General features: G+C 42.8%; 12 protein-coding genes across 21 annotated transcripts in view; 4 read left to right on the top strand and 8 right to left on the bottom strand.

Moving 5' to 3' along the window:
- Positions 1-3586: 3586 nt before the first annotated feature.
- On the bottom strand, positions 3587-8881 carry LOC110538673 (dnaJ homolog subfamily B member 1). The gene is made up of 3 exons (XM_021625636.2): positions 7984-8881; positions 6803-7410; positions 3587-4412 (listed from the first exon to the last, which is right to left on the bottom strand). The coding sequence occupies exons 1-3, from the start codon at positions 8192-8194 to the stop codon at positions 4182-4184; spliced, it is 1050 nt and encodes a 349-aa protein (XP_021481311.2). The 5' UTR covers positions 8195-8881; the 3' UTR covers positions 3587-4181.
- Positions 8882-10588: 1707 nt separating this feature from the next.
- Positions 10589-17113, top strand: LOC110538672 (very-long-chain enoyl-CoA reductase). The gene is made up of 11 exons (XM_021625635.2): positions 10589-11319; positions 12115-12166; positions 12990-13034; positions 13196-13299; positions 14200-14315; positions 14591-14696; positions 14923-14995; positions 15325-15368; positions 15761-15818; positions 16138-16226; positions 16649-17113. The coding sequence occupies exons 1-11, from the start codon at positions 11158-11160 to the stop codon at positions 16820-16822; spliced, it is 1023 nt and encodes a 340-aa protein (XP_021481310.2). The 5' UTR covers positions 10589-11157; the 3' UTR covers positions 16823-17113.
- A 125-nt stretch (positions 17114-17238) lies between these two features.
- LOC110538671 (atherin) lies at positions 17239-25789 on the bottom strand. 2 transcript variants are annotated; one of them, XR_005035158.1, is made up of 7 exons: positions 25285-25789; positions 22746-23097; positions 22072-22191; positions 21860-21944; positions 21247-21361; positions 18542-19007; positions 17239-18495 (listed from the first exon to the last, which is right to left on the bottom strand). XR_005035158.1 is itself a non-coding variant. In XM_021625634.2 (6 exons), exons 1-6 carry the CDS (start codon positions 25636-25638, stop codon positions 18858-18860), a joined length of 1176 nt encoding a protein of 391 aa, XP_021481309.2. In that variant the 5' UTR covers positions 25639-25789; the 3' UTR covers positions 17239-18857. The 2 variants fall into 2 exon arrangements, 1 of the variants encoding a protein (XP_021481309.2); XM_021625634.2 differs by having other exon boundaries at positions 17239-19007.
- Positions 25790-26437: 648 nt separating this feature from the next.
- On the bottom strand, positions 26438-49460 carry LOC110538670 (cAMP-dependent protein kinase catalytic subunit alpha). 2 transcript variants are annotated; one of them, XM_036938828.1, is made up of 10 exons: positions 48786-49460; positions 37900-37961; positions 37223-37351; positions 36839-36937; positions 34386-34468; positions 34096-34222; positions 33006-33101; positions 32617-32739; positions 30039-30203; positions 26438-29695 (listed from the first exon to the last, which is right to left on the bottom strand). In XM_036938828.1, the coding sequence occupies exons 1-10, from the start codon at positions 48829-48831 to the stop codon at positions 29570-29572; spliced, it is 1056 nt and encodes a 351-aa protein (XP_036794723.1). In that variant the 5' UTR covers positions 48832-49460; the 3' UTR covers positions 26438-29569. The 2 variants fall into 2 exon arrangements, with proteins under 2 accessions (XP_036794723.1, XP_036794722.1); XM_036938827.1 differs by lacking the exon at positions 48786-49460 and adding an exon at positions 43179-43731.
- Positions 49461-50837: 1377 nt separating this feature from the next.
- Positions 50838-55537, bottom strand: LOC110538669 (histone chaperone asf1b-B). Its single transcript, XM_021625631.2, has 4 exons — positions 54989-55537; positions 54148-54263; positions 53541-53717; positions 50838-51446 (listed from the first exon to the last, which is right to left on the bottom strand). Exons 1-4 carry the CDS (start codon positions 55095-55097, stop codon positions 51255-51257), a joined length of 594 nt encoding a protein of 197 aa, XP_021481306.1. The 5' UTR covers positions 55098-55537; the 3' UTR covers positions 50838-51254.
- A 350-nt stretch (positions 55538-55887) lies between these two features.
- On the top strand, positions 55888-61566 carry LOC110538668 (protein crumbs homolog 3). The gene is made up of 4 exons (XM_021625629.2): positions 55888-57211; positions 58066-58291; positions 60016-60059; positions 60174-61566. Exons 2-4 carry the CDS (start codon positions 58192-58194, stop codon positions 60381-60383), a joined length of 354 nt encoding a protein of 117 aa, XP_021481304.1. The 5' UTR covers positions 55888-57211; positions 58066-58191; the 3' UTR covers positions 60384-61566.
- A 747-nt stretch (positions 61567-62313) lies between these two features.
- LOC110538667 (tubulin beta-4B chain) lies at positions 62314-65075 on the bottom strand. Its single transcript, XM_021625628.2, has 4 exons — positions 64918-65075; positions 64105-64213; positions 63778-63888; positions 62314-63671 (listed from the first exon to the last, which is right to left on the bottom strand). Exons 1-4 carry the CDS (start codon positions 64972-64974, stop codon positions 62614-62616), a joined length of 1335 nt encoding a protein of 444 aa, XP_021481303.1. The 5' UTR covers positions 64975-65075; the 3' UTR covers positions 62314-62613.
- Positions 65076-67537: 2462 nt separating this feature from the next.
- LOC110538666 (tubulin beta-4B chain) lies at positions 67538-70497 on the bottom strand. The gene is made up of 4 exons (XM_021625627.2): positions 70291-70497; positions 69496-69604; positions 69000-69110; positions 67538-68896 (listed from the first exon to the last, which is right to left on the bottom strand). The coding sequence occupies exons 1-4, from the start codon at positions 70345-70347 to the stop codon at positions 67839-67841; spliced, it is 1335 nt and encodes a 444-aa protein (XP_021481302.1). The 5' UTR covers positions 70348-70497; the 3' UTR covers positions 67538-67838.
- A 4084-nt stretch (positions 70498-74581) lies between these two features.
- LOC110539001 (zinc-binding protein A33) lies at positions 74582-77240 on the top strand. Its single transcript, XM_036938826.1, is given in 7 exon segments — positions 74582-75212; positions 75215-75273; positions 75738-75833; positions 75921-76127; positions 76252-76272; positions 76376-76487; positions 76642-77240. Coding segments are annotated over 7 exon segments (1413 nt in total). The 5' UTR covers positions 74582-74866; the 3' UTR covers positions 77214-77240.
- LOC110538665 (RNA polymerase I-specific transcription initiation factor RRN3) lies at positions 77235-83231 on the bottom strand. 5 transcript variants are annotated; one of them, XM_021625625.2, is made up of 18 exons: positions 83094-83231; positions 82179-82290; positions 81997-82053; positions 81810-81899; positions 81582-81711; positions 81439-81498; positions 80841-80904; positions 80643-80712; positions 80460-80558; positions 80253-80348; positions 80013-80142; positions 79759-79889; positions 79518-79648; positions 79197-79381; positions 78566-78674; positions 78273-78425; positions 78055-78145; positions 77235-77944 (listed from the first exon to the last, which is right to left on the bottom strand). In XM_021625625.2, the coding sequence occupies exons 2-18, from the start codon at positions 82272-82274 to the stop codon at positions 77786-77788; spliced, it is 1851 nt and encodes a 616-aa protein (XP_021481300.1). In that variant the 5' UTR covers positions 82275-82290; positions 83094-83231; the 3' UTR covers positions 77235-77785. The 5 variants fall into 5 exon arrangements, with proteins under 5 accessions (XP_021481300.1, XP_036794718.1, XP_036794719.1 ...); XM_036938823.1 differs by lacking the exon at positions 83094-83231 and adding an exon at positions 82695-82794; XM_036938824.1 differs by lacking the exon at positions 83094-83231 and adding an exon at positions 82625-82642.
- Positions 83232-89918: 6687 nt separating this feature from the next.
- LOC110538664 (transient receptor potential cation channel subfamily M member 4) lies at positions 89919-148098 on the top strand. 3 transcript variants are annotated; one of them, XM_036938820.1, is made up of 27 exons: positions 89920-90386; positions 108774-108835; positions 108985-109162; positions 109918-110098; positions 114416-114585; positions 115179-115356; positions 117439-117503; positions 117625-117864; positions 118334-118436; positions 118528-118646; positions 119023-119322; positions 119481-119582; positions 122022-122150; positions 123126-123255; positions 123687-123832; positions 124039-124151; positions 128557-128658; positions 128738-129017; positions 134916-135031; positions 136753-136885; positions 143971-144145; positions 145346-145514; positions 146423-146604; positions 146775-146907; positions 147169-147241; positions 147494-147587; positions 147782-148098. In XM_036938820.1, the coding sequence occupies exons 1-27, from the start codon at positions 90279-90281 to the stop codon at positions 147832-147834; spliced, it is 3834 nt and encodes a 1277-aa protein (XP_036794715.1). In that variant the 5' UTR covers positions 89920-90278; the 3' UTR covers positions 147835-148098. The 3 variants fall into 3 exon arrangements, 2 of the variants coding, with proteins under 2 accessions (XP_036794716.1, XP_036794715.1); XR_005035156.1 differs by lacking the exons at positions 146423-146604; positions 147782-148098 and having other exon boundaries at positions 89919-90386; positions 147494-147562; XM_036938821.1 differs by lacking the exons at positions 146423-146604; positions 146775-146907; positions 147169-147241; positions 147494-147587; positions 147782-148098 and adding an exon at positions 146079-146382 and having other exon boundaries at positions 89919-90386.
- Positions 148099-159622: 11524 nt separating this feature from the next.
- Positions 159623-243793, bottom strand: part of LOC110538663 (acid-sensing ion channel 2) — a 448422-nt gene continuing 364251 nt past the window's right edge. For both annotated transcript variants that reach the window (XM_021625621.2, XM_036938819.1), the window contains 9 exons: positions 198967-199117; positions 184757-184884; positions 176335-176485; positions 175045-175101; positions 166113-166266; positions 165398-165489; positions 164267-164346; positions 163263-163331; positions 159623-162562 (listed from right to left, as the gene is read on the bottom strand). In XM_021625621.2, coding sequence (XP_021481296.2) covers positions 162461-162562; positions 163263-163331; positions 164267-164346; positions 165398-165489; positions 166113-166266; positions 175045-175101; positions 176335-176485; positions 184757-184884; positions 198967-199117 — 984 coding nt within the window. In that variant the 3' untranslated portion in view covers positions 159623-162460. The remainder of the gene's footprint in view (positions 162563-163262; positions 163332-164266; positions 164347-165397; positions 165490-166112; positions 166267-175044; positions 175102-176334; positions 176486-184756; positions 184885-198966; positions 199118-243793) is intronic.

The following is a 243793-nucleotide window of genomic DNA, read 5'->3' as shown; positions in this document are numbered from 1 at the left end:
CACTAATTTGGTGTTTTGACCAATCACATCCGATCTTTTCGCAGCAGATCTTTTTCAGAGCTGATCTGATTGGTCAAAATACAATTTAGTGGGAAAAAAATCTCTGAATTGGGGCCCGACTAAACGCAGCCATATTAGACAAGTCATTGTTTGCTCTGCAGTGTGTAAGAAGTACAGGATATGACAAAATAAAAAGAATGAAGATTATCCTAACAGGAATGGTTTGCATAGAGGTTCCGAAGTAGCAGTAGATATTAGTTTCACAGCTTTAACAGAGTTAAAGAGAGAATTTAAACAGCTAAAATGCACTGCTGTTTTGAATAGCTTCTAGAGTGTCACTGCAGAGTAAACACACCTACAAGTTTCACTGGAGAATGGGCATACAAGTCCATTATACTTACAACAATAGTGATCCTCAAGCTAAATGTAAGGGGTCCTACAGAGGTCAAAACACATCACACCATCTTCTTATAGTATTTCACAATAAGATGGTGCATGTTTGTCTATATACACACACACACACACACAAGGTCAATATCGCATGCGTGACGTAACATTTTGCACAAAATAGATAACGCGCCCTTGAATAACTAAAATCTATTCAACTGGAGAAGCTACACTGTATGGCCAAAAGTATATGGACACCTGCTTGATAAACATCTTATTCCAAAATCATGGGCATTAATATAGACTTGGTCCCTCCCTTTGCTGCTATAACAGCCTCCACTCTTCTGGGAAGGCTTTCCACCAGATGTTGGAACATTGGAAGCAAGTTCCCGCAGCATTCACAAGAGCATTAGTGAGGTCGGCCACCGGTGTTGGGCGATTAGACCTGGGTCGGCGTGCCAATTCATACCAAAGGTGTTCAATAGAGTTGAGGACAGGGCTCTATGCAGGCCAGTCAAGTTCTTCCACACTGATCTCAACAAACCATTTCTGTATGGACCTTGATTTGTGCACAGGGGCATTGTCATGCTGGAACAGGAAAGGGCCTTCCCCAAACTGTTGCCACAGAATTGGAAGCACAGAATCGCCTAGAATGTCATTGTCTGCTGTAGCGTCAAGATTTCCCTTCAATGTAACTAAGGGGCCTAGCCCGAACCATGAAAAACAGCCCTAGACCATTATTCCTCCTCCACCAAAGTTTACAGTTGGCGTTCTCTTGGCATTCGCCAAACCCAGATTGTCCATTGGACTGCCAGATGGTGAAGCATGTTTCCACTGCTCCAGAGTCCAATGGCGGTGAGCTTTACACCACTCCAGCTGATGCTTGGCATTGCGCATGGTGATCTTGTGTGCGGCTGCTCAGCCATGGAAACCCATTTCATGAAGCTCTCGATGAACAGTTATTGGACTGACTTTGCTTCCAGAGGCCGTTTGAAACTCAGTAGTGAGTGTTGCAACCTGCTTCAGTGGCCCTGTTGTGAGCTTGTGTGGCCTACCACTTCGGGGTTGAGCGGTTGTTGCTCCTAGATGTTTCCACTTTACAATAAAAGCACTTACAGTTGACTGGGGCAGCTCTAGCAGGGCAGAAATTTGACGAACTGACTTGTTGGAAAGTTGGCATTCTATGACGATGCCACATTGAATGTCACTGAGCTCTTCAGTATGGGCCATTCTACTGCCAATATTTGTCTATTGAGACTGCATAGCTGTGTGCTTGAGTTTATACACCTGTCAGCAATAAGTGTGCCTGAAATAGCCAAATCCACTAATTTGAAGGGTTGTCCACTCACTTTTGGCCATGTAGTGTATCAAGTATGTGGAATCTGTAGGGAGTTGCCTGGAGTTAATTCCTAAAAACATTTATTCATACCTCATTCTCTGGGTTAGTTTGAACATGATTTGCAAGTTGTGCTCAAGAATCCCCAGTTTTGCCCCTCCCCTTTAAGCTGAAATAATTTTCTGAATTCTATTTGTTCTAGTTCCCCAACATAACTCAGTTTCAGAATCTCTCGCATACCTCACTGCAAAATAATAGCAGTAACACCAAAGATATATTCAGGCCCCTGGACATTTTCCAAATGTTGTCATGTTGGTCTTATTCTAAAATGGATTAAATAAAAAATCCTCAGCAATTTACACACAATACCCCATAATGACAATGCAAAATCAGTTTTTATTTTTTAATGGTACCAAATGTAATACCTAGAAAACAGAAATACCTTATTTACATAATTATTCAGACCCTTTTATGAGACTCGAAATTGAGCTCAGGTGCATCTTGTTTCCATTTATCATCCTTGAGATGTGTCTACAACTTGTAGTCCACCTGTGGTAAATTAAATTGATTAGATTTGGAAAGGCACATAACTGTCTATAAAAAGTATACACAGTTGGCAGTGCATGTCACAGCAAAAACCAAGCCATGAGGTTGAAGAAATTGTCCATAGAGCTCAGAGACAGGATTGCGTCAATTCCCCAGATCTGTGGAAGGGTACCAAAAAGGGTCCCCAAGAACACAGTGCCCTCCATCATTCTTAAATGAAAAGTGTGGAACCACCGAGACTGTTCCAAGAGCTGGCCGCCCAGCCAAACTGAGCAATCGGAGGAAAAGGGCCTTGGTCAGGGAGGTGACCAAGAACCCGATGGTCACCCTGACAGAGCTCTAGAGTTACTAAGTGGAGATGGGAGAACCTTCCAGAAAGACAACCATCCCTGCAGCACTCCACCAAATCAGGCCTTTATGGTAGAGTGGCCAGACGGAAGCCACTCCTCAATAAAAGGCACATGACAGCCCACTTGGAGTTTGCCAAAAGGCACCTAAAGAAAGACTCTGACCATGAAAAACAAGATTCTCTGGTTTGATGAAACCAAAATTGAACTCTTTGGCCTGAATGCCAAGCGTCACATCTGGAGGAAACCTAACACCATCCCTAAGGTGAAGCATGGTGGTGACAGCATCATCATGCTGTGGGGATGTTTTTGATCGGCAGGGACTGGGAGACTAGTCAGGATCGAGGCACAGATGAACAGAGCAAAGTACAGAGATCCTTGATGAAAACCTCCTCCAGAGCGCTCAGGACCTCAGACTGGGGCGAAGGGGTTGTCCTTCTTACAACAGGACAACGACCCTAAGCACAAAGCCAAGACAACGTAGGAGTGGCTTCGGAACAAGTCTCTGAATGTCCTTGAGTGGCCCAGCCAGAGCCCAGATTTGAACCCGATCAAACATCTCGAGAGACCTGAAAAATAGCTGTGCAACAACGCTCCCCATCCAACCTGATAGACCCAGAGAGGATCTGCAGAGAAGAAATGGGAGAAACTGCCCAAATACAGGTGTGCAAAGCTTGTAGCATCATACCCAACACTCAAGGCTGTAGTTGCTGCCAAATGTGCTTCAACAAAGTACTGAGTAAAGGGTCACAACACTTATGTAAATGTGATGTTTTTAAAAATTCTAAAACATGTCTAAAAACCTGCTTTTGCTTTGTCATTATGGTGTATTGTGTGTAGATTGAGACGAAAAAGAAAAAACAACTTTAATCAATTTTAGAATTAGGCTGTAACGTAACAAAATGTGGAAAAAGTTGAGGGGTCTGAATATTTTCAGATGGCACTGTATGCATTGTATTTATAAGTATATCTACATTCAGGTGTGTGTCACTGCTCCTGAGATATATAGTTGATAAGTTGCCTGCAACAAATATTCTGGAAGCACTATCAAAACAACTGGATACCACACAAATTCCACGTCAGTGCTCTGTTTGCCACAGACATCTTCAACTCTACCTATCCCTCAGACCTTATAACAACCAGCACCAGTCATCTCTACAGGGCCAGACCAACCCCTGCCCTATGCTCAATCATTATTATCCAATGTCTACCACTGGGTCCCCCCAGAAATGTCTTTATTTTCCCTTCCAATGGGAAATGGAATACTGTCAATAGGACATGTAGGTAATAAAATCTAAATGTTTTAATAATAAACAGGAAAAAATTATGAACCAAACAGAACAGCTAACATCAGAACAGAGACCAACATGTTACTCTGTCAATATCTCATGGTGGTTAAATATATAACTGAATTATAATTTGGATCAAAGGTTGGATCAAAATAAACAAGTATAATTCCCAAACAACTATTATGTTCTTTGGACTAGGGTAAGGACAACTGTAATGGAGAAAGACGACTGTCTGTCTTCGTGTTTGTTAGGTGTCTTCAAAAGCCACTTAGTTATTCAAGGAGGAAGAATCTGAGTCAGTGCATCGCGGGCACTCTGCCCCAAATTCTCAGGGAATTTCACTACAAACTCAAGCACCATGTCCCCCCTCTTCTCTGGGTACTTGGACAGGGGTAGTCCCTCTCCCACGATACGCTTCTTCATCCCAGGTTTGACCACGTCTCTGGAGGTCACAGTCACAGTCCTGCCATCCAGAGTGGGAGCGCTGACCGTGCATCCACACAGTGCCTGATGGGAGAGAGAAATACAGATTGTCACAATTAGGTATGATATATTTTTTGTTAAAGAGTACAAGGCCTGGGAGTTGGGCTGGGTGATATATCGAATTAATTTGACATTATGTTTTAGCGCGATGTTCCAAATGCCTGTATCGTAATATTTTTGTTTTTATGAGCGTTTATGTCCGCTTGTTCTCATGACTTTGTTTTTTCGGTCTCGTCTCCTTCGTGCATGCATCTCTCTCTCTCTCAAAACAACAAAGACGAAAGATCACTTCTTCCTCTGACAACAAACAGTTTCAACTCGATATTTGAGGTTTGGTCCAACAGAATGGATGAGATGGACCCTGAAACACATTGGGACATTTTATTGTAAGAGAACTTAACCTTTCTAACGATACCCTTTTTTTTTTGTCTCAACTTCCAAAATTTAGCACAGAGCAGACCCTTCTAAAACCGTTCAAAAGTTTGGGATACTTAGAAATGTCAATTTTTAAAGAAAACAATATTTTTTTAGCCATTAAAATAACATCAAATTGATCAGAAATACAGTGTAGACATTGTTTATGTTGTAAATGACTATTGTAGCTGGAAACGGCTGATTTTTTAAATGGAATATCCACATAGGCGCACAGAGGCCCATTATCAGCCACCATCACTCCTGTGTTCCAATGGCACATTATGTTAGCTAATCCAAGTTCATCATTTTAAAAGGCTAATTTATCATTAGAAAACCCTTTTGCTGTGTGTAAGCCTCACAACTGGCAGCTTCATTAAATAGTACCCACAAAACACCAGTCTCAACGTCAACAGTGAAGAGGCGACACAGGGATAATGGCCTTCTAAGGCAGAGTTTCTCTGTCCAGTGTGTGTTCTTTTGCATCTTAATTTTTATTGGCCAGTCTGAAAATGGCCTTTTCTTTGCAACTCTGCCTAGAAGGCCAGCATCCCAGAGTCGCCTCTTCACTGATAATGGGCCTCTGTACACCTATGTAGATATTCATTTTTTAATTTTAATCAGCCGTTTCCAACTACAATAGTCATTTACAACATTAACAATGTTTACACTATATTTCTCATCAATTTGTTGTTATTTTAATGCACCAAACTGTTTGCTTTTCTTTCAAAAACAAATAAATTTCTAAGTGACCCCAAACTTTTGAACGGTAGTGTATATTGTAAAAACAACTAGCTGGAGCCGTCGGCTATGAACGCCCTTACCCGCTAGTACATAATGCTGATAATTGGTTCTGACTCGCTACAGGCTGTTCTGCAAGAACAGTACGAATGCTTCTTAGTCTAGGACTTTTATCTTCACCACCACACAGTATAGTATTCACACACAGAAATCTTCAGTTTACAGAGGATGGACTTGTGGTTTTCTTGGATGCATTGTACCCACAATTTTACTCAAATAAACACACAACTTGGTCGGCAGCCAAACTTGCGTCTTCATCTGCCGACAACGATAGCCACTCTGACCTGGAGTGGGTTGGGTCAGAGTCCAAATGTGCACTCTAATTGGTGTAAACCAAGAGGCTGTGAGACAGCTGAGAAGGGGAGAAATCACCCTAATAGGACTGTGGAGAGTCAGACATGGCCTGTTTTCTTTCACACACACCTTGTTTTCATAAATGTGATTATATAAGCTTGAAGCCCATTCAAAAACACAGTACGGGACTTGCAACAGGAGGTAGTAAATACTAGTACTTCCATACCGTATTGGCAACTTGTTCTCATTCTGAGAAATAAGCATCTTCTTATCCATGTAGGTAGGCCACAAAGTGGACATGCTAGCATTTTGTTCAAACAGTAGGGGACTGACAGGAGGGTGTGTTCATAACAGTTAAACTGTTTCGAACTTGTTAGCAAGTAAATAGATCCAAGATGGCTAGGCTTTAAATATAAAGATTAGCTAACTACTCATTATTAGTGGATGTGCAATATGTATGGTTCTGGTAAAAAAAAAAAATTAACAAAAATGGCATTTTCACACAGACAGACTTAAAAGCCAGATCAGTGATTATTGCAAAAAAGCAAGTTAAACTGCTATAATATAATTATTAGTGAGTTGTGGAAGGCTTACATTTAGCCTAGGTATAATTTTACAAGCCATGACTTCATTAGATTATTCCTGACTGTTTAAAATGTTTGAAATGCAGTGTACTGACATTTAAATGGTGCAACAAAGCTTATTTAGAGAAAAAAAAATGTAAATATACATTGTGAATAAGTTACAAAACAAATTGACATGAATTTTAGGTCATTTCGCCCAACCCTGCCTGAGAGCAGCAGAGAAATATCATTACCATGATTACAGAGAATACAAGTGAAATAGTTTAGTGGGTTACGTCTATGACTGACACAATGTTTAAGAAATCACAAAGACCAAGCACTCACATCTCTGAGGGACACTCTAGCAGGGTAGATGATATCGGAGCCATCCCGGCGGAACACAGGATGGGGTTTGTCTTTGACCACAAACACCACGTCAGCAGGAATGTTAGTGGGAGTCTCATCTCCCTCCCTGGGGAAGGTGATCTTGGTCCCTTCCTTCCAACCTCGCTTGATGTCCACTGTCAGGATCTTGTCCTCGTTGCGCATGCTGCAGCCGTCCGGGTTCAGCCGCTTCCTGGAGATCTTCATCTTCTTGGTGCAGCCGGAGAACACCTCCTCGAGGCTCACCTTCAGCTCGTGTACCACCGGAGAATCTTTCTTCTTCTCACGGCCCCCATGGGGACCCCCTGGTCGGGATTTGAAGGACCTCTGGTGTTGGTGGAACCCTCCCATTCCACCCGGCATACCCCCCATCCCTCCCATACCAAATGCAGCAAAGGGGTCATCAGTGTCCATGTCATCGTCCCCGTTGCGTGCGAAGAACTGGTCGAATGGGCTGCGGCCACCAAAAAACTCTGTAAACATGGCGTGAGGATCTCCATGGAAGGTGTAGTTGTAGTTGTTGGGACCATTGGGACCACCACCGCCGCCGGCTGTGTGCCCCTTCAGGCCTGTAAGAGTGAACACAACATCAAAATTGCTATTTTAGAACACAAGAACAAACATCAAAATGTTTATTTTAAATCCCTTTGAATCACTTATTCATAACCCACTTTCAACACTTCCAGACATACCATCTCTCTAAATAAATAATGCTAAAGCATGTTACATTTCCACCTGTGTCTTCAGGGGTCACTGTGACAGAGCAGTGTTTCTGAAAAGGTGTTCTGCAATGTGTCACAAACCATGAGCGGACGTGACAGAATGAAGGAATTAACGTTGTGATGTGAACAAACTAGCCCCACCGACAGTTTGAACTCAGAATAAGCAGGACAGTTCCAGCAAGTTCTCCGGCGCTCAGTTGCTTTCAATATAATAACTACAATAGTTTCTAGGGCTACACACAAAGAAAAACAAACAGTAACATTTAAATAATAAGGTTAGCTAGAAGTTGTCAAAAACGGCCACGGCTGATACAGCTACCAACGTTACATAGTTGGCAAACCTGACAACGTCGATTGCGCAAGACAGTTTAGATTACAATAGTGCACCACACTGTGTGGAACCAAAAGTTGATGCGTTACCTTCTTCTCCATATCGGTCATATATATCCTTTTTCTTTGTGTCGCTGAGGACATCATAGGCCTCGGCGATCTCTTTGAATTTATCCTCAGCTCCAGTGGACTTGTTTTTATCAGGGTGATATCGCAGGGCCTGCTTTCGATACGCCTTCTTTATCTCGTCCTCAGAGGCGCCTTTCTGTATACCCAACACTTTATAATAGTCTTTACCCATTACGAGTGTCTGCCAAGTAACGCTTGATATTCAAAAAAACATCGTAAATTCACCAGTTAATCTTATATCAAAGGCCGTCAACCAAGCACACTGAAATGTAGTGTTTGAAGCTGGCTAGCCAGTTGACAGCTGCAAGCTAGCTACAAATCCGACCCTCCACGATTTTTTTGACCTATTAAACTATGGAGTTACATAAATATATCCCACTCACTGCTGAATAAATCAATTTATGAGCCGAGATATCGTGGCTACTCAAAATACGCTTTTCACCATGTCGCTAGCTAGCCACCATGTAAGAAACTTCCAGAAGTACTGGTGCTGATACTGCTGTGACTATCGCATTTTCACATTGACTGACATCTCCGCCCCTTTCCACGTCATGCTTTCAAAATGGTCTGTGCTTTCAAGATCTCTGGGACGTCCCTACCCCATTGAAGTTGAACTGTATGAATGGTTAAAGTTCGGGTTAGGGTAGCCTCGTCGAGAACCAGGCGTGACAACGGGTTATGCTTGGCGTTAGGGTTTAGGGTAAGGACGTCCCAAGGAATCCGAATATCACTAACCTTGTCAAAATCAAGAACTACGATTTTCGCCCCACCACTCTCTGGCAGCAGTTGCTTCACATATAAGAAGGGATAAACTGCATGTTCAGGGTGGACAACTAGCGGCCCAACCAAATTGTGCTTAGTGCTCCCAAAAGGGTCACCCCATACAGAACCAATCAGTCGATATAATCGAGAACAATCATCAGAAATCACGCGATATGAATCGAACAGTTAGGGCGCCGCCTGACCCACTGATTGCAATTGTGGAAGGGTAGGGCCGACTCTGACTGCACCCTACGATGTAGGTACACAGACCCGCGAGCCACTGCAGACCCTCATGATGAGTTAATATTTTTTTGTGGCCCCCACGCCAATTAAAGTTGCCCATCACTGATGTAGATAATAATTTCATCACATTGTGGGTATCTGTGGCAAAGCTTTATAAATTATTTCATTAGCTAAAATAATATGAATGCATATTGTGACAAGACTATTGATATGTTTCATATCAAATGGCAACACGGTAGAATAATATAATAGTGTTCCTCTTGCAATGCCTAATTACATATCTTACATATCCTACATATCTTTCATGATATGGAAAGATATTGGCTTTAAAATGACTCCATGTCAGTGCTTCTGGAAAATAAAGAAGAGCTAACTTGCAAAGTGAAGTGATAATAACGCTGACTACCACAGAGGGGCAGCATTGCAGCTTCTTAAATCACGGAAACTGTAACATTATTCTCACGCTTCACTGGAGAGCCCCATAGCATGATAACCTGATATGCTCCAGTATCCGTTTGGATTCCAGGCTAATAATACGAGCTCACCGTACCATAACATCTGTTGCATATCACAAAAAACAAACTTGAACATGATGTTAAATTGAGATTATGAGAGAGCCATTTGTTTAAATCAATTTAATTTTCTGGCTGCAACATGATAGGACAGCTTTTCCAACTCCTGTCCAGGGTTTCTAACTTCTGTCCAGGTTTTCCAACTCCTGTCCACTATAACACAGATACTGATTTTCTGCACATGATCAACAAATCCTTGTTAACATTACAGCATATTTTTTTTAATGTTTTTATTTAACCTTTATTTAACTAAGCAAGTCAGTTAAGAACAAATTGTTATTTACAATGACAGCCTACCCTGGGCAAACCCTAACTCGGACGACGCTGGGCCAATTGTGCGCAACCCTATGGGACTCCCAATCACGGCCGGTTGTGATACAGCCTGGAATCGAACCAGGGTCTGTATTGATGCCTCTAGCACTGAGATGCAGTGCCTTAGACCGCTGAGCTACTCAGCTAATATGTCACAACATGTTAATCCATGCAGATCAGAAAAGCTTACTGTGTTCTTGTACCACTTTGTGCTCCTGTCTGATGTATGTTGCTCGGTGGCCTAACCTGATTGTAAATATAGAATACAGATCTGCTGCCTGTGTGTGTTGAGATGCTCCTTTTAGTCAAATCTGAAAGACATGATCCCTGTCTGAAGGATATCTTGGGCAACATCTCCAAGCCCCCCAACTGACAGCCAGCACCTCACAGCTCTGAGAGCACTACAGCTGACAGCTCTCACTCCATTGGAAAATGATAGGACAGTGTTAGGCCTTAATGTTTGTTCATGGTATTGGGAGAATACACACTCTAAAATAAACATGTGTTTGTTTTGGTTTTTGTTCGTTCTCGAGGTCAGAGTGGTAGAAAAAAATGGCACAGGTGGCCTGGGGGAGGGGTAAGCGTCGGAATGCAGAGGCCTGGCTGTCCACATGGATAAGGCCTATAGGAGGGTCAGTGTGAGACAGTGTGACTGAGTGAGGAGCAGAGCTCAGCAGAGATGTGTCTAGGCTCTTCTGAGAGCAGAGAGGGATCTGTTTCTGAGTGGGGTTGTGTGTGGCTGACCAAGGTTACTGAGCTACTGCAGAACAGAGCAGAGCAAATCGGGCTTCTTATATTTAGCCTTGCGACGTGCGTGCTACGGATTATGTCTTGGGCGTCTCGGGTTTCGCCTTCAGTACGTTTGTGGGTGTGGACGGGGTCCGGTAACTAGTGGGAGGCCTCTCTTCAGGTGAGGAGGTGGTAGGTTACTGACGTTTAACCCCCTCTCATTCTATGAACATCTCACAGGCAACCTCTCTCTCTCTCTTTCTCACTTTCTCTCCCACCCTCTTGCTTTCTTTACCTCTTTCTCACACCCTCACACAGGAAAAGGCTGTTTACGGTGACATAGTCATTTCCCATTCTGGAAGGCTATTTGGAGGGTACAGATAGTAAGAAAATAGCCGTGTTAGACTACAGCTTCTAATCTGATACAAGTAGAGAACACTAACTAGGTTTTTGCAAGCCATTGGAGGGACCTCATTTTAGTGTGGAGGCACATTGAGGTCGTAGTTCAAAAGGGGTCATGGATACACTGGCTTTAGAGGCGAAGGCAACTGGACAAGAAAAGAAAAGTTCAGCCCCAAGACCAAGACCTAAACCACCCAAAAAGGCCAAAAGGATTGTTTACTTTGAGGTAGAAATCGTGGATGCAAAGACAAAGGAGAAGCTACTACTCTTGGACAAAGTGAGTGTGTGTGTGTGTGTGTGTGTGTGTGTGTGTGTGTGTGTGTGTGTGTGTGTGTGTGTGTGGCTGGCTGTGTGACTGTGTCTCATCAGTCACTGTGCATGTTCAATATTGTATTTGAATCTGTACACTGAAAAAATTACATTTACAAGTTTGAAATCATCAGTTAAGGTCTAATTACAGTCCTAGTAAAAGCCATAATACTGTCTGAAGTCAGAAGACACTTGTTTGCTTTAGCTCAAGAAGTTACAGAGTCATCCCTTTGACCGTACAGCCGGCTAATTTACAGTTCACAGACGCTATGGCTGATTCTACAGAGGTTGTGTTGCAGTTAGGAGGTGAAAATTCCCCCTGATCTTATAGGAATCTTCTGGGCGAGTTATGAGTTATGTGTCAGCTCAGTGTCCTGAAGCCAGTGGGTGTCTTGAAGCCAACAGCAAGCACCATGTGTTGAGTGGCTTTTATGAATGTGAACATTTGTGTTGCAATGATAATTAATAATAGTTGAAATGCTGCATCATAGTCTCACAATTTCTTCAAGATATCTATTATGAAAACAGATAGAGTTTCCTGTAACTGTAGGCTTCTTTAATTTGCCTTGACTGTCTTTGCAGTGGGAATAAATATGTTTGTGTTTTAACATATGTACAGTATGTGGTATGGTACTAATTTCACAACTTGAAAACAAATATCAAGCTTTAGTCAATAAATCTATCTTGGATACGTGTATTAGACCCATGGCAGTAACACTAGCAGTATGTTTGCCTATGGATGATTGATTGTCTTTCTGAACAGGTTGAGCCAACTTCTACTATTTTGGATATTAAGGCTTTGTTCCACAAATCAAGTGAGTATGTGACAAAGTCCAGTTAAAATATAGTCATTTAGCGGACGCTCTTATCCAGATCAACTTTCAGTCAGTGATGTAACAACATGAAATGTAAAACACTTTTGTAACGTGATCTACACTCTACACCAGGGATGGGAAACTTTGATGGGGGTGGGGGCCCCAAAACATCTGAACTCATCAAGAGGGGCCGCAGTTGCTCTTGACAGCGGAGAGAAATTATTTAAGTTTTAGAGTTCCTTTTTGCACATTTTGCCATGGGGCGTAACAGAAATGTTGCAGTTTTAAAGCAAGTTTGCTGAAATTATACACATTTTGCCATGTGGCGGAGAGAAGATTTTGAAATTGTATAATTCATTTCATGCTCATTTTGTCGTGGGGCGGAGAGGAAAATTGTTCCGAGGGCATTCAAATGGCCAGTGGAAAAAAGGTGCTTTCTGGAACCTAAAAGGGTTCTTCGGCCGTACCCATAGGAGAAGCCTTTGAAGAACCCTGGTTAGTTCCAGGTAGAACACTTTTGGTTACAAGTAGAACCGTTTCGGTTCCATGTAGAACCCTTTCCACAGAGGGTTCTACGTGGATGAAACCCAAAAGGTTTCTCCTATGGGGACAGCCGAAGAACCCTTCTGGAATGCTTTTTTCTAAGAGTGTAGATATGTATGATCCATATACAATATTTTTTCATGATAATTATGAGGTTAGTCTCGCAATGCCATTTTTCCAAGTCTAGTTAATATTTCGGTTACTGGAAGGAAGCCTTGAAATGGAGGTTATTATAATATAATACTATTATAAGCTGAATTAACTTCTGTCTTCTTGTCAGATCCCCAGTGGTACCCAGCCAGACAGTCCTTACGCCTGGATCCTAGTAAGCCCCACACCTCCCATGCATGATGCCTCAACTACTTACACAGACTCAAATGAGTGCTAGAAATTGCTATACCAAAACCGTATAAAGGTCTTATCTTCTGTGAAATGGTCCACAATGTCATGGCTGACTATAGCATTGTGCTCTGTCTTGCTCCACAGAGGGTAAGGGTCTGAAGGATGAGGACGTCTTGCAGACACTTCCTGTTGGAACCACAGCCAGCTTCTACTTCTTTGACCTGGGGGCCCAGATCGCCTGGGGCACTGTAAGCACATGCAAACACACACACACACATGTGTTAATGCATGCACGCACATATGCCCACCCACACTCAATCACCCACAAGTGCACACACACACCAATGCACTCATGTGCACAATCACACACAAATGCGCGCACACACACACATTATACAGCATATCTTGACATGTCTATACTGCATTTAAATATACACAGCCACACTCCCTCAATTAATCAACTATAGCCTTGCATATAAATATACACCCACACTGACAGATAGATTCACTGTCCTCTGGTTTGGTTTTCTATCACCTCCTAGCTCCTGTATCCTCTGTCCTAGGACACATAATCTCATGGGCCTATTTCCCCCACAGGTGTTTATCCCCCTGACCTCCTTTTCACCCTCCATTGCCACAGCCTCCTCAACCATTCTCCACAACCAACCACATGCTGTAACCATGCTCCATATCCTCAATCCTCTCACCCCTCATCCACCTGTGTCTGAACCCCCAGTGGAATAGGGTGATGCCAGTGTTGGGGGGTAGCGGGGTCCAATGTACTCCTTGCAGCCTGGCACCATAGCTGAGATCAACAGTAGCGATGAGTCACCCGTGCTGGGCCTGGACCCATGCCAGAGGTGTTGGTTCAGAGATCTGTTTCATCACAAACTGACTGTCAGCTAAGCTGCCACATCTCTAGGGGAATGCTTGTGTTACATGCTCACTTGTTTTCTCTAATGCTCAAAAACAAATCATCTACTTGCCCTCCTCCCTTGGCACTCCTGTAGATCTGAAATGATCGGATAGGTAAAAGCAATATAATAAAACTTCCATCCAGCCTATCAGAACGCAATATGAAGCTAGTACCACCTGCCGATCCAATCAGCACCTACTTGTCTCACCTTTATGTCTTCCCCCCGTCTCAGGTCTTCCTATCAGAGTGTTACGGACCACTGCTCATCTACTTGATGTTCTACTTCCGCCTGCCTTTCATCTATGCCCCAAAATATGACTTTAGCAGCAGCAAGCACTGGGTTGTACAGTGAGTGTCAAATTACTGAATTTTCAAGGGTCTATTCTATCTCTGTCACTGTACCTCACACTCTCCAAGTGATGATTACAGTGGCATAATTAGGTCTGGTTGACCGGTGATGGTGTTGACAGTGAAGATAATGTGTGTGCTGCATCAGAGAAGCATGACAGCCCTCTCGGACTGTCATAGAGACCAGTGAGTGAATGATGTAGTAATCAAAGCTAAATATGTGATGATAATAAGACGTAATCTATACTATGATCACTTTTCCACTCCCGCTGCAGTTTGGCCTGCATGTGTCACTCCTTCCACTATGTGAAGAGAATCCTTGAGACGCTGTTCATCCACCGTATCTCCCATGGTACCATGCCACTGAGAAACATCTTCAAGGTGAGAAGATTGAATAAGGGAATCTCCAATCTGATTCTAAAGAGGATTTGTGATCCCGTTTGATCCAGTGATATCTGATAATAGCAGTATTGTTTTTCCATTTATTTAATGGTTTACTTTCATGTGACATAGTTTCTAAACTTATTCTCAGGGGTAAACAGATTGTCTAATTAATGTATTATTATTCTGATGACTTGTACAAAAACTGGTCCTGCTTCTTTTCCAGAACTGCAGTTATTACTGGTGTTTTGCAGCATGGATGGCCTACTACATCAACCATCCCCTCTATACACCACCCTGTAAGTCCTGTCTACCCTGAGGTGATGTCACTCACATCTAACCCATCTAATGCACACTCATCTCTACTCTGTCTGCTGATTGCCAGGATGTTACAGAATACAGATGGTCATTTCTACTCTGTCTGCTGGTTGCCAGGATGTTACAGAATACAGATGGTCATCTCTACTCGGTCTGGTGGTTACCAGAATGTTACAGAATACAGATGGTCATCTCTACTCTGTCTTCTGGTTGCCAGAATGTTACAGAATACAGATGGATATTTCCATAATCCCTAATGACTTTCAATGTCCTTTCCCATGATACATCACACCTGCTTGTGTGTTTACAGACTATGGGCAACAGCAAGTGAAGACAGCAGTCATTATATTCTTAGTAAGTATGCTTTAGTTAGTGTAATGAAGAATATATTTATTTTAATACCTAATGTTGTAATATATTAATTTAGTTGTTTCTTTGTAGTGGAGTTGAGGCTACACAGTAGGCCCATTAGGCACAGATAAAAGTCTCACCACCTGACACGTTCAGTCTGGGGACGAGGTTACACAATAATAACATCATTAACATCAGTGCAATTTAGATCATAATTCCCAGCAGAGGAACAGTAATATCTTAATGGCGTTACTAAAGTTATCACATTGTTATTAGGAGAGCAACTTAATGTAAAGTTTCACCAGTAAATGTCACCAGGTTTTCTTTTGTTTTTGGTTAGAGTTGTGGCTGATTGAGCCCTTTGTCATGGGTTTATGTTTTCCTCATCCTCACAGTTCTGTCAGGTCGGCAACTTCTCCATCAACATCACTCTACGCAACCTCAAATGTCCAGGTGAGCTCCCATAGGCTCTTGCTTATCATATTCATGCAGTGCAGTCCATTAGATATGTACTTTGAAAGTTAGCACACAAGGTTCCTAGGTTCCTTCCTTTCTAGGGAGTTTTTCCTAGCCACTGTGCTTCTGCATTGCTTGCTCTTTGGGGTTTTAGGCTAGGTATTTGTATTCTTTGTGACAACTAATGATGTGAAAAAGGGCTTTAATAAATACATTTGATTGACTGATTAATTGACGAGCACTGCTTTACAGGAGCCCCCATGTTACCCTTTCCATGTTACCCTCTTTTTCTCCATTCTTTCTCATATTATCCCAGGTTCGAAGGTCAAGAAGATCCCACACCCAACTAAGAATCCATTCACCTGGATCTTCGCGTTGGTGTCTTGTCCCAACTATACATACGAGGTGAGGCTTGCTGGTAAAGAATGGTGAGATGATTGATATATTTGTATTTGCACGTTTTAGACTGGAAACACTTTGAAATCCCGTGTTTCACTTCCCCTCCTGGGGTTTGGAGATATAGTGATGCTGCCACCTTCTGGCCAATAGGTATCAAGAGATGTAACAGTACTACAGTGATGAGTTGGTGAGTACTGCACACAGGTGGCTGGTGCCACCTTAATTGGGGAGGACCTGCTCATAGTAATGGCTGGAACGGAATAAATGGATCGTATCAAACACATCAACACGTGGTTTCCTTGTGTTTGATACCATTCCATTTAGTCCATTCCAGACATTATTGCAATCCGTCCTCCTCTCACCAGCCTCCTGTGGTCCTACATGTATAATATATAGGAGTGTGTAACAGTGTATCTGGTCCTCTGCAGCTGGGGTCGTGGATGGGCTTCACAGTGATGACCCAGTGCTTGCCGGTGGCTTTCTTCACCATCGTGGGCTTTGTCCTGATGACGGTGTGGGCCAGGGGAAAGCACCGAAACTACCGCAAGGAGTTCCGTGACTACCCCACCCTGCGCTCCCCTATACTGCCCTTCATCCTTTAGTCAGAGAGGGGCTGGTCCCACACATAACTTCACCCCTTTCAGCCCCACTGCAGTATACAGCTGGTGCTTCTAACTGGGTAGGTTGGAAGGAGTCGTTGGAATAGTTTAACTACACTGTGACTGGTTTTGGGGAGTTGAAACCCCCCTTCTGATGACTTAAATGCAGATGAGTCTTAATCTGATGTAATGTGTACAACCGGTATCTACTGTACATGTCAATGTGTGGAGGCACAAATGAATGGAAAGAAATGCACTTGTTTTACTAAAGTGGTGACTTAACTGTCGACTAAACTGTTCCGTTTGGTTTTGTATTATTTGTTGCATGTTATAGCTTGTCGTTTGAGGCCAGATTGAACGTGTCATTGTTTCAAGTAAGTTTAATCTAGCAGACGTACCGCTTATTATATACAAAGAGATAATACATATCACACTACAAGAGTGGAAAAGACAATAACTTCATTTCCCCCCCTGGAAACAGGGCCAACATTGCAATTAACAGTGTGACATCAAACACGTAACAGATGGAAATATGGAATGTGACGTTGTTTCAAAAGCAGAAGCCACAAGGCAAAATTAAGAGACCTCATTGTAATCCTCTCAGATAACAACAATGTTGAATTTGATCAAGATGTCTACCATGTGGTGGGGAATTGTGTTGCTGTGTTGAGGTTGTAAACAAAAAAAACGTATTAGTGCTACAATGACACTTCCTAAAGTTATGAAGTACATTTTTTGGTTGGTTAATTTTCCCTCAAAAAAAAAAAAAAGAAAGAACAGAATTCAGTTGTTTCTCTCTCCTCAAGCTGAAGCAGGCAGAAACATTGGGGCCTTGAGCTACGTTGGTTCTGGTCTGCCAGCCCATTTCAACTAGAATTCTGCTTCAAACTGTTTTAATTTTGTAGATGAAATCTAGGTTCATCCACAGTAGATTAAATTAGATTCATCTAAAATGTTTAGAAATTACGTGAACATAAATTAAGGGAAGAGGAATGCAGAAGGCAACCATACAAAGAACCTATTATGTTGCCTTAGTTTAGCAGGTACGACATATTGCTATTTCTAAATGTTAGTGAAACAGATAACAGTAATAAAACCTAGGTCAGTACTGGTGCAGCCATGAGAACATCTGGAGACTAAGCTCCATTTCCTTTGCTGGTATAATGAGAGATTGACAACATCACTGACCTTTGATGAATCAACAAATTCATACCGTACATTCTCAAATGATATCAGTTCACATTGTCATCATAAAAGAAAAACAACGTTGAGTTTCTAGATAAATGGAGGGTACCATATGACATGTCTTTAAAAAAATACTGTCTGAGTAAACATTGAAGAAATGTTAGAACCATATTTGCTGGAACAGATATTCCAAGTATACATGTTATTATTTTCTTGTGGAACTGACTCAGGGAGCACAGAAACCAGTCTTTTAAAGGAGGCTCCAGTGGTAGCCAAGTGTAGAGTCTGAGGAATCCAGAGAAAGTCTCTCACTGGCTGCACTCACTGACCCGCCCCTTACAGAGCAGGCAGCCCTCCCCTTACAGAGCAGGCAGCCCTCCCCTTACAGAGCAGGCAGCCCTCCCCTTACAGAGCAGGCAGCCCTCCCCTTACAGAGCAGGCAGCCCTCCCCTTACAGAACAGGCAGCCCTCCCCTTACAGAACAGGCAGCCCTCCCCTTACAGAACAGGCAGCCCTCCCCTTACAGAACAGGCAGACCTCCATTTGACTTCTATAGCGTCATTAGGCAGGATCCTAACATTCCTATATGAGTTTAGAGAGGGGTCCTATAAAAGCAATACCACCAGAATGGGTCAGGTGACATCAGTACCACAGAGAGGTGGAATGGAAGCCCACGTACACATGTTGATAATCACTGTCAAGGCCCAAGTCATGACCACGGTGTCCTTTTCCCCACACCTCCTTGAATGGTTACAGAAGGTTCTAGAGATCCAGTGAACACAGTATGGTTGTATACTGTATGAATACATCTGCTCCTTAGAGGAGTGTGTTGTTCTGTTCCCCCCAACCGTGGTCAGAGATCATCCTCCTCATCCAGAAAGTGGGTCCTCTGCAGCATCTTCACGTGGCGCTCGTAGATCTTTAGGGCGGGCCCAAGTCTGATGGACAGGCCAGTTAACACGTCACTGCGCTGCATCAGGAGCAAGGACTTTCCATCAATTTCCTGTTGCGGGCGGAGAACAGATGGAGTGATTGAACTAACATCTACAGTGGGGCAAAAAAAGTATTTCGTCAGCCACCAATTGTGCAAGTTCTCCCACTTAAAAAGATGAGAGGCCTGTAATTTTCATCATAGGTACACTTCAACTATGACAGACAAACTGAGAAAAAGAAATTCCAGAAAATCACATTGTTGGATTTTTAATTAATTTATTTGCAAAACATGGTGGAAAATAAGTATTTGGTCACCTACAAACAAGCAAGATTTCTGGCTCTCACAGACCTGTAACTTCTTCAAGAGGCTCCTCTGTCCTCCACTCGTTACCTGTATTAATGGCACCGGTTTGAACTTGTTATCAGTATAAAAGACACCTGTCCACAACCTCAAACAGTCTCACTCCAAACTCCACTATGGCCAAGACCAAAGAGCTGTCAAAGGACACCAGAAACAAAATTGTAGACCAGCACCAGGCTGGGAAGACTGAATCTGCAATAGGTAAGCAGCTTGGTTTGAAGAAATCAACTGTGGGAGCAATTATTAGGAAATGGAAGACATACAAGACCACTGATAATCTCCCTCGATCTGGGGCTCCACGCAAGATCTCACCCCGTGGGGTCAAAATGATCACAAGAACGGTGAGCAAAAATCCCAGAACCACACGGGGGGACCTAGTGAATGACCTGCAGAGAGCTGGGACCAAAGTATCAAAGCCTACCATCAGTAACACACTACGCCGTCAGGGACTCAAATCCTGCAGTGCCAGACGTGTCCCCCTGCTTAAGCCAGTACATGTCCAGGCCCGTCTGAAGTTTGCTAGAGAGCATTTGGATGATCCAGAAGAAGATTGGGAGAATGTCATATGGTCAGATGAAACCAAAATATAACTTTTTGGTAAAAACTCAACTCGTCGTGTTTGGAGGACAAAGAATGCTGAGTTGCATCCAAAGAACACCATACCTACTGTGAAGCATGGGGGTGGAAACATCATGCTTTGGGGCTGTTTTTCTGCAAAGGGACCAGAACGACTGATCCGTGTAAAGGAAAGAATGAATGGGGCCATGTATCGTGAGATTTTGAGTGAAAACCTCCTTCCATCAGCAAGTGCATTGAAGATGAAACATGGCTGAGTCTTTCAGCATGACAATGATTCCAAACACACCGCCCGGGCAACGAAGGAGTGGCTTCGTAAGAAGCATTTCAAGGTCCTGGAGTGGCCTAGCCAGTCTCCAGATCTCAACCCCATAGAAAATCTTTGGAGGGAGTTGAAAGTCCGTGTTGCCCAGCAACAGCCCCAAAACATCACTGCTCTAGAGGAGATCTGCATGGAGGAATGGGCCAAAATACCAGCAACAGTGTGTGAAAACCCTGTGAAGACTTACAGAAAACGTTTGACCTCTGTCATTGCCAACAAAGGGTATTTAACAAACTATTGAGATAAGTATTTGGTCAATAACAAAAGTTTAATTTCCAGCATAATTTGCAAATAAATTCATTAAAAATCCTACAATGTGATTTTCTGGATTTTTTTTCTCATTTTGTCTGTCATAGTTGAAGTATACCTATGATGAAAATTACAGGCCTCATCTTTTTAAGTGGGAGAACTTGCACAATTGGTGGCTGACTAAATACTTTTTTGCCCCACTGTAAATGTGGATTGGGGTGTGAACTAGTTACATCAAAGCAAATGCCTCCTAGTCTAGGGGGTACAGGATCTGTTGCTTTGGTTTATGGATGAGCACTTTCATATATTTTAATGAAAGCAATGCACATGTCATGTATATATTTCATGTATGCTTTCATATCATTTAACTTATTATTTGCACAAGCCATTTATCCAGGTCAAGAAACAACCACCAGCCCAGGGATACTCAAATACATTTTACAAGATGGACACTTTTAGAAATCAACAGGAGGTCGGGGGCCACGAGTCTGTGTGGAATCCCGCAGGCTGCCATTAAAGTGTCACTGCACTAGCCCATAGGAACGTCACTTCAAACAGATCACAAAGAATTGGATAGGTGGTACTGTAATGCAATAAGGTCAAATCTTCACCTTGCCTACTGATAGGCTATGTGGACTGTTCACCATATTATTATAATATACCCAACACTTTCACATCTCCAGGAGTGCCTGGGGGCTGTCTCTGGCTAGGTAGAGGCTGTCTCTGGACGGGGACTGTCTGAGCGGTTTTCTGAGTGTACAGATACCACCCCCATGTGGCAGTTTGAGGGACTGCACTGACCTGTGTTCTGAAAGCTACTGCCTGCTCTGGAAAGCCTGCAGCAGAGATGTAGGTGGCCACGTCCGCCACGCTCCACAGCAATAGGTTCTGCCTCAGCGTCTCCTTCTTCACAGAGCTATGGGGTAGAGGATGGGGGAGATAGCGTGAGACACTGCAGACAAAATACAATAAATGTGTCCTTTGGTTGACGCTGTTTCGTTTGAAGGTGCTATTTGAGGCTGATTGTGTCCCTTGGAGATATGGATGCACATTGGTTATGTCTGTATGATGTCTACATTGAAGTGAGTTGACAGCGGAGGAGGGGAGGAAAATGTTGACTTAAGGGGTGGTGGTTGAGGGATAAGGGATAGGTATACGGGGCGGCAGGTAGCCTAGTGGTTAAGAGCATTGGGCCAGTAACCGAAAGGTTGCTAGATCGAATCCCCGAGCTGACAAGGTAAAAATCTGTCCTTCTGTCCCTGAACAAGGCATTTAACCCATTGTTCCTAGGCCATCATTGTAAATAAGAATTTGTTCTTAACTGACTTGCCTAGTTAAACAAAGGTTAAATTGAAAAAAATGAATGTAGGTGGGAGGGTTAACAACAGCGAGACCAACATGTAATAAGGCTCACATTTCTCTGTTTTTCACATCGTTCTTGACATCGTCTTGAGCCATCACGTAAGAGGCAACGTCCATCCCCTTCTTGTATTTAGCACCTGTAATAGATACAGTGGCCGGTAAACACAATATAATATCCTAACCATCCTCACTGGGAACACGATGAAAATAGAAATATGAGAAACTAATACGAGAGACGGACATAGAATAGAGGAGAAAACCCACAGTCGTCAGAGGGAAAAGACGTCTTGGGCTGTCTGTCAGAACCCTTCATGGTCTCATCCACACAGTCAGGAACCAGTTGGTCAGAAGTGAGGCCACTCTCCTCCATCCTCACCCCATCCTCTGAAGGAGAGAAAGAGAGAGGGGGAGGGGAGAGAAAGAGGGGGAGAGAGAAAGAGGAGAGAAAGAGAAAGGGGGGAGAGAGAAAGAAAGAGGCGGGTGGAGGAGCGAGAGATGCCCAGTCATACATGGGCATAAACACACATCAGCTTGAAACTGTCTCCTGGCATTGGACTCACTCACTATACTGTAACTCATTGCTAGTCAATACAACGCAAATCTACTCCTAAAACACGGTCTCTACCCAACATTAAGATCCTACGGCAAGCACAATTACAGTATATGTTAGGGTTTTCTCCGAAACATGTGTTACATGATAGTCTGTCCCTCACTGGGCTTGAACCAGCAATCTTCTGTTCCCAACACCACACACTCACAAAGCTGTTACCCATTGCTCCACAGACACCATGGCCAGTGCAGAGCAAGGGAAACAACTAGGCTACTTCTAGGTCTCAGAGCGGGTGATGTCACCACTGGGCTGTACAGCTAACTAGCTAGCCATTCCACATCGGCTACACTTATACACATAGTATGATCTGTTAACACAGCATACTAACCAGTTCCTGTGTTTCTCTGCATCCCTGGGGGTCCATGATCAGCAGGGCAGAAGGCAGAGTCACACACACAGTCATTCTGCCTGAGGGCCAGGGGACTAGAGGGTGACAGAGGGCTGGACCTCTTACTGGTCTTGCAGGTAGAGGGGCGGTCAGATACAGGGCTGTGGCCAGGGCGAGAGCTGCTGGGGGAGCAGGGGGCAGAGTAGGGGGGGGAAGCACCAGACCCCCCCTGCACAGCATCCTCACCCCCAGGAGAGGGAGAGGAGCCCTCATGGCCATCTTCATCAGGCCCCTCCTGTTCTTCCTCCTCTTCCATGGTGCTGTCTGTCTCCATTGACACTGGCAGCTCATTCTGGAACACAACCATTGCAACATAACAATTTGAAAATCCGTTGAGGTTTTTTTTTGTGTGTGAAAACATTCTTATCATACTCCCCCAAAATGATCCACCCCACTTTATAGTGTGAAAAAGAAAGATCAGTTGGTTCCTACATCAGTGACATTAATCAGGTGCCTCATGTACTAATAACATGCTTGAGAGTAACAGAAGGACAATTGATATTCTCAATAAACCACAGAGAATATTAATTCAGATCATTTTTCATAAATTAACAATACAGTGGGAGTGTGAATCTGATTGGCAGCACAATGGCTATAGGCTAGTCTACATCCTTAAGTATTGACCCGTTTAGATCAACTAGGACAACAGCTCTGCTGGTAGTGATAAGTACAGCAGGAGAAGCAACATAGCCTACTCAGGCAAGGGAGGGGGAAGGGACAGCAGGCTACTAGAGGGGGAGGGAACTATTGGGGAGAGAGTGGCTCCCCTTTGTAGTGTAAGTTAATGATTGGATAGAAGTGTATAATGGCATTTTTTACATAACTTAAATAAACATTCAAATTATTTCATTTAAACTGAGTATCAGGTAAAATGAGCCATCATACCGACACATTTTCTTCTGACCTTTCGCTAAAGCAGCAATCAGACAAACAGTCATTCATTGGCCGATTTTTACACCTGAAAGGAGAAACTCGCGAGCGTGCCATAAACTGTAATCAGCGGGTTGAAAATGTGTTAGAGCGCACATAGTGTGCATTAGCGCGAGTCGACTCTTGATTATAGGAGACATGACATAAAGCCACGCTCATACAGATGTCGCATTAACCAGTCTTCATATGACCGCTGTCGACAATAATTGCCATTGGAGGCCTTGTCCCCGTAGAGCACACAGGATGTTCACTCTGTTCGGAACTACAGCTGCGCTATTCGCCCACATTGTGTTCGGTATTCCAACCACAATTATTCATTCCAATATAGCTTAATATGGGCCACATGTAAGTTTATAAGTGTTATTCACATATGCACACGGTTTATTGCACTCGCTTTGCCGTCGATGACTGTATATAAACGCAGAAATGAGCTTCTTCAGCCTGTGTGCGTGTCCAAAGCTACAACTAGCGGAGGCGCGAGTACGAGCGCTCAACTCAGCAGAGCCCGCCCCGCACCTCAGAGGCGCTTGAGTCAGACATTAAAGTTATTTTATTGAAGAATAGGCCTAACTACCATACAAATATTTTGACAGTTAATCATGAGATCCATTATTGGGATATGCAGAATATGCTATTTGTATCTGTCAATAATAGTTTTAATTAGATATATTGACACAAAGGATAATACTTGACTCAATCTGCTACTTTTTCTTGTGGATATATAATACGCTACAAGAACAGAGCGTGGACAACGTCACCATTTTCTCCCATTTTAATACAAAAGTGCGCAATGGAGGAGTCGCACGAAAGACTTCCCACTTCAGTCAGATAGAGCGCTCCTGAATCTAGTCGGATGTGATCAATTCTAACAACGAAGCTCTCTCTATAGCAGCAATACCTTCAGTGGGGCTACTTTGACTTTGGGTCATTTTTTCCTGCGACAGACGCTCGTGAAACCCGTTAAATAACGTGGCTTCATATCTAGCGGCGTGTTACTTATGAATACATCGACCGTCACCCCCTTAGTGAAATAACCCGAGCACACTGTTCCCCCCCATTCGGTCACGCACATCCGAGGTATGACTTTCGCTTTGCCCCCCTCCCCTTCACTGAAAAGCTGAGTTTGGGCTTGAAAAGAGCCTTCGGCTTTAGGCTGTGGTTGTTGCCAATTCTGGCAATCGTGCAAGTTTTTTGTCGATTAAAGCTGTAGAGCAAACAGCGCCCGGACAAACTCACTTCTACACACAACCTATTTTTCGTATTATTGCAAGCGCAGCTTCCATTGTTATTGGTAAGCTATTTTTTCACCTCGGTCGCGCGAGGTAGCTACAGCCGCTCCCCGTCTGCGGCAGTTTGTTTCGGTGCACTTGCATTCATCACGCCACCGCTCCCTGAATAGAGAATCCCGCTCTACACCACCATTTCCCCTGCTACACCATATGCCTGCCTTCTCATTATAATAGTGAGGACGTGGGTCTGTTATCTTCTACGGGGAAGATGGACGGTGTGTCACGGCACGGGGTCACTGAAACAGGCTGCCTTGCGTTACCTCCAAATGCTCCGTCTCATCCTGGTCAATGGGACCTAGCGCGCTGTCCCCGTTGCTCAAATCAGAGTGGTTAGCTTCTTCCACGGTAGTTCTTATGGCCGTGTGGTCATCCTTTTTCCTGCTTCTTCTGACTACTTTGGCTGCATTTCGATAGGAAATCGAGCCCTTGTAGTTAACTTTCAAGACTGTTTGCTCTTGGATCAGTTTCTCGAGTTCCTCGCTGGTTTGTTCTGGCGCTGATCCATGTCGTCTCCGGACCATTCGACAAATTCTTTCAAGGTCTGGTCTGGCTTTTCGCGACCGCAGTGAGTCAATAGTGTCCAAAATCCAATCGCGGTACATGGGTTCAGACATTCTCCTGGTTGGGGTCGTTCGTTCGTTTTTGCCTCAGTGCGTCAACCTTGTTGCGATCCGCGGCCCGAGTCCGGCTTTAGAGAAAAAAATTGAAACCTCGCTGTACGCTTGCGTTGTTGTGCGCTTTTAAGGTGACCCACTGGAGATGGAATCAAGCTCTACAGGAGATATTTAAGGTGGTATTTCGAAGTTAGTCCTAACGAGGCGCCCAAGTGTTAATTTATAATCACTTTAAAAACGAAACATTTAATACTTAGAATAAATTGGGCAAAAATATATATATATATATATATATACACGTTTCATATACTATACAATGGGTGAGTCTGTAAGGATAAACCCACTTTTTCCCCAGGGTGTGATATTGTATGTGATAGCACTGTAGGCCTACACGATGCAGATGGATATGGGGGGCCGGCTGTTATTACCATGGCGGTAGCTGGCTCCAGTCCAGACACACAGCCAGGAGCCATCTTATCAGTGAAGCTATTCTCCTTCATCTCATCTGATATTTTCTGGATAGATGGCCAGAGGCTGAACACTCATCTGGAAGGCCCCTGAGGAATAGACAGATTGACATACATATTTGTATAGGAGGTGTAGGCCCACACACACAGGTTGAAATCAGCTCCTTGCATTATTTGTTCATCATGGCATCCTCTCCACCAAGATGTTCCTACAAACAACCAAATGTACTGTACAAACAGCAATACATTTTCTGCCAACATACACACACATTCTGTTAGCAAAACAGTCTGTATAATCTACAAAATGTACTCAAACAATTTTAATTTTAACAAGTAAAACTTTATTGGAATGATACATTTTGCAAAATATGACTTTATTTTTTTTAACATACTCGTTGTGTCCTAAGGGTATCCGTCAAGTTCTCCAGAAGGTAAGATAATTAAGACTGTCAAAGGCAGATAGATATACAGTATTGTTTCCCGGGGGGTACAATAGACTACACCATCACCGTACCCAAATTGGGAAGGAAAAGGATTCAAATGTTTGTTGAAAATACACTTAGAAAATTAAAGCAACGTTTACTCCATGATGTAAAAAAAATGGAGACGTTCAATATGAAGAATATGTAAAACTAGAACGCTAACAAAGGCAATCAAACAGAGTGAAAAGATGAACACAGAAAAGCTGATGATAGGGTTATAATGATGCCAGGGGGAGTGGGAGGCGGTCTGTAGAAACAGGAACAAACATTTCATAGACATGAGGTCATGGGTCAGGAAAGCCAAATAAAAAATTTAAAAGCTGTCACATTAGTGGTTCATGAGCTTATTCCGCCTCTAATCACCGAGTGACTTTTCCAGCACAAAACCTTAAATGTTTGCAGGACCAAATGGTAAAAATTGTTTTCTGAACACCAATTGACCAACTTTCTAGTCACAACTTAGGCTTACAGTATCACATTTCTTTAAAAAAACAAACATTTTAAATAGAGACATGATTGGAGAAGTGAGGTGTGCTTCAAAGGGTCCTAGCAAGGCCGTGGAGGTGACTGGATACCTGTAGCTGGTACTGACCCTCCCTTACTAGTAACGATGCTTAGAAAGACCAGAGGGATGCAAAACAATGAAACAAGCAAAATATCAGTTGGTTGTGGTATATGAATGGTTGCCAATCTGAAAGTCATTAAAACATGTCATGGGTCTTGGACATCTTGCATTTGGTTGTTTTGTGTCACATGCAAGAACTGTGATTTTTATAATACATACGTAACATTTCTTCTTCAAAGAGCATACGTTTGGAAGTCTGTATCTCCACTCGATACGTTCATTTTCTTCTGTAAAGTAGCCTTCTTACCACACCGCTCCAGACATTCAGATGCAACCTCTAGGACTGCCAAAGAATCATTTTCAAAAATTTGAATGTGAACATTCGGTAGAAATAAGCCATACTACAATAGACTTAATGACAAAACTGATTGAAGGATAAATACTGTATATTATTAAACACAAGAAATGCATTTGAGAGGTGCACAAGGTGTGGTGCCTAATGAAGGCTGGTGGGGGTCCAAATCACTCAACATTTAGTGTCTACATAAGAAATGAATATAACCTTATTACCCCAAAATAAAAGCTTGTGGGAAAACAAAGCCTTGTTGACAATCAACTAAACCATGTCAATGTGTTGCGTCATCACACCTCTGTCTACAAACCAGCCATTGGTGAGATTTGGGCTGCGATTGTCTTGCATCCAAAAATATGACATTGCAAATAAAATAATCACAGGATAGCTTTTCAAAATCCATAAATCAGATTGTTATACATTTTATCTCATGAGGAAAAGGAAAATAATTGGACAAATTTACATCCTGACTTCCAACAGTCATACATTGTGAAAGGGTCCATTTGAAGATGATGAATTCAGGGGATGTAGGAGTAAACAGGCCAGCAGCAGGTTGAACAGAGCTGGTGAATTAACATGATTAAATCAGCATTAACCGTTCACATCTAACTGAACACTGAATGAAATGACATGATTTCTGCCAGATAAAAAGCGGGCCTCGATCCATCATACAAAAGGGGCAGGTGAGAGTCAGTTTGAACATTTCAGATACCTCACCACGACCAGAGCTGTACTCCTTTCACATCTTTTCTTTTAAAAGTGATATTGTACAAAAATAACATGCATCATTTTGCTACTTTTTCCTGCGCATTAAAAACCACCACCTTTATAGTTAACTGACAGACATGTCTGCGTAAGCAATGTCATTACTTTTGCGAATTTGGCAGAATTCATACTTGTTTGTTTATTTCTGAAATCTTCATTTCGGTTTCACATCTAAGAGACAACTTTGGGGAAAAAAGATGGATATTCACGTTTTTCTATAATACATCAACATACATGTATAAATGTGCTATGAATTAAATAAACACTAGTCAGAGAAGTGTGTGTAATCATTATGTTAGTCACTGCTTTTTAACCCACCCTTCAACACTAACACACAAGCACAGATTGACTTGAGGACACAATGACCCTCAAAGGGTTTTAAAATGCTCTAATAAATTCAGTTGAAGAGGAAAAGACAGACTTAATTAACATTAGAAATGCTCATGTACACAATTTCACAGGTCCCGAAAAAAGAAGGTAGTGAGACCTAAATGAAAAGAGAGAAATCATTGTTTCTCTGATCAAAAAGTGGTCAGCACTGCTTGAATTGCAAGCGATGAGAGAATCCTCTGAAACCAATAATCATGCCACAACGAGCGGACAGAAGGCGTGTGCAGAGAGTGTCAAGCTTTCAACTAGAAAGGGCACAAGGGCTGATGCCACCAATAGCCAAAGCTCTGCACCAATGCTTTCGACACGGTTTTGCAACCAGTTGGCATTATGATAGGCACGTCTGTTGGACTTGGTATTGCTTGGACAGAGTCAGGATGGAGAGACAGAGAGAGGGGGGGGGGGGGGGGGGGGGGGATTGGGGTAACAAGATAGGAGTGGGTGGACAATTACAAAACAAGAATGAGATGCCCTCATTCATTGAGAAGCTTGTAGAGAGGACCCACTCAGGAGGAGCCTCGATTCAGTACCAGAACATCAATGCCTCAACCTGCCTGCAATGACTCAAAATGTGTCGCTACACCTCTGCCAAGATACAAACCAACTGAAGAGAGAGGTGGTTAGCCCCTACCCCTTCTACCCTCGCCACAAACACAAGAGGGAAAACAGAACATGGATAAGTAACAAGGTGAGAAACAATCAGAAAAGGCAACACTGCTGGCTCTTTCAGGTCTTTTCTCTCGTTCTTTTTCCACTCGCTCTTCATTTGGGGGGTGGGGTTGTTACATTGTTGATGTCGTAATTACAAAATGCAAGTTAGCAGTCCAGCTTATCACCTCTCCTCCCATTTCCTTCTGTTCCCGCCTTTTCTCTCTACATCCCTGGCTCTTTCCGCTACTCCTGGTTGGGCCTAGAACTCGGCAAACTCCTTGCCACATTTCTCTGTGAAGGAGACTCGGATTTCCTCTTCCTCATAGTCGTCAAAGTTGCTGGTGTCACCGGGGCCTTTGCACTTGGGAATAAACGGTGCCTCCACCTGAAACACAGAGAATGCTCAGATACTTGCTACTGTAGCTTTCACAGTATCATTCCTCCTTAGTTTCTGACATATGCGGTTTGACAGTCACTGGTCATTCACTGGTTACGGACAAGATGTTATTAGTCAAGTGGACCCCATTCCAACTATGTAAGACTATGTGAGTAATGCATGTGTAACATGTCTCCAAACAAGACCAAGCCAAATGGCATTAGCTCTGAATCATACCTGTTAAATCAGCTCTCCCTTTCCCCAACCCAATCTCTGTCCCAACCAAACCTGCCTCTCTCTCCAGTGGCTATACAGTGAACAATAGAGGAGCCATGGAAGCAGGCCTTCTCACCTTCCTCTGGTAAATGGCAATCCAGTCAGTGGTGGCGAACCACTTGTGTCCCTTGATGTCGTTGACTCCGTTGCGCAGGTTGCCGAAGCGCTTGGTCAGGTCCACCTGGAGCAGGTTCCTCAGCAGGTCCTTCAGGTCCGAGCTGAAGTGGGAGGGAAAGCGCACCTGGGGACAGAGACACGTCAAGGTTGTGTTCAGTAGAAAACTTTCCAAAACAGAAAAAAAGGAGGGAGGAACTATCTAGTCATCCGTTACAGAAATTTTAATTTTCCCTAACAAATATGACTCAGTTACAGAAGACCAGAGATTGCCCATAGACTCTGACAGGGTCTGTTTAGTCTTTCTCCCCTAATGACTAAGGTTAAGATTGGGGTTAGATAGGCTCAGATCTAGGAACAGCTCACAAGAAACTTCTTTAACAGGTATGTGGCTCACTGCTGAGAGAGGTCAGTGGGTCATGTTGACACCACAATACATTTACAGTGGGGCTGTGGAGTCATGAACTATGTAGAGGGGATTGGAAAACAGGTCAGGAGAAGTGAGCTAGAATTCAGCCTAACAAAGTGCTGTGTATGTATGAAGACACCAAGGTCAAAGGTCAGAAGAGAGTAATGCTAATGTGAATATAGCAACAAAAGCAGGAAAGGCACAGTAGGACAATAACAAGGTTTCCATCCAACCATTTAATGCAGATGAATTACCTGACATGAAAAAAAGTCACAACCGGATGATGGAAACAGGATATGCCAGTACAATTTTATAAATGCAAACAGACAATTTGTTCATTGGACATGGTGGGATCTTTTTGGGTCTCTAAAATGAATGTGATAAATGGCAGTGGAAACACCTTTATGTGTAAATATTGATATAATGACCATCATACCGAAGTAAACTTGGAGTCACGCAGTGTTGTGTGTGTGATCCTCTCACTTCGACTCGGAAAAGCATGCAGTTTATTAGGCTACAGATGAAATAAGTTCTGAACTTCACAGGGTGGTGAAGTAGAAGTGATGAGCTTGATGCTCCTTTCCTATAAATATTGAGGGTCTTATTCTGGTGACATGATGATCGATGCTTGGCTGCCGTTTGACCCCCAAATAATATTGCTCTAATCCATAATAATCTCATAATGTAGGTAGCCTACCTGCACTGTATCTGCGAGATGTTGGCTAGAGCACACATGCCCAGACCAGAATGAACACATTCGCTATATAAACCATCAGTAGAGTTGATCATTTAGATGGAAACCCATTTAACATGGATCTTTCCATTTCAGGACATGGGAATTGACCTCAAAAGTTACTATGTGCAATACGTCATCACGCACAGCCTTTTATTCACCACAAGTCTATTTGATAGCAACATCACTGGTGGGAAAATGTGCATATTGTTTTATGCATATTTTAGAATACTCACATGAAAATCTGTTTCAAATTGGATGGAAACCTAGCTACAGACAGCTAATTAGTTTGGAGGTAAACTGCCTTATCTGACTGGTACTGAAAGCAGGTCTTAACTTCTTGGATATAGGGGGGAGCTATTTTAATTTTTGGATGAAAAACGTTCCCGATTTAAACAAGATATTTTGTCACGAAAAGATGCTCGACTATGCATATAATTGACAGCTTTGGAAAGAAAACACTGACGTTTCCAAAACTGCAAAGATATTGTCTGTGAGTGCCACAGAACTGATGTTACAGAAAAAACCCAGATAAAAATCCAATCAGGAAGTGCCGCATTTTTTAAACCGCCTCATGGCAATGACTCCTTATATGGCTGTGAAGGAGCTAGGAGTCAGCTTACCTTTTCCACGTTTTCCCCAAGGTGTCTGCAGCATTGTGATGTATTTGTAGGCATATCATTGGAAGATTGACCATAAGAGACTACATCTACCAGGTGGTCGCTTGGTGTCCTCCGTCGCAATTATTGCGTAATCTCCAGCTGCAAGTACTTTTCCGTTTTCTTCTGATGAGAAGGCAACTGCCACCACTGATAGATTATCGAATAGATATGTGAAAAACACCTTGAGGATTGATTCTAAACAACGTTTGCCATGTTTCTGTCGATATTATGGAGCTAATTTGGAAAAAAGTTTGGCGTTGTATGTGACTGCATTTTCCGGTGTTTTTCTTAGCCAAACATGATGAACAAAACGGAGCTATTTCGTCTACACAAATAATCATTTTGGAAAAAATGAACATTTGCTATCTAACTAAGAGTCTCGTCATTGAAAACATCCGAAGTTCTTCAAAGGTAAATTATTTTATTTGAATGCTTTTCTTGTTTTTGTGAAAATGTTGCCTGCTGAATGCTAGGCTATCAATACTCTTACACAAATGCTTGTGTAGCTTTGGTTGAAAAGCATATTTTGAAAATCTGAGATGACAGTGTTGTTAACAAAAGGCTAAGCTTGTGTTTGAATATATTTATTTCATTTGTGATTTTCATGAATAGGAAACGTTGCGTTATGGTAATGCGCTTGAGGCTATGATTACGCTCCCGGATACGGGATTGCTCGACGCTAGAGGTTAAAGGAAGAGTGTAATCTGGGTTTCTGTCTGATGTACTCTGTACTCACCTTCCCTGATACAATCTTCTCATAGATCTGAATGGGCTGGTCAGCAAAGAAGGGAGGATAGCCAGCAGCCATCTCATAAATCAGCACGCCCAGAGCCCACCAGTCCACCGCCTTATTATAACCCTGGGGGGGAGGGGGTAGAGAGAAAGAGGAGTGTTAGATTCCCAGGGAAAGAGGCAGAACTAAGCACAAAAAGAATGGAACGTGTCATACATAAGCTCTTCTCTAGTCAGCGGTTGTAATCATGGTCAGAGCTGTTTGTGAGTGGCTGTAGTGACATGATCTTTGCTGTGTCATGGTAATGACCCCTATGTTATGGTAAAAACCCCAGTGTTGTTATGGATACGAGGTGTGACGGCAGGCCGGGGGGTTTGGTGGTGACCACTCACTTTGCTAAGGATGATTTCAGGGGCCAGGTACTCCGGAGTGCCACACAGCGTCCAGGTCCGGCCCTTCACGCGCTTTGCAAAACCAAAATCTGTTACCTGGGAGGAACACAGATGTCTCAGCAATGACAGTTCTGACATTCGCTTAAAGTTATACTTCCAGGATTTTGGCAATGATGCCCTTTATCTACTTCCCCAGAGTCAGATGAACTTGTGGATACCATTTTTATGTTTCTGTGTCCAGTATGAAGGAAGTTAGAGGTAGTTTTGCGAGCCAATGTTAACTAGCATTAGCATAATCACTAGAAGTCTATGGTATCAGCTAACATGTGATCCCTTTAACACTTGAACCGCCTGGCCTTTCAGCCTACCAGCAGCCGCTAGAGACCGTTGCCGTGCGTTCCCTTCAGCATATGTATCAGACGCAGATCAACCCCCAAGGTGTAGCAAACATAAGCACAAAGTAAAACGTAAGAGAATTGTAGCAATCTGCAAGGCACTGTCAAATTATTAACATGGGCGTCGATGCTGATATATAAGCATAACAAACTCATTACACCATTGTTGTTCTAGATTAAATTAACTTCTTCACCCTTATCATTCAGTTAGGCCTAATTTCAATTAGATTGTGAAGTAACTTGCACAATTCTCACCCATTTGTCATTCATTCAGTGGGTTGGCATCATTTGCTTCCTTGGATAGAGTCAAGGATATGTTTGGCATTTTTCTAAAGGCCTACTGCAACACATAGCATATTTTTCTTTCCCTTACAATACACTAGTAATAGTTATAGTAAATAAATCAGTTCCATAACGGCATCTTTTACAAAGTAAAAGGTAAAAGAGAATGGTAGTTAAATGATTTGCTTCTGATAGACAAACTCATCATTACACTATTGTCTTTTTAAATTAAATCAACATCGTCACCCTCCTTATCATTAAGTTTGGCCAAATTTAAATTACATTGTTTATTTAAGAGCATTTACAAAATCAGGGCATGTATAATGGATAGTATGTACAGCACACCCATGCTTGTTCTCCATTAGTCCTACCTGTATAGCTAGCTAGCCATTTGACTATGTGTGTGTTCTCACCTGTATGTATCCCTGGTTATCAATGAGCAGGTTCTCTGGTTTCAGATCTCGGTAGATGAGGTCCAGTGAGTGAAGGTATTCAAAGGTCAGAACAATTTGGGCGGCGTAGAAGCGGGCGTGGGGCTCACTGCAGTCAGAGAGAGCGAGAGAGGTCAGAGGGCAACGTGGACACCACAATATATTTACTAGGAGGCTGTTGTGGAGTCATGGTCTATGGAAAATGGGGAGGGTTAACTACTGTAGCTATTTGGTTATATTTCCAACAGTGGGAGACCAGTAAACAGACTCACCTGAACCTGCCAATTCTCCTTAAATGTGAGAACATCTCACCACCAGGGACATACTCCATCACCATATACAGGTTAGTGTTGTCCTACAGAGAGAAATATTTCACACAGTTGAGTTGTGAACCTCACCTTCACACACAAACGTGGAAGTATGTTCCGTCAGGAAAATGTGGCGCCGGACATTTGACCGCATTTAAAATCGACCAGACACATTTGCATTGGGAGCGTAACCTGATTAGGGGGTCCACCCACGGTGCTCAGAACGGCAGGAATCACATTTAGATTATGGTAATTAATCATAACAGAACATGCAAGCCCAGGATGCAATGACATGTCCCCTTACTGCACACTTTGAAGATGCTAGAATAACTGTCCACATGTACTTTTCCTCAGCCAACAAGACCAGTAACAAATAGTAAAACCATTAGCCTATGCACTTTGGGGAAGCAGTCACCATAACAAATTGCACCTTTATAATAAAACATTCCATGCATCATCCCGTTTGCAGACTTATGTAAGATAGTAGGCTATTTGTAATGTGATGAGCATATTGGATAGTCATAATTTAGGCTAAAAATACAACTCAATCAAATGTTTGTATAAAGAGTTGAATGACTGGCTGTGTGCATATAGCGTAGATGCCTGGGCTACAGCAGACACCCTTCTTTCTTCGCATGGGAAAAACATCTCATTCAATTCTACTACACCTTGTGTGACTGGAGACATCAGCAGAATCTTTAACACCACAAATGACAGGGTAGCCTACTCTGCTGCCATTGACAAACAGATCAATAAAAACAACGTTGTCCATAGAATAGGCCGGACAGAAGGGGAGACAAATAGGAGGGCAAGCTAAACTGGAGGAGGAAATGATTGCCCCCCCCCAAACAAAAAAAAACCTTAAGTGGCACTGACCCAACAATGATAGAGTGAATATGAGCAGTGCACAGTCACCGGTGATATGGCCGATGCTCTCCGCTGTTGCCAATAAGATAAACAGTAAACCTAAGTTGAATTTTGATAACTAAAAGACAGTTGAGTCTTTTCATTGTATTCTCTTTACAGAAATAGCCATGTGGTTTTCAAACCGTCTTCCCACAATTGAGTTTGGAAATATTGCAATATGCCTAGATGGGCCTCTACTTTTCAATGACAGTGGCAACCCAAATTGCGCACGCTGCCTTTCCTTCCGACTGTAGGCAATGCAATTTAAAACAATCCAACCTTTAAAAAATAATAATAATAATAATGTAAGGCTAGGGGAAGCTAATGTTCCTGTGGCCAATTCATGCTTTAGTAGCCTCATTTGAATGATTGTATTTATTTATTTCTGTGTAGACAGAAGTAGGCCAATTAGGCTATAATCATTTTGGCAATTTAACTCAATTTACTTTGGGAAAGCTTAGCTTCCCCTAGCCTTTTGGACACACCCCCTATGAGCCCATGTCCATCTACTATCCCCCATTGTAGAAATGTTGGCCTACTCTATTGGTCAGCTTGTCGAGAAAGAAAAAGCCCAAATAGACTCTGCGACAGTTGTGGGACGATAGAGCCCAAATTCATATAACCAGTAGGCCTGTCTACATAAAAACAGAAATTAATGTGATGCAACAGATCAGAACATTCAGCTTAAAATGTTGATCAACTATTAACATTATTAGCGCAGCAATGCACCAAGGCAACATGAGAATGTGCATTTGGCTACCGGACAATAAAAAACTAGTTGAAAACCAATAGATCATGAGAGAAATAGTATACTGGTTTCAATGCTATATGGAAGTCTTTATTAAATAACTGCCTCCACGGATATGGTGGGATTTTGCCTAGGCTACTTTGAAGCAAGGTAAAACATGCCTCATATGTACTAAAACATTTCAAATAATCAAGTAGCTATAGGTTCTCAAAATGCAAACTACAATTTAAACGCGCTGCTGAAGCCTGCCTTCCGTTGCCTATGTTTTTGAATGGTGAACAGGAAGCACACTTCCAATTACCAGTTGAGAAACAGAAATATTAGCTATTTTTAATCATGGCCCATTAACTATTTTTAACACACAATTTAGAATTATTGCGCAATGATTGGGCTTATAAAAGCTGTATGACAGATTTTCCTCTCAAAGGTTCTGTATCGGTATGCTGTGCACATGTGATAAGAGACATAATGAATATACACACACAATTTAATTCCACAAAACGATGCAAAAGAACACATACCAATAATCAACGGTCAAACGTATTTACATCAACTGGTACGTTCATCATTGAATAGGCAAAAAAATAAAAATAATTGCAAAGGGTATTTTTCCCTTCTCCCGGACCATTGTCCAGTGCCAATTTTACTTCGCACCTTAAAACATAAACAATAAAAATACAGCCGAAAGTTGGCTATTACCGGCTAATGGAAACACTGACGCACACACACGAACGCATGCACCCACACGCGCGTCCAGCAGTACCTTGAAAGAGTGCTCCAACCGCACCAGGAAGGGGAAGCTGACGGCCTGCAGGATGCGTTTCTCATTCAGCGTGTGTTCTATCTGCTTCAGCTTCACCACCTGAGGGGAACAAACCAGGACACCATGTTAAGCAAGGAGAGCCCCCTACATCTCTGACTAATGGGCTAAGAGACAGTAACAGCACCAGGGTTGAGGGGGTCAGATCCATTTCACATAAATAAACTCATGAGATTAATATACATTTGTATTCATTAATATAAAAATATCTACATGTACTGTAAAAGAGGACTTGGAGTCAATTCACTAACTGAATTTGAATTAAATCAAACCCAGCTCTGAAAACCATACAACGCACAACTGACTCCCTAGGCCACATTACCATACCTTCTGTTTGTCAAGTATCTTCATGGCAAAATGCTGGCCCGACTCTTTGTGCTTGACCAGCATGACTCGACCAAACGAGCCCGTGCCCAGGGTCTTCAGACGGTCAAAGCCATCCAAGGCTGCGGTGTTCTGGAGAGGAGAGCATGTCAGTTAGAACAGGGAAACAAGCCCAACACCGGCCAGAATGCCTATCAGGGTGCCAGAGTCAGGTTGAGTAGCAACACTGGACTCAAACTACCCATCAAACTTCACCCTGTCCTGTCAAAAAAGCAGGATGTGATACGGATTGAGACATTCAGAAAGTGCAATGCGTCAGGCAACTGTTAGTCCTGCCAGTGCACACATATTGTAGCAAAGGTATGAGTCATTCTTACATTACTACAATAGCAAATTAAACTTGTGTTAAGCTAAAAGAAAAAGGAGGGAAAGTGTTATGCCAAATGCTGCACATAATCAGTAAAGATATCATTCTATGTAGACCAGGCTCATTTATTGTGTATGCCCCAAAGCATAAAAATATGAAGTTCCAACAAATGTGATTGTAGTTAGATCCAGCAGAGGGCACACTTCCCTTCTCACCCAGGCGTGACTGACACTGGGCTGGGCTGGTATGCTGGGGTCTTTGAGCGTGTGCAGGCCTGTCATTCATTCCCACACTTCCCTCTTTCCTAACTCACCTGTGCTGGATTCTCCCATTTCTTGAGGAAATCCTCTTTGGCTTTGGCAAGAAACTCCTTCACTGTAACAGAGCAAACAGATGGTTTAGCACCTACCCTACTTCACGACACACTGATTCCATCAGACACATTTAGATGAGAACGAGGATGTTGTGATACAGTTCAGCAGAGGTTCACGTCTATAACCACTGACCAGAGCTATAATATAAAGACTTCTCTGTAAGGCTAAATAGTGATATTTTGGAGATGAACTTGAGCGTGTGTTAGAATGAGTCTTGTGTACCTTACCGGTGGCACAAGTATATCCCATGTATAGCCTAGCCCAAGGCTGCCCATCTCCCTCACTCTGGCCACACAGACAGGGCTCATTTCCACTGATGTTGAAGCCAAATCAACTGAGCTCATGTTATCTAATACTTACTCCTCCAGCCATGTCAGAACGAGAGCAGAGAGCCAATCGATACAGGCAGTCTATGTGAATGTATTGTGTGTGAACGCATTACGGTCTCTGTGCCAGTGAATGTGTGAGAGATTTTATCCACTCCAAAGTGACTTATCATAACCTTTATACAGTCACACACTCTAGCTCTAATGCACACATGCACACAGACACGGCATCACATGCAGAAGTGCAGCACATCTCTTCCTGTTATCTTTATTGGGCTGATCATTGTGCTTTGTGGGAACATGTAGATACCAGCCCTTCCTCATTAATCCCTGCTCATATCTATCTATGCCTCAACACTGAGGACAGTGGCTGGCTGCTACTTGTATGAGAGTACCAGTACCACTCAACACTGGCTGGCTGCTACTACTAGTAAATTAGCATCACTACCACTCAGCACTGGGGACACTTGCTTGCAGGCTGCTACTAGTAAGCAGTACTATTAATACTACTATAGGAGACAGAGGGCTGAGGGAAGGGGAGGGGGGGGTATGTACACTACAGTAAATCGATGGGTTTGTCAGAGGAAAGCTGAACATTTAAATGTTACCCTCTTAAACCAGTATGCAATTCTCTTTAAATTAAGAGATTAAACAGATCTCGAAAATCTTGTGTCAATTTATGGCTCACACATGGATAGCCTAATACACCATCTGTAATCTGGAGAACGCCACGCAATCCTTACATTCCATAAACATTTTTGTTCTGGCGAGCTGCGAGCTTGTCCCTTTCATAGTAAAAATTGGAATTCGTAACATATCATACAAAATGGATGACGTTGTACACAATTGTTGGGGAACCATTTTGGCTCGTGACAACAACTTTCAAAACTAGTGGATGAAATGATACAAAACCTCTGGAGCATCACTAACAGTCAAAACCTCAAAGCCATACAGACCCTTGTGATCAGCACTAATCTCCTCAGTGGTTCTGCTTTTCTCCATTCACAAAGGGGCTATAAACACACACATACCCACCCCTCTAGCAGCTCTCTCTGGAGAACTCCAACAGAAGAGGAAGACCAGAGAGCAGCACTGACCAAAGTTCATATAAACATGACTACAACCATGTTGCTCCCATGCCAGAGCCATTGAGAAGAAAAGCAGACTAGTCTCCTGGGAGAGTACATTTCCCAGTCAGTTTGTTCCTTTAGGTAAACCACAAGTCTCCCATAGAAGACACCACTTCCATACTGTAGGCCTACAGCCACAACTAAGGAGGAAAGTTATGTCTAGCTATCAAACAGCTCAACAGTTAAACCAACAATGGTCCAAGTGGAATTGACTTGATCTAGTGCAGACTTTGTTAGATTTGCAAGGCTTGGCTGCCACGAATACCATCTGATGGGTGGAAGATGATTCCTAGCCTTCCTCTCCACTGCCACCCTCCCTTACCGTCAGGGATCACTATGGGCATCTCTGGTGCTGCAACCGCAGCCTCTGCAGCCCCGGAGCCAGAGGTGGACCCAGACTCCCTCTTCCTGCTACCATGCCTCCTGGAGCTCTTCCTGTGGCTGTCTGAGCCTGACATCAGCCCTGTCACTTCTACGTCGCGACCTGCCTCTTCTTCCTCGTTCCTCCTCACAGTGGTTGGCTCATCGCCCCTTCTCCCATTACGTCCAGAAACCCAGACAACCTTCAACCTCCTTGGTTTCTTCTCTCACCTTCTACATTCACTTTTGTCTGTCTGTCTTGTGTCCTGGCAAAGAGCAGAGCTCATTCAGCAGCCAGAGCCCCTGGTAGTCCAGAGCCAAATAAAGCCCACAGTGCTGTGCTCTCGTTACAACAACTCACAGATCAATTGGACCTGTGCTCCGTTTGTGTCTATTTATTCTGCACACATTTCTACCTCCTGCTCCCTATCCTGTAAACACACATCAACAGCAGGGGCCTGGTCACCAGGGGGAGGGGCATCACCACAACCAGGGGTTATATTTATGAAGCCCAGAGAGGAACTCTCCTATGGAAAAAAAGTCATGACAGTCCTCTGCTCTGTCAAACCAGGAGATCAACCTGAATTCCTGGCACCATCAATATTACTCTCAACACAACCCATCAGTAGACCAAGGTTTTTTTCTGCTCAGATCATGTGATCAGGAAAACCTCCTGGGTCTATGTTGAGGTCGACAGATTAAATCGGAATGGCCGAAATCAATCATTTTTTTACACCTTTATTTAACTAGGCAAGTCAGTTAAGAACACATTCTTATTTTCAATGACGGCCTAGGAACGGTGGGTTAACTGCCTTGTTCAGGGGCAGAACGACAGATTTTTACCTTGTCAGCTCGGGGGATTCAATCTTGCAACCTTACAGTTAACTAGTCCAACGCTCTAACCACCTGCTTCTCATTGCACTCTACGAGGAGACTGCCTGTTACGTGAATGCAGTAAGCCAAGGTAAGTTGCTAGCTAGCACTAAACTTATCTTATAAAAAACAATCATAATCACTAGTTAACTACACATGGTTGATGATATTACTAGTTTATCTAGCGTGTCCTGCGTTGCATATAATCGATGCAGTGCGTATTGTTGCTCCAATGTGTACCTAACCATAAACATCAATGCCTTTCTTAAAATCAATACACAGAAGTATATATTTTTAAACCTGCATATTTAGCTAAAATAAATCCAGGTTAGCAGGCAATATTAACCAGGTGAAATTGTGTCACTATACAAATGGTATAGAGAGAAATAGTCCTATAATAACTACAACCTAAAACTTCTTACCTGGGAATATTGAAGACTCATGTTATAAGGAACCACCAGCTTTCATATGTTCCGAGCAAGGAACTAAAATGTTAGCTTTCTTACATGGCACATATTGCACTTTTACTTTCTTCTCCAACACTTTGTTTTTGTATTATTTAACCAAATTGAACATGTTTCATTATTTATTTGAGGCTACATTGATTTTGATGTATTATATTAAGTTCAAATCAGTGTTCATTATTGAACAGTATTGTTGTAATTATTACAAATAAATAAAAATAAATGTAAATAAAAAATATATATTTATAAATAAATAAATAATAGGCAGATTCATCTGTATCTGCTTTTTTTGGACCTCCATTAAAATCGGTATCAGTACGACGTCGACCTCTAGTCTATGTAAGTACCCATGTGAGATGCCACAGCAGGACGGTGTGAAACCATTTCAGATGTTTTCTAAAAAGCTTTTCTAAAGAAAAACCACAGCAGTCACAAACCAACCACAGCAGTCACAAACCAACCACAGCAGTCACAAACCAACCACAGCAGTCACAAACCAACCACAGCAAAAACACATCCCTTCTAGTGCCCAATGCAACACACACCACTGTGCCCAGGATCGATGTCCCGATCAATCCCATCTCTCCCCTGGGCTTGGCTGGGACCTTGTGACGCAGGCACAGGGGGTTAGATTGGGGCACGCTGACCGAGATTTCACTCTGTAGCCCGCCAAACCACATCAGACCTCATTTATAGAGCACACATCCCGCAGGCAACGCATTAGAGGCAGTGGACAAGTGGAGCTGGACATAGAGACGTGGGGGGGGGGGGGGGGGGGTGGGATTATTTATATATATTTATTAGTGAGAGAGGGAGATATAGTGAGAGAGGAAGCGAAAGAGAGAGGCTGCAGAGAGACATCCGTTGGGTGTGTGAGAGAGTCCAGAGGAAATGAGTGATAAATCCACAACCCAGCCACTTCACAGACCTCAGTCTTTACAGTCCTTGTGGTTTGCTTCTGGCCACTGTACTGTCAGGTACTTAGGTTCAGTCAGCACTTGGAGTTAGTTACAAGAGGTGAGTGACTGGGCATTCTTACAAGAGTATCTGAGCATGCCCAGAAGAACAAAGTGCCTTTAAAAAGAGTCAAGAAGTGCTGTGCTATACAAATACCAGCCTGGCCCTGTTATGCAAGCCAGCGTAAACCACCCCGCCAGCGTAAACCACCCCGCCAGCGTAAACCACCCCGCCAGCCACACACATATTTATAGCCACAGTGAAAGCTCCACCTTTACAGTGTAGCATCACAGGGCCAAATGCATGTCATTTCATATGGAGGGACTGACTACTGAGCAGTACCCACACAGAGGGACTGTAGACAACACTGGAATGACATGTTCAGATATGCAAACAAAGATTGAAGGAAGCTAGGGTGAGTCAGACATCTTGTCCCCGAGACAGACACATGTGGCCCGGAGCACATAGAGGGAACCCCGCTGGACAGACACACCGGCAGGTTTCCCGGGAGACAGACAAACGGCTTCCCTGGAACTTTGTGACTCAGCCGACACCAGGCAACAGAACAAACACGAGGTGCTGAATCAAAAAGAGCTTTGTGTGTGTTGGCCACACAACATCAGTACAAAAACAACTAACCTAGCCAAAAACCAAAGCTAATCAAATTGAGTCTACTTCCGTAAAACCCGGACCAAAACAAAGTCATCCTGTCCAACACACACAGCTATATCTTACTATACGTGACGACTTCCTGGGGACAAAAAAAAAAAAAAAAAAATCCCATTTAAAATCCTATTTTCCCTACACCTAATTCTAACCCTAAAATTGCATTTTTACAAGTGAGAATCAGCAAAATGTCCACACTTGAATTTGAGTTGGTTTAGCATTTTTATGAGAACTTTTGGTACTCACAAATATAGTAAAATGCACACAGAGAGCACCGATTCCACAAGAGAACTGGAAAACAGTGTGATTGTGTACAGACACACCCAGTCACATCCCCCTGCCCCCCTCAAGCCACTCCAACCAATCACTCCCCTCCCTCCCTCGTGAGTGTCGTGGAAAAGGCTCCGCCCCCTTGCTCCAGTCAAGTCAGTCAGTCACTCACTCCAGCAGTGGGCCGCTGGCTCCTCCTGTGGCTGGCAGTGTCTGCCCTCCCCACCGCTAGTGTTTCCCAGACAGGGCCCAGCGTGCTGGAACAGCCTCCCCGCCAGCCTGTGCAGCATCGACATGACACCAGCCTAGGACCTGTAGCAACTAGCAAGGAAAAAAGTGTCCTTCAGAGAGGAGCCCTGAACTTCGAGACAAGTGGAGCACCACCGACCCTTGGAGGATTCTGTATAGGAGGTTGGATATCTGACTAGACTTGAAGCTGTCCTGCCATGTTATGTAGGTAGAGACAAAGCCTGACACTCTGCAGCAATGAATCCAGAGGCTTCTCCACTTCCTGCCTGAGCTCATACACAGTCCACCCTGCTCCTTCCTGTGGGCCCTGGCTCAGCTCTCCACAGCAACGCCTCCCCCTATGTCCGTCTGTATCAGGGAAGAGAGGGCAGGCCGGGCTGAGAGAAAGGGTCCACCTGAACCGGACCTTAAGCCTCACCGTACTCTATAGTCTCGTCTCTCAGAGCGGGCTGCATGTTGTCCTTTTCCTCTGGTTGTCCAGTTGAAAATAGCTTCCCTGCCGTGGTGGGCGTAAGTGTCTGAACCCCCGGTCAGCACCTGTCTCTGGGGATCAGGGCGGGCCCATAGCGAGGCCATCCAGGCCGATAAGGATGTCAAGCATGGCATGTGGAAAAACCTCTGACGGCCCTGGGACCTCCTCTGCCCCCGCCCAGGGGTCGGATCTTAGCAGTGTGCAGCTCTCCGCTAATCCCTCCATTAATACGACATTAATACCATTTAAAAACAAAGCTGTGTGCTTAGACAACTGAGAGGCGGTGGAGCAGTGATCTCTGGGCGGCCTCGTTTCAGTGGGACACAGACCCAAAGACAAGGGTTAATGCTACGAGGCTGGTCCGCTCTTCACATGTATGCTCCACAAGCAGCCGAGGCTCATTTCAGACACCCGTTCCAACCAAGCGCACGCCAATGTAACAGCTAGTGTTATGGATGCATAGCCTACACTGTTTTTCCAAACCTGCTCCGGGACTGCCACTCCTCTACTTGTAAACAGAAAAAGCATTTAATGGAGTTTGGATGGGATGCTGCATTGCATTCACCCTCCATGGAAAGCTCTATTAGAGAAGGTGGTTCATTTCCATAGCGATACTGAACATTTCAGTTACAGAGGGTTAAAAGACCAGGATATCAATGAGGGAGAGACAGTCACCACTTATAGGGAAGCAGAGAGACAGTGGAGGAAAAGGGAAGCAGCGGGGAAACAAATGGATGGCACCGGCTAAAAGCTGTGCAGAGCAGCTTGAGAGGGAGCCGCGACCCAGAGATGGGCAGGAGGGCACACAGAGTGTTCTTGTTCTAAATGCTGTTCATCACATGATGTTCAAGAGACTCCTCAGCATCACGGTTTAGCCTGGAGAGGATCACACCACCCGCATCATATGACCCCGCCCCTGTGCCTTCAGTGTCCCACCACACCCTCTCTCTCCTTCAGTCAAGTACAGTGTGGGATTCAAGGCTGATGACCACTAGTGTGTTTACATTGGGGTTCCCCCGAGTAACATCCATTATATAAACAAAGTCAGACATCTGGCAAAGTTTGGCTTCTTAAAGTTGTATAGGCTGGGGCAGGGATAAACACTGAAGTCCCAAAAAAGAGGAACATAACAAGGACCATTCTATCCTCTATTCCAAACTAGGCTGACTATTTCTCCAGAAAAGCTGCATCCAGAAAGGACATCTGCAGTGTGTTTAAGTCCTATACATAGCGATTTACACTGAAAGTAGAGGATCTTCCCCCTGCGACCTGACAGGTGTGCCTCTGTAGTGGCACCGATTGGCCTAGACCAGGGAAGGGCAACTGGCAGTCTATGGCCACCCCTTGGATCATTTTCCACCAAACCATTTTTTTAATAATATATAATATTTGGGGGAGGGGGACTCACAGGGTCTGAACTTATTTTTGAGCGTTAGAATCAAATGTTATTTGTCACATGCTTCGTAAACAAACGATGTAGACTAAAGGTGTCTGCATGCTTCCCAGCCGAAACAGTTTGGAAGAGTATGTGCATATATTATAACGTTGTCTTTGGACTTCGGAGAAGGTTTTTCCACAGCTGTTCAGAGCCCCATCGGTGATTGGTCAACAGTAGGGACTCTTCAATAAAGTATTTTTCATTCAACGAAAAACTCATTTTCATGCACATTTTTTCATTACAAAACACTGCACCAAACATCTTAGATGTAAAATTGCATGACTAAGATCTTTGCAAAAATGTCAACATTTGACAGAATTCTTGAGTTACCTTAGATTAATTATAATTGAGGAAATGTATACTGGCTACGGCGTCTCAAAAGGGACAAATAGTACTATTGCCACATTTCTCATTTTTCAAGCAAAGGTCTTAAGGGAATATGCAAGCATCCTAGTTCGGCTAGGCGCCAGCCGAACAGAAGCATGCTGGCGCCTTAACAGTGAAACGCTTACTTACAGGCCCTTCCCAACAATGCAGTGAAAAATAGACAAATATAGACAAAAATAACAACAAGGAATAAATACACAATGAGTAAGGATAACTTGGCTATATACACGGGGTACCAATACCAAGACAATGTGCTGGGGCACAAGCTAATTGAGATAGATATATACATATAGGTAGGGGTAAAGTAGCCAGGTAGCCTAGTGGTTAGAGTGCTGGGCCAGTAACTGAAAGGTTGCTAGATCGAATCCCCGAGCTGACAAGGTCAAATCTGTCGCTCTGCCCCTGAACAAGGCATTTAACCCACTGTTCCTAGGCAGTCAGAGTAAATATTTTTTTTCTTAACTGACTTGCCTAGGTAAAGGTAAAATAAAAAGTTACTAGGCAACAGGATATATAATAAACAGTAGCAGCATGTGAGATGAGTCAAAAGAGTTAGTGCAAAGAGGGTCAATGCAGATAAGCAAATAGCTACTTGGACTAACTATTTAGTAGTGTTATGGCTTGGGGGGGGGGGGGGGGGGGGGGTAGAAGCTGTTCAGGGTCCGGTTTGTTCCAGACTTTGTGCATCGGTACCGCTTGCTGTGCAGTAGCAGAGAGAACAGTTTGACTTGGGTGGCTGGAGTCTGACCATTTACGGCCTTCCTGTGACACCAACTGGTATAGCGGTCCTTGATGTCAGAGAGCTCGGCCCCAGTGATGTACTGGGCGATACGCACTACCCTCTGTAGCGCCTTGCGGTTGGATGCCAAGGGGTTAACATACTAAGCAGTGATGCAGCCAGTCAAGATCCTCTCAATGGTGCAGCTGTAGAACTTTTTTAGGATCAGAGGGCGCGTGCCAAACCTTTTCTGCCTCCTGTAGGGAGAAGAGGCTTTGTTGTGCGTTCTTAACAACATGTTGGTGTGTGTGGACCATGTTAATTCCTTAGTGATGTGGACACCAGGAACTTGAAGTGCTTGACCTGCTCCACTACAGCCCCGTCGATGTGGATGGGGGAGTGTTCGGCCCTTCGTTTCCTGTGGTCCACAATCAGCTCCTTTGTCTTTCTGGCGCGAAGGGAGAGGCTGTTGTCCTGGAACCACACTGCCAGGCCACTGACCTCTCTAAAGGCGGTCTCATCGTTGACTGCGATCAGGCCTCCCACCATTGTCTCATCAGAAAATGTAATGAAGATGTTGGGAGTCATGCACGGCCACGCAGTCATGGGTGAACAGGGAGTACGGGATGGGAGTAAGCACACACACCACTGAGGGACCCCCATGTAGAGGGTTTGTGTGTTGTTGCCTAACCTCACCATCTGGGGGCAGTCTATCAGGAAGTCCAGGATCCAGTTGACGATGGAGTTGTTCAGTCCCAGGTTCCAGTGCTTAGTGATGAGCTTGGAGGGCACTATGATGTTCAACAATGAGCTGTAGTCAATGAAAAGCATTCTCACATTAGGTGTTCCTCTTGTCCAGGCGGGAAAGGGCAGTGTGAAGTGCAATAGAGATTGCGTTATCTGTGGATCTGTTGGGGAAGTATGCGAACTGGAGTGGGTCCAGGGTGTCTGGGATGATGGTGTTGCTGTGCGCCAAGCCATTCAAAGAATGTGAGATGCGAGTGCTACGGGGCGTTTAGATAGATTACCTTGGTGTTCTCGGGTACAGAGACTATGGTGGTCTGTTTGAAACGTCGGTATTACAGACAGTATTACAGAGAGTGAGATCACACAGTCATCCAGAACTGCTGGTGCTCTCATGCATGTTTCAATGGTGTTTGCCTCAAAGCAAGCATAGAATTAATTTAGCTGGTCTGGTAGGCTCGTGTCACTGGGCAACTTGTGGTTGAGTTACCCTTTGTAATCTGTGATAGTTTGCAAGCCCTGGCACATCCGACGAGCATCAGAGCCGGCGTAGTATGATTTGATCTTAGTCCTGTATTGACGCTTTGCCTGTTTGATGCCTCGTCAGAGGTCATAGCGGGATATCGCATAAGCGTCCGGATTAGTGTCCCACTCCTTGAAAGCCACAACTCTAGCCTTTAGCACAATAGTAGAATACACACAGTGCAATTGCAAAATGTGGTTGTTCATCAGCAGTTTCTCTTGTTATGTCAGCTAACATTTTTTAGGTTGGAAAGTTAGCGGTAAACTAGCTAAACTGGTTGTAATCATGGTTGAATTACCGACCGGGGTGGCCCCATCGAATTTGTTAGTCACTGTCAGTCATATATTAAAAACATTTCTCTCGACCTTATGGCAAAATGTGTTGAACTGCTGGAAATTAGCTGTAAACCTGCAACAGTTTCTCTACGTCCCATGACAAAATGTGTAGAACTCCAGGAAATTAACTCATAACATACATTTAGCTTATGGCCCCCAAAAGGCTTTAGCTTAGGGCCCCAAAATACTTTCTTTGGAGCCTAGGCCTCTGACTGCAAGTGTGGGTATCGATGTGGTTACAGACCCTGGAGCCACTGCAGCCCCAAATGAGGAGTTCAGATTTGTGGTTCCCACCCCCATCAACGTTGCCCAACCCTGGCCTAGATAAAGATGCAGTACTACCAAACATACAGGTGAAAGAGCAGTGTAGTAGTCAATTCAGTTGGAGTTTCACATCAAACTCAGTATTGACAGTCCTGCAGAGAACTATCAACTGTTGTACATGACCCCCAGGCATGACAGGTGGAAGCCTAGGCCGAGCATTTGTTGTGAAAATAGGATGCAGTAGGTAGATATGTGTAGTTGTAATTGGCTGACATGGGCGTGTGTCAAGTTACCCGTCTGGTTTGGGGGGGTTTCCTGGCTACAACCAGACTAATCTTTTGGAAATTCAAGATAAAAGGGTTTACCTTTGTCAATACTCAATAGCTATATAATCATATATAAGCGCACAATCTGATCAACAAGAGGCCAAAGTGAAGAGGGGGGGTCTGGGGCGCGTACAATTTACCATACAAGCTTACAAGGCTGGAGATTCTAAAGAATACATACATGTAATGACTAGGCCACAAGATGATCTTGAATGCATATTACTTTCATCCCTCCCGTGTAGCAATGCAGACATGTAACAAACCTTAGTTACTGTTAGTTGTCAAGCAGCTAGTACTACTAGTAGGAAGCAAGGTAAACTCACCACTTTCCATCTCGTTGCCCTTCTTGGCGGTGGGCGCGTTGCCCATGATTGCAGGCCGATAGGGATCCCTTGGATCTGGGATACTTTTGAGTTTTCACGAGCCCTTTTAGTTCTGTATTTGAGGAAGCTGGCTACTAGCTGGCTGTTATCATGGCTAACTAGCCAACAGTGAGGTGTCAATTGTACTCCGCTACTACTTTTCCTGGTTGGGGGGGGTAAACTAGCTAGCTGCACAGGCTAGCTAGCTGGCCAGCCAACGGCTAGCCAACGACCTAGCTAGCTAGCCGGTTTTCCCTCTATTTCGGTAGCGAATGTTGCTTTTCTCTACCTGGTACAATCAAGAACGTCGAACCGGTTCGGCGCGCCTGGCTAGCTCGCTAGCTATCGTCGCCTTCCTAGCTAGCTATCTATCAGTCAGTCAGTCACTTGCAGACCCCACTAAAGGCCCTTTACTTTCCAATGTATTCCAACACAAAAACCTTATATATCCACTTTTCCAAGTAATTATTATTGCAAATCGATAGCAGCCCCTTCCTTTCCTTGAGCTAAGGTCCGATGATTTCTCAGGTTTCAGATCCGATCAGCTGTGGCTTACTTGCCAAAATCAACAGCCGTCCATTAATCCTCAGACTACAGAGAGACGAACTCTTGCTTCAGAGATCCACCCCCTGAATATACCTCATTGGCCAATACTTATGTGACAGACAGTACGAGACAACTGTTGATTGGATATGCATCAGTAAATCCAATCGTTGTGATGTTGTGATTTGTCTATTGGTATCTGTCAAATTGTATTTTTAGCCCGCCTTCTCAGACCAGCTAATAACGTCATCTATTATTTTCCTCTAGTTTGCCAAATGGTTGGGTTTTCCTTGCTGATTTTGGTTAACTCAATGGTCGAGTAATTCAGGTATGATTCACCGCTTCCAAATGTTCGTCTTATTCGTGCATAATAAAGTATTATCGAAATGCAAGGCCTGTAGCAAACTGGCCCTATACCGACCCCTCCCGCCCGACTAATCCGTGATTGGCTGTGTGACGTCAAGACGGGCTATTTTTAGAAAGTTGGTTAGAATGTAACGCACGCGGAGACTAGATTTTCAGAATATCAAAAATAAATGAACTCGGAGTAAACCACTTGATACATTCCAAGTTATATCGGCAAATGTACATTTAGATTGAGTAATTTAGCAGATCGACGCTTTTATCCAGAGCGAATTGCATGCATCTTAAAACAGCTAAATTGGACAAAAATGTAAATGTTGTTAGTATGACTGGTAAAGAAACCAGTGTCATTTAGTTATAATATTTTATATTGCACGAATCGTCCTAGATATCAGATTCTACCACCAGACAGCCCACATTCACATACTGCTTTTACCATTATCTCCTATGCAGAAAATGACAGCCATACATTTCATAGCTGTCCATAATTGCAAGCGTCCATACATGCATGTTTTTTCAGCAAACCGTTCACTAAAGGATTACAATTACATTCAGTGAACTCTGAAGTCAATGACAAGAGAACATGATTCAGTGAAAAAGGGAGATTTGCATGTTAACATTTGTCTTGAACACAACTGTAATTCAAATTGCATGGCAACAAGTAAGCCAGGCTACCAATTTCAAAATGTGCACTACAGGTGAGCATACTTCACGAGAGATATTTATGAATGCAACAAAAAGTAGAGGAAGCCCCACCCATTATTTTCAATGCAAAACCCTTCAAAGTTGAAAAAAGGTGATTCTCCTAGAGTTCAACATCTGCCATTGTTATCATGTCTCAAAGCTTGACAGGGACAATCACACATCACATAACAAAAAGATTTTTATTTCAAAAACAAAATGGCACACAGGAAAATAAACATATGTACATACCATTATTAGCACCCCCCCCCCCATCCAAAAGTCTCCCAAAACACCAACAGGGAAAAGTGTAACTCAAATGCTATAAGGACCATAACCACTGAAACACAATGGCTCAGAAAGTACAAAACAAATACCACCATTATTTTCCTTCCTGCAACTTGAGTCATTTCTTCCTCCATTTTGCTTCACTAGTGTCATAATCCTCTGTTGGTATTTACATCACATAATTAACAGCTGACTAGTTGGTGTGAATCAGTATTTCTGCCAATTAGCTGCTAACCATCTATGGAAACTTGGATACTTCAGCTGTTGCCCAGTTGATAGTATTAAAAATGAAGGGATGAATTAGTTTTACAACTTTTTTTCACCATGTTATAGACATGAAAGTGAAACATTTCCAATAGATAATAAAGATTACTCCAGAAAGATTGTCTTGGTTGCAAGACACTGTAGTCCAAGGTGGGAGTGTGTTGTTGACAGTTTCTGGGAAATAAGGGCAGCTGTAAGGCAAAGCTGGCTGTACATCCAAGTCAGAATGTCCATTCTTCTGCTTATAGTGCTTGGGTTGATCAAAGATTATGTGTATATGTATGTTTCCCTCTACAAGCAGTCCATAGAGTTGTCAGGTAGCAACCCTATGGGTGGGGCCTTGCCCGGGAGGCAAGATGGGGGCAGCATAGAGTTGGGGGCAGGATCCACATTCTCTGAGTCTTCCATCCTTTCTGCACACCCTTCCCAGTTGATATGGAATCTTGTTACACGTGGGTTTGAAGCCAAAATATTTCTCTGGAGCTGGAAGACAAACAGCATTAAAGAGGGAAATTATTCAGTAGATGTACTTACAGTGCCTTGCGAAAGTATTCGGCCCCCTTGAACTTTGCGACCTTTTGCCACTTTTCAGGCTTTTCAAACATAAAGATATAAAACTATTTTTTTGTGAAGAATCAACAACAAGTGGGACACGATCATGAAGTGGAACGACATTTATTGGATATTTCAAACTTTTCTAACAAATCAAAAACTGAAAAATTGGGCGTGCAAAATTATTCAGCCCCCTTAAGTTAATACTTTGTAGCGCCACCTTTTGCTGCGATTACAGCTGTAAGTCGCTTGGGGTATGTCTCTATCAGTTTTGCACATCGAGAGACTGAAATTTTTTCCCATTCCTCCTTGCAAAACAGCTCGAGCACAGTGAGGTTGGATGGAGAGCATTTGTGAACAGCAGTTTTCAGTTCTTTCCACAGATTCTCGATTGGATTCAGGTCTGGACTTTGACTTGGCCATTCTAACACCTGGATATGTTTATTTTTGAACCATTCCATTGTAGATTTTGCTTTATGTTTTGGATCTCCGTCCCAGTCTCAGGTCTTTTGCAGACTCCATCAGGTTTTCTTCCAGAATGGTCCTGTATTTGGCTCCATCCATCTTCCCATCAATTTTAACCATCTTCCCTGTCCCTGCTGAAGAAAAGCAGGCCCAAACCATGATGCTGCCACCACCATGTTTGACAGTGGGGATGGTGTGTTCAGCTGTGTTGCTTTTACGCCAAACATAACGTTTTACATTGTTGCCAAAAAGTTCCATTTTGGTTTCATCTGACCAGAGCACCTTCTTCCACATGTTTGGTGTGTCTCCCAGGTGGCTTGTGGCAAACTTTAAACAACACTTTTTATGGATATCTTTAAGAAATGGCTTTCTTCTTGCCACTCTTCCATAAAGGCCAGATTTGTGCAATATACGACTGATTGTTGTCCTATGGACAGAGTCTCCCACCTCAGCTGTAGATCTCTGCAGTTCATCCAGAGTGATCATGGGCCTCTTGGCTGCATCTCTGATCAGTCTTCTCCTTGTATGAGCTGAAAGTTTAGAGGGACGGCCAGGTCTTGGTAGATTTGCAGTGGTCTGATACTCCTTCCATTTCAATATTATCGCTTGCACAGTGCTCCTTGGGATGTTTAAAGCTTGGGAAATCTTTTTGTATCCAAATCCGACTTTAAACTTCTTCACAACAGTATCTCGGACCTGCCTGGTGTGTTCCTTGTTCTTCATGATGCTCTCTGCGCTTTTGACGGACCTCTGAGACTATCACAGTGCAGGTGCATTTATACGGAGACTTGATTACACACAGGTGGATTGTATTTATCATCATTAGTCATTTAGGTCAACATTGGATCATTCAGAGATCCTCACTGAACTTCTGGAGAGAGTTTGCTGCACTGAAAGTAAAGGGGCTGAATAATTTTACACGCCCAATTTTTCAGTTTTTGATTTGTTAAAAAAGTTTGAAATATCCAATAAATGTCGTTCCACTTCATGATTGTGTCCCACTTGTTGTTGATTCTTCACAAAAAAATACAGTTTTATATCTTTATGTATGAAGCCTGAAATGTGGCAAAAGGTCACAAAGTTCAAGGGGGGCGAATACTTTCGCAAGGCACTGTATATTTGCCAGAAGACATGTTCCATTTTTACATTATACTAAAGCCTGAGCAGTACTGTGGCACACGTGCCCCTGATGAGTGAGCGGAGTTTGCACTTTAAGACCAATGTATTAATGGATATTTCGCACTTCCACAACGCAAAGGTTTAATTTAATTCCAAAAAGTTGTCCCCTCTCCTCTGCCATCATTCATTCCCCTTCATAGATCTGATAAAAATTGGTAGGTGTAAGCAATAGCTCCACCTAGTTTACACAATATTAATGTAACAGTCCTGTCAGATATGTGAATGGGAACAAGGGCAGATGGGAGAGAACAAGTAAAGTGCAAGTAAGCATTTCGTTGGACAGTGTATACCTTATGTATCCTATACATACAACTAATAAAACTTGAACATCTTCCTGGAAGGAAACACAGTCAAGCACACCCATTGAGTTTCCTCCTTTACCTGTCCATAGTCAGGTTTTATGGGTGGGTTTTCCCGCAGCTCTGGGTCGGTGTACTCGTTGTTGACGTAGTACCCGATACGAATGAACTCCTGTCCGCGGTATGTACAGGTGATTAGCGCCACAGTTACGCCAACAGCATCACTTTCTGGAATCAGACCCGTGTTTGGGGCATCCGCCTGTTGAAGGATAACATACAGTAGATGAGGTGCAAGGAGGAAGGCAGGAGAAGAGCGGGGTAAGAGGGAGGGTGTAGTTTCTATATCTGATTTATCCAATACAGCACCAGTGTTGCTAGTGATTATGTTATAAGCTCAGTGTTATTGTTTGGGAAAGGTTTCCATCGCTAGGGCTGTCACTAAGGTCAGAATCAATCTCTGCATCATCAAATCAGTTGCTTTGTGAAGGTGTTAACAAATGTTCACAGTTGGCCATTGTTATGTAAATTATATCTTAAAAGTACCAGTGGCCTGGCCTTGGCCCCAAGTCAGAGCAGGCCCACTGGGAGAGAGAAAAATGAAGAGGGGCAAGGAAAGCTGCAGCCAGACTACTGCTGAAATAACATTGTTAGTTACTGCCATCTATAAAAAAAATTTTAAAAAAACTCACCTGGAACACAAACATGTGCCTCCCGGCTGGTACTGGGCCAACCAGAACAGAGTCAAGGGTCTGGTCATACTCTTCACTCTCTGCTGAACCCACATAAATGATCTTCCACTCAAGATCTGCAACACAAAAAAGTATCAAATCAAATCACTGTCTTCCGGACCCACAAACTCAGTTCGAAATGTTGGAGAAAGCAAGGAAATTGCTGGACTGTGAAGACTGCTCTGGTCAGAATGCTGTTATCAATGACACCTGTGAAATGATTTGATTGTTTGGGTAGATAACGCGAAAGGCAAGTGGACATGTCAATGCGTGTTCTAGAAGTTAACGTTAGTTACCTCCGTCGGAATTCCCCGCCGCAGCCAACAAAATACAAACAAAAGTTGGACACCATTCTGGCTAAGCTAGCCAGCTATAGGCAAAGTAGCCAACTAACTAGCAATATCAACTAACGCCATCGTGTAGCTAAGCAATATCACAAAGTACAATGTGTTTTATTTATTTATATGTTTAAAAAAATACAAATAAACGAGCCACCTCTTTGTTCAGTAGACATAAGGGATCAATTAACCATTGTTTGCCACCGGTCGAATAATTACTTCAATTCTCATCTGACGATTTATGGTAAGTTTGCTAACGTTAGTTCGCTAGCTAAATTGCCAGTTTGAACATGAAGTAGCTAGCCTAGTTGAGAATCTCAGTTAGCTAACTAGCGAGGTAACCTTAGCAAACTAGCCATAAATCGTCTGAGATTTAGCTAGCGAGCTAACGTTAGCAAGCTAGCCATAAATCGTTAGATGAGAATAAACAAAGTAATTATTCGACAGATGAGCACAACACTTACCTTCTGGTAGGTCTTCCATGCACTCAAATGTTATTTCGAATTGAAATGGGTTTCCGAATCGACTCGGGTTATCGAGGACAGCGACATTTAGTACTTGAACCTTCGCCATTATTGCGGCTCCTGCTGCGAGTGACAGACACGCTGGCTGAGTGGCTAGCAAATTTTCCCGGGGAAGGTTTCAGGCCTCAACAATGTAGCAACTAGCAAGCAATGTTTTCACGCAGTGTACACAAAGATAAATTATATCACTGAAGAAATTCGGTTGTTGCATTTAAAAATGCATCTGATTTCGCAGGTTGACAGCTACGCTTTAGTGTAATTTTGAAATTACTAGGTAGATATATCTTATTGTTATGATAGCCTGCTATATGAGACAATCATTTCAACAGAAATTGTATTTTTTTTTAAAGAAAGTACCATTAATGTTTTAAGTATTTACTGTTATCTGGATTATTCCCCTGACTAGTTTTGTTCAAAACAACTATTTCAAAAACCACCCGCCAGTAAATTTCACAAAGCCACCAAAATGTCGAAGGAAATGGGGCGGGTGGTTTTTCTGTTCTAAACGATGATTCGCTGGATAGAACAACAGTAAAGCTATGATTGGCAAGCAACAAGCATGTAGTGCTCGAACAACGCCACAAACCGCGTGCAATTACAAAACGTTTCAGGTAGGAATTCAATTGACACGACCCGACTCCCGCATGTACCCATTGCTTTGGCCAAAGCAAACAAACACAACCACTGTACCAAATTCAGCCACTCTTTTTTTAACTAGGCAAGTCAGTTAAGAACAAATTCTTATTTTCAATGACGGCCTAGGAACAGTGGGTGCCTGTTCAGGGGCAGAATGACAGATTTGTACCTTGTCAGCTCAGGGATTTGAACTTGCAATCTTTCAGTTACTAGGCCAACACTCTAACCACTAGGCTACGCTTAGATGGAAACATGTCTACATTCCAATCTGGAATGAAGAGGAAAGTCTAAAGACTATTTCATTTTTGGTCCCATAATGTCTTCACCACATTTGTGTGTTTCAGTGGATTTGTGTATATGTGTAGGGCTCTAGCAATTGATGATGCATACTTCAAGTTTATGTTGTGTGTGTCGATACATGGGAGACCATTAACCGAAGGACCTATGTGGCAGGGATACTTTCTGCACACATAATGATGTGACTAATCAGTGCTTTTTGCAGACTGCAGAATGTAGGCCTACATAACAGACAATATTGGGGTGGTTATGGGTTGACAATCAACCACACCAAATACAAGCATGGAAATAGAATCATACATGGATCAGATTGTGTTTTCTATGCCAGTCTTCAGTCACATTCTGGCATAGGCCTAGATGAAACTGAGATTAGGCAAGGATTAAGGGACCATGATTAGCTGTGCTTATGGTATTTCAGGATTCTTTTTATCTTGCTTTGAGGATAGGGCCAGCTAGAAAAATATAATTTCTCTCCACTAGAGGTCCTAAAACTGCAAACAAATTCTCACCATGCACTCACATGAAACATGTGTCCCTTAAAATACAGGATTTAAAAAATGCAGCCCAAATTTTCTCAAAATGCTCAGTGTTTCAATTGGGCCTGAACATATTCCACAGCCTTTTATCTTTCTTTTGCAGATGGAAAAGAAAGGTAGATGAACACTTTCAAGGCTTCAGACATACATCAATAGAACAGTGTAGAACTTGAGAAAGGGTCCCATAGAACTCTAATAGTAAAGGATCCATAATGAGTGAGAGAGCATGAGCAATGGGAGGAAGTAGGCTCCATTGAGCAGGTGGATTTCTGTCCACTAGTCTGGTGCCTCATCATACAAAGGGTATCTGTCTCCTGTGCCACAGGTTGATACTAGGCTCAGGTACTGTAACATGAGACTGAAGTGAACCATGTGACCATAGGGGCGACGTGAAGAGGGAATTAAAAAAAACTGTTTTACATAGTTAAACCTATACAGGTAGTCTAATATGAGATATATCAAAATAAACCCATTCAGCCAGTAAAACGGCTTTGCGATCGGATTTAGTTTGCAGATTATTTTTCAGACATTGTTGGGAGAGGTTTATTCATAAACACGTCCTGACATATGATCCAGTTTCGGTTCACCCACTCACTCGTTTAGGTGAGGCGGCGGAAGCGAGACGGTGTTTTTTTCGCAAGGAGTTGGATTGATACCCGTTGCCTAACGGATATCAACATTATTCGGTGAAAAGGTGTGTATAATGACCTGTACAGGTCTATCTATAATGCAATTCTATACTTCTTGTATTATTAGATCGACTAATTTGTTGTGGAGCAGGAGTGCAGTTTCTCTTTACATAAAATGGCTTGGAAGTATTGGAAATTAATTATGGGGCACTATAAATCCTATACTTTACAATACTTTTATTTCGATAGGATGCTACTTTCACAACATTTACTAAGACTATGATTTATGAATTGTCATTTGTTATCTCAATGCCCTCCCTCCCCACCTCCCTGAACAGGTGCAATTGTTCACATACACCACTAGTTTTACTAAATCAGCCAACCTTAAACGGGGGTGGTCATTTTTCGACACGGTGCTGAATTAATCACAATTGTAATTTTGCCTCTATAGTCAAATGTACATTATAGACATTTAGCAGATGCTCTTATCCAGAGCGACTTCCAGGAGCCATTAGGGTTAAGTGCCCTGCTTAAGGGGACATCGTCAGATTTTTTAAATCTAGTCGGCTCAGAGATTCTAACCAGCGACCTTTCAGTTACTGGCACAACGCTCTTATCCGCTAGGCTACCTGCAGCCCTATCAATTTCCGGTTGGACAGTTTCTGTCAGTCTGAAATGTTTATAATAACTTGATTCATTGTATTGTCATGGTATGGGATAATTGTGTCTCCTGGGACTTACAATGATTCTATGCAGAATGAAGTATAGAAAGCTGTTATGATTTCATCTTCTCTTACATTTTATGTCACATTATGAACCAGACTCAATAACATTGGGGTTTCAATAGAGACTCGGGCTCAGTGTGGCTCCTTATGAACAGTTCTTTTTTTCTTTAACACCATCACCTTCATCTCTCTAGAGCGGCCCTGGAGACTGACACCGGTGTGCTTGTCTGCTGAGCACTACTCCTGATGATATGGCCCCGACCTGATGTCCAGGCGTCCCCTTGCTGATGGTCTACCCTCTTTAGAACCCATTGGTTTGAATGGAGATGGCACTGCTCCCAGACATCGCAGCCTGGCCTGGTCTCCTGACTGGGAGTGTCCTACTCCTGGTCTTGGGGAGTAATCCTTCCTGGGTTGTGGGTGAGTCATGCCACCGCCTCTACAACCCCCCCCCATCCTTCTTGTGAAATAACCCCATCACCACCACACTAGATTGTCTCTGTACTTGGAACAATATGTACTGTACTTGGAACCATATGTACTGTACTTGGAACAATATGCACAAAAACACAAAAGCAGGGTGCACACAATTCTAGGCATTACTCAAGAAAAAACGAAAGCATGCAGTAACTTGCCACTGGGTTGTACAAATATTTCGTAATGCGTGAGAGCTTTGGGTAGGAACCATTGGTATGAAAAGCTCTGGTACACCCACTTTTCCTATTGCGGACATGTGATTTCTCTGATAGACGTATGGTAATAAATAATGCTTGTATCTGTAATGCTTTATTACTGGTTATAAAGTACGTATGAGCCCTTATATGTTGTATTTTACACTGCTATTTGTCAGTGCACTGAACTGTTAGTCAGGATCATTATCAGATGATAGTAAGACGTTATAAGGGGGTTGTATGTGCTTATAGAACGTTTTCACAATGCATTATAGCTGTATATTACCCAGCAAGAAACAATAGATAAAGCAGCCCTTAGTGGTCGTTCTGAGTGCTCTTCTGATTTTCTGATCATGGGACAACACTGAACAATGGCTGCACTCCAATGCAGACACCTCCAAGCTGTAATGTCAACTGTAGTTAGTTTGCTACAATAAACATATCAGGCTGTCACTGCTCTAATTTTGAGCAAAAGTTGTGCCTCTCCCCCAAACAACCTACCCTTGTTTTTTGTTATCAAGGTGTACTGTTGCCCCTGGGAGAGTTTACTATTTCACTATTTGCATTAGCCAATCATTAACTGAGTTTGACATCCCTAAATGGGCGTTGAAGTTTTCTAAGCAAGACATCTACTGTGAATTAATAGTCAATAATCACTTTGACACCGCACTGACATGGTAACCAAAATATAATAGTGCTTTTCCAGATACTTCAACTAGTAAAACTGTTCAGGGGCTGAGCTTCACTGACCACGGGCAAAGGCCGCATTCCAAGTCCTCTCCTCCCCCTCTCCTACATTCAAGTAGTTACTGTGCGGGATGTCACAGAGTAATCACATGGCTTGTCATGGAGAAAGTGCCTGAAAAAAAGCAATGGACTTGAGGAACTCAGTGATCCCATCGCATTGCAATAGGCTATTATGTTGTCAATCTATCAATCTAAAAATGACATCAACTTCCACCTTTCTGTTTTGTTTCCCTCTCCCCCTAGGCTGTAATTAAATTACTCTTAATTGTATTTAAGTAACTTGATGTGTTAAAACGTTTGCTCATGTGTTTATTATGATCCCCATTAGCTTTTGCAGAAGCTGCAGCTACTCTTCCTGGGGTCCACAAAAAACACAAAACATGAAAAGTAACAAAACACAGAAACAGTCACAAATTTAAAATACAACGATATACAAACAATACAACTAAAAAATAATACAAACAATACTCATATACATGCTTTTACATTTCCATGCTGTTCTGGTATGTGGTCATGTGTTGACATTAGGTTGTTGCCTCAGAGCACCACATGTGTCATTTCTATCACCTGCACTTGGTATACAGTGTGGAATTTTAAAATGACCTGTTTTTCCACATTGTTCAATCCTATTGTGTTATGCTACATTGATCAAAGAGAGGGTCTATTTGAATTGTTGTAGCAAACTATTACAATGACCTGAGTGGTAATCTTTAATGTTTTCTACAGGGGACAACACAACTAATAGTCTACCCTCTAACACAACTGCCCCAGTGAGTAAACTGCTGCTATCTTTATCTCTGTTTTTGTTAGAGGAACTTAAACCAGAAGTATCCAGAGCTTTATTTCTGAGAATGACTACTACCCCTGTGTTGTTCTGCATCTAGGGACCCAACATTGCAGCTATTGTGGCCCCGACTGTTATACTGGGGCTGCTGGCCATAGCATCTGCTGTGCTAGTGTGGCTTTTCTGCGTGGTGAGGAAGAAGAGGCAGACGGAGGGGACATACCGGCCCAGTGCTGAGGAGCAGACGGGGGCCAGCAGTGTTGAGACACCAGACGCACTCAAACTGCCCAAGGAGGAGAGACTCATCTGAGCCTATTCTCTCAGAAGTCTCTCAACACCTGTCCTGTACATCCAAGCAACAGCTAAATCCTGATGACTGTAGAAGCTCCACCTAAAGAGCTGATGATTACCTAGATATTAGAGGGTCATGACACAACGTTGACAGATACAGGATGGGACAAGAGGTACACAGCACCTAGCCCTGGAAGAGGAGGGCCCAGGCACTGTGTACTGTACGTACTGCAAGCACATGGACTAGTGCTAGTACAGGACCTGGACACAGACGTTGGGATAGCTCCTGCAAATACCACAGTTTGTAACTAGAACAACTAGAACTAAGGTTCATGAGGCTCTGACTGCTTTCTCTATGGTGTGTTATTTAATAGCACTGGAATATTTGAATGGGATAGACATGTACACAATCATTCAAATGGTCATACTGGAAACAAACCATCACCTGCACTAGATGGAAGAGGACCAGTATTCAGTCCCTGCTCATACTCGTCTTTGGTAAATACATTTCAGTCTGAGTATTTCAGTCATCTGTCTAGGCAATTTGTCTCTCTCAACAGCTACAAAAAGACTGGATACAGTCTTAACTGCTGTAATCGTAAGCAGACTGCTGTTACCTGTGCTACCTTGATACATGTAAAAAATTATATTGGAATGTAATGTATATGTTCGTATAAATGCCTTATAGATTACTTAAATGTATAGCGTGCAATAATATTTGTTTAACCACTATTGATTGTCAGAAAAGCATTTAATTGTCTAGATTTTTACACTGATTACTTACCTCAATATATATGTCTCACTACTGAATCAGTCCTGTATACAGCTTTACAGATAATGACACGGTAAGCTAATATTATCTGGAAAACATTTCTCCCAGTGGGATATTCTGTTTGCGGATACTGTGTGCAGAACAAATAATCATGTCATTATTAATAATATTTAAGCACAAAATGAATGATTGTTTACATTTGAATAATTGTATTGTAGTATTTCAGAATTTAACATTCATTTCAACATTGGCTGAAATGTGATACTACATTAGATCATATCTTCTATGTGTGTTCTTACCAGTACGCTGTTTGTATTTTGAAAAGCCTATGATGGGATTAAATTCTCATCATGTAGAGTTGTTATACAATGTCATGACATATTTATCTTTTGTTGCCTACATTTTAAATAAATACCAATAGTTATTTTTAGAATTGGCCACCTCAGTAGATTTTATTTGCATAATCAGTGCTGGACTTTGATCAGATGATGTCAAGACTTGCTTCTCTCTCTCTCTCTCTTGTGAAAACACAACCAGACTTCTATGAGGAATTAACGAGAGGGCAAAAGTTTAAGACAGAGCATCGTATAAGCTGACATCATGTATCAGACATCCCTAAAATGGTGAGTGTGAAGTGTATGAGAAATAACACACTTGCTCAGCATGCAGACCTTACTAGTCAGCTTTCGGTGAAGCTGTGATTGACAAAATAGCTTCAGTCAGAATTATTAGCCAGTGGCAACTGACTGCAGGAGCTGGGAAGTGATGACTGCTGAAAACAATGAATCCAAATCTTTCTGTCTTTAACGGTCACTATACGTCAGTCTCATTTCTCCTGTTGTTACATTCTAGGAATGCATTCCAATGCAGTTTATTGCTACTAACTCATTGGCATGAACCCATAGTGGGCAGTGCAGTTTGTCTTCAGCCTATAGTTAATGCTCCCTCACAAACCCAGTTTCCAACTGTGGTTGGCCTTTTCTGGTTTGTAAATCTGCTTTTACCTTTGACATTTTGGGCTCATGGCTTCAAATTCATATAACTTACAGTATGTGAACATACTGTAATTGTACATGCTAACTTTGACCTAGTGTGTCAATTTCATGTTGTACAGTAATCAAGACCATATTAATTATTAATTATTTATAACACTCATCAAATAAAAACAATAAAAACATAGAGTAAGTACCAATTTAATTTGAACTTTAAAATCACTTGCTTTTAATTCTGCAAAGCAATGATGAGATGAATGTAGGAAGATGGAAACAATTCAGTGGATTTCCAACATACAACAACAACATAATGTCAACAGTTTACTACTATCTGGTAAGATCACTGTCTAATGTGGAAAAACATTCAATTCATTTAGGAACATCTGCCTTCTTGAGAGAAAGCAGATGGTAAGGATGAAGGGATGGAGTTGGGGACAGGACGGAGGGGAGTGATAGACTGTTTGGCAGTTGAGTGACGGGATGGTTTAGGCGGCTTCCTCTTCTCCCTCCTCTTCAAACTCGCCCTCCTCAGCGGTGGCATCTTGGTACTGCTGGTACTCAGACACCAGGTCATTCATGTTGCTCTCAGCCTCAGTGAACTCCATCTCATCCATACCCTCTCCAGTGTACCAGTGAAGGAAGGCCTTACGACGGAACATGGCAGTGAACTGCTCAGAGATACGCTTGAACAGCTCCTGGATGGCTGTGCTGTTGCCAATGAAGGTGGCAGCCATCTTGAGGCCGCGGGGTGGGATGTCGCAGACAGCGGTCTTCACGTTGTTGGGGATCCATTCCACAAAGTAGCTGCTGTTCTTGTTCTGGACGTTGAGCATCTGCTCGTCCACCTCCTTCATAGACATGCGGCCACGGAAGATGGCGGCCACGGTGAGGTAACGGCCGTGACGGGGGTCGCAGGCTGCCATCATGTTCTTGGAGTCGAACATCTGCTGGGTGAGCTCAGGCACGGACAGGGCGCGGTACTGCTGACTCCCCCTGCTGGTGAGGGGGGCGAAGCCGGGCATGAAGAAGTGCAGGCGGGGGAAGGGCACCATGTTGACAGCCAGTTTGCGGAGGTCGGCGTTGAGCTGGCCAGGGAAACGAAGGCAGGTGGTCACTCCACTCATGGTGGCTGACACCAGGTGGTTGAGGTCTCCATAGGTGGGTGTGGTGAGCTTGAGAGTGCGGAAGCAGATGTCGTAGAGGGCTTCGTTGTCAATGCAGAAGGTCTCATCTGTGTTCTCCACCAGCTGATGCACAGAGAGGGTGGCGTTGTAGGGCTCCACCACTGTGTCGGACACTTTGGGAGAGGGCACCACGCTGAAGGTGTTCATGATGCGGTCAGGGTACTCCTCGCGGATCTTGCTGATGAGCAGGGTGCCCATGCCAGAGCCAGTACCCCCACCCAGGGAGTGGGTGAGCTGGAAACCCTGGAGGCAGTCACAGCTCTCTGCCTCCTTCCTCACTACATCCATGACAGAGTCTACCAGCTCTGCTCCCTCTGTGTAGTGGCCCTTGGCCCAGTTGTTTCCTGCTCCGCTCTGGCCTGCAGACAAGTGTCATAAACCATAACTTCACTGACGGGACAAGATTACATTAGTAGTCTACCACCAAATCTCATATTTCCACTGACTACCAAACCAATCACTCACCGAAGACAAAGTTGTCTGGCCTGAAGATCTGTCCGAAGGGGCCAGACCTGACAGAGTCCATGGTGCCCGGCTCCAGATCCACCAGGATGGCACGGGGGACATACTTCCCACCTGAAAAAGAAAATAAATATTGGGCGTACTGAACCAATTATTACTGTGCATATTTGCACTGTATTTGTGATAATAGGGTACCTCTGAATGCCAGTATTTTTTTTCATTGTTGATATAAGAGTCTATTTAATCAATTGTGCATTTTTCTGTTTGTTTCAATAATTGGTGACATTATGTGGTTTATGTATGCAATGCTATATAATGTGCATACTGTACCTGAGGCCTCATTGTAGTACACATTGATCCTGTCTAGCTGCAGGTCGCTGTCTCCATGGTAGGTTCCAGTCGGGTCGATGCCATGCTCATCACTGATCACCTCCCAGAACTGAGACAGTGAGAGAGAGAGGAGTTGAGATGCACGTCAATAGTAATACACAGAAGCATCCATTTAAAATGCAAGTTAGAATATAAAGTATAAATAAATAGATATAATGCGATGTCTTTTCTGTTACATGGACATTTACCTTTTTGTGAGAAACACAAATAGCATGACTTGCATTAAATATTCCCTTTACATCATTATGTAAGCCTCTAAATGATTTAAATTATGTATTAAAATTCAATTTAGATCTAAATATTTATCAGGTTAAATATGTTGTGTCATAAAAGAGAGGAGAGGATGGTATTCTAGTACCGTTATCTCTCCCTTCCACCGCACGTCCATTTAGGGACCCAAATAACTATTGGGAATGAGTCGGCAGCAACAATAACAAATCTGCCCATTTCATGTGCAACAGTGATTCAAACTGATAGTAATCGGATATAGCTATTGTTTAGCCTATTTCTCTTATACACATATTTATTTTGTGCATGGAATGACCATGCATTTTTCATGCATGTTATGTTATAGCCAATCGATAACGCACACAGTTCTGCACCAGCTTCCTCTACAAGTCTTATGGGTGGATTACCAGCAGTCTTTCTACGCAGAGGTAAAAAAAAAAAAAGAGGCTTATCTAGCTCGCCTGCAATAATTCACATGAAGCAATCTATTTTCTTGGTAAAATACAAATGAGTCAACAATGATACCTTGGCTCCGATCTGGTTACCGCACTGGCCGGCTTGCAGATGCACTATTTCTCGCATTATGGATGGACGGGCGTTGGCAGTGAGTGGACAGCAGTCGAGATTTGGCCCGGAGGAAGCGTTTTCTCTTCTTCCCCAGCTGACTGTCTGATGGGCCCGCCTCTCCTTCAACTACTGGGCCGAATCCGTGGGTGTCATCCCCATGGTAACCAAAGACCAGAGGAGAGGAGGGATCCTAAGCTCGTGGAGAGAGCGGATAGGATGCTGTTATTTGTCTTCATCAATGAGTGTTCCAGAGATACGCAGTCACCCGACCCTACTGACTGAGTGGTGTAGTGATGCGCAGTCTCCCGACCCTACTGACTGTAGTGATGCGCAGTCACCCGACCCTACTGACTGTAGTGATACGCAGTCACCCGACCCTACTGACTGAGTGGTGTAGTGATGCGCAGTCTCCCGACCCTACTGACTGAGTGGTGTAGTGATGCGCAGTCACCCGACCCTACTGACTGAGTGGTGTAGTGATGCGCAGTCTCCCGACCCTACTGACTGTAGTGATGCGCAGTCACCCGACCCTACTGACTGTAGTGATACGCAGTCACCCGACCCTACTGACTGAGTGGTGTAGTGATGCGCAGTCTCCCGACCCTACTGACTGAGTGGTGTAGTGATGCCCAGTCACCCGACCCTACTGACTGAATGGTGTAGTGATGCCCAGTCACCCGACCCTACTGACTGAGTGGTGTAGTGATGCGCAGTCATCCGACCCTACTGACTGAATGGTGTAGTGATGCCCAGTCACCCGACCCTACTGACTGAGTGGTGTAGTGATGCGCAGTCACCCGACCCTACTGACTGAATGGTGTAGTGATGCCCAGTCACCCGACCCTACTGACTGAATGGTGTAGTGATGCGCAGTCACCCGACCCTACTGACTGAATGGTGTAGTGATGCCCAGTCACCCGAACCTACTGACTGAATGGTGTAGTGATGCCCAGTCACCCGACCCTACTGACTGAATGGTGTAGTGATAGCTGCATGCATCCTACAGTAAAATAGACTATCGTAAGTGAGCTGAAGGTATCATTGTCATCAACCCACTAATGATGTTCATGAGAGATTTTCCCCAGTAACAGAAAGTAGTCACAATCACGAGTGGTGAAGCACAAGATACAAACAACACACTGTGGACTGATGATATATTGGCACCAAACAAAAAAATATATATTTAAAATACCATACTGTAGATTGAGGCGGATGGTAGTAGGCTATTATTAAATCAATATTCTGAAACCGACTGTGGTCAAGAGAAACACCCTGCAAGTGTGATCAAACAGGTAGTCCCTCCTGTGAAGCCCCCTCCCATTAAGTAAATCCAACAATTTACACAGGCTTCACAGGAAGAAACTTGGTTTGGCATTGATGTTGTGTACACTGTAAAGGTGTTGCTGTAACATTAACAGTAATTTACAGGGAGCTAGGGGTAAGTCAGTTAATGTATTTCATATTGCAGTAGAACTACTGCAATTTAAATAGTGTCAAAATAAGTACTGTGTAATGACGCATGGTACAATAACAAAGAATTTAGGTATATTTCACTGGTCACCCCCACACATATCTCCCTCGCCAACTTTAAGCATCAGCTGTCAGAGCAGCTTACAGATCATTGCACCTGTGCATAGCCCATCCGTAAATAGCCCATCAAACTACCTCATCCTCATATATATATATTTTTTTTTTATTCTTCTTTGCACCCCAGTATTTCTACTTGCACATTCATCTTCTGCACATCTATCACTCGTGTTTATTTGCTAAATTGTCATTATTTCGCCACTACGGCCTATTTATTGCCTTATCGCCCTAATATTACCTCATTTGCACACACTGTATATAGACTTTTTTCTATTGTATTATTGACTGTACATTTGTTTATTCCGTGTGTAACTGTGTTGTTTATTATCGCACTGCTTTGCTTTATCTTGGCCAGGTCGCAGTTGTAAATGAGAACTTGTTCTCAACTGGCCTACCTGGTTAAATAAATGTGAAATAAAAAAAATAAATGACAGCATATCAATGAATATTTGGTGTTTTGTAGCACAGGCTTCCAAACCGGCAGCGACTACAGGGCAAAACAGGCCAAAGGGACATGGCAAAATGCTCAAACATTAAAGGTTAAAGACTTGCTACCACTCTTATCCATCCCCTGTATATTTAAATTGATGGGGCACTGTAACCACATTGGAGTTAGACTGGTACAGCATTCTTACTAACAGGTGAAAAAAATAGTCTCTTACAAGGTACGCCTCAAAATATATTAATGAGACATAAAAAAAAAAGGTTTTGGCGCTCCAATAATACAGTACGGTACTGTATTCTGTGGAAAGGAATTACAGCACCATTCGAAATACAGCAGTTCTTTGCCCGCACACAACAGTTTCCCAATGCACCATAATTTACCTACCATGGTCCAAAGTGTGTCAAGTATTCTGTCAGTGCCACTTACTGACGTACAACCAGCAGGTCAAATGATGGACTGATGTTTTTACAGGAAGAAAAAAAACATTTGTAAACAGAAAATTAGCTCAGTTATTGAAAGGTTATTTAAGTAAAGCAACACACCTAGCATTGGAACACATTGTTAATTTATTCACATAATTCAATTTAGACATCGAGTTACAGCTTGCTGCTTTCATAAGAAACCTCATGTTAGAATACCCTCTGACTTCTAGGATGAGACCTGAAAACCATACAGGATACTAATTAGACTGAAGGGAACCACTGAAGAGATGCTTGAGCACATTCATTTAATTATCACAAATCGGAGTTTCCTTTTCTTTAACATTAATTTAAATCAATCAAGTTGTGCTTTGGGGACAGGACGGAGGGGAGTGATAGACTGTTTGGCAGTTGAGTGACGGGATGGTTTAGGCGGCTTCCTCTTCTCCCTCCTCTTCAAACTCGCCCTCCTCAGCGGTGGCATCTTGGTACTGCTGGTACTCAGACACCAGGTCATTCATGTTGCTCTCAGCCTCAGTGAACTCCATCTCATCCATACCCTCTCCGGTGTACCAGTGAAGGAAGGCCTTACGACGGAACATGGCAGTGAACTGCTCAGAGATACGCTTGAACAGCTCCTGGATGGCTGTGCTGTTGCCGATGAAGGTGGCAGACATCTTGAGGCCGCGGGGTGGGATGTCGCAGACAGCGGTCTTCACGTTGTTGGGGATCCATTCCACAAAGTAGCTGCTGTTCTTGTTCTGGACGTTGAGCATCTGCTCGTCCACCTCCTTCATGGACATGCGGCCACGGAAGATGGCGGCCACGGTGAGGTAACGGCCGTGACGGGGGTCGCAGGCCGCCATCATGTTCTTGGAGTCGAACATCTGCTGGGTGAGCTCAGGCACGGACAGGGCGCGGTACTGCTGACTCCCCCTGCTGGTGAGGGGGGCGAAGCCGGGCATGAAGAAGTGCAGGCGGGGGAAGGGCACCATGTTGACAGCCAGTTTGCGGAGGTCGGCGTTGAGCTGGCCAGGGAAACGAAGGCAGGTGGTCACTCCACTCATGGTGGCTGACACCAGGTGGTTGAGGTCTCCATAGGTGGGTGTGGTGAGCTTGAGAGTGCGGAAGCAGATGTCGTAGAGGGCTTCGTTGTCAATGCAGAAGGTCTCATCTGTGTTCTCCACCAGCTGATGCACAGAGAGGGTGGCGTTGTAGGGCTCCACCACTGTGTCGGACACTTTGGGAGAGGGCACCACGCTGAAGGTGTTCATGATGCGGTCAGGGTACTCCTCGCGGATCTTGCTGATGAGCAGGGTGCCCATGCCAGAGCCAGTACCCCCACCCAGGGAGTGGGTGAGCTGGAAACCCTGGAGGCAGTCACAGCTCTCTGCCTCCTTCCTCACTACATCCATGACAGAGTCTACCAGCTCTGCTCCCTCTGTGTAGTGGCCCTTGGCCCAGTTGTTTCCAGCTCCACTCTGGCCTGCAGACAGAAGTGTCATAACCCATTATTTCCTGGACAAGATTACATTAGTAGTCTGCCACCAAATCTCATATTTCCACTGACTACCAAACCAACCACTCACCGAAGACAAAGTTGTCTGGCCTGAAGATCTGTCCGAAGGGGCCAGACCTGACAGAGTCCATGGTGCCCGGCTCCAGATCCACCAGGATGGCACGGGGGACATACTTCCCACCTGAAAAATTAAATCAAAATCAAATAAACTTTTATTTGTCACATACACAGCAGATGTTAATGTGAGTGTAGTAAAATGCTTGTGCTTCTAGTTCCGACCATGCAGCAATATCTAACAAGTAATCTAACAATTTCACAACAACTACCTTATGCACACAAGTGTAAAGGAATGAAAAATAATATGTACATAAAATAAGAAGAGGGAAATGTTGGGCATACTGAAACTATTGTTGCTGTACATGTTTTATATATGTATTATTTGTTTGTATAAGTGTAATCGGTTAATTTTTCCTAATTAAAACAGACGTTTAATTAATTGCGCATGTTTCAATAATTGGAGACATTGTGGTTTATGTATGAAATGCTATATAATGTGCATACTGTACCTGAGGCCTCATTGTAGTACACATTGATCCTGTCTAGCTGCAGGTCGCTGTCTCCATGGTAGGTTCCAGTCGGGTCGATGCCATGCTCATCACTGATCACCTCCCAGAACTGAGACGAGAGAGAATGAGAGAGAGTGAGCGAGGGGGGGTACAGGCGGAGGAGATGCAAGTCAATAGCAATACACAGAAGCATCCATTTAAAACGCAAGTTAGAATATAAATAAATAGATATAATGCAATGTGTATTTTCTGTTACATGGACATTTACCTTTTCAAGAGCAACACAAACAGCATGACTTGCATTAAATAATCCCTTTACATAATTCTGGAATCGTCTAAATGCTTCAAATTAAGCATTAAAATGCCACTTAGACCGAAATATTGAATCAGGTTGAATATGTAATGTCATAAGAGGGAGAACGGAGGTATTCTAGTGGGCTACCATATCTTTACCTTCAACGCCCATATTACAAGGACCCCAAATAACCATTGAGAATGAATCAGCGGAAAAAATAAAATAAAAAAATAATTAAATCAGGATATGGCATATCGTATGCAACATCGATTAAAATGTAGTTTATCTTGTTCACGGAATGACCATGCATTTTTCGCCCATGGTAGCCTATAGGCCTATTATAGCCCATCGAGGATGCAGTCTTATGGGTGGATTACAAGCGGCCATTCTTAATTTAGCTACGCACTACGCAGAGAGAACGAGAGGTTTATCTAGGTCGCATGCAATCCCCAAATTAAGCAATCTATTTTATTGATATACAAACAAGAGAAGAGTAATACCTTGGCTCCAATCTGGTTTCCGCACTGTCCGGCTTGCAGATGCACTATTTCGCGCATTTTGGATGGAAGGAAGGGCGTTAGCTGTGAAGATTCGACGGTGGAACGAGAAGGTACTGGGCTTGGAGGACTCTCTTTGTCTTCTTACCCAGCTGACTGTCTGATGGACCCGCCTCTCCTGCTACTACTGGGCCGAATCGGTGGTGCAACCTGACGTCATCCCCATGGTAACGAAAGACTGGAGGAAAAAGGGGGATACATCGTCCTTGGCTCGTGGAGAGAGCGGATAGGATGCTGTGATTTGGATCTCGACATTTTATTTATTTTATTTTATTTAACCTTTATTTAACTAGGCAAGTCAGTTAAGAACCAATTCTTATTTACAATGACGGTCTAACAAAAGGCAAAAGGCCTCCTGCGAGAACGGGGCCTGGGATTATTTTTAATTTTTTAAATAATAGTAATAATAATAAATAATAATAATAAATACAATATAAATACAGGGCAAAAAACACATCGCAACAAGAGAGTCAACACAACACTACATTAAGTGAGACCTAAGACAACAACATAGCAAGGCAAAACTCATGACAAAATAGCATGGTAGCAACACAACATAATAACAACATGGTACAAACATTATTGAGGGCACGAAAAAACCGTTTCCCCCTCAGGAGACTGAAAAGATTTGGCATGTGTCCCCATATCCTCAAAAGGTTCTACGGCTGCACCATCAAGAGCATCCTGACCGGTTGCATCACCGCCTAGTATGTCAACTGCTCGGCATCTGACCGACCGTAAGGCGCTACAGAGGGTAGTGCGAATGACCCAGTACATCAATGGGGCCAAACTTCCTGCCATCCAGGACCTATATAATAGGCAGTGTCAGAGGAAAGCCCATAAAATTGTCAGAGACTCCAGTCACCCAAGTTATAGACTTTTTTCTCTGATACCGCACAGCAAATGGTCCCGGAGTGCCAAGTCTAGGACCAAAAGGCTCCGCAACAGCTTCTACCCCCAAGCCATAAGACTGCTGAACAATTAATAAAATTGCCACCGGACAATTTACATTGACCCCCTCCCTTTTTTACACTGCTGCTACTCGCTGTTTATTATCAAATCAAATCAAATCAAATCACATTTTATTTGTCACATACACATGGTTAGCAGATGTTAATGCGAGTGTAGCGAAATGCTTGTGCTTCTAGTTCCGACAATGCAGTAATAACCAACAAGTAATCTAGCTAACAATTCCAAAACTACTACCTTATAGACACAAGTGTAAGGGGATAAAGAATATGTACATAAAGATATATGAATGAGTGATGGTACAGAGCGGCATAGGCAAGATACAGTAGATGGTATTGAGTGCAGTATATACATATGAGATGAGTATGTAAACAAAGTGGCATAGTTAAAGTGGCTAGTGATACATGTATTACATAAAGATGCAGTAGATGATATAGAGTACAGTATATACATATACATATGAGATTAATAATGTAGGGTATGTAAACATTATATTAGGTAGCATTGTTTAAAGTGGCTAGTGATATATTTTACATCATTTCCCATCAATTCCCATTATTAAAGTGGCTGGAGTTGAGTCAGTGTGTTGGCAGCAGCCACTCAATGTTAGTGGTGGCTGTTTAACAGTCTGATGGCCTTGAGCTAGAAGCTGCTTTTCAGTCTCTCGGTCCCAGCTTTGATGCACCTGTACTGACCTCATCTTCTGGATGATAGCGGGGTGAACAGGCAGTGGCTCGGGTGGTTGTTGTCCTTGATGATCTTTATGGCCTTCCTGTGACATCGGGTAGTGTAGGTGTCCTGGAGGGCAGGTAGTTTGCCCCCGGTGATGCGTTGTGCAGACCTCACTACCCTCTGGAGAGCCTTACGGTTATGGGCGGAGCAGTTGCCGTACCAGGCGGTGATACAGCCCGACAGGATGCTCTCGATTGTGCATCTGTAGAAGTTTGTGAGTGCTTTTGGTGACAAGACGAATTTCTTCAGCCTCCTGAGGTTGAAGAGGCGCTGCTGCGCCTTCTTCACGATGCTGTCTGTGTGGGTGGACCAATTCAGTTTGTCTGTGATGTGTACGCCGAGGAACTTAAAACTTACTACCCTCTCCACTACTGTTCCATCGATGTGGATAGGGGGGTGTTCCCTCTGCTGTTTCCTGAAGTCCACAACCATCTCCTTAGTTTTGTTGACGTTGAGTGTGAGGTTATTTTCCTGACACCACACTCCGAGGGCCCTCACCTCCTCCCTGTAGGCCGTCTCGTCGTTGTTGGTAATCAAGCCTACCACTGTTGTGTCGTCCGCAAACTTGATGATTGAGTTGGAGGCGTGTGTGGCCACGCAGTCGTGGGTGAACAGGGAGTACAGGAGAGGGCTCAGAACGCACCCTTGTGGGGCCCCAGTGTTGAGAATCAGCGGGGTGGAAATGTTGTTGCCTACCCTCACCACCTGCTGGCGGCCCCTCAGGAAGTCCAGTACCCAGTTGCACAGGGCGGGGTCGAGACCCAGGGTCTCGAGCTTGATGACGAGCTTGGAGGGCACTATGGTGTTAAATTCCGAGCTGTAGTCGATGAACAGCATTCTCACATAGGTATTCCTCTTGTCCAGATGGGTTAGGGCAGTGTGCAGTGTGGTTGAGATTGCATCATCTGTGGACCTATTTGGGTGGTAAGCAAATTGGAGTGGGTCTAGGGTGTCAGGTAGGGTGGAGGTGATATGGTCCTTGACTAGTCTCTCAAAGCACTTCATGATGACGGAAGTGAGTGCTACGGGGCGGTAGTCATTTAGCTCAGTTACCTTAGCTTTCTTGGGAACAGGAACAATGGTGGCCTCCTTGAAGCATGTGGGAACAACAGACTGGGATAGGGATTGATTGAATATGTCCGTAAACACACCAGCCAGCTGGTCTGCGCATGCTCTGAGGGCGCGGCTGGGGATGGCGTCTGGGCCTGCAGCCTTGCGAGGGTTAACACGTTTAAATGTTTTCCTCACGTCGGCTGCAGTGAAAGAGAGTCCGCATGTTTTAGTTGCGGGCCGTGTCAGTGGCACTGTATTGTCCTCAAAGCGGGCAAAAAAGTTATTTAGTCTGCCTGGGAGCAAGACATCCTGGTCCGTGAGGGGGCTGGTTTTCTTTTTGTAATCCGTGATTGACTGTAGACCCTGCCACATACCTCTTGTGTCTGAGCCGTTGAATTGAGATTCTACTTGGTCTCTATACTGACGCTTAGCTTGTTTGATTGCCTTGCGGAGGGAATAGTTACACTGTTTGTATTTGGTCATGTTTCCGGTCACCTTGCCCTGGTTAAAAGCAGTGGTTCGGGCTTTTAGTTTCACCCGCATGCTGCCATCAATCCACGGTCTCTGGTTTGGGAATGTTGTAATCGTTGCTATGGGAACGACACCTTCAACGCACGTTCTAATGAACTCGCTCACCGAATCAGCGTATTCGTCAATGTTGTTGTCTGACGCAGTACGTATTCGGTGCATCTGACAAATCAAGTTTGATTTGATCTGATATTGACACCAAGGAACAATAACAAATATTTAAAATACCACACTGGAGGCGGAGGCAGATGGTTGATTTGTTTTTAACCAATATCCTGAAACCTTGAGTTTTCAAGGGAAACACAGGCTAGCCCCTCCAAACCCCTTTCTCCCCCTGTGAACCCCTCTTCATCCCCTTTCCTAATGTAAATGCAATGAAACTGCACTGGCTTTTGGGGAAGAAGCTTGGTTTGCCATTGAGGTTGTGTAAGGGGAAGATTAGGCCTACAGAATACCCTTTGAAGCTTTGCTCTATATGAGCATTCATTAGTGTCAAAAGCACTGGCATATAATTATTGCTTTAGATTACACAGTTATCCCCATTGTACGTTTTATTTGCAAATAATTAATGTAGTGCAATGTACAAACAGGTATAGCAGTTGTATACAATAGGTAATGATGTGTATGGTATTTACGTATTTACGTTAGGCCTACATTGTACCTGCCTTTGTTATAAACATATGTTTTAGGAACACAATGTAATGTGAGGCCAATTTTATTTATGATGATTTTACCAATAATTTTGGTTGATCATATTTTCGTCCTGCTTCATGAGATATATCTTGACAGTCGTCTTTCACTTTTCAGTCTTTTAAAGGCTTTTAAAGTTATTGATTGTGTATCTCTATCCACAACCTTTAACAATGTTGCCATTCAAAACATGTAACAGGTTCTAGGCTAAACCAGTTTGCAGCTATTCCACATGTGACCAATAGGGCTCGACTTCCTGTGTCACGTTGCTGTCTGTCACGCAGTACTGTGTGTCTCTGGAGTCACACACAAACACAACTCAAAAGACAGGAAAACAGCCTGCACTTTTAAGGTCTGGCATTACAACAAGAACAATGGAAGAATAGGCACTTTGAGTATCTGTTTTGAAAATCAAAAGGGAGGTGATTTCTGAAAGACAAAGTAAATAATCTTCACGTTTATATGCTTGACATGGGAATGTAGTATTATTTAAGCCAGCGGATATCTTCTTCACAGACTCCCGGTACCTGATCAGGTGAAGACATACATGTCATCCAGTGTGTGTCTCCCAGAGGAGGATCTCTCCTGTCCTGTGTGCTGTGACATCTTCAGGGACCCTGTCCTCCTACCATGCAGCCACAGCTTTTGTAAGACCTGCCTACAATGCTACTGGAACACCTCAGCCCTCAGACAGTGCCCTGTCTGCAGGAGAAGAGCTTCCAAGCGCACCCCTCCCTCCAACCTGGCTCTGAAGAACCTCTGTGAAGCTTTGCAACAGGGCAGGATTCAGAGCTCAGTCGAGGGGAACCATGTACTTTGTTGTCTACATGGAGAGAGAGACTCAGATTCTTCTGTCTGGTGGACAAGCAGCCTGTCTGTGTAGTGTGCCAAGCCTCGAAAATACACAAGAACCATGACTGCGTACCCACAGAGAAGGCAGCACAGGATTGCAAGGTGAGAGACTGAATAATAATTGAAATGACTCTAGTATGTATATGCATGAAATCACTTGGCAACGTCTGTTTTCATAGTTAACGTTGCCATTTTCTCATGTAAGGAGCCTGTGGCCCCTGGCAGTAGAATGCTGTTAATCAGGTCTATCCTGACAGTATATGTGAGTGTACAGTATTAGCAGAGAAATATAGCAGAGAAATTCCAAAGTGTGTAAAGTATTATATCTGATCTGCTGGTTGTACGTCAGTGAGTGGTGTTGATGGACATACAGTGTATGCAGAGTAAAACATCTTTAAACATAGTCAATTATCTCAGGTATTGAAAGGGTTATTTTAGTCAACCGACACACCTGGCATTGACCCTATTGTTAATTTATTTCACATAATTAAATCTAGACGTTTAATCGAGTTACAGCTTGCTGCTTTCATAAGAAGCCTCATGTTAGAATACCCTCTGACTTCTAGGATGAGCTCAACGTAACACTGAAAACCTTACAGCATACTCTGGACTCCCTCATTAGACTGAAGGGAACCTCTGAAGAGATGACCAAGTCCATTAAGGTAATCTCCACAGATGTCATCTCAGTTTCCTTTTCATTAAAATGAACTCAAATCCATCAAGTTGTGCTCTAACTGCCCCTCAGACAGATAAAGGATCTGTTTGTGGAACTCCACCAGTTCCTGCATGAGGAAGAGGCAGCGAGGCTAGCTGCTCTGAAGGAGGAGGAAGAGGAGAAGATAGGGCTGATGAAGAGTATGGTGACAAAGGCTGCAGCAGGGATGTTATACCTCAAAGAGACTATAACAGTCATAACACAGGAGATGACTGATGCTGAAGACATGACATTGCTCCAGGTTTGTACTGGCACAATTTACACATTACACACAAATTTGAAAAAGCCAGAATAATTGTTTTTGAGGAGAGGATGGGATTTATTTTTTTATTCAGCCACAATATTACACTTTCTTTGCTTTTCAGAATTGTAACGCCACTATAGAGGTATGTTGAAATCCCCCACCTCTCTGTCGATCATTCTATTTTTTCCTCCCTCTCTCTGCTTTGGAATATTGAACAGGACAATTGTATTATTTTGTAATTTCAGAGCCCAGGGCAGGGCCCAGACAGGATTTCAGGGGCGCTGATTGATGTGGCCAAGCACCTCTGTAACCTCAAGATCAGAGTCTGGAAGAAAGTGCTTCTGCATGTTGAATACAGTAAGTCAAATTCAATGGTTAACAGAGATGAGGAGATAAGGAGGTTAACTCCCACAGCATTTTAACCTGGCGGAGAGAAGCTAAAACAGTGGTGAGTGACCCAAACCCTTTTCCTGTCTCTAACCCAGTCTCTGGCCCATTTCCTCCTCTTCAGCTCCTGTGACCTTGGACCTAAACACAGCCCACCCCTGCCTCTTCCTGTCACATGACCCCACGTCCCTTCAGTACACCAGCCAACCCCACCGTCTCCCTGACAACCCTGAGCGCTTCCACATGAGTGCAGAGGTCCTGGGCATGACCGGGCTTAGCTCAGGAAGCCACTGCTGGGTAGTGGATACAGGATGTAACCATGACTGGATTCTGGGCGTGGCCTGTACGTCTGTCACCAGGAATGCGGAGGTCCAGGCCCAGCCCGAGAACGGGTTTTGGACCATGTGTCTGCGAGACAGGGAGTACAGAGCGATGACCTCACCCCCAACAGCCATGACAGTCACAGAGAAACTCAAGAGGGTCAGAGTGCAGCTGGACTGGGACAAGGGTCAAGTGTCTTTCTTTGACCCTGCTGATGACGATACACCCCTTGACTCTTTCTCACACACATTCACAGAGAAAGTGTTTCTGTATTTCTATACGCAAAGCAAACACCCCCTGAGAATCCTACCTGAGAGGATGTGTGTTACAGTGCAACAGAGTGGGACAGGACATCCCTGTACAGTTCCCGACTGATCATTTTTTACAATATATTCATTTCTGTCAACCCACAAATAGTGTGACTTTTATTTACAGGGTTGTGTATGTCAACTATATATTTGATACTCCATACATACAAGCACAAGTTTACAGATATGTTTCCCCTTTCTTCTTACAAGTATCGGTTCTGGTTAAGAAGGATTTCAATAAGGGAACATGTTTACAATCTGTAAAATTATATAAATCATTATTAAAATGTGTTGTTCAGAACTTGACACAAATTGTAGATCAGAGACAACCAAAATCAATGAACCATTGAAAGTGTCAGATTTTGTTTTTGTAAATACAGTTACCTTCGCTGAGAACACAAAATCTTTCGAGTTTCCCATCCTAGATAAAACAAATACATTTTATTTCCATAATGGAGTGAAATGAACTTATTCACTATTAACCAGTTATAACATGTTAACTGCTTTAACATAGAACCATTATTATAAAATTAATAGCTCTAGCCACGCATTGTACACTTTGTGTTCATAATCTTTTGCGTCCTGGAGTAGGTTCTTGAGGGGGTGGTGATTGTAGATGGTTCCGACTGATACTTCTCTTCAGTGATGATAGGGTCTCTGTAGGAAGGAGATGGGCGGCGAGCCCACACTGCTGGGGCTGTGGAGGTGTGACTCATACGAGCCAGGGGTCATACCCATCACTCCCTTTGTCTCCGGCGTCTCCCCTCGCAGGAAGTCATCCTCATCTGCATCCGAGCACTGAGACAGAGAGAAAACAGCCAATCAAACCACAAAAACAACCAATAGGGAGACACACAGCATCCAATCATGTGTGTGCCTGAGAGAATACAAGACTGTCTGTGTTTTACCGGTCTGACTCTCTTGGTGGTGACGGTGTCCACCCCAGTGTCTGCTGGCTCCTCCCACACCTGGTAGAGGGGCTCGATGAGTTTACTTGACCTGGAGAGGAGAGAAGAAAAACATGATCAGAAATGCAAAATTAACTCTCTTCTTAGAGTTCAGGTTGTACTACTGCCATTTCCAATTTCTCCTGTTTTGTGCCTACTGATAAGTGGTCATGGGTTACCTCTTGAGCACGTAGGGGTCGAAGGGGAAGAAACTGTCCAGGGGGTTGGTGTTGGTGGACACACAGTCGCCCCCCACGGAGCTGCGGACCACTGGGAGAACATGACGGTTGTTCCTCTCGATGATGGTGTAGCAGAACACCAACTGGTACTTTCTGTGGATGGATGGATACACGTCTGGGTCAAACAACCACTTCACATTTTTAGAAGCAGACAGAAACTAACACAGTGCTGTAGCAGAGTGTAATTGATGTGCGACTGGCTTAAAGGGTGGTTGGTCGGTGTACCACTGTACCTGGTGATGGCAGCAAACATGTTAGTGACGGCAGGCAGGCAGACCTTCAGAGGGTTGAGCTGACACATCACTATCCTCTCTAGGTTCAGACTCTGCAGGTACGCCAGCCCTGGGAGGGAAACAGACACACAGTTATATAATACTGGAAACTGGTAGAGACAGACACACAGTTATATAATACTGGAAACTGGTAGAGACAGACACACAGTTATATAATACTGGAAACTGGTAGAGAGCCCCCCCCTTACAGACACACAGTTATATAATACTGGAAACTGGTAGAGAGCCCCCCTTACAGACACAGTTATATAATACTGGAAACTGGTAGAGAGCCCCCCCCCCTTACAGACACACAGTTATATAATACTGGAAACTGGTAGAGAGCCCCCCTTACAGACACAGTTATATAATACTGGAAACTGGTAGAGAGCCCCCCTTACAGACACACAGTTATATAATACTGGAAACTGGTAGAGAGCCCCCCTTACAGACACACAGTTATATAATACTGGAAACTGGTAGAGAGCCCCCCCACAGAGATTGCCAGGCCAGTGAGATATCAACTGATACAATAAAAAACAAAATTGTAAGTATCTGTGTATGTGTTTTACACGCATGTGTAATCCCCTACCTTTCTTCATGTTGCCCTCCAGGATGCTCCTGTGTCTGAAGATGAGTGTGTAGAAGACAGCCTGGCAGGCGTTGTAGAAGGGCCCGTGTAGCGTGATGTCACAGTAGGCCCGGGAGCCGGAGTCCTGGCTGTCTATGTATAGGTGGAGCCAGGGGACCAGCAGGTCCAGACACGCACGTACCGTACTGCAGGACGAAGAACAGTCAGAGAATCTTAGTTAGGGAGTTAGGAGGGACCAGAGAGTATGCTGCGTAGAACCAACCACACCCCAACATGCTCTAAGGAGCCCTTGATGATCAGCAAAAGTAGGGTGTGACTCACACGACGGGCAGGAAGTTGGCACGGGCCAGGAAGCTACCCATGTAGCCAGCGGCAGATTGGCGCAGTACTGCCGGGTGAGACGGGCTCTGCAGTAACCTCCACAGGTGTTCCAGAAACGCCTCCGCCAGAGCCTGAGAGAGGGGTCAAACACACAGCCAATCAATCGAGTTACCCACTCAACCGTTCTATAAAATGCCACTACTATAAAGCCGCACGGATGCACACTGTTGCGAGTACTGACCAGTCTGAAGCTGCAGAGGTAGAAGAGGGCGTATTGGACGTGACAGGAGGCGTGTGTAGGTAGGATAAGTTTATCAAACACACACACCAGGTCCTTGTACAGATCCTTAGTCCGCTCCACATCCAGACAACCTGCCAGAGAGAGAGAGTAGAGGGGGAGAGAGATTGAGGGGTGGAAGGGGAGAGAGAAAGGAAGCAGAGTAAGCACTGTCTTGTCATATGTCTAGTGAGTGTGTGTGAAGACCCTGTGCTCACCGTTGACGTGGCACATGTCCTTGATGAAGGCCAGCAGCACAACCATGAGAGTGTCCAGTCTCTCAGCGACAGGGTGGACCATCACATTGGTCCCTGCTGGACTGGAATTCACTGAACACACATCCTCATCCTGTGTGAGAGAGAGAGATGAGCGAAACGTCACACCACATCAGTCGCAAAATGGAGAACTATCACACCAGTGACTGTTGTATGTAAAACATAGCAGATCTAGTCAGTCACCATGTCAAAGAGGCCCTCCTCCTCCTGCTCTCCTTTCAACTCCTGCTGCACAGCGTTCTCCTCCACATCCTCTATCTCTCCCCGGGGAGCACTCACCTGGAACACAACACACCGTGTTATAGCACACAAATGACACCTATTTCTCAGTGAAGAACTGGAAAGCCAAAACACACACACGCAACTGTGGCTTAACTAACACACACTTACATCCAGTTTGAGCATCCTACTGATGATGAGTTCCAGGACGTCTCGTCGTAGAGAGGGGATGTACACCGCCACCCGCAGAAGGTTATGGACATAACACTCCTGGGGAGAGCGAAAGACAACCATACTGTACAACAATCTGACAATAAAATTTAAAAAAACATGAGGCTACCTACCGCAGCTTACCAGGGTTCTGGAAGATTTCTGCACAAAAGGAAAGTTTTCAATCAGAATGGGCATCAGGAAACAGCTGGTGCTGAAATGAGAAGGACGAAAAAATATGTTTGTTACCAGTTTGCATTGGGGGTCAACAATTCCCAAGGTCAGACTTGGGTCTGAAAATTATCCAGCAACATGTTGTAGGATTGTCTTATGGCTACTTACGATGGGACATATCTGCCAATCAGCTGCAAGGCCTGGTGACACTGGTCAAAACTTCTTGGAAGGTCTTCAAATCAAGAAAGAAGAGAAAGGGTTAAAACTGTGCAGAAATGAAAAGAGTACTTGACGTTTTGAACTAACATCCAACGTTGAACAAGTTGGATCTGTGAACTGGGTGTCATTATACCCTTTATATTGGAATGGAACCTTTATACTGCAATGGAACGTTGATTCTGTAACATTTGAAGTAAAAACAAAATTGTAACATTGAAGTAAAACGAAGATTTATGAGGAGGTCTGTCAGCCGGACAAATCAGTAACCATAAGGGGTGGGACTCCTGCAGTGAAAGTCCCCAGTGCTAGAGTCTCTGTGCATTATCTTATCTACACCTCACCTCCCCTCTTATCATCCTCACTCTTCAAGGACTTTAGAAGTGAGCCTAGTTTCCCTAAAAGGACGAGTGGAGCAGCCTTTTACCAAATGCAGTCTCAGGTCACTATGAATTTACTGCAGTGTGTATTTCAATGAAACGTTTCAGGGACTGTCCGTTGAACAACCTTGGTTTTCCATCGCAAACAGTAATGAAACAGTAACACCTACTTTCATCGTCATCATCCGAGTCAGAGATGTCCACTCCTCCCTCACAGATCTTCACTCTCTCTGGAAAGGAAGGAAAAACAATACGTCTTCAAAGTAGCCATATTGAGTTATCAGAATGTCCACGCAGACAGGCAGGAACTCACTGGGTTTGAAGTTGGAGACCACCATCTTGAGGCAGGCCCGGAGGTAGACCGTCTGGGCAGATACCAGGTTACTGAGGAAGGACAGATACTCCTCCACTACGGCAGGGCTTCGGCCCAGCCACGGCAGCCTCTGGTTCACAGAGACACAAGGGGTAGATACAGCATTAGAAAACTGTTCCTGGACTGGGCAGTACTGTCCATCTCTTGATTCAAGTGTTCCATCCTCACCAGAGCCACATAGATCAGCTGCTCATGGTCTTTGCTGAGTTGTGTCACACAATTCCGGAACTCCTGCAGCCAGTTGATGATTTGGGCATCCTGTCAAAAAAGGAAGACATTCTATTATCATTAAGACCTCTGGAAACGTCCTTGTTACACTGTACATGTAGCAGAACTGCTAGTCGTGCTCATTTACCTTGATATCTGGATCTGCCAGCTGATGTTTCAACAACTCATAGTCACTGGTGTCTCCCTTGAAAAACAACCAACCAGCAGCAAATACTGTCATATGTATACCAGGTTATAACTACATTCCAGAGTGAATCACATAAGTGTCTACGGCATCCAAGTTTGGTGTCACTGGATTGGAAATCTCACCTGTTTGAATTTCGCTAACGTGGCAACAACATTTCCCCCAAACCGCACCGTCTTCAAGGGGGGAGTGTTCATGAAATCTCTCCCTTCAATCTCCATGCTTTACACACACGCGCTGGGGAGGGAATGATGGCAACAATAGCGCGCGAGTAAATTGACTGAGCTACAGAGTGGTAAGCAAGTATTGTGAACCATAAAGCATGACAACACACAATACAGTTAGCACATCTTGCTATAAATGTGCTAGCTACTATTAGTTTGATGGTAATGCGCTTACAGAAACGTATTTGAAAGGCTTCAGTTTTACCAATCAAATTAAATCGTGTTCAGATAGCTACAATTCTATTAGCTACGCAAAATGCTGTTTCGATCCTGATACAATTAAACGTGCCTTCTCCATGCCGCTAACTTCACAACAGGAAGAGAGAATGGTGAACGATTTTATTTACGGAAATGAATGGTAGATTCTTCTTTCTGTACTAGCGCCGCGGTCTTCTATGGTGCATTACTGCTACCTACCGTGGCGGAGCAATAGGCATATTTGATTGAACAGTTCCGTCAGAAAATGTCACCTTTGCCATCGCTGCCTATCTGGATTGAGCGTTATTAATCCGACTCTAATATTGCACTCTAAATTTATGGGGAGGGATTAGAACATTGGACACGGCATTTGGGCTCCCGAGTGGCGCAGCTGTCTAAGGCGTCACTACAGTCCCTGGTTCGAATCCAGGCTGAATCACATCCGGTCGTGATTGGGAGTCCCATAGGGCGACGCACAATTGGCCCAGCATAGTCTGGGGTAGGCCGTTATTGTAAATAAGAATTTGTTCTTAACTGACTTGCCTAGTTAAATAAATGTTACATAAAATTGTAGGGAATGTTTTTTCAAGCAGTAGTGAATAAATTGACAGCGTTTACCTCAATTCAAGACGTGGTGAAATCATGAACATTCATGATGTACTTGTCCTGCTCTGAGTGTGTGTCTCTTCCAGCAGTTCATCCAGCAGGCTCCCCACATGGCGCATGGGTTCAACCCGGGCATGTAGCCTGGTCTCATAGACCAGACATAACATAGTAAACGTACATTAGGAACGATCAAAGTATAGTTATATGTTTTATTTAGTATGGTTACATAAGACAGATGGTTATTATTATGGTTATGAAATGAGGGTGTTGGTTGGGGTGGATGGGTAGGCATATAAACGCAAACGTCTACCAACCCAAAGGTTGTGAGTTCAAATCTCATCAGGGATAACTTGAGCATTTTAGCTAATTAGCAAATGTTCAACTACTTACTACTTTTTAGCTATGCAATTGCTTAGCATGTTAGCTAACCCTTCCCCTAACCCTAACCTTAACTCTTTTAGCGAACCCTTCCCTAACCATAAGGTTAGCCACCTAGCTAGAATTTGTAACATATACTGCGTTTTGCAAATTCGTAACATATAGTGTGATTTGAAAATTCATAACAAATAAACATATAACATAACATGGACATCCACAAATGAATACATACCATATTAAACATATCATACTAAATGGAGTGTGGATTTACATACAGAATATTACGAAATGCACTGAGACCAAGTTGGGGCATTAGACCAAACCAGATGCTGGCTGAGCAGAAGCAGCAGTAACAATGATTGGTGCACAATTGGCCCAGCGTCGTCCAGGTTTGGCCGGTGTAGGTCATCATTGTAAATAAGAATTTGTTCTTAACTGACTTGCCTAGTTAAATTAAAAAAATAGATCTACAATTCAACGCATTGGCTTTAGGCACATTTATTCCCACTGATTTACCAGATATCTACTCGATACTCTCAGTCGCTATATCTCAACACTACTCATCCACTCAAAGCCCAACACATCCACTCAGACATACCTGTACACAGAGTATTACATTTCGGTCATTGAAAATGTTGTGCCCATTAGGCACAAACTGGTTGAATAATTTCAACAACAAAAAATGAAATGTGATGACTTTGAATCAACAGTGTTCAACCAGTTTGTGTCCAGTGCAGTGAAATTTGAGATTTTCCAGTTCCATGTTTCCAGTTGTTTTGAGCGCAGCAGAAGTCATGCTGGATTGACAGCATGCCCAATGTTGAGTGTTTGTCCTTTTAAGCTGGGAAAACTTGGACCACACAGCCACTCCACTGAATTGCAGGCTAGTGATTTATTTGCAATGCTTGCAGTTCGCCACTGATTCCTTCCAAACCACTCATTGTTGAATTTGTGATTTCCAATTTTTGGTGTAATGTTCATGTCCAATGGCCAATGAGCACAGATACGGTTTATCTACAATTTCATATGATAAGGATTGAAAAGGATTTGCCAGTAGATTGTCGACTTGATTCATGATGATGACTCCCAGCTTGCTAGCTAAGATTTTAATAGTCTGATGTTGACAATATCAGTCCAATAAAAGATACAGTAGATATGTGATTTGATATCATTTTATCTGTGGCCAATGACCTTGAGCCTTCTTGGATGGGCACTTCGAATGTAACTCTATGGCAGCACCCAAGGGGCTTGAATTTTCTATCTCTACCCGTAGATTTGGCGGTGACGTAGTGTCCCCATGAGTGACAAAACACTGAGCCAATCACAGAGCAACTAACCACCACCACAGAAAGCAAGGATGAAACACCTGCATTTTGGAGCTGTTTTACTCAAGAAAGCAAAAAAAGAGACCAAGTTTGTATGCGGCTTTATTAACTCAATGATTTAAATTTTTTATATTGTTTGCAAACTGATATGTGACACGTATTAATGCCAGAATAACATTCAAAACAGGCATACAAATCTAAAGTACCATCAATTGCAATTCTAGCAACGTGATTTACGTGATTCGCTGCCTGTGCGGCTTATTTTTTGTAGGAGAACCTCAAGGGAGTTACGCACTAGAACAGGGTTTCCCAACTGATTTTTGCCCACAGGTGGTTTTATTTGCCCCCCCCCCCCCCCCCCCAATCTTTCTGAGAGACATTTTTAATTTTGTATTATTTTGGGGGGCATGAAAGACTGTAAAAACACCAGGAAATCAGCTCCAAGTGATTTTAATGTGAGAAATCTGTTCCCAATTATTCTCAAATGTTAACAAGGTTTAAAATTAATATGTTTCAGTCAAACATTATATCTGTTTGGGCTTCTTGCAGCCACTTTGCAATCCACAAAATATTTGTAATTTTGTTTCCGGCCCACCGACCTTCCGCTCAAGAAAAAAAATTGTCAAGGGGCTGAATCTAGTTGATGATCCCTGCACTAGAATGTATGAGCACTGAAGTGCCTTTTGACGTGCTGACCCCAACAGCCACCCCAGTGGCCCTCCATTTCATAGAGTGAGGACACTTAGTGAGTTATTTTACTTTGGAATTGAATAAGTCAGCAAAAACAAAGACCAAAGTTCCAGAGAGATGTTCTGGATCCATTCCTTAGATACTTTAGTCCCCAGAGGTCTTAACCTAGAGAAGGACCATAGTATTATTTTGTGAAGCCCCCCCCCCCCCCCCCCACCTACTGCAGTTGAAAAAAAGCTTTCCCAATTTTTTACTGGTTCCACTTCTGTAGTTCATCACTAGGTGGCGACATTGACCACAGTACCCCACACCCTGAGTATCAACCTGTATGGTCTACCACAACATCTCTCATTAGAGCCACCAGTTTAAGAGTTTTCTCCCTAATTGTCTGCCCCATGCCCCATATGAACTTGTCTATTCCCTTTGTGATTATTCTGAAAAATGCCATTGAAGGCCGAAAGCGTAAATCTTTTAAACTTGCTTAATAAAAGTAGGATTTTTTAATGGTGAACGAGCCTTGCGCCTTTTCCTTTCCAATGATGTTTACACATTTTTAGGTTGCACCTCAACTCACATTGGTTGAGCACCCTCTACTTCTTTCCAAATGGGTCCAGAGGCTGTCATAACCTGCTTGGGTAATGAGGGGGTTGATTTTTTTCTCAAAGATTTTACCACTTTCCAGAATTGACCTGGATTTCCAACACACTCAGATACATAATTCAAAAAGTATATTGACTTTGCTTATCTAACCAGAGTAAGACATCTATTTCTCAAATGTCTGAAGGACTGCCAGTCACAGGAAGAATTAGTCAATCCAGCCTTTCATAAAATATTTGTGACAATTCATGCGTGAACTATGGGTCCTTTACCCTTCATCTCCTATGTGGGGGATTCTTATCTACAACAGAGTTAAACAGAGAGGTAAAACGTTTAAGGGCCTGATCCGAGTCAGACATCAATCATGCAACCCCAAGTCATACAGGAAATGTTGTTCATTGAAAGTTCTAAAATGTCTCTTTGTAATAATGCGTATACATGATTTAGGTAGCTTAGTATCACTAATGCAGGCAATGGGACAATGGTCACTGAGCTTGTTAGCAAAGATTCCATTAGCTCTGTACTTTCAGAATGATATCCAAAATAGTAGATTTCTCAGGGTGTTTTAAGTTGGGGCAAGCTGATTTAGTTACCAGTTGAGTTACATGTAGCTCAGTACAAATATATGTCAGTCTATCTGATACTGGCATCAACCAATCCAGGTTAAGATCACCCAAAATTCAGAATGAGTATAGTTAGCAAGTCAGATAATTTGCTAAGAGCAATTGGGAGGGCCAAGGGAGGGCAATAAACTCCCAATAACGTTAGTTGGGCATTATTACAAAGGCTCACATTTAGGACAATCCATTCAAATTGCTTAGGGACAGAGGTGGTAATACACACAGTAACATTCAAGTTGTTCTTTGTGAATTTGAGACACCTCCACTTCTGCCAGCACTGTCAGATCTTTAAACATTATATCCATTTAGAGACATATCAGAGTCTGGCACATACTTTTTTAACCAAGTCTCAGTAATTAACAAAATGTCAGAGTTAGTTTGAGAAGACAGACTTTCAATAAGATCCATTTTCGAAATGAAATTTCTAACATTTACATGAATCAGTCCAAGACCACAGCTGTGGGATTTCAGATAGCCTCTAACACAAACATGCTATGGTAACCCGCTATATGAAATGGCCATGGGGTTGGCTTGAAATTGTATAGATACAATATTGCTTAGAACTGTGCAATTTGGTCTATGCCTTGAGCAAGGACGTGGAATAATACAAGACTCGATTAGGGTTACCTGTTTTAGGTTACCTGCAATTGCATTATCGTTTTCAAGCGAGTACAAAATTCTACTCTAGGCTGCAGTGAAAATGTCATTTGAATAACGGTGACAAAGGCCTGTGATTTGAATGTTTCATTCCATTTGGATCTCGAAAGGCGCGGTAGCAGGCCAGTCTGGATGTATTTTTATATTTGATACTGAGACGTGCTGTCTGTTGTAGATCATCATTCTTCCTGTTAGGTCTAGTTATTCAGGAACGCTAAATGCGCGCTCTGCCTCCTCTCCAATCCAAGGGTCTATTCCTCGCGCACATAGAACCTAACACTTACATGTAGACTAAATATTTATCATTTAACTTTTAAAATGTATTACCTGTTGTGGTATGTGGCATAAAAACAACGAGTCACAATGTTTTAATCCGATTAGATACTTCAAGCGCATGCGCACATTGTCCAAAATATAATTCCAGCCTCCTCAAAATGGTTTAACATTAACCAGGTTTCCATCCAATTTTTTTACGCGAGTAAAGTACATGTTGGATAAATAAGTCACGACATCATGGGAAAGCATGCAGTTTATTAGGCAACAGATTAAATCATTTATGATGACCTTCACAGGGTTGTGGTGAAAGTGAATACTGATGAGTTTAATGCTCCTTTCAATAAATATCGAGGGTCTATTCTGGTGACATGATGATCGAAGTTTGGTGCCGTTTGATAAATAAAAATAATCTTGCACTTTTGTCCATAATAATCTCATCATGTAGGCTATACCCACTCTGTATGTGAGCTGTTGGCTAGAGCACATGTGCCAATACGAGAGTGGCCACATTCGCTATACCTTTGCAAAAAAATGTGTGTGGCAAAATCATCAGTAGGCCTAGAGATAAAAATGCGATGGAAACCCATTTAACTTGTTGTTTTTTATTCGGTGCACGGGAATTTAACCGCAGAAATGTACTTTATGTGCACTACGTATTTCCACACATACCTTTCTTTCATACATTTTTATTCAAGAGCATATAAAGAACATGTACTAAACATACACAATATATATTTGCTGTCTTTACAAAGGCCGTAATTACATTCACATGTTAAGGATACATTTAGGTTGTATAGAGCAAATATTTCAAGAGTCTGAATAAGAATACAATTTGGATAATGCCACAGGAAAAATACAAGAAAAAAAGGAAAAAATGACAGAAATGACAGAGTAAGACCAGTACGATATGTCAGGAACTCTGACCAGTACGATATGTCAGGAACTCTGACCAGTACGATATGTCAGGAACTCTGACCAGTACGATATGTCAGGAACTCTCATCAGACACCTTCGTACCTATTAAAGACTGGCTAATGTGTTGGTCCAGTGTCACTTAGATTATGCCTGAAGATCATGGTTCACCAGCAGCCCCAAATATGTAAAGAATAAGCTACAGGCCAGACAAAGCAAGCTTGTTCTTAAACTCCCCCCTCATAGTCAACTTGAGGTCAAACATTTTTTTTGTCTGTACTGCTGTAATTTGTCTGTATCTATGTAATTATATATGTATTTATGTACAAAAAAAAGCAGGGACCACAATGGAAATAAGTTCCCGACTTTATTGTGCAATCCCCGTCACAACAATATGTGTACTTTGTGTATACTGTATACATTTTTTTTTTACCTGACACAATTATCAATCAATCCAGACTGTGCAACAGCCATTTGATGAATGGAAAGTGACATCTGTTACAACAAAACAAAAAGTTTAATAACACTCAAAGATTGTCAAGGCAAGGATTCGATACTGCATAGGCCTACAAGGTAGGGAGGAAGTACTTTCTGTTTGTCGAAATTGACATAGTCTATTTATTGTGGTGTTGAAAAAGCAAACCATGATACTGAAGTGGCCGAAGTCGGTATGCTTTGTTTATTGGTTGTGTGGTGCATTGGCACAGAAAGTTGTTGGGGGAAAATGTGTTGCATATATTTTATATCATTAGAAATAGGCCGTCATTGCAAATAAGAATGTGTGCTTAACTGACTTGCCTAGTTAAAATAAAGGTTAAATAAAATAATATGGCATCAAAATGTTGAAAATCTGAATTCCCCCTAGCTGATCATTGTCTGCAGCCGTAGTGGCGTAGTGTAATATACATCGTAGTGTAATGAAACAGGCAGCGAGAGTGAGCACGCCCATGGAGGTCGGCGAAACCTCCACCTTCTGGCCCGTAGCCCTGCGTGACATTGACTGTGCCACAAAAGCATGCTGAAGTGGCAAAGTCGATATGCACGTTTATAAGCAGGGTCGCTAGTTATTGTTATTTGTGGTTATGTGGGGGGGGGGGGGGCTGTTTCACAGGAGGCTGTTGGCACTGGCTCGTGTTAATGATGGAGCAGTAATAGTGAATAGCTATCAAATACATCAAACGCATGATTTCCAGGTGTATGATGCCATTCCATTTGCTCCATTCTGGTAAATATTATGAGCCGTTCTCCCCTCTGCAGCCTCCTGTGGTTTGTTTGTAGAGTGATTCAGTTGGTTTTAGAATGGTGGCCTTCCTAAATATAAATTTACCATTTGGTCTCCTCCCACTCCCCTGCTCTATATCATCCCATCTCTACAGCGTGTCTGCAACATACCTGTCGTGGGCTTGGCTATATAGGCCTACACACAGCTACATCGAGCTCTGTAAACTTATTTCGGAAGCGCCGTGGTTGTGGGGGAGCGCAGCTCTAGCTCTATATGCGGTCCAATTCCAGCAGTCAATTTCAAATTTAAAAATTAGATTTGAACTGTTATTGTCCTGGCGTCGGACCTATTCGAGATTTATTTTAGCCCCTTGCCGGAGAAGAGGGTTTTTGTCTAGGAGGGATACGGCTTTTGTAAAAGCTGACTTTTCATAGCATTTAGGAGAAGGGTTAGGTTTAGCTAAAATGCACAAAAAACTACTTTTGACGTCAATTTGACAAAAGCTGTAATCCATCTAGACATGACCGGAGAAGAGACGGGAGGGAGGGGGCAAGAGTGCGTAATGACGGATAAAGAGCATGAAGGAGGCGAAGGAAGAACGGGAAGAAGAAAATCCGACAAAGATCAGGTTTGATTTTACTATTCTAAACACGTGTCACGTAATTTCATTAAATAGCCCGTGTCTTTTTAGCATTATTTGATCCCCAATTAGCTGCTTTTGAGGCAGCGGTACTCTACCTGGGGTCCAAAAAGTGAACAAAACAACATATCAAATACAAAATATACACTATATATACACAACAGTATGTGGACACCTCTTCAAATGAGTGGATTCGGCTATTTCAGCCAGGTGTCTAAAATCGAGCACACAGCCATGCAATCTCCCTAGAGACATTGGAAGTAGAATGGCTTTACTGAAGAGCCCAGTGACTTTCAATGCTGCACCTTTCCAAGTCAGTTTGTAAGAATTCTGCCCTGCCAGAGCTGCCCAGCTTAAATGTAATTGCTTTTATTGTGAAGTGGACATGTCTAGGGGTAACAACTGCTCAGCTACGAAGTGGTAGGCCACACAAGCCCAATAATGTTTGTACCATGTTGTGTTGTCATCTGTTGCTGCCTTGCTATGTTGTCTGATGTTTCTCTTTACTTAGTGTTGTGTTGTCTCTCTTGTTGTGATGTGTGTTTTGTCCTATATTTATATTGCACTTATTTTAATTTTATTTTTATCCCAGGCCCCGTCCCCTCAGGAGGCCTTTTGGTAGGCCATCATTGTACATTAGAATTTGTACTTAACTGACTTGCCTAGTTAAATGTAAGTAAAAAAATAAATTAAAAAGCTCACAGAATGGGATCGCAGAGTGCTGAAGAGCATAAAAATAGTCTGTTCTTGGCTGCAACACTCACTACCGAGTTCCAAACGGCCTCTGGAAGACAAGTCAGCACAATAACTGTTTTGTGGGCAGCTTCATGAAATTGCTTTCCATGGCCTAGCAGCCACACACAAGTCTAACTATACGCCATGCGCAATGTAAAGCTCGCCACCATTGGACTCTGGAAACACGTTTTGGCGGATGCCAAGAGAACGCTACCTGCCCGACTGCATACTGCCAACTGTAAACTTTGGTGGAGGAGGAATAATGATCTGGGGCTGTTTTCATGGTTCTTGCGAGGCCCCTTAGTTCCAGTGAAGGGAAATCTTACAGCATACATTGATATTCTATAGTACAGTTTGGGGAAAGCCCTTTCCTGTTTCAGCATGCCAATGCCCTGTGCACAAAGCAAGTTCCATACAGAAATGGTTTGTTGATATTGGTGTGAAAAAACTTGTATTTATTTATTTCTCCCCCAATTTTGTGGTATCCAATTGGTAGTTAGGCTTGTCTCATTGCTGCAACTCCCGTACAGAGGTCGAGAGCCGTGCGTCCTCCGAAACCCAACCAAGCCGCACTGCTTCTTGACACAATGCCTGCTTAACAAAGAAGCCAGCCACACCAATGTGTCAGAGGAAACACGTACACTTGGCGACCGTGTCAACGTGCAAGCACCCAGCCCGCCACAGGAGTCTCTAGAGCGTGATGGGACAAGGACATCCCTGCAGGCCAAACCCTCCCCTTATGGACAACGCTGGGCCAAATGTGCACCACCCCATGGGTCTCCCGGTCGCGGCCTGCTGCGGCAGAGCCTGGACTCGAACCAGGATGTCTAGTGGCACAGCCTTGGACGACTGCGCCACTCGGGAGGCTGTGGAAGAACTTGACTGGCCTGCACAGAGCCCTGATCTCAATCCCATTGAACACCATTGGGATGAATTGGAACGCCGACTGCGAGCCAGGCCGAATCGCCCAACATCAGAGCCCGACCTGGGTCTTGTGGCTGAATGAAATTAAGTCCCCGCAGCAATGTTCCAGCATCTAGTGGAAAGCCTTCCTAGAAGAGTGGAGGATGTTATAGCAGCAAAGGGGGGGCCAACTCCATATTGATGCACATGACTTTGGAATGAGACGTTTGAGGAGCAGGTGTCCACATACTTTTGGTCACATGTGGTGTACATTTATAATTTAGTCATTCAGCAGACGCTCCCATCCAGAGCGACCAACAGCTAGTGCATTCTTCTTAAGATAGCTAGGCGAGACAACCACATATCACAGTTGTATCCCAACCACATATCACACAGGCTATTTAATATAAATGCGAAATATAATGCAAAATGCATAAAAATGTCTCCAGTCCCCGTTGTGCCATAAGGTGTTCTTTTTTTTCTTTGGGAATTGGCAAACCAAAATCGGGTGTGAATGGTAGCCTACTGTTTTCTGTTTCTGTGTAAAATATTTCACTGAATGCAGAAAGTATAGTATTAACTGACTTTTATTATAGAATAAATAACATTTATCGCAAAAGAAAAATCAATTTAGATGTAAAATTGCAGTAGCCTGTCATTCCTCTCCATTTCGTGGTATTTCTTTATTTAACCAATTGCTCTCTTTTCTGTTGCTGAAATTCAGTAGGCTAAAGTGCTTACAGAACCGGTAAACTTGTAACTTAATCTTGGTCTTACAGTTCCACCTAACCTGTTGTACCCTAATCTTGATATAGCCTACATTCATCAATACCAGTAGCTTTACATTCATCAATACCAGTAGCTTTACATTCATCAATACCAGTAGCTTTACATTCATCAATACCAGTAGCTTTACATTCATCAATACCAGTAGCTTTACATTCATCAATACCAGTAGCTTTACATTCATCAATACCAGTAGCTTTACATTCATCAATACCAGTAGCTTTACATTCATCAATACCAGTAGCTTTACATTCATCAATACCAGTAGCTTTACATTCATCAATACCAGTAGCTTTACATTCATCAATGCCAGTAGCTTTACATTCATTGGCAAAAATCTACCACCTCAAGGCTCTATAGTATAAAGCTATTGTGTTTGGCAAATATGTTTTAAATAAATCAGCACAACTGCAAATTGATCGTAAATGGCACATTATTCCTGTGTGGTGACTGGGACACAAGAATAGCTGAATTCTCAATCCTTGTGACAGTTACTTACTCATCCATGTAGGCTAGGAATACTACTGTAGGCTTGCTGTTTTGTTCATACCTTCTAACAAGGTTCTGTATGACTTTATTGCATTTTTTTGTCGACGTTTAACTGTTTTTTGAGTGGCAATGACGGGATAATGTATGCGTTGTTGTAAAAACATAACGCTCTTGTGACACGCGTCTCGAATCACCAGGGTAGGCTAGTCCATCTTTTTCATGCGTGAACTGATAGGACGAGAGGTTGGACATATGACTAATTTAAGTTGTACAGCAGCTGCCAACTGTCCCACAAACAAAGTAGTTGGATGACTTTTAGTGCCCTCTAGTCTCTTGACATACAAAAGCTGAAAGGTTTTTCTAACCCTATTTGGAAGGAGTGAAAAAGCAAAACTCAGAGTGACAATTGGCCTATAAGTTCTGTATATGTATGCAGCCTCATAAACTAAACTTGAGAATTTAAATTACACAATTTGTGTCAGTCACAAAAGATAAGGGATGATAGCACACATGCTGGTATGGTAGTACTATGCATTACATTCATTGTTCCCGAGAAATAGAAACAAAGGAGAGATAAGACTGGACAAACTCTATTCAAGAGACAGGAAATAGAGACAAAGACCATGTTTTCATCCACAGTTTCTATGGGACTATCTATGGGACACCAGTATCTATCGGCACATTACCATTTGATCATTTCACTCCAGTGTTAATCTGCTAAATTGTAATTATTCGCCTACCTCCTCATACCTTTTGCACACAATGTATATAGACTCGTTTTTTTCTTTTTCTACTGTGTTATTGACTTGTTTATTGTTTACTCCATGTGTAACTCTGTGTTGTCTGTTCACACTGCTATGCTTTATCTTGGCCAGGTCGCAGTTGTAAATGAGAACTTGTTCTCAACTAGCCTACCTGGTTAAATAAAGGTGAAATAAAATAAAGTAAAATAAAAAATTGTCATACCGAATAAAAAAATCACTACAGCTGTGATGGAAACAGGAAGTGGCGGTATAATTATCTAAATGTGACAGACGATTTGTTAGTTCCACATGGTGGGATCTTTTTGTGTCTAAAATTAATCCACATGAAATGGCTATGGAAAATGCATTTATGAGCAAATATTGATATAAAAGCATTATATTGAAGTAAACTTGGATTCACATGATTATATGTGTTGTCCTCCTATGACTTGGATGCAATTTATTACCTTACAAATTATGATGAACTTCACAGAGTGGTGAAAGTGCACAGTGATGAGCTTGGTGCTCTTTTCAAATAAATATCCTGGGTCTTAATTCTGGTGACATGATGATTGATGCTTTGATTTATTAGGGTGCCCATTAGCCAATGGCATCAGCTAGTCTTACAGGGGTCCAACATATCATGAAAAAGACATTAAAGACAAAGACTTTACAATTTACAAACATTTAAAAACATGAACATGTAGCGTGTGTGTGCATCAATCAGTTACACATACATGTCAGTACATACACACAACAAGTAGGTCACATGGGGGAGAGGTGTTGTGCCTTGCGGTGTTGCTTTATTTGTTTTTGGGAACCAGGTTTGCTGGTCACTTGTGCTATATAAGATGGAAGGGAGCTCCATGCACTAATGGCTCTGTATACTACTGTGTGTTTCCTTGAATTTGTTCTGGACCTGGGGACTATAAATAGACACCTGGTGGCATGTTGCTTGGCTGCCATTTGACAAATACAAACATTCTTCTTTTATTCATTATGATCTCATCGTATCGGCTAGCCTATAGGAACTTTATCTGTGAACTGTTGGCTGGACCACATGTGCCAAGACCAGAGGAGGCACATTTGTTATTTGAAAAAGCAATGAAAACAAATGTAATTTTATACTTAAAAATGTAAGCGAAAAATGACCATTTATGTACATCAAAGTTATTTTAGAAGGGTATAATGCTTTGTTTTTGTTTCAACTGCTGATTGGCCCTTTAAATTATAAAGTCAAACTCAATGTGACTTGGATTCAAAAAGATGAATGCTAAGACTGGTGGAAGGTAACACTCTCTCGCCCATGTTTACACCAATCCAATGCTTTTTCACCTCAGTAGGACATGCAAGAAGAATCAAGTTGGCTACCAAGACGATTACCCCATGCGGATAAATTATATGAAGCATAAAAAAAGCCAAGAATAAGATGACGGAAACAGGAGATAATTTCATAAATGTCGACAGACAATTTGTTAATTCCACGTGGTGGGATCTTTTTTGCCGGTAAAATGAATGACGTTAAAGGAAACTTGGAGTTAAATGATGATATGATATGTGGTCCTCCCACTACAACTCCCACTACAACTCCCACTACAACTCGGAAAAGCATGCAGTTTATTATGCTACAGAGGAAATAAGTTATGATGAACTTCTCAGGAGACGTGATGATCGATGATTGGCAGCCATTTGACAAATATAAATCTTGTTCTTGTCCATAATAATCTCATAATTTTCTAATTAACACAGTTTTTATGACAACCATCAGTAGCCTACAATTTGAAAATGTGATGGAAATACATTGAACAGGCAGAATTTAAATGCTCACAGCAGTAGAAATCCTATTTTTCGAGCTGAAAGACAATGGCCAGAGCTTTCCCATGATGTTGCACAATGATTTAAGTCCATAAGTCCTCTACAACAAGGTTCACAGGATGATAGAAAAGACCGTATCAGTTGTTTATCAAAGCAAGCACTCTATATGTAACTATCATGTGACCTCATTACCATGTTTATCTCAATACCACAAGGATGATGCAAGTGAAGTTTAGTGTAGTGCTGTAGGTTGGTTATTTTTTAATGCAACAGTCATTAGTTAATGTAATGAGTTTATATACCAATTCTGGGGTCAATTTGACTAATGGGTTACGTTAAGATTTGTGAAATATTTTCAGCATTAGTGTGCATGTAGCTATATTGCGGTCATCATTGACAAAATAAAGTCCAGGAATTCAATATTTGTGTGTAAATGATTTCAATCTCAGTTGATACCCTCCACATCAGCGTTCCAAAATACGTCACTACAATCTCACAGCTGTAATACTCAGACTGTGCAAGCAGGAGGACTTCCGGGTTTCTCATCTTCCTGAATAATAGATCCACTTTTCACTATGTTCATACCGCATAATAGGGCAACTATGTGATTATACAGATATACTAATCACAATATTTATTTTGGCTTGCCCATACTTTTTAATATATTTTTTGCATTAGACAATAGTCATTGCTCTGGCACCAGTGGCATCATAGGATGCTAATGACATCCATAGTGGCTACCAGCTGGTCTGGTGCAGCCATCAAAGGTTGCAGTGACTTTATATTTACACAGCTTCTAAGGACATATACTGTACATAAGGTTTACAAACCAAATTTCATGGCCCCATGTCCATCGGTTCAGTTCTTATATCCCTGGTGTCATATGGTGTATCTAGTGGTGTAGCGTGGCCCACTTTTAAATGCAGCAACTAATAATTCTCAAATTCCTTGAGTCTATATACCAAATTGAGAGTTAATCTGATTTTTCATTCATGTGAATAATATATATATTTTTTTGCATTAGCATTTGTGCTAACATGCATCTATAGGTACAATGTGGCCATATTTGAGTGCTGCAACATTTTTTCTCTTCTCAAAACCATTAGAGAAGTCTAAATATAAAATCTGGAGTGAATCTGACATATGGTTCATGAGAAGATGATGATGGCAGATGATTTTGAGTATTAGCGTTACATATATAATGATTTAGTAGTTAACAGTTTATTTTTATGTCAATAGCAAATTCAGTGTGGTTCATCTTAGGTACTGGCCATAATAGTGATGACACAAGTTGATAGGCCACTGTGGAGTGGATTTACAGTGGTTTAAATGGACAATCCCTTAGTTTGAGAAAAGCTAAGTTAAGACGTACCAAGGGCCTATATTCCAAATTTGGTGCCATTTAGTCCTATAGTTCATGATAAGTATTTCTTGCATATTAGCGTATGTGCTAATAAGCATCTACTGGTATAGTGTGGTCATCTTTGAATGCATCAATGTTGTTTTTTCAAACTCTTTAGGAACCATTGTGATGAGTCTAAAGAGTGAATCTGACTCTGTCCAAGAGGAAGATTTTCTATGATTATGTGTATTATGTTTTTAATGATATCAATGCCAAACATATGCTATACATGGTCATGTTTTTGATGACCCTAAAATGTCTCAAGTTGACAGGCCATTGGAGAGGATTTACTAAGGATTTAAATGGACACGTAAAATCTGACTTCCTGATTTATCGATAACTCAGCCATCTCTTAAGGCCGGAGTGATTTAGGGCTTCTAACCCCTTTTAAACATTGTGTGTTTAAGCTACATACTTCTGGGTTGCACCATTTTTGGATTTGTCTATTTATTATACATCAGTTGGTAACAACCACTATGTGTTCTTGAAAGGGGCTGAGCTAGAGCAGTTTTTGAGACAAAGGCGGACCCAGGAGGGGCCCTGAGCTGGTCTTTTTTTTTATTTTTACAAAAACGCCTGTAGAGTAAGAATCGTTTGCGCTTTTAATAGTTTGTAGCTATCTATGAAAAAGCTGAGACTCTCATGAACACGTGTAACATGTTTTGCTCTATGACGCTCACAAGCTACACAATAGTTGTTAGAAGGTAAGGGGTTCTTCGACATAGAATATCATAGGAAATCCCGGGACATAGTGTCTATAATATATTAATAAGCTCACGTAGTTGCTGTCACAAACTCCACACAGTTGTCACTAACTAGTTGGATATTAATTTCTAACTGAATAAACCATTTTTGTACGACAGCATTCAAATAAATTCAAATTTCAGGTTTTTGTGTTGGCGGACTATTTTTTTTTAATACATTTGTCAATAAAACTTATGATTGCAACTGTTTGTCAAATTGTTTTGTGTTCTATGTGTAGTCCTGGTTGTCCTGAAAATAACATTTTAAAACAGTTCAGTTCATTGTGAGGCAAAATATAAGGTCTGGATATGCATGTAAATGAAGGTCAGAATTATATTTTCTTTGCTTGGGTCTTGGGACTGATAGATTTGACCAATCCCTTTTAGCTTTTATCAAACTGTCAACTTTGATATTATTTTGTTCATGAGAATACGTTTTCCAAAATGTCCAAGATGGAGGAAAGTTTATCCTGACGGACCTTATGGGTCCTTGTGGCAAATGTATTCAACATGCGGAAACAAAGTTTATAGTCTCTAGGTCAAACGGGGCAACATATATGAGGGTTCGTGAGACTGCTTACAACAGCGACCCCTGTAGGCCAATCGGTGCCATTATTTTTTTACTAGTTACTATGTCCAAATTAGAAATAAAGTTAATAATCTATGCTTAAGTTATTTGACCATTTCAAGGAGAACTAACAAAACACCTAAAATATGAAAAATGGAAATGTAGCCTATGTCAATGTAACAGTATTACTTTAAACAGTCCCCTCGCCCATACCCGGGCGCGAACCAGGGAGTCTCTGCACACATCAACAACTGACACCTATGAAGCGTCGTTACCCATTGCTCCACAAAAGCCGCGGCCCTTGCAGAGCAAGGGGAACAACTACTTCAAGGTCTCAGAGCAAGTGACGTCACTGATTGAAACGCTATTTAGCTAACTAAGCTAGCCGTTTCACATCCGTTACATCAATTCCAATGATTTAGTTAACACACCCTGTCTACTACCTAGCATCTGAAACAAAATACGCTGTTGCGAATTGGGAATTCATAGAGCCATGCATTTTTGTCTTACCTGGTCCGTGAGAAGATTCTAGCTAGTGTATCCCTCTGACTGTTATTCGACTGTTGGATGTGGCTGTCCAGTTTATCAAGTCCCAGAATCCATCCAGCAGGCTCCAAATGACTTTTTATGATTTAAAATACAAATTTAAGTACAATTTGCTCTTTAGCGCCAACAGTTGACTACCTGATAGGCCAGTTCCAGAAGAACTGAGCGCACATTTCAGCACCCCAGGATGTCCATTTACTTTGCAGTCCCCCCTCATAGCAAATGGCTGACAAAACAATCCAAGCACTGGGCGCCACTAGCAGTGCCCCTGTGACAACAATTTTGGACCCCCCTGTGGCCCCCCTAGAAGTGGAGTATGCAATTTTTTTTTTTACATAACAAATTTTTGAATTCGTTCTTTCTGTACATCTGTTATTAGACAGTGGCAACGCGGAACATGGTATTTTGCCTGCTAATGCCTGCAATGCAGTGAAGAAAACAACATGACAACAATAACTTCTAATGTAACTGGCCCCTGTAACAGTACAATTGGCCCCAGCTTGGCCCCCCCCAGTTGAAATGGTCTAGAACCACCACTGCTGGGCGCACAGCCTGGGCACCAGGAGCTCCTGCTGGCAGAGTAGTAACTGAGCAGCTTATTTTGTCTACACACATTTACTGCACTTTTATGAGCATTTTAAACATAAGTGTGTTATATAATTCATTATTTATTAGAGGAACACTTTTCCATCAAAGAAAGTTCCTGTCAAACAGAAACATTTTGTGGATCTTTTAGAACCTTTCTCCTATTTAGTTGCCCTTTCCATTACATGTGCCACAAGTTATTTTTGTGACAGTGGTTTTGTTGAATATACCTGAGTCATTGGAAACCTGCCTATTGAGAGAGGAAGGTATTTCTCTTGTCTAGTGGTACCTTTTTAATCTTCTCCACACATTTTCCTGTACTGTACATATCTACAGTTTATCTACAGTTTATACACATGGAAAAGCAAACACAAAACACGAAAACCTAAATACAATCATGAAACAAACACATTCTTCAGTAAAAACGCCCTCTAACATCCGCCTGAATTGCCCTAGAAGGACCAACTTTAAGGATGTTTGGAGATCATTCCACATGAGAGGCGCAAAAATACAAAAAGCAGAGGAACCTAAATCAGTGGATTTAAAAAAAAAAGTATTTTTATTTAACCAGGTAGGCCAGTTGAGAGCAAGTTCTCATTTACAACTGCGACTTGGCCAAGATAAAGCAGTGCGACACAAACAACAACACAGAGTTACACATGGAATAAACAAGCGTACAGTCAATAACACAATAGACAAGTCTATATACAGTGTGTGCAAATGAAGTAAGATTAGGGAGGTAAGGCAATAAATAGGTCATAGTGGTGAAATAATGACAATTTAGCAACTAAACACTGGAGTGATAGATGTGCAGAAGATGAATGTGCAAGTAGAGATACTGGGGTACAAAAAAACAATATGGGGAAGAGGTAGTTGGGTGGGCTATTTACAGATGGTCTATGTACAGGTGCAATGATCTGTAAGCTGCCCTGACAGATGATTGCCCATCTGTAAATAGCCCACCCACCCAATCTACCCACCTCATCCCTATATTGTTTTTATTTACTTTCTGCTATTTTGCACACCAGTATCTCTATTTGCAAATCAACTGCTCATTTATCACTCCAGTGTTAATCTGCTAAATTGTAATTACATCGTTACTATGGCCAATTTATTACCTACCACCTCACGCCATTTGCACACACTGTTTTTAGACTTCCTTTTTTTCTATTGTGTTATTGACTGTACGCTTGTTTATTCCATGTGTAACTCTGTTGTTCGTGTCGCACTGCTTTGCTTTATCTTGGCCAGGTCATAGTTGTAAATGAGAACTTGTTCCCAACTGGCCTGCCTGGTTAAATAAAGGTGAAATAAAAAAATAAAATAAGAAATGCTTGAAGTAAGTGAGGGAGATATTAGTTTCCAGCTTCAGTGATTTTTGCAATTTGTTCCAGTCATTGGCACCAGAGAACTGGAAGGAAAGGCGGCCAAAGGGGGAGTTGGCTTTGGGGGTGACCAGTGAAATATACCTGCTGGAGCGTGTGCTACAGGTGGGTGCTGCTATGGTGACCAGTGAGCTAAGGCGGGCTTTACCTAGCAAAGACTTATAGATGACCTGGAGACAGTGGGTTTGGCGACGAATATGAAGCGAGGGCCAGCCAACGAGAGCAAACAGGTCGCAGTGGTGGGTAGTATATGGGGCTTTGGTGACAAAACGGATGGCACTGTGATAGAGTGCATTAAATTTGTTGAGTAGAGTGTTGGAGGCTATTTTGTAAATGACATTGCTGAAGTCAAGGATCGGTAGGATAGTCAGTTTTACGAGGGTATGTTTGCTTTGTTGCAAAATAGGAAGCCAATTCTAGATTTAATTTTGGATTGGAGATGCTTAATGTGAGTCTGGAAGGAGAGTGAAGGGTATTGAAGGATTCTCAAGGTTTAGCCATTCCTGAGTCCGGGTTTGGTAACTTATAAGTCTGAAGGTTAACAATGAGGTAAGCATATGCAAGAGGGCTATATAGACAAACAGAGCACAATGCTTCACTCTGAGACTTCAAGGAGGGTCAGCCTACTTTCTGATAAAAAATGCAGTGATAGGTTCAGTACACATCGCCCTTAATAAAATGTAATGCACTTTGATAAACTGCATCCAATTGCTTCAATACAGTGGCAGACATTCATAAGCGGGGACACAATGAGGTCTCCATCCAAAACATATACATAAATCATCAGATAAATGTTTACGTGATTTGGAAAATAACATATACATGGTTTTACCTGCATTAAGAATGAACTTCAGTTCAACCAGGGCTTTCTACAGGGCGATAAAGGCTCTGACAGAGCCTTGTCAGCTGTGGTGGCAATAGAATATACCCACAGTGCCAATATTCATACAATTATTATTATTATTATTTTTTTTACAGATTAACAAATAATGAAAAGATTCGGACCAAGGATACTGTGGACACCCTTTGTTCTGTCTAAACAACCTGATTGAACTCCATCAGTAAATATACTCTGTATTCTGTCCTTTTAAATGATTTTCAAACCAGCTACTGGTCAAGTCCAATTGATGAAAGCCTCTGTAATGAGTCAGCCACAGTGGTGAAGCCATCATTAGACAGGTCAATAAACATGGACACAGAGTTTCTTATTATCCAAACCATTAAGAACATAATTTAAAACCTAGAGGTAGTGAAGATAGGTTTCAGACCAGGTCATAGCACTGACTGGTGTACATTTTAGAGTACACAGTGCTTTCTGAAAGTATTCAGACCCCTTGACTTTATCTACATTTTGTTATGTTTTAGCCTTATTCTAAAATTGATTAAACTGTTTTTTTCTCCTCAATCTACACACGCAATAATGACAAAGCCAAAACTGGTTTTTAGAAATGTTTGCTAATTTTATTAGAAATAAAAAAACAGTAGTTAATATTTCTAAAAGCCTGTTTTCACTTTGTCATAATGGGGTATTGTGTAGACTGCTGAGGACTTTTTTATTTAATCAATTTTAGGATAAGGCTAACGTAACAATGTGGAAAAAGTCAAGGAGTCCGGAAAGTATCAAAGGTACTTTATTTCGTAGTTAAAAGGGATTTAAGTTGAATATTTACAAAGGATTCTATCATTTTTGCTGCTAGGCAAGATCATTTGAAATGGGATGATAATCCAGATCCTGGGGATGGTACCAGAAATAATTGTTAGGTTAAAATGGAGTGTTAAAGATTCTGCAATCAGATCAGCAGAAAGCTGCAGCAAGAAAGGATCAAGCAAATCAGCCGCTGTGGGTTTTATTTATTTTTTACATCAATCTTGCACAAGGTGTCTAGCACATCACAAGTCCAAAGCTGTTGTAATGAAAGCAAATATTAACTAGAAGTTGACGGAACTGATTTAAAAACATAAATTCTTATTTATCTCAGTTATGATGCTAGAGTTTGACACAACTTGCTTAAGAAGGGAAGGAGAGGAATTTCCACGCTTCAGTGCATTTACTGTTTTCCCAAATTCTAACAGATCACCAGTAGAGTCTGAGATAGAACTTAGGAAGCAGCTAGATTTAGCTTTCTTGATTGAGGTAGTACATCTCTTTCTCAATTGCATGAAAAGCTGCCAATCAGCTAGAGGGTCTGTTTTTCTAACCCAGGCCTGATTTCTCATCTTAACAAGATCTGAAAGTTTGAGAGAGAGAGAGAGACTAGCCATCTTAATTCACTTCCAGTACAGTATAACTTCTATATGCACTGAGCATGCTATGACAGGTACTAGGGTGTGGGTCAATGGGATATGAGTTCTGAATTGAATACCAATCCGCTTTCAGCAGCTATTGCTAGTCAGGTTCTACCAGTTGGATTAGTCTACAGTTTGTTTACTTAACACTTACAGTATCCCACAGTCTCAGAAAAAAAGGTTGCACATTGTACTTAAAGGGGTACAAATGCTTGTCACTGTAGTGGTACCCTGTAAAGTATGCCCACTGTACCATTAGTTATAGGTAGGAGAGAGTGGGGTAAGTTGACCCAAATAGTTAGTTGAGCCACCCCTTGTTTCTGGGAAACCGTCCATACACCAGATATTAAATCATTCCATGGAGTATGTGAAGGATGAAACAACATGGAAAAAGTGGTGAGCTTGTTGGGTCCAAAAAACAGATTTTCATAGTTAAATTAATATATTGTGTTATAGGTTTAATGATGCTTGTATCTAAACCAAAGTACTTAAAAAAAATAATTGTACATCAGTTGGGGTTTATAAGCTACAATGTGAAATCCTAAACCTATCATGAAAGTGTATCATGTATGGGCTAATATAGTCAATATGTTTGCCTTGGCGTAAGTTGAGCCAATGTCTGTTGGTTAACATAAGTTCAGCCAATGGCCACCATAGACCATACAAATTCTAACATTTTGTTAGTTTTATGCAATGTATCATGCATTTAAACTATTGTTAAAGAGCAGACATCATCATGCCCAGTGTATACAAATGTAAAACCAGCACGTTTAGCCCCCCAAGGAATTGAGAGAAGGGAAGAAGTCCATTCAGCAGCAGCAAGAGATGGAGAAAATAGACTGAATGGTACATTGACAAAAAAGAAAAGGACCACGTACCTGTGTGAAAGAGAGCTATGATAGAGTAGTAGAGGCACACAAGGTCTTATCTGATGACATGGAGTCTGAGCTTGATAAACATGTCAATCTCGCAGACCAGTTTTATGGAGAGAACTTGCCTACAAATTGGCACATCAAAACAACATCCCTGTCCCAGACAACTGCTCAAGAAATGGAAGGATAAGTGATATTGAACAGAGATCTATATATGAATGTAGGCATGCATTTAAGATATACAATATATCACACCCCCAATCCATTAATTAAACTTTGACCGACCAGCACCATCACCCACTGTCACAGAACACCATCACCCACTGTCACAGAACACCATCACCCACTGTCACAGAACACCATCACCCACTGTCACAGAACACCATCACCCACTTACCCCAAGGTGGCTCAACGTACCCTTTCCTTAATGCTCAACTTACCCCATACCCGGGGTCATTTTTTTCAAGAGACTTTGTTTGACAAGCTATGTTTTCAAAACTGTTATGTTTACATGAATTGTGATTATTTCCAGGGAAAAACAACATCCGAAAATTAATGTAGATACAGTGTCTTTGTTAGAAAGAATACTATATTTCTCTTGAAATAGTGATGCTGAATGTAAAAAATGGCTCAACTTACCCAACTCTCCCCTACATAATTATGACCAAGCAGTGTGACCTCAAAACAGCCAATGGTGCACCTTAGGGGACAAGATAGTACCTTTTATTATTAGTCCTACCACGCTTTCACCTCCTCTTCCGTAATAAAGCCTGTGGACCGTCTTGTCAGTAAGAGGCTAAAAGAAGGTGGAGTGTATCCAAGCTGTTTGCCACTCCCAACAAATCAAATCAAAGTTTATTTGACACATGCTTCATAAACAACATTGAAATGCTTACTTACAGGTCATTTTCCAACAATGCAAATATAAATAATGACACAAGGAATAAATACACAGTGAATAAAGAATAACAATAACTTGGCTATATACAAGAAGTACCAGTACTGAGTTGATGTGCAGGGGTACAAGGTAACTGAGGTAGCTACAGAATGTACAGTTGAAGTCGGAAGTTTACATACACCTTATCCAAATACATTTAAACTCAGTTTTTCACAATTCCTGACATTTAATCCCAGTAAAACATTCCCTGTCTTAGGTCAGTTAGGATCACCACTTTATTTTAAGAATGTGGAATGTCAGGATAATAGTAGAGAGAGTGATTTATTTCAGCTTTTATTTCTTTCATCAGGAACATTCCCAGTGGGTCAGAAGTTTACATACACTCAATTATTATTTGGTAGCATTGCCTTTAAATTGTTTAACTTGGGTCAAATGTTTTGGGTAGCCTTCCACAAGCTTCACACAATAAGTTGGGTGAATTTTGGCCCATTCCTCCTGACAGAACTGGTGTAACTGAGTCAGGTTTGTAGGCCTCCTTGCTTTCACACACTTTTTCAGTTCTGCCGACATATTTTCTATAGGTTTGAGGTCAGGGCTTTGTGATAGGCCACTCCAATACCTTGACTTTGTTGGCCTTAGGCCATTTTGCCATACATTTGGAAGTTTGCTTGGGTCCATTTGGAAGACTTATTTGCGACCAAGCTTTAACTGATTTCTTGAGATGTTACTTCAATATATACACAATTTTCCCTTCTCACGATGCCATCTATTTTGTGAAGTGCACCAGTCCCTCCTGCAGCAAAGCACCCCCACAACATGATGCTGCCACCCCCACAACATGATGCTGCCACCCCCATGCTTCACGATTGGGATGGTGTTCTTCGGCTTGCAAGCCTCCCCCATTTTCCTCCAAACATAATGATGGTCATTATGACCAAACAGTTCTGTTTTTGTCTCATCAGACCAGAGGACATTTCTCCAAAAATGATGATCCTTGTCCCCATGTGCACTTTTTTATGGTGGTTTTGGAGCAGTGGCTTCTTCCTTGCTGAGTGGCCTTTCAGGTTATGTCGATATAGGACTTGTTTTACTGTGGATATAGATACTTTTGTACCCGTTTCCTCCAGCATCTTCACAAGGTCCTTTGCTGTTGTTCTGGGATTGATTTGCACTTTTCGCAGCAAAGTACGTTCATCTCTAGGAGACAGAACGCGTCTCCTTCCTGAGCGGTATAACGGCTGTGTGGTCCCATGGTGTTTATACTTGCGTACTATTGTTTGTACAGATCAGCGTGGTACCTTCAGGTGTTTGGACATTTCTCCCAAGGATGAACCAGACTTGTGGAGGTCTACAATTAATTTTCTGAGGTTTTGGCTTTCTTTTGATTTTTCCCATGATGTCAAGCAAAGAGGCAATGAGTTTGAAGGTAGGCCTTGAAAAACATTCACAGGTACACCTCCAATTGACTCAAATTATGTAAATTAGCCTATCAGAAGCTTCTAAAGCCATGACATCATTATCTGGAATTTTCCAAGCTCTTTAAAGGCACGGGGGGGGGGGGGGGGGGGTAGACAAATATTTTTGTCATTGCTGGCGCTGCAGACGGATATGTTGGTCTGCTAATACAGGACTATTAAAGGCCCAATGCACTACTTTATTGTTGTAATTTTTTTCTTCAGAATTTCAGGGGGTGTTGCTGCACCCTCAGAACCCCTAATTCCCATGGCTATGAACGAAGGCGGAGAGTTGACTCCGAAAGCCAATCATTTTCACATGTGCCCACTTGGGGTAGTGTCATTTTCAACCAAATTATATACAACATTTATTCAAAGCAATATATAGAATGCCAACAATGCTAGCACCGTAAATGATCTTAATCTGGATAATTTGTGCTTATCACAGCCAATTAGCCAGCAGCCGCTGGTAGTCAGCATTCCACTCATACCTACCTTTCCAATATGAACTTCCCCAGACTCTTGAGAACAATGCGACTGAGGCCTGGAAGCAGAGGCTACTTTATTACAGGTGTTCATTTCCTATGATAAAATCCCATGATTTGTTACTGTGTTTGGACTAAACAGCTAGCGCGACAGCTACAATAACTTCAGAAAAATACGATTTCAGCTAACAAGAGAAGTATCAAACAAAAATAACTGCATTATGGCATTTACACAAACTATTTACATAGAAAATTAGGTACATTTGTGGACAAAATTCTAATTTACTCAACCTTTAATTTAACACTGAAACGTGTGGACCCATATTATAGACAATGGAACGGTGTTATAAACTGGGTAGTTTGGGTCCTTGATGCTGATTTGCCTGAAAGCCATGCTATATCAGACAATATACCATGGGTTTGACACACAATTACTTGTTTACTGTGCTAATTGTGTTGGTAACTGGTTTATAATCACAATAAGGCACCTTGGGAGTTTGTGGTGAATTGCCAATATACCACAGCTAAAGGCTGTATCCAGGCACTCCTTGTTGCGTCGCGCATAAATGCAGTCCTTAGTCGTGGTATATTGGACATACAGTGGGGAGAACAAGTATTTGATACACTGCCGATTTTGCAGGTTTTCCTACTTACAAAGCACGTAGAGGCCTGTCATTTTTATCATAGGTACACTTCAACTGTGAGAGACGGAATCTAAAACAAAAATCCAGAAAATCTTACGGTCAGGGTTAGGAACCTTGGTATAAACATATCTATTTTTGTCCTTACTGATATTAGCCCATGCATTGAATAACAGATTTACTACATGGAACAACAGATATTCCCCCCAAAAAATCTAAAGGAAGTTTATTCTGAAGTGTCTGTCTTATCTGATAGATATACATTTATAAGAAAGATCAGATATACATTTATAAGAAAGATCAGATATACATTTATAAGAAAGATCAGAAAACATGTTTTTAACATGTATTTAACCCCTTGTTTTTGGCACTAAACAGTCCCTATATATATATATATATATAGTGTGTATGTATGTGTGGCCCAAACCGTTCAGACGCTACAGACAGAAGTTTGCAGATCGGCTGTACCGACTTCAGATGAGTCCCAAGACTCATGTGGGTCGTAGAACAGAGCACATCGTGTTTGTGAGAGTCTCATCTTTCCATAGAGGGGTTGCTACAGATTATTTTGTGTGAAGACCGATTTTCAGGAAGTCTCATGGTCAAACACCGCGATAGCGCTGTCCCTTTTCACCGCGATAGCGCTGTCCCTTTTCACCGCGACAGCGCTGTCCCTTTTCACCGCGATAGCGCTGTCCCTTTTCACCGCGATAGCGCTGTCACTTTTCACCGCGATAGCGCTGTCACTTTTCACCGCGATAGCGCTGTCACTTTTCACCGCGATAGCGCTGTCCCTTTTCACCGCAGATGCGGGGGTGCGACACAGCTTAAACCGACAGATTTTTATGGTGATTTTTGTATTATGCTAATCCTTAGCAGCCCTTGCACAAAAACATGTCCATGTAGTCCACACACACACTTTCGTACAATGTCTATGATGACTTGGCTTTTTGCTAATTGCTACTATACATCCAGTTTCACATAAAATTCTACATCTGTAGCCGAGATAGTTACTCTTAATCAACTCTTTCTCTCCCAGAGCTGGATCCCCAACATCATCAGGAAGCGAGTATGCACCACATTCGTAGAGGACTCTTTAAGGTACAGCCTTTCTCTGGGTCACTGAGTTGTCCCTTTATCTGACACAATATAGTTACAGTTACAATGCAAAATGTGTCTGGTCTATGCAAAGCAAATGTTGTGTGTGTGTGTGTGTTGTTTGTGTGTGTGTGTGTCTCTCTCCCTGTCAGCAATGGGGCATTGTGTCAGTGTGGGGGCATGCGGGAGACTCACGGCTCCAACGCTACGGGAGACTATTTCGGAGCCGCCATCGTCAGCCAGTGGGACAGTTCCCAGCACTCCTCAGAGTACCCCACCGACGCCTTCGGAGAGCTGGAATTCGCAGGGGCTGGCAGGAGACACAGCCATGTGAGTAACACACACATGTAAGAGCATGCACATACCAACATATGCACACATGTAAGAGCATGCACATACCAACATATGCACACATGTGCGTGCATACACTTGCACATATGCAAGCACCCACACACTCATGCAAAGACAAACTAACACACACACAACACTAGTGTCTTGGGTTTGGCTTCTGGCCCTTGTTGATGATCTCATGGAGGACGGTGTGTTTATTCATCCGTGTCCCGTACTCAATCAATCAGCCCAGGGTATTACTAAGGTATAAATAACATTAGGACACACACATGGTGTGTGACTGGCTGATTCATGAATTAGGTAGTTGGCTTAGTGCCCGTCAACTCATAACTATCAATTGACTCAGCTATGTTACCACATGATCCTACTGAGAGATTGAGTTCATGCTAATCTCATGATGCTATATGTTATGAAATGAATAGGTCACATAGCCATTCATTGACACTAAATGACAAATATGTGAATGTAGTTCATTTCAGTCTTTTGCTCATCTACATCAGGTCTGGTTGGGCTGTATGTTGCAGAACGTCTGTCTGGCATTCTATGGAACCATGGTGGGCGGAATGTTCTCACCTGTACTGATATCTCTTCACTTTCGATTAGCTACACCATATAGGCAAAACAAGCAACTAGCAAGCAGCACTTTATGTAGCCTCTTGAGCATCATAACTTTGTGTGGCGATACTCATTGACTCTTCCCCACCCTCTTCTCCTTTTCTCTTCCAATTGGTCAGTTCTTGCGACTGTCATGCGACACCCCACCTCAGATCGTGTACAGTCTGATGACGGCCCACTGGGGGGTGCCCTCCCCCAACCTGGTGGTTTCTGTTGTGGGGAGTGGGGGGTGCGAGAAGGTCAAGCCCTGGGTCAGGGAGGTGCTGAGACAGGGGCTGGTCAAGGCGGCACAGAGCACCGGTGAGACAGACACACACACACACATACACACAAACAGACATACCATGGTGTGCTGTGATTGAGGCTGGTCAGAGCACAGCTGAGGACAACGCCCACTCTGTTTCATCTATTTCTTTACAATATAATTAATTCATACACTCTTAGAAGTAAAGGAGCCTGGAATAACCTTTTGGGATTCAAAAAATTGCCACACAGAGGGAACCTTTCCAGTTCAAAAAGGTTTATTGAGGAACCCCTGTGTACAGGTTCAAACTGGAACCGTTTTGTAATGGGAGGGGTACAATTAGAATATTTTAAATAATATATTGTAGAGGTGGCAGCCTATTGAAAGATTGGAGGTGTGGCTTATTGGGGCCGTGGCTTTCAGATAGTTATTTTTGGCCACCTGTTTGAATAAATGTCATTATTTGTACACTGAAAATTGACATTTTCCTTAAATGCTTCTTGATGACCCCCATTGGGAGGAGGACCTCCCGTCCTATGATGACGGGATAAGACCCCTCTATGCAGGAGAGGAGATGGGTGATGAGGCGCAAGCCGACAGATCATCTTTCGTCCTTAGCGGGCATTGATAGTGGACAACAAATATTCGCTGCTCGATGTCTGCAAATGGGCAGCGGCCAGACTCAACATTGAGTGGCCCGAACCCGTGGGGGACTGAGACGCAGAGGGGGACTTTTACGATGGGAGGCATCTCCCCTCTCGTGCTGTCCCAGGCAGCAGCTCTGGTAGCACTTTATTTGGATAGTCCGTCTGTAGAGGCTCTACAGGCTATCAGTAACATTTCAACTAATCCTAGTTCTAATCCTAACTTTAGCCCTTATCCTAACCTTAAACTTAACCCTTACCCTAATCCGTATTCTATACCTAACCTTAGCAAGCAGTTGCTTATCAACAGTTTGTTGATAGTATGACCATCTGTAGAAAATCCGGAGTATGCAAATAAAGTGTGACCGCAGCTCCTCCCGGCTGTCCCAGCCTACTTGCCGGAACCCAAGCGCTACTGGGTCAATCCCCTTACCTCCAGGGTCCAAACCAGGCATTTTTCCTACATGGAGGTCAAGGACTTGGAGGACCTGGGTATTTGAGCTTTCACTGGCCAGCCACCTCAACCCCAATGCCATCACAGAGCTCAACCTCCGTGCCTCTAGAGGCGCCATCCAATGCTGTGGCCGCGTCATGTATCTTGCGGTGGTAGGAAAGAGAGCCTTGTGCCTCAACCTGTCCGTTCTATCCGACAAGGACAAAGAAGACTTCCTTGAAACTCTAGTAGTGCCTAAGGTACTGTTTGGGCCTTCTGTTGCCACCATGCAGCAGAAGTGCAAACTCTGTAAGAAGGAAAGTCAAGCCTTTAACTTCTGTCTGCCCTGTAGACCCGGAAACTGTGGCAATCCGGGCTAGCCCTCCACCAACCAAGGTGGGGAATGGGGAAGCCCCCAGAGACACAGCATGTGACACTGGGGCAAACGGCCATCCTCCCAGCCACATCCAAGTCCCACCCCTCTGGTCTGTGTCAGACTTATGGGTACGCCCCCTGCGGAAGAGAGGGGCAGTCAACGAGGCATTCGGTTCCTTGCACTGTTCCTTCTTGGGTGGAGCACAGACTCTGTGGTCCACCCAAGGGAGATCACTCTACCTCCGGGTGCCCTCCGTGCCACAGCTCTCCCCTCCACTCGATTGTTTTCAGCTGAGGCAGGAAGACAAATTGCTTCAAAGCACTGTCACCAGTTCCCAGTGTCACTACACTCTCTTTCAATAAAACACCTGTCACAACCAGGCATATTGCCAAGGAAACAGAGCAAAAATACAATGCGCCACTGGTGAGCGAGTCAGCCTCCCTGTTGGCTACTCGCCGAGAGAGTAGACAACTGGCGTGCATGTGCAGTCAAGCCTTGAATCCTATCCACAGTTACCAAGGGCTACAGACTGCAGTTTGCAATGAGACCTCCTGCCTTCAACGGCATTCTGGAAAGGTATACCGAAACTTCTGTACTGTTTTTATAATAGAACATGGTACTAGAATTTTTCTAAACCTTTGGTACTTCTGTCAAATGTCTCATGTCGTCTACTGATTGAGAGAGTATCAAGTCTCTCTAGCAGCGCTGCCGATGTCCCCTTATAGGGTAAGCGCATCATGCCTGCTCCACTTAGTCATTGCTAGCACAAGCCTGTCCAAAGGAACCATTGGGGCCCATTGTCGTGTCATTCATCCGCCGCCATCACCTCATGTTTCAGCATGATAATGCACAGTACCATGTCTCAAGGATCTGTACACAATTCCTGGAAGCTGAAAATGTCCCAGTTCTTCCATGGCCTGCATACTCACCAGACATGTCACCCATTGAGCACATTTGGGATGCTCTGGATCGACGTGTACGACCTTGTGTTCCCTCCAATATCCAGCAACTTCTCACAGCCATTGAAGAGGAGTAGGACCACATTCCACAGGCCACAATCAACAACCTGATCAACTGTATACGAAGGAGATGTCGTGCTGCATGAGGCAAATGTTGGTCACACCAGATAGTGACTGGTTTTCTGATCCACACCTCATCTGTGACCAAGACATGCATATCTGTATTCCCAGTCATGTGAAATCAATAGATTAAGGCCTGTTGTGTTTATATTTTTGTTCAGAGTAGTATTTGTCCAGTAGGTTTCCTGAAGGAGAAAGCCCCCTACTTCTATGTCAAAGATAATAAAACAAAAACATGTTTGTAAATACTACAGTTATGTCCCCAAAAACACCACAGTACGTACAGTATAGATGCAGTATAGTATGTTACAGTCTGCAAAAGCTCTACAGTAAAAACTATAGTATACCGTACTAGTCTGTAAAAACAGTACAGTAAATACTATAGTACAGACGGTCCCAAACTTTTTTGGCCCAATGACCCATTTTTATATCTGAAACTTGTCGTGACACCAACCGTGTGAGAAAAAAAAATAAGTTATTAACAGACAATGTTTACTTTTTTATTTTGGCCTATGGCAGTCAATTGAAAAACATTCTAACAGTATTTCTGATTTCTTTTAAAGATGCACTCCAGCTATTTTTTACTTTTAAAAACAACATCCCACTTATAAATACAGTAAGCTAAAAATAAATATATATTTTGAGCTAAATCGTTTTTTTTTTTGGACAAAAGTACAAACTGGAGTTGGCCTGATGGTGCCCTCTGTCATCGGCCTCCCGCTTGCTTGAGGAACAAAAGAGGAGCAATAGAGAACAAACGAGTACCCCCCCCCCCCCACTTGTGCCATGTCAGATTACACCTGGACCACTTTTGGAGATGTGGGTAATAAATTAGCAGGAGACTGGAGTAGGAACTGGAGAGACTAGTTTCTGGTAGACAATGCTATGCTGACTCACATGCGGACTAACATGCATGGTTGGGGCTAAGTGCGGTTTGAACAATGCAGGTGTTAACAATGCTACAGGGACGTAAACAAAGAGGAGACTTTCAAAGGCCTTTTCTCCGACATGTCTCCTAAGTGGATTTACAGGTTTATTGTCTTTCAAAGCAGCATAAGTTTCCCATGTTTCCTCCAACTACAGTGTATGATATACTGTACCATTTTGAAGCTCTGCGTTTCCTCTTCCTCCAGCTGTACTGGTTAGATATTCACAGGACACATGACCACCTCGGCCAGGTTCATTAAATCAAGGTGGGGAAATAAGCAAGTTCAGCCATGAAGCATAATAAAGTTTGCAGACACAGCAATGGTAAGAGGCAAACCAGTAGGTCAGATGACAGCTGATCCAGAGAAGGAACAGGATATACTGAACAGTAGTTTCATATAAGTGAGCATTCAAATTCAGTATTTGAAACAACCCTTTCTAGGCCTGATTCCAATACATAATCATTGATTTGACGTCGTCTTTCACTGCCGTTAAATGGACAAATTGACTTTTAAAGGATGGATGCGTCTCACATATTTTCAGTGCCCTTATTGTGTCCGTATTTTTTTTTAACTGCATTGTTGGTTAGGGGCTCGTAAGTAAGCATTTCACTGTAAGGACCTGTTGTATTCGGCGCATGTGATTAATAAAATTGGATTTGATTTTAACCAACAGGTTCCTGCTCCTTATCTATATATTGTTTATTGTCTATGATTCTTTGTTGCTTAGTTGGTAAGCATGTGGTGCTTGTTATTCCAAGGTTGTGGGTTCAATTCCTGCAGGGATTACATACTCATTCTAAAAATGTATGCACCTATTGTGTCATTAACATTTCTCTCACTTCCCTATCTTCCCCTCCCCCTTCTCTCCCTGCATTTCCCCCTCTTCTCTTTCTCACTCCTTCTCTCTCCCAGGGGCGTGGATAGTGACGGGGGGGCTGAGGGAGGGGGTGGGTCGTTGTGTTGGGGAGGCAGTGCGAGATCATGCTGCTGCGGCTTCCTGTCTCTCCCAGAAGAAAGTCATTGCTGTGGGCGTGGCCCCCTGGGGGCTGGTGCACAACAGAGAGCAGCTAGTTAACACACAGGTACACGCTCAGAGACACAAATACACTTACACACACACACACACACACACACACACACACACACACGAATAGACACACATGTCATGACCACAAACACAATGTTCAATGTATACAGAATTAAACATGCACAGACACACACACATAAGGCGGCACAGGAACACACTACTGTACACTGACACTGTATACAAATAAATGAATGTCCTTCACTTTCCTTTATCTCTCCCCTCTTTTCTTCTCACCCTCTCTCACTCAGCCAAGCAAAACCACAGGAAATGTAATTAATAACAAGGACATTGTAATAAACAATGGATGGTAATCACAATGACCTCTCTTTTTATCTCTCCCCTCTTTTCTTCTCACCCTCTCTCACTCAGCCAAGCAAACCACAGGACATTTAATTAATAACAAGGACATTGTAATACACAATGGATGGTAATCACAATGACCTCTCTTTTTCTCTCTCCCTTCCTTTATTTTCTCTTCCTTGATCTCTCTCCCCCTCTCGCTTTACCCTCACTGATCCCCTTCTCTACCCTTGCTCCCACTCCCCTCTCTTTGTCTCTATCTTCTCCCCCCTCTTCCTCCTCTCTCAGGGTAGTTTCCCAGCGCGGTATTATGTCCAGAACGCATCTCGTGACTCGTGCTGCCTGGATAATAACTACCAGGCCTTCCTGCTGGTGGATGATGGGAGTGTAGGCCGGCGGGGAGGGGAAACGGCCTTCAGGTCCATGATGGAAGACTACATCTCCCACCAGCGCACCGGCATCTGGGGTGAGACACAGTACACACCACACACACCACACACACCACACACATGGCAGGTAGCCTAGTGGTTAGAGCGATGGACTTATAACCGAAAGGTTGCAAGATCAAATCCCCAAGTTCTGCCCCTAAACAAGGCTGTTAACCCACTGTTCCTATGACGTCATTGAAAATAAGTTTGTTCTTAAACTGACTTGCCTAGTTAAATAAAGATAAAATAAATACCTACATACTGGTAAGACTAGTCCCCATCTCCTAAAAGTTTATAAAATATATTACAGATGTGCAGGTGAAGTGCAGCATGTTCAAGCTGCCCAATGAAGGTGTACTAAGTTCAGATCACAGTGTGAACTTAAAAAAAACAAAAAAATCAACCATGTTTCTAGTGCACAGATTTCAGCATGCAAGTGTGAGCTTACGGTAAGCCAAAGTTATGCTGTCTATGGAGTGGTCATTATCTGCCATCTAAAGCCCCTATCCTATTCCCACATATTTACAAGTATAAAACTTGATGTAATTCTCGTAACGTTCTAGTAAGAGATTTCACACCCAACGTCCTTTGCGATATGATAAAGCCTATGAAACTCAGTGATGCTTTTGTGTTGGTTATATTCGTTGGGTTATTTATATATTTCAGTTAGAAAGACTAACAATGTTTGACAGTTCATCCAAAGTTGAACTCATCTGGTGAGCAACCAATGGGAGTTTCTATTGTTGACATCATGGCTACACTGTAAAAAAAAATATATATATATATATATATATGTTGATTCAACATACAATTGTAAGGCAACCAGCTGCAATAGGATTGTGTTTGCTCAACATTTGGACAATAAGTTACACAATCATTGTCTGAAGATGGTGAATCATCACTGCAGAAACAATAAATATTGGGGAGAGCACATCATTCTGGTGCATGCGCAGGAAGACCATGCTAATCTTCTCTGTATCAACCCAATTTTAATATGTTCCCCGATGGATCGCTCACAAAAGAGAAGAGAAGAGGAGATTTCCTTGCATTTATACACTGTAAAAAAGCTAACATAACCAACAGTGTTATTCTGTGAGTTGAGTGGACTTCAAATGGACAAGAATTTGAGCTAATAAAGTTTGTTGACTCAACAAACTCTGTTCAAAGTGAGCTGAATTTCAAAAAGTTTGAGTAAAATTACATTCATATTTGCCTTTGGTAGGCAACACTGTATGTTGGTTCAGCTATGCTGTAGATATGTTGAGCAAACTCACAATCCTATTGCAGCTGTTTCACTACACTCACAATAACATCTGCTAAACACGTGTATGTGACCAATAACATTTCATTTGTTTGCCTTACAATTGTACATTCAATCAAAAAATTTGAAGTGAGTCGAATTTGAACAATCTTGTTGAGTAAAACTACAAATGTATGTTTGCTCAAAACCATGCCTATTATTGTCATACAGTGTCTCCCAGCATGCTCTATTGCAGGTTGATTTTCAGATATTTTTTTCTTTCAATACCTGTGTTTTTGTATGTACATTGATTGGTTGATTACACAAACATAAAAACAATATCTAAACGAACCCATCTGTTAGTAATTGGACTTTTTGCACCTGTTTCTGAGATGGCTGTTCCAGTTATATGATTTAGGTAGTCTCGATACATTTTCCTTGCCCTGGCAGTCATTCTCAATGCGGGTGATTTCAAAGTGCCAATTGTTGTATAGTCTCACCCTGGCCGGAATTACACATCACATGGCCTGTCTGGTCCAACGGTAAAAGCCACGGGGCACACATGCACAGCCTAGGCTAACACAGTTGGCATGGGTTCAAGTCCACTGCCCTTCTGACTTGCAATCTCTCCTAGTCATGAGAGTTCTGAGTATTTTATGTGGGCCACATTATTTTGCTCCATTTAGTATAAGAGCCGCGTCATTTAGCTCCAAATGGCCCCTCATTCAAAATGGATATTATGGATATTCATATGAGTAGTAAATCATGAAACATTCACACATTGACATTAATATGATGGACATTCACAATGACATCTGATCAATGACTCATGACTAAAAATGTCTCCCCACACCCCTTCCCTGTACCTGTTATCTTCCAGATAGTGGCAGTATAGAGATTCCTGTGCTGTGTATGCTCATCTCAGGGGAAGCTGCCATGCTGAAGGTAAGCTATTACAACATCACTATCATCACTTAACTTTACTGTCCATATCCAGAACATTCCCTTCTCCCCCCAAACACTCTCTCCCTCCTTTAAAAAAAATCTTTCTCTCTCCCTCCCCCAGAGGGTGGATCTCTCTCTGAGGAAGGCTACTCCCTGGCTGGTGTTGAATGGTTCTGGTCCAGCGGCAGACCTTATCTGTGAGATGCTGGATGCCCTGTCAGCTGTGCCGATGAGCTGCACCTCTCCCCCGCCAGAGGGTGAGGGGAGCGAGAGCCCCAGCACGGAGCTGCGCGAAAGGACCCGTGAGAGGGTCAAGAGGCACTTCCCTGCCGAGGCAGACCGGGAGAAGCTTGTGGACAGGGTGCGTGTGGGATGGGTGGGGTGTGTGTGAGTGAGCACTTCATCATACTGCTTATTTATCTTCCTCTCTCCTCCTTTGTTTTTCTATCTCTCTCTGTCTCTCTCTCTCCTCTTTCTCTCTCTCTCCCCTCTCTCTCGCTCTCTCCCCTCTGTCTCTCCCCCCCTGTCTCTCTCTCCCCCCTCTCTCTCGCTCTCTCCCCTCTGTCTCTCCCCCCTGTCTCTCTCTCCCCCCTCTGTCTCTCTCTCTCCCCTCTGTCTCTCTCTCCCCCCCTGTCTCTCTCTCCCCCCTCTGTCTCTCTCTCTCCCCTCTGTCTCTCTCTCCCCCCCCTGTCTCTCTCTCCCCCCTCTGTCTCTCTCTCTCCCCTCTGTCTCTCTCTCCCCCCTCTGTCTCTCTCTCTCCCCTCTGTCTCTCCCCCCCTGTCTCTCTCTCCCCCCTCTTTCTCTCTCCTTTGTTTTCGTTCTTTCCCCAGGCTCTGAGTATCTATCAGAACAGAGATCTGATCACAGTGTTCCACGGGGAGCAGGACAGTCCTGATGATTTTGACACTGTGCTACTGAAGGCTCTGGTCAGAGGTAGGTGTGCGTGAGTTGTGCTGTCTGTTGACAAATATGTTGAACATGATCCTGGTCAAACTATTCACTCGTTCAATGTAATGTCTGTTAGCCAGTAAACGTGTGTCCAGCGATGCCAGTGGGTACACAGAGGAGCTGAAGCTTGCAGTAGCCTGGAACAGGGTGGACATCGCTAACAGTGAACTCTTCAATGGAGACATCCAATGGAGGGTGAGCTGCTCCTCAGTTTAACTCCATTTATTTTATTTTATGTTATTTAGTTGACAGGGCATTTATTCTATTCAAAACGACAGACAGACTTTACCTTTCCAACTTCTCTGTATCTGATAACATGAGGAACATAAGGGGAACGGCTTCAGAGAGGTTTCATAAGGAACAATACAGAGAAGGTAGGCTGGTGTTGAAGGGAAGGGAAGTTGGAACAATACAGAGAAGGTAGGCTGATGGTGAAGGGAAGTTGGAAATCAGAACAATTTCCAATTTGTGTAGCGTTCCTTTATTTTCTCACTCGGCAGGATGTTATTGTTTCACTTTTGACAGACAGAGAGAGATATGTTTATAAAAACGCCCTCCCATCCTCCCGTAGTACGAGGACCTGGAGGACTCCATGACGGACGCACTGATCAACAACAAGCCCCAGTTTGTACGTCTCTTCAACGAGAACGGCCTCAACATCCTGGACTACCTGACCTACCAGCGTCTGGAGGGCCTGTACCGCTCGCTGTCCAACAGCTCTCTGGCCTACACGCTTCTCCAGCGACACCTCACAGAGAGGCAGAGCCTGGCCAGATCCCTTCCCACTGTCCCCTGCTCTCCGGACGAGCCTACACCCCTCAAGAGCCCTATATCAGGACCCTCCTCTGCCAAAGAGCTCAGCTTGTATGAGGTGAGGAGGGGTTGCACTTTATTTTATGGTACAGAAATGATTAGGTACAGTATTTATTGAGAATTTATTGAGAAAAACACTCTGTGTAGAGTTGAGGCGCATTTCCTCTAATTTAGGTGTTTTGTTTTCAGTTATATGTGACTCGCCTCTCCCTCCAGGTGTCGCGGCTACTATGGGACATCCTGGGAGATGTGTGTCAGCCCTTCTACTACAGTCCTCTGGGTTTGGACCAGAGCACCAGCACCTGGAGAACACTGAAGGTAATGGCTGCCATAGCTGCGTTCCAAATAGCACTCTATCCCCTATACACTCTCAGAAAAAAAGTTGCTAAGTAGAACCATATAGGGTTCTTTAGCTTGTCTCCATATGGAAACCCTTTTTGGGTATATCTAGAACCATTAAATAAATGGTTCTACCAGGAACCCCTTTTTTCGTCTAAACCCATTGGGCACAGACGTCAGTTCAATATCTATTTTTGATTTACATTTGGTTGCGTTGTCAACTAACTTGAATTCAATGTAAAATCAAGAACAAATGTCACCATGACATTGTATTTAGGTTAGAAGTAAGGTGAAAAAAATACCAAATTCCCTTACCTTGATGACTTTTTGCAAATCCAATCAGTTTTTCCCATTTGATTCAACTTCATCACATAGAATTGTTTTCTTGAAATGATGTGGAAACAGCATTGATTCAACCCCTTTTTGCCCAGTGGGAAGGTCCTTCCTAAAACTATCTATGAAAAGTTCTAACAACCCTTTTATCTTTGAACGGTTCTACCAGCCTTATTATCCTTTAAAATAAACCACCTCTTTTTGACAATACATTACATGCTGTATATAATGCCTTACTTTTGAGGGCCTATATACCCTAACACAGTGGTCTGAAGCTCCTGGATTACAGGCCACATTAGGCCTGCAAATCACATTATGCTGGCTTGTAAAGTGATGTGTAGTTCCTTTTGGAATTCATAGTGATCTCGTTCTCTGTTTGCCGATAAGAGTAAAACTTTTAAACCGCCGCCGGGCCAAATGGAATACCAGGATGGGTTCTCAGGGCATGCGCAGACTAGCTGACAAGTGTCTTCACTGACATTTTCAATCTCTCTTTGTCCCAGTCTGTAATCCTAACATGTTTCAAGCTGACCACCATTGTCCCTGTTACCAAGAACTCCAAGGTAACCTGCCTAAATGCCTATCGTGCCGTAGCACTCACATCTGTAATTATGAAGTGCTTTGAAAGGCTGGTCATGACACTCGTCAACACCACCATCCCAGAAACCCTGGACCCACTCTAATTTGCATACCTCCTCAAAAGATCCACAGATGACGATATCTCAATTGCACTTCACACTGCTTTCTCCACCTGAACACCGAACACTAGTTCGGTGTTCAACACCATAGTTCCCTTCAAGCTCATCACCAAACTTGGGACCCTGGGACTGAACGCCTCCCTCTGCAACTGGACTTCCTGACAGGCTAGCCCCAGGTGGTAAGGGTAGGCAACAACACCTCCGCCACACTGACCCTCAACATGGGGGCCCCTCAGGGGTGTGTGCTCAGCCCCTTCCTGTACTTCCTGTTCCCCCATGACTGTGTGGCCACGCACAATTCCAACACCATCATCAGAGAGTTAGCAGTGTGGTGCCAGGAAAACAGCATCTCCCTCAATGTCCCAAGACCAAAGAGCTGATTGTAGACCACAGGAAATGTAAATTTAAGTGCCTTTGAATAGGGTATGGTAGTAGGTGCCAAGCGCAACAGTCAACAGTTTCCCGTGTGTATCAAGACTGGTCCAACACCCAATGGACATCCAGCCAACTTGACACAACTGTGGGAAGCATTGGAGTCAACATGGGCCAGCATCCCTGTGGAATGATTTTGACACTTTGTAGTCCATGCACAAACAAATTGAGACTGTTCTAAGGGCAAAGGGGGTGCAACTGAATATTAGGAAGGTGTTCATAATGTGTTGTACACTGTTGATATACGCCATACTGTATATACACTCACACACTACACTTTCACACAAACACACACACATCCCCCTCCCCCCACACCTGTGCGCATAGTGATGCCACACACACTTTCACACACACACTTTCACACTCATTATATGCTACTGCTACTCTGTTCTTTATTGACTCTTATTATCTATCCTGATTCCTAGTCCCTTTACCCTGCCTTCATGTACATTTATACCACACATACCTCGTACCCCTGCACAGTGATATCGTACTTGTACTCCCAGTATATAGCTTCATATTTGTGTATTTTATTCCTTGTCTTATTTTTAAAATATTCGTATACATTTTTTTTAAAGCTCGGGAAGATGTCGGGAAGGGCTCATGAGCAAGCATTTCACGGTCAAGTTTATACCCCTTGTATTCTGTGCATGTGGCAAAACATTTGAATAGATTTTTTAAAAAATGTAAAAAAAATCCAAGAGTGTTTAGGGCACTACCAGAGCACATGAATTACAAATGCATCTGTTGTCAATGACAAGGTCCAGTGATGTGTACTAACTAGGCCTACTTACTAGGCCTGTAGACTCCACCAATATAGTTGAATTATCAACGCTGCTACGGTGAACCTACTTTATCACTGGTCATAGAAGGTAACTGTGACTGCTGTGCTAACCAGGCTGTATTTACTCTCACCCGATCTGTCTTTATGTACTCTCTCTCTCCCCTCTCTCAGCAAGTGAATAAGTTGTTACAGGGGGATTGTCTGTATAGGGAGCAGCGCTGTGTCCATCCCTGGGCCTCTCTGTTCATCTGGGCTGTGCTGCAGAACCGCAGCGAGATGGCTGTCTACTTCTGGGAGATGGTAATTTATTAATGAATGATTTGATTCAACTTTTATCTGACGAGTTAAGTCAGTTAAGAATGTATGGATCTCTATCCCCTTTTGCTTTGTGACAGATTTTCCATTTAGTTTTGTCATCTTTTTAGAGGGGGCGCGGGGGGGGGGGGGGGGGGGGTGTTTACAGGAACAAAAACAACCATAGAAATTCATACAAAGATTTCCCCACCTCAGTTCCCACCCCGCCTAGCCCCCCGCCCCCACCAGAAGAAAGCATGCCTCCCTCACCCTTGTGGTTCTTTTAGGAGATTCTGACATTTGAAGTTGGCAGGAGTAAGCGTGGCGGTCAGACTAGCTCATATATCGAATATCTATTTGATTGATTAAAGAAAACAGAGGTGTAGATAATAGTATGAAATTGATTCATGACAATGATTTATGCCTGTTTGACTAGAAAGTGTATGCTTTTGCTTTAGGATTAGGTGCTTGCCAGGCATAAATGAGATTGTAATCAGAGAGTATATGCTGGAGAGCCTTGGTTGCATGTGGATAATAACCCCACTGTGAACAATTCTCCCCTCCCTATCCCCCCCCCCCTCCCCTTCGCTCGAGGGCTGATGGTTATTTCCTCATAATCAATCTCTCAGATAGTAGTGGCCACCTCTTTTTGTTGTCTGGTTTTGAAAGCCACCATGTTACCACAGGTGAATTGTGAACAGACAGAATATGCCAGCTGCAGGAGCAAAATAGACCTGCTATTGTTCCTTGTAATACAGTGAACATCCCACACCTTAATGTGATGATACTGTATGTGTTGACAATTATTTGAAAATAAGTCTGTTGATTCATAGTTTGTTTGCAAAAGAAAGCCACAAGAAAGCCAAGCGTTTCAATGCATGCCCCCGGAACCGGAACTCTGACATGTTAAAACAATCCCATTTTTCTTTCTCTCTCGCTCTTTCACTTGCTCTTGCTTTCTCTCTTTCTCTCTCTCTCTAGGCAGGGGAGTCTGTCCTCAGTGCTCTGGCAGGCTGTAAGATTCTGAGGGAGCTGTCTAAGCTTGAGAGTGAGACGGCGGCCAAGCTCTCTCTGAAGGAGCTAGCACAGAAGTTTGAGAACTTGGCCAATGGTGAGCGAGCCTTATTCCAAATGTCTAGCTAGTTTGATACTTAATGTGATGGGCTGCTCCCTGACATTCTGATTCCCCAATTAAAGCCTAGACAGTCAAGGTATCCAAGTAATGCCTAGGGGCATTTATCTGTTTTGCATATAAGTGAGCATCTTGTATTTTGTGAGTGAATTTACACCCCATAAAGCCTAGTAGCGACTCCGACTCAGAATGCAAGGGACCACCTGTTTGAAAAGTCTGCTGGAGGGCATCCCAGTCTGGGGCCATTTGCAATGTTTTCACACTCAAGGCCTGTAGGATGAGGATGGAAGCAAACCCATTTGCACCCCTTATTCCTAATGGGAAACCTAATGTGAAAACCTGTGACCCGTTTCCTCTCATTAGACTTGTTCAGTGAGTGTTGAGTATTAACCCTTTAATTGTCTCTCTAGAAGTGTTCAGTGAATGCTATCAGAGCAGTGAGAGTCGCTCTTTCAACCTCCTTATAAGGCAGTCTCTGGTGTGGGGCGAAGCTACCTGTCTGGAGATGGCCACCGCAGCCGATGCCCGCCTCTTCTTCAGTCACGATGGCTTGCAGGTCTGTATTAAACCAGGGGATCAGAGGTCAAGGTGTGTGTGTACGTGTGTGAATCTCTGTGTGAATCTGTGTGTACGTGTGATCTGTATGTTCACATTCATCTTTATAAAACTAACCAGATTTCCAGAGTGTGTGTATTAGAATGTGAAGGGTGGTTAATTGAAGTTTTTCAGGACTAACTCTGCTCCTACCTCTTCCCCTGGCAGTCTCTGCTGTCTCAGATCTGGTGGGGAGACATGGAGACGAGCACAGAAGTCTGGAAACTGATCCTCACCTTCTTCTTACCCCCCCTCATCTACACCAACCTCATAAGCTTCAGGTTAGTGGCTACCTGTCTGAGAATTTCCAATCCATTAAGCATTAAGATATAGAGTGGATTGGCTGCCCACTTTGAACAAATACTACAGTTTACTATAGAATACTACAGTATTTACAATAGAATACTGTAGTAAACTTTACTATACTAACAGAGGATTTGAGCGGTCAGAAATCCCATTTATTGCTTACCGTCCACATTCCCCCGCTTCGCTAAAAACCCTCACCGCTCACAGGAAAAAATAACTACCACTCCAAATTCGCTCCATTCATTCATTTTTATTTAAAAACTTAATTTAACTAACCCCATCTACTGTACTTTTGTGACTATGTACCATTTAGTTTGGAAGTAGCTCTCAACCAAGGGTGTAGGAGCCAGGGAACAGGGGGGACATTTGCTTTGAGTAGTGCCTGACGCTAGTGTGGAAACACATACATTCTAAGGGATTTCAATGGGTCTCCATTCTGATTTGTTTTATACTGTTCAATTAAACTTCAACCAAAAATAATCTAGGCCTTATTTTTGACCAAATGTTACAATTGTGATTTGATTTAGATCAAACCACTTGGATGAACTGCTGGAATCATGGATAAACAAGGTTCTAACGATGAACTTAGTCTTAAGATGCTTTTGATCCAGCCTACAATAACCATGGTAGAGAAAAAGCCCAAATTAAATAAAAATATTTTTTGTAGTAATTGTTATTTTGGTGGTTTCTAATACTTTAAACCCTTTTATTTAATTATAATGTACATATATTTAATGATTACTGAAGGGAAACAGTTAATTTCCATTATGCCCAATGCAATGTGAAGACGCTAGCTCAAACCTCCCATTGTTGCAGCTGACTTGGGCCACTCAAATCAAATACAATTGTATTTGCCACATGCTTCATAAAGAACAGGTGTAGACTAACAGTGAAATGCTTACCTGCGGGCCTTTCCAAACAATGCAGGGAGAAAAAAAAGCACATTTGAGAAATTCTGAAATAATATAATAATAATTTTAACATTAGGAAAAAATTGAAAACTAATAACACGAGGAATAAATACACAATGAGTAACAATAACTTGGCTATACAGACAGTGTACCAGTTCCAAGTGGTTGAGCAGGGGTATGAGCTAATTGAAGTGGATTTTAAGATAACCAGCCTGATTTCATTGATCTGTAGCATGTTTGGACACAAAATAATTAGCAAGCTGGCTATCTAGTAATGCAGCACTATTAAGCTGTCATTTATCATCCATGATGTAGTTATGAACACAAGTTGTCCAATTTTCATATAGTCAAAAAGTTATGGCACTAACATCTTGTCCATTTCATAATGAGGTTCACACTTCTATTGCCGGTGTAATTTGCTTGCTTTGATCTTTGGTTATTTGCTGTATAGAATAACATGAAAAGTGATCAAAAATATGTAAAAGCATTGGGCAGGTGAAATGTATACCAATACAGTTACACCAATCCACTGCTTTTAGTGAACGAGCGCAAAGGCGAAGAAGGGTTACGGGATTGGGCTCCTGTCATGCTATAGTAGCCTAGCGCACCCAGTTACCGCTTTCTTAGTCATCAATCACCGTTGAAGCTGATGGAGGACTTCTCAGAATAAATGCAATGTTTCTTATTTCATTTAGCTAATTAGTCGCCAGTACAGCATTTTAATGTGCATATAACCTGCCCATTCCCTTCCCCCATATTCCAATTTGTGTAACCCATAAGTAAGAAACCTACACGCCAAGTATAGACAATATTGTGTTCCCTTAAGGTTATAGAAAAGAGCAGAAGCTCTGAACTATCCATTCAGACCCCAGTCCTACTTAAAGGTTTTGGAAAATGTGCTCTTAGTATTTTGTCCAGTAGGTTTCCTCAACGAGAAAGCCCCCACTTCAATGTCAAAGATAATGAAACAAAAACACTATAGTAAATTCTACAGTTCATTGGAAGCGGAAGTGTAAACTCTAACCTAGTCTATTAGCTAGAAAGGTATCTTGGCGGCGTAGAGAACATTTTTATGTTGTAAATAAAATGTTCTGCAAATCGACTAAATTCATTGAGCTGAGAGAAAATGTTGCAGTTTTTAAACACATTTCCTGCAATAATACACAGTTTGGCATGGAGCTAATGCTGTATTCCTCTGCTCAAACAGAACAAAATCCATGGATATGTATCCTGAATGTTCTGTTCTCCCCGACTGTCTAGCTTTTATTTGATTGTTAAATGCAGTACAGTTCAATAGACACAAACTGTTTTTCCATCCGTAAATTACCACTTAGATGGCCCGCCTAAGAATTTTCTATTCAGAAAAAACCTTGTAATTAATTCCAATGATAGTCATTTTCTCCATATTACAAATACAGTGGGGAGAACAAGTATTTGATACACTGCCAATTTTGCAGGTTTTCCTACTTACAAAGCATGTAGTGGTCTGTAATTTTTATTACAGGTACACTTCAACTGTGAGAGACGGAATCTAAAACAAAAATCCAGATAATCACATTGTATGATTTTTAAGTAATTAATTAGCATTTTATTGCATGACATAAGTATTTGATCACCTACCAACCAGTAAGAATTCCGGCTCTCACAGACCTGTTAGTTTTTCTTTAAGAATCCCTCCTGTTCTCCACTGTATTAACTGCACCTGTTTGAACTTGTTACCTGTATAAAAGACACCTGTCCACACACTCAATCAAACAGACTCCAACCTCACCACAATGACCAAGACCAGAGAGGGTGTAAGGATATCAGGGATAAAGGCAACAACTGTTGGTGCAATTATTAGAAAATGGAAGAAGTTCACGATGACGGTCAATCACCTTCGGTCTGGGGCTCCATGCAAGATCTCACCTCGTGGGGCATCAATGATCATGAGGAAGGTGAGGGATCAGCCCAGAACTACACGGCAGGACCTGGTCAATGACCTGAAGAGAGCTGGGACCACAGTCTCAAAGAAAACTATTAGTAACACACTACCCCGTCATGGATTAAAATCCTGCAGCGCACGCAAGGTCCCCCTGCTCAAGCCAGCGCATGTCCAGGCCCATCTGAAGTTTGCCAATGACCATCTGGATGATCAAGAGGAGGAATGGGAGAAGGTCATGTGGTCTGATGAGACAAAAATAGAGCTTTTTGGTCTAAACTCCACTCGCTGTGTTTGGAGGAAGAAGGAGGATGAGTACCACCCCAAGAACACCATCCTAACCGTGAAGCATGGAGGTGGAAACATCATTCTTTGGGGATGCTTTTCTGCAAAGGGGACAGGACGACTGCACCGTATTGAGGGGAGGATGGATGGGGCCATGTATCGCAAGATCTTGGCCAACAACCCCCTTCCCTCAGTAAGAGCATTGAAGATGGGTCGTGGCTGGGTCTTCCAGCATGACAACAACCCGAAACACACAGCCAGGGCAACTAAGGAGTGGCTCCGTAAGAAGCATCTCAAGGTCCTGGAGTGGCCTAGCCAGTCTCCAGACCTGAACCCAATAGAAAATCTTTGGAGGGAGCTGAAAGTCTGTATTGCCCAGCGACAGCCCCGAAACCTAAAGGATCTGGAAAAGGTCTGTATGGAGGGGTGGGTCAAAATCCCTCCTGCAGTGTGTGCAAACCTGGTCAAGAACTACAGGAAACGAATGATCTCTGTAATTGCAAACAAAGGTTTCTATAACAGATATTAAGTTCTGCTTTTCTGATGTATCAATTACTTATGTCATGCAATAAAATGCAAATTAATTACTTAAAAATCATACAATGTGATTTTCTGGATTTTTGTTTTAGATTCCGTCTCTCACAGTTGAAGTGTACCTATGATAAAAAAATACAGACCTCTACATGCTTTGTAAGTAGGAACATTTGCAAAATCGGCACTGTATCAAACACTTGTTCTCCCCACTGTATATGTATCTACTTCCCCAGAGTTGGATGTTACAGGACTAGCTAGCATGCTAACTGTTCCTGTAGACATCCAGTCACACACTAGTTAGCATTGGCTGGTGAAACTACATCTAACTTTCTTCATACTGGACAGAGACATTCCATTTTTATCCACGGTGGTATTCTGTTACAGCTAGCGATGTTCATAAAAAAAACATTTTCAAATGGGCATTTTTTATTTCCCCGGACCCCTGCAGTACGTCCACGGACCCCAGTTTGAAAACCCCTGCAGTATACAGTCTGCAATGACAATAACTATAGTAATACTAAAGTATTTACACTATAGTAAACTATAGTAATTTTTCATGTGGTTGGTGGTGAAGGGAAATAAAGTTTCCAATATGTAAAGCATTCCTTATTTTCCTCATAGGGTGTGAATTTGAGAAATGAGGCTGGTGGTGAAGGAAAGTTTCCTCTGCGCAAAGTCTGTCTGTCGGTTTATCAGCTCTCTCTATCTCTACCTTTCTCTCTTTCTCAGGGAACCTGAGGAAGAGGGGAAGACTGAGCAAGTGCCGCATGGTCAAGACACAGACAGTCTGGACGGAGTCGATGCCACCATGTTCTCCCTCACCGACATGATGTAAACGCACACACGCATGCACGCTCGCACGCATGAATGCACACACAAAAAGTAATTATTCTAATTATTGTCCTCTCAGGGATGAGGATGCTGAGGAATATGCGGCTGTAAGGGTCAATCTGAAAGGTGCCCCCCCCTCCAATCCTAAGAGGCCGTTCATACTGCTACGCTGGAGAGAGTTCTGGTTCGCGCCCGTCACGGCGTTTCTAGGCAACGTGCTGATGTACTTCCTGTTCCTCAGCCTGTTTGCTTACGTCCTATTGTTGGACTTCAAGCCCCCGCCCCCTCACGGCCCGTCCACCTTAGAGTTTGTTCTCTACTTCTGGGTCTTCACCCTGGTCTGTGAGGAGTTTCGACAGGTAGGACGCATCGCATGTACACACACACACACACACACACACACACAAAACATATACATATACATATACATATATATAGTCAGTTCAAAAATGATTGGCACCATTGATAAATATCGAACTCTATTGTATGCTCAAAAGTTTTTTTACAATTATATTATTTTACACTCGCCACATACGCTGCTGCTACTGTTTCTCATACATACACTGCTGCTACTGTTTCTCATACATACGCTGCTGCTACTGTTTCTCATACATACACTGCTGCTACTGTTTCTCATACATACGCTGCTGCTACTGTTTCTCATACATACACTGCTGCTACTGTTTCTCATACATACACTGCTGCTACTGTTTCTCATACATACGCTGCTGCTACTGTTTCTCATACATACGCTGCTGCTACTGTTTCTCATACATACGCTGCTGCTACTGTTTCTCATACATACACTGCTGCTACTGTTTCTCATACATACACTGCTGCTACTGTTTCTCATACATACGCTGCTGCTACTGTTTCTCATACATACGCTGCTGCTACTGTTTCTCATACATACTCTGCTGCTACTGTTTCTCATACATACGCTGCTGCTACTGTTTCTCATACATACACTGCTGCTACTGTTTCTCATACATACGCTGCTGCTACTGTTTCTCATACATACACTGCTGCTACTGTTTCTCATACATACACTGCTGCTACTGTTTCTCATACATACGCTGCTGCTACTGTTTCTCATACATACACTGCTGCTACTGTTTCTCATACATACGCTGCTGCTACTGTTTCTCATACATACACTGCTGCTACTGTTTCTCATACATACACTGCTGCTACTGTTTCTCATACATACGCTGCTGCTACTGTTTCTCATACATACGCTGCTGCTACTGTTTCTCATACATACACTGCTGCTACTGTTTCTCATACATACACTGCTGCTACTGTTTCTCATACATACGCTGCTGCTACTGTTTCTCATACATACACTGCTGCTACTGTTTCTCATACATACGCTGCTGCTACTGTTTCTCATACATACACTGCTGCTACTGTTTCTCATACATACGCTGCTGCTACTGTTTCTCATACATACACTGCTGCTACTGTTTCTCATACATACACTGCTGCTACTGTTTCTCATACATACGCTGCTGCTACTGTTTCTCATACATACACTGCTGCTGCTACTGTTTCTCATACATACACTGCTGCTACTGTTTCTCATACATACACTGCTGCTACTGTTTCTCATACATACACTGCTGCTACTGTTTCTCATACATACACTGCTGCTACTGTTTCACATACATACACTGCTGCTACTGTTTCACATACATACACTGCTGCTACTGTTTCTCATACATACACTGCTGCTACTGTTTCTCATACATACACTGCTGCTACTGTTTCTCATACATACACTGCTGCTACTGTTTCTCATACATACACTGCTGCTACTGTTTCTCATACATACACTGCTGCTACTGTTTCTCATACATACGCTGCTGCTACTGTTTCTCATACATATGCTGCTGCTACTGTTTCTCATACATACGCTGCTGCTACTGTTTCTCATACATACGCTGCTGCTACTGTTTCTCATACATACACTGCTGCTACTGTTTCTCATACATACACTGCTGCTACTGTTTCTCATACATACACTGCTGCTACTGTTTCTCATACATACACTGCTGCTGCTACTGTTTCTCATACATGCGCTGCTGCTACTGTTTCTCATACATACGCTGCTGCTACTGTTTCTCATACATACACTGCTGCTACTGTTTCTCATACATACACTGCTGCTGCTACTGTTTCTCATACATACGCTGCTGCTACTGTTTCTCATACATACACTGCTGCTACTGTTTCTCATTCATACGCTGCTGCTACTGTTTCTCATACATACACTGCTGCTACTGTTTCTCATACATACACTGCTGCTACTGTTTCTCATACATACACTGCTGCTACTGTTTCTCATACATACACTGCTGCTACTGTTTCTCATACATACACTGCTGCTGCTACTGTTTCTCATACATACACTGCTGCTACTGTTTCTCATACATACACTGCTGCTACTGTTTCTCATACATACGCTGCTGCTACTGTTTCTCATACATACACTGCTGCTGCTACTGTTTCTCATACATACGCTGCTGCTACTGTTTCTCATACATACGCTGCTGCTACTGTTTCTCATACATACACTGCTGCTACTGTTTCTCATACATACACTGCTGCTACTGTTTCTCATACATACACTGCTGCTACTGTTTCTCATACATACGCTGCTGCTACTGTTTCTCATACATACGCTGCTGCTACTGTTTCTCATACATACGCTGCTGCTACTGTTTCTCATACATACACTGCTGCTACTGTTTCTCATACATACGCTGCTGCTACTGTTTCTCATACATACGCTGCTGCTACTGTTTCTCATACATACGCTGCTGCTACTGTTTCTCATACATACGCTGCTGCTACTGTTTCTCATACATACGCTGCTGCTACTGTTTCTCATACATACACTGCTGCTACTGTTTCTCATACATACACTGCTGCTACTGTTTCTCATACATACACTGCTGCTACTGTTTCTCATACATACACTGCTGCTACTGTTTCTCATACATACACTGCTGCTACTGTTTCACATACATACACTGCTGCTACTGTTTCTCATACATACACTGCTGCTACTGTTTCTCATACATACACTGCTGCTGCTACTGTTTCTCATACATACGCTGCTGCTACTGTTTCTCATACATACACTGCTGCTACTGTTTCTCATACATACACTGCTGCTACTGTTTCTCATACATACACTGCTGCTACTGTTTCTCATACATACACTGCTGCTACTGTTTCTCATACATACACTGCTGCTACTGTTTCTCATACATACGCTGCTGCTACTGTTTCTCATACATACACTGCTGCTACTGTCTATTATCTGTCCTTTGCCTAGTCACTTCACCCCTACCGATATGTACATATCTACCTCAGTTACCTCGTACCCCTGCACATCAACTCGGTACTCCCTGTACTGTATCATGATATTTTTGTTATTGTTATTTTTACTCATTATTGTTATTTGTTATTCACTCTGGATTGATTCCTCGTGTCAGTATTTAATTCTTCTTCTTTTTTTCTTGTTCTTTAACTCCGCATTGTTGGAAAAGGACCCATAAGTAAGCGTTTCACTGTTAGTCTACACCTGTTGTTTATGAAGCATGTGACAAATAACATTTGATTTGAAAGAAGGATGCATATGCAGAACTGTACTACTACTGTAAAATATGGTGGTGGATCTTTTATGTTATGGGGCTGTTTTGCTTCTACTGGTCCTGGTTCCCTTAAGTTCAACGGCATCATAAAAAGTCTGCCAAGTACCAGGATATTGTAGCTAAAAACATGGTTGCCTCTGCCAGGAGGCTGAAACTTGACCGTAAGGGGATCTTCCATCAAGACAATGCATATATCAAAATTCCACAAAGAAATGGTTAATTTGCCACAAAATCAACGTTTTGCAGCTGACATCGGTCTCTGGACAAACCTGTGGTTTGAATTGAAGAGGGCAGTCGTTATACAAAGACCAAAGGATATCAAAGTTCTGGAAAGATTCTGTATGGAAGATGGATCCCTCTCAATGTGTTCTCCAATCTCATAAAACATTATGGAAAAAGGCTAAGTGCCATTATCCTTGCAGCGGGGGGTGCACAAAGTATTGAAAACAGGGACCCTAGCCAATCATTTTTACAGGTTCTTTGTGAGATTTTGTTGTATTACTTGTTAAAGGTGCAATACGGGATTTTTTTGTTGTCAAATTTTTGCATTGTAATTTCAGAAAATGTCCATTAAATACTGTATCTGCTGCTAATAGCGGAATGATAGTGTTTCACAGTATTACTTATCTGCAAGTGTTGTGATCGGCTGTGATATTTGCCTATTCATATCTCCCACCAGAGTGGCATCTGTTGTCAAACTGGGAAAGCTGTTCCGACTTTGTGGCTGTGTTATCTAGTGGAAATCATTGTACCATCTATATCGCTGTGAAATATATTTTCAATAAGACAAAATATAGTTTTTACAGCTGTTTGAAGCTGGTGGACCAAAAGGGGTACAATAAGTCGAGGCTGAGTGTGTGCGTGGTGGTGAGTGTGCGTGGTGGTGAGTGTGCGTGGTGGTGAGTGTGTGCGTGGTGGTGGTGTGTGTGTGGTGGTGAGTGTGTGTGTGTGCGTGGTGGTGAGTGTGTGTATGTGTCTTCAGCAATTTTTTGGGGCCTTTCTCAGAAACCGCCTGTCATGTACGTTCCCCAGTGATGCACTGGGCCGTCCGCACCACCCTCTGTAGGGCCTTCTGATCGAGGTTGGTGCAGTTGCCATGCAAGTGATACAACCAGTCAGGATGCTCTCGATGGTGCAGCTATAAAAGGATCTGAGGGGCCATGCCAAATTGTTTCAGCCTTCTGCTGTGTTGAGAAGACCATGTTAAGTCCTCAGTGATGTGGACACCGAGGAACTTGAATCGCTCTTCCTCTTGCTCTCACACTCTCTACAGTGCCGTGAAAAAGTATTTGCCCCCTTTCATATTTTCTGTATTTTTCATAATGAATGTTATCAGATCTTCAACCAAAACCTAAAATGAGATAAAGTGAACCTGAGTTTACAAATAACAACAAAACTTGAATCATATTTCATTTATTTAATTAACAAAGTTATGCAACACCCAATTCCCCTACGTGAAAAAGTAATTGCCCCCTTACTCTCAATAACTGGTTGTGCCACCTTTAATGGCTGCAACCAAATGCTTCCTGTGGTTGTTGATCATCGCTGTGGAGGAATTTTGGCCCATTCTTGCATGTAGAATGTCTTTAGCGCAGCAACATTTGTGTTTTTTCAAGCAAGAACTGCTTGTTTCTAGTCCTGACAAAACATCTCAATTGGGATTAAGTCTGGACTTTGACTAAGCCATTCCAAAACTTCAAATGTGTTTCTTTTTAACCATTTTCATGTAGACTTGATTGCGTGTTTTGGATCATTGTCTTGCTGCATGACCCAGCTGCACTTCAGCTCACAGACGGATGACCTGACATTCTCCTATAGAATTCTCTGATACTGAGTGTAATTCATGGTTCCTTCTATTAAGGCAAGTTGTCCAGGTCCTGGGGCAGCAAAGCATTCCCTAACCATCACACTACCACCACCATGCTTGACCGTTGGTATGAGGTTATTACTGTGGAATGGCCAGACCTAATCCCAATTGTGTCAGGACTTGAAGAGAGCAGTTCATGCTTGAAAACCCACAAATGTCGCTGAGTTCAAATCAAATGTATTTGTCACATACACATGGTTAGCAGATGTTAATGCGAGTGTAGCGAAATGCTTGTGCTTCTAGTTCCGACAATGCAGTAATAACCAACCAAGTTGAAGCAGTTCTGCATGGAAGAGTGGGCCAAAATTCCTTCCTCTTTTTTTTCTCGACGTGAGCGATCGAGCAACAACTACAGAAAGCGTTTGGTTGGAGTTATTGCAGCTAAATGTGGCACAACCAGTTATTGAGTGTAAGGGGGCAATTACTTTTACACACAGTTTGCTAACTTTGTTTATGAAACACATTTTCTAAGTATGTAATTGTTGTGTTATTTGTTCACTCAGGTTCCCTTGATCTAATATTAGCTTTTGGTTGAATGTTCAACAATCAAAATATGCAAAAGTGAAGAAAATTTGAAAGGAGGCAAATACCTTTTCTTAGCACTCTATGTGTGTATATATAGCTCAATATGTATTTTTTGGTCATCTTTATTAAGGCTGCCATTAATTTTGGAGATAAAAATAATTGTTATTGCTCTCTCCCTCCCTTTCTGTCCTTCTCTCTATCAGACATTCTTCAGGGGCAGCACTACTTTATATCAGAGGATGAAGCTCTACATCCAGGACATGTGGAATAAGTGTGACATCACAGCTATCTCACTCTTTGCACTGGGCATGTGCTGCAGGTGTGTGTTTTTACGTATGTGCACGTGTTTGTCTGTGTCGATGTAAACAGCTTTTTAACATTTCTAATATTCGTTTTTTTTCTATCACTTTGGCACCTTTTCCAGATGTAAGTGGTATATTTTTCAAAACTCTGGTACGTACAAAACTCTAAGCTGATAACACTTGTAATTCTCCCTGTCTTATGTTCAGAACCTTTGATTGAGCATTCATTAGGGTTTCACACATCTTTCACACCTGAGTCATTCATGCAAAATCAAAGTTTTGTCTGTGAAATACCATGAAAACAAAGTTTATCAGTTTATAGGCTCACCATTTAGTAATTTTAACTACCATTTAATCCAATAGCAAAAAATACAAGATAAACATTTCAAAACGGTTATTTTTGAAGTACTGAAGAAGAAAAACAAATTGTACATGGTAAATATCATTTTCCATACAATATATTACTGTTTTTTTATACAATCATTTGTATCCAATGGCAGGTTTTGAGCATGTTGAGAAATATGTCAGTCTTAGTTTCATTATTCTTATACAGTACATAGGCAGTTAACCCACTGTTCCTAGGCCGTCATTGAAATTAAGAATTTGTTCTTAAATGACTTGCCTAGTTAAATAAAGGTAAAATGAAAAAAAACATACGTAGGACAAATGATCAGAAATAGGGGTATTGTAACGCAGTTGGCTGCTGTAAAAACGTAGAATGATGTTGTATGCCTTTTCTACCTCATGAAACATTGTACAAGATCACCTTTTCTACGTGACTTGTCAACTGATTCAGTATTGCCTGTCTCTCTGCTTGAAATTCACCAGCTCATCAGATAGTGGAATATATTGTTATATACAACCCAGTTATTTCAGCAGTACATTCTACACTACACTATAATTCCACTGTGTCCTATTGAAAAACAATGCCTGATGGAGAATGATGAGTATTTACAGCCACATCCATATACGATTCGGTTTTACCTTCCAACTTAAAGGGTAGGTAGCTTAAACGTAACCACATGTAACATATGGATTTGCATTAGTATTCGCATCAAAAGTCCCAATGTGAAGTTACATGTCGCTTTTCTGTTTTTCAAGTTATTATATAAAACCGATCAGAGTGCCAAAGTCAATATTGGAAAATGTTTTTGTGGAGTGTGACATTTATATGAAGGACCCGGCAAGCCATGCTATTCCCAGTAATGTAAATTCCAACAAATAACTTCAAATTAAACCAAATCGTTTACACACAACTACTAGTTTCAATTACATTTTCAGACAACTTACAAGCAAATACTTTATGACTGTATTGTTACAAATCAGCTTGCAAGGTTGCTAGCCTGCTAACGTTAGCCCTACCAGCCTGCTGTCTACATACCACCACAGACCGATGCTGGCACTAAAACCCCGCTCATTGAGCTGTATACCACCATAAGCAAACAGGAAAATGCTCATCCAGAGGCGGCGCTCCTAGTGGCCGGGGACTTTAATCAGCTTGACCTAATTTCTATCAGTATGTTAAATGTGCAACCAGAGGGGAAAAGATTCTAGACTACCTTTACTCCGCACACAGAGACGCGTACAAGCTCTCCCTCGCCCTCCATTTGGCAAATCGGACCATAATTCTATCCTCCTGATTCCTGCTGGAAAATACGTATTTTCAACATCGAAAAAATAAGTATTTTCAACTTTCATTCAGAACCGACTATAACCATGTGTTTTTTGTGTGTTCTAGAATGTTCCCATGGTCCTATGAATTTGGCCGGGCTGTGATGGCTGTGGACTACATGGTGTTTACCCTCCGTCTCATCCACATATTCGCCATCCACAAACAGCTGGGACCCAAGATCATCATCGTTGAAAAAATGGTGAGGGCTTTCTAAAAAGAGGGATAAAACACTTTTTACTGCAGTGCATCTAGATCAGGGATTGACAACTTTCATGTTTGTGAGGGCCACAAAAAAATGGTAATGAGGGGCTCTGCGTACCCACAAACATGTAGTCAAAGTCCAAGCCTTAAAGCTTTTTGGGAGCCCTAGCGAAATTTAGTTTTAGAGTTAATTTCCTGCAATTCTACACATTTTGCAATGGGCATAGAGAAAATGTTGCAAGTTTGCTACAATTTGAGAGAAAGAAAATGAGATGGGGTGGAGATGAAGAATCTCATATAAAATATACGTATTTTGATTTGTGTAACACTTTTTTGGTTACTACATGATTCCATATGTGTTATTTCATAGTTTTGATGTCTTTACTATTATTCTACAATGTTAAAATTATGAAAACCTTGGAATGAGTAGGTGTGTCCAAACCTTTGACTGGTATTGTATATATGTATGTGTATACAGTGCCTTCGAAAAGTATTCAGACCACTTGACTTTTTCCACATTTCGTTAAGTTAAGCCTTATTCTAAAATGGTTTGAATACATTTTTCCCTCATCAATCTACACACAATACCCCATAATGACAAAGCAAAAACAGGTTATTAGACATTTAAAAAAAAGTTAAACTGAAATATTACATTTACATAACTATTCTGACCCTTTACTCAGTACTTTGTTGAAGCAGTTTTCGCAGCAATTACAGCATCGAGTCTTCTTGGGTATGATGCTACAAGCTTGGCACAACTGTATTTGGGGAGTTTCTCCCATTCTTCTCTGCAGAACCTCTCGAGCTCTGTCACGTTGGATTGGGAGCATTTCTTCACAGCTATTTTCAGGTCTCTCTAGAGATGTTTGATCAGGTTTAAGTCCAGGCTGTGGCTGTGCCACTCAAGCACATTCAGAAAATTGTCCTGAAGCCACTCCTGCATTGTCTTGGCTGTGTGCTTAGGGTCGTTGTCCTGTTGGAAGGTGAACCTTTGCCCCAGTCTGAGGTCCTGAGAGCTCTGGAGCAGGTTTTCATCAAGGATCTGTGTACTTTGCTCCGTTCATCTTTGCCTCGATCCTGACTAGTCTCCCAGTCCTTGCTGCTGAAAACATCTCCACAGCATGATTCTGCCACCACCATATTTTACCGTAGGGATGGTGCCAGGTTTCCTCCAGATGTGACACTTGTCATTCAGGCCAAATAGTTCAATCTGGGTTTCATCAGACCAGAGAATCTTGTTTCTCATGGTCTGAGAGTCTTTAGGTGGCTTTTGGCAAACTCCAAGCGGGCTGTCATGTGCTCTTTTACTTAGGAGTGGCTTCCGTCTGGCCACTCTACTATAAAATCAAATCAAATTTCATTGGTCACATACACATGGTTTGCAGATGTTAATGCGAGTGTAGCGAAATGCTTGGACTTCTAGTTCCAACAGTGCAGTAATATCTAACAAATCGAACAATTCCCAAAAACGACCTAATACACACATCTAAAAGGGCGAATGAGAATATGTACATATAAATATATGGATGAGCGATGGCCGAGCGGCATAGGCAAGGTGCATTAGTTGGTGTAAAATACATTACTCATATCACATGTACAGTGCCTTGCGAAAGTATTCGGCCCCCTTGAACTTTGCGACCTTTTGCCACATTTCAGGCTTCAAACATAAAGATATAAAACTGTATTTTTTTGTGAAGAATCAACAACAAGTGGGACACAATCATGAAGTGGAACGACATTTATTGGATATTTCAAACTTTTTTAACAAATCAAAAACTGAAAAATTGGACGTGCAAAATTATTCAGCCCCCTTAAGTTAATACTTTGTAGCGCCACCTTTTGCTGCGATTACAGCTGTAAGTCGCTTGGGGTATGTCTCTATCAGTTTTGCACATCGAGAGACTGAATTTTTTTCCCATTCCTCCTTGCAAAACAGCTCGAGCTCAGTGAGGTTGGATGGAGAGCATTTGTGAACAGCAGTTTTCAGTTCTTTCCACAGATTCTCGATTGGATTCATGTCTGGACTTTGACTTGGCCATTCTAACACCTGGATATGTTTATTTTTGAACCATTCCATTGTAGATTTTGCTTTATCTTTTGGATCATTGTCTTGTTGGAAGACAAATCTCCGTCCCAGTCTCAGGTCTTTTGCAGACTCCATCAGGTTTTCTTCCAGAATGGTCCTGTATTTGGCTCCATCCATCTCCCCATCAATTTTAACCATCTTCCCTGTCCCTGCTGAAGAAAAGCAGGCCCAAACCATGATGCTGCCACTACCATGTTTGACAGTGGGGATGGTGTGTTCAGCTGTGTTGCTTTTACGCCAAACATAACGTTTTGCATTGTTGCTAAAAAGTTCCATTTTGGTTTCATCTGACCAGAGCACCTTCTTCCACATGTTTGGTGTGTCTCCCAGGTGGCTTGTGGCAAACTTTAAACAACACTTTTTATGGATATCTTTAAGAAATGGCTTTCTTCTTGCCACTCTTCCATAAAGGCCAGATTTGTGCAATATACGATTGTTGTCCTATGGACAGAGTCTCCCACCTCAGCTGTAGATCTCTGCAGTTCATCCAGAGTGATCATGGGCCTCTTGGCTGCATCTCTGATCAGTCTTCTCCTTGTATGAGCTGAAAGTTTAGAGGGACGGCCAGGTCTTGGTAGATTTGCAGTGGTCTGATACTCCTTCCATTTCAATATTATCGCTTGCACAGTGCTCCTTGGGATGTTTAACGCTTGGGAAATATTTTTGTATCCAAATCCGGCTTTAAACTTCTTCACAACAGTATCTCGGACCTGCCTGGTGTGTTCCTTGTTCTTCATGATGCTCTCTGCGCTTTTAACGGACCTCTGAGACTATCACAGTGCAGGTGCATTTATACGGAGACTTGATTACACACAGGTGGATTGTATTTATCATCATTAGTCATTTAGGTCAACATTGGATCATTCAGAGATCCTCACTGAACTTCTGGAGAGAGTTTGCTGCACTGAAAGTAAAGGGGCTGAATAATTTTGCACGCCCAATTTTTCAGTTTTTGATTTGTTAAAAAAGTTTGAAATATCCAATAAATGTCGTTCCACTTCATGATTGTGTCCCACTTGTTGTTGATTCTTCACAAAAAAATACAGTTTTATATCTTTAGTGATTGGGGCTCAATGTGGGCAGCAGCCTCTCTGAGTTAGTGATTGGGTCTCAATGTGGGCAGCAGCCTCTCTGAGTTAGTGATTGGGTCTCAATGTGGGCAGCAGCCTCTCTGAGTTAGTGATCGGGGCTCAATGTGGGCAACAGCCTCTCTGAGTTAGTGATTGCTGTTTAGTAGTCTGATGGCCTTGAGATAGAAGCTGTTTCTCAATCTCTCGGTCCCAGCTTTGATGCACCTGTACTGACCTCGCCTTCTGGATGGTAGCGGGGTGAACAGGCAGTGGCCCGGGTGGTTGTTGTCCTTGACAATCTTTTTGGCCTTCCTGTGCTGTAGGTGTCATGGAGGGCATGTAGTTTCAGATCAGTTTATTTGTCACGTGCGCCGAATACAACAGGTAGACCTTACAGTGAAATGCTTACTTACAGGCTCTAAAAAAAAGTATGTGTGTGTGTGCGAAACAAAAGTGTGTGTGTGTGTGTGTGTGTGTGTGTGTGTGTGTAGGTAAGTAAAGAAATAAAACAACAGTAAAAATACATTTGAAAAAAGAGTAGCAAGGCTATATACAGACACCTGTTAGTCAGGCTTATTGAGGTAGTATGTACATGTAGGTATCGTTAAAGTGACTATGCATATATGATGAACAGAGAGTAGCAGAAGCGTAAAAAGAGGGGTTGGCGGGTGGTGGGACACATTGCAGATAGCCCGGGTTAGCCAATGTGCAGGAGCACTGGTTGGACGGGCCAATTAGGTAGTATGTACATGAATGTATAGTTAAAGTGACTATGCATATAAGATAAACAGAGAGTAGCAGCAGCGTAAAAGAGGGGTTGGGGGGGCACACACAATGCAAATAGTCTGGGTAACCATTTCGTTACCTGTTCACGAGTCTTATGGCTTGGTGGTAAAACCTGTTGAGAAGCCTTTTTGTCCTAGACTTGGCACTCCGGTACCGCTTGCCATGCGGTAGTAGAAAGAACCGTCTATGACTGGGGTGGCTGGGGTCTTTGACAATTTTTAGGGCCTTCCTCTGACACCGCCTGGTGTAGAGGTCCTGGATGGCAGGCAGCTTTGTCCCAGTGATGTACTGGGCCTTACACACTACCCTCTGAAGTGCCTTGCGGTCAGAGGCCGAGCAATTGCCATACCAGGCAGTGATGCAACAGGATGCTCTCGATGTTGCAGCTGTAGAACCTTTTGAGGATCTCAGGACCCATGCCAAATCTTTTTAGTTTCCTGAGGGGGGAATAGGCTTTGTCATGCCCTCTTCACAACTATCTTGGTGTGTTTGGACCAATCTAGTTTGTTGTTGATCTGGACACCAAGGAACTTGAAGCTCTCAACCTGCTCCACTACAGCCCAGTCGATGAGAATGGAGACGTACTCGGTCCTCCTTTTCCTGTACTCCACAATCATCTCCTTAGTCTTGGTTACGTTGAGGGATAGGTTGTTATTCTGGCACCACCCAGCCAGGTCTCTAACCTCCTCCCTATAGGCTGTCTCGTCGTTGTCAGTGATCAGGCCTACCACTGTTGTGTCGTCAGCAAACTTAATGATGGTGTTGGAGTCGTGCCTGGCCATGCAGTCGTGGGTGAACAGGGAGTACAGGAGGGGACTGAGCACGCACCCCTGGGGAGCTCCAGTGTTGAGGATCAGTGTGGCAGATGTTTGCTACCTACCCTCACCACCTGCGGGCGGCCTGTCAGGAAGTCCAGGATCCAGTTGCAGAGGGAGGTGTTTAGTCCCAGGATCCTTAGCTTGGTGATGAGCTTTGAGGGTACTATGGTGTTGAACGCTGAGCTGTAGTCAATGAACAGCATTCTCACATCGGTGTTCCTTTTGTCCAGATGGGAAAGGGCAGTGTGGAGTGCAATAGAGATTGCATCATCTGTGGATCTGTTTGGGTGGTATGCAAATTGGAGTGCTTCTAGGGTTTCTGGGATAATGGTGTTGATGTGAGCCATCACCAGCCTTTCATAGCTACGGACGTGAGCGCTACGGGTCTGTAGTTATTTCGGCAGGTTGCCTTTGTGTTCTTGGGCACAGGGACTATGGTGGTCTGCTTGAAGCATGTTGATATTACGGACTCAATCAGGGACATTTTGAAAATGTCAGTGAAGACACCTTCCAGTTGGTCAGCACATGCCCGGAGCACACGTCCTGGTAATCCATCTGGCCCTGCAGCCTTGTGTATTTTGACCTGTTTAAAGGTCTTACTCACATCGGCTACGGAGAGCGTGATCACACAGTTGTCCGGACCAGCTGATGCTCTCATGCATGCCTCAGTGTTGCTTACCTCAAAGTTTGCACCCGGTGATGTGTTGTGCAGACCGCACCACCCTTGTGGTTGAGAGCGGTGCAGTTGCAGTACCAGGCTGTGATACAGCCCGACAGGATGCTCTCGATTGCATCTGTAAAAGTTTGTCAGGGTTTTGGGAGACGAGACAAATTTCTTCAGCCCCCTAAGGTTTGAGAGGCGCTGTTGCGTCTTCTTCACCACACTGTCTGTGTGGGTGGACCATTTCAGTTTGTCTATGATGTGTATGCCCAGGAACTTCAAAGTTTTCCACCTTCTCCACTGCTGACCCTTCGATGTGGATAGGGGAGTGCTCCCTCTGCTGTTTCCTGAAGTCCACGATCATCACCTTTGTTTTGTTGACGTTGAGTGAGAGGTTGTTTTCCTGACACCACACTCCGAGTGTTTTTGCTCTGACATGCACTGTCAACTGTGAGACCTTTTATATAGACAAGTGTGTGTGCCTTTCCAAATCCTGTCCAATCAATTGAATTTACCCCAGGTGGGCTCCGATCAAGTTGTAGAAACATCTCAAGGATTATCAATGGAAACCAGATGCACCTGAGCTCAATTTCGAGTGTCATAGCAAAGGGTCTGAATACCTATGTAAATAGAAAATTGTTAATACATTTGCAAACATTTCTAAGAACCTGTTTTCACTTTGCCATTATGCGGTATTGAGTGTAGATTTTTTTTTTTCATTTAATAAATTTTAGAATAAGGCTGTAATGTGGAAAAAGTCAATGGGTTTGAATACTTTCCGAAGGCACTGTGTGTGTGTGTGTGTGTGTGTGTGTGTGTGTGTGTGTGTGTGCGTGTGTGTGTGTGTGTGTGTGTGTGTGTGTCATTGAGTCTGATAGCATAGGCAGCGCCATCGAGGCCATCTCCATTTTGAAGTAGTCAATTTCCTTTTACAACTTCTATGAGTTCACAAACAAACTGAAAAGGTGCTCACAAACCACCCTGAGTTTGTTGTTTGAACAGGTAAATAGCCACGGTTTGCGATTTAATTCAACTTGCAATTTTGGAATCTTTGCTCACAAGTATAATTCATTGTCTGATCCCTCCTAATACCCGGATGGAATCATGTAATCCTTTCTTAACCAATTGGAAGTCCCACACATTCGACTACTTAAAAATGGTGAAAGTCCATATTGGCGCTGCCATGCTAAAACTGTATTTTGGGAAGTAGAGTCCCCAACCTGTCTAGCAAAAATATTCAGACCTCTTGGATTTCTTCACATTTTATTAACATTGATTTAATTGTAATTTTGTTTGGTCAACAATTTACTCAAAATAATCTGTCAAAGTGGAATATATATATATATATATATATATATATATATATATATATATATATATAATTTCTATTATTCTTTTATAAAAGAGAAAATCTCCCACTTTAACATTTTGAGTATTTTGTGTAGACTGTTGACAAGAAATTACAAATAAATCTATTTTAATCCCACTTTGTAAATCCAAGGGGCCTGAATACTTTTGCAAAGCACTGTCTATGGTCTAGATCCAGGTGCTGGTTTTGGCAGCGACAACTAATATCCAAAAACAAGTTTTAAAAACTGCACTAGAGAAAACAGACAATGTCATTTTGTCCCCTTAATATTCTGTTCCCCTCCTGATTGGCAGATGAAGGACGTCTTCTTCTTCCTCTTCTTCCTGGCGGTGTGGCTCATGGCCTACGGCGTAGCCAATCAGGCGCTGCTCTACTCCTACGATCCTCGTCCCGGTTGGATCTTCCGCCGAGTGTTCTACAGGCCATACCTGCACATATTTGGACATATCCCCATTCATGAAATGGATGGTGTGTTAATGTTTGTGTACGAATGTGGTTTGCATGTAACATAGTACAGGTAACTGCCAAAATAAAGGAAACACTTGTGTAAATGAGGGATACAAAGTACTGTATAAGTTAAGTTAATTAAACAATTACCATACAATCATACATAGGGTCATGTACAAACATGCCCAGTTGGCCATTATTTTGGCTACCATGGCTAGAAGAGATCTGTGACTTTGAAAGAGGGGTCTGAAAGGAGGATAGGAGATTTAATGTGGGTGTGTGTGTGTGTGTGTGTGTGTCCACAAAACACCAAATGATGGAATTTCTCATGGATTAAAAGGTGTTGCATCCCTCCAATAGAGTTCTAGACACTTGTAGAATCTGTGCCAAGGCACATTGAAGCTGTTCTGGCTCGTTGTGGCCCAACACCCTATTAAGACACTTTATGTTGGTGTTTCCTTTATTTTGGAAGTTACCTGTGTATATACCTGTATGCACACTGAGCGTAATAAACATTAAGGACACCTTCCTAATATTGAGTTGCACCCCACATTTTTTTACCCTCAGAACAGCCTGAATTTGTCAGGGCATGGACTTTACAAGGTGTCAAGTGTTCCAAAGGGATGCTGGCCCATGTTGGCTCCAATGCTTCCCACAGTTGTGTCAAGATGGCTGGATGTCCTTTAGGTGGTGGACCATTATTGACACACCGGAAACTGTTAAGCGTGAAAAACACAGCAGCATTGCAGTTCTTGACACAAACCGTTGCACCTGGCACCTACTACCGTAACTTGTTCAAGGGCACTTAAATATTTTGTCTTGCCCATTCACCCTCTGAATGGCACACACACAATCCATGTCTCAAGGCTTGAAAATCATTCTTCAACCTGTCTCCTCCCCTTCATCTTCACTGATTGAAGTGGATTTAGCAGGTGAGGGATATCTTTCACCTGGATTCACGAGTCAGTCTATGTCATGAAAAGAGCAGGTGTTCCTAATGTTTTGTATACTCAGTGTGTATGTGTATACCTGCCTCTCTCTTTCTCGGTTCCTCTATCTCTGTATCCCATCTAAATTCCCTCCAACCTCTGCCCAATCTACCCTCTTTGTCGTACCATTTTAAATATTTATTCTGCACACCCCTCCCCCTCCCCCTGCTCCTTCTCATCTCTTTTGAACTCTCACCGTCTCCCTCCCTCCTCTCCCTCTGTCTGTCTGTAGCTGATAAACTGGAGGAGGGGATAGAGTGCACCAATAACGTCACCCTGATCGAGGCAGGGGCCGAGCCCTGCACGAGTACCTATGCTAACTGGCTGGTGGTCATCTTATTGGTCATCTTTCTGCTGGTCACCAACATCCTGTTGGTCAACCTGCTCATTGCCATGTTCAGGTAACGGACCCTCTCGGTCTGTCCCTCTTTCACTCTCTGTCCCACTTTCACACTCTGTCCCTCTTTCACTCTCTGTCCCTCTTTCACTCTCTGTCCCACTTTCACTCTCTGTCCCTCTTTCACTCTCTGTCCCACTTTCACACTCTGTCCCTCTTTCACTCTGTCCCACTTTCACTCTCTGTCCCTCTTTCACTCTGTCCCTCTTTCACTCTCTCCCTCTTTCACTCTCTGTCCCACTTTCATACTCTGTCCCTCTTTCACTCTCGGTCCCACTTTCATACTCTCTGTCCCTCTTTCACTCTCTGTCCCTCTTTCACTCTCTGTCCCTCTTTCACTCTCTGTCCCTCTTTCACACTCTGTCCCTCTTTCACTCTCTGTTCCTCTTTCCCATCTAGCACCCCCCCCCCCCCCCCATATGCCTGTTTTCACTCTATTTGTGTGTACCCTTGAGAGATCATCACTCATTCAATAGGCCTCTTTAATCCGTGGGCTGAATTCATTTTATCTTATCTTATCTATCTTTTATCTTATATTCATTTTATCTTATCTTATCTTTATCTCTAGTTCCTTACTGTTGCTGTATTTAAATTAATCAACTTGATAGACTTATCAAGTGTCTTATTTGATACTAGCCCTGCATGTTTGTGGTGTCAAAATGCCATATCTTTTTCTGGCTCTTCTTTCATGTGTGTCATTGGGGCCCAAAACATCATTAACCAAAAAGTATAATAAAATCAATCATTTGTTATATGAGCGGGAGTCACTTCCCTGATATTCTGCCTGTTAACCATTTCTTGCTTTCCTTCCTTCCTTCCTTCCTTCCTTCCTTCCTTCCTTCCTTCCTTCCTTCCTTCCTTCCTTCCTTCCTTCCTTCCTTCCTTCCTTCCTTCCTTCCTTCCTTCCTGTAGTTACACATTCTCCAAAGTGCAGGAGCACAGTGACACCCACTGGAAGTTCCAGCGCTACAACTTGATCGCAGAGTACCACTCTAGACCCTGTCTGGCTCCACCCTTCATCATCCTCTCCCACCTCCACCTCTTCATCAAGAGACACATCCGCATGATCCCCTCTGTCAAGATCAAACACTTTGGTTAGAGACTGGGGGAGGGAGACCAATGATCAGATAATTCACTTCAAGTATTGGACTTCCAGTGTTTTAGAAGTCTACTTCCCTTGTCCTTCAAGAGTATTTTTCTCATTTTCTCTTCTTCCCATTTTCTTTGTTCTTCCCTCTTTCCCCCTCCTCTATCCCTTCTTCAGTTCTGGATATCCGTGGCAGGCAGGCCAGTAGACTGAACACATGGGAGGCCATCCAGAAGGAGAATATACTGTCTGCCCAGAACAAACGAGAGCGAGAGAAAGACTCGGAGAGACTCAAACGCACCTCTGTCAAGTCAGACATCGCTCCATCTCTCACCTTCGTCCACTTATTTATGTCATCGACTAAATGCCAGATTCATTTAACAGCTTCAGTTAACAGCTCGGCTTGATCTGGCCTATGAATAGAATGGTGTAGATTGATTGTCTTCCTGTGTTAGGGATTGGGCCAATGACATTTTAAATTCATGAATCAAACTAATTAATACACTTCCTAAATTGATTGAGAAGTGATATGTGAATTGACTGCTATTCTGTGTTGCGGTTGTGTCTGAAGGGTGGACAGTGTCCTAAAGCAGATGGCAGAGATCCGGGACCACGGCCACAGGCTAAGAATGCTGGAGGCAGAGGTCAGTGTCAGCCTGGGCTGCTGCCCGCAGCTCTCTCTCAAACAAACTGTATCTGCGCAGTGGCAACGAGACACGTGCCTGAAGTTTCAGTGGTTCTTAATTTGGGGGGGGGGGGGGCTTAGTGTGTATCTGTGCACGCACGTCTCCCTCAACATTTGGACTGCAGCTGTTGAATCTGCCTGCTCAGCACTGTATAGAGTCCATCCATCAGGGTCACCCCTCTCACCCTCTCTCTCTCTGTCTCTCTCCCAGTTGGAGTACTGTTCTAGTGCCCTCTCCTGGATGGTGCAGGCTCTCTCTCAGAGTAACTTGATAAAGCCCACACGTCCTCCGCCCGCTCTCCGAGGTAAGGTTGCATACAGATATGTAATACATATGATATAGGTTACACATATGTTCTATTTCTACGAAATGGTGCCTCCTACCTCCGTGAGACCTTTCCAGTCATGGGATATAACATTTAAATTAACTTTATTGATCCCCAGTCAATTGTATTACTTGGTTTCATGTATTAATTCCAGTTTGTGTTTTCTCTTTCAGATCTAACTCTCCAACTAGCTGACCCAAGTCTGATGGAGAATAATGAAATCTAGACACGTGTACACACACACACAATCACTGTCACTCAGGGCAAAAGAATGTCTGACTTGATGCTCATTCGTCCACCGTCCTTTTATAAACTTTGATCATTTGAACTGCTGCCATCTTGTAAGTGGACCATTGTTGCTGTTCTATGTTACACTTGTTGTTCTAGAAATCTTTTTCCTGTGGGTTCTAGAATGTATTGGCGTCTTGTTATTAATGTAATATGTACAGACATTTGTAAAAGTGCAATTAAAATGTCTCTACCCCCATAATGACATGACCAGGTATAAACACATTCAACCTGACACAATCACAAGAACATACATTGTTTGTATGTTGATTTTTGGTTTTGCACTCACTCTCAGCAAGGGCTGTATTCAATCAGTTCTGCCTTAATGCACGGTAACCGACAACTGTATAGCAGTTTCATTGTTTTTATTTACGTGATGTCAGAGTTGTGCTGGAGTGGCCAATGCCTAGGAATGCTATTTCCTGATGTTGCACCTAGTGTTCAGCCAGGGGTAAACAAAAGACTACTGCAACCTGATTGGCTGAACGCAATGTGCAATTTCACTTCCTTATGCTATAAAATACATTTTACCAAAACAAATATGATTCTTCATGTTCAGAATTGTTCAGTGGGGTCTTTCTCTAACATATCATTAACATTATCCAAAAAGTCAGATTTCATAATCTAATACTTCCGATAATAAGCACTGAGCTATGTTGACAGGGCGGTGCCGCTTTCTCACAGCAACTTTTAAGGATTTTAGCTCTGGTGGTCATCTAAAAATGTGTTTCCGCGAGTCGCAAAAGGCTAAATTAGCGTGCCACAAGCTGAATTAAATCTAAAAAGCTTTGAAAAAGCTTTGAAAATAGAAAGCTTGCGGTACGCTTAGTGATATGCTTGTTTTTTTAGAGGTATTTCCCATTAATATGAAAAGCATATACTAAAGTATGAAAATATAACATGTGGTCTCAAAATCGATGTCTTTCTTACCTCTATATAGAGCCCACCAGCTTGTAGTTTAAAATCCAGAAATGGATTACCTCTGGTTCGTTCAGCCATTGGGGAAATGGAGAAAGAAAAGGGTTTTGGGATAAACACAAAAAACCAGGTCTGAGGTTAACACAGGCTTAGGAGAGTTTATATGTTTTGTTCTGTGAGATAATATCAGTCTGCTAACATGAACTTTGGATTTTGAAGTATTTATGTGATATTTTTGATGACATAATTACTGAAAAAGAGGTCTGCTGATGAAGATTATCTCATAGAACAAAAGGTATAAGATTTCCTAAGCCTATGTTTACCACAGACCTTGTTTTCAGCGTTGATCTAAAACCCTACAACAGCTCTTTCTCCATAGGCTTTGCCCAACAAACCATGGCTGAGTCATGTCAATCCTAACATGCGGTGCCTTTTCTGTCCCCAAGAAATATCACTTTGTATTTATTGTAAAATAGTTTAAAATGTTGATTCTAAAATGCTTTAAATATAAGGTCAGGTGTCCTTTACCTTGAAAACACAAATATGGATTTTGAAGGGAAATGTTCGCATATCGAATACTTTTTTTTCAGTGGATGTAGGCATTTTTGCCACCTCCACAGGTCTTATTCGTCAAATTTTAAAATAGATATAAGCCATAAAATTATTCTGTATTTAAAACCTTTCTTCATTATTTTACAGTCCTAGTTAAAATTATTGTATTTATTTTATTACAAATGTTCTGTGTGTCCCTGATATCATTTTCCACCCTGTTAGTTTATAGTAATTCTCCTTTAAGAAAACAGCCCCTTACCACTGACACGACTTCCACCGAAGTCGGCTCCTCTCCTTGTTCGGGCGGCGTTCGGCGTCACCAGCTTTCTAGCCATCGCCGCTCCATTTCTCATATATCCATTTGTTTTGTCTTGTTCCATTACTCACCTGGTTTTCATTCCATAATGTATTCAGTCCTCTGTTCCCCACCATGTCTTTGTGTGTAATTGTTTATTGTTATGTGGATTTTGTCAGGCGCTATACTTTTCCTATGTTCCGTGTTTTTGGCACGTTATTGTTCTTATGGGCTGTCATTTTTGGACCGGAATTAAAGTGTGCCTGTTTATTACACTCTACTCTCCTGCACCTGACTTCGCCTCCCGGACACACCCTGACAGAATTACACACCCAACCATGGAGTCAGCAGGAGCAGGGACCCCGGTCAGAGGAGTCGAGGAGTGCTCATCTTGGTGCCATGATGGATTGCGTTGTCCAGACCATGGACCGCTGGGAGAGACAGGAAGTCTCTCCAGTGCCTCGACCAGCGCAACCGGGGTTACCTCTACCCGTCCTGTCCGGAACCAGTCCCAGTGGGATGCGTCTCTCCCTTCCCAGGGAGTATGATGGGACGGCAGCACAGTGCCAGGGATTCCTGTTACAACTGGACCTCTACCTGGCCACTGTGCACCCAGCTCCTTCGGAGAGGGAGAGAGTGTCTGCCCTCGTCTCATGCCTCTCACGGAGAGCTCTGGAGTGGGCAAACACCGTGTGGGGAGAAGGAGACGCGGCGTTAAGGAGGCTGCAAACACAGGTTTGGTTTGCTCCTAGCAGAACGTGCAAATGTGAATGTCTGTGCCTCGCATACTCCCTTAAGACCTTCGCTTGAAAATGTTGAAAGCAGCAATATTATAGTTTGTCCCTCTTGAGACGCAATAGCAACAAATAGCCAGTATACACGTCCTCATAATAGTCCAAATTAATCGAAGATAAATCAATTAATTTTGCCATTTTTTGCCATTTTACATTGAACTAAGATGTTTGGTGCAGTATTTCTCAAGTGAAAAAAAAATGCATGAAAACTAGTCCTCTCTCGTTGAATGACAACAAACACCTAATTGAAGATTCCCATCCATAGTTCCCACCATTTACAGATAAAAGGGCGTAGACTTTGGCTATCGGGGGGGGGGGGGGGGGGGGGACGTCTGAACACTAAAACGAACAAAAACATCACACAATTTTGTCAGAATATATGTGCAAACGTTTTCAACTGGGAAACATGCAACATGCTTGATGACAGGCTTTTACGCAGCTACACTTCTGTGTGATGACTGTCCACGAGAATCCAAAATAGGTCAGATCAGGTTTGCAATGAATGACTTCAATCATACCCCCTCTCACCCATAGAGGGGGAAGGAAAGACTTGGTTGGGATTAACAACTCATGCCCTGTTATAAATCAAGGGAGAAGATTCAGGCCTGCGCTCTCAAAATTCACCAAAGGAATGTGCTTTGTCTCAGCAGACTTTTCCACGCTGAAACTCTAACATGTTCAAAAGTGAATACTGGAACAATATTTCTAACGTAGAATGTGGGGAATGGTCAGAGGCGATCTATAGAACACTAATGTCATTTTTTTTGTTATTTTGCAATGTCACTAAACATGTTTTAAAGGAAATACTGTCATTTGGAAAGTATACCCACTTCATATATGAAGTTTACTATGCGTTGTAATATAGTACATTATGAAAGTGTTTTTGTTAAGAGAGGGATGTGATTTAAGAAACTATAAGATCATTATTTTCCATGAACTTTGCACAGTGAGTAGTCACCGCCTCGGAGTGAGGGTCAGGGAGTGTGCCAGCCTGCTGGAACTGCCCTTTCTAGCAAAATCCATAAATGATGGGTTAAGAAAAAAAAACATGGGACCAGAAAAGCGTGAAGCTGCTGCTGTGGGTTTAAAGTGGTTAAGTAAAGTATCTTAAAAAGTGAATTTAAGTAGGACCATCCTCTTACTCTGCTCAAACCATCGATATGGCTGGCTAGCCTATCTTCAAAGAAGCCTCTTCATGAGTGAATGGAAGAAAGGTCAACTCTGTAGTTGTGTTCAGGACTACATGACAAGTCACTTCATACCGGTCAACTACGAAGAAGGACAACCGTAGAAGAGTTGTTGGAACCATTTCGGACAATCAGAACCTTACAAGCATGCCTCAAAGGCCCAATCCCCTTTCTAAGGCTGCCCTGTTCACCGAGAGACCTCGGCGAACCCCAAGTAAACTCAGCAAAAAAATAAACGTCCTCTTACTGTCAACTGCGTTTATTTTCAGCCAACTTAGCATGTGTAACTATTTGTACGAACATAACAAGATTCAACAACTGAGACGTAAACTGAACAAGTTCCACAGACATGTGACTAACCAAAATGGAATAATGTGTCCCTGAACAAAGGGGGGGGGGGGGGGGGGGGGGGGGGGTCAAAATTAAAAGTAACAGTCAGTATCTGGTGTGGCCACCAGCTGCATTAAGTACTGCAGTGCATCTCCTCCTCATAGACTGCATCAGATTTGCCGGTTCTTGCTGTGAGATGTTACCCCACTCTTCCACCAAGGCACCTGCAAGTTCCCGGACATTTCTGGGGGGAATGGCCCTAGCCCTCACCCTCCGATCCAACAGGTCCCAGATGTGCTCAATGGGATTGAGATCCGTGCTCTTCGCTGGCCATGGCAGAACACTGTCTTCCTGTCTTGCAGGAAATCACGCACAGAATTAGCAGTATGGCTGGTGGCATTTTCATGCTGGATGTTCATGTCAGGATGAGCCTGCAGGTAGGGTACCACATGAAGGAGGAGGATGTCTTCCCTGTAATGCACAGCATTGAGATCGCCTGCAATGACACCAAGCTCAGTCCGATGATGCTGTGACACACTGCCCCAGACCATGACGGACCCTCCCCCTCCAAATCGATACAACAGGCCTTGGTGTAACGCTCATTCCTTCAACGATAAACACATATCTGACCATCACCCCTGATGAGACAAAACCGCGACTTGTCAGTGAAGAGCACTTTTTCCCAGTCCTGTCTGGTCCAGCAACTGTGGGTTTGTGCCCATAGGCGACGTTGTTGCCGGTGATGTCTGGTGAGGACCTGCCTACAACAGGCCTACAAGCCCTCAGTCCAGCCTCTCTCAGCCTATTGCAGACAGTCTGAGCACTGATGGAGGGATTTTGTGTTCCTAGTGTAACCTGGGCTGTTATTGTTGCCATCCTGTACCTGTCCCGCAGGTGTGATGTTCGGATGTACTGATCCCGTGCAGGTGTTGTTACACGTGGTCTGCCACTGCGAGGACGATCAGCTGTCCTTCCTGTCTCCCTGTAGCTCTGTCTTAGGCGTCTCACAGTATGGCAATATATTGCCCTGGCCACATCTGCAGTCTTCATGCCTCCTTGCAGCATGCCTAAGGCACGTTCACGCAAATGAGCACGGACCCTGGGCATCTTTCCTTTGGTATTTTTCATAGTCAGTAGAAAGGCCTCTTTAGTGTCCTAAGTTTTCATAACTGTGACCTTAATTGCCTATCGTCTGTAAGTTGTTAGAGCCTTAACGACTGTTCCACAGGTGCATGTTCATTAATTGTTTATGGTTCATTGAACAAGCATGGGAAACAGTGTTTAAACCCTTTACAATCAAGATCTGTGAAGTTATTTGGATTTTTACTAAGGGTCCTGAAAAAGGGGTGTTTCTTTTTTTTGCTGAGTTTATATGGTTACTGTTGGTGAGAGTAGTTTCGGAATGTACCAATGTGAAGTGTCCCTCTCTCTCCCTCTCCATCTCTACTTTAACAAGCATCAATGTTGTTGTCATTCCGCTAGGGAGCTGTTTTCAGCGTATTACGTCTCCAGTCATTAACCGGTGCAGAGTGTGTATGTTTATCCTGTGTTCCCATTTAATTAGCTAGTAAATAATTAATTATACCAATTTGTATAGTACTGAATCATAACTACGGCTGGGGTTTTTACAGATGCAAGGAGGTTATGACTGTTCAGAATGATGATATGATACAAGGTTATGATTAATAAGTTGACTGTTTATAGATGTGATAGGTAAAGACCTTTTGAGAGTTTAATTCGGGAGATGGTAACTCTTTAACAAATCGCTCTCGTTGTGCCCCAGATCCTAATGAGTTAATTGTTACATGATTAAGTTAATTGGGTTTTTTCAAGGTTTCCTTGTTGCCCAACCTCACATTTATGCTTAAGGTCAGAGGCAATTACATTTGTTTCACCTTGGAGCTTGTGGCTTCCACCTGCCGCCCTTCCCTTCTATGGTAGAAGAGCATCTCCACTGTTTGTGTCCAGTACATGCATTGTGCATATACCTAGTTTGAGCGAGAGCTTTGAACAAGAGCAACAACTCTTTGTGTCCTGGGCACCTCCCTGCTAGGGTGAGACCTCTCTCTCATCAATTGGATTGTGGAATTATTATATTGGTCTATAATAGCAAGGGGTTACAGACTCTGGAGGGCCTGAGGGCTCACTCCACCAGGGGTATGGCTACAGTACCTCTTGGTCACTGTTCAAGGGTATCTCCTTACAGGATATTTGCGATACAGCTTGTTGGGCATCCCCCACAGGAGGCTGCTGAGGGGAGGATGGAACATAAGTGGCTGGAATGGAGTGGTATCAAACTCATTCCAGCCATTACTATGAGCCCATCCTCCCCAATTAAGGTGCCACCAACCTCCTGTGGCATCCCCTCATATATTTGATTTTCTACTGGCTTGACATCACTGCACCTTCTTTGGCGCATACTGTCTTCAGTGTTGGGGCCTCTGAGGGTTGATATGTTGAGACTACCTGGCTTCGGAAAGCATGTTTGCGATACGATTTGCGAGTCGGCTATCTCCCACATGAGATATCGAAACAAATAATTGAAAGATAACTCAAGGTTAATTGCGTAACCTAGGTTCTCTGATATGAGTGAGATATCTCACTGCATACCCTTACTCGCAAGAGTGTGAGGAAGTTCAGCATGGTTGAGAATGATCGGAGGCAGGCAATTGGCTCCTTATAATGAGGGGAGGGGCTCACCTCATTCGGCACTTGACCTGTTTGTTTCCAACAGTTGTGTGTAATTGGTTCTTCAAGCTTCTGAGATTCGGGTGAATCCCATGTGTGATATCTCATTCATAATATCAGAGAACCTGGGTTACGCAAGTAACATTACGCTTTTATTGTTGTTATTAATATAATTGCATATAAATCATTATTGCTAAGGCTTTCTTTGTTGCTTTTTATTTGGGTAGTTTGTGAGTGTTACGAACTTAAGGGAGCGACGTCCCTGCCCTACGCCAGTCCCAGGCTCAGCTGGCCCTACTGTCAGTACCTGGTAAGGGCCCCTCCCAAGGTTATGACGTCCACTAATTACCTTGCAGCATTTTGGAGCTTATGGTTACCACACCATTGGATAGATTGAGCATGTCCCTCACACTATTGGTGGTGATGAGAGTGAATTTGATGTTGTGGAGATCCACCAAGATCTGTTGTGGATTCCACCAAGAGCTGGGTTGAGACCCATGATGTCATGAGGGAATATTACAGCAAACTGGTTGAAATGAGGGATGGATGCACACTAAATGTGAATATTGGTGAAAAGGACAGCAATATGTAAGTAAAACCATTAGATTTCTCATGCTCTCCCATTGTTGGGGCTGCAAATTTAATGAGGCTTTCAGTTAGCAGGCTCATAAATGTATTTCTTACATTATGACTGATGGCCACTAGATGGCAGAAGTACCAAACAAGTAAAAGGTTTGACTGGATAGTTTGTATTTGTCTCATTATCTTAATATTGAATATCAAAGAGCTCTGCTAACCAGGTCATCAGGCCCTGAACCTTTCACTGCTGCTTGTGGGGCTCTCAACGTGCATCAGGTAAAAACTGAGCTAGTCTACCTAAAAATCCAGTATTGGTGAATTTTTGTCGAAGTTGGTTTGTATATTACCATCCTAATGTTGGCATTAGCAGAAATGGTCCCTGAGGCAAAGTGACTGTGACAATCCTTCTATGCTAGGGGGTTGGTCAAGTGGGTGCCCCTTTCCTTCATTAGGAGAGTGCTTCATTGCCTGTACCAAATGCCATTGATTTCCCTGGGCCTCATTAAGATTAAAGATGCCCATTAAGTCTATGGTTGTGATTACATTTGCGATCAGCTCTTCAAAGCCATAAACAGGAGCGACAAGTGATTAAATATGACTCAACCTCTGGTCAGAGGAGACAAGCTGCTGGGTGGAATAAGGAATAGGCTGATTACCACTGGGCGGCTGTAAGCACAGGCTGGTTAGTGACGTGGTCATGGCTGAGAGAAAGTCACCCTATTCAACAGCAGTCTCCCAGGCACCTGCTATCTAACTACTCCTCACTGTCTCAGAGGTGTTTGTAAAGGCACGGACAATACATTGAGCAGCATGAGGCTGCCCACTGGGAAAAACTGGTTGAATCAACATTGTTTCCTCGCTCATTTTAACAAAAAAAGTAATCTGATGATGTTGAATCCCAGTGGGAAACTGATTGGATTTGCGAGAAGTCATCAACGTCAGGGAATTCATTTTTTCCACCTAAATCCAATGACGTGGTGAAATGTTTTGTTGATTTCAAGTTAAATTCATGTTAGTTGACAACTCAACCAAATTTAAACCAAAACTAGACGTTGAAATGACATCTGTGCCCAGTGGCAGGTAAGCTCCTATCTATAGTGGAGGTTATTTGTCATGGCCTGATGAACAAATCCTTCATTCATTCTGACAAACCACAAGTGAGTCACGTTGAATAAAGGAATTAATTCGGTTTCAGACATGAAGGATGAACTTCTGCCAAGGTGAGTCACAAACAGCGAGAAATTGAAATAGTGTAATGTAAATAACGGATGATTTCGAGTTGTATGACTCAAGTTTGAACTTTTCCTTCGATCCCAAGCTGGCAGCAAATGGCAGATATTCTGATAAACAGGAAATGTAAAGAGCTTTCATACCTTAAGCTGTCTTTGGATAAGAAATGCTATTATGATACCAATATCAGTTGTGCGAGTAAGTACACTATATATACAGAAGTATGTGACACCACTTCAAATTAGTGGATTCGGCTATAAAAGCCACACCCGTTGCTGACAACTGATACAATTTAGCACACAGCTATGTAATCTCCATAGATAAACATTGGCAGTAGAATGGCCTTACTGACTTTCAACGTGGCACCGTCATAGAATGACACCTTTCCAACAAGTCAGTTCCTAAAATGTCTGCCCTGCTAGAGCTGCCCCTGTCAACGGTAAGTGCTGTTATTGTTAAGTGGAAATGTCTAGGAGCAACAAAGGCTCAGCCGCAAAGTGGTAGGCCACACAAGCTCACAGAACGGGACCACCAGGTGCTGAAATGCGTAAAAATGGTCTGTCCTCGGTTGCAACACTCAGTTCAAAACTGCCCCTGGAAGCAACGTCAGCACAAGAACTGTTCGTCGGAAGCTTCATGAAATGGGTTTCCATGGCCAAGCAGCCACACACAAGCCTAAGATCACCATGTGCAATGCCAAGCGTCAGCTGGAGTGGTGTAAACCGCACCATCATTGGACTGCAGCACGATGAATCATGCTTCACCATCTGGCAATCCGATGGACTCATCTAGGTTTGGCAGATGCTTGGTGAATGCTACCTGCCCCAATCCATACTGCCAAATGTCAACTTTAGCAGAAGAGGAATAATGGTCTTTTGGCTGTTTTTCATGGTTCGGTCTAGGTCCGTTTAGTTCCAGTGAAGGGAAATCTTAACACTACATCATACAATGCCATTCTAGACGATTCTGTGCTTCCAACTTTGTGGCAACAGTTTGGGGAAGGCCATTTCCTGTTTCACCTTGGCAATGTCCCCATGCACAAAGCAAGGTCCAGACAGAAATGGTTTGTCGAGATCGATGTGGAAGAACTTGACTGGCCTGCACAGAGCCCTGACCTCAACTCAATCGAACACCTTTGGGATGAATTGGAACGCCGACTGCGAGCCAGGCCTAATCGCCCAACATCAATGCACAACCTCACTAATGCTCGTGGCTGAATGGAAGCAAGAACCTGCAGCAATGTTCCAACGTCTAGTGGAAAGCCTTCCCAGAAGAGTGGAGGCTGTTATAGCAGCAAAGGGGGGACCAACTCCATATTAATGCCCATGATTTTGGAATGAGATGTTCGACAAGCATGTGCCCACATACTTTTGATCAGGTAGTGTATTTGAAAACCCTAATACGGTGGTGTATCTCAGGTTCATTACTTCTCACTCTGTCAGTTTGTGGACTGACTGGCACAACACAAGAGTTTGAATTTGTAATGTTGAAATATTCCTCCTGCCTATTTTTATTTAGCAAACTATGATAACGACATGGCCTGACCTGTACTAGTGGCTTTGTTCAGTTTGACTTTTCATTTTCTCCCCATGTCTTTCTATCTTCCCCACTCACCTTATCTCCCTCCTCTGTAACTCCCCAGCCCTCTGCCTCCTGCTTCTCGGCTGACTGATGGTATCTCTATCCATGTGGAAATGAATTAACTCTGAGCAGAGCTTGAATAGATAATCAAAAGGGGACTATCGCGCTCTGTGAAAATAATAATACATCAAAAAATGAAGTAAGGTTTCTTTATGCGACATCATTTTGAGTGTGGACCCATCACACCTTCTGTTTGTCAGAGCCTGAATAGAGCCTGAATAGATGTGTTGCATGTGATAGATTAAAAAAAAAATTATCATGTGCTGCTTGCAAAATATTGATATTCAACATTACCAACAGATTATTTAAAATCAATTTCTATGCAACAAAGGAAATATCAAGCACCATGGTAAACAAAAATGATAACAACAGTCTCATGATCTAAGCCCTAATTAGGTCTTTCAAGATGATCTAGAATTGCTGCCTCACACTATGCATTCACTTTGTACAAATCTATAGGCCTCTGTGTCAAGGTTTCTAAGCAGTGGCAAATTGCCTCTACATTTCCACCCTGCCTTGCATGAAAACAGTCTCCACCGAAGGACCTCCGGCAATGTCTGTCTAAAGCCGAAAAGATGCCCAGTGAACTCCGGATGAACCCAGGCCTGTCTCTGTCTCTGAGAGGGCACTGCAGCTTAGACACTGGCTCACGTGTTCATACTGTACCTCCTGGGCAAAAATGGTTGTCATATTGTTTCAGCACAAAGTCATGAACACACACAGGTTCTCTCTGATTAACCCTGGTTTGAACAAAACATCCACACAAAAAAAATCTATACAGTTAACAAAGTTCCTTAATTACACATCAATCAACCTAATCAATGTGTAAATATTCTCAGGTCACCGTCTGCTGGCAGATTGCTTTTTCTGGCAATACTCTACAAGTAAATCAAGTGCACACACAATTCACTGTATCAGCAGCATGAGCTAAATTAACTGCATAACATTTGTGTTGTGTAAGACGTTGTCATCCATAAATAATATGATTTGTAGATCCTGGGGTTGAACTCTAATATTATAAGACACTTGTATTAATGGAACAACAGGGCACCCAGAGGGAAGACACAGACACAGCTCCTGATACAGACAGAGCAAATAGCTGGCAGGAGTTCCTGGAGAGTGCTGATGCAAAATAGAACCTGACCAGCAGCACAAAATGGCTTTCAAGTGAATTTTCTCCCTCAGTCTGTCTACTAGTACTGCTCTGCTTGGAGGAGTCCTCTGGTGTCCTGACTGCTGTTATCACTGGGAGCTGAGAGGAGGACATTTCAGTGCACATTAAGTCTGTGTAGTAGAGATGTCAGAGTGAAATAGGATCTCCCCTTTACATTTCTAACACCACAACACACTGTAGGCGCTGATGCCTTTTCCCAAGCTCCCACCCCACCCCTCCCCACAAACCACAAGCACTGTATGACAGAGTATTATGCTTGTGTTCTGCACGATGGATCCTCTTACAAAGCTATGAAGAAATGAGTGATACGTCTACACAAGAAGGCAAACACGACAGGACCCCGCAGCAAAAACTTTTTTTTTAATCGTTTCACATTAAAAACACATACTGTACGCTGCATCACAAAATGAAAAAGCAGTCCTGCAATAACAATAGAAACCAAAAGAGAAGAAACAACCAGTGGCATTTTCACTGAGACTCAGTATGTGTCCCATAGTAGTTCACCTCTCTCCATGGACAGATCTATACAGTAGGTGAGAAGCAGGGGAGGACTGGGACCAGAAATTGGCATTTGCATTTGCAATACACTGGCCCATTTTTTTCCTTGAGGTCCTCACACCGGTCCATATTTTTCCTCAAGGTCAGATAATGATAGTTTAGCAAAGTAAAAATGTTCTGTTAGACAGGCCCACTAGGCTAAAAATGAAGCAGCCCATCTGGCATTTCGAGCAAATGCCAGATGGCAAGTCCGCCCCTGGAGATGGCTGAGGTCACTGCTAAAGGAGACATGATAAGCCATACATGAGAGATTAGATTACACACAGCAGGTCAACAACAGACAGGAAATCATAGTTCACAAAGCACTTGGAGTTCATTCCCACCTGTACTGTACATTATAACGATGACATAGTAGAAGTTTTGTCACATACACCGGATAGATGCAGTGAAATGTGTTGTTTTACAGGGTCAGTCATAGTAGTACGGCGCCCCTGGAGCTAATTAGGTTTAGCTGCCCGACTCAAGGGCACATCGGCAGATTCTTCACCTTGTCGGCTTGGGTATTCAAACCAGCGACCTTTCGGTTAATGGCCCAACACGCTAACTGCTAGGCTACCTGCCAGCTGTCTGGATAATCATGGCTAATTGATATGCTACTCTGGATGGATGTACTCGTCATATCATAGTGATGCAATATGGCCCTTTTTAGTGTGATGGCACTAGATGGGAGGGGTGTTAACGAAACAAACCAAATCATTTTTGAGTTGGACTCAGACCATTCAGCGTTTCATGTCAGGGCTTTGGATAGTCCTTTGTCACTTTTTTTGAGAGCAGAAAAACACCTCCTGTGGTTTTCACACCACCCATGGTTTGGTGAGTTTGATTTTAACTGGTTATTAAATGTGTTTGGTTGGGGCTATCGTCTATTAAAAAAATATTGAGCTTAAAATCACCTCCAATTTGACAAAGATTGTGTCTTTCAGTCAGAGATGGACAATAGTCCCGGCAAAGTCTGCCGGCTACCGTTTCTGCAAAAGACAGGCTTTACATGTTGGGCTTGATTATTTGAATCCCTTGTGTTAGTATTATCCTGCTCTGTTAGCAAATTTGTATTTGCGTCAAATCAAAATGTCAACCAGTCATAAGTCGGTTCATGTAAGTCTTTCTTCAATAACATATCCACTGTAGACAGGACAGAACACTGTCTCGTACCCGTTTTGGTTTTTCGTACTACAACACCAATATTAACACCACAATACAACACACCCTGTATCCTCAAATGAATCAGAACATCCTTTCCCCTCATCTGAATCTACATCAGTGCAATTATTATCGTCCTAACATTATTTCCATTAATAGAACCGTGATTATCATGGAAATTCAATTTTCAATTCAATTCAATTTCTAGCTGGGCTATCTCTATGTAAGGGCCAAGTCCATTATGTAAAATATGATGAGTTGTGAGTCCGTCAGTTCTCACCAGACAACACACCCACATCATGCAGCTGAAATGAAAATAAACCCCCTCAGCATGTTCATTTATGAGCGACATTTGTACTCTGCTTGTATTCTGCCAGGTAAACAATGTCATACTCCACCTCTCTGGTTTTGGCTCAGCCTCAGTCATCAATGAGTGCTTTTACCCCACTGAGGCGCTGCCGCCAAGAGGCAAGCGTTTAATCATTTACATGAGTTTACACATAGGAATATGGCACTTGTTTAATATGTTGTTGAGAAGCAGCTCAGTACCTTGCCTTCCCTCGGGTTACTCACCTTGTGGTAAATTGATAGGAGTGGAATCAATAGAACGGACAACAAAATAAATAACCGAATGCAAAACAGTCATTTTGGAATTGATTCTTTAGAATGCTCATGTTTTCCCAATATGAATGCAAATACAGTCCCAACAGCCCTTCCCGTAGATATACAACTTGCCGCCTAAGAAAACAGTGCATCAACAAAATGAAACTGCCTTAGATGGATGTGTCATATGAAATATGTTATAGTGAACCATGTTCAATCTATACATTCTATTTCTTTAGCTGGCCTCATCTCATAGGCCACGGAGAGAGACGGAGAGAGAATGACAGAGTGAGATAGAGAGACAGGGCAAATGTACAGTAAAGCAACACTGCAGTCCAGCGTCAGCCAATCAGCATCACCAAAGAGAGAAACCGTCTCCGAGAGGAAGCAGCGCATGCAACTTGGACAGTTCACAGCAACTGTTATGGTACAATGTCTGTCAGTACTGACCGATGGGTGACTAGTGAATACACATGTCTAGGACAGAGATGAGTCCCTTCCCGTTAGGTTTACAGTGCAGTCTGTCTGTCTGTGAACTGGAGAAGACCTATGAGTCAGGTAGATGAGCATGTGAGGGGGAGGGGAGGTGGCTGTCCTCCTCCAACAGTACAGTAACAGTTCCAGTAACAGAGAGCACCAGTAAGTCCAGGTGACAGCTCCTTAATCCCCATTAGTGCTGCAGTGACAGTGTGGAGGGGAGGCCCAGTCCAGCCCAGTCTAGCCCAACCCAGCCACCCTTTCCTCTGACCAGCCACCCATCCACCCCATCATTCTGTCCTAGTAGCCTGTGGAAGAGGCTGCTGCTCACTGGCTCCCCGTGTGGTAGTGGCTCACAGTGGCCTTGCCTGGTGTGTGTGTGGAGCTGGGCTGGGGGCTCAGCAGGCGATCTCCTCCAGCGTGCCCAGGGTGGTCTGTAAGGGGACGCTCACCGTGTGGCTGATGGCCTCCGAGTGGTTCCCCATCGGGTCACAGGAACTCTGAAGTAGGGTGACACACACACATATGCGTGTAGTACACTTATACACATGCCACATCTACACTGCACCCCACTGCTGTCTTGCCACTGAAGCTAAGCAGGGTTTGTCATGGATGGGAGACCAGATGCTGCTGGAAGTGGCGTTGGAGGGCCAATAGGAGGCACTCTTTCCTCTGGTCTGAAAAAATATCCCAATGTCCCAGGGCAGTGATTGGGGATATACCCTGTGCAGAGTGACATCTTTAAGATGTGATGTTAAAAGGGTGTCCTGACTCTCTGTGGTCACTAACAATCTTATGGCACTTATCGTAAGAGTAGATGTGTTAATCCTGGTGTCCTGGCTACATACGCAAACCGGCCCTCATGCCATCATGGACACCTAATCATCCAATTGGCTCATCCATCCTCTCCCCTTTAACTATTCCCCAGGTCGTTGCTGTATGTGAGAATGTGTTCTCATTCAACTTACCTGGTTAATTAAAATAAAAATTCACTGAGTGACATTTTGACAAGATTCAGTTGGAGAGATCTCATCTCCTTTCTTGTCAATAACTGAGAATTACATTGGGATAGCTGTCTGGCACAGAATAACATAAATCTTATTGAGGTTTGGCTGGATGCTAAGCCATAAATACAATATAAAATATTTTCCAAACAGTGTGACAGTCCAGTTTGTCATCTGATTAACCTCATGACCTTACCACGTCCTCTCCGTGGCTCTCCTCCTCGTCGTCTCGGCTCAGTAGGTCCAGCAACTTGTCCTTCACCACCTGACAACATATATATGTAACACACATTATCAGGGTCATCAGGACATATACAGTATCACAAAATGATTCATGAAGTGTGCTTTTTACATGCTGTGGTAACCTATGACCAATTTAGTTTAAGGTGAATTTGAACTGTTATAATTGGCACCATAAATAATACAGTAGGTGTGGACTTTACCATGAAATGCTTGCTTACGAGCTCTTCCCAACGATGCAGAGTTAAAAAATATTAATAAAAAGAAAACTAGTAATATAAGAGGAATAAAATACACAAGAATGGAGCTATGTACATGGTGTATCAGAACAGGATCACTGTGCAGGGGTACCAGGTATTTGAGGTAGATATGTACATGAAGGCATGGTAAAGTGACTAGGCATCAGCATCTGTAATAATATCTTGACTCAAGGCCAAACATCACCGTGGCTGTTATTTTAGTGGCGGTCTTTAAAACCACAGCCAGAGCAGCAGCACTCTCTGTCTGTGACAAAACACCCCGCACAGGCTCCCCATTAAAACATGAGAAAGGTTTGAAAAAAAATACTTTTCATGTGTATTTCTAAAGCCCAGAGGGCACAGAATGACTGGTTTGTCCTTGGCAGAGCTCCAAGCAGACCAAAGCAGTAGGAGAGAGAGACCAACGAAAAAGACTGATCACGCACCTCAATCACTCAGCCCAGACAGATATATGGCAAGGCTCTTTCGTCTCAACAATTGAAATGTGAATGTGAATATGTGTGTGTGTGATTGGCCTTGAGTCTGTGGAGAAATGTGTGTGTAACCTATTAGACGGGTGTCTCTGATATGAATTGTTATTCATTTTTTAGTTATTATTTCTTCCGCCAAACATAACTGTCTGTGAGAGTGTTTGATAATGTGTTTGTGAGAATGTGTGTGTCTTTGGAAGTTTCTACATGGTGTGTGTTCTATGTCTGACCTCATAGGCGTAGTCAAATAGCTCCAGGATGGTAAGGATACTGGCTCCGATGAACAGACCCATCTGACCACCTATATCACCTGGAAGATCAACAATACACAGTTAGAGAGAGAAGAGAGAGAGAGAGCGTGCGTGCGAGAGAGAGCTAGCAAGCACTGGAAACCCAAGAGCTGAACCCTGAAAAGAATCCCCTACGCCAGCTATTGAAAACACTAAACAACTCTATTATCCAAACACACAGGGAAATCAATCACATTGTTACAGAAATGAAAACCTCCTATTTGACAAATTGGGAAAATGAAACAAAATACTGAATAAACTAAATTGCTATTTGGCCCTCAAAACAGAATACAAAAATGCAGAATATCTCTACTCTGTCAGAGATACAAAACAGAGACAGATCCTGACCAAATACAGACCCAGGGAACACCAACTGGCTATAGAAAAAGGGAGACACAAAAAGACATGGCTACCCAAAGAAGAGCATCTATGTGGTCACTGCATTACAGGGGAGGTAGAGGCAGAGATGCACTTTTTCCTGAGAAATACTCCCGAATAAGATCATCTTTTCCAAGAAAACATCTCAATCAATTCCCAACTTCTGTGCATTTACTAATGACATTATTCTGGGGGAGGGAGAAACCGCAAACATTACTGACAGATACAGTATGTTTATGACTGCCATAGCCTGAGGATGATTGCCATAGCCTGACTTCCCATAACCATTAATTCCCTGAAGTATCTACATTGAATATAACTGACCGTAATATATACACTATATAGTAATATATAGTGTATAACCATCATCCATGTACATGTTGTTCTTTATTTATTAGCCATTCTTTCTTTTTCTTTTTATGATCTTCTTTTTTATTTAATTAAATGTATCTTAATTTGAATTTTAGAGCGAAAGAGAGAGAGAGTGGAGATGGAGAGAGAGAGGAGATGAGGAGATGGAGAGCGAGAGAGGAGATGGAGAGAGAGAGGAGATGGAGAGAGAGAGAGGAGATGAGGAGATGGAGAGCGAGAGAGGAGATGGAGAGAGAGAGCCAGAGCGAGAGCCAGAGCCAGAGCGTGCGCGCGAAAGAGGGGAAGAAGATAGGTCGATAATAGCTAGAGAGTTGATTATACCCAGTAAGCCTGCCACTTCGTAGGCTTTCTTCTGCTCAATGGTCTCATAGTTCAAGGCCTCAAAGAACACATCCAGGACTAGGATGTTATCCCTGAAAGAGAGACATCGATAAGATCAGATAACACTTAAATCGTGTTAAAGAGAAGACAACACATTTATCTTGATATTGTCATCCTATTTAACTATCAATCAATGAACTGGTCAGTCATCAGTCATTCTTCAGGTCATCAGTCTAAACACATCTGTTTTTTTATTGTATTATTTGAACATTTTATTTACCATCAGTCTTTTCAAAGTGTGTTAATCGTTCTGTCAATGGGGAAATAGACATACAAGGCTACTATACCTGCTATAGCAATAGCCATAAGTAAGGGTACTTATTCTTTCACACTGAACCACATGTCCCATACAATGTCATTAGTAGAGTAGCATCTCAACTGATGACTGCATCCACTAGAGAATGCCTATTGTTATTCTCCTCAAAATCCCATTATATGATAACATGACAGATCTCTTCAATAGCAGGCTTCCAGTTCTCTTTCCCATGAGTCTGAGCGTCAAAGACATCTCAGTGTAATATCTTCACTTTCCACCCACACCCTCCTTACTATGACTACATATAATACATGTGATACTGTAGGCTGATGTATATTACATTTTTCCTTCTAATGCATTCATCTGTTCCTCTGGAGCCTCCTATAGGCAGGTACTTACGTGATGTATTTCTCAGAGCGGTTGAACTTCTTTTCCAAGTAGCGTGCTGAGGTCTTACTGGGGATCTTGACCATGGACAGCTCCTTGTTGTAGCGTGTCATGTTGCATGGTGTCCTACAGATGCAGTTGCTACTCTCCAGCATTGACAACTTGGCTACAGTAGAGAAGACAGGGAGACATGAAGGAGAGGATGAAGGGATGGAAGGAAGAGAATAGGTGAGGATGGGGAGAGGGAGGAGAGGGAGGAGAGGGAGAGTTGACCTTAGTTTGAGGGCAACTGAGGGTACACACACAAACACACACCCATCTCAACAGCATTCCCTACAGTATATACTTCAGAATGGCCGTACGTCTTGATGCACTTAGCAGAAATGTCAGAGTCTATTTAACAGTATACATGTTTTACCTGGGACAGTGTACTAAAAACATAATGATGGGAGAAAATAAATGTTGATCCTTCTGCCTCCAGGATGATCTATTTGTACATACTGAAGGGTGGTTAGTGTAATTGCTACTGATATTTTTTTTATGGGGTAGATTTAATATTGCAAATAGATTGTAGCTTCCATCAATATAATTGTATTTATCATTTCCAATCATATATATTTTTTGTAAATGTGTACAGTACCAGTCAAAAGTTTGGCCAAGCCTACTCATTCAAAGGTGTTTCTTTATTTTTTACATTGTAGAATAATAGTGAAGACAGCAAAACAATGAAATAACACATATGGAATCACATATAAACCAAAAAAGTGATAAACAAGTGAAAATATTATTTTATATATTAGATTCTTCAAAGTAGCCACCCTTTGCCTTGATGACAGCTTTGCTGGACACTCTCCTTATAAGGGTCACATTGCCCTTACACAGCCTGGAGGTGTGTTTGGGGTCATTGTCCTGTTGAAAACAAATGATAGCGCTACATCAGATGACCTGGCTTCCACAATCACCTGACCTCAACCCAATTGAGATGTTTTGGGATGAGTTGGACCGCAGAGTGAAGGAAAATCTTCAACAAGTGCTCAGCATATGTGGGAACTCCTTCAAGATTGTTGGAAAAGCATTCCTCATGAAGCTGGATGAGAGAATGCCAAGAGTGTGCAAAGCTGTCATCAAGGCAAAGGGTGGCTACTTTGAAGAATCTTAAATATAAAATATATTTTGATTTGTTAAACACCTTTTTGGTTATCCACAGATGATGCAATCTCTATTGCACTCCAAACTTCCCGTTCCCACCTGGACAAAAGGAGCACCTATGTGAGAATTCTATTCATTGACTACAGCTCAGGGTTCAACACCATAGTGCCCTCAAAGATCATCACTAAGCTAAGGACCCTGGGACTAAACACCTCCCTCTGCAACTGGATCCTGGACTTCCTGGTGGGCCGCCCCCAGGTGGTAAGGGTAGGTAACAACACATCCGCCACGCTGATCCTCAACACGGGGGCCCCTCATGGTTGTGTGCTCAGCTCCCTTCTGTACTCCCTGTTCACTCATGACTGCACGGCGAGGCAAGACTCCAACACCATCATTAAGTTTGCAGATGACACAACAGTTGTAGGCCTGATCACCGACAACGACGAGACAGCCTATAGGGAGGAGGTCAGAGACCTGTCCGTGTGGGGCCAGGACAACAACATCTCCCTCAACGTGATCAAGACAAAGGAGATAATTGTGGACTACAGGAAAAAGAGGACCAGGCATGCCACCATTCTCATTGACGGGGCTGTAGTGGAGCAGGTTGAAAGCTTCAAGTTCCTTGGTGTCCACATCACCAACAAACTAACATGTCCAAGCACACCAAGACAGTTGTGAAGAGGGCACGACAAAACCTCTGGAGATTGAAAAGATTTGGCATGGGTCCTCAGATCCTTAAAAGGTTCTACAGCTGCACCATCGAGAGCATCTTGACTGGTTGCATGCATCACTGCTTGGTATGGCAACTGCCCGGCCTCCGACTGCAAGGCACTACAGAGGGTAGTGCGTAGGGTCCAGCCATCCAGGACCTCTATACCAGGCGGTGCCAGAAGAAGACTCCAGCCACCCTTGTCATATACTGTTCTTTCTGCTACCTCATGGCAAGTGGTACAGGAGCACCAAGTCTAGGTCCAAGAGGCTTCTAAAACAGCTTCTACTCACAAGCCATAAGACTCCTGAACATCTAATCAAATGGCTCCCCAGACTATTTACACCTTTGCTACTCTCTGTTGTTATCATCTATGCAAGGTCACTTTAATAACTCTACCTACATGTACATATTACCTCAACTAACTGGTGCCCCCGCACATTGACTCTGTACCGGTACGCCTCTGTATATATTCTCACTATTGTTATTTTACTGCTGCTATTTAATGACTTGTTACACTTATTTCTTACTCTTATTCGTATTCTTTATTTAAAAAATATAAAAAATGTATATATCTAAAAAAAAAAAAAAAAAATGCCTTGTTAGTTGTGGATCGTAAGTAAGCATTTCACTGTTGTTGTATTCAGCGCATGTGACTAATACAAATTTGATTTGATTTGATCTATTTCTAATGTTCATCCAGTTTGATTTCTATTTGCCATATATTTTTAACTGTGCTGTTTCACAAAAGTTCTGAACCTATATACATTTTACAGACACAGCATATTTTACATTTGTTATCTTGTTGTTATTAGTCCCACCCTTCCATTAAATCCCTCCCATCTATCTCTTCACACCATCTATATTGGATTTCCATTTGTCATATATTTTTTCAACGGTGCTGTGATGCTTCACAAAAGCTCTGAACCTTTCTATTCTCATAGTTTCTACCGGTTGTAAATTAACTACTAGCCTCAACAACTGTGGACACTGTAAATGCCCTCATGAAATACACAGGAATGTTTTATGAATTTTCCAGACATTTCTATCCATTCCTGGAAGTATAAAAATACTAGTCTAATCTATCTGGTCCTATCAATTTCCTCTGACAATAACCAGTCTCACTCACATTCTCAACACATTCTAGCCTGCTGCTAGGTTCCGTTAATGCATACAAATATCAAATCTGATCTCCCAACCCTAATCTCTCACTATGACAATAGTATGGCAGTCTCCCCAGCTCGCCCTGGGCAGGGCGGAGTCTCCCTTGGATTACTAATAGCCTTCAGGGCCAAGTGGTCACGTAATTGCAACAGGAAATTCAATATGGCACCTCAGTCGCTTTTCATTCTCATTCAAATAAGGGGTTATTGGATCCGGGTAGCAGTGTGCATTCATAACCCTGATTTATACACTCCCTCCCTCTTTCTATTTCTCTCTCTCCCCACATCACAATCTTACTCTCTTTCCTCTTCTTCCCTACCTCTCTCTCTATTTCCTTCGTTCTCTCTCCCTCTATCGTCTTTCTCTCTCTATTTCTCTCTCTCTATCCACCGTCTCATCTCTGTCAAAAACAATTATTCTAACCAAATCATCTGCTTTATTTCATATTTCCAAGCTTATTAAGAAACAGTGTTTTTAATGACTTAACACTCTCCATTAAGCTGTCTTTGGCTGTGAACAGAATGTTATATTTAAACTAGCAGTTGTTCAACCCGGAGACGAGCTAATCCTTTTTGTTGTATGTTTGGTTTAAAACCATTATGTGAGATGAGAGGATCTTCTGTCATTCATCTAGCAATGAGACCGCATTTCGAAAACGATTACGCTAGTAATGTGATTGTATGATCACGTTACTGTGGGCAATGCTATCCAAGTCGACATTTCACAGGACAACAAATGTCTGTGTTTTCCTCAGTGTGTATAATTAGGCACAGAGAAGATTTCTGTGTTCCTCTGTAATCTAGTCACAGGACCCTCCAGTGAGAACAGATGCAGCTGTCTTCCATTAAAACAGCAGCCACACTGTTTCTGTCTCCCAAACTTCCTGACTGACACATTGGTTTAAAAAAAGAACAACTTCAAACTTTACTAAGTGAAAACGGTGCAGTGGGTATATCAAATTGGTTCACAGTCTAACTAGGAACTGATTTGCATAGAATTATTGGGTCTGTGTGTTTGGATGGAATAAGCACAGGCCTTTCAAATAAAACCAATTCAGGAGGAGCGAGAGGGAGGGAGCGAGAGGGAGCTGGCCAGGCTGGACCAAGCACAAGAGGGTACTCTAGCTCTAACTCTCCACAGTCCCAGTATAGCATACCTTGGCTTCATTTCCTCTTTATTTGAGACACATTGCCTAATTACAATGGACGAGCCAGGGCCAAAGCGTAATAATTGCCAGTGTTTGTGTGTGTATGTTGCTCGGTAGTTAACAGAATGAAAGAACGCCTCCCCTTAATAATGATATCAGCAGGGGAGTTAGACACCCCTACTACACAAAACACACACACTTTTCAATACAGTTCATTTAGAGAAATAAACAAGGTCATGTCTCATCTGATTTTCATTTATCCTTTCAGTAAAGTATGAGTCTGTGGTAAAGGTAAAGGTATAAATTATTATATAAAAACAGCCTAATAAAAAATTAGACAAAGGAGAAGTGAGAATAAAAAGTCAATATCCCAGTTTTACAGAAAATAACAGTTCAATATAGATGGGCTTAGGCACAAAATGAGATCCTACTGTATGTGAATTATCCTACTGTATATGAGTGATCCTACTGTATGTGAATGATCCTACTGTATGTGAATGATGATTCTATATGTGAATGCATACAGCTCCCCCTCCTCTCAATACACACAGATAAACACAGATTCCTTATTTGTAATCTATACAGTACAGTATGAAAGTAAAATGAACCGAGGGAGGCTTCTAGACCTGGCTTTTCTAGAGGAAAAAAAAAAACAGCTGAGCAAATCCTAAATACCAGGGTCAACCAGCAAAACGAGAGAACCTCTGTATTCTCTATGAATGATCAATAATACAAAATGTGTCAAATATTTTGGGAAATGATAAGACACTTGTGTTGACACAATGTGCCTATGGCTTTCCTTCATGCTATCTTTATGTCCCCTAGCCCATGGAGAAACAGGAATGCTATGATGTCAAATCATTTCTGCCAAATCAAACCAAACAGCAACAGCAAGAGGATGAGTGAGAGAGAGGAGGAGGGAGGTGTTGCACTCCCAGTAAGTATTCTATTAATACGAAGCACTGCAGCAACGCATAATATTTTACCACGAACACTACTCTTTAGTCCACTTGAGACTACGAGTTTCCTGGGGAAGCTGTGAAGCACCGGGGAAGCTGTGAAGCACCGGGGAAGCTGTGAAGTGTGCTGCACAGCCTGCACTCTAGCCTGTTGTGTGATTGTGTTTAGGAGTCTGTTATTAAAGAATGTGAAACAATGTTGTGTATGTTAACTAACAATATTTTCCTAAGTATTCCCATGCGTAATAAAGAGACACATCGCATTCAAATGTAAGCAAGGTTTGAAATGTTTTAGTCAAACATATTTGTTTGGGCTTCTTGCGGTCAATTTGCAATCTACAAATGATTTGTAATTATGTTCCGGCCCCCAAACCATCCGCTCAAGAAAAAAAATCAGCCTGCAGCTGAATCTAGTTGATGATCCCTGTTGTTTTGGCAATATTGCCTACAGAAATTGGTTCAGTTATAGCCTAAAATAAATGTGTTCATAGGGGTAGAATATTGTTTGTTAGGTGCACCATCCTACAGACAGTGAGTCACTTGGTGTCAAGGGTACTGGCTGGTGGGGTTGGTGTAAAGGTATGGGGAATGTTTTCCTGGCACACGTTAGGTCCCTTGATACCAATTGAGCAACGGTTCAATCCCCCAAAGAATTCAGTCTGTTCCGGAGGCAAAGGTGGGTCCGACCCGGTACTAGATGGATGTACCTAAAAAACTGACCACTGAGTGGATATCAATTCATTCATATGGATATATTAAAGGCTGAAGTCTAAAAACAGCCTATACTATATCTAGACCTATATCTAGTTCCTACAATCTATTTTCAATGTAAATCATGTCCTTTTCTAGTTTTTACACCATCCACTAACACCAACTATTTACTATAAAACATTTATTTATCAACAAAAAAGCTTAGTAAAATACTAAAAATGATGGGGCAAAAATAAGTAGGCCTGAAATATTAGTAGGCTACATGACAATGAAGCGCCATAAAAACAAACAAATCATCCAAGAATGTGCTTAGTGTTCTGGTCTCATAAGGATTTTGGAGTCATTGAAAGGGTTGAACTTGAAGAAGTGTCCAAGTAGACTAGGTGCTCATTTCTCTCAGATGGATTTTGGAGTATTCACAACTGCTACTTGAAAGTGTAGGCAACGCTCTTCGGGTAAGACTCCATCAGTTGAGTCGTGGTGTTGGCTACTTCTCAACCAGCGACTTCAGATCCTTCTGTTGCTTGTGGTAGCAGGGTCTTTGCCATGGCGGTGGAATGCCAGCAAGTTGCTGCTCCCTTCTCATTTCACCTCCTTGCTGCTGTCGTTGCAATGCCTCGATGAACTTCCAAATGGTGCGGTGGGTAGCGCCAAGATTCAACCAAAAAGTTCAATGCCAGCTCTCCTCTCCATGGTTGGTCTTTGCCAAGTCTTGCAGGACAGCATCGTAGCAGCGCCAACATTCAGAAAATAAATAAATAGGAAGAAGCATATTAGCAACAATTTTATTGGCCTTGAGCATGATGCTCAAAAGCCATTATTATGTTAAACAAGCCATACATATGGGAAACATTGGCTTTCTTCCAATGAGTCCGACTTTCTCCCCAACCCATGTTGCCTGAAAGTATGTCAGGGGGTCTTCCAGTTGTTGTTCCGGGAGCTGAAAGAACCAGGTATCCAGACACTGTAACCTCATCATTCAGGGTTATGCGATGTCGGCATTTCAAAAGTGTGATATTCGGTGCACTTCCAAAAGGACTTATTTGCTGTCTGCCGTTCCTGTCTGTAGGGGTAGCCTTCATACAGCTGGATATTTTTTCCATGCACCCAGAGGATAAATTCGGGTTCCACTGTATCTTTCTCTGACCTCCTCTAAGAATGAGGAATGAGGAGGGTAGTGGTGCAAGATCTTTTTAAGCAGAATATTAGTGTAACGGCTTTCCTCTTCCTCTTCTGAGGAGTAGCAAGGATCGGACCAATACACCGCGTGGTAAGTGTTCATCTTGGTTTTTTAATAAGAACACTGAACAAAACAATAAACGACAACATGAAACCGAAACAGTTCCGTGTGGAAACAAACACTGACACGGAAAATAAACACCCACGAAACCCAGGTGGGAAAAGGCTACCTAAGTATGATTCTCAATCAGAGACAACTAACGACACCTGCCTCTGAATGAGAACCATACCAGGCCAAATGCATAAACACAACATAGAAAAAAGAACATAGACAACCCACCCAACTCACGCCCTGACCATACTAAAACAAAGACATAACAAAGGAACTAAGGTCAGGACGTGACAGACTTAAAAAACTTAAGCCCATGCAACATTAACCAGTTAAAACTGTGCTGTAGCAATGTGGTTTGTGCTGTAGGCTATAGGCCCAATACATTATCACAGCATATTGGCTATGCTTGAATTGCCCTGCCAATTTTGAAATTATATGTATTTTTAAATGGTATATGATCACACTGGTACAGGATCATTTGTTGGATTACTTTTGAGGCACAGCTGAGTGAGTATAATAAGTCTATATGTTTTAACTGGACTGATGGCCAGCATCTGATAGTCAGTCTGAGGGGAGGGAGGGAACAGCGGTGAGGCTGCCTCTCATTCAACTCAACAATACCGTCCCTCCTCTCTCCCTCCCTCAGCTGAGTGAGTATAATATATATATATATATGTTTTAACTGGACTGATGGCCAGCATCTGATAGTCAGTCTGAGGGGAGGGAGGGAACAGCGGTGAGGCTGCCTCTCATTCAACTCAACAATACCGTCCCTCCTCTCTCCCTCCCTCAGCTGAGTGAGTATAATATATATATATATATATATATATATATATGTTTAACTGGACTGATGGCCAGCATCTGATAGTCAGTCTGAGGGGAGGGAGGGAACAGCGGTGAGGCTGCCTCTCATTCAACTCAACAATACCGTCCCTCCGCTCTCCCTCCCTCAGCTGATGGAAAAACTCAATTCACACGGCATTATTTCTGCCTCATGCACCAACTCATGTTGTTACTCCTATGACCAGAGAAAGTGAAGTATTCCCAGATATTAAAAAAGACACAAGCTGCTAATAATAACAAGGCAAGTTTATCGGAACACTTTGCTACGCTCATCTATTGCAGATGCAGTGCTGGTTATAGCGTGAGTGGAAGTAGGGAGAATATACATTTTATGGCTCATAAAAATGTTGAACAAAGTGTTGACAGTGCTGGATAGCATCTTAAACATGTAATGTGCTCACTCATAATAACAGGCTTATAGGTGCACTTGATTTGCTCTCTGGGGCCTGCTGGGTAGCTGGAGTTCTACCTTCAGAATCATGAAATGATTAAAAATGGGGACACTTTGCCTTCCCGGAGCTAGGGCTGCTGAATCAACTGTATCTACCGCCAACAGCGAGAAACAAAACAAAAAATAGTAACGAAGGCTTTATTGTTGGGTTTTTTACAGAAATGTTTGGTGATCGACTAGGAATGCCTTGGAGTTCGACCAGTTGATCGCGATCAACCGGTTGGTGATCACTGCTATAGCCTAAATAAATGTATTTTAGGCCACATAAAGAACAGTTATGCATGATTTAATGAAAAAGCAGCAAACAGACACAACATTTTTTTCACATTCTTTAATTAAAGACTCAGAAACAGAAACAGAAACAGGCGAAACAGCTGGCGTCACAGTTTTCCTGCCAAATAGGCCTACAAAGAAACTTGACGATGTTGAATGCGCGAGGGGGGTCTGTGCGCTGCGTAGTACCTTCAACAAAAAGACATGTAAGCGTGTGCGTTTGTGTGCATTCATATCGTGGACTTACCAAGGGCAGGCTCTGCACAGTCTTTGTACTGTTCAGGGGTACAGAATGGAGAATCACCTAGAAGGACAGCAGGAGCACAAGGAAGGGGAGGAAAGTTCAGATTCAGCTTTTCTGATCGATATATTTATGAAATGAATGACTTGAGAGTTTGAGAAAAACAAACTGTAAACAGCTCAGATTTCTGTGGAATATGGTTACAAAGCTATCAGTGATTTACTAAAGTTACCGGAGTCTTCAGTAATTTGGGCTAATTAACAGAAAATCTATGGCAATCTATCGTAACTTTGGTCATTTATAGTTGAATAACATAAATCTGTGTCCATATTGTCCATGAGTTTCTAGTAGCTAGACCATATGGGTCAAGAGAAAATAGCCTAATTCATTAAAAAAGCATCTAAACATCTAAGCATTATTTTCAATTAACTCTGTAACTCTTCCAACTATTGACTTTTCTTCACAACTGCCACCAATTTGACACCAAAACATTGACAACAAATACATATTGTATTTTACATAGTAAAATCAAATAAAGAGTGTAAAAAAATGATAAAGGGTATTATGATGAAACTCTCATATTAAACACCATTGGTATTCCCTAAATTGATGGTTTATATTTATGATATTGTTTTACAGCTTTGTCATATTTATTTTGTTTTTGTTGATATTTTAAAATCATATTATTTAATGATGTCATATATTCTGCATGTGACATGACCACACAGAGGGCCATAGATAACACCTGGGATAATCTGGAGTCCCCAAAAGGGCCAATAGATTATTTATGATAGATTACACAAAATCCTTGAAAGACACCAAAATTCTGATAGTTTAGTGGTCAACTGTGAACGTTTCCAGTAACACACCCTCCCTTTGCAACCCTACTGTGGAAGCAGTCAAGGAGACTCGCAACATGCAAAAATCTAGCACACCTAAAGAGAGTGTGAGAGAGAGAAATAGAGCTTTGTGTGGAGCAAGGTGATAGACAAGCATTGGAGCAGAAAGCTTTAATACACCAACACAAATCTTGACCTTACACCTTACAGCTCTTTGACCTTTTCAAACCCACCACAGACTTTAGATGACTTTATCAACCACAACAACTACTGTAAGTCCTTTATCAAACCTTCCTCACTTTGTTCTATGTCTTCAAATAGTCCTTGATGAAAAAACATGGCCCATAGCCCAAACAATTGTTTTTGTTTTGCCCATGGCCCAGACAATGCTATATTATAGACTCTATCCACATGTTTTGTTTAGTGTGACAAGGGGAAAGAAAGTGTGTGCTCTTACCGGGCATGTGCACCATCCTGCAGTTACAGTTTTCCACGATGTAGCGTGTCTCACAGTCGATCCTGCAAGCTGTCACACTATAGACCTGGAAGAAGCCAGAGTCTAGGGCCTTGGACTCACACTCTCCCCACGGAGGAGGCAGGTAGGTCAGCTACAACACAGGAGAGACACAGTGGGGGGATTGAGCAGAGAGACAGAGAGTGACAGAGAAAAACACTCAGCTGAAGTCTAAAACTCCCATAGACACATGGGAGATGTCATGGTGTTATTGTGATTTAGAGCCATCAGAGAGAGGTTCCAAAATGCCCTCTAGAACACAGCAGGCTAGATGACAGAGGAACAAAAGGAAGGTCTGGCCAAAAGACTGGGCAGAGTGGGACACATTCACAGATACAGTCTCTCGCTGTGAAAACTCACAACAGCTTCCAAGAACACAAAATCTCCAAATGTTCCCCCCTCTCGCCCCCACCCCACCCCCATGGCTCTGGAGACGGGAACAGCAGATGAGGAGATAGGGACACCAGGAGGAGCTGTGTGAGCGCCCATCTGCCCTGCACGCAGGCGGCCCTCTCCAGCCGTGCCACTACTCTCCGTTCAGCATCCATCACCCAGCGCCCCCTGCATTGTGGGAGATGCAGTTTCCTCAGCCAAATACCAGTTCTTGGACCAAAATAATCCTTATCCTTCCAGGTCAGATTTGGCTGTGGAATGTCTGTTAGCACAGATAACATTGGAGAAGAATCCCTCCAATCAGAGACTGATACTGTATCCATGCATCCAGATTAGTTTGCTGTTGTTAACTCGAACACAGAATTCCCTCGATATCAGCAAGCGAGACGTTGATTTTCAAATCAAATCAAAGTTTATTTGTCACGTGCGCCGAATACAACAGGTGTAGACCTTACAGTGAAATGCTTACTTACAGTCTCTAACCAACAGTGCAAAAAAGGTGTTATGTGAACAATAGGTAAGTAGAGAAATAAAAACAACAGTAAAAAGACAGGCTATATACAGTAGCGAGGCTATAAATGTAGCGAGGCTACATACAGACACCGGTTAGTCAGGCTGATTGAGGAAGTATGTACATGTAGATATGGTTAAAGTGACTATGCATATATGATGAACAGAGAGTAGCAGTAGCGTAAAAGAGGGTTTGGCGGGTGGTGGGTGGCGGGTGGTGGGACACAATGCAGATAGCCTGGTTAGACAATGTGCGGGAGCACTGGTTTATCGGCCCAATTGAGGTAGTACATACATGAGTGTATAGTTAAAGTGACTATTCATATATGATAAACAGAGTAGCAGCAGCATAAAAGAGGGGTTGGGGGAGCACACAATACAAATAGTCCGGGTAGCCATTTGATTACCTGTTCAAGAGTCTTATGGCCTGGGGGTAAAAACTGTTGAGAAGCCTTTTTGTCCTAGACTTGGCACTCCGGTACCGCTTGCCATGCGGTAGTAGAGAGAACAGTCTATGACTGGGGTGGCTGGGGTCTTTGACCATTTTTTGGGCCTTCCTCTGACACCGCCTGGTGTAGAGGTCCTGGATGGCAGGCAGCTTAACCACAGTGATGTACTGGGCCGTACACAATACCATCTGTAGTGCCTTGCGGTCAGAGGCCGAGCAAATGCCGTACCAGGCAGTGATGCTCTCGATGTTGCAGCTGTAAAACCTTTTGAGGATCTCAGGACCCATCAGGACCCATGCCAAATCTTTTTAGTTTCCTGAAGGGGAATAGGCTTTGTCTGGTGTGTTTGGACTATTCTAGTTTGTTGTTGATGTGGACACCGAGGAACTTGAAGCTCTCAACCTGCTCCACTACAGCTCGATTGAAACACGACTAATGAAGCCAACAAATCAAAACATTTCAAACTAGCCCTGGCCTCACTCATATACTGTAGGTCTGGCCACGCTCCTGTAGGTCTCCATTCACAATTAAAAAGTCTTCCCTAAAGGCCAGCTGTTCATCACTTCTAGGAAGATAGACTTTCCCAGCACTGTCAATTTCATTAAGATGAGAGGCAGGTGCTCCTCAGCAGCAGTCAGTCCATCACCTTTCCCATCACCTTCATACCTCTGCTAATCTTTCCTCTTGTCCTAATTGGAGTGGCTGATGTACAACACTATTATCCTGCTGTAATCAAATATCAAATCATCAGAGTAGATAGGTGTCATCACCCACTATGGGGTGATCTGATGACCTGATTAAATACACTCCAATGACAGCCAGGACCCTCTCTGCCCCTCCCTACACATTATTCATCAATGACCACACACTCTGCCCTTGGGATGCACGTCAGCAAAGCATATTAGAAACTAATCAACAGTTGAATCAACAAGGGGCATAATTAAAGTTGTCGCCTCTAGATTTGGAATTAGGCTTTGGGAGCTCTACATGGATTTGCTAACTTTGGGGATTTTGTTGAAAATCGGAGCTGTGAGTCTGGAGTTTTATTAACGAACCAGTACAGTATAGTATATCAGTTCATCCCTCTCCCGTGGACACTAGGTTGCCAAGACCAAAAATACGTTACTGAGACCCATCCAGAAGACACAGGAGGGAGAGAGGCTCAGGCTCTTTAATAGAACAGTAATTTACAGACATGGGAATGCCCTTGTGACTTCTGTGGAAAGCATAGCAAAGAACACTTTAATATTTAAAACTCCCCAACACTTAAAATACTGAGAAAATACAGAGGATTATTAAAGAACACAGGCAATCTAGTGTGTGTGTGTGTGTGTGTGTGTGTCTGTGTTCATGCATTATTAAGTGCCTATAGTGGCTGTGTTCTTTGGCTTCTGTGCACTTATTTATTTTTTGATGAAGTGGCTTTAATCTGGAAGTAATAATACGAGTTCATTTGAGTGCATGACTTCAGCTCCGCCTCACAATTGAGCTGTCTGGTTGGATCTGATTACAATCGCACACCAATGACCACAGGCAGCCATTGTACTTTTACAAAGTTCCCACAGTACTGCTAATCATTAAGACATATCGGCTATATTCAGCCTGATTATAAGCATGGTCATTACATGGCGTCTCACAAGATGTCCTCGGGTTGGCTCAGTCAGGAACTAAATTTGTGCCACGCTGCAGGAACACAACAAGGACAAAGCCACAGTAGGAAGTCTGGGGAATCTTTGAATTCAAAGTGCAAAGTGGAGTTAATTAGCTGGTGTCTAAATTTACTGTGTTTCCCACTGTGCTGGTGCAATAGGGAGGATGAAGGATGATGATGTTGTGCCAGTCAGTCACACAGAGCCAGTCACAGACAGAGCTGAGACTGCTGGGAGCTCTACGGCCCATGGGGCCTGCCTGGCCACACCATGATTGGAGGCCTCCAGAGTCCCCTGTCTGTCTGTCTGCCTGCCTGCCTGCCTGCCTGCCTGCCTGCCTGTCTGTCTGCCTGTCTGTCTGTCTGTCTGTCTGTCTGCCTGTCTGTCTGCCTGCCTGCCTGTCTGTCTGTCTGTCTGTCTGCCTGTCTGTCTGCCTGTCTGTCTGTCTGCCTGCCTGCCTGCCTGCCTGCCTGCCTGCCTGCCTGCCTGCCTGCCTGCCTGTCTGCCTGCCTGTCTGCCTGTCTGTCTGTCTGTCTGTCTGTCTGTCTGTCTGTCTGCCTGTCTGTCTGCCTGTCTGTCTGTCTGTCTGCCTGCCTGCCTGCCTGCCTGCCTGTCTGCCTGCCTGTCTGTCTGTCTGTCTGTCTGTCTGTCTGTCTGTCTGTCTGTCTGTCTGTCTGTCTGTCTGCCTGTCTGCCTGTCTGTCTGCCTGCCTGCCTGTCTGTCTGCCTGCCTGCCTGCCTGCCTGTCTGTCTGTCTGTCTGTCTGCCTGTCTGTCTGCCGCTGTACAGTAGATCTTCTCTGTATGCTTATCGCTGGCAGACTTCTTCTTTCTTTTTCCTCCTCTAATCTTTTTCAGGATGTGAGTTGTTTCTGGAAATGACTGAACATGTTTTGGATCTTCCTTCTTCATGCCCTTTTTTAAATGATGGGAGTTATACAATTTATTATACATTTATTGTACAGTTTCTTCTTTATATGTACAGTGCCTTCAGAAAGTATTCATACCCCTTGACTTATTTCTGATTTTGTTGTGTTACAGCCTGAATTCAAAATGGATTCAATAGATTTTTTTCTCCCACTCATCTACACACAATACACCATAGTGACAAAATGAAATCGTTTTTTGACATCTTTGTAAACGTATTGAAAATTGGATGCATAAATATAAATTTACATAAGTATTCACACCCCTCAGTCAATACTTTGTAGAAGCACCTTTGGCAGCGATTACAGCTGTGAGTCTTTCTGGGTAAATCTATAAGAGCTTTCCACACCTCAATTGTGGAACATTTCTCCACTATTCTTTTCAAAATTCTCCAAGCTCTGTCATTTTGGTTGTTGATCATAGAGACAACTATTTTCAGGTCTTTCCATAGATTTTCAAGCAGATTTAAGTCAAAACTGTAAAACTCATCAGATTATTTAGGCATACCATAACAAAGGGGTTAAGTACTTATTGACTCGACATTTCAGCTTTTAATTTTCAATTAATTTGTACAAATTTCAAAAAACATTTAGGTATTGTGTGTAGGCCAGTGACACAAAATCTCAATATGAATCCATTTTAAATTCAGGCTGTAACACAACAAAATGTGGAAAAAGTCAAGGGGTGGGAATACTTTCTAAAGGTACTGTCTAGGTTTTCTGCTTTATCAGTCCATGGTTGTGGACTACAGGAAAAGGAGGACCGAGCAAGCCCCCATTCTAATCAACTGGGCTGTAGTGGAGCAGGTTGAGAGCTTCAAGTTCCTTGGCGATCACATCACTAACAAACTAACTTGGTCCAAGAACACCAAGACAGTCATGAAGAGGGCACGACAAAACCTATTCCCCCTCAGGAGATTGAAAAGATTTGGCATGGGTCCTCAGATCCTCATAAGGTTTTACAGGTGCACCATCGAGAGCATCCTGACTGGTTGCATCACTGCCTGGTATGGCAACTGCTCGGCCTCCGACCGCAAGGCACTACAGAGGGTAGTGCGTACGGCTCAGTACATCACCGGGGCCAAGCTTCCTGCCATCCAGGACCTCTATACCAGGCGGCGTCAGAGGAAGGCCCTAAAAATTGTCAAAGACTCCAGCCACCCTAGTCATAGACTGTTCTCTCTGCTACCGCACGCGCAAGCGGTACCGGAACGCCAAGTCTAGGTCCAAGAGGTTTCTAAACAGCTTCTATCCCCAAGCCATAAGACAGCTAATCACATGGCTACCCAGACTATTTGTATTGCACCCCCCCCTCTTCTACGCTGCTGCTACTCTCTGTTATTATCTGTGCATAGTCACTTTAATAACACTACCAACATGTACATATTACCTCAATTACCTCGACACCGGTGCCCCCGCATATTGACTCTGTACCGGTACCCAGGTTATTTACTGCTGCTCTTTAATTATTTGTTATTCTTATCTCTTACTTTTTTTGTAGGTATTTTCTTAAAACTGCTATGTTGGTTAGGATTGTAGGTAAGCATTTCACTGTAAGGTCTACACCGGTTGTATTCGGCGCATGTGACAAATAAAATGTGATTTTGATTTGATTGGATTTTAATTGCAGAACAGGCATCTCATGTAAATGCTGGAGACATAAGCCGTTTGAAGTATGAGGACAAATAGATGAATCGTGACAGGAATCTGTCAGCTAAGACAAGGGCAATCCAGCCAACTCCCTGGCAACTTAGATAAAAACATCTCCAGGGTCAGAGAAGGAGAGTGGGAGAGAGAAGACGGGAGAGAGAGAGACAGAGAGAAAGACAGAGTGATAAAGAAAGATACTCCCAGTCAGGGAGTGGACAGAGATAAGAGGTCAGACCTAGGGATGTTGTGGTGACCGCATTAGCGCCACACCGGTGGTCACGAGTCATGAAGGCAGTCAAATTCCACGGTAATTAGGCTTCTCCAAGCTCTGATGCTGCTGATGGTCATTAGTAGCCTACAAAACTTACTAACTGCCTGGTACTCAGCACTCTATTGTCCCTCTAATCACTCTGACATCAATGCAAATGTGATCGAAAATCTAATCAAACACTTCATGAGAGCCCATGAGATCATGTTGCTCAACCTTTCTATAGGCTATGCAATTGCACGAGAAAATAGGGTGATGGCCTCAATTAAAAAGAGGAGGATCTCATCAGCTTTCTATAGGATAGGCCTACTATATTTACTTCTCAACTTTCCTAATATTAAGCACATTGATTATCTTTACAACAGGAGTATAGCCTACCAGGCTGTCATGAAAATGAACCACAGGAAAAGCGGTTTCGAGAGAGAGAAGTGCATGATATTGGTCCATTCTAAATCAAAACAAATGTCACACATACACACTACCAGTCAAAAGTTTTACAACACCTACTCATTCAAGGGTTTTTCTTTATTTTGACTATTTTCTATATTGTAGAATAATATTGAAGACATCAAGACTATGAAATAACACATTTGGAATCATGTTGTAACCAAAAAAGTGTAAAGCAAAATCAAAATATATTTGGTATTTGAGATTCTTCAAATAGCCATCCTTTGCCTTGCTGACAGATTTGCACACTCTTGGCATTCTCTCAACCAGATTTATGAGGTAGTCACCTGGAATGCCTTCTTAAAAGTTAATTTGTGGAATGTCTTTCCTTCTTAATGCATTTGAGCCAATCAGTTGTGTTGTGACAAGGTAGGGGGGTATACAGAAGATAGCCCTATTTGGTAAAAGACCAAGGCCTTATTATGGCGCGAACAGCTCAAATAAGCAAAGAGAAACGACAGTCCATCATTACTTTAAGACATGAAGGTCAGTCAATGCGGAACATTTCAAGAACTTTTAAAGTTTCTTCAAGTGCAGTCGCAAAAACCATCAAGCGCTATGATGAAACTGGCTCTCATGGGGACCGCCACAGGAATGGAAGACCCAGAGTTACCTCTGCTAAAGAGGATAAGTTCATTAGAGTAATAATGGACAGCCTCAGAAAATACAGAAAATACAAATAAATGCTTCACAGAGTTCAAGTAACAGACACATCTCAACATCAACTGTTCAGAGGAGACTGTGTGAATCAGGCCTTCATCCATGAATTGCAGCAAAGAAACCACGACTAAAGGACACCGATAATTAGAAGAGACTTGCTTGGGCCAAGAAACATGAGCAATGGTCATTAGACTGGTGGAAATTTGTCCTTTGGCCTGATGAGTCAAAATTGGAAAGGTTTGGTTCCAACCGCCGTGTCTTTGTGGGTGAAAGGATGATCTCTGCATGTGTATTTCCCACCGTAAAACATGGAGGAGGAGGTGTTATGGTGTGGGGGTGCTTTGCTGGTGGCACTGTCTGTGATTTATTTAGAATTCAAGGCACACTTAACCAGCATGGCTACCACAGCATTCTGCAGCGATACGCGATCCCATCTGGTTTGGGCTTAGTGGGACTATCATTTGTTTTTCAACAGGACAATGACCCAACACACCGGCTGTGTAAGGGCTATTTTACCAAGAAGGAGAGTGATGGAGTGCTGCATCAGATGACCTGGGGTCCACAATCCCCCGACCTCAACCCTATTAAGATGGTTTGGGATGAGTCGAACCGCAGATTGAAGGAAAAGCAGCCAACATCATATGTGGGAACTCCTTCAAGACTGTTGGAAAAGCATTCCAGGTGAAGCTGGTTGAGAGAATGCCAAGAGTGTGCAAAGCTGTCATCAAGGCAAAGGGTGGCTAATTGAAGAATCTCAAATATTAAATATATTTTGATATGTTTAACACTTTTTTGGTTACTATGTAATTCCATATGTGTTATTTCATAGTTTTGATGTCTTCACTATTATTCTACAATGTAGAAAATAGTAAAAATAAAGAAAAACCCTTGAATGAGTAGGTGTTGTAAAACTTTTGACCGGTAGTGTATTATTTAGTATATGTAAAGACAAGATTAAATCAAGAATAGTCTGATGGGTGAAAATATTAGCCTATCACTTGTGAATTATATACTATCACTTGTGAATGATGCCCAGTGTAAGGCAAGAGAAAATGCCATTTTTAGCTACATTAAAAAAATCCTAGTCACACACCTTGTGTAGCCTAGCCCATAGGCCTTTATGTTTTGATAAGGTTTGTATCACAACTGGCATCCATGTATTGTAATCTTCCTGCCTCAACTGTATATGTACACACACACACACACACACACACACACACACACACACACACACACACACAACCCACACACTTGAATAGAACGTTCTTTATCAGAAGTGCACGTTTTTAATCTCGGAGAGATAAGCTCCAGTCAGGAGGAGGTTGAAATTGAAATCTAAAAGTGAAAAGTATCAGGAAGATTGAAGCAGACCTATTCAGTGTGTACAGTAATAACTTAGGTCAAAGGGCACCTACCCTCTGCTCCTGAGTGGCAACAAAGGTCTGAAAGCCCGGGGCAACGCCAAAGCCCAGCTCGTGGACAAACGGGGGCTCTGCCTGGCTGTGGATCTGCACCCGCACTCCCGCCTCAAACGCTGTCTCCTCTGTGGGGGAAAACATAGACACACACAGGGAGATTAATAGTTACTATCTCTCACACACACACACACACACACACACACACACACACACACACACACACACACACACACACACACACACACACACACACACACACACACACACACACACACACACACACACACACACACACACACACACACACACAAAAGACTTAAAAGTACCCAATATACACACACTTACTTGAACAAAGTCAAAGACAGTGACATTCCTTTATGAATCACCTTTAGTAGATGAATGGTGAGCCTGTGAATGAGAGCCATATGCTTCCCTGCCTGCCTTCTTCCTCTATATGGATAACATGCGCTCAGTGGAAAGACAGCCCATTTGCCTCGGCTCAACATCAAATAGAGGAGCACTGGCTGTCTCTTAACTAAACACATGAAAGAGCTGTTACCCAGCCAGTCACACACATGCACAAGCGCACACACATACTGTGGCAACCCGGGGGCCATCAGGGAGCTTCAAAGGCAGGATCAGGACCTTGGTCAGCTCCAGAGGGCTAGCGAGATCAAGTCAGCACCATGGACAGCTCTACAGGCACCAAATGAGGCTGATGATTCAACACCAATATTACCCAGTCCAGGCAACCAATTGGCACCTGGAATTGGTCCCACCTGTCCCTCGTTATCCCAAATGAGTATAAGTAGAGGTGCAGTCACTCGGGCAGACAGCCTAGTCCTCAGAAGAACCGGAGTGAGTATGATAAGCACCTTGATTCAGTGACAAAGATACTAGGCAATGTTTGACTCATCTTTCTCGCTCTCTTTCTGTTCTCTGTCCCGAAGGATGATTACCTAATCCCGGGTAGCACACCACCCGGCACAAGTAGAAAGGATTGAAACCCCGGACTCATCGCTCTCTCTCTATTTTGTTTTGTTCATTGACACAGGCGGTCCGAGGAGCCGCCATGACGGACATAGTGGCCCACCAGTTACCTGAGAGGCTTTTCAGTTGTATTTCTCCCCTCCCCATTTTCCCCCACTTTTATGAAAGAACTACCTTGTTTAAAGCACCACAAATTGGTCTCCCGCTGTCTTACTTTGTGAGTTTCACCTCTGACTCCCCTGGGCTGCCACAATGCACGCACACACACAGTGACACTTACAAGGACACAGGCAGGAAGACATTCGCCAAAGCATAGAGACCCTCTTCCAGACACACATCATCCAGACACGCACACAAATTCCCCACAGGCAGACGTGCTAACACACTCACACACATTCACACAAACACGCCGAGAGTTTGGAGGAAAATAGGCTATATTCAAATCAATAACTTTCTCTCCGCAGTCTTCTCATCCGGCAGCTATGTTGCTGTGCATTCAATCAAGCCGCCCATCCTCCTCCATGTTTGACAGGCAGCAGCTTCAATCAGGCTGCTGGACTGGAACAATGAAAGCAGTGAAAGACTGAGCAGAGGGAGCACGGCACCCAGGGTTTGCCAGCTTCTTTAAAGTGACAGAGAACACAAAGCCCACCACGGCATCACCCAGCAGCCATCCATCACACAGCTACCTGCACTCAGAAAGGAAACGCACCGTGACGTCTGGGATGGGGACGGGGTAATGTGTGGAACAGGAAATCAAACAGGTGCTGTGTGTGTGTGGCTGCCTTGTAGGACAGGAAGCAAGTCCCAGTACTGAATCACCAAAGCAGCATGTCTTGTGTCTGTTCTGGGTGGAGACATATGACGGTTCACATTTTCTTATTCTACTCTACCTGTGAAATAATGTAGTAACCACATCAACGTTTATTGGTTGCATAGACAGATTTGCAGGTGCAGAAAAATACTTCTGTTTCTAGCTCCAACAGTACAGTAATATCTAGCAATACAATAATAATACACACATAATCCAAAAAGTGAATACAATTAAATCAAATTAATATCCATACTGCCTATATAAATATATAAGCAGGGGTCATATATATATTTATAATTGGTGTGTATAGACAGTAGAGGTCGACCGATTATGATTTTTCAATGTCGATTCCGATACCGGTTATTGGCGGACCAAAAAAAAAAAGCCGATACCGATTAATCTGATGATTCAAAAAAAAAAAAAAAAAAATTGTATTAGTAATAATGACAATTACAACAATACTGAATGAACACTTATTTTAACTTAATATAATACATCAATAAAATCTATTTAGTCTCAAAGAAATAATGAAACATGTTCAATTTGGTTTAAATAATGCAAAAACAAAGTGTTGGAGAAGAAAGTAAAAGTGCAATATGAGCCATGTTAGAAAGCTAACGTTTAAGTTCCTTGCTCAGAACTCAGAAAGCTGGTGGTTCCTTTTAACATGAGTCTTCAATATTCACAGGTAAGAAGTTTTAGGTTGTAGTTATTATAGGAATTATAGGACTATTTCTCTCTATACCATTTGTATTTCATTAACCTTTGACTGTTGGATGTTCTTATAGGCACTTTAGTATTGCCAGTGTAGCAGTATAGCTTCCATCCCTCTCCTCGCTCTTACCTGGACTCGAACCAGGAACACATCGACAACAGCCACCCTCAAAGCAGCGTTACCCATGCAGAGCAAGGGGAACAGCTACTCCAAGTCTCAGCGCGAGTGACGTTTGAAACGCTATTAGCGCGCACCCCGCTAACTAGCTATCCATTTCACATTGGTTACACCAGCCTAATTTCGGGAGTTGATAGGCTTGAAGTCATAAACAGCGCAATGCTTGAAGCATTGCGAAGAGCTGCTGCCAAACACACTAAAGTGCTGTTTGAATGAACGCTTACGAGCCTGCTGGTGACTACCATCGCTCAGTCAGACTGCTCTATCAAATCATAGACTTAATTATAACATAATAACACACAGAAATACGAGCCCTAGGTCATTAATATGGTCGAATCCGGAAACTCTCATTTCGAAAACAAAACGTTTATTCTTTCAGTGAAATACGGAACCGTTCCGTATTTTATCTAAATATTGCTGTTACATTGCACAACCTTCAATGTAATGTCATAATTACGTAAAATTCTGGCAAATTGGTTTGCAATGAGCCAGGCGGCCGAAACTGTTGCATATACCCTGACTCTGCGTGCAATGAACGCAAGAGAAGTGACACAATTTCACCTGGTTAATATTGCCTGCTAACCTGGATATATTTTAACAAAATATGCAGGTTTAAAAATATATACTTCTGTGCATTATTTTAAGAAAGGTATTGATGTTTATGGTTAGGTACACGTTGGAGCAACGACAGTCCTTTTTCGCGAATGCGCACCCCATCGATTATATGCAACGCAGGACACACTAGATAAACTAGTAATATCACACACAAAACTAGTGATTATGATTGATTGTCTTTTATAAGATACGTTTAATGCTAGCTAGCAACTTGTTATGGCTGCGGTCCCTGTACAGGGATCAACATCAGGGGAAATTTCAGAGTGACAACTAATAGTACTCGATAAAACTCAAACTTTCATTAAAACACACATGCAGGGTACTCAATTAAAGCTACACTCGTTGTGAATCTAGCCAACATGTCAGATTTTAGAAATGCTTTTCGGCGAAAGCATGAGAAGCTATTATCTGATAGCATGCACCCCCCCGAAATACCTGAAGGAGACGTAAACAAAATAATTAGCGTAGCCGGCGCTACACAAAACGCAGAAATAAAATCTAAAACATTCATTACCTTTGACGAGCTTCTTTGTTGGCACTCCAATATGTCCCATAAACATCACAATTGGGTATTTTTTTCAATTAAATCCGTCCATGTATACCCAAAATGTCCATTTATGAAGCCCGTCTGATCCAGGAAAAAACAGCTTTCCAAAACGCAACGTAATTTTTTTAAATTAAAAAAGTTGCCTATAAACTTTGACAAAACACTTCAAACTACTTTTGTAATCCAACTTTAGGTATTAGTAAACGTTAATAATCGATCAAATTGATCACGGGGCGATATGTATTCAATAGCAGCAAGTCTTGAAATCATGGTCCATATTCTCTCTTTCATAACTTCCCCCGGTGTACTCGATGGCAGGAAGTGCCTATTTCTCCAAGGATTAACTTCAACCCAATTCCCAACACTGGCGACATCGTGTGGAAGCTGTAGGAACTGTAAACTGGGCCCTATCTATTTTCCCTTGCCATAGACAATACAGAGACTGGCGGAGGGATATTTTTGGGGTTTTTTTTGTGAACAGTTTTCCTTGGGGTTTTGCCTGCTACACACGTTCTGTTATAGTCACAGACATGATTTAACCCGTTTTAGAAACGTCAGAATGTTTTCTATCCACACATACTAATCATATGCATATACTATATTCCTGGCATGAGTAGCAGGACGTTGAAATTTTGCGCGATTTTTAACAAAAAGCTGAAAAAATTCACATGCTCCATAAGAGGTTTTAACTTGGCTTCTTACTGCATTCGCGTAACAGGCAGGCTCCTCGTGAGGCAGGTGGTTAGAGCGTTGGACTAGTTGAATCCCTGAGCTGACAAGGTAAAAATCTGTTGTTCTGCCCCTGAACAAGGCAGTTAACCCACCGTTCCTAGGCCGTCATTGAAAATAAGAATGTGTTCTTAACTGTAATTTTTTGTTGTAATTTTTTTTATTTTAAAGAAATCGGCAAAATCAGCATCCAAAAATACAGATTTCCAATTGTTATGAAAACTTGAAATCGGCCCTAATTAATCGTCCATTCCGATTAATCGGTCGACCTCTAATAGACAGTATGGACAGTATATGAATAGAGTAAAATAGAATAGGTGTTATATAGGATGAGCCTTGACTAGAATACAGTATATACATATGAATTGGGTAAAACAGTATGTAAACATTATTAAAGTGACCAATGTTCAATGACTATGTACATTGGGGAGCATTCTCTGAGGTTCAGGGCAGAGTGCCGGGTGGTACTCTGGGACTAGTGACTGTGTCTAAGGTTCAGGGCAGGGTACTGGGTGGAGGTTGGCTAGTGATGACTGTTTAACAGTCTGATGGCCTGGCGATAGAAGCTGTTTTTCAGTCTCTTGTGCCAGCTTTGATGCACCTGTACTGCCTCCGCCTTCTAGATGGTAGCGGAGTGAACAGGCCATGGTTCGGGGTGCTGAGGTCTTTGATGATCTTCTTGGCCTTCCTGTGACACCGGGTGTTGTAGATGTCATGGAGGTCAGACAGTGTGACCGCACCACCCTCTGGAGAGCACTGTGGTTGTGGGCGGTGCAGTTGCCGTACCAGGAGGTGATACAGTCCAACAGAATACTCTCGATGGTGCATCTGTAGAAGTCTGTAAGGGTCTTAAGGGCCAAGTTGAATTTCTTTAGCCTCCTGAGGTTGAAGAGGTGCTGTTGCGCCTTCTTCACCACACTGTCGTTGTGGAGGGATCATTTCAGGTCCTCAGTGATGTGCACGCTGAGGAACTTGAAGCTTTTGACCCTCTCCACTGCGGCCCCGTCGATGTAGATGGGGGCGTGTTGGATGGATGGGTAATCATGGTGGTGTCATGTACATTATGAGGAAAATGTATATTCTTTTTGAAATACTAATTTAGATGGGAGAGAACGGAGGGCATGGATTATATGAGCATCAACACACACTGCTATGTGAGTTTACTGTACAGTCCATCACGAACACAACAAATCACCATCACCAGATTTGATCTGAATGAGATGGACAGATAGAAAGTGTGATTGAAATAATCATCATCAGTACCGCCATCATCATTTTTATCACCATCGTTTCCACAGGTAATGTATTTGAGTGGGACTTCCGAAATAAATGACTATGGTATTTCATTTCCCTTCCTTTCAGGACGTGTCAGCTGTGATTCCATCTCCGGCTGAAATGAGAAATCACGGAGCAGAGGGGAATAAGAGAATCAGTCGTTGCAGAGGAAGAAAACGGGCTGAGAGTATGTGAGAAAGAGAGAGAGAGAAAGACCGAGATAGTGTGTATGTGTCCACGAATGTGTGTATGAAATCAAATAAGAACAGTCACATCTAATCTTGTGTGGGCCCCTGCTGCCAGGGTTCACGTCTCCCACATAGCCCGGGGTCAACCTTGTTTCTGCTATTCCATCACAGACATTACATTCCCTCCCTCCCGCCACCCCTCACACACCTCCCTCCCTCCACACCTCACACACCTCCCTCCCTCCACCTCTCACACACCTCCCTCCCTCCACCCCTCACACACCTCCCTCCCTCCACCCCTCACACACCTCCCTCCCTCCCGCCATCCTTCACACACCTCCCACACAGCCAGAGGATTTGCCAATTGCCATACACCACAGCTGTGGACCCCCACCACACTACCCAGCCAATCTGCCATGTTGTAGCCTATCTGATCCAGCCACCTGTGTTTGATCAGGCAGCAAGTTTAACACTACACTGTCCTCCTTCTAGAAATACGCCTGCTGTTCCATGTTGCATTTGATGAGTAACATTGTTCATTTGGACATTCATGTAAACAGGGGTGTTTCATGGTCAAGTTTCCACACACACGCACAAGTCAATGTGTATTATCACCAAATAACACTAAAAAGGCATCGGAGGAGTATTTTCCACTCCAGTGTGGATCATACCCGCTGTCTGACCTGTTGTTAAAAAAACAACCTCATGTTGTGTTCGGGAGGCCTCACAGCACCATGAGTCTGTTGAGAAGCCTGAGAGTGCTGAATTAATAAGACAGAGCAGAGAGAGAAGGGTCCTTAGAACTACAACATGTGTTAGGTTCTGTTTGAAGTTCCACTCTCCTCTTTTTTCTAACATGGTGGATATCTGAGATGATGATGGCAGGTTGTTAGAGGGAGAGAGGATACGGAGAGAGAGAGAAAGAGAGCGGGGAGAGGGGTATTACTGCCGAGGATCCTCTGAACACCAAAGGTAATGATTCAAGTTCATTAGCTGTGAATCCAATGAAGTTTGGCGGCAAAATCTAAATAACTCAATGGAGAATCAGAATCTAAACAACTCAATGGAGAATCAGAATCTAAACAACTCAATGGAGAATCAGAATCTAAACAACCCAAAGGAGATTCAGAATCTAAACAACTCAATGGAGAATCAGAAATCTAACAACTCAATGGGGAATCAGAATCTAAACAACTCAATGGAGATTCAGAATCTAAACAACTCAATAGGGAATCAGAATCTAAACAACTCAATAGGGAATCAGAATCTGAACAACTCAATGTGGAATCAGAGTCTAAACAACTCAATGGAGAATCAGAATCAAATCGAAGAGACAGAGAGAGAAAGGGAAAACAGAGGGAGGACAGAAGGAGAAAGATATAGCAGCACAAGGGAATGGGGAGAAAGAACATGGAGCGAGAAAGGGATGGAGCGTTATAGAGAGAGAAAGAGGTGGAGAAATTTGTCCTGGCTTGTCTGTGAAAAGATGAGAGAGAAATCAAAGTCAAGGACTTCTCTTTCATGGTTACAAATGAAGGCCGTGGCTAATCTATGCTCTCCGACAGTATCCAACGCTTCAGATGGGAGTCAGGATGGAGTCATGAGAGTGTGTGTATCAATGTTAACTCAATCACTATTAGGCTGTATACGATCACATACACTGAGTGTACAGAGCATCAGAGCACTTTTGCCCTCAGAACAGCCTCAGTCCGTCAGGGCATAGACTCTACAAGGTGTCGAAAGCTTTCCACAGGGATGCTGGCCCACGTTGACTCCAAGGCTTCCCACAGTTGTGTCAAGTTGGCTGGATGTCCTTTGGGTGGTGGACCATTCTTGATACACACGGGAAACTGTTCAGCATGAAAAACCCAGCAGAGCTGTATTTCTTGACACACTCAAACCGGTCCGCCTGGCACCTCAAACCGGTCCGCCTGGCACCTCAAACCGGTCCGCCTGGCACCTCAAACCGGTGCGCCTGGCACCTCAAACCGGTCCGCCTGGCCCTGGCACCTCAAACCGGTCCGCCTGGCACCTCAAACCGGTCCGCCTGGCACCTCAAACCGGTCCGCCTGGCACCTCAAACCGGTCCGCCTGGCACCTCAAACCGGTCCGCCTGGCACCTCAAACCGGTCCGCCTGGCACCTACTACCATAACCCGTTCTAAGGCACCTAAATATGTTGTCTGGCCCATTCACCCTCTGAAAGGTCCTCATACACAATACATATCTCAATTATCTCAAGTCTTAAAAATCCTTCTTTAACCGGTCTCCTCCCCTTCATCTACACTGATTGAAGTGGATTTAACCAGTGACTTCAATAAGGGATCATAGCTTTCACCTGGATTCACGTGGTCAGTTTATATCATGGAAAGAGCAATATTCTGTACACTCTCTATGCGTGGGAATACTTTGGAACAGATTTGGTAGTGGTGGGATGCTGGAAATAGCTGAGCCAATTGAAGTAGGTGACAGGGAGGAAGTGAACATTCACTTTCATTGTTTTAAAGGTGAGATAATGAGCTGCCTGGGGATACTCTATAATATCCCTCAGAACAATTTCAACTTAATCCTGTTATATAAGAAAAACCTTCACCTAAGATCTACCTGGCTACATTCATAGCACATTATGAATTATAAAGGCTAGTGTTTCCCTTTGTTTAGTAATTATAAACAACCCATCTTAATGCTTTGATGCTTAGATAGCTCGACATGACTCCTGGTACAGTTGAGGTCGGACATTTACATACACCTTAGCCAAATACATTTAAACTCAGTTTTTCACAATTCCTGACATTTAATCCTAGTAAAAATTCCGTCTTAGGTCAGTTAGGATCACCACTTTATTTTAAGAAATGTCAGAATAATAGTAGAGAGAATGATTTATATCAGCTTTTATTTCTTTCATCACATTCCCAGTGTGTCAGAAGTTTACATACACTCAATTAGTATTTGGTAGCATTGCCTTTAAATTGTTTGACTTGGGACAAACGTCTCAGGTAGCCTTCCACAAGCATCCCACAATAAGTTGGGTGAATTTTGGCCCATTCCTCCTGACAGAGATGGTGTAACTGAGTCAGGTTTGTAGGCCTCCTTGCTCACACACACTTTTTCAGTTCTGCCCACTGTCATGACATTGCCCTCTTTGGGTACAGCGAGCACTATTCCCCCTCCCCCTGCACCATCCCCCTCTCTCTGTCTTTCCTACATCCAGGCTGCTGCGACCTCAGGTCGTAAATTCCTGGAGGAGAATCCTGCCTCATGGCCAGACAGTATAGAGAGAGAGTGAGTTTTCATAGAGAGAACAAAGGAATTTCATCCAGCTCACAGAAGTTGACAACCGAACAATATTCAGGTACTAAAACCTAAACAAGAAACAGGTGTAACCAATAAGACAAAACCAACAGAAAAGGGAAAAGGGATCGGTGGCAGCTAGTAGACCGGTGACGACGACCGCCGAGCGCCGCTCGAACAGGAAGAGGAGCCACCTTCGGTGGGACTCGTGACAACAGGCTATGGAATAAATGGCGCATTTTCAGCTTCCAGGAATTGTGTACAGATCCTTGCAACATGGGGCTGTGCATTATCATGCTGAAACATGTGATGATGGCGGCGGATGAATGGCACAATGGGCCTCAGGATCTCCTCACAGTATCTCTGTGCATTCAATCCATCGATAAAATGCAATTGTGTTCATTGTCTGTAGCTTATGCCTGCCCATAACATAACCCCACTGCCACCATGATGCACTCTGTTCACAACGTTGACATCAGTAACCTGCTTACCCACACAACGCCATATACCGGGCAGATGGCAGACGTCTGCCATCTGCCCGGTATAGTTGAAACCGGGATTCATCCGTGAAGAGCACACTTCTCCAGTGTGCTAGTGGCCATCGAAGGTGAGCATTTACCACTGAAGTCAGTTACGATGCCAAACTGCAGTCTGGTCAAGACCCTGGTTAGGATGACAAGCAGGCAGATAAGCTTCCCTGAGACAGTTTCTGACAGTTTTTGCAGAATGTCTTCGGTTGTGCAAACCCACAGTTTCATCAGCAGTCTGGGTGGCTGGTCTCAGGTGATCCCGCTGGTGAAGAAGCCGGATGTAGAGGTCCTGGGCTGGCATGGTTACACAGGGTCTGCAGTTGTGAGGCTGGTTGGACATCAGTGGTATTGTGTTGAGTGACAAAACTGCACATTTTAGAGTGGCCTTTTATTGTCCCCTGTACAAGGTGCACCTGTGCAATGATCGTGCTGTTTAATCAGCTTCTTGATATGCCACACCTGTCAGGAGGATAGATTATCTTGGCAAAGGAGAAATGCCCACTAACAGGGATGTAAATAAATCCTCCACATACAACACCCTTTCAGCCAGGAACATTCTGTTAAAGGTCCCCAAAGCACACACATCCATAGGTCGCTTGTCTTTTCAGTTCGCTGCAGCTAGCGACTGGAACAAGCTGCAACAAACACTCAAACTGGACCGTTTTATCTCCATCTCTTCATTCTAAGACTCAATCATGCACACTCTTACTGACAGTTGTGGCTGCTTTGTGTGATGTATTGTTGTCTCTACCTTCTTGCCCTTTGTGCTGTTGTCTGTGCCCAATAATGTTTGTACCGTGTTTTGTGCTGCTCCATATTGTGCTGCTGCCATGTTGTGTTGCTACCATGTTGTTTTCATGTTGTGTTGCTACCATGCTGTTTTCATGTTGTGTTGCTACCAAAGGTCTCTCTTTATGTAGTGGCTCCCGAGTGGTGCAGTGGTCTAAGGCACTTAATTGCAGTGCTTGAGGCATCACTACAGACACCCTGGTTTGAATCCAGGCTGTACCACAACCGGCTGTGATTGGGAGTCCCATTAGGGCGGTGCACAATTGGCCCAGCGTTGTCCGGGTTTGGCCGGTGTAGGCCGTTATTGTATAACAAATAAGAATTTGTTCTTAACTGACTTGCCTAGTTAAATAAAATGTATAAAAATCAATAGTTTTGTGATGTGTGTTTTGTTCTATATTTTTATTTTATATTTTTAATCCCAGCCCCCGTCCCCGCAGGAGGTTGTCATCATTGTAAATAACAATTTGTTCTTAACTGTGTTCAAATAAGAATTTGTTCTTAAAGGTAAAGGTAAAAATAAATGTTGCGTTTATATATATATATATATATATATATATATATATATTGTTTTTTGTTGAATTTTACCCCTTTTTCTCCCCAATTTCCTGGTATCCAATTGTTAGTAGCTACTATCTAAGCTAAGTGTTTAACTCCCCACTCCTGCAAAAATTCAGTAGTTAACCCAACGGCAGAATGAGATAACAAGTCTTCAGATCAAGAGAAGAGTGAGAAAACTCGTCTGGCTCTTCCACTTTCTAATCTGAACTTCAGTTGACCTCTCTTGCAGACAGGGACAATCCATACAACATCCCACACAAACACGGCCAAGATCGCATTGTGTTCGATAGGGACTTAAGAAAGTACAGCGAAAAAAGGAATACATTGATTGGAAACAACAGAGGAAGCCTGTTAATACTGTGAAAGGTGGTTGTAGTAAGTGTTGATACTGTATTATGCACCCTGGGCAAAACCTTAGGTCGAAATCAATAGCAGCTATGTGCATACTTTCCATATGTTACGTGTTCCTGTCTGAGGACAGTGAACAATAACAAAGTGTGTGGTATTGGAGAAGCCAGAGGTCGTGCACTACTTTTGAGCAGGGCCCAAAGTAGTGCACTGTACAGGGAATAGGGTGCCATTTGGGGTGAAGCCAATGAGTTTCATCAGACACACCGTGGAGAAGTGGAGCTGGAGGTTAGCACTCCGCCTGCAGCAAATCTCTCTTTAAATTCACATGAAAGTTATTCAAATGTTTGTAAAAGTAAATGGTTGGAGAAAATGACTTTGATGAGGTCCTAATCACTTGACAAGTCGTCATTGAATTCTTCTTGACAACCCTGAAAATATTTAAGATGCACTTGAGAGATCAGCCCCTCGAAGACAGCTAATGCATGAGAGGAAATGAGACAATCTGAAGCTCTCATTATTTCTTCCACCGAGCAATCCAATGCCAATGTGAGTTGCAGTGTATCTAGGCAACTGCATATCTATTTCTAAAACACCGCACACACCTACGCTGGTGATCAAATTAAGATAGCACATCTGTAGTTAAGTGTAATAGCAAACGGGTTGGGTTGTGTACGTTAATGACTAATAAAGTGATTGCTGTCATAATTTTTTAAAAATCTATCTAGTCTAATTAATATAAATGAAAAAGACAAGAATGACTTTACACTACAGATGTAGGATCTTCATTTGATCACTCTTTCGTTGCACAGTAGGAAATGTAAACTTTTAGTATATTCAATGTTTAAAAAGGCTTCTAAAGTTTGTAATTTCCACTTTAAAATGTCAGACTTGATTTGCCCTTACAAAGAAATGTATCAACCCCCACAAAGAAGTCAATTAATTATAATCCACATAATAGTTTGCTTTTTCTGTTGCTGCAAGATCATTTTCCTGCTGTAGAAAACTGGCTCAAATTAAGATCCTACATCTGCACTGTGCTCCTGTTGATGCTCCTCCAATCTAGATGAAGAACACGGCCCAGTTTTTTTTTAATTATCTGTAATTTGATCTATCGGATAGGATTAAATGCATAGAAATATAATTAATTGAACAGACAAATCATTGACTTGAATGGGGCCAATTTTATTCATTCCATTTCTATGCATTTAAAAGAAAATCTAGATCTAGAAAAATCTAGATCGATAACTTTTTAAAAACTGGGCCCAGGAAACTGTGGATTTTGACTACCCCTAGCTGACAGTAAAATACCCAGGAACCAAAAATACAAGAGTTCCCTTCTTCAGATCAATAAACATCCCATGCCAAATGTCAACACCCCCTCTTCCTCCATGGTTCTATCCTGATACTGTCCACTTCCTATGAACTAAAAAATAACTCCTGTGAGTCCAGACATGACAGTATGGCAGCAAAACAAGCTGCCTCTCTAGCCTCTAAAGCTCCCAGGACACAGTTAGCCACAAACCTGACCATGGAGACGATGCAGCTCTGATTGACTGCAGGCATTTGCCAGGCAGACAGAGAGGAGAGGGTGAGAGGAGGGTGGAGAGAGAGAAGAGGGTGAGAGGAGGGGTGGAGAGAAATAGGGAGGGAGAAAAATAATAGAAAGGCTGAGGTAGGAGCCCTGTTCCGTGTGTCCAGTGTGTCTAATATGTCCGGTATGTCCGGTTTGTCAGGTGTGCCCGGTGTGTCCGGTGCCTCTGCTTAGGAGCCAATGGTCTTGATTTAAGTCTCTAAAGGCACTGAGGCCCTGCTTCTCTGAGGTGGAAGTAGTGAGGAGGAAGCTGTGAGGAGGAAGTTATGAGCCCCCTGTTATCTGCTGACAGGACTGAGCCAGCTGGTTGTGTGCTAATTAATCCGTACAGGCACAGAGGGATAAACAAGGGCACCATCCAGGGCCCTCCATCCCAGTAGGAGACTCTACAAAGAGGTCTACACTCTCACTGTGCTGCTAGGTGCCCCTCTGTATAGCGACTTAGCCTCTGCCTTATAACAACAGACTTAAACACACCAGTGATGGGAAGGGACAGCTGAGGAGAAGCCTATGTGTCCCACTGCTAATCTTAGAAGAACATGTGGAGAATTGATCGGGGGAAATAAACAGCATGATACATGTTCTATATATGGATAATAAATATAGTCTATCTGCTAGAGGGCTCATGACTTGGCTTGATGCTGTGCTTCAACAACTCCCCTGTCTTCACTTCCACGCAGGTTGAGACGTGAGCAAGGCTTTCAATGAGGCTCATTGGGCAGCTAACATGTCAGGCAGCAAGATCCCTCCTACACAAGACTATCTGAACAACTCACATGGCTTCTTCCACTATGAACAACAAATCGTGAGGAAACTGATAAAGGAATGGCATCGCTTCCAAATCTGAAAGGAAAAGCACATCCTGACTTGACAGCAAGTCAATACATTTTGGGCAGAATTTATATAAATGGTGAAAAGCACAGGACATAGAATATAACCTTGGGGGACACCAGTCATCAACTCCACACAGTCAGATTGAACACCCTCTACATGGATACATTGTGACTTGGATGGAGAGGGTCAGGTATGGTGTAGTTGGGCCTACCTGTGTCGCCCCACACAGGTAGGTACTCGTCCTGCTGGATGTCCAGCATAATCTCCAGGCCGTTCCCCGTCCCTCCCTTCATGGTGGTCCGCAGCGTCTTCCCCTCCTCCGCTGCGTTGAACATGTAACACTTCCCATACCTGGTGAACACCTGCAGACAGACAGACAGAGAGAGAGAGAGAGAGAGAGAGAGAGAGAGAGAGAGAGAGAGAGAGAGAGAGAGAGAGAGAGAGAGAGAGAGAGAGAGAGAGAGAGAGAGAGAGAGAGAGAGAGAGAGAGAGAGAGAGAGAGAGAGAGAGAGAGAGAGAGAGAGAGAGAGAGAGAGAGAGAGAGAGAGAGAGAGAGAGAGAGAGAGAGAGAGAGAGAGAGAGAGAGAGAGAGAGAGGTTAGTACTGAACTTGTTATGTACACAGGCTGGTGGGCATCAGGAGGTGGACTGATACATTAACTACTCATAAACTGGTACCATGACATTCCATAAGGCGGTTTAGGGAAGAACTGTCCTTATAGCCTTCTAAATACATTAAGGAATCAGCAGGCTGAACTAGATATGATAATGATTGTAACACCCTACAGGCAAATTCAAATGACAACAACAGAGCCGGTAACAAAAGTAAAGTATTAAGGATTCATGTGGAGACGAGGAACACAAAATGTTGATTTGTCCCTTGTTTGCCCTTGATAGAAATCCATGATCAATCCCAATGGCACACAACAACCTTCTAACACATTCTCCTATGATTACCAAAAATTGGAAGAGGCACCTTGTGCCTTTTAAAAATGTGTTTACGAGCATACACTTTACGGCACGGCAATGGGCCACATTGGAGACAAATCCTATCATTTCAGTGTAATGGAGCATGTGGCTGTTGTTCCCTCTCCTTTCAAGTGGCTGGATGAGCAGAAGCATTACAGGCTGTGGAGCCCTCACTCTCTGTAGAACAGCTAATAACAGGCTTTCTGCAGCTCCACTCTGCTCCGGTCAGGTGGAGAAAGCACTTTTCAGCTCCTACATTGGGTAAAGTAGGGCCAGATTAGGCCTTAAAGGAAAATAGTGGCAGAGAATTGAAAAAATCATGGGCACTTTATCTTGTAATCACTTAAAAGCGGTGCTCACTCTGCCATTAGTGGCATGGAGTTCATGGGAGGAAAAACCTGCATTCGCTATCCCCATTTTCAGTACATTGTTAACAGTTCAAGGAAAACTGTTGAGATGCCATTATGAGAAGGAATGCATAGGGAAAGCTCAGATTTTTCTAGGTAAAAACTGAACTTTTGCCTCTCATTAAATCAAACAAATGGGCACAGTTATATGTCACACCACTGTGCTAGATAGCGACTTTGAGGTTTATATGAATAATAGACTGCCGTAAAATGCAGAATCAGTGCAGCTTATTTAGAGACAGGTGTGTAAAAGATGCACACATGTAAATTAGATGGGTGTTGGAAGGTCCCTGCTCATGGATAATAATCACCATAACAACCATCAGCCCACCTTCCTTTCCCTCACCAATCAGAGAAGGACTGAGGAATAGAATGTTGTTTGAACATCATCAACAAGGTCACACACTCCAAGCCTTCTTATTGGATAGAAGCAGTGGTGGCCTATCTGCCCTTCTATGTTCTGGTCTGGGATCAGTGTGGTTCTGGGAGCTCAGAATGGTTACAGTTACAGTGCCTTCAGAAAGTATTCACACCCCTTGACTTTTCCCTCATTTTGTTGTGTTACAGCCTGAATTTAAAATGGTTACATTAAGATTTTGTTTCACTGGCCCACACACAATACCACATAATGTCTTAGTGGAATGTTTACTAAGTAATGTTTACTAAGTACTTAAAAATGTTTACTAAGTACTTAAAAATGTTTACTAAGTAATTAAAAATTAAAAGCTGAAATGTCAATAAGTATTTAACCCTTGTTTTATGGCAATCCTAAATAAGTTCATGAGTACAAATTTGCTTAACAAGTTAACAAGTCACATAATACGTTGTACTCACTCTGTGTGCAATAATAGTGTTTAATATGATTTTTGAATGACTACCTCATCTCTGTACCCCACACATACAATTATCTCTAAGGTCCCTCAGTCGAGCAGTGACTTTCAAACATTGATTCAACCACAAGACCAGGGAGGTTTTCCAATGCCTCACAAAGAAGGGCACCTATTGGTAGATGGGTAAAACAAAGCAGACATTGAATATCTGTTTGAGCATGGTGAAGTTATTAATTACACTTTGGATGGTGTATCAATACAACCAGTCACTACAAATATACAGGTGTTCTTCCTAACTCAGTTGCCGTGAAGAAGGAAACCGCTCAGGGATTTCACCATGAAGCCAGAAGACAGTTTAATGGCTGGGATAGGGGAAAACTGAGGATGGATCAACAACATTGTAGTTACTCCACAATACTAACCTAAATATCAGTGAAAAGAAGGAAGCCTGTACAGAATTAAAGTATTCCAAAACATGCATCCTGTTTGCAATAAGGCACAAAAGTAAAATTGCAAAAAATGTGTCAAAGAAATGAACTTTATGTCCTGAATACAAAGTGTTGTGTTTGGGGCAAATCCAATAGAACCCATCACTGAGTACCACTCTTCATATTTTCGACCATGGTGGTGGCTGCATCATTTTATCCTTGTCATTGGCAACGACTAGGGACTTTTTAAAGTTAAAAGTAAATAGAATACTGGCCTCCCGGTGTGCGGCATCACTACAGCCTGGGGTTCGATCCCAGGCTGTGTCATAACCAGCCGTGATCGGGAGTCCCATAGGGCGGCGCACAATTGGCTCAGCGTTGTCCGGGTTAGGGGAGAGTTTGGCCAGGGGAGCTTTAGTTGGCTCATCGCACTCTAGCGACTCCTTGTGGTTGTCTGGCCACCTACAGACTGACTTCGGTTTTCAGCTGAACTGTGTTTCCTCCGATACATTGGTGCGGCTGGCTTCTGGGTTAAGCTTGAGGGTGTTAAGAAGCGCAGTTTGGCACATCATGTTTCGGAGGAGGGATGACTCGATCTTTGCCTCTTCCGAGCCCATTGGGGAGTTGCAGCAATGAGACAAGATCGGAATTGGATCGCATTTGGATATGACAAAATTGGGAAGGAAAAAATGAATAATAGTCATAGAAATAGCACTAAGCACAGGCAAAACCTATGTAAATAAGATATTTCTGTATTTCATTTTCAATACATTTGCAAACATTTCTAAAAACATGTTTTCATTTTGTCATTATGGGGTATTGTGTGCAGATGGGTGTGATTTAAAAAATATGTTTAATCCATTTTGAATTCAGTCTGTAACACAACAAAATGTGGAATAAGTCAAGGGGTATGAATACATTCTGAAGGCACTGTAAGTCTTCTTAATAGAGGGCTTTTCCATGACCAGCAGGGTTGGGTAGGCTACTTTCTAAATGCCATCCGTTACAGTTACTAGTTACCTGTCCAAAATTGTAATCAGTAACGTAACTTTTGGATTACCCAAACTCAATAACAGAATCTGATAACATTCAGTTACTTTTAGATTACTTTCCCCTTAAGAGGCATGAGAAGAAGACAAAAAGGTATGTTACCAATTGCAGGATAAATTAATGTAATAGTTTACATAGCTGGTCATATATGGATGTTAAATTTTACTTTATGGGTTGGTTATGCAGGCTTCTTCTAACCCATCGCTTTCTACTGCATACAATAATATGATTAAATTATATCTTTACATTAAAAACCAAAGTCTATCAGAATTCCAGTCATTCCAATAAATGTTGTACCCCTTGATCTTCAAGAATAGGACTTGGAAATACAGTAGTAAAGATTAGCCAAATTGTAACCCCAAAACTAAGGACTTATTAGCCATTCCTACTCTGTTGTTTATGATTTTGTTGTCATGAGGACTGATTAGGCTCATTGACTCGAGTTGGAAAGAAAATGCTGCGCTCACGGAATGGCATGTTTGAGCACTACTGAAAACTTCTATATAATTGCAAAAGGGTTTTTTAAATGATCAATTAGCCTTTTAAAATTATAAACTTGGATTAGCTATTGGAACACAGGAGTGATGGTTGCTGATAATTGGCCTCTGTACGCCTACATAGACATCCCATTAAAAATCTGCTGTTTCCAGCTACGGTAGTCATTTACAACATTAACCATGTCTGCACTGTATTTCTGATCCATTTGATGTTATTTTAAATGGACACATTTTTTTTGCTTTTCTTTCAAAAACAAGGACATTTCTAAGTGACCCAAAACTTTTGAACGGTAGTGTGTATATCATTTATAAGTCCAATAATGGATGTAGCTATAAGGGCACAAGGTGAGACCCAAATGCAGACAGAGGAAGCAGATGGAGGAGCTCCGAAATGTATTATAACAAATGGAGTAGGCAAAGGCAGGTCGGGGACAGGCAAGAGTTCATAAACCAGGTCAGAGTCCAAACAGTACCACATGATAGACAGTCTCGAGGTCAGGCCAGGCAGGGGTCAGAAACCAGATCCGAGTCCAAAACAGTACAATGGGATAGGCAAGCTGGTAGTCAGAACAGGCAGAGTGGTCAGGCAGGTGGGTGCAGAGTCAGGACAGGCAAGGGTCAAAACCAGGAGGACCAGAAACAAACAGAGATTGGGGAAAACCCCTGGTTGACTTGGCAAACAAGACGAACTGGCACAGAGAGACAGGAAACACAGCGATATATACACCGGGGATAATAAGCGACACCTGGAGGGGGTGGAGACAATCACAAGGACAGGTGAACCAGATCAGGGTGTGACAGTAGTAACTACAGATTGCCCCTTTAAGTCTATCAAAAGTGTGCACGTTTCAGCATGTGTCCATTAGGATGTTTCTTTTATCAGCATGAATTAGATTGAGCAATAGAAGCCCCACTTTTATTCCATAGGCTTGGATCCTCTCTATGCGGCTTTTGCAAGAGCGCATTTTTCATTGGCTGTCCACTGGTTTCAAAAACAATGATTGATAGGAAGCTTAAAGTTCTTGAAATCAACCATTATTGGGTTCAAATACACATTTAGATTTGTGAACAGCCATCCTCAACAACAACAATCCGTAAGGCACAAATAGCTAAATGAGAGAGCAGCAGCGTGATTCACATCAATGAGCTATGTAGATATCAATAATAAGATATATCCGTATCGTTGTAGACTACACCACTGCTGTCATCCTTATCTCATTGCGTTTATGAAAATTTGATCATCTTTGGATGCTGACAGCAATCGCACCATTGGAAGACAAAGCTTGGACGGTAGTCTACAAAAGCCTATTCCTGCTCTTTTCCCGTGATCCATCAAACTCACTCAGGTGGAACAAACTTAAACTTGCGTCTTTTTTCAATGCTGATTTGAATGTCATTGAGGAAAGAGAAGTGTCAAAGATTTTTTTCCGCAAACATGCTTTTTGGATTTAAAAGTAATCCTCTAAGTCATCTAGTTTTTCAAAAGTATCTGTAATCTGATTACAATATTTTTGCTGGTAACGTAACAGATTACAGTTATAATTTTTAGGTAATCCCTTACATGTAATCCGTTACTCCCCAACCCTGATGGCCAGTGTATGAGTGCTTCTATGGACATGAGTAATTGTCCAGGTGGACAGTGTTAGGGTGATATAAGGATGTGGGTAGAAAGGGAGTATGAGACACCCCCTTCTCCTCAGTAGAGCAGCTCCCTCCTTCCACAGATATGAATCTATCTAAATGACACATCAGGGGCTAAGAGCTGCTAGTGCCACAGCGCAGAGACGGGGGATACATATTCATAGAGAAATCACTCTTGGTTTGCAGGTATCCGTGTCTCGGTGTCTGTCTCTGACTGGGACTGGGCTTAACTGTACCAGGGATGGCTCCGGTTGATAGCATAGTGACAGAAATACCCGAGTGTATAGAGACCAATATGGACCCAGCCTGCATGAATGGAGAATATCAACATCAGCAGCATGTCCCAGCATAGACAGTAATCTGTCAATGTCAAAACACATTGGTCCAAACCTAACAGACCAAAAAGCAGATTGAATGGGATTCAACATGCAGTAGCATCCCAGTAAACAGGTTGTTTTGGTCGTCAGCATGACCTTGGTTCATTTGACTAAAGTATCTCTGTCTGCTAATTAGAGCTTACATTAGAGTTAATAAGCATCAGCCCAAACCATTCACACACTCAAGTGCTCCCTTGGAACCCTCGCCAGCTAACTGGGCAGGTAACATCATGTTTAATTACCCAGCGCTCATTTAAACATGATATGTCTGTGAGTTTCTGTGAGTGTGTGTATAACACAGACTACGCGTATCTGCACTGCTTCCCTTTAGATGTACTGTAGTAATGGTGCTCTGAACTCTCCTCCTCTGAAGTTGTTGATTGTCTAATAGGGACCATCATCATCATCATCCTCTCTCTGGAGCTTCTTGTCAGACCCTCTCTGTCTCTAGAAACAGTAATGATGTACTGAATGAGTGACAGGGAGGGCTAGGACCAGGTCAACATCCTATTAACACCTTACCCCACCTCATCAGCCACGCCACGGGGGAAGTGCCAACCAAAAGTTGCCAGGGTGGTTCTGTCATTTTGGTACCCCTCAGACAGTTGTCTGACCCTGCTGTCTCTCCTTCATCTTGTTCCTGCCCACTCAGTTATTATCTCCACTTCTGCTTGCCTCGAGTCATTCTGCCAGAGGGAGGAGAGTAATGACTCCTCACACCACCACAGAAATATCAAATAACTTTGGTACCTGGCCAAGGGGCGATTACAGGCAATACCTGTAAAGTAGCAAACTAAAGTAAAGAGACACTTCTCAGAGTTCTCATGCACCGAGGCCATTACTTTTCTGAAAAACAGGATGGTAGAATATGGACCATGAGTATCAGCATTCTCAAAATAGCTCCATCCTCTCTGCTATTAATAAATGACCAGTTCTTGACTTGGGCAGGAGCTCACCGAACTGAGTACCAGCACCTCAAATGTTCTACTACTTGAGCTCCTTTTCCTCTAATAGAATATTAGCACCTAAATATAAAAAGGACCAGCACCCAAAATGAGTATCGGCACCTATTTCAAGCAGTGTAAATGACAATGTTGCTTATAATACCAGATGTGGTTATGCATGATTGCTTCATACTCAGCAGTGTTTGAGTCGATATGTCAGACCACTATGGCCTATTTATTACCGTACCTCCCTAATCTGACTTCATTTGCACACACTGTAAATAGACTTTACTATTGTGTTATTGACTGTATTTGTATTTGTGTTTGTTTACTCCATGTGTAACTCTGTGTTGTTGTTTGTGTCGCACTGCTTTGCTTTATCTTGACCAGGTCGCAGTTGTAAATGAGAACTTGTTCTCAACTGACCACCTGGTTAAATAAAGGTGAAATAAATACAAATAAAATAAAGATATGCACAAGCCAATACAGAACTAAAAACATTGGCTGTTGTCAGGTCTTCATACACACCCATCCGTCTATTCTGATCAGTTTGGCTAGAATGGTCTTGTTGACATTGCACTCTTCAAGCCACTAAGCATCAAAGTTGTCTTTGGTGATGAAATGCTGTTGCTGCTCTTTCTTCATTACGTTATTTTAAATGAATCGCTAAGGTGTTGATTGAACCCTGGTCTTGAAATGTCACAAGAGTCAAACCCTGCCATGTTAACATAACGTTAGCTGACACTGTCCACAGGGCAGTCAGGGCACGAAGCAGGAGAACAGAGATGAGCTGCCAATTAGACGCCTGCCTTCATCTCGTCCACCCAACATAACTTATTAGCATTCACAAGAAACAGTGTGAGCGTCCGGGAGCAAGACATCGCCCTAAGGCATGCCGTGACCCAGCCTGCATGTCGACCAGCCTCTCCCAGGGTGAAGTCAAAGATGACACGGCCATTAGAGAGCCACCTTCCACTGTGATGAAAGGTCAGTTGTTGTTAGTTAGCGCCAGACAGACGACAGACACCTTCCCACTGTGTTTGAAGAGTTGCCTGTCCCTGGCTAATGCCGAAGACAACAGTTAGACATCTGAAAATAAAGCGTTACAAAGAGACAAGTCATTATGCCTGCAGTGTGCTGTGGCTGTGATGGGTACACTAGTGAGAATGGTTCATGACTTCATGTGTTCAGCTGTCATTATTGCAGTGTGCTGTGGCTGTGATGGGTACACTAGTGAGAATGGTTAATGACTTCATGTGTTCAGCTGTCATTAATTTGAAGAGCTTTATGATAAATATGCCTACGATAATATGCCTGTTTCTTCAACTATTATTGTAACGGGCTCCGAAGTCCTTTTCCTCATTTGTTACACACCCACGCACACAGAGATGGGATAATATACTATCACACAGAGATGGGTTAATATACTATCACACAGAGATGGGATAATATACTATCACACAGAGATGGGATAATATACTATCACACAGAGATGGGATAATATACTATCTTGTTGCCATTACAAAATACTCTGAAGAAAATGTATCAAATTGAAATACAAGATGCTAATTAGTATTTTCCCAAATTTTCCAAATCCAAAATACATTTTCAATACACGGCTTCACTAAAACAACATTCTCAGTAAGGGTTTTAAAAACATTGTACTTGCTATGACTTTGATTTGTCGTTGTTTATCTACCTTAGTTGAATAAAGTGACTAAGTCGCTCTGGATATGAGTGTCTGCTAAATGACCAAAATGTAAATGTACAAATAAAGACTTGCAAAGCACACTGGGCATTATTAATTGCCATTGTTTTGGGGGACGGAGCTCAAAACATTATATTTTACATTTACATTTACATTTATAAGACAGTCTTATCACACCATATTGTCATCAGACTTCTGATACCAATGCAGGGTGAAATGGGGCCGCAAAACTGTGAAGCGCAAATAAAAAAAAAATAAAATACAAATTACAGGTCTCGAAGTATCTTGTTACAAATTACAATGGATTGTAGTTCAGAAGTAATTAAATACGTATTTAACATAAATGCAACATAAAACTCCCCTCTACACACAAACACACACACACACACACACACATGGCCGAATGGTAAAGAACATCTAGCTGCTCGAGAGCACCCTTAACGGACGATCTATAAATTACGTCTCCGTAATCTAGCTTGGGTAGGATGGTCATCTGAATCAGGGTTAGTTTGGCAGCTGGGGTGAAAAAGTAGCGATTACGATAGAGGAAACCAAGTCTAGATTTAACCTTAGCCTGCAGCTTTGATATGTGCTGAGAGAAGGACAGTGTACTGTCTAGCCATACTCCCAAGTACTTGTATGAGGTGACTACCTTAAGCTCTAAACCCTCAGAGGTAGTAATCACACCTGTGGGGAGAGGGGCATTCTTCTTACCAAGCCAAATATTTTTTTTTTTTGAGGTGTTCAGAACAAGGTTAAGGGTAGAGAAAGCTTGTTGGAAACTAAGAAAGCTTTGTTGTAGAGCGTTTAACACAAAATCCGAGGAGTGGCCAGCTCAGTGTAAGACTGTATCATCTGCATATAAATGGATGAGAGAGCTTCCTACTACCTGAGCTATGTTGTTGATGTAAATTGAGAAGAGCGTTGGGCCTTGGATCGAGCCTTGGTGTACACCCTTGTTGACAGGCAGTAGCTGAGACAGCAGATGTTGTGACTTTATACACTGCACTCTTTGAGAGAGGTAGTTAGCAAACCAGGCCAAAGACCCCTCAGGGACACCAATACTCCTTAGCCGGCCCACAAGAATGGAATGGTCTACTGTATCAAAAGCTTTGGCCAAGTCAATAAAAATAGCAGCACAACATTGCTTAGAATTAAGGGCTATGGTGACATCAATGAGGACCTTTAAGGTTGCAGTGACATATCCATAACCTGAGCGGAAACCAGATTGCATACCAGAGAGAATACTATAGACATCAAGAAAGCCAGTCAGTTGATTATTGACAAGTTATTGACAATGAGCATACAATAATAATGTATGCTGATGTATTTCTGTTGACTACCCTGTCGTATATATTCACATAGTATAGCGCTCCAGCAATCCTATTCACACAACCAGAGGAGAAAAAGCCTGTATTCATTCTTACTTACAGTACAGTACTACACATGACTGGATTCTCCTCTATTTCTCTTTGATAGAATAAGCAGGTAATAAGACACCTATCTCACTCATCCCATTTATTTTGCTGGCAGGCAGGGGAAGAAGTGGAAAGTGATGGAGTAAATTAACATTTGAAGCTTTAAGAGCCAGCCAACTGGTTTTATCAGTTCTCACTCAGCGAGGGGCACCAGGCTTAAAGCTTAAATTCCACTTCCATAAGCAGTCTATTGTGATGTGCTGTTATTGTTCGCCAAATCAATTTCCATTATGGGTGAATTTAGAAGGCTTTTCATGGTAAACCAAAGCAGCACGAGAGAGAGAGAGAGATAATAAATGAGAGAGGGATACAGAGAGGAAGGATTAAAGTGTGTGAAAAAAGGCCTTTGAGTTGCAAGGTGTGCACTCCCCCCCCCCCCCCCCCCCCCCCCCCCCCCCCTCGACGCTGCAGCATTTAAGTGGTTCTGTTGTTAAGATGAATAATTCAGAGAGAGAGAGAGTGCTGCTAAGCAAGGCTAGGTAGCTACCTGGCACTATGGAGGGCTTCAGCCACACTATTACACCCCTGGGCGCCGTACGCACGCCTGGCATTGCATTCCTCTTCCTGAATGTCAGAGCCAAGTTAGCACTGTGAAACTACACAACTTCCCCATAACCAAACATAATTCATACACATTAAACAAATGTCACCTTTTCTGTGATGTGTTGTGAAACTTTGTGGAACGGTATATATCACCCAATCCAAACCTAATTTACCATTCCAGTCGATAATGTATTTTATTTATGGGCCTCCCGGTGGCGCAGTGGTTAAGGGCGCCACCAGAGACTCTGGGTTCGCGCCCTGGCTCTGTCGTAACCGGCCGCAACCGGGAGGTCCGTGGGGCGACGCACAATTGGCCTAGCGTCGTCCGGGTTAGGGAGGGTTTGGCCGGTAGGGAAAATCTTGTCTCATTGCGCACCAGCGACTCCTGTGGCGGGCCGGGTGCAGTGCGCGCTCACCAAGGTTGCCAGGTGCACAGTGTTTCCTCCGACACATTGGTGCGGCTGGCTTCCGGGTTGGATGGCGCTGTGTTAAGAAGCAGTGCGTCTTGGCTGGGTTGTGTATCGGAGGACGCATGACTTTCAACCTTCGTCTCTCCCGAGCCCGTACGGGAGTTGTAGCGATGAGACAAGATAGTAGCTACTAAAACAATTGGATATCACGAAATTGGGGAGAAAAAAGGGTAAAATTCAAAAATAAAAATAAGATAATGTATTTTATGAGAGAACATGTTTAGCATATTGGTGATTGGTGATACAGTAGGACACAAGATAGCTGTTGTTGCTGCCAGCCTGATATTTATGTTCATGGAGAGACAGCGAGAGAGCTGGAGAGAGAGATGGACAGAGAGAGAGCAAGATAGACAGAGAGAGAGAGAGAAAGAGAGAGAGATAGACAGAGAGAGAAAGAGAGTGAGGGGGAGATCGAAAGAGGACATAAAGAGAGTGAGAGAAAGAGAAGAAATGAGAGAGAGAGCGAGAGAGACTTATAAAGAAGATCCCTCCCCTGAGTGGAAATGATACCGGCCGGATGGGAATTAAATCCAGGCTGTGATTGGTGCCAGATCCCCGGTGACCCATAACCTGAGAGCAGCGTTCCATCCCCAGGCTTAATTGACTTTACACGGGGGAGGCCATGCACAGAGCACTGCCCTCACCTCTGCTGAATGAGCTCATCCATTAACATGCTGCCTGTAGATGGACTGCAGCCACAAACTCAATGATCTTACCTATTTGAATCCCCTATGAAACAAACTTGCTTCATACCATGGAATTGTTGAGTACTTGTTTCTGAACGGCTTGAAAGGCATACTAGAGCGTGCATTATTTATTCCTTGTCCTCTCTGCAACTGTGTTAGTCTATATATTTTTTGTATTTGACCTGCAAGTATATGTCACGCCCTGACCGTAGATTGCTGTGTATGTTTCTATTTTTAGTTTGGTCAGGGTGTGATGTGGGTGGGTATTCTGTGATTTAGGTCTAGGTTTCATTTTCTATGTGTTTGGCCTGGTATGGTTCTCAATCAGAGGCAGCTGTCTATCACTGTCTCTGATTGAGAGCCATACTTAGGTAGCCTGTTTTCCCATTTTGAGTTGTGGGTGATTATTTTCCGTTGCAGTGTTTCCATCATACGGGACTGTTTCGGTTTTCCTTTATTCTTTTGTTCGTTTGTATTCGGTGTTCAGTTTATTAAATTTACAACATGAACACTTACCACGCTGCGTTTTGGTCTACTCCTTCTTCAACCAACGACAGCCGTGACAGTATATTACTGTAGGTTATGGTTAATGCTAGCCAAATAGAAGAGCATGTGGATGTTGTGGGGAGCAGTCCTCCTCCTGACTGCTGGAATATAAAGGTAAATGAGCAGCCAGGGGTGATACATCATCTTAAACTGGAGCTTGGCAGTATGACCAGAACTCAGCACCAATGGCTCCTCACAGACCAGAACAGCCCGACTCAGCCCAGAACAGAACAGCCCAGTCCAGCCTATCCCACAGCCCTGACACAACTTTATCCTATTTACATTCTTTACAATATGTTTTGTTATCTGTACAGTGCAGCACATAGAGATGTGTCTTTTAGTTTAGATCATTTCTACAGTGGTACACTGCCTGCTAAAATATTAGTTCTCTTCCCTCCCCTGAAGGCTGTACTCAGTGGGGTCACAAAGAGCAGCCTGCATGTCTGAGAGATATCAAATAAAAGAGGAAGTTGCCTTCAGGTCATGTTCTCACGGAATACTGATTTAATTGCATTCCCTTTCTCTATATTTTCCCCCTTTCTTTTACCCCCAGAATGTAGAATGTGGCGTCTAGCCATCCCTCGGTTGCAGTCTGTCTATCTCAGGTACATTTCTGTTCCTGCTGTCTGAGTGGAGGGTAGTGGGCATGTGAGGGAAACGACCACATCCGCTGCCTGCTGCCCCAGGCTCATCAATCACATCTGGTCACACATTCACACTCATTATTTTTTATAACTCTGGCTCCAAGGCGGCTCCTCCGGGGCCCGCCTCACCTGTCATGGTCTTTGCAGGGCTAATGGGAGGTGAGTAATGGGTGAGGGGTGGAGGACATGTGGCAGGTCCTTATCACAGACAGGAAGAAACGGACAGGTAGGAACAGGCACGTCTCACTCACACAGTCCATCAGCTGTGTGTACGCTGTCGGAGGTGATGTCTGAGCTCTAATAAAGTCGTCTAGAGTGTTTAGTAGGCTACATCACCATGGTGATAATGACCATTATCAATCAGTCCCTCTATCTCTCCATGGGGGAGCAGCATTGACCTTGAAGGAGTTTGGAGAAGTTTTGAAAATAAATCATCTGAGTGGCGCTAACTCCCAGCCGTACCCCTGGCTCCGGTGACCTTTCAACCTAAACACAGTGCTTATTTTGGCTGAGTATAGCCATATGTCAAGCTACATGGAGGAGCATCCTGAGACACAGTAATGATGTGTGTCAGCCCATTCTGTTACCACTGAATATTTTATGTTCCAAGGGGAAGATAAAGAGGTACATGTCTCACAGCCAATTAACAATATGAACTAACATACCATTATCTTGATTAACTAGCAAACAATTCATTACATTAACTAGCAGCCTATTAACTTAAAGGCTACCACCATTTGCTGTGTCAGTTGCCTTTCCGGGATTGTGGTCATGTGCTTTGTTGGGGAATAATCAGAATTGGTTGGTAACATAGGTAAGATGTTTTATAGTCATCATATGTTTGTAAGTTACTTCTCATCAGAATGTTATTTTTGTATAATACTGTGGCGTGGTTGCAGTATCTGTTCTATGTCAAGACTAAGTTGCTTGGGCCGGAGAGAGGGGAGAGGTCAAGCGTGTATCTCTTGGCTCCACAATGTCTGTGTGCCAGTCAGGGTGTCTCTGTGATCTTGTCGAGATAGGATGGATTTGATATATGCCTGTTGATATGGAGGATTGGTTTATGGTTCTGAGTTTGAGAAAATATCATAGTTTAGGAGACAAAGCTGAACGATGAATTATGCTGATGCTGTCTTATCCTGTGTGTGTCTTTGCTATAAAGGATCTCAGCTGAAATGTGGAAGGGACTCTCAGAGAATTCATTGATAGACACTGAATTGATCTGAGAGTCACAGGGTTGTGATAGAGCTCATATAATTAAAAATGGACTTTGTGGTAACTAACTCTGACTTGTGTGTGGTTTGCTCTCATGATTTGGTAAATAGAGGAAATTTCCACGACAGCTTGCACACCTCCTCCCCTCCATAAAGGCCCCATCTTTCCCAGTTAGGTCCCCCACACACCTGATCAGGCAGTCCTCCATCTAAGCTCTCTAGCCTGTCTGGATGAAAGAGCGAACATAGATGTGATCTGGACTATGATGTCTAGTAAAACAAATATAAACGCAAATGTATAATGACCATGAATGTCAGGTATGATGGTTGACATGGACAGTGTATGTACTGTATGGACCTGGTCAGGCCTGGTCTGTACTCTCTCCTGCTACACTGTGGTATTGACATTCCCCTATGCTTTGGTCCAATCCTGTCAGTGTTCTCTACTGAAGGGCTCCAGACAGAGCCCTCCCTACTGAGTTTAAAGAGCAAGGTTTCCTGCAACAAATGCCCCGTTTAATCCATTGCGGGGAGCAAGGCCCTTTGCCTTTTCACAAGTAGCTTGGGCTGGGTGTGAAATGCCTAACAAAAGGAGCCATGTGTGTATGAATTAAATGAGAGACAATCATAGAGGGATAGAGACAGCCATAATTAAACGGCCACAGCTTTATACATTTGAAGTCGGATGTTTACATACACCTTAGCCAAATACATTTAAACTCATTTTTTCCCAATTCCTGACATTTAATCCTAGTAAAAATTTCCCTGTTTTAGGTCAGTTATGATCACCATTTTTTTAACGAATGTGAAAAGTCAGAATAATAGTAGAGAGAATGATTTATTTCAGCTTTAATTTCTTTCATCATATTCCCAGTATTTGGTAGCATTGCCTTTAAATTGTTTAACTTGGGTCAAACGTGTTGGGTAGCCTTCCACAAGCTTCCCACAATAAGTTCCTCCAAACATAACGATGGTCATTATAGCCAAGAAGTTCTATTTTTGTTTCATCAGACCAGAGGACATTTCTCCAAAAAGTACGATCTTTGCAAACCGTAGTCTGGCTTTTTTTATGGCTGGTTTGGAGCAGTGGCTTCTTCTTTGCTGAGCGGCCTTTCCGGTTATGTCAATATAGGACTTGTTTTACTGTGGATATAGATACTTTTGTACCTGTTTCCTCCAGCTTCTTCAAATGGCCTTTGCTGTTGTTTTGGGATTGATTTGCACCTTTGCATCAAAGTACATTCATCTCTAAGATACAGAATGCGTCTCTTTCCTGAGCGGTATGATGGCTGTGAGGTCCAATGATGTTTATACTTGCGTACTATTGTTTGTACAGATGAACTTGGTACCAGGCATTTGGAAATTGCTCCCAAGGATGAACCAGACTTGTGGAGGTCTACAATTGTTTTTCTGAGGCCTTTTCCCATGATGTCAAGCAAAGAGGCACTGAGTTTGAAGGTAGGCCTTGAAATACATCCACAGGTACACCAATTGACTCAAATTATGTAAATTAGCCTATCAGAAGCTTCTAAAGCCATGACATCATCTTCTGGAATTTTCCAAACTGTTTTAAGGCACAGTCATTTTAGCGTATGTAAACTTCTGACCCACTGGAATTGTGATACATTGAATTATAAGTTAAATAATATGTCTGTAAACAATTGTTAGAAAAATTACTTGTGTCATGCACAAAGTAGATGTCCTAACCGACTTGCTAAAACTATAGTTTGTTAACAAGAAATTTGTGGAGTGGTTGAAAAATGAGATTTAATGACTCCAACCTAAGTGCATGTCAACTTCCGACTTCAACTGTATAAAGCCTGATCACTTGGTATATTCAGCTGTGAAGATCTGTCTGTTATGAGTCAGTGATTCATGCTAGGATTAATAACAAACTATTGACCACTCAGCACCAGGAATGATTTGATTGTTGGCCTGGTTACAAGAGTGTAGCCCTAAGATCATAACACAGAGAAATACAGACCTGACAGAATGGTCGGAATAAGTACATTTTATATCTACTAGGCAGCGAGCGCACCGGGCCGTGAAATAACACCTAAGAAATGAAATAACTGTTGATCACGCAGATAGCTAACAGCTTCGGGAGTTACGTTGTTAAAAGGTTGTCTGCTGGTATGCCCTTTGCGCTTGAGTTTTGCTTTGTTTATTGCCAGCATTAATCTGCCAGAGTGTAATCTGCAGCGCAGAGGCATGTTGGTAATGAGTACGGGACAAAAAACAAGGGGACTCATCTACTGGGAAGAGAGAAAACAGAGACAATTTAAGCTACTATACTCCAATGATTTCACTCAGAGCCTTTGTGTCGCAGCCAAAGCCCTCACGTAGTAAATAATCAAAATGAGGAGGCAAATGAGAATTAAAGAGTGATCTAAACACTGGGAAGAAGGGAGGGAGGGAGGGAGTATTCCCCGGAGTGAGACGGATCACACATTTAATGCCTAGCTATTATAGCTGTAATTCAGGGATGGGCAACTGGTGGACCGCGAGCCGTATGCCCTCGGATCAATTTCATCAAAATAAAATAAAAATATAGACAGTATCTACACTACCGTTCAAAGGTTTGGGGTCACTTAGAAATATCCTTGTTTTTGAAAGACTCTGGGATGCTGGCCTTCTAGGCAGAGTTGCTAAGAAAAATACATATTTTGGACTGGCCAAAAAAATAAAAAATTAAGACGGGCAAAAGAATACAGACAATGGAACAAATGAACTCTGCCTAGAAGGCCAGCATCTCGGAGTCACCTCTTCACTGTTGACGTTGAGACGTTGAGGTGTTTTGCAGGTACTATAAAGCTGCCGGTTGAGGACTTGTGACGTGTACGTTTCTCAAACTAGACACTCTAATGTACTTGTCCTCTTGCTCAGTTGTGCACCGGGGCCCCCCACTCCACTTTCTATTCTGGTTAGAGCCAGTTGTGCTGTTCTGTGAATGGAGAAGTACACAGCGCTGTACGAGATCTTCAGTTTCTTGGCAATTTCTCGCATGGAATAGACTTCATTTCTCAGAACAAGAATAGACTGACGAGTTTGAGAAGGAAGTTCTTTGTTTCTGGCTATTTTGAGCCTGTAATCAAACCCACAATGCTGATGCTCCAGATACTCAACTAGTCTAAAGAAGGCCAGGTTTATTGCTTCTTTAATCAGCACAACAGTTTTAAGCTGTGCTAACAAAATTGCAAAAGGGTTTTCTTTTAAAATGATGAACTTGGATTAGCTAACACAACGTGCCATTGGAACACAGGAGTGATGGTTGCTGATAATGGGCTTCTGTACGCCTATGTAAGCCGTTTCCAGCTACAATAGTAATTTACAACATGAACAATGTCTACACTGTATTTCTGTATTTCTCTCCAAATCCACATGATCGTTTTTATAAAACCATGGATACAACTGCCAAACTCCCTCTGGGTTGTCCAGCCTCAGCCTGGCATCTCCAAGCCTCCGAGTCAATCAACATGTTCTTTCCTTCCTCAGCTCAGTGGATGTTCACACTTCAGTTCGCTGCTACCCACATAGCAACAGCGGGAGCCTACGGAGTAAAAACATTTGATTGGAACAGGAATAGTTTTAATTAAGTGGATCCTTTATTGGAGGATGGTATTGGTTTTACAGCTCTGTAAAAATATAATCATTTAATAACTTATTTATCTGCATTATTTATCTGAAGAAGTCTGAAACGTCCTTATCCAGGACAGACGGAGAGAGACATTTCATATTCATCTGGCAGTTCAAAGGAGAGGACACATATGAATTCAAGCCCCCAGTCTCTGTAGTTAGGTGCTCTATCCTCTATAATGCTAATAGTCTCTGTGGTTTGGTGCTCTATCCTCTATACTGCTAACAGTCTCTGTGGTTAGGTGCTCTATCCTCTATACTGCTAACAGTCTCTGTGGTTAGGTGCTCTATCCTCTATACTGCTAACAGTCTCTGTGGTTAGGTGCTCTATCCTCTATACTGCTAACAGTCTCTGTGGTTAGGTGCTCTATCCTCTATACTGCTAACAGTCTCTGTGGTTTGGTGCTCTATCCTCTATACTGCTATCAGTCTCTGTGGTTAGGTGCTCTATCCTCTATACTGCTAACAGTCTCAGTGGTTAGGTGCTCTATCCTCTATACTGCTAACAGTCTCTGTGGTTTGGTGCTCTATCCTCTATACTGCTAACAGTCTCTGTGGTTAGGTGCTCTATCCTCTATACTGCTAACAGTCTCTGTGGTTAGGTGCTCTATCCTCTATACTGCTAACAGTCTCTGTGGTTAAGTGCTCTATCCTCTATACTGCTAACAGTCTCTGTGGTTAAGTGCTCTATCCTCTATACTGCTAACAGTCTCTGTGGTTAAGTGCTCTATCCTCTATACTGCTAACAGTGTGTGTAGAGTGTGTGGAGGCTATGTCACCTACTGTCATTCCAAATAGTGCTGAATGTCCATTACTAGCTAGCGGTGAGAGAAAAGAATATAGCAACGTGTCAGCCTGTCACATAGAGACAATATGGCAATGTAGCAACAGAATGACAGACGACACAGACAGCCACAGCGTAATTTGGGATCCATCTGCAGAAACTACGAATAGCTGATCCCACATCTCCAATATGACAAACCAGTGCCTTTTTTCTGCCAGATTACTGCAATCCATCATGGAGGAGGCCTGATGATAAAACCCAAATGTCTCCCAATGGATACTGGGCTGGGAGCTGAATACGATGGGTAATGTCCGCTTTCACTGAATTCAGAAAAATTAGATTGGATCAAGTGAATAAATAGGTGAACAGAAAGGGCTGAGAGGGGAATAACAGGGAACAAATGCAGAAATAGATTAAAAGGCATCTCCCTCAGCCAGATCGTACTCACACACCACAGGTGGTTGGTGGCACCTTAATTGGAGAGGAAGGGATCGTGGTAGTGGCTGGAGCGGAATCGGTGGAATGGCATCAAATACATCAAACACATGGTTTGATGCCATTCCGTTAGCGCCATTCCAGACATTATTATGAGCCGTTCTCCCCTCAGCAGCCTCCATTATTACACATACACACAAACACACACACAGGGACAGAGGGAGTGGGAGCTGGGTGGAAGGACTGATGTTAAATGTGATTAAGTTAGCGCCAAGCGTGTGTGAGTTTGTGGCTCTGCTACGGTAGGGCCAGCTAGGCCAACAGTAGTCAGCTGGGGAGTGGAGGAGTCTGGCAGTAAAGGACTGGCAGTAATGGCTTTAAATGACCCAAAATCATCCTATCAATAGATTATCAGCTCTGCCTGTGTGTGTATGTCTGTGTGTGTGGGAGTGTGTGTGTGTGGATTGGCAGTGACCCCTCAAACGCCTCCAAAGGCACCCAATGACTGGATGAAGATTGATCTAGTTAAGAGTGACAAATGGAGGAGCGGTAGGAGCCTTTGGAGCATTTAAATCCTGTAGCGCACTTTCTGGACTGTGTCCCAAATAGCACCCTATTCCCTATATAGTGCACTACTTTTCACCAGAGCTCAGGCTTGTTTCTAAAGTAGTGCACTATTTAGGGCAGGAGGCAGGGGTCAAGCAGGGTAAGGAACTGCAGGTGGTCCGTGGCCAGATCTCTCTCTCTCTCTCTCTCTCTCTCTCTCTCTCTCTATATATATATATATATATATATATATATATATATATATATATATATATATATATATATATAAATGGATGGAACATATACACAAATGTTCCATCACTTTCTTTTAAGAATGCGAAATGTCAGAATAATAGTAGAGAGAAGGATTTATTTCAGCTTTTATTTCTTTCATCACATTCCCAGTGGGTCAGAAGTTCACATACACTCAATATGTATTTGGTAGCATCGCCTTTAAATTGTTTAACTTGGGTCAAATGTTTCAGGTAGCCTTCCACAAGCTTCCCACAATAAGTTGGGTGGATTTTGGCCAATTCCTACTTACAGTGCTGGTGTAACTGAGTCAGGTTTGTAGGCCTTCTTGCTCGCACAGACTTTTTCAGTTCTGCCTACAAATGTTCTATAGGATTGAGGTCAGGGCTTTGTGATGGCCACTCCAATACCTTGACTTTGTTGTCCTTAAGCCATTTTGCCACAACTTTGGAAGTATGCTTGGGGTCATTGTCCATTTGGAAGACCCATTTGCGACCAAACTTTAACTTCATGACTGATGTCTTGAGATGTTGCTTCAATATATCCACATAATTGTCCCACCCCATGATGCCATCTATTTTGTAAAGTGCACCAGTCCCTCCTGCAGCAAAGCACCCACACAACATGATGCTGCCACCCCCGCGCTTCACAGTTGGGATGTTGTTCTTCAGCTTGCAAGCCTCCCCATTTTCCTCTATTTTTGTTTCATCAGACCAGAGGACATTTATCCAAAAAGTACGATACTTTTCCCCATGTGCAGTTGCAAACCGTAGTCTGGCTTTTATATATTGGTTTTGGAGCAGTGGCTTCTTCCTTGCTGAGTGGCCTTTCAGGTTATGTCGATATATGGACTCATTTAACTGTGGATATAGATACTTTTGTCCCTGTTTTCTCCAGTATCTTCAAAATGTCCTTTGCTGTTGTTCTGGGATTGATTTGCACCTTTCGCACCAAAGTACGTTAATCTCTAGGAGACAGAACGCGTCTCCTTCCTGAGCGGTATGACGGCTGTGTGGTCCCATGGTGTTAATTCTTGCGTACTGTTGTTTGTACAGATGAATATGGTACCTTCAGGCATTTGGAAATTGCTCCCAAGGATGAACCAGACTTGTGGAGGTCTACAATTTTTTTTCTGAGTTCTTGGCTGATTTATTTTGATTTTCCCATGATGTCAAGCAACTAGCCTGTCAGAAGCTTCTAAAGCCATGACATAATTTTCTGGAATTTTCCAAGCTGTTTAAAGGCACAGTCAACTTAGTGTATGTAAACTTCTGACCCCCTCAAATTGTGATTCAGTGAATTATAAGTGAAATAGTCTGTAAACAATTGTTGGAAAATATAATTGTGTCCAGCACAAAGGAAATGTCCTAAACGACTTGCCAAAACTATAGTTTGTTAACAAGAAATTTGTGGAGTGGTTGAAAAACGAGTTTTAATGACTATGTGAACTTCCAACTTCAACTGTATATATATATATATACAGTGGTGCAAAAAAGTATTTAGTCAGCCATCAATTGTGCAAGTTCTCCCACTTAAAAAGATGAGAAAGGCCTGTAATTTTCATCATAGGTACACTTCAACTATGACAGACAAAATGAGAAAAGAAAATCCAGAAAATCCCATTGTAGGATTTTTAATGAATTTATTTGCAAATGATGGTGGAAAATAAGTATTTGGTCACCTACAAACAAGCAAGATGTCTGGCTCTCACAGACCTGTAACTTCTTCTTTAAGAGGCTCCTCTGTCCTCCAGTCATTACCTGTATTAATGGCACCTGTTTGAACTTGTTATCAGTATAAAAGACACCTGTCCACAACCTCAAACAGTCACACTCCAAACTCCACTATGGCCAAGACCAAAGAGCTGTCAAAGGACACCAGAAACAAAATTGTAGACCTGCACCAGGCTGGGAAGACTGAATCTGCAATAGATAAGCAGCTTGGTTTGAAGAAATCAACTGTGGGAGCAATTATTAGGAAATGGAAGACATACAAGACCACCAATAATCTCCCTCGATCTGGGGCTCCACGCAAGATCTCACCCCGTGGGGTCAAAATGATCACAAGAACGGTGAGCAAAAATCCCAGAACCACACGGGGGGACTTAGTGAATGACCTGCAGAGAGCTGGGACCAAAGTAACAAAGCCTACCATTGGTAACACACTACGCCGTCAGGGACTCAAATCCTGCAGTGCCAGACGTATCCCCCTGCTTAAGCCAGTACATGTCCAGGCCCATCTGAAGTTTGCTAGAGAGCATTTGGATGATCCAGAAGAAGATTGGGAGAATGTCATGTGGTCAGATGAAACCGAAATATAACTTTTTGGTAAAAACTAAACTCGTCGTGTTTGGAGGACAAAGAATGCTGAGTTGCATCCAAAGAACACCATACCTACTGTGAAGCATGGGGGTGGAAACATCATGCTTTGGGGCTGTTTTTTTGCAAAGGTACCAGGACGACTGATCCGTGTAAAGGAAAGAGTGAATGGGGCCATGTATCGTGAGATTTTGAGTGAAAACCTCCTTCCATCAGCAAGGGCATTGAAGATGAAACGTGGCTGGGTCTTTCAGCATGACAATGATCCCAAACACACCGCCCGTGCAACGAAGGAGTGGCTTCGTAAGAAGCATTTCAAGGTCCTGGAGTGGCCTAGCCAGTCTCCAGATCTCAACCCCATAGAAAATCTTTGGAGAGACTTGAAAGTCCGTGTTGCCCAGCAACAGCCCCAAAACATCATTGCTCTAGAGGAGATCTGCATGGAGGAATGGGCCAAAATACCAGCAACAGTGTGTGAAAACCTTGTGAAGACTTACAGAAAATGTTTGACCTCTGTCATTGCCAACAAAGGGTAAAGTATTGAGATAAACTTTTGTTATTGACCAAATACTTATTTTCCACCATAATTTGCAAATAAATTAATTAAAAATCCTACAATGTGATTTAAAAAAATTACAGGCCTCTCTGATCTTTTTAAGTGGGAGATACTTTTTTTTATTTTTTTTGATAATATTTGATACACTGCCGATTTTGCAGGTTTTCCTACTTACAAAGCATGTAGAGGTCTGTCATTTTTATCATAGGTACACTTCAACTGTGAGAGACGGAATCTAAAACAAAAATCCAGAAAATCACATTGTATGGCTTTTAAGTAATTAAATAGCATTTTATTGCATGACATAAGTATTTGATACATCAGAAAAGCAGAAACGAATATGTGGTACAGAAACCTTTGTTTGCAATTACAGAGATCATACGCTTCCTGTAGTTCTTGACTAGGTTTGCACACACTGCAGCAGGGATTTTGGCCCACTCCTCCATACAGACCTTCTCCAGATCCTTCAGGTTTCGGGGCTGTCGCTGGGCAATACAGACTTTCAGCTCCCTTCAAAGATTTTCTATAGCCAGGTCTGGAGACTGGCTAGGCCACTCCAGGACCTTGAAATGCTTCTTATGGAGCCACTCTTTAGTTGCCCTGGCTGTGTGTTTCGGGTCATTGTCATGCTGGTAGACCCAGCCACGACCAATCTTCAATGCTCTTACTGAGGGAAGGAGGTTGTTGGCCAAGATCTCGCGATACATGGCCCCATCAATCTTCCCCTCAATACGGTGCAATCGTCCTGTTCCCTTTGCAGAAAAGCATCCCCAAAGAACGATGTTTCCACCTCCATGCTTCACGGTTGGGATGGTGTTCTTGGGGTTGTACTCATCCTTCTTCTTCCTCCAAACACGGTGAGTGGAGTTTAGACCAAAAAGCTCTATTTTTGTCTCATCAGACCACATGACCTTCTCCCATTCCTCCTCTGGATCATCCAGATGGCCATTGGCAAACTTCAGACGGGCCTGGACATGCGCTGGCTTGAGCAGGGGGACTTTGCGTGCGCTGCAGGATTTTAATCCATGATGGCGTGGTGTGTTACTAATGGTTTTCTTTGAGATTTTGGTCCCAGCTCTCTTCTGGTTATTCACCAGGTCCTGCCGTGTAGTTCTGGGCTGATCCCTCCCCTTCCTCATGATCATTGATGCCCCACGAGGTGAGATCTTGCATGGAGCCCCAGACCGAAGGTGATTGACATTCATCTTGAACTTCTTCCATTTTCTAATAATTGCGCCAACAGTTGTTGCCTTCTCACCAAGCTGCTTGCCTATTGTCCTGTAGCCCATCCCAGCCTTGTGCAGGTCTTCAATTTTATCCCTGATGTCCTTACACAGCTCTCTGTTCTTGGTCATTGTGAGAGACGTAATTCTTACTGGTTGGTACTTATGTCATGCAATAAAATGCTAATTAATTACTTGAAAATCATACAATGTGATTTTCTGGATTTTTGTTTTATATTCCATCTCTCACAGTTGAAGTGTACCTATGATAAAAATTACAGACCTCTACATGCTTTGTAAGTAGGAAAACCTGCAAAATCGGCAGTGTATCAAATACTTGTTCTCCCCACTGTATATATATATATATATACGGATATATTTTTTTTATATTACATTTTTATTATGAATATTACTAACAAAAACAGATTAAACTGATTTTGGCCAAAGGGTCTTTGGAATCATTTCAGAGGGTGTTATAAAATACAATGTAGTATCATTAATCTACAGTTTATGTTCTTAACCCTGGGCAACATGGTCCTGGGAGGCTCACAGGGATATTGGTATCAACAGTATCCATCCCTAAACATTTTTTACAAACTTAAATGCCCTGTAATTCCCTCCCTCCCTCCCTCAACGGGGATCCAGAGCCTGCTGTGGAATTGGTTTTGAGGCCGTTGGCTGAACTCATAGCTGCCACGCAACTCAGAATTACAGATGCCAGAACAACAATATGCAAAAAGATGTCAGGGACTAATGTTAGAGCACTAGAAATGTGAAGCAGCAACATCTGGATCAGCTGGTGTCCTGACTCCACACCTGCTCACTGCAGTCCCATTCAGGACCAGCTACACTGACGTTACACAACAGCCCAACGGCAGGCGGCAGGTAGCCTAGTGGTTAGAACGTTGAGACAATAACTGAAAGGATGCTGGATCGAATCCCCGAGCTGACAAGGTAAAAATATATTGTTCTGCTCCTGAACAAGTCAGTTGACCCACTGTTCTCCCATAGGCTGTCATTGTAATGAAGAATTTGTTCTTAACTTGCCAAGCACTGGCATTCTGCATGCTGGGTTAAGCACCTGTGTATTGTTGTTGGGGTCAATTTTAAATTCCATCCTCTTATTAGATCCAGAAAATGTCAGCAACAGGGAGGCTGTTCTGCAGGCTGGTTCACTCTACAGAGAGAGAACTGCCAGAATGTCAGGCCTTCCATCACCAGCCAGTGTGGCCTTTACAAACCAGACAGAAATGGCTACCACATGCTGGCGAGGCGATGCCAGCCGCTACTGAAGAAAACAGGGATCAGACATAGAATAGGAGGGAATGTGTTCTCAAAGGCTGTGCCAGATCACCTTGTTCACTTTACCCAATGAAATATGCAAAGCAGGAGAGGCAAACAACCATTACGACCTCCACAACAACCACTGCAGAGTTTCCCCAAAGGCTAACTCAAGGACATACATCTGCACAGGTTCACAAACTGTGAATATTTGCAATCCCGGTGTGTACTCTCACACACACACGCACACACACACACACACACACTCACGTCAGTGGCACGGGTCCCAATCTTCTCGTTCTCCTCTCTGCACCAGCTGACATTGGTTATTCCTCTATATCATCAGCAGTCATCATGAAGTTCTCAATAACGGGATCTGATTGGACACAGATGGAGAGTAATAGATACAAACATATCCATCTGTTCCTCAATTCCATCCCTCCCTCCACTCTGCCCTCCATCCCCATCATCCCCTCTTTCTGTCATTTCTCTAATACTCAATCTGTTTAGTGGGCATCACACAATAAGGTACTGTACAGGCTAATTCTTCACCGTGATTTAGCCTAATGAGTGTGACTAAGTGAGGGTAGAAATCTATAGCTACCTGTATTTCACAGGAGAAACAGCCATATGCTTAGCAGTGCCACGGCCAAGGGTTCTGTTGAGTCTTAAGCATGGCTGTGTTTCAACAAGTCAGAAAGAGTGAGGAGTAAATGACTGTGATGATTCCTCTCTCCGGGGGAAATAACAAGAAATGAGTATGACTGAAAATAATGAACTCATCTCAAAGGCCGTAATCAATCACCACTGCCAGTCACACTCACACACAATCACTTTCTAAGTTCTAATGGAACCATAATAACAAACAACCTACTGTAGCCTACAACCAGAACAGAGCAGAAAACTCTCTAGGTAGTTTATCCAATGGAGCGGCTGTAATTACATGGAAACAGCTTTATGAAGTAATAAACTAAGTTATACTTTGTTGTAGGCTAAGTGAACAAACTAAACAAACAAAAAATGAACATTATGTTCCAACCCAAGGCAAGTCATTAAGCTGTGAAGCATAGTAATAAAACCTCCCAACGTTATTTCATAAAGAAACATCGGGGCTGTGGGACTGAGTGCCTAATAGCCATGAGTCACTGGGGTATAGATTGCGTGCTGGCAGGTGGTGTCAGCGGCGCAGCAGCGGTGGCGGAACGGTTGGTATTTGCACGCCGCCTGCCATGCCTTTATCATCATCAGCAGGTGCGGCTGTGAGATTCCTCACAGTAACATTCATTATGTCACAGATAAGAGCAGGCAAATCAAGAAAAATGGCTGCCCTGGGTGCTTAATGTGATGCATTTCAACAGAGTGTGGAGGGATGAATATGGAAAGAAAGAGATAGTCTAACTGGGCTGGGATTGTGTATCTGGCCCCAGTGTATGTGGAAGAGGCAAATGCTGAGAGTTTTATGAATGATAATTCTGTATTAAAATAGAGGATGATTAATGATACTCCAAGCAGAAAGACATGTGGGGAGTGCCTTCTGTGTAGGAATGTACTGTATGAGGGTGTATGAGGGTGTGTGAGTGTGGGTGCGTGTGCATGTACTGTATGTGTGCGTGTGTGCAGGGGTGAGTGCATTTGCTTGTGTGTGAGTATATCTGTGTATGGTTTCTTTAGGGTTTGCACTAGATGTGTGTGTATCATGTGTGTATTTGACTGGGCCTTGATTTATTAGAGTGTGAAATATTAACAGGGAAGAGAAACTGATTTGGGGAGAAAAAGATCTAAGTACATTCCCTCATTCATATTTCAACAACTTTCCAATCCCCGAAAATGGCCTTGGCAAACTAGCATCCCATTGCAATGGATTAGAGTGGCGAGCATGCCTGGGAAGTGCCTCACTCTCATCCTAGTGCTAGGGAATAGAGTAGCAGAGCATGCCTGGGAAGTGCCTTACTCTCATCCTAGTGCTAGGGAATAGAGTAGCAGAGCATGCCTGGGAAGTGCCTTACTCTCATCCTAGTGCTAGGGAATAGAGTAGCAGAGCATGCCTGGGAAGTGCCTTACTCTCATCCTAGTGCTAGGGAATAGAGTAGCAGAGCATGCCTGGGAAGTGCCTCACTCTCATCCTAATGCTAGGGAACAGAGTAGCAAAGCATGCCTGGGTAGTGCCTCACTCTCATCCTAATGCTAGGGAACACAGCAGCACTTGGTAGTACCTCAATCTCATTCTAATGCTAAGGAACAAAGCAGCACTTGGTAGTACCTCACTCTCATCCTAATGCTTAAGGAACACAGCAGCACTTGGTAGTACCTCAATCTCATTCTAATGCTAAGGAACACAGCAGCACTTGGTAGTACCTCACTCTCATTCTAATGCTAAGGAACACAGCAGCACTTGGTAGTGCCTCACTCTCATCATAATGCTAGGGAACAGAGTAGCAGAGCATGCCTGGGTAGTGCCTCACTCTCGTCCTAATGCTAGGGAACACAGCAGCACTGGGTAGTACCTCACTCTCATCCTAATGCTAAGGAACACAGCAGCACTTGGTAGTACCTCACTCTCATCCTAATGCTAGGGAACACAGCAGCACTTGGTAGTGCCTCACTCTCATCCTAATGCTAAGGAACACAGCAGCACTTGGTAGTACCTCACTCTCATCCTAATGCTAGGGAACACAGCAGCACTTGGTAGTGCCTCACTCTCATCCTAATGCTAGGGAACACAGCAGCACTTGGTAGTACCTCACTCTCATCCTAATGCTAGGGAACACAGCAGCACTTGGTAGTACCTCACTCTCATCATAATGCTAGGGAACAGAGTAGCAGAGCATGCCTGGGTAGTACCTCACTCTCATCCTAATGCTAGGGAACAGAGTAGCAGAGCATGCCTGGGTAGTGCCTCACTCTCATCCTAATGCTAGGGAACACAGCAGCACTTGGTAGTACCTCAATCTCATTCTAATGCTAAGGAACAAAGCAGCACTTGGTAGTACCTCACTCTCATCCTAATGCTTAAGGAACACAGCAGCACTTGGTAGTACCTCAATCTCATTCTAATGCTAAGGAACACAGCAGCACTTGGTAGTACCTCACTCCCATTCTAATGCTAAGGAACACAGCAGCACTTGGTAGTACCTCACTCCCATTCTAATGCTAAGGAACACAGCAGCACTTGGTAGTGCCTCACTCTCATCATAATGCTGAGGAACACAGCAGCACTTGGTAGTAACTCAATCTCGGCTGTGTTTCATGTCCTGACTATATCAAAATACTAGGCTAATACTGTATAATTTGCTGCTGGAGTCTGTTAATGATGTTTAATTAACATCTTATAAACATAAGATGTTTGGTTTATTTATCTCTCTGTTTCTGTTTAAATGTCTCTCCTCTTCCTCCTTTTTCTGCAGTTCTTAATTAACTTCTTATGGCTACAGGGGCAATATTGAGTAGTTTTGATGAAAAGTGCCCAGAGGTCCCCAGAGTAAACTGCCTGCTCCTCAGTCCCAGTTGCTAATATATGCATATTATCATTAATATTGGATAGAAAACACTCTGAAGTTTCTAAAACTGTTTGAATTATGTCTGTGAGTATAACAGAACTCATATGGCAGGCAAAAACCTGAGAAGAAATCCAAACAGGAAGTGGGAAATCTGAGGTTGGTCGATTTTCAACCCAGCCTTTATTGAATACACAGAGGGGTATTGGTTATGTTGCACTTCCTAAGGCTTCCACTAGATGTCAACCGTCTTTAGAAACTTGTTTGAGGATTCTACTGTGAAGTGGGACCGAATGAGAGAGGAATGAGTCAGAGGTCTACCAGCAGTCACGCGCTGGTCACGTGCATTTCACATGAGCGGTAGCTGTGTTCCTTTGCTTTTCTGAAGACAAAAGGAATTCTCCAGTTTGAATATTTTTGAAGTTTTATGTTAAAAACATCCTAAAGATTGATTCCATACATTGTTTGACATGTCTCTACGGACAGTAACGGAACTTTTTTGACATTTCGTCTGCAACTAGGGAACACGCTTCATGACTTTAGATTTGTTTACCAAATGTGCTAACAAAAGTAGCTCTTTGCACAAAAATGATGGACATTATCGAACAAATCAAACATTTAATGTGGAACTGGGATTCCTGTGAGTGCATTCTGATGAAGATCATCAAAGGTAAGTGACTATTTATAATGCTATTTATGACTAATGTTGACTACCCAATATGGTGGATATCTTTGTGGCTGCTTTGTTGTCTGAAAGCTGTACTCAGATTATTGCATGGTTTGCTTTTTCCGTAAAGCTTTTTTGAAATCTGACACAGTGGTTGCATTAAGAAGAAGTGTATCTATATTTCTATGTCTAACAATTGTATTTTCATCGACATTTATAATGAGTATTCTGTAAAATGATGTGGCTCTCTGCAATATCACCGGATGTTTTTGGAACTATTGAAGATAACGCGCCAATGTATACTGAGATTTTTTAAATATAAATATGCACTTTATAAAACAAAACATACATGTATTGTGTAACATGAAGTCCTATGAGTGTCATCTGATGAAGATCATCAAAGGTTAGTGATTATTTTATCTCTATTTCTGCTTTTTGTGACTCCTCTCTTTGGCTGGAAAAAGGGCTGTGATTTTCTGTGGCTTGGCTCTGACCTAACATAATCGTTTGTGGTGCTTTCTCTGTAAAGCCTATTTGAAATCCGACAACTTGGTGGGATTAACAACAAGATTACCTTTAAAATGGTATAAAATACATGTATCTTTGAGGAATTTTAATTATGAGATTTCTGTTGTTTGAATTTGCACTTTCACTGGCTGTTGTCATATCAATCCCGTTAACGGGATTGCAGTCCTAACAAGTTTTAAAGGTTGACTCAGCAATGCATACAGTAAACAGAAGTCGTGGGTCAATTTCCACAACAACTAAGAGTGTTGAAGCTGTTTACGTTCCATAGCTACCGTGTTGAAGCAGTGTGAAGCGAACCCGTGAACATGCGTAGATACTCTGTGTGACTGTGTGAGAGCCAAGTCTTGCATCGCGCTCATCACAATATACAGTAGGTGGTGCTGCTTGTGGCAACGTCAAAACTCTGAGTATACCTTTGATGTGTGTGTGTGTGTGTGTGTGTGTGTGTGTGTGTGTGTGTGTGTGTGTGTGTGTCAGTCCTCCTCATCAAAAGGGATCTTGTTGCTATCTATGTCTTTCATGCCATCTGTGAGAGATGCAGCCACAGCTGAGGGCAAAGATTAAAACACAAAAGTAAAGGAGCGCACACACGCACACACACACACACACACACACATGCACACTCACTGAGCATCTTGAGCTTAAATCATAGCGGAAATCTAAAGACACAAAAAATAAAAACACATTGAGAGAGGAGAGAGGATGAGCAAATTCAGAGGAGCCACATTGACCACAGCCAGCGAAGACAGAACAGAACAAGATAAAGATGGAGAGAGAGAGAGAGAGAGAGAGAGGGGAGAAGAGAAAATAACAGACAAGATTCTGAAATAACAAAGATCGTCTGAAGAGCAGGAAAATGAGAGCTAACAGTTAACGGAGGAAAACCAGGTTAGTCATGCTTTCATAAAGAACCTCCATCTTTCCTCGAATCAACTCCAGGTGGAGACTGACCGTACAATATGATTGTGGCCTGCATCTTGAAAACAAACTGTAAAAAAGAACATTTTCAACAAAAGAAAAGTTATAGTCTATCCAGCTGTGGTTGGTTGAGGGAGCCTGCATAACAGCCACTCATTATAACTACCCTTGCTTTGCAGCCTTATCTGAAAATGGATCCAAACATCCTGTGGGGTACTGCATTAACATCGAATATCCCCAGCGATATGCAACTTTTCAGGAAAGTTAGGAACCAATATACACAGGCAGTTAGGAAAGCAAAGGCTAGCTTTTTCAAACAGAAATTTGCATCCTGAGCACAAACTCCAAAAAGTTCTGGGACACTGTAAAGTCCATGGAGAATAAGAGCATCTCCTCCCAGCTGCCCACTGCACTGAGGTAAGGAAACAATGTCACCACCGATAAATCCACAATAATTTCAATAAGAATTTTTCTACGGCTGGCCATGCTTTCTACCTGGCTACCTCTACCCCTCTACCCGAAGATCATCAAAGGTAAGTTAATATTTATAATGCTATTTCTGACTTCTGTTGACTCCACAACGTGGCGGATATCTGTATGGCTTGTTTTTGTGTCTGAGCACTTTACTCAGATTATTGCATGGTGTGCTTTTTCCGTAAAGTGTAAAAAAAAATCTGACACAGCGGTTGCATTAAGGAGAAGTGGATATAAAATTCCATGAATAACACTTGTATCTTTTAGCAATGTTTATTATGAGTATTTCTGTAAATTGATGTGGCTCTCTGCAAAATCACCGGATGTTTTGGAACTACTGAACAGATTTTTGGATATAAATATGAACTTTATCAAACAAAATATACATGTATTGTGTAACATAAAGTCCTATGAGTGTCATCTGATGAAGATCATCAAAGGTTAGTGATTCATTTTATCTCTATTTCTGATTTTTGTGACTCCTCTCTTTGGCTGGAAAAATGGCTATGTTTTTCTGTGACTAGGTGCTGACCTAACATAATTGTTTGGTGTGCTTACGTCGTAAAACCTTTTTGAAATCGGACACTGTGGCTGGATTTACAACAAGTTTATCTTTAAAATGGTGTAAGATACTTGTACGTTTGAGGAATTTTAATTATGGGATTTCTGTTGTTTTGGCGCCTTGCAATTTCACTGGCTGTTGGCGACGCTACCGTCCCACATATCCCAGAGAAGTTATTGACTGTACGTTTATTTATTCCATGTGTAACTCTGTGTTGTTGTTTGTGTCACACTACTTTGCTTTATCTTGGCCAGGTCACAGTTGTAAATGACAACTTGTTCTCAACTGGCCTACCTGGTTAAATTAAGGTGAAAATAAATAAATAAATGAATAAATAAATAAATAAAATCCTCCGTCCAACTGTTAATAAGGATCGGACCGTTTTTTCAATTTTCGCCTAAAATGACATACCCAAATCTAACTGCTTGTAGCTCAGGTATTGAAGCAAGGATATGCATATTTTTGATACCCTTTGAAAGGAAACACGTTGACGTTTGTGGAAATGTGAAATGAATGTAGGAGAATGTAATCTTTGAAATACAAGAGAAAGGCCATAATGTATTTTTCCAGCCCAGGCGTAATTTAGATTTTGGCCACTAGATGGCAGCAGTGTATGTGCAAAGTTTTAGACCGATAAATGAACCATTGCATGTTTCAAAATGTTGTATCAAGACTGCCCAAATGTGCCTAATTAGTTTATTAATAAATTTTTGAGTTCATAATTATACACTCTCCTCAAACAATAGCATGGTATTCTTTCACTGTAATAGCTACCATAAATTGGACAGTGTTCTCCTACGCGCTCTCCTGTCACCTTCTCCCTTCGCTTGTGGACTTTGCAGTGCGCAACACGTCAGCTGTCTGTGACCAAGCAAAAACATCTTTCCAAGTCAAACCATCATATAATAATCCCTAACCGCTACACACAATTTACATCGTTGTCACCATATTAACGTCATAGTCAACATAGCTACTAGAACTAACGGGTTAGTAAACCTGCTACAATCATGGAGTACATTGTACAGTTAGCAGCAAGCAGTTTAACAGTTACACCGGCAGGCCCTGGTGGCAATAAATTAATCAAACCAACAGCTTACCTTCACTTGGAAGAGTTCCAGCGTTGGATAGCCATAGCCAGCTAGCTAACATAGCACCGTCTCTCTTTGAGCCGGGTGTTTGACTAGTATAAACTAGCTAGCTGCATTCGCTAGCTAAGTAAGTGAAAAAAATCCAACAAAATATATAGCTAGCTCTCTCACTTCTCCATTTTTGAAGAAATGAATTTGTTCAAAACTGTTCAACTATTGTCTTTCTCTCTCTTTGTGTCAACTACTCACCATATTTTATGCACGGCAGTGCTAGCTAGCTGTAACGTATGCTTTCAGCACTAGATTAATTCTGTGATCCTTTGAATGTGTGGTAAACATGTCAGTTAATGCTGCAAGAGCTCTGATAGGTGGGAGGACGTCCTCCACGAGCCTAGGTTTTGTATTGAAGTCAATGTACCTAGAGCAGGAAGGAAACTAGCTGACCTCTGGCTTCATTGTGGTGCTACATCATGGTGCTACCCTACAGAGTTCTGTTGAGGCTACTGTAGACCTTCATTGCAAAACAGTGTGTTTTCATCAACTATTTGGTGAGATGGGAATATATTTACACGGAATAAAAATATAAACGCAAAATGTAATGTGTTGGCCCCATGTTTCATGAATTGAAATAAAATATTTCCCTCATGGTTTGAGGGAGTGTGCAATTGGCATACTGACCGCAGGAACGTCCAGCAGAGCTGTTGCCAGATCATTTAATGTTAATTTCTCTGCCATTAGCCACCTCCTACGTTGTGAACAAAGTTCCCCATGTTGGCGGTGGGGTTATGGTATGGGCAGGCATAAGCTACAGACAACGAACACAATTGCATTTTATTGCTGGCAATTTGAATGCACAGAGATACCGTGACGAGATCCTGAGGTCCATTGTTGTGCATGATGCTCTCTGCGCTTTTAACGGACCTCTGAGACTATCACAGTGCAGGTGCATTTATACGGAGACTTAATTACACACAGGTGGATTGTATTTATCATCATTAGTCATTTAGGTCAACATTGGATCATTCAGAGATCCTCACTGAACTTCTGGAGAGAGTTTTCTGCACTGAAAGTAAAGGGGCTGAATAATTTTGCACGGCCAATTTTTCAGTTTTTGATTTGTTAAAAAAGTTTGAAATATCCAATAAATGTCGTTCCACTTCATGATTGTGTGCCACTTGTTGTTGATTCTTCACAAAAAAATACAGTTTTATATCTTTATGTTTGCAGCCTGAAATGTGGCACAAGGTCGCAAAGTTCAAGGGGGCCGAATACTTTCGCAAGGCACTGTACAGGGAGAGAGGAGAGAGCGAAATAGAGAAATAGAGAAAAGACTAAGCGAGGAGAGAGACAGAGAGAAAGAGAGCGAATAAAGGTTAAATAAAGAGAGAGAGTGTGTTCTATATTCAAACTACCACATCGACCCAACTAGAACAACACAGGTCCACACAGGGAGTTTTGAGCCAGGAGTTAGAGAACCATCATTGATTTTCCCCCCAGAGCAAAGAACAATGTCCACCTCAAAGGAAAGCAGAAGAGGAAAAACAAATGTAATGTGTGAGAGCAAATCAACACAAATCAAATCAAACGTTATTTGTCACATGCGCCGAATACAACAGGTGTAGTAGACCTTACAGTGAAATGCAAACTTACAAGCCCTTAACTAACAATGCAGTTTTAAGAAAAATAAGTGTTAAGAAAGCATTTACTAAAATAAAAAAATATTTAAAAATAGCATTTGATTAGCTGTTCAGGAGTCTTATGGCTTGGGTGTAGAATCTATTAAGAAGTCTTTTGGACCTAGACTTGGCGCTCCGGTACCGTTTGCCGTGCGGTAGCAGAGAGAATAGTCTATGACTAGGGTGGCTGGAGTCTTCGGCAATTTCTAGGGCCTTCCGCTGACACCGCCTGGTATAAAGGTCCTGAATGGCAGAAAGCTTGGCACCAGTGATGTACTGGGCCGTACGCACTACCCTCTGTAACACAGAGCGGGTATCTGCAATGGTTTGTTAGAAGCAATAAAAACAGTGTGGCTGCTTTCAAGTACACTTTGCGTAAGGCCACACACAACTTGGGGAGGATGGACCCTTCTTTTTAAATGGCACATGAAGTGCAAAGTGCAAATGTTGGATAAGTGTATATATTGCTTTCTTGAGACCTGTCTGGAGAGAACATTGTCTTGTACGTATCAGTAGTGTGTTCAAAGTCAAACCATGATGACGGTAAGTGGGCACAAAGACATGTTTTTGTTTTTCATCCCCAGTGGTCCGTGGCAGTGTGTGTGTGTGTGTGTGTGTGTTTGTGGTCTGCATGAGGGAGGACAGTTTCTGACAGAGGGATCCAGTCAGAGTGTGTGGTAAACAAAGGAAGGAGAGTCAGTGGGACTGTAAATAAATGAGCTGGGGGAGCGGTCCCTATCCCCACGTTAGAGAGGTCAATCACCCACCAGGCTGCAGGCTAATTGACTCTTAATTAGTATCTGATCTCTCCTCATGGTGTATGTGTGTGTTCATTCCAAATGCCTCGATTATTTTTTGCAGCAGAGCTAACACAGACTGGCTAATCAAAGGCAGCCGCTATCTGTCCTTCACGGGTGTCTGGATGAGGCAACCAAATCTAACCTATTCCTTCACTGGAACACTAACAACTCTAACCTGTAGAATCTCCTTCACTGGAACACTAACAACTCTAACCTGTAGAATCTCCTTCACTGGAACACTAACAACTCTAACCTGTAGGATCTCCTTCACTGGAACACTAACAACTCTAACCTGTAGCATCTCCTTCACTGGAATCCTAACAACTCTAACCTGTAGCATCTCCTTCACTGGAACACTAACAACTCTAACCTGTAGGATCTCCATTACTGGAATACTAACAACTCTAACCTGTAGCATCTCCTTCACTAGAACACTAACAACTCTAACCTGTAGAATCTCCTTCACTGGAATACTAACAACTCTAACCTGTAGCATCTCCTTCACTGGAATACTAACAACTCTAACCTGTAGCATCTCCTTCACTGGAATACTAACAACTCTAACCTGTAGCATCTCCTTCACTAGAACACTAACAACTCTAACCTGTAGCATCTCCTTCACTGGAATACTAACAACTCTAACCTGTAGGATCATTTTCACTGGAATACTGGAATACTAACAACTCTAACCTGTAGCATCTCCTTCACTGGAATATTAACAACTCTAACCTGTAGCATCTCCTTCACTAGAACACTAACAACTCTAACCTGTAGCATCTCCTTCACTGGAACACTAACAACTCTAACCTGTAGGATCATTTTCACTGGAATACTGGAATACTAACAACTCTAACCTGTAGCATCTCCTTCACTGGAATACTAACAACTCTAACCTGTAGCATCTCCTTCACTGGAATACTAACAACTCTAACCTGTAGCAAATCCTTCACTGGAATACTAACAACTCTAACCTGTAGCATCTCCTTCACTGGAATACTAACAACTCTAACCTGTAGGATCTCCTTCACTGGAATACTAACAACTCTAACCTGTAGCATCTCCTTCACTGGAATACTAACAACTCTAACCTGTAGCATCTCCTTCACTGGAACACTAACAACTCTAACCTGTAGCATCTCCTTCACTAGAACACTAACAACTCTAACCTGTAGCATCTCCTTCACTGGAACACTAACAACTCTAACCTGTAGGATCATTTTCACTGGAATACTGGAATACTAACAACTCTAACCTGTAGCATCTCCTTCACTGGAATACTAACAACTCTAACCTGTAGCATCTCCTTCACTGGAATACTAACAACTCTAACCTGTAGCAAATCCTTCACTGGAATACTAACAACTCTAACCTGTAGCATCTCCTTCACTGGAATACTAACAACTCTAACCTGTAGGATCTCCTTCACTGGAATACTAACAACTCTAACCTGTAGCATCTCCTTCACTGGAATACTAACAACTCTAACCTGTAGCATCTCCTTCACTGGAACACTAACAACTCTAACCTGTATAATCTCCTTCACTGGAACACTAACAACTCTAACCTGTAGCATCTCCTTCACTGGAATACTAACAACTCTAACCTGTAGCATCTCCTTCACTGGAACACTAACAACTCTAACCTGTAGCATCTCCTTCACTGGAATAATAACAACTCTAACCTGTAGCATCTCCTTCACTGGAACACTAACAACTCTAACCTGTAGCATCTCCTTCACTGGAATACTAACAACTCTAACCTGTAGCATCTCCTTCACTGGAACACTAACAACTCTAACCTGTAGCATCTCCTTCACTGGAACACTAACAACTCTAACCTGTAGCATCTCCTTCACTGGAATACTAACAACTCTAACCTGTAGCATCTCCTTCACTGGAATACTAACAACTCTAACCTGTAGCAAATCCTTCACTGGAATACTAACAACTCTAACCTCTAGCATTTCCACAGTTTTTGAGCGGGCCAGCCAGCTCAGCACTGATACTGTATGTCCACTTCACTCAGCCTTCAGTTGGTTGGTATTGGTTTACCCAATACCAGACTGCATTGTGCTGGGTTGATTCCAACAGTCAGCATCCCATCTGTCCTTCACAATACACACTGCATCCATCCACTGCACCGGGTGATGAATGTACCGTAGGTAGCCATGTGTGAGGGTGGATGGTGGCGCCTTAATGTGTGTCTGGAAACTATAGAGAACATGAATGGAGGGAGTGCAAGTTACAGCAGAGGGAGGGGGGGGGGGGGGAGAGAAAGAGAGATCATGTTCAAAGGATATGTTATTGATAGCAGTGTGGGACTCCGAGAGGGGCTGCTGGGTATACATGTAGTCAAAGACTGGTCTGGAGGGGAATATAAATACCAGTACTGTGAAAATGAAAAATAACATGAATAAGCAGTCAGGATTAGAGAATCAGATAAGAGAGAGATATCACCTGCACTGCAGGGCTGTGCTTTTTTGATCACGCGATCTGTCCAACCGCACAACGCGTCCTCTGTTTGAGGGCTTTTCCTGTGAGAGCTCTCTGCTCTCTGCCCACACACTCTCTCAACCACCACCCCACTGGGGAGATTTAGTGATCAGCAGCAGGCCTCTGATGTTCCTGTATGAAGGCCCAGATCAGCCCCCTCTGTAACACCCCACCTAGGTAATCATTACCTTATTAATCATAACATACACACACGCACGGACGGACAGACTCTAGTTCCACTATTACAGACTGTGGCTCACACAACCACAACCCATGAGGCAGAGGGAAATGGAGTGAGAAGGGAGGATGGATAGACAGAACAAGCGAGACTAGACAAAGAAAAGGTGTGATAAGAGTGAGGGAGTGAAGAAGAGAGGAGGGGGAGAAAGAGAGGAGAGGGAGGGAGGGAATGGAGAGGGAGGGTGAGAGATTCATCTGAGGTTAAATCAAATGCTGTGAAGAACAGCAGCACTGGTTTCATAGAAACCAGAGCTCTATGAAACATTTCAGTCACCAAATTGGATTTAATCAAGGAAAAAGACAGGGGAGGTGTAAAACCTAGTGTGCCTGGTCTAAAGCAGAGGTAGGTGGGAGCTGTGAGGAGTTGTGAATGTGGGTTTTGTAGCCCAGTGTGTCTGATGAATTCTGCTTGTTCACATACACTGTAATACACTATATATACAAAAGTATGTTGACACCCCTTCAAGTGAATGGTTTCGGCTAGTTCAGCCACACTCGTTGCTGACAGGTGTATAAAATCGAACACACAGCCATGCAATGAACATAGACAAACATTGGCAGTAGAATGTCCTTACTGAAGAGTTCCAACAAGTCAGTTTTGTCAGATTTCTGCCCTGCTAGAGCTGCCCCGGTCAACTGTAAGTGTTGTTATTGTGAAATGGAAATTTCTAGGACAACAACCGCTCAGCCGTGAAGTAGTAGGCCACACAAGCTCACAGAAGGGGACTGCAGAGTGCTGAAGCAACCGAGTTCCAAACTCTGCCTCTGGAAGTAATGTCAGCACATTAACTGTTTGTTGGGAGCTTCATTAAATGGGTTTCCATGGCCGAGCAGCTGCACACAAATCTAAGATCCCCAAAAGCAATGCCAAGCATCGGCTGGAGTGTAAAGCTCGCCACCATTGGACTCCGGAGCAGTGGAAATGTGTTTTCTGGAATGATGAATCATGCTTCACCATCTGGCAGTCCAACAGACAAATCTGGGTTTGGTGGATGCCATGAGAAAGCTACCTGCCCAAACGCATAGTGCCAACTGTGGAGGAGGAACAATAGTCTGGGGCTGTTTTTCAAACCCTGACCTCAACCCTATCAAACAACTTTGGTGTCACACCCTGATCTGTTCACCTGTCTTTGTGCTTGTCTCCACCATCAGCAAACTGCTCGCCCACACAATTCCATACACATTGCCAACTGCCCGGTACAGTTGAAACCGAGATTCATTCATGAAGAGCAAATTTCTCCAGCGTGCCAGTGGCCATTGAAGGTGAGTGCTTGTCCTCTTTTATTTATTTTCTTATTTTACCTTTATTTAACTAGGCAAATCAGTTAAGAACAAATTCTTATTTTCAATGACGTCCTAGGAAGAGCGGGTTAAGTGCCTGTTCAGGGGCAGAACGACAGATTTGTGGCTTGTTAGCTCGGGGATTTGAACTTTCAACCCCAGTTACTAGTCCAACGCTCTAACCACTAGGCTACTAAAGTCAGTTACGACGTATATGAACTTCCCTGAGACATTTTCTGACAGTTTGTGCAGAAATTTAGCTGTGCACACCCACAGTTTTATCAGCTGTCCGGGTGGCTGGTCTTAGACGATCTGCAGGTGAATATGTCGGATGTGGAGGTCCTGGGCTGTCGTGATTACATGTGGTCTGCAGTTGTGAGACCAGTTGGATGTACTGCCAAATTCTCTAAAATGACGTTGGAGGTGGCTTATGGTATAGAAATTAACATTAAATTGTCTCTTAACAGCTCTGGTGAACATTCCTGTAGTCAGTATGTTAATTGCACGCTCCCTCAACTTGAGACATATGAGGTATTGTGTTTTGTGACAAGACTGCACATTTTAGAGTGACCTTTTATTGTCCCCAGCACAAGGTGCACCTGTGTAAATATCAAGCTGTATAATCAGCTTCTTTATATGCCACACCTGTCAGTTGAAGGGATTCTCTTGGCAACTGAGAAGGGATGTAAACAAATTAGTGCACAATATTTGAGAGAAATAGGCTTTTTGTTCATATGGAACATTTCTGGGATTTTTTATTTCAGCTCATGAAACATGGGACCAACACTTTACATGTTGCATTTATATTTTTGTTCAGTGTCATTTTGATAAGGACCTCCCTCTGTGGTGAATGTCAACTGGCTGGTGGTTTTGCTCCATCACGTTTCGAGTGTTCACCTTCAGCCCCACGTCACTATTGACATTTAACTCTGGTAGGGATGAAAACCTCCCCGCCCGGTGATTGATGATGCCAGGTCAGCCATGATGACTCAACTAGCACTCCATTAGAGTGTCAGACGGGACGGTGAGGAGGGAGAAACCAAGCCATCTCCTCTACTGATTGCAGGACACTGGGATGAGTGGGATCATTGTGTACCAGACACGCTCAATGACACAGAGTGGAGAGGATAGTTAGAATTGCTCATGTGGAACAGCATATTACCATACATTTAATATATTCAATGTTATCTCAATGTAATGTACTGTACTTCAGCCTCCTATTAGATCAAAGGTCAAATCACGTTCTATTGTCTTGTTTCTTAGATGACCATGAATGCTTGAATCTGTTATAGTAGACCTATGTTTTCCTCAGTATTCTCTATATATCAGCAACATCTGTTAGTAGTCAAGTGGTGTCTGTCTCTACATGTCTGTGATTATTCCATCACGGGAAGTCAGTGTTTGTGTCAGTATGTGTGTGTGAGTGTGAGAGAGGTGCTCTGTGTGAAGAGACACCACTGTGCCCTTTGTCACCATCAGTATGGAGGACACTCAGTAAACAGAGCACTGCAGCACAGAGACACTGCACTTTCCTGCATCACTAATCTCTCTCTCTTTGTCTGTCACTGTCTCCCTCTGTTCACTCACAGAACAGAACCCCAGGAGGGCAGGGGGATCCGAATGATCCACTCTCTCCATAGCCAGCACAGAGGCAGCGCTGGGCTTAACGACCTAAGTGGCTAGAATGGCTCCTAACACCTGCTCTCCTCAGTTTTCTTCTAAGCGGGTTAGAACAGGCAGAGTGAAAGACAAGTGGGAGGGGCAGCAGGGAAGAGGAAGAGAGATGGAGTTAAGTGCTTATTTCTCTTGGAGGACATGTGGGTAGGTGCAAGGTATGAGGTGGTAGATCTGTGACCTTGCTTTACTGTGTCTGATTGGTTGCCAACTTTAAAATGGCAGCTGTGTGCAGCACAGATAGGAGCTGCGGCTCACAGTTGTTAAGGAAAAAATCGTTCTGAGCTCTGCCTGATCCTTGGAACAAGTTTTTCCTCAACACAGTGAAATTAATACTAAAGGGCGCCATTAAATCATTAAAATGGCCTCCCATTCAGGGACCGATGCTGCATGCCTTTTCATACCCACTCTAAACTCCTCTAATAATGCACTAAACAGGGGGGATAAAAAGAGAGAACAAGTCTCGGGCCCTTTATGAACTGAACACGTTGAAAAATGATCAAAATCCCCTCAAAAGGATGATGTCCTATCTCTTATTACTGTATTTGGTACAGTGGAGAGCTCCTGGGAACTCATTGATACTTCTTTATTATGGAGCCACCTGCAGTCTCATGTCATTGATATGACATATCATTAGTAGTCATTGTATCACATGTCAGGTTAGCTAGCTAGCAACTACTGACTTGTCATAACACACTGTGCTATTCAAGGGTACTTGTTAGCAGCTTGACCAGCGGAGCTATCTACGGTAAGCAGAGATCTCAGTGTTTCTGTCAGAGACAGCTAGCGTTAACCCAGGGGCAGACAGAGAACTGGGACAGGTGTGTCAGAGTCAGTCGATTCAATCCCCTCACTGACTAACGTTCTGCTTTGATACCTACCTGCTTGGAGCAGCTGTCAATTATGTCTCTTGCCCCCAGTGAGCCCCTGTCTACGTTCTCACCCTCTCCCCCCTTTCTGTCCCTCTCGCCCTCTCCCACTCCTTCTCCCCCGCTCTCCCTTTCCCTCTCTCCAAGCTTGGACTTTACTGAACTCCATCCACAGGTCATGACTTATCATAACTTTCTCTTTAGGACAAAAACTATCTGCTCCAAGTCTAGGATTGATTGTGGAAAGGTCTGATACAGGTGTGTCTTGTCTATGTGGGACTGAGAGTGACGTGTCAGTAATGATCTGTCACCCTCCCTGCTGATACACACAGAGCTCCTGAGGCTGAGGACTGACATACATGTCATGCTAATGCTTTTATTGAGAGGCCATTAAGAAGGGCCCTGGCAGGGAGATTGAGGAGTAGAACTATATTTAGAAGAAAAAGAGGAGAGAGAGAAATAGAGAGAGAGAAAGGAGAGTGGAAGATAGTGAGGGAGGAGAAAGAGATAGGGAGTGAAGAGAGCGAGAGATAGAAAGAGTGAGTTTGTGTGTGACAATGAGCGAAAGAGAGAGGAGAGATTTAACGAGAAAGAGATAGAAAGAGTGAATGAGAGGGGTAATAGACAACAGGAGAGAACGTACACACAGAAAATGATTGCTCTTAAGAGCTATTCAGCCCCGTTCGAATAGATTTTATTTTAAACACAAAGCCATGGGGTGACCCATTCAATTACAACAGAAAACCACCTTAATCCCAGTAATCTGTCTGTGGCTTTAATATGAAGGCTGTGGAGTCTATCTGCTGTGTGCTCACTGGACTGGGGCAATGGATACAATGGCCTGGAGTCTGTCTGGGGAGAAAAGATGGATATTTTCTCTCTGAAATTCATGCTGCTTTATTGGCATGTAAAACATTGCATCAATATTGCCAAAGCAACAATGTATACAATATACATTGTAATAAATGAATAATAATAATAATATACAATTGTTGTAAATAACAACAATAAAATGGTAACAGTCAATAATAGAAATACAATAAATAGAAAAAGCTAAACATGGAAAATGAAACTATACCTAACTTATAACTAACTAACTGTCATCCTCACCATTATATCAATACTACATGACCATCATCATTACTACTACTACCACCACCACCACCATCATTAAACTGCTATCATTACCATCACCCTTACTACCCGTACCACTACTATTTAGAATGATAATCACAATAATAATAATGACAATAATAATAATAAGTAAGTTACTGCTTACTATACAGATGTTATTATTCAGTGTCCCACAGACTATGGCTATGCTCCTTAACCCAGGAGTATTTGTTGTTTTTGCTCTGGGTTTAATAAGTAAACATTTGTAATAAATGTAGTAATTTCTGTGAATAATGAATCTCTTGGTGAGGAATATTTCTCACAGTAAAGGAGTAAGTGCATCTCTGTTTATCTCCCCTGTCATGCAGTGACCACATTTTTCTGCTCTGTCTCTCTCTCTCTCTCTCTCCCTCCTCTCTGTCTCTCTCTCTCTCTCTGTCTCTCTCTTTCTCTGTATCTCTCTCTGTCTCTCTCTCTCTCTGTCTCTCTGTCTCTCTCTCTCTCTCTGTCTCTCTCTTTCTCTGTATCTCTCTCTGTCTCTCTTTCTCTCTGTCTCTCTGTTTCTCTGTCTCTCTCTCTCTGTCTCTCTGTATCTCTCTCTTTGTCTCTCTGTCTCTGACTCTCTCTCCCTTCCTCTCCCTCTCTGTCTCTGTCTCTCTCTCTGTCTCTGACTCTCTATCCCGCTCTCTGTCTCTCAATTCAATTCAATTCAATGGCTTTATTGGCATGGAAAACATGTGTTAACATTGCCAAAGCAAGTGAGGTAGATAATATATAAAGTGAATATATAAAGTGAAATAAACAATAAAAATGAACAGTAAACATTACACATACAGAAGTTTCAAAAAAGTCAAAGCTTTCCTTAATTTTGGGTCAGTCACAGTGGTCAGGTATTCTGCCGCTGTGTACTCTCTGTGTAGGGCAAAATAGCATTCTAGTTTGCTCTGTTTTTTTTGTTAATTCTTTCCAATGTGTCAAGTAATTATCTTTTTGTTTTCTCATGATTTGGTTGGGTCTAATTGTGCTGCTGTCCTGGGGCTCGGTAGGGTGTGTTTGTGTTTGTGAACAGAGCCCCAGGACCAGCTTGCTTAGGGGACTCTTCTCCAGGTTCATCTCTCTGTGGGTCTATGGCTTTGTTATGGAAGGCTTGGGAATCGCTTCCTTTTAGGTGGTTATAGAATTTAACGGCTATTTTCTGGATTTTGATAATTAGTGGGTATCGGCCTAATTCTGCTCTGCATGCATTATTTGGTGTTCTACGTTGTACACGGAGGATATTTTTGCAGAATTCTGCGTGCAGAGTCTCAATTTGGTGTTTGTCCCATTTTGTGAGGTCTTGGTTGGTGAGCGGACCCCAGACCTCACAACCATAAAGGGCAATGGGCTCTATGACTGATTCAAGTATTTTTAGCCAAATCCTAATTGGTATGTTGAAATGTATGTTCCTTTTGATGGCATAGAATGCCCTTCTTGCCTTGTCTCTCAGATCGTTCACAGCTTTGTGGAAGTTACCTGTGGTGCTGATGTTTAGGCCAAGGTATGTATAGTTTTTTGTGTGCTCTAGGGCAACAGTGTCTAGATGGAATTTGTATTTGTGGTCCTGGTGACTCTCTCTCTCTCTGACTCTCTCTCCCACTCTCTGTCTCTCTGTCTCTCTCTCTCTCTCTCTGTCTCTCTGTCTCTGACTCTCTCTCTGTCTC

This window comes from Oncorhynchus mykiss, chromosome 12, assembly GCF_013265735.2.
Source record: "Oncorhynchus mykiss isolate Arlee chromosome 12, USDA_OmykA_1.1, whole genome shotgun sequence".
Classification (NCBI taxonomy): domain Eukaryota; kingdom Metazoa; phylum Chordata; class Actinopteri; order Salmoniformes; family Salmonidae; genus Oncorhynchus; species Oncorhynchus mykiss.
This window is presented reverse-complemented; position numbering and strand designations above follow the sequence as displayed.

Coding starts and splice junctions, on each gene's coding strand:
- LOC110538667 (XM_021625628.2), bottom strand. CDS start 64,974: ATGCGAGAAATAGTGCATCTGCAAGCCGGCCAGTGCGGTAACCAGATC. Junction 64,214..64,917: donor GTAACCAGATCGGAGCCAAG/GTATCATTGTTG, acceptor TCACTGTCTCAG/TTCTGGGAGGTGATCAGTGA. Junction 63,672..63,777: donor GCCAGACAACTTTGTCTTCG/GTGAGTGATTGG, acceptor ACTTGTCTGCAG/GCCAGAGCGGAGCAGGAAAC.
- LOC110538668 (XM_021625629.2), top strand. CDS start 58,192: ATGGAGATGGCACTGCTCCCAGACATCGCAGCCTGGCCTGGTCTCCTG. Junction 58,292..60,015: donor TAATCCTTCCTGGGTTGTGG/GTGAGTCATGCC, acceptor TGTTTTCTACAG/GGGACAACACAACTAATAGT. Junction 60,060..60,173: donor CCTCTAACACAACTGCCCCA/GTGAGTAAACTG, acceptor TTCTGCATCTAG/GGACCCAACATTGCAGCTAT.
- LOC110538665 (XM_021625625.2), bottom strand. CDS start 82,274: ATGGAGATTGAAGGGAGAGATTTCATGAACACTCCCCCCTTGAAGACG. Junction 81,900..81,996: donor TGGCAGATCCAGATATCAAG/GTAAATGAGCAC, acceptor CTTTTTTGACAG/GATGCCCAAATCATCAACTG. Junction 77,945..78,054: donor CCACCAAGAGAGTCAGACCG/GTAAAACACAGA, acceptor TCTCTGTCTCAG/TGCTCGGATGCAGATGAGGA.
- LOC110538673 (XM_021625636.2), bottom strand. CDS start 8,194: ATGGGTAAAGACTATTATAAAGTGTTGGGTATACAGAAAGGCGCCTCT. Junction 7,411..7,983: donor TGACCGATATGGAGAAGAAG/GTAACGCATCAA, acceptor TCACTCTTACAG/GCCTGAAGGGGCACACAGCC. Junction 4,413..6,802: donor CTAGAGTGTCCCTCAGAGAT/GTGAGTGCTTGG, acceptor CTCTCCCATCAG/GCACTGTGTGGATGCACGGT.
- LOC110538664 (XM_036938820.1), top strand. CDS start 90,279: ATGACCGGAGAAGAGACGGGAGGGAGGGGGCAAGAGTGCGTAATGACG. Junction 114,586..115,178: donor AGCAGCTAGTTAACACACAG/GTACACGCTCAG, acceptor CTCCTCTCTCAG/GGTAGTTTCCCAGCGCGGTA. Junction 147,242..147,493: donor TAAGAATGCTGGAGGCAGAG/GTCAGTGTCAGC, acceptor TCTCTCTCCCAG/TTGGAGTACTGTTCTAGTGC.
- LOC110538669 (XM_021625631.2), bottom strand. CDS start 55,097: ATGGCGAAGGTTCAAGTACTAAATGTCGCTGTCCTCGATAACCCGAGT. Junction 54,264..54,988: donor CATGGAAGACCTACCAGAAG/GTAAGTGTTGTG, acceptor TTTGTGTTGCAG/ATCTTGAGTGGAAGATCATT. Junction 53,718..54,147: donor GGCACATGTTTGTGTTCCAG/GTGAGTTTTTTT, acceptor ATCCTTCAACAG/GCGGATGCCCCAAACACGGG.
- LOC110538670 (XM_036938827.1), bottom strand. CDS start 43,302: ATGTCGATGCTGCACAGGCTGGCGGGGAGGCTGTTCCAGCACGCTGGG. Junction 30,204..32,616: donor AGAAGATTGTATCAGGGAAG/GTGAGTACAGAG, acceptor CTCTGTCCCCAG/GTGCGCTTTCCCTCCCACTT. Junction 29,696..30,038: donor TTGCCATTTACCAGAGGAAG/GTGAGAAGGCCT, acceptor TCTGTGTTTCAG/GTGGAGGCACCGTTTATTCC.
- LOC110538672 (XM_021625635.2), top strand. CDS start 11,158: ATGGATACACTGGCTTTAGAGGCGAAGGCAACTGGACAAGAAAAGAAA. Junction 12,167..12,989: donor GGCTTTGTTCCACAAATCAA/GTGAGTATGTGA, acceptor TCTTCTTGTCAG/ATCCCCAGTGGTACCCAGCC. Junction 13,035..13,195: donor GTCCTTACGCCTGGATCCTA/GTAAGCCCCACA, acceptor CTTGCTCCACAG/AGGGTAAGGGTCTGAAGGAT.
- LOC110538666 (XM_021625627.2), bottom strand. CDS start 70,347: ATGCGCGAAATAGTGCATCTGCAAGCCGGACAGTGCGGAAACCAGATT. Junction 69,111..69,495: donor GTACTACAATGAGGCCTCAG/GTACAGTATGCA, acceptor TTAATTTTTCAG/GTGGGAAGTATGTCCCCCGT. Junction 68,897..68,999: donor GCCAGACAACTTTGTCTTCG/GTGAGTGGTTGG, acceptor TTCTGTCTGCAG/GCCAGAGTGGAGCTGGAAAC.
- LOC110538671 (XM_021625634.2), bottom strand. CDS start 25,638: ATGTCTGAACCCATGTACCGCGATTGGATTTTGGACACTATTGACTCA. Junction 21,362..21,859: donor GATGTGAAAAACAGAGAAAT/GTGAGCCTTATT, acceptor TCTACCCCATAG/CTCTGTGAAGAAGGAGACGC. Junction 19,008..21,246: donor CAGTAGCTTTCAGAACACAG/GTCAGTGCAGTC, acceptor CGCCCGCAACAG/GAAATTGATGGAAAGTCCTT.